Source organism: Trachypithecus francoisi, unplaced genomic scaffold (genome assembly GCF_009764315.1).
Source record: "Trachypithecus francoisi isolate TF-2019V2 unplaced genomic scaffold, Tfra_2.0 Lachesis_group3, whole genome shotgun sequence".
In the NCBI taxonomy this organism is placed as follows: Eukaryota; Metazoa; Chordata; class Mammalia; order Primates; family Cercopithecidae; genus Trachypithecus; species Trachypithecus francoisi.
This window is the reverse complement of record NW_022681468.1, coordinates 95,951,413-96,239,770: the sequence shown is the minus strand read 5'-3', so window position 1 is coordinate 96,239,770 and position 288,358 is coordinate 95,951,413. Positions and strand designations below refer to the sequence as shown.

Below are 288,358 nucleotides of genomic sequence, written 5' to 3'. Positions count from 1 at the left end.
CCAGGAACAAAGCCAGTTGCACACGATTGAGCTTAGCAGAAAGCAAAAGTTATATGGCTGGCTTTCAGACTGTTCAATGTCAATATTTATTTACTGTTATAACCTTACGAAAATCCGTTCAGTTATGTTGTCTGGATGAGAAAAATCAAGGGAGTGCCTCCAGGTGTGTAAGCCACGGTCTCAGCATTTCTGTGGCAGGGCTTTTGCATTCGTTGTTGCTTTTGATAAGAATTCTGGCTTTTCTTGTTAAACTAGCTCGGGAAGAAGTCTAGGCGATGACGGTTAACTATAGAACCATATAATTACGTGTAGTACAGTTTGGGTAATTATGCCCTGGGCCATGTCCACTCCCCTTTTAAAAATACTTGTTGATTTTTCTTTTCTTTTTTGTTTTGTTTTTGAGACAGTCTCGCTCTGTCGCCCAGGCTGGAGTGCTGTGGCGCGATCTGGGCTTACTGCAACCTCCGCCTCCCGGATTCAATGGATTCTCCTGACTCAGCCTCCCGAGTAGCTGGGACTACAGGCGCCCGCCACCACACCTGGCTAATTTTTTTGTGTATTTAGTAGAGATGGGGTTTCACCATGTTGGCCAGGCTGGTCTCGAGCTCCTGACCTCAGGCGATCCGCCCGCCTCGGTCTCCCAAAGTGCTGGGATTATAGGCGTGAGCCACCGCGCCGGGCCCTATTTTTCTTTTTCTTGAAATGTTAGTTTACGGCTGGGCGCTTAAATGTTAGTTTACGGCTAGGCTCTGCCTGTAACAAACCTTCAAATAAAGTTGCTAAATAATACTAATTAACATCAAAAAGATACTAATTAACATCTATTCTGCTGAGCACTGCCAAAAGATAGGTCCCTCCACTTTATCCCCCATTTTACAGACAGAGAAACTAAGGCTCCGGGAGGTTAAGTAATTGCCTGAGGTGCCGCAGCTAGTAGTGCATGGTGGAATCCACATCCAAACCCAGGCAGTCTGGTAAGCGCCTGCCCTAAGGCAGCCATTGTGCTATATACTGCCTCTGTAAATATACTACTACTGGGAGTACATGATGTCTTCTAAGTGCAGCACTTGAGAGAGGAGTGTGAAAGCCTCTTTCCCTGAAGTACACCCCTTTGTTGTGAACTGACTTCTCACATTTGAATCAGGTATTAGTCATCCAGCCATTTAGATGCTTCCCTCTGAGATGAAAGCCCCAACCCTAGCCAACCTTGGTGGCAGAGATTGGGGAAGTATAATTTAAAACTTCCTGCCAACCTATAAGAAAAAAAAAAAACCTACCCACAAAAGCAGAAGAAAAAACAGTTCTATGATAGAATAAACATTAAGCTAAAATGTGATGTGCATCACAGGACATCAGCTAAAGAGATTGCAAAGGACAGAAAGAAATTTCACCCTTTTACATACCTAAGCAGATACGCTCCATTACCATACATGTTCTCAAGATTAAACAGTAACTGGTCTCCAAGTAAGAGGACTTGGCAGCACCATTTGTCATACCTAGTTTATGCAAAATGCACATGGTAATTGGTAGCTGGTAATCTGTGTTAGCTACTTAGTTTTATTTGGAGAAAAAATAAACTTACATTTTTATAACAGGAATTAGGTTTGCACTTGAAGTAAGGGCACCTACTGGAGTTAAGACTCCTGCTCTCCCACAGAACTGTTAAGTAGGGACGCTGCCTTCTGTGGTGATTACATTTCAAAGAGACAGCTCCCAGGTCATTGAGTAAGACATTTCTGGGTTGTAAAGCTGGCAAGAGGCTTATTTAGCTTTTAAAAAGATTTACATACCTCTCAAAGGGATAGAGAAAGAATTTTCCTTTACAAATTTTCTCAAATAAATGCTGAAAGGAAGGGAGGAAGGGGAGTCTTTTTCCCTTGCTGTACTAGGGACGCATTGATTTATATTTTAGATCTGCATCTGTGTCAAGATTAAGAGACCAGCCATTCCACTCAAAGAGTCAGCTTGCATTCAGAGTTTCACCTTGCTGGCCCACCCTTTCCACAGACATGATAATGAATCAGATAGTGGGAAGCCAGGAGAAAGGTATTGTCAAATGCTGAGGGTTAAATCATCTATTTTGATGGAAATTTTTACTTTGGTTTCTTTGAAATTAAGCCTAATTTCTGGTAGATGCTGAAGTGAGTTTGTATGCTGCACCAGACTACGAGAATGTGTCTAAGAAATGCAGACCAGGCAACTGGCCTTGATGTTCTTTTGAGTTGTCTTCACTCCTCAGTCTTCTCTCTTCTATTCATGTAGGCACCTTGGAGATGCCTCACAAGGACTTCTCTCCACTGACCTCCTGAGCTTAAGACACCTTTGCTTCTAGCATCCTACCTTAGCTTCTTTTCCAAAAGACTCAGGCTGCTTGTGGCTCCACATCTTAGCCTATGCTGATAACCAAGCCCGGACTACCTTCCTTCACCATTTCTGCTTGCTTGGCTTAACCAGCAAGACAGTTCTACTATCCTTTCCTTCTGGAATCCTTCCCTGACCTACCTTCCTGCTCATGCACCTGCATCTGATTTGATCTCTCCTGGGCTCCCAGACCACTGGGTAATTTCTCCTGTTAGATCACACAAATAGTTAAGTGTGGGTAGTCATGTTTAATTCTCTAGTCCATAAACTTCTTATTTTATATTCAAAGATTTTTTAATCTTTGTGTTCCCAGCACTTCACAGCAGGGTGCCTACATGAGTAGACCTGAGATCTTAAAGTGGTGACCTACAGGTTGAGTCAAGCCCACCAAACTATTTTCTTGGGCTCTTTTTGACATTTGTTTTGTAAAATTTGAAGCTGCATTTTAAAATCTGAATATACAAACAAATCAGAGACTTCAGCTTATCTTAAAGAACAAGATATGGCAGCTGAGCGTGGTGGCTCACGCCTGTAATCCTAGCACTTTGCAAGGCCAAGACGGGCAGATCACCTGAGGTCAGGAGTTCGAGACCAGCCTGGTCAACATGGTGAAACCTGTCGCTACTAAAAATACAAAAATTAGCTAGGTGTGGTGGTGCACACCTGTAATCCCAGCTACTCGGGAGCCTGAGGCAGGAGAACTGCTTGAACCAGGAGGCAGAGGTTGCAGTGAGCCAAGATTGCACCACTGTACTCCAGCCTGGGTGACAGAATGAGATTCCATCTAAAAAAAAGAAAAGAAGAAGATATGGCTACCCTATCAGCAGGTGCCTGGCGCTACTTTAGATGGTGCATGAGCCGTCCACTTTGCCATAGTCTTTGCCATTCCCTATTGCTTCCCCATTGACACTAAGTATGAAGTGTCATTTATATTGAGTCTACACGAATAGTTTTCTTGGAGTAAAGTATTTCCAAGTACCAAAAGAGAGAAAACAAGACAAAAGCATCTTTCAAGAATAATGAGAGGGAGCCCCCCCCCCTTTTTTTTTCTTTTTGAGACAGAGTTTCACTCTTGTAGCCCAGGCTGGAGTGCAATGGTGTGATCTCGGCTCACTGCAACCTCTGCCTCCTGAGTTCAAGCGATTCTCCTGTCTCAGCCTCCCGAGTAGCTGGGATATTACAGCACGCACCACCACGCCCAGCTAATTTTGTATTTTTAGCAGAGATGGGGTTTCTTCATGTTGGTCAGGCTGGTGTCAAACTCACAACTCAGGTGATCCGCCCGCCTCGGCCTCCCAAAGTGTTGGGATTACAGGCGTGAGGCACCGCACCCAACCAAGGGAGCCCATTTCTTAGTAGAAATAAAGAGTTGCCTCTGTTTATTCGACACATAAAATGTGTCTGTTTCTTTTTTTTCCCCTCAAATCTAGCTTCTTTGCTCATTAAAGTTAACTTCCTGGCCTCTATAGATATTTGAATTTTTGACTCTTAGGGTCAAAAACTGAGGCATGGTTGGGGTCATGGGGGAGGAAGAAGAAGTATAAACTAGTTCAGCAAATGGTTAAGATTCCAAACTAGCTGGGTGCAGTGGCTCATGACTATAATCCCAGTACTTTGGGAGGCAGTGGTGAGTGGATCATTTGAGCCTAGGAGTTTGAGACCAGCCAGGACAAAATAGGGAGACCCTGTCTCTATAAAAATTAAAAAAATGCCAGGCGCGGTGGCTCATGCCTGTAATCCCAGCACTTTGGGAGGCCAAGGCAGGCGGATCACGAGGTCAGGAGATCGAGACCATCCTGGCTAACATGGTGAAACCCCATCTCTACTAAAAATACAAAAATTAGCTAGGTGTGGTGGTGCACACCTGTAATCCCAGCTACTCGGGAGCCTGAGGCAGGAGAACTGCTTGAACCAGGAGGCAGAGGTTGCAGTGAGCCAAGATTGCACCACTGTACTCCAGCCTGGGTGACAGAATGAGATTCCATCTAAAAAAAAGAAAAGAAGAAGATATGGCTACCCTATCAGCAGGTGCCTGGCGCTACTTTAGATGGTGCATGAGCCGTCCACTTTGCCATAGTCTTTGCCATTCCCTATTGCTTCCCCATTGACACTAAGTATGAAGTGTCATTTATATTGAGTCTACACGAATAGTTTTCTTGGAGTAAAGTATTTCCAAGTACCAAAAGAGAGAAAACAAGACAAAAGCATCTTTCAAGAATAATGAGAGGGAGCCCCCCCCCCTTTTTTTTCTTTTTGAGACAGAGTTTCACTCTTGTAGCCCAGGCTGGAGTGCAATGGTGTGATCTCGGCTCACTGCAACCTCTGCCTCCTGAGTTCAAGCGATTCTCCTGTCTCAGCCTCCCGAGTAGCTGGGATATTACAGGCACGCACCACCACGCCCAGCTAATTTTGTATTTTTAGCAGAGATGGGGTTTCTTCATGTTGGTCAGGCTGGTGTCAAACTCACAACTCAGGTGATCCGCCCGCCTCGGCCTCCCAAAGTGTTGGGATTACAGGCGTGAGGCACCGCACCCAACCAAGGGAGCCCATTTCTTAGTAGAAATAAAGAGTTGCCTCTGTTTATTCGACACATAAAATGTGTCTGTTTCTTTTTTTTCCCCTCAAATCTAGCTTCTTTGCTCATTAAAGTTAACTTCCTGGCCTCTATAGATATTTGAATTTTTGACTCTTAGGGTCAAAAACTGAGGCATGGTTGGGGTCATGGGGGAGGAAGAAGGAAGTATAAACTAGTTCAGCAAATGGTTAAGATTCCAAACTAGCTGGGTGCAGTGGCTCATGACTATAATCCCAGTACTTTGGGAGGCAGTGGTGAGTGGATCATTTGAGCCTAGGAGTTTGAGACCAGCCAGGACAAAATAGGGAGACCCTGTCTCTATAAAAATTAAAAAAATGCCAGGCGCGGTGGCTCATGCCTGTAATCCCAGCACTTTGGGAGGCCAAGGCAGGCGGATCACGAGGTCAGGAGATCGAGACCATCCTGGCTAACATGGTGAAACCCCATCTCTACTAAAAATACAAAAAATTAGCCAGGCGTGGTGGCGGGCACCTGTAGTCCCAGCAACTCGGGAGGCTGAGGCAGGAGAATGGTGTGAACCCAGGGGCGGAGCTTGCAGTGAACCGAGATTGCTCCACTGCACTCCAGCCTGGGGGATGGAGCGAGACTCCGTCTCAAAAAAAAAAAAAAAAAAAAAAAAAATTAAAAATTAGCCAGGCGTGGTGGTGTGTACCTGTAGTCTCAGCTACTAAGGAGGCTGAGGCAGGAGAACAACTTGAGCCCAAGAGGTTGAGGCTGCAGTGGACTGTGATTGTGACACTGCACTCCAGCCTGGGTGACAGAGCAAGACCCTATCTCAACAACAACAAAAACAACAACAACAAGAAAACAAACAAAAAACAAATACCAAACTTAAACAGAATTCCCTAATTACCCACTTAAACAGACTTCCCAAATTACCACTTTTAGCCAATCCTTTAATTTCACCTTGGACATCGTTTCTAACATTTATTGCATTTTAGTTAAGTGTGGGAAGTGTAGGGGCAGAAAAATGTGATACCTTTCTTCACCCATAGTAAAGGTCACAGCAACACTCCTATGACAAAAGACAGGTTAACAAGAGAAAAGCATAACAAATTTATCTAATCAAAGTTTTATATGACAGGGAAGACTTCAGAAATGAAGACCCGAAGGCCCACGGAAAGCTATCCTTTATTTTTTATTTGTTTATTTTTTTGAGACGGAGTCTTGCTCTGTCGCCAGGCAAGACTGCAGTAGCACAATCTTGGCTCACTGCAACCTCCGCCTCCCAGGTTCAAGCAATTCCCCTACCTCAGCCTCTTGAGTAGCTGGGACTACAGGTGCATGCCACCACGTCTGGCTAATTTTTTTTTTTTTTTGTATTTTAGTAGAGACAGGGTTTCACCATGTTAGTCAGGATGGTCTCGATCTCCCGCTTCGGCCTTCCAAAGTGTTGGGATTACAAGCGTGAGCCACCGTGCCCGGCCGCAAAGCTATCCATTTTTATGCTTAGGGTTCATGAAGAATGGACAGCCATGTAGAAATACCAAAGCAGGTATGAGCTAGTGCTGATAGTCTGAGGAGGGGAAACCAACCAGGACCTGTCTGGTCAGATTCTTCTTGGCCTCTGTGCAGCACTCTTTCCTCCTGAGTATACAGCAGGACCCCCTGCGGAACAAGGGTCTTATGATCTACTACTATCAGACAAGATAGGTCAGAGAATTTGTTTATGGCCAGTTCCTAAATAGAAAGGCAGGAGAATCCTAGAGTAGTATTTCTAGCTTCTGTGACCTGCCTTGGGGAAAAGGAATTCTAGTTACTATGGCCTGTTTTAGGGGAGAAGTGGGAGAGGAAGACAGGAGGGCAAGAGAAGGTCTGAGAGAAACTTTGCTTCTGAGGCCCTTCCATTGTCCTTCAGTTCAAAGTACTTGGCATGCCAAAGCACCAAACTTTCAGGTATCATTTTCTTTTTTTTGGAGACGGAGTCTCGCTCTGTTGCCCAGGCTGGAGTGCAGTGGCCGGATCTCAGCTCACTGCAAGCTCCGCCTCCCGGGTTTACGCCATTCTCCTGCCTCAGTCTCCCGAGTAGCTGGGACTACAGGCGCCCGCCACCTCGCCCAGCTAGTTTTTTGTATTTTTTAGTAGAGATGGGGTTTCACCGGGTTAGCCAGGATGGTCTCGATCTCCTGACCTCGTGATCCGCCTGTCTCGGCCTCCCAAAGTGCTGGGATTGCAGGCTTGAGCCACTGTGCCCAGCCTCAGGTATCATTTTCTAAACCCAGCAACACAATACTCAGTTTCCTATAGCTATTGCCTTGGCAAAAGCCTGTGAGTTAAGTATACATATGCATTTTGTCCTTAATGACTCCAGAAATACAGAATGCATACAAAAAAGTTCAGTTCATATGGGTAATTGGTTTTTCAGAGCATTATCCACAGCACCTTATATATGGTAGACCTTATCTGCTGGGTTAAACTAAGAACTGTTTTGCAAAACATAGAAACAAGAAAAAAATGTTAGTTTTGTTGCTATCAATGCTTATATAACAAAATGAGTGTCCAAATAAATACTGTCTTTCTAAACACCAGTGATGTAAGTACTGATGCAAGTGCAAAGTAGTAAGACGTTAAGGTTCTGTTTCACATGAAATTTATTTATTTATTTATTATTTTGAGATGGAGTCTCACTCTGCCCAGGCTAGCGGGCAGTGGCAGGGTCTCGGCTCACTGCAACCTCCGCCTCCCAGATTCAAGCAATTCTCCTGCTTCAGCCTTCCAAGTAGTTGTAGTTGGGATTACAGGCACATGCCACAACACCCAGCTAATTTTTTTTTTTTTTTTTTTTTTGAGACGGATCATGCTACCTCCACCTCCTGGGTTCAAGCAATTCTTCTGCCTCAGCCTCCTGAGTAGCTGGGATTACAGGCACCTGCCACCATGCCCAGCTAATTTTGTATTTGTAGTGGAGACAGGGTTTTGCCGTGTCGGCCAGGCTGGTCTCGAACTTCTGATCTCAGGCGACCCATCCACCTTGGCCTCCCAAAGTGCTGGGATTATAGGCATGAGCCACCATGCCCAGCCTAATTTTTTGTACTTTTAGTAGAGACAGGGTTTCACCGTGTTGGCCAGGCTGGTCTCAAACTCCTGACCTCGGATAATCCACTTGCCTTAGCCTCCCAAAGTGCTGGGATTACAGCCATGAGTTGCTGTGCCCGACCTTCACCTGAAATTTATCAAGGTAACAAAACCATATTTCAGAAACTACAAACATTGGTTTTAATTTCAGATATTTGTTTAACAACGCTTTTGTTTTCACGGAAAGATTTTATTTATTTATTTATTTTTTGGAAGGGGGAACAGAGTCTCACTCTGTCACACAAGCCAGGTTCAAGCTCTTTTCCTGCCTCAGTCTCCCAAGTAGCTGGGATTATAGGTGCCTCCCACCACACCCAGTTAATTTTTGTATTTTTCGCAGAGATGGGGTTTCATCATGTTGCCCAGGCTGGTCTCAAACTCCTGACCTCAAGTGATCTGCCCCCTTGGCCTCCCAAAGTGCTGGGATTGCAGGTGTGAGCCACCATGCCCGGCCGAGAAAGGATTTTTAAATTATTGTTTTCTCCTAAATTCTTGTAGATTAGATTTACATTGTTTGAACAAGAATCCTATCTGGTTGCACAGAATAGAGACTCCTTCTGAACACCTTGAGCGACCTTGAGCGTTTGCTATTTCTTTTTTTTTTTTTAAGACAGAGTCTGTATCTGTCACCAGGCTGGAGTGTGGTGTGATTTTAGCTCACTGCAACCTCTGCCTCCCAGGTTCAAGCAATTCTCCTGCCTCAGCCTCCCAAGTAGCTGGGGCTACTACTCGGGAGGTAGTAGTGTGCCACCATGCCCAGCCAATTTTTGTATTTTTAGTAGAGACTGGATTTCACCATGTTGGCCAGGGTGGTCTCATCTCTTGACCTCGTGGTCCGCCCGTCTTGGCCTCCCAAAGTGCTGGGATTACAGGCCTGAGCCACCACACCCGGCCGTGTTTGCCATCTTTTAATGTCATTATTGACTGTGGACTGATGTGTAGCTAAGGCAAAGTATTCCACTTTGCTCCAAACATGCTGTGACATCATGAAATAAAACTCAAGTCATCTGTCCCCTTCTCCTTGCCTGGGGTTTTAAAGTCATTGGGACAGGTGCAGTGGCTCACTGTAATCCCAGCACTTTGGGAGGCCAATGAAGGAGGATTGCTTGAGGCCAGGAGTTCAAGACCAGCTTGGGCAACATAGTGAGATCCTGTCTCTAAAAAATGAAATAAAATAATAAAATATTAAAGTAATTAAACTTTGTTTTACTTGTCTATGTTAGTCCTTTCCAAATCTGGAGAACTATTAGGGCAGTGGTTGGAGATAGGGTTAAGTTGGGAAAGCCTCAGTTGATTTGGCATACCCTACCCTTTGTTTTCCTTTAGGTCCACTTAAAAACAACTGAAGAAGGCCAGGCATGGTGGCTCACACCTGTAATCCCAGAACTTTGGGAGGCCGAGGCAGGCAGATCACCTGAGGTGAGGAGTTCGAGACCAGCCTGGCCAACATGGTGAAACCCTGTCTCTACTAAAAATACAAAAATTAGCCAGGAGTGGTGGTGCACGTCTGTAATCCCAGCTATGCAAGAGGTTGAGGTGGGAGAATCACTTGAATCTAGGAGGTGAAGGTTGCAGTGAGCTGAGATGGTAACACTGCACTCCAGCCTGGGTGACAGAGTGGGATTCCGTCTTGAAAAACAAACAAACAAACTGAAGGGTATACAACAAGGATTCTCTCAAGGGGAAGCTTGCATCAGATAATTTTTTGTTTATTAAACTGGTGGCAAAAGAGTTCTATGCATTCGAAAGGAACAATCAGCTATGTAAATTGCCTTTACTTTGGACTTGAGAAAAGCAGAAGGAACACACAGCCCACTAGGAAGGACTTAAAGTTACAGTCTTGAGAGCCTTGTCTTGATGAAAAGACGCCCAGCTAATTTTTGTATTTTTAGTAAGGCCAAGGGCAAGCTGGCTGTATTGATGAGAAATGGAAATAAGGCACCTTTCTTTCTTTCTTTTTTGAGACGGAGTCTCTGTCACCCAGGCTGGAGTGCAGTGGCAGTGGCGCGATCTTGGCTCACTGCAACCTCTGCCTCCTGGATTCAAGTGATTCTCCTGCCTTAGCCTCCCTAGTAGCTGGGACTACAGGTGCCCGCCACCACACCCAGCTAATTCAGGGACCTTTCTCAGAGGCTAGAAGCTGCCTAGAAATTTTTTCAGTCTGTTGGAAGAACAAACTATATTACACGTAGTAGGATTGTGTTCATTCTTCATGTCTCAAGTCGCAGTCCTCCAGATATTCAACCAAGGTGCTTGATTCTGTTGTTGGCACAAGGACCATGAAATCTTCAGTAGCTAAGGAGGCTCTTTGACAAATAGATTTATTGCATAGGATGTAAAAGGGGCTCATTCAGAGAACTACACATTTACTTGCGGTTAGAGGTGAGAAATTGAAGCTTTGATAATTGTCATTTTGTAAGCATGTTGCAATAATTGTGTTCTCTCTACAAAAATGGAGAAATACTTAATATTTGCAGGTTTTTATTAGCTTTGAAAAAGGGAATACAAATATTTAGATACCTGACTTTATTTTAAAGATACTGGCAAGCAAGGAAAGATACTCAGTTTGCTAAATTATAGCATAGATTTTAAAGACAGGGACTTTTTTTTGGTATTTTTATTCTTTCTGATTCAGAACCTGCGTGAGTTTCCATTCATGGGATGGAGAGTCCTGCCAAAGCCAACTCAGTCTCCTGTTATGCAGAAATTTAAAGGTTACTTAAGCTGACTGATACCAATTAAAATAAAAGCATCTACCACCATTTTATTAAACACCCTATTTAATCTCCACATCCCAAGTTCATTCTCTCTCTCTTTTTTAAGGCTATACGTGGGCCTCAACATTCTCTCTTCTTCAGTATCAGCTGTCCTCATCCCTATTCAAAGTCAGGATGACTTGCAATCTATTCAGGACTGCTACTTAATTGGATAAAGAAAGTACTCTGTTGCATGCTAACCTCCCAGATTTGAATTAGAACTGAGGTCCTACATTTACACAATATCTTTTTCCCTTTCCTTTCTGTGTTTATTTCTTCTTTTCTACATCTTTCTTTTTGATTTTTTATTTATTTTATTTTTTTTGAGATGGAGCCTTGCTCTGTCGCCAGGCTGGAGTGCAGTGGTGCGATCTCAGCTCACTGCAACCTCCGACTGCCTGGTTCAAGCGATTCTCCTGGCTCAGCCTCCAAGTAGCTGGGACTACAGGCACGTGCCACCACGCCCAGCTAATTTTTGTATTTTTAGTAGAGACGGGGTTTCATCATGTTGGCCAGGATGGTCTCCATCTCTTGACCTCGTGACCCGCCCCCCTCAGGCTCCCAAAGTGCTGGGATTACAGGCATGAGCCACCGTACCCGGCCTCTTTTTGAATTTTTTAAAAAACACCTAAAGTTTAGGCAAGTAGAAGAGGCCAAAGAAACAAGAGTTCAAAGAAACAAGAATGTTATACATGCACACTTGCAGAAAGATAGTAAAGTATCTGTATAGTTCTGGCTGTGAAGCTTTTGGACTGAGATACGCTTAAGCAAGGCAAAAGATCCTATAGTCCAGGATTATCAACCAGTCCAGTTTCACAAGGAAACTAAAAATAACTGAAAACAAGAAGGGTACCATATAGGAAAATTTAAGGTGGGGCATAATTATTAATACACTGCTTTGGAAATATTGGTATGGAAGATTCATATATGGACTTCAATGCATACGTGTCATATTTAGCTATGGGAAAATTATCAAAATCTTCATTTATACAAATCATGGGTAATATAAATAAAATCAGGTATTGTGTACAGTCAGACCCCAGATTTACACAAACTAGAGGTTTAAATTAGGTTTCCTTCATTTTATAAAACCATGACGCAAGCTATAAATAAAGGAGTTCTGGCTTTAGGCCTCTTTCTGTTTATAGACAGTAAATTTAAATCCTTTGTCCCTGCGGACCAACTCAAAGCAGTAACCTTGGCTACCGTTGCTGCAGGAGAAACATACCCTGCAGATTTCCAGTTCTATATTCAGTTTTAGAAAATTGGTCATGTTGAAAGGGAAAAAACAATTTTACTTTGCCTCAGTTATTGACACCAAGAAGCACTCCTCAGCCTGTTCAGAGGGGAAACAATGAGTCATTCATGCTGTCAGCCCAGGTGGTGCATGAATTCCACACAGAGGCCGCTGAATTAACCCATGGAGGCCTCTCTCTGAGCTGAGCCCGCAATGCGCCTGCTTGGGGCTCCCTGCAGCCTCTGGGGGAGGCAGGGCGGCCCAGAGCAGGCCTGTGCTGGAAAGGAACGCCAAGCCCTGTAACCAAGCCTTTACCTCTGCAGTGCTAGTCCCAAGGGGCCTCCGAGCTGTTTGTCACCGTGTGATTGGCTCAGGAGAGGGGTGGAGAAATGAAAACATTCTGCCCAGGATATATTTAGTTGAAGTGCAGCTGGGGAAGTGCTTAAACAAGGGAGCTTTTGTCCTTATGTTGAAGTGTTTTTCTTAACTCCTTAAGAGTGAAAAACTTAAGCCACGTTCTGATCCCACTCCCCCCCACCACCCCCAGTATATTTCCTCTTCTTTAGGAAATGCTGTTATTCTGAAACTTTAGAATTTTCTAGGGTTTGTTGTATAAGAGGAAACTGAGCAATTTTGATGCAGAATTGACACAACATTTAAAGCACAGACCTTTAGTGGGAGACACAGTTAAGACATTCAAATAATTCCTTAACACTTTAGAAGTTTGCATTCTTGCTATTAATTTTCTGTAAGTTCAAACTGGAAATTGGGTATTTTCAAACGTCTTTACTTGAACTAATTTATGGAGTTAAAAACATAATTAAGTTTTATAAGCTGACAGAGCCCTGTTTCACTTGAGCTGATTCACATTTTCCAGTAATGAAAGATTTACTTCTGCGCTGATGAGCACAGCTTCTTTGTAACAGATTACTGATGAGCCATGTAATGGCTCCTGTTCACATCCTCCTCAAAAAATGACTGAGAACTGCCACCTTGCTGCAAGGCTTTACAGCCAATATGTAAATACTGTATATTAGGGGCACATTATCTATTATTAAGAAGTAATGTGACTGGGTTCAGTGGCTCACGCCTGTAATCCTAGCACTTTGGGAGGCCGAAGCAGGCAGATCACCTGAGGTCAGTTCAAGACCAGCCTGGCCAACGTGGTGAAACCCCTCTCTATGAAAAATACGAAAATCAGCCTGGCGTGGTGGCGCATAGCTGTAGTCCCAGCTACTCAGGAGGCTGAGGCATGAGAATCTCTTGAACCCGGAGGGGAGGTTTCAGTGAGATGAGGTTGCACCACTGAACTCCAGCCTGGATGACAAAAAAAGAAAAGAAAAAAAAAAAGTAACACAGGAAATATTTTCCATGAAAATTCTATTTGCAGTTATGAAGCAAGGGCAAAAACTTCTGAACAAGGAGCCTATGGTTTTGTTGATACTAGGAAAGCAGGCTGTAATAGTGTTCTCCAGAGAACCGGAAGCAATAGGATGTGCGTGTTTGTAGACAAATATTTCTCTCTCTCTCTCTCTTTTTTTTTTTTTTTTTTTTGAGACAGGTCCTTGCCCTGTCACTCAGGCTGGAGTGCACTGGTGTGATCATGGCTTACTGCAGCCTCAACCTCCCCTAGCTCAAGCTATCTTCCTGCCTCAGTCTCATGAGAAGCTGAGACTACAGGTGCATGCCACCATGCCCAGATAATTTTTTATTTTTTGTAGAGATGGCGTTTTGCCATGTTGCCCAGCCTGGTCTCGAACTCCTGGGTTCAAGCCATCTGCCAGATTCAGCCTCCCAAAGTGCTGGGATTACAGGCATGAGCCTGGCTGAGAGAGATTTTGTTTAAGGAATTGACCTAGGCTTATGGAGGCTAAGTTCAAAATCTGCAGTGTGGGCTGGTAGGCTGGAGACCTAGAAAAGAGCCAGTGTTGTGGTTCAATCTAAAAGATGTCAGCTGACAGAATTCTCAGAATTTCTTTTTGACTGGAGCCAGGAGAGTAAGAGGGAGTCTCTTGTTCTATTCAAGCTTTCAACTGATGTGATGAGGCCCACCCACAGTATGGAGGGCCATCTGCTGTACTTAATGTTCACCAGTTCCAATGTTAATCTCATCCAAAAACACCCTCACGGACACATCCAGGAGAATCTTTGACCAAATGTTTGGGCACTGTGGCCTAACCAAGTTGACACATAAAATTAACCAACCACAGGTTAACAAACTCAGTTTGAAAAATTCATGTGTTAACTTCACTTGTTAAAGTAACAGCATTGCTTACCATGTTGTAGATGTTGTGAAAGTATAAAAATGGGTACCCTTACAACATCTGTATCCCCCTGAAGGTAAGGATCTCTCTCTCTCTCTTTCTTTCTCTCTCTCTCCCTCTCCTTCTATCCTGTTCTCCCTCCTCCCTCTTCTCTCCTGGGAGGCTCCAGAGAGAGCCTCATGCCCTTTGATCCTAGACATCATGCTGTGAGGAAGTTCATGGAGAAGCCACGTGTAGATCTTCCAGATGATAGCCCCCAGCCCACACCAACATCAACTACTAGACATCTGAATGAACAAGCCTCAGATGATTTTTTTTCCGCCTTCAGAGTCTTCCAGCTGTGATCCAGACATGGTGCAGCAAAGTCAAGCTACCCTCTGCTGTGCCCTGTCTTGATTTATTTATTTAAAAAAACAATAATTTTAGCCGGCCGCAGTGGCTCACGCCTGTAATCCCAGCACTTTGGGAGGCTGAGACAGGTGGATCACAAGGTCAGGAGATTGAGACCATCCTGGCTAACATGGTGAAACCCCGTCTCTACTAAAAATACAAAAAAAAAAAAAAAATTTAGCCAGGTATGGTGGCGGGCACCTGTAGTCCCAGCTACTTGGGAGGCTGAGGCGGGAGAATGGCGTGAACCTGGGAGGTGGAGCTTGCAGTGAGCAGAGATCGCGCCACTGCACTCTAGCCTGGGCAACAGAACAAGACTCCATCTCAAAAAAAAAAATTATTATTTTAATTTTAATTTTTTTATCTATAAGCTTTGTTGGTCTCAACTGTCTCAATTCTGACCTGTAGAAACCATGAGATATTAAAAAAGAGGAAGAAGACAACTATTGCTATCTTAAGCCACTAAATTTGGAAGCGATTTGCTATACAGGAAAAGATAACTACTATAGTAAGATTATGGTTAACTTCATAAGAAAGTACCAAATTGATTTCTTTCCTTTTTTTTTGAGATGGAGTTCTGCTCTTGTTGCCCAGACTGGAGTGCAGTGGTGGTATTGTGGCTCGCTGCAACCTCCACCTCCCAGGTTCAAGCGATTCTCCTGCCTCAGCCTCCCGAGTAGCTGGGATTACAGGCACTCGCTACCATGCCTGGATAACTTTTTCTATTTTTAGTAGAGACAGGGTTTCACCATGTTGGCCAGGCTGGTCTCAAACTCCTGACCTCAGGTGATCCACCCACCTCAGCCTCCCAAAGTGCTGGGATTACAGGCATGAGCCTCCGCACCTGGCCACGCATCTACTTTTGATCAGAAATATTATTACTCAATTCAGAAGCCAATTTTATTCACCATGATATTTCACTGTCACATTTCATAAGACCAGCTCACCCCTACCTGTGATACTAGAGTTTATGCTTGTACTTCCAATATGTTTTAAAATAATTGTTACCAACTGAGTCTGTATAGTTATAATTATATATAAAGTATATAAATGTAATTCTCCTCATCATAATTTATCAAGTTAATTTGCAAGCCCTGAAAGAGAAGAATAAAACTGTCTATCCACAGATGTGGGATTCTTGATTCTAGCTATACTATCACTTATTGATTGCTAATTAGCATTAATATTATTTCCATTAATTGAGAAATGCTATTTGTTAGGCATTTCACATACATAAGCTTACCACAACAACACTACGAGGTACATATTTTTATCCTCATCTTTTCCCAGGGAAGAGGAGGATTGGCTTGGAGAGTTTATGAAACTTGGCTATGACCACACAACTAAATTTGAACCAAGTATTCTTTTATTTGACCCAAAATAGGCTTTTCCTCATTTTTTTCTAATTTTATACCACAATGTGGAATGTATTTTTGCCTGAAGTAAACACTGGAAAATATTCTAGACTGGGATTTGGGAGACTGGGTTTTGTTCCTGGCTGTCTTACTACTCAACAGTCTTTTTTAAAGCATGTCTTTCTCTGGACTATATTCCCTATCATTTAAAATAAAAATCACTTAAGGTCAGGAGTTCAAGATGAGCCTGGCCAACATGGTGAAACCCCATCTCTACTAAAAATACAAAAATTAGCTGGGCGTGGTGGTGTTCTCCTGTAGTCCCAAATACTTAGGAGGCTGAGGTGGGAGAATCGTTTGAACCCAGGAGGTGGAGTTTGCAGTGAGCGGAGATCGCGCCACTTGACTCCAGCCTGGGTGACAGAGTAAGACTTTGTTTCAAAAAATATATATAAACAGGCCAGGCACGGTGACTCATACCTGTAATCCCAGCACTTAGGGAGGCCAGAACAGGTGGATCACCTGAGGTCAGAAGTTCGAGACCAGCCTGACCAACATAATGAAACCCCATCTCTACTAAAAATACAAAAAACTAGCTGAGCATGGTGGCAGGCTCCTGTAATCCCAGCTACTCAGGAGACTGAGGCAGGAGAATCACTTGAACCCGGGAGGTGGAGGTTGCAGTGAGCCAAGATTGTGCCATTGCACTCCAGCCTGGGCAACAGAGCGAGACTCTGTCTCAAAAATAAATAAATAAATAAATAAATAAATAAATAAATAAATAAAAATAAATATGTTATATATATGTTACTTGTATATAAATGTTATATATATTTTATTTATATATGTTATTTATGTATAAATGTTATATATATTTTACTTGTATATAAATAAAAACAGAATAAAAGTTTTGTTTAAGGCCGGGCGCGGTGGCTCAAGCCTGTAATCCCAGCACTTTGGGAGGCCGAGACGGGCGGATCACAAGGTCAGGAGATCGAGACCACCCTGGCTAACACGGTGAAACCCCGTCTCTACTAAAGAATACAAAAAACTAGCCGGGCGATGAGGCGGGCGCCTGTAGTCCCAGCTACTTGGGAGGGGGAGGCAGGAGAATGGCGTAAATCCGGGAGGCGAGCTTGCAGTGAGCTGAGATCCGGCCACCGCACTCCAGCCTGGGCAACAGAGCCAGACTCCGTCTCAAAAAAAAAAAAAAAAAAAAGTTTTGTTTAAGGAGTTATTCAGTTAAAAAGTGGTGCCAGGGACTGTTCTAAGCATTTCACATATATTAATTTGTGACTCATAAAAATCTATTATATAGGTACTATTAAAATGCCCATTTTACAAATGAATGAACCAAGGTGCAGAGATTAACTTTCCCAAAATCACTAAACTAGTAAAGGGGGTTTAGCTGTGATTTAAGCCCAGGCTGTCTGGCTCCAGAATCCACCATGTTATTAAGCTACATTTATTGAAAGCCACTGTTAAAAACAACCTTATGGTATCATTAGTAACATTATTCTTTTCAATTCCACTATCTTTCCTACTTTTTGGGTGAAGAAACTGAGGCTTAGAAAATATATCTCAGCCAGGCAGGATGGCAAATACCTGTAATCCCAGGACTTTGGGAGGGCAAGGTGGGAGGATTATTTGAGCCCAGGAATTCGAAATCAGCCTGGGCAACACAGGGAGACACTGTCTCTTTAAAATAAATTTTTAGGCTGGGTGCAGTGGCTCACGCCTGTAATCCCAACACTTTTGGAGGCCAAGGTGTGTGGATCGCCTGATGTCAGGAGTTTGAGACCAGCCTAGCCAACATGGTGAAACCCCATCTCTACTAAAAACACAAACAACTAGCCGGGCATGGTGGCACACTCCTGTAATCCCAGGTACTTGGGAGGTTGAGGCAGGAAAATCTCTTGAACCAGGGAGGCAGAGGTTGCAGCGAGCCGAGATGGAGCCACCCTTCCCATTAATATAAATGTCACTCCTTTCTCCTTTTTTTAGACAAATCAGTGCATTTTCTATTCAGCATTTTATACATCCACCTTTTTTTTTTTTTTTTTTTTCTTTTTGAAACGGAGTTTTGCTCTTGTTGTCCAGGCTGGAGTGCAGTGGTGCATTCTCAACTTACTGTAGCCTCCACCTCCTGGGTTCATGCAATTCTCCTGCCTCAGCTTCCCAAGTAGCTGGCACCACCACACCTTGCATGGCTAATTTTTTTTTTTTTTTTTTTGAGGCGGAGTCTCACTCTGTCGCCCAGGCTGGAGTGCAGTGGCGCGATCTCGGCTCACTGCAAGCTCCGCCTCCCGGGTTTAGGCCGTTCTTCTGCCTCAGCCTCTTGAGTAGCTGGGACTACAGGCGCCCGCCACCGCGCCCGGCTAATTTTTTGTATTTTTAGTAGAGACGGGGTTTCACCATGGTCTCGATCTCCTGACCTTGTGATCCGCCCACCTCGGCCTCCCAAAGTGCTGGGATTACAGGCGTGAGCCATCGCGCCCGGCCGCATGGCTAATTTTTATATTTTTTAGTAGAGATGGGGTTTCACCATGTTGGCCAGGCTGGTCTCGAACTCCTGACCTCAAGTGATCTCGCTGCCTCGGCCTCCCAAAGTGCTGGAATTACAAGCATGAGCCGCCGCATCTGGCCAAGGAAAATATTTTTTAATCACAGAAGTAGGAACATACTACACACACTGTTCTGATCTTCCTTTTTATTTCTAATTAACAATATGGCTTGGAAATTATCCCTCATAATACCAGAAGCACTTTTTAAAGGGGTGGCACATTTTTCTATTTTAGAGATGCACCATCACTTATCTAACCATCCCCTAGGATCCCTGAGGTTGTTTCTGATCTGAAGCTCTTGACAGGCCATACATAGTGAATCTGCTTGTCTTTGCTGCAGCACCCTGTAGGCCCCTCTGAGATCTCTCATGTCATGTATGTGGGAGCAGGGAGGGGAGTTTATGGCACGTCCTTCCCCAGCCAGCAAGGCATGTATTACCGTAGAGTTTCCACTATAGGACTGGAGTCAGAAAATTCATACAGCTAAGAAGAGGTAGAGCTCAGAAAAAGCATCCAGAAGGCAGCTCAACTGATCAACATCAGTGATAAGAGCAATGAAAACACCCCAAGCTTGGCCGGGCGGAGTGGCTCACGCCTGTAATCCCAGCACTTTGGGAGGCTGAGGCGGGCGGATCATGAGGTCAGGAGATTGAGACATCCTGGCTAACATGGTGAAACCCCATTTCTACTAAAAATACGAAAAAATTACCCGGGCGTGGTGGCAAGCGCCTGTAGTCCCAGCTACTGGGGAGGCTGAGGCAGGAGAATGGCCTGAACCCGGGAGGCGGAGCTTGCAGTGAGCGGGGATCACGCCACTGCACTCAAGCCTGGGTGACAGAGCGAGACTCCGTCTCAAAAAATAAAATAATAAAAAAAGAAAACACCACAAGCTTTTCCACCATCCCTGGCCAAATATGCCACGGTCATCTTTTTCAGAGGGACCTTCAGTCTCAGGTACCAGGCCAGTTCTGTTACTCACACAGCTGGAGGCACTGCTTTACGGTCTAGAGCAACGTAGACCAACAGATGGAGAATGACCGGGATGGAGTTGCCTGAATGTTACCCACCTATGGCTGTTTCTCTTGTGAAACAACCTGGGCAACTTAATTCGTCTCGATTCTCATGTTCTCTTCACTGAGATCAAAGTTTCTGATGAGGCTCAGGGCTCCTCCCAGAAAAGCCAGCTGAGTGCCTGCTTCTGACTGGCTTTGTCTAAAGATGGCTTGCTTGAGTGCCAGCCCTGGGTAAACCCCTCAGTGTTTTCCTGCCAAAAGTGAACACTGAGAAGCCCCGGCCCCAAATGCTCTGATAGGATGGAGGAGAAACATTTCTTACTTTGAGGTCACTGTCCCAGCCTTCCAACAACAAAACTAAATTGAAAGTGACAGATACAGAACCAGTGATTCCCACCTCCACACATTTAATTGTGAAAATGTCCCAACATACAGAAAAGTTGAAAAAATTATGCAGTCAATACCCATCCATCCACCACTTCAATTCTACAATTAACATTTTGCTGGACTTGCTTTCTTTATAACATTACCTTCCATCTACCTAAGCCACTGATTTTTTTTTTAGATGGATTCTCACTCTGTTGCCCAGGCTGGAGTGCAGTTGGGCAATCTCAGCTCACTGCAACCTCTGCCTCCTGGGTTCAAGCAGTTCTCCTGTCTCAGTCTCCTAAGTAGCTGGGATTACAGGCGCACACTACCACACATGGCTAATTTTTGTATTTTTAGTAGAGACGGGGTTTCACCATGTCTCAAACTCCTGACCTCGTGATCCATCCGTCTTGGCCTCCCAAAGTGCTGGAATTACAGGTGTGAGGCACCATGGCGCCCTGCTTTTTCTTTTCCTTTTTTGTGGGGGGACAGGGTCTCACTCTGTCACCCAGGTTGGACCAGTGCAGTGGCAGGATCTTGCTGAGCCACTAATTTTTGAGGCTTTTTGAAAGTTTGCCTTGGATATTCCTTTGCTTTTAAAACTTCAGAAAAGGAAACTTAACATCTTGTTTAATAAACACAGAACGGCCGAGTGTGATGGTTCACGCCTGTAATCCCAGCAATTTGGGAGGCCGTGGCAGGTGGATTACCTGAGGTCAAGAGTTCGAGACCAGCCTGGCTAACATGGTGAAACCCTGTCTCTACTAAAAATACAAAAGTTAGCCGGGCATGGTGGTGCGTGCCTGTAATCCCAGTTACTAGGGAAGCTGAGGCAGGAGAATCACTTGAACCTAGGAAGCAGACACTGCAGTAAGCTGAGATCGTGCCACTGCTCTCCAGCCTGGGCAACAGAGCGAGACTCCGTCTCAAAAAAATAATAAAATAAATAAATAAACATAGAATGAATAATTTTGTTGTGTTCCAAATTAGGCTAGAGAGATGTTAGAGGTAAACAGAAAGGGAAAATGTGGCTGTCAGAAGGAAAAGAGCGGGTAAGAGAGGTGAGAAGAGGTAGAGAGGGCCCAAGAAAGGAAGGAAGGATATGAAGACACGGGAAAGGAGTTTGCAAATGAGTGTGGGTGAAGCCACTAGCACAGCTGCTCATCAAGAGCTGGGGTGTCGGTTTTGTACCCAGGCAGCAGCTGTCATAAGGTTATGGACGCTGCTGTGGCCCCAGCCAGCTCCCAGCACTGATTACAGCTCCTGCTGAGCTCCCCAGCTGCAGTCAGGAGAGCCCCAGGCAGCTGCACCTGGTCTCCTTGTGGAGATGTTGTCACTTGAAGGGTTCCTAGGCAGGGGTTCCAGCTCTAAAACTGAGGAGATCTGGAATTGAAACCGGATGCCAGCCTTGATCTCCACCTCTGTTATTTAACCTCTCTAAGCTTCTGTATTCTCACCCGTAAAATGGGCATAGTAAGAATATATACTTCATGTGGAGGTGGACAGGTAAACTGAGGCAAATGCATCTGAGTCATAATGGGTGATGTGTATTCAATGCAAGCTGCCTGCCAAGCCTTGGACTAACTGGCTAACATGTTTTACCACATTCCATCCTTACAACAGTCCTAGGAGGTGGACATTACTATTGGCCTCATTTTAAAAGTGAACTTCAAGATGGCGAAGTCCCTTGTACAGGTGGCCCAGCTGGTAATGGTGGAGTCAGGCCACGCCCCTCTGGCTGCAGAGCCCACATGCTGTGCTGCCCTTAGCATCGTGCCTGATACTAACCCTACAAAATGTGGCTAATCAAGCTTGCCTCAGAGGGTTCTTGCAAGAATGAAGTAAGACAATTCATGTGAAAGTGCACTTATACTGGGTACGGTGGCTCACGCATGTAATCCCAGCACTTTTGGAGACTGAGGCGGGCAGATGACCTGAGGTCAGGAGTTCAAGACCAGCCTGGTCAACGTGGCGAAACCCTGTCTCTACTAAAAATACAAAAATTAGCCAGGCGTGGTGGTACATGCCTGTAATCCCAGCTACTCCGGAGGCTGAGGCAGGAGGATCACTTAAACCCAGGAGGCGGAGGTTGCAGTGAGCCGAGCTCACTCCACTGCACTCCAGCCTTGGTGATAGAGTGAGACTCTGTCTCAAAAAAAAAAGAAAAAAAAAAATGCAGTTATCCACCAGTTGCTGAAAAATAGTTGTTGATGCATGAACGAATGTTGAAGAACTCATCAAGTACTTGTCATGTTCTTCAGCCTCTTTTCTCTAATCATTAGTTCGGTAGAGGCTTTCCTGTGATGGGATAATCATGGTGAAAAAAACCTTCTTAATCCAGCGCTATGCGAAAGTCAGGTTCAACAAACAAATTACAAGTAAGTTGGTCTTTGTGTTCTGACTTGGTTTATATTATAGCAACATTGAACTTACTGTATTTTTTGTGATCAAACAATGGGGATGCAGATTATTAATGCCACCGTCTACGACAAGCACTCCCTGCTCCTGCTTCCTCCGGTCTGGCATTGAACTTCTCCAGCATGGCAAGGACAACGCAGGAGCCAAAGACTGCCCTAAAAAACAGAGCTGGGAGCCTCTTCACCCTCCTTGCCTTTGATAAAACCTCTCGGAGGACTGGTTGTCATGGCATGCTTTTCACAGTTGGTTTCTTCCTTTTGTGATTGACTTCCCTTTAAAAATTTATAAAATAATAACCCTTTGTCTTTATCTTTCATTGCAATGAAGAAGACACATAGAATAAAGTAAGATCATATATCTACAAGCACTTTGAAACTTTTTTTTTTCTGGAGACGGAGTTTCGCTCTTGTCGAAAGCTGGAGTGCAGTGGTGTCATCTTGGCTCACTGCAACTTCTGCCTCCCAGGTTCAAGTGATTCTCCTGCCTCACCCTCCTGAGTAGCTGGGATTACAGGCACACGTCACCACTCCTGGCTAATTTTGTATTTTCAGTAGACACAGGAGTTTTTCCATGTTGGTCAGGGTGGTCTCAAACTCCCGACCTCAGGTGATCCACCCGCCTCGTCCTCCCAAAGTGCTGGGATTACAGTCATGAGCCACTGCGACCGGCCAAATTTTGTATATTATTAGAGATGAGGTCTCCCCATGTTGCCCAGGCTGGTCTCAAAACTCCTGGGCTCAAGTGATCTGCCTGTCTCGACTTCCCAAAGTGTTGGGATTACAGGTATGAGCCACTGCGCCCAGCCTCCCTATAGTCTAATTTTTGTATCACGGAGTACTACATCTCCTGTCAGCTTTTCATTTCCAGGATAAACTAATCCCCCTGTTTCTGTTTTTTTTTAAAGGCCAAGTCTTTCAGTGTGTTGTTATGACCAGTTGTAATTTCCATTCCTATGTGTTCAGGATTGATGTAAAGAAGTTAAAAGCTTTTTCCTGGCTGGACGCAGTGGCTCATGCCTCTAATCCTAGCATTTTGGGAGGCCGAGGCTGGCGGATCATGAGGTCAGGAGATCGAGACCATCCTGACTAACACTGTGATACCCCGTCTATACTAAAAATAGAAAAAATTAGCTGTGTGTGGTGGCGGGTGCCTGTTGTCCCACCTACTTGGGAGGCTGAGGCAGGCGAATGGTGTGAACCTGGGAGGGGGCACTTGCAGTGAGCCAGGATTGCGCCACTGCACTCCAGCCTGGGGCAACAGAGTGAGACTGAATCTCAAAAAAAAAAAAAAAAAAAAAGGCTTTTTTTCCTACTCTTCATTATCTCTTTCCCAGAGGTAAATTTTAACTTAATGTTACAGCAACAATTCTGCCAGTAATGTCCACATGCTGATTTCCCTTCACATACTGATGCCAGTTTATGGGACCATAGTAAGCCATTGTTCTCTTTGTGACTGTTGACCTTTTTCATAGGCTGCATGGAAAGGAGGGGGAATTACTGTGCTCAGGTAGACAGGAGTTCTAGTCTGGCTCTTTCTGTCATACATGTGTGGTGTTGTGCCTCATTTGCCTGTAAAGTGGGGATAAAAATGCCACTTCATTGCTGGGCGCAGTGGCTCAAACCTGTAATCCCAACACTTTGGGAGGCTGAGGCAGGTAGATCACGAGGTCGAGAAATCGAGACCATCCTGGCCAACATGGTGAAACCCCGTCTCTACTAAAATTACAAAAAATTAGCCAGGCGTGGTGGTGGGCGCCTGTAGTTCTAGCTACTCAGGAGGCTGAGGCAGGAGAATCACATGGACCCGGGAGTCAGAGGTTGCAGTGAGCTGAGATTGCACCACTGCACTCCAGTCTGGCAACACAGTGAGACTCTGTCTGAAAAAAAAAAAAAAAAAGCCCCTTTGGGGTTTTATTGATTGATTAATTGATTTGAGATGAAGTCTCACTCTGTCACCCAGGCTATAGTGCAGTGGGGCAATCTCGGCTCACTGCTACCTCTGCCTCCGGGGTTCAAGTGATTCTCTGCCTCAGCCTCCCAGGTAGTTGCGATTACAGGCGTGTGCAACCACACCCAGCTAATTTTTGTATTTTTAGTAGAGATGGGATTTTACCATATTGGTCAGGCTGGTCTCGAACTCCTGACCTCAGGTGATCCATCTGCCTTGGCCTCCCAAAGTACTGAGATTACAGGTGTGAGCCAGTGCACCTGGCCTACTTTGGGGTTTTAGAGTGGAGGAAATGAGATGATATCTATAGATATTACCTTCTGCCTCTACATTTTCCTTTCTTTTTCTTTTTTGTAAACTCCATGACAGGGTCCCCAACTCCCAGGCCATGTACGGGTGCTGGTCTGTGGCCTGTTAGGAACCAGGCTGCACAGCAGGAGGTGAGCAGCAGTGAGCAAGCATTACCACCTAAGCTCTGCCTCCTGTCAGATTAGCACAGCATTAGATTTTCATAGGAGCATGAATGCTGTCGTGAACTACATGTGAGCTGGGTCTAGGTTGCCTGCTTCTTTTAAGAAGAATCTAATGCCTGACGATCTGATCTGAAGTGGAACAATTTCATCCTGATGATATTGCCTCTTACCTGGGCAATAGAGTGAGACCCCAACTGAAAAAAAAAAAAGAGAAAAAAAATTTACACTATAGGGAGTTGCTGATATTTTTAATCAAGTGATATTTCAAAGCTAATGAATCCCCTCTCCCATGGAAAAATTGTCTTCCATAAAATTGGTCCCTGATGCCAAAAAGATTGGGGACCGAAATGATAATTTTATCTTTCTTCTTTTTTCCTTTCCCTTCCTACCTTTTTCTTCCTCCCCCTTCTCCTCTTTGTCCTTCTTACCAAGGCCCTTTGAGGCCACAGGAACACAGCACACTCTATGCTTTCCCTCAATGATGAGCCATATCCTGCCCCTGTCCCCGTCTCATCAGCTGTCTTTCCCAATCTCCTGTCTTAGGCGGGCAATTGGCAATGGGTGGTGTGTGAGCTTGTCAGCTGGTACACTGGGATCTATATCCATACATATGCTCCTGTTACCAGCACTCAACTTTGATTCTCTAGTTTAATAATATTTTCAATTTCTCATCAGCTAGCCTCCTTTTTTGTTTTTTTTTTGAGACAGAGTCTCACTCTGTTGCCCAGCCTAGAGTGCAGTGGCACGATCTTGGCTCACTGCAAGCTCTGCCTCCTGGGTTCACGCCACTCCTGACTCAGCCTCCCGAGTAGCTGGGACTACAGGCGCCCGCCACCATGCCTGTCTAATATTTTTGTATTTTTTTTTTTAGTATAGACGAGGTTTCACTGTGTTAGCCAGGATGGTCTCGATCTCCTGACCTCGTGATCCGCCTGCCTTGGCCTCCCAAGTGCTGGGATTACAGGCGTAAGCCACTCCACCCGACCTTTTTTTTTTTTTTGGAATGGAATCTTGGGCTGTTGCCCAGGCTGGAGTGCAGTGGTGCAATCTTGGCTCACTGCAAACTCCACCTTCCGGGTTCAAGTGATTTTCCTGCCTCAGCCTCCCAAGTAGCTGGAATTACACGCATGCACCACCACGCCAGACTAATTTTTGTACTTTTAATAGAGATAGGGTTTCACCAATGTTGGCCAGGCTGGTGTTAAACTCCTGAAAGAAAGTGATCTACCTGTCTCGGCCTCCCAAAGTGCTGGTATTACAGGAGTGAACTACTGCGCCCAGCCTAGCCTCACTTCTTTCCTGCAAGTCTGTGGGATTCCTTTCATTGAGGAATTTCACAGCAAAGTCCCCTTCAACTGATTGGGACATCTTTGATTGCTCACTATGTTTTCACAGAACCTGGTCCTTCTCATTCCTTCATTCATAGACCTTATTTATACTTCTGTCTCCAATTATTTGTTTTCATAATGCACCAGACTTTCTCCAGTAGTACCTGGTACTTCACTGAACATCAAACTAATTCCTGTGAATTTCAAAAACAAAAACAGACTCTTTCTTTAAATCCCCTTCATTCTTTCCTCAACCTCCTCCCTCACTCCTGCTTTGTACTTTGTATCTAATAGTGGCTGTACCTTCTGGAACAGTTCTGAACTGTTTTATGCTATGCAGTGCAGAGAATGCACTTTCTTATAGTCTGAAGTTGCTGGCAGAGCAAAAAGAAACGAGAAACAAAAGCTGCATTTCAGGAACTTCATTTAGTGAAATACACTTCCTCTTGGTAGTTTGCCAGCTAGTTTCTTTAGTGGGAAATGATATTTTGAAAGTAAATGACTACCAGTCAGAGGGGAGGGGTTGGTAGAGGGAATCAGTATACTAAACCAGATGCCTGTTTCAACTGATGTTGTCATTCATTATTAAACCATAGAAAAGAGATACATTCACTGGTAAATGCAACTTATTATTATTACAACTTTGTTGCCTGTTTTTCATATAGAGGAGAATTTTAAAAAACTGCTTGATGATAAACGAATTACTGTAGATTACAAAGCCACATAAAGTACATTAAAACAAATCTAATCATTTACAAGTCCACAAAATAAATCACAATTAAAACTTTTGTTTTGTGTAAGAATTAAAACCTTGAGGTTATCTGTATGTTTCCTTACTTTATATTAAGGGATCTATTTTTTTTTTTGTATAACAGAGTCTCGCTCTGTCGCCAGGCTGGAGTGCAGTGGCGTGATCTCAGCTCACTGCAACCTCCGCCACCTGGGTTCAAGCGATTCTCCTGCCTTAGCCTCCCGAGTAGCTGGGACTACAGGGGTGCACCACCACACCCAGCTAATTTTTGTATTTTTAGTAGAGGTGGGTTTCACCATGTTGGCCAGGATGGTCTCCATCTTTTGACCTCGTAACCGGCCCGCCTTGGCCTCCCAAAGTGCTGGGATTACAGATGTGAGCCACCGTGACCGGTAATTTTTTTTCTTTTAATGTACTCCCTGTGTTGCCCAGGCTGGAGTGCGGTGGCTATTCACAGGTGGGATCATAGCTCATTTCTGCCAAGAACTCCTGACCTCAAGAGATCCTCCTGCCTCAGCCTCCAGAGTAGCTGGGACTACAGGCATGTACCACTGCATGTGGCTATTAAGTGGTCTTTAAATCAGGTTTTTTGTTGTTGTTGTTGTCATTGTTGTTGTTTTTTGAGTTGGAGTCTTGCTCTGTCATTCAGGCTGGAGTGTAGTGGTGCGAGCTTGGCTCACTGCAACCTCCGTCTCCTGGGTTCAAGCCATTCTCCTGCCTCAGCCTCTTGAGTACCTGAGATTACAGGCGCCTATCACCACGTCCAGCTAATTTTTGTATTTTTAGTAGAGATGGGATTTCACCATATTGGCCAGGCTGGTCTCGAACTCCTGACCTCAAGTGATCCACCCACTTCGGTCTCCCAAAATGCTGGGATTACAGGCATGAGCCAGAGTGCACAGTCTGAGGGCAAGCTCCACCTCCCGGGTTTACGCCATTCTCCTGCCTCAGCCTCCCGAGTAGCTGGGACTACAGGCGCCCGCCACCTCGCCCGGCTAGTTTTTTTGCATTTTTTAGTAGAGACGGGGTTTCACCGTGTTAGCCAGGATGGTCTCGATCAGTCTGAGGTATCTTAAATCAATTTAACTATTAAGGTTATGGGTGGATATGTATGCATTAAAAGGGCACTTTGCATTTCTCTGAACTGTTTTTCAAATGTATGCCATCCATTTATATAACTTGTTTTTGAGAATTGTCGGTAGAAATCTTTGCAGTTATCTATTGGGGATTTTCTTACTGAACATTATGATCTCTTTAGACGTAAAAACTATTAATTCTGGGCTGGGCGCGGTGGCTCAAGCCTGTAATCCCAGCACTTTGGGAGGCCGAGACGGGCGGATCACGAGGTCAGGAAATCGAGACCATCCTGGCTAACACGGTGAAACCCCGTCTCTACTAAAAAATACAAAAAACTAGCCGGGCGACGTGGCGGGCTCCTGTAGTCCCAGCTACTTGGGAGGCTGAGGCAGGAGAATGGCGTAAACCCAGGAGGCGGGGCTTGCAGTGAGCTGAGATCCGGCCACTGCACTCCAGCCTGGGCGGCAGAGCGAGACTCCGTCTCAAAAAAAAAAAAAAAAAAAAAAAAACCTATTAATTCTGTTTTACATTAGCAATAAATAGTTCCCCTGGTCTATTGCTTGTCTTTTGAGTTTTGATTTAATTAGCTTATTTTTGGCCCAGAAGATTTATTTTCTTTTTCTTCTAAAACATAGCTCCAAACGGCCATTGAAAGATTTACATTTTTATCTGTTCAGTTCTATCCACTGAGTCATCCATAATTCATTTCATTGCCTTTGAGGCTAGAATAACCTACTTATCACATCTTTTCAAGAACTGTGTAGAGATGGAAGGAAAGTCCACCTTATGTTTATAGCCTGTCAACAAGGGAATTTTCTAAGCATTTATTTGTAGAAGTAGGTTGAGAATTTATTCTAGCCTTGGATCTGAGCTATGTCAACTTAAGAAGCATCTTGGACATCCTTCTTAGGATTTTGCCTTATTGATACAGCTTCCAAGTGGATGCATATCATTTGGAGTTATCAAGTGCCATCATCTTTCTCTTTCTTTCTCTACTACTCAGAGTAAAAAATTGCTAAAGATTCTGTTTTTCTAGCCCCTTAATTAGTTCATTGCTAATCCCTTATTCAAACAACTCATCCTGTTCTTTTGACCATCATTAAGAATGAATCTGGTTGGGTCAGGTGGCTTATGCCTGTAATCCTAGCAGTTCGGGAGGCCCAGCTAGGAGGACGGTTTGAGCCCAGGAAATCCAGACCCTCTCTCTATGGAAAAAAAGAGCGAATCTGACTGTTAGTCAGGGTTCTTTAGAGAAACAGAACCAATAAAATACACCCCCCACCAACACACATATATGTTTCATATATATTTAAAGCATTGCTTATGTCAATCAATCTACTTAGAGAAGGGGGGTTAGCTTAAAAAATTGATTCTTATGATTGTGGGGGCTGGCAAGTTCAAAATGCATAGGGTGGGCCTGCAGGTTACAAACTGTGGTACAATTTCTGTGTTAGTCCTGAAGCAGAATTCTTCCTCTTCCAGGAAGCCTCGGTTTTTGCTCTTAAGACCTTGAACTGATTTGATGAGATATTACTGACTTTACTTAAAGTGAACTGACTGTGAATGTTAATTACGTCTACAAAATACCTTCACAGTAACATCTAGCCTAGTGTTTGAAAAACTACTGGTCACCATAGCCTAGCCAAGTTGAAACATGAAACTAATCTTCACCTAATCATCCCACTGGATTTTCTTTCCCATATCACACATCCAAGAGGGCACCTAGTCTTCTTTTCTTTTAAAGGCCCCTCTCAGCCCATGTTCCCATGGCCCTGAAAGTTTGTCTCTGAGTACGTAGTCTACTGGGTTTTGTTAAATATATTGTAAGATGTTGACAGCATTCATTTGTGAGCGCAGTCACTGCTGGAACGTTTCTGTGGCTAGTTCACTGGCTCCGTGAATGCACTGCTCCAAAAGTTGGATTTCAGTTAATTTCATTCTAAGAATTAGAAATACATTTTGTAGAGCTTTGACATTATGTTTATGGGAGTGTTTTAGATCTAATAGGATCTAAGATAGGAGGAACTGCTGAATGTGTATTTAAAAGCACCCATCATCTGGCGGTGTTATGGAGGCCTGAGCTAAAACATCATGTTTGCGCCTTTTTAATCTTGGGAGAACAAGGCAGTACCTTGAAAAAGGAGGGCTGGAGGCATTCATTGGCCAGGATGCCACTAAATCAGAGGAAGAATATCATTAAGCTAGATATGAGAACCTGGAATGACAACTGCCCAGGTACTGGGAGGGTGGGTGGTGGGAGCCATGTGATCAGAGCAATGGGGATGGAACCATTTGGGTAACCACTGCCGTGTTGGTAATGAACTGCAGCTTATACACAAGTGTGACAGTTGAGTGAAACAAAGCACTCTACTCCACTGGCATTGGTGGTAAGGGGAGGGGACAGTCCTGCTTCCAGATACTTTTCTGGGCAGATGTAAAGTTGGACGTGCTTTCCTCTCAGCCTATTCAATAAGACAGGTCAGTTCTTGGGCTCCTAGAGACCCATTGTTGTGGGAATGAGAGTAGTCACAATCATCTTTCCTAAGTAATGAGTCATCTGAGGTCCAGAGAGTGTAGGTCTTTCATTTGGACAATGCATTACAATTATCTGGTAAGAAAAATGTATTCACAGACGTCTTGGGTTAAACCGTATCACTGCCACCCTCCCCCTGATATTTATATGTAGAAATCCTAACTCCCAGTGACCTCAGAATGTGACCTTCTTTGAAAATATTTGGAAATTGCAAATGTAGTTAGTTAAGATGAGGTCATACTGGAGTAGGGTGGACACCTACTCTGATATAACTGGGGTCCTTATCAAAAGGGGAAATTCGGACATAAACACTGCTCACAGAGATAATGCTTTGTAAAGAGGAAGGCAGAGATAGGGGTGATGCTTCTACAAATCAAGGAACACCAAAGACAGCAAACCACCAGAAGCGGCTGGGCGCAGTGGTTCACGCCTGTAATCCCAGCACTTTGGGAGGCCAAGGCAGGCAGATCACCTGAGGTCAGGAGTTCGAGACCAGCTTGGCCAACATGATGAAAACCCGTCTCTACTAAAAATACAAACATTAGCCAGGGGTGGTGGCAGGAGCCTGTAATCCCAGCTACTTTGGAGGTTGAGGCAGGAGATTCGCTTGAACCCAGGAGGTGGAGGTTGCAGTGAGTCGAGATCGCGCCACTGCACTCCAGCCTGGGTGACAGAGCGAGACTGTCTCCAAAAAAAAAAAAAAACCACCAGAAGCTAGGGGCAGAGGCATGCAAACGACTCTTCCTCACAGCTTCAGAAGGAACCAACCCTGCCCACACCTTAGTCACAGACTTCTGATCTTCAAAACTGCAAGACAATACATTTCCCCTGTTAAACCACTGCCTGTGGTACATTGTTACAATCACCCTAGGAAACTAATAAGACTTGAAAGTGTGTCCGGAATTGGTTCCTTCCAGTGGGTTCTTGGTCTCGCTGACTTCAAGAATGAAGCCGCGGACCCTTGTGCTGAGTGTTACACTACTTAAAGATGGTGTGTCCAGAACTTGTTCCTTTAGATGCTCAGATATGTTCGGAATTTCTTCTTTCTGGTGGGTTCGAGGTTTGGCTGACTTAAGGAGTGAAACTGCAGACCTTCACAGTGCGTGTTACAGCTCTTAAAGGTGGCAAGTCCAGAGTTGTTTGTTCCTCCTGGTGGGTTCCTGGTCTGATTGACTTCAGGAGTGAAGCTGCAAGGTTGGTGGTCTGGCTGACTTCAGGAGGGAAGCTGCAGACCTTCATGGTAAGTGTTACACCTCATAAAGGTAGTGCGGACCCAAAGAGTGAGCACCATTAAGATTTACTGCAAAGAGCAAAAAAACAAAGCTTCAACAACCTGAGACCCGGTGGCCAGCTTTTATTCCCTTATTTTGCCCCACCCATGTCCTGCTGGTTGGTCCATTTTACAAAGTGCTGATTGGTGAGTTTACAAACCTTTAGCTAGTGAGAAAAGCTCCAAGTCCCCCCTCCACCCAGGAAGTGCAGCTGGCTTTGCCTCTCAAAAGCATATATTAGTGTTTTTTTTTTAAACTAATGAAAAGGTTTTGGAAATTGATTCAACTTATGATTTTTAAGTAATAACTTTTTTTTTTTTGCTTTGCTAATGAATAAACAGAAGTTTTTATGTAGTTATCATGTAAAGAAACAACAGGCTCCTTAATGACATGGTTTGAAGATTTTTATTTTTTTATTTTTTGAGATGGAGTCTCACTCTGTTGCCCAGACTGGAGTGCAGTGGTGCGATCTCAGCTCACTGCAACTTCTGCCTCCCAGGTTCAAGCGATTTAGCCTTCCGAGTACCTGGGACTACAGGTGTGCACCACCATGCCCGGCTAATTTTTGTATTTTTAGTAGAGACGAGGTTTCACTATGTTGGCCAGGCTGGTCTTGAACTCCTGACCTCATGATCCACTTGCCTCAGCCTCCCAAAGTGCTCGGATGACAGGCGTGAGCCACCATGCCTGGCCATGAAGATGTGTTTTATCTTCCATTTGTCTGTATACCAAGTGAAGGTAACTAGATTACCCTTAGAAAATTTGAGAATTGCTGATTTAGAATCACAATCTAGGACTACTCAGAAGTTTCAGAGGCCTCTGTAAAAGAAGCAGTAATCCAACATTCAAATTTCCCCGTAACTCATCCCCAGACTAAACTACGTTTATTTGGTCTTTATTTTATTTATTTATTTATTTGAGACGGAGTTTCCCTCTTGTTGCCCAGGCTGGTGTGCAATGGTGCGATCTTGGCTCACAGCAACCTCTGCCTCCTGTGTTCAAGTCATTCTCCTGCCTCAGCCTCTGGAGTAGGTGGGATTACAGGCATGCGCCACCACGCCCAGCTAATTTTGTATTTTTAGTAGAGATGGGTTTTCTCCATTTTGGTCAGGTTGGTCTCAAACTCTGGACCTCAGGTGATCTGCCCGCCTTGGCCTCCCAAAGTGCTGGGATTACAGGCGTGAGCCACTGCGCCTGACCTGTTTGGTCTTTATTTTCATGAGCATTTTCTCCATAAAAGCTATTTTAAAAAGTTATAATTTCATTTGAATGAGCTGGAGAGGTTTGTTTTAATAAAGTTTTAAACAAATACGCTGGAATTTAACAGATTGGAAGAATAATTGTCTTTCCAAATGTTTAGCCCCACCATCAGGAGTTGTCCAGGACCCTTTTTCCTAGCTCTCTGGATAGAGAAACATTTTTAAAAATGTGCCACTTCACAGAATACAAAAGACAGCCAACTCAAAGGAAGAGTTTCATGGTGAAATCTAATCATGGAAGGATTATAGTATCAGAGTAAGGATTGAAGCCCTGCTGGGTGTGGTGGTGCATACCTTTAGTCTGGGCTACTTGAGAGGCTGAGGCAGGAGGATCATTTGAGCCTAGCAGTTTGAATCCAGCATGGGCAACATAGTGAGACCCTATCTCTACTTTTTTTTTTTTTTAAGTGAAGTCCTGTTGTGTAGATTTTGTCTTTATTTTGTTTGCTTTTGAAACAACCAATGGTCAATCATAAATAGTAAATCATAGGTATAAAAATACTTTAACCAAAGGTAATTTGTTCTTTTCTTTAAAACAAAACAAAACAAAACAAAAAACGGCCGGGCACAGTGGCTCATGCCTATATACCCAGCACTTTGGGAGGTGGAGGCGGGCGGATCACGAGGTCAGGAGATCGAGACCATCCTGGCTAACATGGTGAAAACCCCTACTAAAAATACAAAAAATTAGCCAGGCGTGGTGGTGGACACCTGTAGTCCCAGCTACTCGGGAGGCTGAGGCAGGAGAATGGCATGAACCCGGGAGGCAGAGGTTGCTGTGAGCCGAGATCGCACCACTGCACTCCAGCCTGGGCAACAGAGCAAGACTTCGTCTCAACAAAACAAAACAAAACAAAACAAAAAATCTTTATTTTTTTTTTTATGGAGATGAGGTTTCGCCATGTTGCCCAGGCTGGTCTCAAATTCCCGGGCTCAAGTGATCCGCCTGCCTTGGCCTCCCAAAGCACTGTGATTACCAGCTTGAGCCACCAAGCCTGGCCACCAAAGGTAATTTGAATCATTCAAAGCTACTTTGGAAATTTCCCATTCTGTTGTCTTTTAAAATACAAGGAAGGAATTTTGGTGACGAGTTTGAAAGCTAGTTTGATACCAGAAACAGGAAGTCACTTCAGGTTGGATATTTATGACCTTAAAATAGAATAACATTACTGACAATCTTATAGAAAGGGGACAAGGAAAAATACTTATAGAGCTTTTCAAAGCGAATGCATACCTTTAAAATTTTTTTATTACCTAATTAGATACACTACATACTGCTTTTAGTGAATTTTTTATAAAATAATTTCCATTTACAACAAACATTTTCTTTGTATAATAATTGCATTTCAAGCTCCTGAGGCAGCTCAGCCAACAGAGCCCCTGCCTCCCCTGGAGGTCTCACAGCCCTCCTCTCTGGTCTGTGTGCTCCACAGGAAAAATCTCCATGTGCTCCATTGAAGCAGTACCAGCAGGACACCTACAACTTGCCTTCCAGTTGCCTTATAAAAAGCCCCTCTTCCACAGAGAGGAATCACTTCTACCCTGTTTTTGTTTTGAATCAACCCTCTTGTCTTAACTCGGCTTCATCGCTCTCAAAGCTAAACTGCAGAAAAACATCACCTGGGTTCCACCAATCCACCTCTGTTCTTTGCTCCCTTTCCCTCCCCTGCCCATAAAGATCATGCCACTGCACTCCAGCCTGGGCAGCAGAGCAAGACTCTGTCTCAAAAAAAGAAAAAAAAAAAGCAGATACGCAGTAGCACAACAATGTGAATGTACTGCATGCCACTGAAGTGTGCACTTAAAAATGGTGAAGATGATAAATTTATGTTGTGTGTGTTTTACCATCATTAGTGAAAAAAGCAGATACGGTTTCATACAAAGCAGTTGTGGCACATGTGTCTTATAGTGTCACAGATGGACCTTCCTCATATGTCTAAGTCACCTTGGGGGGAAATGCTCTACTTTGTTTTGCTTGATTTGACCTTCTATGTTGATCCTGGGAAAATTATCTTCCTAGAGAGTGCAGTTGCCACTTGAAGAATGATCAGGAAGGTCAGTCACCATTTATATATGCCTGGTTCATAGAAAGCACTCATGCTCACAAAATAGCACTGCAAATGTCCAATTGTCCATTTACACAGGAGAGCTAAATTCCCCCAAATTTAAGTCTTTGGAATGACCCTAGGTTCTTCCTAGTCATGAAAGTGTGGTCTCCTTCCAGAACCTAAAAGATCTACCTCCGTGCCTAGCCCTGTTGCCCAGGCCGAAGTGCAGTAGCATGATCATGGCTCACTGCAGCCTCAAACTCCTGGGCTCAAGATCTTCCCACCTCAGCCTCCTGAGTAGCTGGAACTACAGACACATGCTACCACGCCTGGCTACTTTTCTTATTTTTTGTAAAAATGGGGTCTTCCTATGTTGTCAAGGCTGGTCTTGAACTCCGGGGCTCAAGCAATATGCCTGCCTTAACCTCCCAAAATGCTGGGGTTACAGGCATGAGCCACTGCACCCAGCCTTGGGCTGTTTTTGTTGTTGTTTTCAGCTTTATTGAGATATAACTGACAAATACATTGTATAATCTAAAGTGTGCAACATGATGATTTGATATACATATACATTGTGAAATGATTACCATGACCAAGTTAGTTAGCACATCCATTAACCCACATCGTTCCCCTTTTTTTTTTTTTCTTCACTCTCCCAGGCTTGAGACATTAGCCCTCTTGATTCTTCATCAAGGGAAAGAGGGGCTGCTCAGCCACACACCGACACTTCTATTCTTCTTCCTCCTCTGGTGTTTAAAAACCTACACCTGCTCTTGGAAACCAAGACCCAACAGGACTTTCTCATTTCCAGACCTCTCTTCTGTTCCTTTGTGGAGGCCATGGTTTTTTGTTTTTGTTTTTTGTTGTTGTTTTGTTTTGTTTTGTTTTGTTTTTGAGACAGAGTCTCACTCTGTCACCAGGTTGGAGTGCAGTGGCACAATCTCAGCTCACTGTAACCTCCACCTCCCGGGTTCAAGCAATTCTCCTGCCTCAGCCTTTTGAGTAGCTGGGACTACAGGCATGCGCCACCACACCCAGCTAATTTTTGTATTTTTAGTAGAGACAGGGTTTCACCATGTTGGCCAGGATGGTCTTGATCTCCCAACCTCATGATCTGCCTGCCTCAGACTCCCAAAGTAATGGGATTACAGGCATGAGCCACTGTGCCTGGCCAGTCACAGTATTTTTTTTTTTTTTTTTTTTTTGAGACAGAGTCTCGCTCTGTCGCCCAGGCTGGAGTGCAGTGGCACAACCTCGGCTCACTGCAAGCTCCGCCTCCCGGATTCACACCATTCTCCTGCCTCAGCCTCCTGAGTAGCTGGGAGTATAGGTGCCCGCCACCACGCCCAGCTAATTTTGTTTTTGTATTTTTAGTGGAGATGGGATTTCCCTGTGTTAGCCAGGATGGTCTCGATCTCCTGACCTTGTGATCCGCCCACTTTGGCCTCCCAAAGTGCTAGGATTACAGGCGTGAGCCACTCCGCCCGGCCAACGCATTAACTTTAGAAATTTGGCTTTTCGAAAGTATGGTTTAGGGAGACTGATTGCAGCCCGGCTATTCCCTGCAGATCATCTGCCTCTTCTCACCCAGGTCCTCATAGCTTCTCCAAGAAACTCCGCTAAAGAATGTCCTAGGGAACCCACCCTGATCTTTCTGCTTCTGGACCCCATAGTGACCTTATTAGTGAGCCTCCAATTTCGATACTGAATCACATTCTTCTTTGTATTAGCCACAATCATTTAGTAAATGCCAATCTTGCTACCTTATCTAGATGGCAGATTCTCTAGGGCAAGGTTCTTGTCACCTACTTGTTCTGTATTCTCAGTGCTTCTGCACAGTTGGGGCTGCCTCTGTGGCCTGGAAAGGAAAGCAGTGGGGCTGAGGGGTCAAAGAACACCAAGGCAAAAGGATAGAGTACCTGCCCTCAAAGTGCTCAGAGCCTAGTTGGACTGATAAGCATGATAGTATATCATTGGTTGTAAGCAACAGAAACCCGATGTGGTTGGAAACCAAAAAAGGGATTTATTGAAAGAATATGGTCAGGTGCGGTGGCTCATGCCTGTAATCCCAGCACTTTGGGAGGCCGAGGCGGGTGGATCACGAGGTCAGGAGATGGAGACCATCCTGGCCAACACGGTGAAACCCCGTCTCTACTAAAAAAATACAAAAAAAATTAGCAAGGCGTGGTGGCAGGCGCCTGTAGTCCCAGCTACTGGGGAGGCTGAGGCAGGATCTGGCCCTGGGAGGCGGAGCGTGCAGTAAGCCGAGATCGCACCACTGCACTCCAGCCTGGGCGACAGAGTGAGACTCTGCCAAAAACAAAAAACAAAACAAAACAAAAAACACAAAAAACAGCCTGACCAACATGGAGAAACCCCATCTCTACTAAAAATACAAAATTAGCATGCTTGTAATCCCAGCTACTCTGGAGGCTGAGGCAGGAGAATCGCTTGAATCCGGGAGGCGGAGGTTGCGGTGAGCCGAGATTGCACCATTGCACTTCAGCCTGGCTGACAAGATCGAAACTCCATCTCAAAAAAGAAAAAAGAAAAAAAAAAAAAAGGCCGAGCGTGGTGGCTCACTTAATCCCAGCACTTTGGGAGGCCGAGGCGGGCGTATCACAAAGTCAGGAGATTGAAATCATCCTGGCTAACACAGTGAAACCCTGTCTCTACTAAAAATACAAAAAATCAGCCGGGCGTGGTGGCAGGCGCCTGTAGCCCCAGCTACTCGGGAGACTGAGGCAGGAGAACGGTGTGAACCCTGAAGGCGGAGCTTTCATTGCGCCGAGATCGTATCACTGCACTCCAGCCTGGGCGACAGAGTGAGACTCCATCAAAAAAAGAAAAGAAAAAAAAGAGAAAGAAAGAAAGAAGGAAAGAAAGAATATGTAGGAATGCACCTGATCCAAGGGAAGCCTGAAGGTCCAGACTCTAAAAAGACAAGAATGTGGAGGTGCTGGGAGTCTGGAGCTCCATCTCCTTAGAACATTGTTTCTGGGATGAATTAGTTACAATCATTTTCAATCTTTTAGATATCTGCTCAGTATTCAACTGGGGTGGGGTAGGGGGTTAAAGAGATGTTGGTCGAAGGATACAACATTTCAGTTAGACATAGGGACTAAGTCTCAAAGATTTATTGTACAACATGGTGACTATAATTAAGACCAATGTATTATATACTTGAAAATTGCTAAAAGAGTAAATTTTAAATGTTCTCACCACATAAATATAAATATGTGAAATAATGAATATGGTAATTAGCTTGATTTAGCAGTCCCACAATGTATCTATATGTATATCAAAACATCATGTACACCATAAATATATAGTTTTTTTTTTTTTTTTTTGAAACAGAGTCTCACTCTGTCGCCCAGGCTGGAGTGCAATGGCATGATCCCGGCTCACTGCAACCTCCACCTCCCAGGTTCAGGTGATTCTTCTGCCTCAGCCTTCTGAGTAGCTGGGACTACAGGTGCACCACCACACCCCGGCTAATTTTCTTAGTACAGACAGGGTTTCACCATGTTGGCCAGGCTGGTCTCAAACTCCTGACCTCGTGATCTGCCGGCCTTGGCCTCCTAAACTGCTGGGATTACAAGCATGAGCCACTGTGCCCGGCTCAGAAATATGTAGAATTTATTTGTCAACGAAAAAAATTCAACAGAAAGAGAATTCCACTTCAACTATAGCAGAGTAAGAGCCTAACAGACTGTCCCCCCACCAAGATAAGTAGAGATGATGGGCAAAATGCAAAAGAAACCAACCAGTGTTTCTGGAGAGTTAACAAAAGTAGGCAGATTTTGAAGAGGAGTTGAAACTTAAAGGAACTGATTCAAGATGGGTTTCCCTTTTCGTATGTGATTTTGGCCAGAAAAAAGACTCATTTTGTGGAATAGGGTAGTTGTAACTTCAGTGGAAAGCCTACCAACTTTTTGGGCCAAGGAACCAGGTGACAAATCCCAGGGCCACCATGGCCATCAGAAAATGAAGGGGGAATCTCAGACCAGAAAGAGTCAGAAAAGGGGAGCTCCCAAATCTATTTACAGTTTGTCCAAGTCTTAGGCTGACTCCCGAACCATACTCAAGTGTAACAGATTCAAAACAACTTGCATTTATGGCTAAAAGAACAGAAGTGAGACTTGAACTACTGCCCACTGTGGGCAAGTCGGAATTTGCAGTTTGAATCTCTCCAAGGTAAGTGCCAGCTAAAACAAAATGAACAGTAATCTCTGGGGAGATATAACCAGGGTTTCCACAAAATAGCATCATAAATTCCAGGATACAATAACAATCACTCAATAGACGAAGAACCAGGAAAATGCAATCCATTCTCACAGAAAAAAGTCGTCAACAGAGAACAATTCTGAGTGACTCCACATGTTGGAATTTTCAGACAAGAACCTTATAGCAGCCAATATAACCATGTTCCATTAAGTAAAGGAAACAATATTTGGAATGAATGAACACATAGAAAATCTCATCAGAGAGTATGAAAAAGAGCTGGAAGACATTTTATAATTGAAACTGTTGGGCCGGGCGCGGTGGCTCAAGCCTGTAATCCCAGCACTTTGGGAGGCCGAGACGGGCGGATCACGAGGTCAGGAGATCGAAACCATCCTGGCTAACACGGTGAAACCCCGTCTCTACTAAAAACTACAAAAAAAAAAAAAAAAAACTAGCCGGGCGACGTGGCGGCACCTGTAGTCCCAGCTACCTGGGAGGCTGAGACAGGAGAATGGCGTGAACTCGGGAGGCGGAGCTTGCAGTGAGCTGAGATCCGGCCACAGCACTCCAGCCTGGGTGACAGAGCGAGACTCCTCTCAAAAAAAAAAAAAAAAAAAAAAGAAAGAAAATGTTGGCCGGGCGCGGTGGCTCAAGCCTGTAATTCCAGCACTTTGGGAGGCCGAGAAGGGCGGATCACGAGGTCAGGAGATCGAGACCATCCTGGCTAACAGTGAAACCCCGTCTCTACTAAAAACTACAAAAAAAAAAAAAAAAAACTAGCCGGGCGACGTGGCGGCACCTGTAGTCCCAGCTACCTGGGAGGCTGAGACAGGAGAATGGCGTGAACTCGGGAGGCGGAGCTTGCAGTGAGCTGAGATCCGGCCACAGCACTCCAGCCTGGGTGACAGAGCGAGACTCCTCTCAAAAAAAAAAAAAAAAAAAGAAAGAAAATGTTGGCCGGGCGCGGTGGCTCAAGCCTGTAATTCCAGCACTTTGGGAGGCCGAGAAGGGCGGATCACGAGGTCAGGAGATCGAGACCATCCTGGCTAACAGTGAAACCCCGTCTCTACTAAAAAATACAAAAAAACGAGCCGGGCGAGGTGGTGGGCGCCTGTAGTCCCAGCTACTCGGGAGGCTGAGGCAGGAGAATGGCGTAAATCCGGGAGGCGGAGCTTGCAGTGAGCTGAGATCCGGCCACTGCACTCCAGCCTGGGCGACAGAGCGAGACTCCGTCTCAAAAAAAAAAAAAAAAGAAAGAAAATGTTTCTACTCTGCGGTCTGGGTGACAGAGTGAGATTCCATCTCAAAAAAATTTAAACAAATCAATGAAAAATTCACTGAGTGGGGTTAATAGTAGGATGAAGATGACAGAGAGTCAGCTAACTTGAATATATAACAATAGAGTACGCAATCTGAAAAATAAAGACCAAAAAATAGAAAAGGAAACTGTAGGACAGTATCAATAAGTCTAAATACAGGTAATTGGAATCCCAAAAGGAAGGAAATTTTTATTTTATTTTTATTTTCTGAGGCAGAGTCTCACTCTGTCACCTAGGTTGGTATGAGGAAGGAAATGTTTTAAAGAAGGTAGAAAAAAACATTTGAACAAATAATGGCTTCTCAAATTTGGTAAAAGATATACAGTTGGCTAGGCACGGTGGCTCACACCTGTAATCCCATCACTTTGGAAGGCTGAGGTGGGAGGATTGCTTGTGCTTGGGAGTTCGAGATCAGCCTAAACAACATAGCAAGATTCCTCCATCTCTACAAAAAAACTTAAGAATTAGCTGGTGTGGGCCAAGCATGGTGGCTCACGCCTGTAATCCCAGCACTTTGAGAGGCTGAGGTAGGCAGATCATGAGGTCAGGAGATCGAGACCATCCTGGCTAACACAGGGAAACTCTATCTCTACTAAAAATACAAAAAATTAGCCGGGTATGGTGGTGGGTGCCTGTAGTCACAGCTACTCGGGAGGCCAAGGCAGGAGAATGGTGTGAACCCAGGAGACAGAGTTAGCAGTGAGCTGAGATTGCGCCACTGTTCTCCAACCTGGGCGACAGAGTGAGACTCCATCTCAAAACAAACAAACAAAAAAAATTCAAAATGAATGATAATAAATACAGCATATAAAAAATATGGGGCTGGTTGTGATGGCTCGTGTTTGTAATCCCAGAACTTTAGGTGGCCAAGGTGGGAGTGTCACTTGAGTCCAGGAGTTCGAGACCAGCCTGAGCTTGCCTCTACAAAAGACAAGAGACCTTGCCTCTACAAAAAAAAAAAAAAATTAGGATGCATTCAAAGTAGTACTCACAGGGAAATTTATAGCTTTAAGTGATTATATTAAAAAAGAAGAAAGGCCTAAAGCCAAGCATGGTGGCTCATGTCTATAATCCCAGCACTTTGGGAGGCTGAGGTGGGCAGATCACTTTTGGTCAGGAGTTCAAGACCAGTCTGGCCAACATGGCAAAACTCCATCTCTACTAAAAATACAAAAATTAGCTGGGGGTGGTGGTGCTTGCCTGTAGCCCCAGCTACTTAGGAGGCTGAGGCATGAGACTCTCTTGAACCCAGGAGGCAGAGGTTGCCGTGAGCCAAGATCGTGCCACTGCCCTCCATCTAGCCTGGGTGACAGAGTGAGACTCCATTCCATCTCAAAAAAAAAAAAAAATGCTGAATTTTAGTCAAGTGTGGTGGCTCACGCCTGTAATCCCAGCACTTTGGGAGGCTGAGACAAAAGGATCACAAGGTCAGGAGTCTGAGACCAGCCTGGCCAATATAGTGAAACCCCATTTCTATTAAAAATACAAAAAATCATGTGGACATGGTGGCAGGTGCCTGTAATCCCAGCTACTTGGGAGGCTGAGGCAGGAGAATCACTTGAGCCCGGGAGGCAGAAGTTGCAGCGAGCTGAGATCATGCCACTATGCCACTGCACTCCAGGCCAAGCGACACTGGGAGACTCTGTCTCAAAAAAAAAAAAAAAAAGAAAAAAAAAAAAAAGAGGCCAGGTACAGCGGCTCACGCCTGTAATCCCAGCACTTTGGGAGGCCAAGGCAGGCGGATCACAAGGTCAGGAGATCAAGACCATCCTGGCTAACACGGTGAAACCCCATCTCTACTAAAAATACAAAAAAATTAGCCAGGTGTGGTGGCGGGCACCTGTTGTCCCAGCTACTCGGGAGGCTGAGGCAGGGGAATGGCATGAACCCAGGAGGCAGAGCTTGCAGTGAGCCGAGATTGCACCACTGCACTCCAGGCTGGGCGACAGAGTGAGACTCCATCTCAAAACAAAAAAAAAGTAAAAAGAAGATGAAGAATGGCCTAAAATTAATGAGTGAAGTTTCTATCTTAAGAGCAATGTCAACCTAAGGAGGTACATAGAAGGAATAAAATAATAAGGATGGAGTAGTAATCAATGAAATAGAAAACAAACAAGAGAGACAATTAACAAAGTTAAACTTGGAGCCTTGAGAAGATCAACAAAGTTGATAAAACCCTAGCTAGACTGATCCATAAAACAGATGGGAAAATATAAATCAAGGATGTGTCATCAGTACAGATCCTACAGGCATTAAAAGCATAGTAAGATTCAACTGAAAGAAGGGAGAGAGAGGGAGGGATGACTGAGTAGCTAACTTTGATTCATGTGCTGGCATAGAGTGGGGAAATATGACTATCACTGAACAGTCTCCAAAGAGGCAGGATTTTCCTCATAGCAAATTCAAGTGAATGGATGCTTGAGTGGCCAATGCCTCAAATACCCACTACAGACATGCAAACTGGTAATGACATACACTGAAATAAAGTGAGAATAAAGGTATATACAAAGTGTGTGTCTTTGACAACTGTGTTCTTTCACTCTTGAGACAGAGGGTAGGGAAAAAGCCGACCTCAGGCTGGAGCAGGCAGTCTTTGTTTTAAAGGCAATGTGTGCAGTGAGCTGTGATCACATCACTACATTCAAGCATGGGTGACACAGCAAGACCTTGTCTCCAAAAGTTAAAATTAAAATTTAAAAAATAAAGGCAAAGTGGAGCAGGCACTGACTGATGCAGGTACTTTGGACAATAATCACAAAGTATGTTATCTCAACGATGAGACAGTCTCACTCTGTCACCCAGGCTGGAGTGCAGTGGCACGATGTTGGCTCACTGCAACCTCAGCCTCCTGGGTTCAAGCAATCCTCCTCCCAAGTAGCTGAACTAACAAGCATACACCGCCATGCCTGGCTAATTTTTGTATTTTTAGTACAGACAGGATTTCACCATCTTGGTCAGGCTGTTCTTGGACTCCTGACCTCAAGTGATCCACCTGCCTCAGTCTCCCAAAGTGCTGGGATTACAGGTATGAGCCACTGTCCCCGGCCTCAGTGATCCTTTCATTTTGCATTGTATATGGCATCTGCTTATGAAAGCAGCAAAAACAAACCCCAAAATTCTAGGGTGAAGAAAATCAACACAGGAAAGTTGCGAAGAATTATATTAGGTTCCATATATGCAGTTTAAAACTTTCTCCAAATATTAGAAAAGGTTTTGGAACACTGGTTCATAAACTTTGAAAACCTTTGGTCATTTTAAATAAACCAAAGAAGGAAAACCAGATTGCCTCCAAAAGTAAACTTTTTACTACCGTTGATCTTAACTGCTATGACAAAAAAAAAAAAAAAAAATTACCTAAAATAGGTAACAAGAGTAACACTGTTTAGTTTTTGTCTTTGTTTTTGTTTTTGTTTTTTGAGACAGAGTCTTGCTCTGTCACCCAGGTTGGAGCACAGTGGCGCGATCTGTGCTCACTGCAAGCTCTGTCTCCCGGGTTCACACCATTCTCCTGCCTCAACCTCCCAAGTAGCTGGGACTACAGGTGCCCCCAACCACGCCCAGCAATTTGTTTTGTATTTTTAGTAGAGATGGGGTTTCACCGTGTTAGCCAGGATGGTCTTGATCTCCTGACCTTGTGATTCACCCGCCTTGGCCTCCCAAAGTGCTGGGATTGCAGGTGTGAGCCACCGTGAAGAATAACACTGTTTTAATGAAAGACCAGTGAAATATCACAAATAAATTACCTAATCGTGCAAGAAACAAGTAAATTAATGCTACAAGAAGGCTTTAGGAGGATCCCTAATGACCACTCCACAATCTATTTTATTAAATTTACTTATTAATTTTATTAATACATAAAATTATTATTTTATTTTATTTAGAGACAGAGTCTCACTCTGTCACCCAGAGTGATCTCGGTTCACTGGCATGATCTCGACTCACTGCAACTTCTGTCTCCCGGGTTCAAGTGATTTTCCTGCCTCAGCCTCCTAAGTAGCTCGGATTATAGGTATGTGCTACCATATCTGGCTAATTTTTGTATTTTTAGTAGAGATGGGGTTTCGCCATGTTGGTCACGCTGGTCTCGAATCCCTGACCTCAGGTGATCCATCCGACTCGGTCTCCCAAAGTGCTGGAATTATAGGCATGAGCCATCATGCCTAGCCCACAATCTGTACTTTAAAACTTGATATAGTGTGAGTATAATGATTATACAAAAGTAATGACATTGTTAAGAAACAAATGGAGGAGGTGCTGGCCCACTTAAAGTTATGCTTATTTCCTGGGCAAAAGCCTACAATCTGGGAATAGTTAGTTCAGGCCTAAAATACATCAGCTGAGCTCACTGGTCATATAAACTTTGTTTGTTCGTTTATTTGAGACAGAATCTGTCTATGTCACCAAGGCTGGAGTGCAGTGGCATGATCTCAGCTCACTGCAGCCTTCACCTCCCAGGTTCAACTGATTTTCCTGCCTCAGCCTTCTGAGTAGCTGGGATCACAGGCACCCATCACCACATCTGCCTAATTTTTGTATTTTTAGTAGAGACAGGGTTTCACCATGTTGACCCTGCTGGTCTTGAACTCCTGGCCTCAAATGATCTGCCCACCTTGGCCTCCTAAAGTGCTGGGATTACATGTGTGAGCCAGTGTGCCTGGCCAGGTCATAAAAACTTTGTAAAGGATATTACCTTAGGCCATGCTTGCCTTGCTATAAAGGAATACATGAGACTGGGTAATTTAGAAAATAAAGAAGTTTAATCGGCTCACAGTTCTGCAGGCTGTACAATCATGGCACCAGCATCTAGTTGGCTTCTGGAGAGGCCTCAAGGAGCTTTTAGTCATGGTGAAATGTGAAGCAGGAGCAGGCCCATCACATGGCCAGAGCAGGAAGAAGAGGAAGAGTTGAAGGAGAGGTACCACACACTTCCAAACAAGCAGATCTCCTGAGAACTCTCTCATCATTGCAAGGACAGCACCAAGTCATGAGAGATCCACCCCCATGATCCAATCACCTCCCACCAGGCCCCACCTCCAAAACTGGGCATTGCAATTCAACATGAGATTTAGAGGGTTCAGAATCTAAAAAATATATCAGCTATAGTATAATCTCTCTCCCTCTCAATAAAATCTCTCTTTCTCTCTTCGGGTATATATCCCATTTCTGTGTCACAGAGAGTTGGAAGTAGTGGTCAGGGCCACTGTGCTAGCATAGACTTGCTCCAGTGTCAGTCAGTACCGTGGAGCTGCATAGATCTGGGTGTGTTGGTTGTCCTAGGGTTTCTGGTTTCTGAACGTTACCATCCTGTCTGATTCAGGAGCTCACAGATCAAGCTGGATTTGCTAATCCCTGCTCAAAGAGTAAGCTGGAAGAAAAACTATTGCTAATTATTATCTCCTTTTTCATATATGGCACAATGTTCTTTTAAAAATGTTCTTTCCTGCATTATCTCATTTGACCCTCATATTTAACTGCCCTGCAAAGAAAATGGGGCAGATATAATCATCCATACTGTATGACTGGGAGTTTTGAAGGTGAGGCTCAGGGAGTCCAAGTCACTAAGCTTGTAAAAGGCAGAGCTAAAGTCAGAACCAAAGCTCGTGGTTACCAGAGTCCCCTTTCTCTGATTCTATAGATACTAGCAGAGCTGGGATTAGGATGAAGCAAGTGAGGTACCAAAAAACTCAATAATCAAAACAAATAATATTTGCATGTAATATTTTTAAAGGTTAAAATAATGTCAGTACATCTCTGATGAACAAAATATCACATTTCAATTTTATTTGTTTATTATTAGTACTATTTTTTGAGATGGAGTCTCGCTCTGTAGCCCAGGCTGGAGTGCAATGGAGCAATCTTGGCTCACTGTAACCTCCGCCTCCTGGGTTCAAGTGATCCTCCTGCTTCAACCTCCCGAGTAGCTGGCGATTACAGGCGTGTGCCACCACACCGGGCTAATTTTGTATTTTTAGTAGAGACAGGGTTACGCCATGTTGGTCAGGCTGGTCTCAAACTCCTGACCTCGTGATCTGCCTGTCTTGGCCTCACAAAGTGTTGGGATTACAGGCATGAACCAGTGTGCCCGGCCTTACTTATATTTTTTGAGACAGGATCTCACTCTGTCACCCAGGGTGGAGCACCATGGCACAATCAGGGCTCACTGCAGCCTTGACCTCCCAGGCTCAAGTGATCCTCCTGCCTCAGATCTCCCTGAATAGCTGGAACTACAGGTGCACACCACCAGGCCGGAATAATTTTTTGTATTTTTAGTAGAGATGGGGTTTCACCATGTTGGCCAGGCTGATCTCGAACACCTGGACCCAAGTGATTCGCCCGCCTTGGCCTCCCAAAGTGCTGGGATTACAGGTGTGAGCCACAGTGCCCAGCCAAACATTTTAAATTAAAGACCCATGGCTTGCTTGTTTTGTGACCCTGCAATATTTTGCAACAGGAACAGTCCTTTCCAGTTAGCCTGTAGTTTCCAGGCCATGAAGTCCATCTCATTTGCTGCCCAGTGGGTTTTTGAGGGTTGACAATGTTGTACAAACAGATTGGACAATGTGGAGGTTTCTATATAATCTTTTTATTTTATTTTATTTTTTAAAAGAGATGGAGTCTCGCTCTGTCACTTAGGCTGGAGTGAAGTGGCACGATCATAGCTCACTGCAACTTCGAATTCCTGGGCTCAGGCGATCCTCCCAACTCAGCCCCAGGAGTACTGGGACTACAGACACATGCCTCTACACCTGGCTAATTTTTAAATGTTTTTTTGTAGGAATGGGTCTCATTGTATTGCCCAGGTATCATCATAGTGCACCACAGCCTTGAACTGCTGGGCTCAAGTGATCCTCCACCTCAGCTTCCCATGTAGTTGGGACTACAGGGGCATGCCACCACGTGTGGCCATCTAGTCATGTGTTTTGATGGGGTCAGAACAGGCTGGGGTCAGACAGCTGGGGAATTGCCGAGTCACGTTTGGATCCCAAAGCTGATGGTGCCAAGGTCCTTGCGCTTGACTTGTTGCTACCACTCTCTGTCTTCCTAGTGCCTACACCTAGTAAGGAGAAGGCACTTGTAAATGAATCACTGTACTGCAAACTGAAAATAGTAAGAGCCCAAGTAAAGTACCAAAGAGTTCTCAGGATTGAGATACTTCTGGTTGGCTGGTTAGGGGCTATTACATAACATGCCAGCATTCCAGAGATTCTATCAGAGTGCCAAGGGCAAAATCTATTTTTTGATCACTGACATACAGGGTGTATCCTACTTTTTAGGAGCTCTCATAAATGGAAGCCTATATTTACATAAAAAATACCTTAAATTGTGATTTACTTTGGTGAAACCATGTTGAAGCCCATTCAATATCAAGTTCTGCTAATCTATTTAATGGAATTTGATGTACAATTGGGTATTTTAATGGCCTGTTGGATAATTTTGATATAGTAAACATTCCCTCAGTTATTTCAGCATCTACAGCTGTGCATTAGTAAACAAAATAAATCTAAGCCAAGGTCTCTACCTCCAGGAAAGCCAGGTTGAGTCTTCTTAGGGAGATACAGTCCTTGTACTCAAATAGATAATAATTTATGATAAGAAACAATTTCTTAGAAATAGCATAGGCGTTAACTGGTAGAAATCCTAAGGAGGGAAAGTAATCACTCTGAAAGACAGAAATCCGAACAGTTTGCATGAACTGGCCCTGTGGGATGGGCACAGAGCTGGAGATGTGAGCAGTGCACATTTGAGGGCTATGGGGAGGGCTGTGCAAAGTTGGGGGGCAGTCGTGTGCCAGACAGGATGACAGGACAGTAAGAGTCTGGCTGAGGCCAGAGTAGGTGATGCATTAAGCTGGCAAAGCACCAATTTAAGACGTAAAAGAGGCCTTAGACGGCCGGGCGCGGTGGCTCAAGCCTGTAATCCCAGCACTTTGGGAGGCCGAGACGGGTGGATCACGAGGTCAGGAGATCGAGACCATCCTGGCTAACACGGTGAAACTCCGTCTCTACTAAAAAAAAACACAAAAACTAGCCGGGCGAGGTGGCGGGCGCCTGTAGTCCCAGCTACTCGGGAGGCTGAGGCAGGAGAATGGCGTAAACCCGGGAGGCGGAGCTTGCAGTGAGCTGAGATCCGGCCACTGCACTCCAGTCCGGGCGACAGAGCGAGACTCCGCCTCAAAAAAAAAAAAAAAAAAGAGGCCTTAGTGTAGATAGTTGTAAACCGGTAAGACTTTTTAGGGAGCCCTTCAAGAACAGCACCTGGAAACCATCTTCATATAGAGAGTCAGAGGGAAACCAGAAGGCAATCAGGAAGATAAGTGGAAAAGAAAAGGCTAAAGGTGTCAGAGGAAAGCTGGGACCATGCAATATCAGGAAGGTACTGAGAGCTACAAGAGATGAGAGGTTACTGTTAGGTGCAAGAGAAAGGTCAAAGAGGAGAGAAACATTTGAGATCATCGGTCGCATTTTTAGCAGGGTGTGGCAGTGGGGTGGGGATTCCACCTTGATAGCCTGATAGTGTGGCTTCACAAAGATTGTACAGGACGATTTGTCTGATGTTGAACATGCTCTTGATCCTGAAGTCTTTGAGCCAACAGATAAAATACAACCCCATTCTAGTTTATCTCAGTAGCGTGTGCCTTATAATAAAATCTGGAATATCTTAGAAAGGATACTTTGAAAACTAGCTACATTAACTGCTCTCAGGGAGCGGTGCTGGATGGAAGAAAATAGAGGTGAGAGAGGCTTTTCATCCTTTTGCACTTTTTGAATTTTGAACCAGGTGCTATTTAAAAAATTAAAAATTACAAAAAGTCAAAGAATAAAATAGATGTGTGATTAAAAAAATGAAACAGGAATAAATATTTAAGAGTACCATCTTCACAGTCTACTCCAGTGACAAACAAGGAAACAAGCAAACGCTTATGCATTTTTCTTTTTTTCTTTATTTTTCACGAGATATCTGTAGGCAACCTGTATGCAATTTTTTTTTTTTTTTTTTTCCTGTGAGATGGACTCTGGCTCTGTCACCCAGGCTGGAGTGCAGTGGCACGATCTCAGCTCACTGCAACCCCTGCCTCTTGGGTTCAAGCAATTCTTCTGCCTCAGCCACCTGAGTAGCTGGGACTATAGGTGCATGCCACCATGCCCAGCTAATTTTTTTGTTTTTTTTTGAGGCAGTCTCACTCTTTTGCCCAGGCTGGAGTGCAGTGGCGTGATCTCGACTCACTGCAGCCTCTGCCTCCGGGTTCAAGCAATTCTCCTGCCTCAGCCTCCTGAGTAGCTGGGACTACAGGCGTGTGCCGCCATGCCTGACTAATTTCTGTATTTTTGATAGAGACAGGGTCTTACCATGTTAGCCAGGATGGTCTTGATCTGCTGACCTCGTGATTTGCCCACCTCCACCTCCCAAAGTGCTGGGATTACAGGCGTGAGCCACCGCGCCCGGCCTAATTTTTTTTTATTTTTATTTTTTATTTTTTTGAGACGGAGTCTCGCTCTGTCACCCAGGCTGGAGTGCTGTGTCCGGATCTCAGCTCACTGCAAGCTCCGCCTCCCGAGTTCATGCCATTCTCCTGCCTCAGCCTCCCGGGTAGCTGGGACTACAGGCGCCGCTACGTCCCCGGGCTAGTTTTTTGTAGTTTTTAGTAGAGATGGGGTTTCACCGTGTTAGCCAGGATGGTTTCGATCTCCTGACCTCGTGATCCGCCCGTCTCGGCCTCCCAAAGTGCTGGGATTTCAGGCTTGAGCCACCGCGCCCGGCAATTTTTGTATTTTTAATAGAGATGGAGTTTCACCATGTTGTCCAGGCTGGTCTCAAACTCCGGACCTCAGGTGATCCACCTGCCTCAGCCTCTCAAAGTCTTGGGATTATAGGTGTGAGCCACTGCACCCAGCCATGCAATTTTTTATAAAATCGTTTTACTGATGTATAATTGACAACAATTAGCTGCGCATGTTCAAAGTGTACAATTTGATAAGTTCTGACATACATATCTGAGGAACCATCACCATGATCCAGACAGTGAACATAATCATTACCCCTAAAATTTTCCTCATGCCCTTTTGAAATCCCCTCCTTCCATCTCTTTCCCACTCTCAATCCCCAGGCACTGATCTGCTTTCTATTATTTTGCATCTTCTAGAATTTCATATAAATGGAATTGTAGAGAATGCACTGTTTTGTTTGGCTTATTTCACTCAGCAAAATTAGATCTGAGATTCATCCAGATTGCATGTATCAATATTTCATTCATTTTTATCGTTGAATAGTATTGAATGTTATAGCTATACCATTTGGGAAAATACCTAGGATCAGGGTGATGCGGTAACTATACTTAACTGTATAAGAAACTGACAAATATTTCCAAAGTAGCTGTACCATTTTGCATGTTCATTGGCAAAGTATGAGAGAATTCCATACCCTTATCAACACATGGCATTATCTTTTAAATTATCAGCTGTCTCCTATGCAGGTAGTGGTATCTTACTCTGATTTTACTTTTGTTTGTTTGTTTTTGAGACAGGGTCTCTGTCGCCCAGGCTGGAGTCCAGTGGCTCAATCTCAGCTCACTGCAACCTCTGCCTCCTGGATTCTCCTGCCTCAGCCTCCTGAGAAGTTCTGATTACAGGTGCCCACCACCACGTCCGGCTACTTTTTGTATTTTTAGTAGAGACAGGGTTTCGCTATATTGGTCAGGCTGGTCTCAAACTCCTGACCTCAGGTGATCCACCCGCCTAGGCCTCCCAAAGTGCTGGGATTATAGGCATGAGCCACCGCACCTGGCCATTCTGTGTTTATTAAACAAGATGTTAAGTTGCTGGCCACGAAGTTACCTTTTAATAAAATAATGGGCCAGGTACGGTGGCTCATGCCTGTAATCACAGCACTTTGGGAGGCCGAGGCAGGCAAATCACAAGGTCAGGAGACTGAGACCATCCTGGCTAACATGGTGAAACCCCAACTCTACTGAAAATACAAAAAACTTAGCCGGGCATGGTGGCGGGCACCTGTAGTCCCAGCTACTCGGAAGGCTGAGGCAGGAAAATGGAGTGAACCTGGGAGGCGGAGCTTGCAGTGAGCTGAGATTGCGCCACTGCACTCCAGCCTGGGCAACAGAGTCTGTCTCAAAAAAAAAAAAAAAAAAAAGGTCCATCCTAAAAGGTAGAAGGTAATATCGTACTGTAGTTTTGATTTGCATTTCTCTGATAATGATGTTGAGCATCTTTTATACACCTGTTGATCATTTGTATGCCTTCTTTGGGGGAAATATCTGTTCATATCCTTTGCCTATATAAAAAATCAGGCCATTTGTCAGGAGAATTGCTTGAACCCAGGAGGCGGAAGTTGCAGTGAGCCGAGATCATGCCACTGCACTCCAGCATGGGTGACAAGAGTGAAACTCTGCCTTTAAAAAAAAAAAAAAAATCAGGCCATTTGTTATTTTTGTTATGGAGTTGTAGGAATTCTTCCTATATTTTATTTGTTTATTTATTTATTTAGAGATGGAATCTCACTCTGTTGTCCAGGATGGAGTGCAGTGACATGATCTCAGCTCACTGTAGCCTCTGCCTCCTGAGTTCAAGCAATTCTCCTGCCTCAGCTTCCCTAGTAGCTGGGTCTACAGGTGTGAGCCACTATGCCCAGATAATTTCTTTTTTTTGAGACGGAGTCTTGCTCTGCCACCCAGGCTGGAGTGCAGTGGCCGGATCTCAGCTCACTGCAAGCTCCGCCTCCCGGGTTTACGCCATTCTCCTGCCTCAGCCTCCCGAGTAGCTGGGACTACAGGGGCCCGCCTCGTCGCCTGGCTAGTTTTTTGTATTTTTAAGTAGAGACAGGGTTTCACCGTATTAGCCAGGATGGTCTCGATCTCCTGACCTCGTGATCCGCCCGTCTCGGCCTCCCAAAGTGCTGGGATTACAGGCTTGAGCCACCGCGCCCGGCCCCAGATAATTTTTGTATTTTTAGTAGAGATAAGGTTCCACCATGTTGGCCAGGCTGATCTCAAACTCCTGGCCTCAAGCGATCCACTCACCTCGGCCTCCCAAAATGTTGGGATGACAGGCGTGAGCCATTGGGCCCGGTTTTCCCTATATTTTGAAAATTAACCCCTTATCAGATATATGCAAATATTTTCTTCCTTTCTGTAGATTGCCCTTCCTTTCTTCCCTCCCTTCCTCCCTCCCTCCCTCCCTTCCTTACTTCCTTTCTTGACAGTCTTGCTGTGTTGCCCAGGCTGAAGTGCAGTGGCGTGATCTTAGCTCACTGCAAACTCTGCCTCCTGGGTTCAAGCCATTCTCTTGCCTCAGCCACCCAACTTGCTGTGATTACAGGTATGTGCCACCATGCCTGCACGCCTGTCTAATTTTTGTATTTTTAGTAGAGGCGGGGTTTCACCATGTTGGCCACGCTGGTCTCAAATTCCTGGCCTCAAGCAATCCTCCCACCTCAGCCAGATATGGTGGCATGCGCCTGTAATCCCAGCTACTCAGGAGGTTGAGTCAGGAGAATCGCTTGAATGGGGGAGGTGGAGGCTGCAGTGAGCAGAGATTGCGCCACTGCACTCCAGCCTGGGTGACAGAGCAAGACTATGTCTCAGCTTTGAGTGTGGGATTGGGCCTTGTATTAGCTCCAAAGAAGAGCCCAGCACAAAGATTTACATGGCGGTACCTCATTTGGGAATTGATACAAGGAAGCAGAAATGGGGGGAGGGACTGAGGCGGTGAAAAAGGACAGAGAGAAAGTCAATACAATGCTGTGTTACTTAGCTGGCCACCATTTTAGGTGACTTGTGCTGCATTCCATGGGATATTTTGAGTCTTATGAAATGTGTCTCAGAATTGTCCACTTGGGATGACAGAGGAAAACATTTATCCTCAAAGGTGGCCCCAGAGATGTTCCCTAAATGCCTAGGTTGCACGTGCCTAAATGCTGATGCTGAGTGGTTCTGCAGGTCCACACAATGTCAGAGAAGCTTTGGGATTCAGGGCTGAGAGGAGACTTTCCTTTGCCTTCCAAAGTTGTAAAGAACTTGATGGAAAGGTGGCTGCAGATATGGGTGGAGTAAGAGGTCAGACCAAAAGGATTAGAAGCAGTGCACAGGTTGTGTCTGATACACTGATCCTGAGCTTCACTGAGGGGTGACCTTGTTCAACAATTTGTTTGGAAAACTCCAGTGTTAGATTCTGTGCGTCATTCCTCTAGGCTGATAACATTCCTCGGAGAAAAGTCTTCTGGCTGGGCGTGGTGGCTCACGTCTGTAATCCCAGCACTTTGGGAAGCCAGGCATGTGGATCATGAGGTCAGGAGTTTGAGACCAACCTGGCCAACATGGTGAAACCCTGTCTCTACTAAAAATACAAAAATTAGCTGGGCGTGGTGGTGCGCACTTATAATTCCAGCTATTTGGGAGGCTGAGGCAGCATAATCGCTGGAACCCAGGAGGCGGAGGTTGCAGCGAGCCAAGATCACGCCAGTGCACTCCCGCCTGGGCAACAGAGCAAGACTATCTCAAAAAAAAAAAAAAAAGTCTTCTACTCTACTACCCGGAAGACAGAAGTCACTTTGCCAGCACTCTGAGAGCCAGATGGGGCAAGACAGCTGGAGTCTCTGCATTCACTGTGCATCTGGCCTCTGGACCTCCCCATTTCCATATTTCCTGTGCCCTCAGTGAGCCTGACATCCTCCAAGTCAGAGACTTTCTAGAAGATAAACCTCCAGTTTTTTTTTTTGCTGGAAGGACAGAGGGGATCTAGGGATCTCACTGCTCCTTAAATTGTTCTCGCTGAATTTTCCTTATTTTAGCCTTCTCCTCCACCCTCAGTCCCGATGGTCCCTGGTTCTGGCAGTTTCTGAGCCTTTTGAGGTTTTTCCAGTGTAAGTTGGGTTGGATCTCAGCTTTCTCATGTCTGCTAAATCAGTTACCACTCATCCATCTATTTTTCAGCTTCTAAAATTGTGTTGCTCTTTTCTCCTCTCCTGTTCTCCTTTCCTTATGGTTTTACGACTTAAAAAAAGAAAGAAAAGGAATAGAAAAGAAAATCTGTTTAGTGCAGTTTTGGGATAGGGCAAAATTAGTAGCATGCATACTATCTGCCATCTTAGCCTGGAATCCACTCATAGATATACACATAGCTAGTTGCCTCCTTTGTGCCCTTCCTGCCTCAACTTAAACATTGCCTCCTCAGATCAGTCTTCCCTGACCACTCAACCAAAATTTGGCTCCCATCATCACAGCACTTATTACTACTGGGTTTTTTCTTTTCTTTTCTTTTTTGAGATGGAGTCTCATTCTGTTGCCTTAAGCTGGAGTGCAGTGGTGTGATGTGGCTCATTGCAACTTCCACCTCCCAGGTTCAAGCGATTCTTCTGTCTCGGGCTCCTTAGTAGCTGGGACTACAGGCGTGCGCCACCACGCCCAGCTATGGGCATTTTCTTGTGTATTGCCTTCCCCCCCTCTAGAATATAACTCCATGAGAACAGGTACTCCATCTCTTTTGTCCATGCTACACGCTCAGCTCCTAAAATAGTACCTGGCATATTAAAGAAACTCAATAATTGTGCTTGGCAATGATATTTTGAGAATCAAATGATCTTCAACACTGTGTGCGACATACCCTGGGCAAAGCAAAGAAAGACAACCACTCGTGAAGAAGGAACAGAGGGTATACAGAGCGTAAGACTGAGCCTGCGTGCAAGTTCTGCAGAGTATGAGGAGCAAGAGAAGCTGCAAAGAGCAGGAGCAGAACAGCAGGAATCTGGAAACACCTGCACTTGACAACCGTGTCCTTGGCTTGAGTCAAGGTCATCCTAGGTTTCTGCTGAACCTCCAAGATAAGTTCCGCTGACAATCTAAAGGAGACATTCCAGAGCAAAAGGGGACAGGGAGGAAGGGAAACGGGGAAAGGCAGACCTTGCTGGTGTCTCTGCCTCTTCTTTAATTGCTATTACAGGAGTAGAAGACAGAAGAAGGAAAATAAACCTGTGAAGCTTCAGGGAAGCAGGGAGGACAGTGGAAAGCCCTATTCTATTGCTGAGCTGTGTGAGGTCATGTGACATTTGGAGTGGAAGCTACTGCCTCCCATTCTATGTACCAGGAGTCCTTATTATCAGACAGGTGCACCTTAGATGACATTCACAGCCCTGGAAGTACTGAGCCTCCTGTGACCTTCACTTCATTAAAAAAAATTACAAGTGTTTACTGTAACTAATTCACACAATGCAGATTATTGTGAAGTAAATAAAAAAGTTAACCTTCCTTTCCAGTAGTGTCAACTTTTAGCTCAACAGATTGTTTAGTTTCTTTCCTTCTTTCCTTCTATCTTGGCTTCCCTCCTAAAGATCAGCACTTTGGGAGGTTGAGGTGGGAGTGTTGCTTGAGGCCAGCAGTTTGTGATGAGCCTGAGCAACAAAGCAAGACTTTGTCTCTACAGTAAAAAAAAATTAGCCAGGCATGGTGGTGCATGCCTGTAGTCCCAGCTACTTGGGAGGCTGAGGTGGGAGGAAGGATGGCTTGCGGTCAGGAGTTCAAGGCTGCAGTGAGCTATGATCTCGCCACTGCACTCTAACCTGGGACAGAGCGAGAACTTGTCTCCAAAATAAATAAATTACTTAATAAAAATAAATTAATTAGGGCTGGGTGTGGTGGTTCATGCCTGTAATCCCAGCACTTTGGGAGGCCGAGGCAGGCGGATCACTTGAATTCAGGGGTTCGAGACCAACCTGGACAACATGGTGAAACCCCATCTCTATTAAAATGACAAAAAAATTAGCCAGGTGTGGTGGTGCGTGCCTGTAATCCCAGCTACTCGGAAGGCTGAGGCAAGAGAATCTCTTGAGTCCAGGAGGCAGAGGTTGCAGTGATTCGAGATTGCGCCACTGCACTCCAGCCTGGGCAATAAAGCAAGACTCTGTTTCAAAAAAAAAAGAAAAATTAATTGAAGAAGGCAGTACATTCACATGGTTCAAAATTCCAAAGTCACAGAAAAGTAGAGCGAAAAGTGTCCCTTCTTCCCTAATTCTGTAGCTACATCTGAGGTTTCCTCTTCTGAGGCAACCAGTATAAACATGTCCTTGTATCCTTCTAGAAATATTCTCTGCCCCTCCAAGATTTTCACTGGGGCCGGGCGCGGTGGCTCAAGCCTGTAATCCCAGCACTTTGGGAGGCCGAGACGGGTGGATCACGAGGTCAGGAGATCGAGACCATCCTGGCTAACACGGTGAAACCCCGTCTCTACTAAAAAAATACAAAAAATTAGCCGGGCGAGATGGCGGGCGCCTGTAGTCCCAGCTACTCGGGAGGCTGAGGCGAGAGAATGGCGTGAACCCGAGAGGCGGAGCTTGTAGTGAGCTGAGATCCGGCCACTGCACTCCAGCCTGGGCGACAGAGCGAGACTCCGTCTCAAAAAAAAAAAAAAAAAAAAAAAAAAAAAAAAAAAAAGATTTTCACTGGATAGTACTGAATAGTAACAGAACTACTCAGAGCACATGCACAGGCCTTTCCTCTAAGTGAGCCAAGGCTAAGGGTTTGCCTCTTCATCTTCTTTCCCAAAGAAATGGCAGTCACAGGAGTCAGTGTGACTTGGGGGTGGAAGGGATTTCCTCTTGGTTCTCTGGCAGACCACTGAGAGTGAAAAGGAGCTGTGGAGGGGGTAGGATGTGATCTTCCAGGTGTCAGGTGCTTTTTATTTACAACAGAACTCTTCTTGCAATAAGAAGGGATGACCGAAGAGATGGTATAACTATGACAAAAGAAATCATAGCTGTCATTTGTGATAGCAGACAAAGTTTCAATAAAGGGCCTTCTCTAAAGAGGACATCGTGTGGGATGTAAACTTGAGAGAAGAAAGCTGTTTTATGTAAGTTGCCCAAGGTATCCCTTCATACAATTGAGCCACTCCAAAGCTGAATCATAGGGGTCCAGAAATCAAAGGGGGAGCAAACAAGAGAGCTGGAGGGCTCCCAGGTGGCCTTAGGGGATTAACAGCAATGGGGTGGGGCAAAGCCTGGAGATTCAATTAGACTGGATCTCCTGTTTGATTCTGAAGGTAGAATACCTTCAATGAAGCATAGGAGGGAGGAGCTGGCAAATCTTGAGGATCCACACAACAAAAGATTCAAATAAACCTATGCAGCGAAAGGACAGTTTTTGAAAGAAAACTGGGAGAGGCAGAAGGGTCTGAAGGCAAATTATCTGGGCTAAAATACTTCTTAGTAGTGTGAACTCGGGCAAGTTAAACTCCTTAAGTCTCAGTTTCCTAATAGGGATAAGACACAGAGAGGGACGATAACTGTCTCTCATTGGGGTGCAGTATGATCAAGTTAATCACCAATGAGAGTTGAGAACAATGCCTGGCACCTAGTCAGCTAACTCAGTGCTTTTCAGCCATGACTGTTTTAATAAAGGCCTGCTCGGGCCTGTTTCCCTGGCATAGACATACTCGGTGATGAATCTGGAAAGGCAGAATCAGAGAGGAATTTCAGGTCATAATAAGAGGGGAAAAATGGAAGGAAAAGGGAGTGAACAACAGCACAGCAAAAACACACCAGAAGAATGAGAAAAAAGGATTCAGAATGGGGCTATTTCAGCAAAAACAGCCTTGTTGCAGGTCCACGGTGTTCAAAGCTACACTATGTAAGGCAATGGCTCTTGGAAATTAAATGTCTCTTGGAGAAAATTTAATCTCGGTTGAAGAAGTATTTTGTGGGTGTGTGTGTGTGCCCACTTAGAGCTCAAAGTATATTGCCAACGAGGGTGGCCAGGTTGCATACAAGGAAATCAAGATCTATAAAAAGTCAGGCAACTTGGGATCAAGTCCTAGCTCTATCCTAAGTGGCTGATGCTACACTGAGCCAAATCAATCAACAACTGTGTCATTTAAAAAAGCGGCCAGACTATTTCCTAGGCTCTACATGTATGTAACATTTTCTGATGCTAACCCAAGGGGAGAGGCTCAAAAGAATTTAAGAGTTGTTTCCCTCACCCCTAAGCCCTTCCCCTCAAAAAAAATCCGTTAAAACTAAGCATCTGGTGTTCCTTTCATTTTCCCCAGGTCCCCTGCCAAAAGGAGCAAGATTTCTAAATACTGGCAACTGGAGAGAGCTACCTCTTTTATTTTTTCCCCATCCATTTCAGGAAAGTTTAGGTTTTCATTTTTTTCCTATGGTCTGCTTAGAGTTGTTTCCAGCTTAAAGTAGGAAGAAGTAATGAAAAAAAGTGAGATTTGCCGAAAGGAAATGAAGCTTGTTTTGCCTGGTTCTCTGGAAGGAGGTTGAAAAGGTAGACCATGGTTTTTCAGGTTTCAACTGCTACTCTAACAAACATTGTCCTACAGGGTGGAATCTAGTCAACCAGTATTGAGATTCATTCGCTAAGGCCTCAGGACACTGGACATTCTTTTTAATTTTTTTAATTTTTATTTTTTGATTTCCATGACGACAGCTCACAAGACACTAGACATTCTTTTAGGGTCTCAGGTAAATGGGCAACACGCAGTCTACAAATCCTCAAATAAATCTCATCTCAATTCGGATACTGGGGCTAGGGAATGTGCTGGTGGTAAAACCATTGGTCCTGACTGTGTGACCTTCATGGGAGGCCTGGGTGCTTAGAACAAATATTTTGAGGATATGGCTGCTTGCCCAAGGGCTGTGGGCCTGCATCTTGTTTGCTCATCATCCTGTCAGTCATTTTTTTCTTTCCTTTTTTTAAAGCCAAAATCTGAACTTAGAAACACCGAAGCCAGAGCTTTTTTCTAGACGGGAAGCCACTATTTGTGCGACCCTGCACTAACGATTCTAGTCTGGCCTAGACCATACCAAGTACCCTACAGCTAGCCTGGAGGGGTCCGCACTGCGGGGAGAAAAGCAACAGCTCAGCTCCAACCCCAAAGGTTCCATCGCCAGCCAATCGTGGCCCGGAGCTTCTCAAGAAAACCAGAAACGCCTACGGGTAGTGAATGGCACTAAGGTCAGCCTATCCGCACGAAGGAGACGAAAGGGGTGGGGTTGAAATTACCCAATAGGATGGAAGTAGTTGTTGTTGGGCGGGAGGAAGACGCCAACTAGCGTGCGTGAGGCCGCTCCCGATAGGGGATGCAGGAAGCTCCTGGAGCCAATGGCTGCGGCGGGCGGGCGGCGGCGCGCGTGCGCGCTGGGTCCCGGAGCTGCGGGCGGGAGGCGGGGACGGTGGGGGAGGGGAGCGGGCTGGAGCGCGGCGGCGCTCCTGCCGCCGCCGCCGCAGCCGCTGCCGCCGCAGCGAAGAGGCCATGTTGTGTGGTGTGTGGGGCGGGGGGAGGAGGAGGAGGGAGTAAAGCCTAGAGAGGAGACGGGAGAGAGACACCACACACACGGCACAAGATGGCCGGAGAGGCAGCAGCACCTCGAGCTGTCAGGCGTTCCGCCGCGGCCGCGGGGCCCGCCAGCCGGCAGGGAGCTACGCCCGGACGGCCCGCAGGCCCGTGGGAGTGGGGCGGCCGCGGCTGAGGCGAGGCGGGCCGCGCGCGTTGGCGTCAGAGCCCGCAGCAGAGGCTCCCAGGGCGGCCGGGCCCACGACGCCGAAAGCGCCGCTGCGGTTGCCGCCTCGGAGGCTTCCCGGGGCCCCGGCGGCTGGACCCGGCGCGGGCGGGAGGCTTGGGCGGGCGGTCCGGCCCGGGACTCGGACTTGGGCGACCAGGAGGTGCCGGCTGCCGCGCTCGGACCCGGTGAGTGGCTCCCCGTCTCCTTTTATTGTCCTTTGTCCTTGGGAGGAAAAGCAAAATGTCCTTGAGCGCGCGAGCAGGAGGGGGCGGCGGGCCGGGCCTCTCCGCTCGGCTCTTCTCGCACGGCCCCTCTGTGGTCGCGGGCCGGCTCTCCCCGGCGGGATGCGCCTCGGTGCCCTGGGCCCGAGTCGTGGGATCCCGGGGTAGGGGGCACGCGGGGCCCCGCTGCAGACCCCGTGGGCGGCAGGTGGGCGGGGGGCGGCCTCGTCGCCAGGACTGGATCCGCCAGGAAAGGGGCGGCGGGTGACTGCCGGCGAGAGCCCGAAGGGGATCGGGCGTGGAGAGCCCCTTTCTGTCCTGGTGAGTTATTTTGATATTTAGGGTAAAAAAATCCCTTTCAGGTTCTCCAACGGAGGAGCTTTTTAACCTCTTTCCGGTGAGGTGGGAACTCATCTTCATGATCGAATTTAAAAGAACAATGGAACCCTGACTACGTTTCAACAAAAATAAAACTTGTTTTTTTCCCTCCTATTGGGTGTTGGCTTTTAACTCTTTCAAAGCCGATTTTGAAACGGCTGCAGTGATACATGCGAAGGTACTTGCTGCTTATTAAACCTTTATGACGTTAAGGTTGTCTTTGAAAAATGCAAGTTGGAGGAGTGCTTCTGGTATTTCAGAATTACGAAGACAAGTTTACTGTGTCGTCAAGGCTGTTTAATGGAAATAGATTTGATAATTACGGTGCTAGCTGATGACGTTTGGTTAATGTAGTTTATTTTACCGAGTAATTACGCCAAGATCATTTGATCTCCTGATATTTAAATATGATTAAATACACTGTTTGGTACTTTTTGAAAAGGTCACAAGGAGCCGTTATCTGTAACTTCTCACACCTGAGTGTTAGAACGTACTTGGGTCAATTCCTAGTCAAAAGTTCGTAATTTAATTTTTTTTGAGAATGTATATTATCACAAGCCATGATCGAAAAACTTTCATAAAAGAACATTCTGACACCAAATCTCTTCCTGAAGTTACTTTCTCGTAATGTAAATATGAATAAAGTAGGACTGCTCTCGGTAATGGGCGATGAAGAGGAGCCATATTTGTTGCATTTGTTGCATGTATAAAAATCTAGATAGGCTTAAAACGGAACAGTATTTTAAAAGTATAGGTTTCATAAAATTTAGTAGAGTTCTCTGTATCGTCTGTAATCTTAAAAAAATTTTTTGAAGGGTAATTTTTAAGTATAGTGGTTTGAAGAACAAACCAGAAGCGCACAAACCTTTGTGTATTTTAGAATATTTTTGTCTTCATTCTGCGGAGCTCTTGTGTTGTAAAGGTGCAGAACTACGTAAAAATAGTGTTCGGCAGACTTACATAGTACATCTGAAATCAGATACTGGTTTATTCGACCATATTTCTAAGGGCATTTTTCCAGTAAAATTGTTTTGTTTTTTTGACTAGCCTTCCTATAATGGTACATGTTACATCAGTTGCGCATATCTTGATTTTACAGAATCTGTTTTAAGTACCAATTTTGGTTTTTCAAATCAATGTTTCCGAAATTTTTGGGCACTGAAAGTGGTTTTAAATGGATATTCTGAATCTAGTTCTTTAGAATCCTCTTTGAATTGTGAAATGCAAAATAATTGCGAGCAGTTTAACCTGAAAGATCTTTTTACATGATAAATGGGGGAGGAGAAAGACTGAAATGAAAATGTTCAAAACCCTGGTTTGAAATTGAGTAAAGGTTTAGGTACTGTAAGTTTTAGAATAGCTTTAAAGACAAAGCTAATATCCCACTTGGTGAGATCAAGTAACTTGTGGTTTAAAATTTAAAGTAACCAGTGGCCATTTTAACTTCACTAATTTCTCTTGGAGGAGCTGATTTCTAATTGCTCATAATTGTAAAAGATATTTCTGGATGGTAAGAGAGATACTAAGATGATTTGTCTTGAAGAATGGTAAACTTTTTCTTTGTTTGTTTATTGCTTGTCATAAAAAGAGGGAAAGTAAAAAAAAAAAAAGATTCGTAATCTTAAATCAGTCCAAAAATTTGAATTTTCTGTATTTCTGTTTAATTCAATGTGTTAATCTTTAGTATTGGTCAATACAGCCAAAAGATGAGGAAAACAAAGACTGATAGATACTAAGATAAATAACTGCAACCATAAATGTACAGGTTGTGTGTCGATGAGCCGTCTCTTCAATTTGCCCATAGATTTTTGTCTGTGGAATATTTTCTTGTTTCATCACACTGAATCGTTGGCCAAGAAATGTTTAAAATTCAAAACATTAATACCATCTTTCTTCTTTTTTTTAAAGGTGACTTAGGAGATTAAAATTAATTTGGTTGCTGATGGTTCTGAACAAATAGAGTTCTTTTATTTGAGGTAAGACTGGGTTTTTATTGTTTTGACAAAAATTAGCTTATTAAGTTTTTGTTTTATTCTTTAATAATTTACATTTCAATTAATCAGTGAATGGGTATCATTTAAAAAAGTTGTGATTATGAATATGAGTAAACTATCTGAAATAATTTGACAAAGCCTTTAAGCCTTTTCACTGCAGGAAAGATTAAAAGTATATATGCATAGCCATTGTAACTTAACGTACCCTTTGAATAGTTTAAAATACTGAAAGTCTTTTAAGCCTTGTTTAATTTTGGGAACAAGAGAAGACTGATTAGATTTTGAGGAAAACCATGAACCAAAGATAGCTTTTTTCTGTTTAACTCTGTATACTGTGCAAACAATTTTAATCTTTTAAGTATTTAAAGAAATAAGCTTATTGGAGAATTTGAACTAGTTTGCTGTTCATACTAATAGATTTTAGGGAAGAACGTTTAAAAAATCAGGTTTTGAGCATAGATTTTAGTTTCTTTTTTGTAATTAAAAAGTTTAAAAACACTTAGTTTTACTTACTATTGTTTGCTTCATAAGTAAGTTTAGAATCTTTGTTTTCACCAAAGGGTATGCCATTTTGAAGACTGAGACGTTGGAGTTTTATCCTTGAGGATAAAAGAAATCTTTGGGAAAGTCAGTATTTTATATAGCAAGTAAGTAAATGTTTTTACACAACATCTGCAATTGAATAGTTACCAACATTTAAGTGAAAAATATCACTAAAGTTTGTTAATGAAACAAACTGTAGACTGTTTATCACTGAAAGGATGAGAAAACCATCAAATTCTTTTGCCTGACCTTGAAACACTTCTATTACTATTAAGACAGTCGATGCATGTAATTTATATTGGAGCAGGAAGACATTTAGTACTGCTTAATAAAATGGTGCTTTAGGATTGTGGTTAAATCTGCAGTAGAGTCATCAAGATTATGTTTTTACAAATCGTATATATAATCTTCAGCCATTTTTTTTTGACTGTACAGATCACATTTTAGGAATGGTCTGGAATTTTGCATTTGCTGATCGTAGGATTCTTAACTACATTTCAAAAACTAAATAGACAGTTTCATATCTCAGTCATTTAATAGATTTAAAATACTCATTTTACTTGTTTTCATGAGTTTTCAGACAGGTCCAAAAATGTGGTGTTTTCCAGGAAATTAGAGTTACTACATATAAAGAGTCCTCTAATTGCTTAGTAATTGCTTTTAAAGCATAAAAGATAGAAATAATTTTCACATGCAATAGGTATTGGGCCCCCAGCATACCGTGTATATCACATTTTGAAATCTTAAAGCTAGATATGTGAATTTTAAAAAATGTCCACGGATATTTTTAAGGAAATATGCCTTTTTTAGAAGTTAATGTTGAATCTGAAAATTAATGTCAAGCTGTTATTAGTGATTGACTAGAGGAATACGCAGTATAATAATGGGTATCTTGGGAAATTTTAAGAATTGCCAAATGACCAATTAAAATAAGGGCAAGTTTACTTTTCTTCAAAATTTATGTGGAAAATAAAATACAGTCTTTCAATGCTTGATGTTGCCTTATTCTATTGATTGAAATAGGTGATAAGAGGAATATTTTTATTGCCTTTGCTTCAGCTTAACTTTTGAGTCCTTTTTTGCAGTTCGATCAAATTTGGGTGTATTACAGTGTGCAAGAGAAAACTAAATGTTTAACTTTTAACTGTAGTATTTTAAAAATACAACATTTACAAGAACAGTTGAAACATCCTTCACTTCAAAACTTCAACACAAATGCCAAGATTAGGGTTTCCTCTGTGCAATTGATGTGATATTAAATTGGCATTCCTGTCATTGGGCACTGTTACGGAAATTAAGAAATGGATCTCTTATGTGAAGCATAATTTTTGTTTAAGTATAAACAGGCAATACATTTATAATGGCCTACGGAAGGTGTAATTTGATTCATAAAAAAGAAAACAGCTAGAAAGGGCTAGAAATGTTGAATCAGAGATCCACATGTACTTAGATCTTTGTTAGTGCTTATATTCAGTGTTTTGATATTTACTGCTTGAGACGGTCTTGTATAATGACCATAATTGATTGGCACATGAGGTTAAATGTAAATGTAGATAACCATTATAGATAGATAATATTAGATAAATACAGTGGATCCTGTAGGTGTGATATTAAAGTACTATATTTTGTAAGGAAGGTGGATTATTATATATTTACCACTGTTTTCTGCTTAAGAACCAGAGTGGTGCTTATATATTTGTTTCTGCCCTAGCATTTTGGGATAATTCTTGAATCATAAAAATCTGATCAAACTTTGTGATTGAATTGGATTGCATTAGTTCTGATAAAAACTGTTTAAAAAATTACCTGACATTCTATAGAAATGAAGGGAGCCATGCTGTGTCATCACAAGCCTTTCATGACATGACATTTATAGATTATATAAAATAGGTAATTTCAAATGTAAATTTTCTTCTAAGTTTTATTTACTATTCATCATTTTTTGATTATTTAAAAATTTGTACCATGGACAAGTAATTTTACTTTTTATCCACTGAGATTTGATTGTGGAGTGAGAAAGATAAGTTGAGGACATCTCTTTATCTTTTGTTAATCAGAAGTGGTGATAGAGTGGAAAATATAACACGTTTCAGCAATCAGGAGACCTACCTTCTAATGTAAATAAGCCCTGCAGTCTTGACATTTTGTTCCTTTTGTACCTTCATCTAACAATTTGTATGAAGACTTTAGAGTTCCAAGCTTTTAAGATCCCTATTAGCTCTCAAATTGTGGGATAAAAATAATTGTTAAGCCATGCCTAATTCTCTTATACAAACTTTGTAAATTGATTTCAGAGAAGCAATTAAGGAATTATACTGTCTTTAAACACTGTTTAGAATGCTTCAATAAAAGCATTTAAAAATTTTTTTCTAATGATGTAGTAAATGTATCTAATATAAAGTTAAGTGGTTTTAATATTTTTCACCTGGCCATGATCATGTTATAAATAAGAGGATTTATAGTTTGCATGCCTGATATAATCTATTTAATTTCCGTTAACAAAATTTTTGTACATCAAAGATAAATATCTTCATTTTACCAGCTACCTCCTTCCAGATTGAATGCTTCAGTGTACTTTGATTTTCAAATTGGCTATTTTTTAATGTAATTAACCTTTACAATTTAAGTTGAAGGATATTCTGATCCTTAGGTTATAAATATATGACTTGATGGTTTATGTAACATTCAAGTAGCATGTTTTCTATAACAATATGATAAAAGTTTTGATATATATACCTTGTATGTTGCTTGACATAACTGTTTTAGAAAACATTCCTCTGCCTTTTGAAATGAAGCCATGTATCTGAAATTATTTCCCAAACAATTATATCTTTAGCGTGTGCTACATAGTAATTATAGTCATTTTAATTTAGATTATAAAGCTATATTTTAACTTTGAGGTTTGTGAATTTTCTTAGACATATTAATGACTTTATAGTTAATGGTGCTCTCAGGTTTTATTTTTAAGTTAAAAATTGGCCAGGCGCGGTGGCTTACGCTTGTAATCTTAGCCCTCTGGGAGGCCGAGGCAGGCGGATCACCTGAGGTCAGGAATTCGAGACCAGCCCTGCCAACATAGTGAAATCCCGATATCTACTAAAAATACAAAAAAAAATTTAGCTGGGCGTGGTGGTACGCACCTGTAGTCCCAGCTACTTGGGAGGCTGAGGCAGGAGAATCTCCTGAACCTGGGAGGTAGAGGTTGCAGTGAGCTGAGATCCACACTACTCCTGAACTCCAGCCTGGGCGACAGAGTGAGACTCCGTCCCCCAAAAAAAAAAAGTAAAAATATTGTTTTAAAAACCAAGTTTTCTAAGAAAAGCATAAATGACTAATAATGAGACAGTTGACTAAAGCTGTCCTTACCGTTTAAAAGAACAACAACCAAAATATGTATATTATACCTGTAAGTTATTAAATCTGAAACTATGATATTACAAAATAGGATAGGTGGGAATACGAGCAAAATCGTCAACTTTGATAGTCTGCCTAAGCCGAATTTTGCTCCCTTCTCCTCTCTTTCCAAGGATGGCAAAGTGATTTTAGACTTTGTCAATTTTAGTTGTTAGTAATTTTTGTGAGTGATGCATGGGGAAGGAGATGCTATGGTAGATTATGTTAGTGTCAGTAATTTTTGTGATGATGCAAAGTGAGATATATTTTCTGTCTTTGGTGGTGTGAGAACCCTATCAACTGGTAGATAACTTATTTAATAAGCTCATCAGAGCAGTGTGAGGGATTTCCCTTAGACATTTCTTTTACCAAGATTCCTTAAGTCAATTCTACCCTTCTCTTAAGGGTTTACTTGGTTTACGTTTTGTCTTTTTTCACAAAACCTTCTGTTACTTATAAGATCAGATTAAATTTGGAAGATTAGAAATATGTTGTTCCTTTTAAATTGCTTCGTTTGTCAATTTCTTGGGAAGATAATTTAGCACCTACTCTTACAGTAATTTTGAAGCAGATCTTTGCTGTATTTCTTGATTACGATCTGTCTGAATGACTAAAGGAATTTAGATTTGGGAAGATGAACAGGGACTTGCTCTATAATTTGAAAATTAGTCCTAAAAAAGCATTTGGGTAGCGTAAAGTAACTCCTAATCTTTATTTCCTTCTAAAAACCTTAAATTGCTACTTTTTGGTTTTTGTTTTTGTTTTTGGAGATGGAGTCTTGCTCTGTTGCCCAGGCTGCTGGAGTGCAGTGGTGTGATCTCAGCTCACAGCAACCTCCGCTTCCCGGTTTCAAGTGATTATCCTATCTCAGCGTCCTGAGTAGCTGGAATTACAGGCGTGCACCACCACATCCGGCTAAGTTTTGTATTTTTAGTAGAACTGGGGTTTCACCATTGTTAGCCAGGCTGGTCTCGAACTCCTGACTTTAGGTGATCCCCCCCCCCCCCCCCAGCTTGGACTCCCAAAAGTACTGGAATTACAGGTGTGAGCCACTGTGCCCAGCCCATTTTCATACTGAACTTTTAAATAAGTTTTCTTTTTGGGGGTGGGATGATTATTGTAATCATACTTGGGAACAGGAGTGATGAGAAAAGTATGTAAGTTACTTGAGATATGGGAAACGCTGTTTTCCATGTTTAGTTATGAGGTATTTAAGTTTGACTAGTGGAAAGTATGGATACATTTTATTTATTTATTTTTTGAGATGGAGTCTCGCTCTGTTGGAGTGCAGGCTGGAGTGCAGTGATGTGATCTCAGCTCACTGCAACTTCTGCCTCCCGGGTTCAAGTGATTTCTGGCTAATTTTTGTCTTTTTAGTAGAGACGGAGTTTGACCATGTTGGCCAGGCTGGTCTCAAACACCTGACCTCAAGTGATCTGCCTGCCTCCACCTCCCAGAGTGCTGGGATTACAGGCGTCAGCCACCGGGCCTGGCTGGATAAATTTTTATTATCAAGCATATAATTTAGGAATGATTAGTGTTGGTTTAGTTGAGTAGATTGGTACAATTAGTTTGAAATGATGCCTATGGTTTCCTATCATTTTGTCTTAGTGTTGATTAAAGACATAAAAATGTGAAATAATATGGTAATACTAAGGAATGAGAAAGTGCCCTTACAGGTGGGCAATGTAAGCTTTCCTGTAGAAGAATTGAAAGTAAATAGATATAAGACTAGAAAGTGAAACAATTCTGTACTGTAGGAGTGATGTTGACTCTGTTAAATAACTAGTTCCCAACCTTCAGATCCACCTGGGGAGCCCAAATATTTACCTACGTTTTTGGAGTTCTTAGGGGCTGAAACTTATGCTTGTGATTTTGTAGTAACATTCTACAGAGGAGACTCCGTACAGCCAAATTTGTGATACTCAAGAGCTTGTATGTTTTCTGCTTGGACTATATTGTTAATAAATGCATACATCTTTTGGTCTATTGGCAGATGATCCTTGTAAGATGTTGACATTTTGGGTATAAACCATGGTGCTTAATAATCTGTTTTCATTTTTTATGTATAAAATTAAATTCTTTTTGTCCTCTGCAGAAATATGAACCTCAAACTGAATCCTCTAAAGGCCCCATACAATGAAGTAGACATTGGTGGAAGCATTTAGTAAGTATTATTCAATTTACATGTTTAATCTGTTTAAAAAGTTTAAATACTACTTTGGAAATTTTGAAAATTTGAGTCAGAATTGTCAATAGAGGGATTTAGTGAAACAACACAGTACAAGAAAATCAACATGGAGATTTTGCTTATTAATTTACTCCAATCTATTATTTTCTGCTTTCTTCACCTAGGCGAGTTAAAATGCAAACAACCCACATTGGAACATACCTCTAACACTATTATGAACGTGGATGTTGATAAATGGTTCCTCTTTGTTTTTGTAAATAAAGTTTTATTGCAACACAGCTATACTCTTTCATTTAGTTATCGTTTGCAGCTGCTTTCTCAGGATAGCAGCAGCAAGCAGAGGAGTTGTATTGAATGGCCACAAAGCCTAAAGTATTTCCTGTTTCATCTATAGGGAAAGTTTATCCTAGGTCCTACAACTATTCCTTTTGTTAAGCGTTGCCTTAACCTATGTAAAACTCAGAAGCCCTCGGGTTCTCTTTTGGTAATAGAACATAATCTTTAATGATTTCCAATATTATAATTACTTCTAAGTAATTAATTTGGAAGTTAAACTTGAAAGCCTAACAAAAAGTTCTTTAGTCTGATTGTCCCTGAAGTTATGCTTTGATGTTAGAAGACATGGTTACTACTCTGGAATAGTTTTTCTAACTGACAGCCTGAAAAATAGTTGGAAAGAGTTGATGGGAAGGTTGTATAAATGAATTTTGGTGAATTCTCAACATTATTTATTATTATTTTATTTTTCGAGACAGAGTCCCACTGTCACCCAGGCTAGAGTGCAGTGGCATGATCTTGGCTCAGCACAACCTCCGCCTCCAGGGCTGAAGCGATTCTTCTGCTTCAGCCTCCAGTGTAGCTGGGATTACAGTTACACACCACCATGCCCAGCTAATTTTTGTATTTTTAGTAGAGATGTGGTTTCACCATGTTGGCCAGGCTGGTCGTGAACTCCTGACCTCAGGTGATCCGCCCACCTCAGCCTCCCAAAGTGCTAGGATTATAGGTGTGAGCCACCGTGCCTGGCCAACATGATTTATTATTGACAACCTTTTTGGTAATTATATATTAGCTACTTCATAAAAATAATTTTTTTTGAATCACATTTGGGAATCTAAATTTTAGATGATAATTTTTGCCTATGGCTACTTTAGCTTGCATTGTGTAAGTGGCTACTAGGGCCTGCAAAAATATTTTTGGAGGGGGATTTGTTTTTTGATACGGGATGATGAAAGATGAAAACTTTTCTAATATAGTACAATTATTGGCTATGGTCATTTTAAAGAGATCAGTTGCCTGGCAAATAGTGGATGCTCAATAAATACTTAGTGTATCAATACGGCTTCTGTTAAACATTATTTCTCAGCTAGTGTTTGGGTTTAATTTAAAAACAGACATTCACGATTAAAACAAGTTTTAATGAATTAATAAATATTAAATTTTAGGCATGCCTGAAAGGCAAAATTTTGACTAAGTAAAAATTAAAAGTGACAAGACTTCATTTTTTCTCTGCAATTCTCCATCTCTTAGTTTGCATATATAGTCAAGTTTTAAACCAATGAGAACAGTAAGGAATATTTGATTTGATTGTAAACCTTAAATAAGATGACTCCTTTAGTTGTCATAATTGATATTCATTTTATAGTTAGTTTTTATGCCGATAAGACCCAGACTTGTTAATATATATTCTACTGAAGATTCAAGGTTATCTTGTTAATAAGACAACATATGTGAATTTACTTCTCAGGGCTTTCTTTTTTTTTGTCCCGAGACAGAGTTTCACTCTTGTTGCACAGGCTGGAGTGTGGTGGCCATCTCAGCTCACTGCAACCCCCGACCTCCCGGGTTCAATTGATTCTCCTGCCTCAGCCTCCCAAGTAGCTGGGATTATAGGCGTTTGCCACCCCGCCCAGCTAATTTTTGTATTTTTAGTAGAGATGATGGAGTTTCACCATGTTGGCCAGGCTGACCTCGAACTCCTGACCTCAGGTGTTCGAACTCCCGACCTTCCGACTCCGAACTCCCGGTCTCTGCTCGGCCTCCCTAAGTGATTGGATTACAGGTGTGAGCCACTGTGCCTAGTCTCTCAGGGCTTTCTTACATAAATATTTTTACATTTAAAGACAGACGAAGAAGATTGAAATCATCATAAGCAGCAAGAATGTTAGTTACATGATGAGAAGGATGAATTTTTGCTCTAAGTAATTTTACACCTGTTTGTCCCATCATTGGCTTTGAAATAAGTGTTTAGGTTTTAAAATAATTTGTTACATTAATAATAGTAGCTTTATGATAGTCATCCATTAAGACAATTAGGAGTCACTAATTTCTTCTTCTTTGTACTACTCTCTGCCCCCCCACCCCATTTTTCTTTGCTATTAAAAATGGGAAAATTTGCTGAGAAGTAGAGGAAAGGAGATAGTTTATTTTAGGGGAGCCCTCCTAATCCTGATCCAGATGGTGAATCACTTACCTGTGTATCCACCAACAATGTATTTTGTCATGTCCCAGTGTTTTTGGAACAAATTTACTAAAGTAGAATTTAAAAAGAATATCAGGCCAGGTGCCTGGTGGCTCAGGCCTGTTATCCCAGCACTTTGGGGAGGCTGAGGCAGGCGCATCACAAGGTCAGGAGTTCGAGACCAGCCTGGCCCACAGAGTGAAACCCTGTCTCCACTAAAATTACAAAAATTAGACAGGCATGGTGGTGTGTGCCTGTAGTCCCAGCTATGTGGGAGGCTGAGGCAGGAGAATCGGTTGAACCCAGGAGGTGCAGGTTGCGGTGAACTGAGACGCCGCCACTGCACTCCAGCCTGAGGAACTGAGGGACTCCATCTCAGAAAAATAAAAAATAAAAGCCTTAGTTGAGTGCAGAGGCATATACTTGTGTTCTCAGCTATTGAGAAAGCTGAGGTGGGAATATCTCTTCCATCCAGGAGTTTGAAACCAGCCTGGGCAACGTAGTGAGACCTCCATCTTAAAAAATAATTAAAAATACACTGAAGAGAAGACCTCCATGTTCTACTTTATGTTCTTATGGATGTATGATATGTGGGAATTTTAAGGGGTAGTAGTTACTCATTGAAGCTTTGTTGCCATTTAAGTTTTTACCTTTGCTGTGGGAATGGTACTCTTAGAACATGCACATTCTTTTAAAAAGGAAGTATAAACTAGTGAATATCAAAGGGGAAAAATTTTTTAATCATTTATATTATAAGCTTGAAGGTTATATGTGAAATATAGTAAAGATCTAGGTTTGTCTGATGATGGAGTTCTAGATCAAAACATCTCTTCCATGTCTGCAGTAATTCACAAGTTACTGGAAAGGAACGCGTAGAGGGCTTTGATATCTAAACCCTACCCAGTTTTCTGTAGGATTTTGATTTTAATGCAAGACTGCTGACCCCATGATCCTGTATGTTCTTCAGAGATACTCTTACTGATGATACATAAATGAACTTTGATTCAGTAAAGTCAGTTTGTAGGTCTCAAAATACTTTGGTTATTGTGGTATATCAGAATGATAGCTAACATTTACTGAGATCTTTCTGTATGTCAGGTAATATAAGTCCTATATAAGTATTCTTTCTACAGCTACAAGAGGTAGGTACTATTTTTATTTTACAGATGAAGAACTGTGGATTTTGTTTCTGAGAGAATTTCCAGGCTCACAGAACTAAGCCTGATTTCTTTTTTGTATTTTTTAGCATAACTTTGCTTATTTGCAAATAAAGTTTTTATAAGAATTTGAATTCTATGAAAATAAATGGATTACTCCTAAATCTCTGATGCTTGAGTGAACACACTTCTGGCTTTGGATTGGCTTTGCAGGAGTGCAGATTGATCATAGCTTTTTTCATGTCCTAAGAGTTGTCAAGAGTTTTCTCTTGAGGCATTTTTTTCTTTACTTTTTTTTTTTTTTTTTTACTATCTTTAAATATATGACTGTGAGAGCATGATAAATATGCTATTTTCTAATCTCTGCTGTTGTCACATAAATCAATGTATTTAATTTTGAAATACTAATAATGTCATTAGATTTTCTTTTGATTTTTTTAAAAGAATAATGGATTTAGAAGGAAATCTGGACAAATTTTACCTGTCTTGTGTCAGAAAAACATAAAACTTGAGTTTTTTAATTAAGGTACCAAGATGAATAAATTGCATCTACAGATATTGAAATACGACTAATTTGATATTAATGCATTCTCAGTGTCATTGTTCATCATAATAGTATTTACATCACCAACTTCATTTAGAGCTTGAACCTTGTAACAATAGAGATTGAAAAGAAATTGGGTTATAATTAACTGTTTGACAGAGAATGATGTTTTTACTTTTATACTTCTCTATAGAAGTACATGTCCCTTAATTTTAAGGAATGAACAAGTCAGATGGAAGATATTTTACTGAGATCAGGAATGAATTGAGTAATTTAGTTTTCTTTTTAAAGCTGGGGAGAAATGAGCAAAATCAATTAAGGAGAAGTATCTTGCTTTTGATATTTATTACTGATGCTGTGACACTCCCTTTAATCAATGTTTTTTTAATATGGGTGGCAGTATCTCGGTTAACCAAATAGTTAAATAGGTAGATTTTTGTATTGTGTATAGTAAACAGTATATCCTAATTATTGCCAACGAGACAAAGAAATTACCTAATGGGCTAAAATGCCCTTAAATTTACCTCAAATTCAGTCACCCTTGACTGTATCTCCACAAATTCAGTTGGAGAGCTGGAAAATTAATAGAGAAGGCCAGGGTTTAAATCTTGCTTTTTAAAATTATGTTTGGTCATGATGAATCTGAATCATTTATTTAATGGTAAAATCATCTGACTTCTCACTTCTCCTTTCAGTTCAAATTATTTAAGTAATGGATTTATTTTTCTGTGAGACATTTGGTATTTTGGTAATGAGAGAGTATTATTTTAGTTGCATATAATTTGAAAACTGATAGCATTTTATGGCAGATCTATCAAGCCAGGCAGATATTTTGCATTTTTGATTTTCTTTTTTTTTTTTTTTTGGTGGCTACATCTTTTCTGTATTCTCAGATATGTAGTTAAAGATGGTGTCACCTATAGTGGCCATTTCATTATCTAAACAAAATCAACATCTGTTGGATTGAAAAACTATGCTATGATCGACTGCTTTATGTGTGTGTGTGTGTGTTTTTTTTTTAAATCCCTTAAGATTCTTTTCTATAATTAGTTTTCTTTGAAGAAGCTTGGAAAGTTTTCTGCATTGAGATTTAGAATCCACAGTGTTTCTGTAATTTAGCTTTCCAGGAATTTTGAATTTTAATTTTTGTTTTTACTTTTTATGTACACAGTATAATGATGTTAGTGTTAAATATTAAAAATCTGACTCTTCACTGGGACCTTTTTATAGATACTAATGTATCTGTGGTAGTACAAGGACTTTGTTACTTTTGTGTGCAGTCTTATGGAGGAATTGTGTGTGTGTGTTTTGCATACAACTTTAATATACAGTTTCATAGTTGAAAGCTGTTACAAAATTAAAGTTTTGTGTATGGTAGGATATCTTCAAGGTGGGTGGCGTTTTCTGTTTAAAAGATTAAGATTCCAACAGCATTTTTTTCTTTTAATTTTTTCATCAAGCACCCAGTCAGCTTGAAGAGTTTCAAATGGACCCTACCACTGAGAAATCAAGATGGCAGTCTACTATGGGGAATTGAGGAAAATGGATTAATACAAGAGTCCTGTGATAATACACAACCAAGACAGGGTTCTTTTAACATGGATTCCATGCAGTGATTGAAGACGTAGGTTTCTTATCCAACACAAATGGACAGTGGATTTGACTTTCTAAAGACTTTTTTTTGTGGACATTTTGACATTTGGAGAAGAAAGATGGCACACTAACACAGATAATAGTTTTTATGCCTGGAATTTTTTGCAGTTTGATTTGTATGAGTATGACCTCTTGGAATGTTAACTTTAATAAAATTTATAACACTTTAAAATTTCTCAGTTTGGGTTTTTTTTTTTTAAATCCCTTAAGATTCTTTTCTATAATTAGTTTTCTTTGAAGAAGCTTGGAAAGTTTTCTGCATTGAGATTTAGAATCCACAGTGTTTCTGTAATTTAGCTTTCCAGGAATTTTGAATTTTAATTTTTGTTTTTACTTTTTATGTACACAGTATAATGATGTTAGTGTTAAATATTAAAAATCTGACTCTTCACTGGGACCTTTTTATAGATACTAATGTATCTGTGGTAGTACAAGGACTTTGTTACTTTTGTGTGCAGTCTTATGGAGGAATTGTGTGTGTGTGTTTTGCATACAACTTTAATATACAGTTTCATAGTTGAAAGCTGTTACAAAATTAAAGTTTTGTGTATGGTAGGATATCTTCAAGGTGGGTGGCGTTTTCTGTTTAAAAGATTAAGATTCCAACAGCATTTTTTTCTTTTAATTTTTTCATCAAGCACCCAGTCAGCTTGAAGAGTTTCAAATGGACCCTACCACTGAGAAATCAAGATGGCAGTCTACTATGGGGAATTGAGGAAAATGGATTAATACAAGAGTCCTGTGATAATACACAACCAAGACAGGGTTCTTTTAACATGGATTCCATGCAGTGATTGAAGACGTAGGTTTCTTATCCAACACAAATGGACAGTGGATTTGACTTTCTAAAGACTTTTTTTTGTGGACATTTTGACATTTGGAGAAGAAAGATGGCACACTAACACAGATAATAGTTTTTATGCCTGGAATTTTTTGCAGTTTGATTTGTATGAGTATGACCTCTTGGAATGTTAACTTTAATAAAATTTATAACACTTTAAAATTTCTCAGTTTGGGTTTTTTTTTTTTAAGTAGAGTTTCATTAAATGTTTACTTTTATTTTAGTAATACTTTGACCTTTATAGTTGCCAAGTGGTAAAGTGTACTGAATAAAGCTGGTCAGTTGGAAATGGTGTAATCAAAAACATTCTACTTGGTTTATGAAGATTTATCATTTTTCACAAAGTTGTGCTCTTAGATGGTCATTTGGTTTAAATACTGTTTTGTTTGTGTTTTCATGAAACACCTTTCAAAACAGCTCAGTGGGTAATAATATAATCTGATTTTAATCTGCCACAAGATTTTAATGAACTTGAAACAAACTGCTTGTTGCTCCAAAATTTAGGATGAGTGATACACATATACTTCTGAATTATTTTGTGTTGATTGAAATGGTTTCTTAAGCTTTTTAATACTATAAATATATCTTGCTATAGAATATTCATCTGAATATTTAAACTGATGTCTCCTATTGTCTTACTATTAGAGGAAGAAGTGTTGGATTTATGGGTTAGGGTCCTCGGAGTATTCACAATTTTTTACATTCGTAATTATGTGTGTAATCCATTTTATATAACTTTGAAGTAAGATTAATATCTTGTATTGTCTTTATTTTGTACAATTGGGAATTTAGATTAAATGAACTGCACCCTGCCATAGATTACTTAACGTTTGATTTTTAAATACCAGGTTTTCATTTATTACTAATCAACTGATACCAGTTTTAGTAACTATTACAAAGGTGGTAGGCATTATTTTGATAGACAAAATGAGTTGTTGGTTCTGTTTTCCCATTTTACATGAGACGAAGAAATAGTTCAGGTTAAATTGTTTTGTGTTAATCATATTGTTTGTGATTCATGTCAAATACTGCAGCATACACATCCATGGTCAATATACTTGCACCATTTGTTATTGACTGATGTGAGGTGGTTGGTCTTTGTTACATTCAAAAACAGAATTTTGGATTTTGATCTTGGTACAAAATTTATCTTTGTGTAGAGAGTATGGAATTGAAACAGTTTGGATTATGGATTTTACCTAGATTGGACATTGTTGCTTTTGTTTGGTGTAAATCTAAAATGGATTTCTTCAGTGAGGGAGGGACATGGTTCTGGCAGAAAGGAAAGCTGATTGGATTTTTTTGGGTGTATGAATATACGTCTGAATGGAGTGCTTGGTGAGAATATTGTTTTTGGAATTAGTGATTTGTTTCTGTGGATCTCATGGTCTTGATAATTAGAATTTGCTTTGTGACATCAACTTTGATAATTTGCAATCAGGTATGTCCTATTGTTAATAACATTGTTGAAATGGGTGTGTATACTTACTTGATTTGAAATACAAGGGAAGGGTTGGGATATGTGTTTTCTGTTGGATTTGGAGGTGGAGTTTCTTGGGTTACTGATTTAAAGGTGATCATGGTTGGCCCATACTCTTGAATTTAAAGATACTTGTTTTGCCTGAATCAGTGTGGGAAGTAAATATATTGTGATTATGAGAAGTTTCTTTGGGAGGAGGAGTGTAATATTTTCAAGGTTATATAATGGGTTAAAGAATTTTGTGAAAGAACAAAGAAAAATGGATATTTTTGAGTAAAAATTGGTTGCATTAACTTTTGCTCCAATGCAACTGAACACTAGGGAGGCGCTCTTGAGTTGTAAAAATTACCCCTTTCTTCCAGTTGAGATGGAAAATTCCCCCTTAAATTTTGTCTTTAGATTATTTTTAGGCATCACAAAGAAGGAAAAACTTGAATTTAGTTTATGAAATTAAGGTTTTACTTTTATTTAGCAATCATTTTACCCATTGGGGGATTAATTTTTACAAAGATTAGTACTTAAGCTGAGCTTTAGATTCTCTAAGAATTATCCCTTTTTCAAAATGGCTTGATAAAACACCACTTCCTGTCCAGGGAGGAAGTTATTTTAGCTCAAGGACTGAAATATTTAGCAGATCTTTAGACAAAAGGAACAAATTACATTTCTCTCTGGCTTAAAAAGGGTGCTTGAGCCAGAGGGGGTTAAGAAGCCCTCCTCCCTCCCCCTGTTGGGGTGGTCTGGAGGGGCAGGGAGGTGTGGGGGTGGGGGTCCTTAGGCTCCCTGGGATGGAGGATCTCTCTCTCTCTCTCTCTCTCTTTTTTTTTTTTTTGGTGGAGATGAAGGGGTGGGTCTATGGTACATCACCTGAGTTGTGGGGTAAATGTAGAGAGTGTCAATCAAAGGCAGAGCTCTCAGAGCTGGGAAGGAGGCTCTAGATGGCGGCTGTGCCTTAGAGAGAGCGCGCTCTGCTCCCTGCCTTTGCCTCACTTTACGCAACTTTCCCTAACTTTCGGGCAGCCTCGGGGGGCCCCCGTAGCCCCCTGCCTTTCCTAGTGACTTAGTGGGGTCGATTCGAACCTTTTTTTGGGAGAAAAGCAGCTTTTAGGAGCTTTCTTTTCGTGCCTTGTTGGAAAGAAGCAGCCGTACTGAGAGCCCAGGTCGTTGTTTTTTCCAGCTTAGAAGCCATGGCGCACCTCCATTTTTGTGCGCTCTCCTAATGAGGTTTTTTTTCTTTCGGACCTGTTTTAGTATTAATTATTGCTTTATTTTTTTGACCAGTTAACATATTTGAGGGTTATTTTATTTATTTTTCGTTTTTTAACGGAGGATTTTGCCTTTATTTTTAATTATCTGGGATCTGATATTTTTCTACTAGTAGATAGGACTCTTGCTTTGGACATACTACATGGATCAGGTAAGTTCACGATCATTGGTGATAATTTTAAAGATTTATTTGTTAAAGTTTGCTTTGTTTTCTGTAAATACGAGAAATTCTTGGATGACGCAATAAGATACAGAGATTGTTATTTGTATCGAGTGTGCTACTTTGAGAAAGTTTCCTTATTGATAGTGATGCTTCCACTGTTCGGTTTATCCTGTTTTTTCTTTTAAGGAAAAAATAGAAATATTTAGTTTTTTGGTGCTTACCGTTGTTGTATTATAACAATATCGTTAACATCGTCAGGACTTTGTTCCTGATAATAAAAAGCATCGATAGAAGCCGGGACCTTACCTTTCTTTCAACTTTTGACAGTAAATACCTGGGCACAGGACTTCAAAGCAAACACAGATTCCCCCTCCCCCTTAATATTTAAGAATTAAAAGATGATGAGAAATAAGGACAAAAGCCAAGAGGAGGACAGTTCGCTACACAGCAATGCATCGAGGTATGAGCTATCAACTTTCTTCCTTTTTGTCTTTTTTTTTGGGGGAGAAACCTCAGCTTACAATTGTTTACCTTGACAGACATGGATTGCTGTCTGTTTTATTGTGTTTTTCTAATTTGGATTCGTTTTTTAAAGCATGACCTTGAGATTGCTAATATGCCACACCCTAATTTTTTGGTAGCAATTTATGAAAGTTGAGTTGTGACTTAAGGCCTCTTACAGCAGTCAAAAGGTAAGGTACCTTTATTCAAAGGGGCCTTTCCTGTAACGTACAGTTTTTCTGTCAGTAAATTTCAGTTTTTAGGTTTTTGTACTGCAGAAAAATGACCTTGTCGGTTTAGCCATTGCTGCATTGCACCATTTTACATACAAGGCAAATTTTTTCTTTGAAGAATCCAGGATATCTAAACTTGTAACTGAGGGCCATAGAGAAGCCTTGTAGTAGTAAATTATAGTAAATAGACATTTCAGAAAGTTATATGAATGAAAAAATGTACATTTAAAAACAAAATCACTTAAAGGACCCTTTGACTGATGCCTCTCAGTTTATATTTTTATGTGACTTTATATCTTTTGATATACTTGACATTTTAGGAAATTTTGATATGATTTATCAAAACCTTTACTTGATGGTTAGAGTTCCTGCATTTATGAAATCAAATCTGTAATAACAGAAATCCTGGAATACTCTTAATATACTTCTATTTTGTGTTTGTTATTGTGATCATATTTACAGTTGTATATTTTACATTTAAATTATTTTAAGGTTTGCATTTGTATGCTTAAGACATTGATTTCTTGTTGGTAGATGTATTTTATCCTCACATTTTAGATGTAGCTGCTTTAAATTTACTGATGTATTTCGACAGAGTCGTCTGGAATGCTTTATCTTCTGAAGCTTACAAATGTACTGTTTGTGCAAATCATGATTTGTTTCACATTCCTTGGAGTACCTTATTAGTGATGAAGTAATAAAGCCTCTAAGATGTTTTTGTTGTATGACCTCTGTATATTAATTTAAAAAAGTACATATGAATGCATTTTTTTGTGTTCTTAATGCATTTTCATTATAAATTTTAAATCATGTAGTTTAACAAGGATGTGATTCATTATGTTATTTTCCTTCCCAATTTTCTTTTTACTTTTCTCATTTTTATAAATAATACACTCTTCTTTCTATTAGGCTAGTGAATTTGAAAGTTTTGAACATGACATATTACTAAATCTGCTGAATTCTATTTATTTTATTTGACTAAAAGCATATTGAGCCTTGCTTTAGAAAGTAAGTTACCAAATTTTTTTGCAAATTGAGTTGTCACCCAGTTTGTAGTGCTGTCTTAATTGAATTGCCCATGTAAATTACTAGATTAAATTGAGGACAGAAAAGTTTTTTACTCATCCTAAACTGTTTTTTCTGGAAAGTAATGACAATTTGAAGAAATGAAAACCTCCAGATATATTTGGCAAATTATTAAAGATTCAGCACTAAAATTGTTGCTCCCTTGAGTGTATCATTTGCATAGGTCTCACATGGGTTTTGGCTTTCTTATGCAAGGTTTGTGGTTAACATCATTGATCAGACTATGCTTTCTAATTTTAAAAAATTGAGCAGTGTTGGTATTCTTTCAGTATTTTTACTCTCACCTGGAAAACTACCTTGAAGTTGTCAGGCATTTTGCCTCCTGGTAGTGGAGGTTACAGCTGAACATGAAGCATGTACTGACTGTACTTTTGAAATCATTTGTCAAGTATACTTTGAATCATATACCTGATGGATTTCCAAAAATATTTAAGACACTCTTTGAAAGAAGATACTTTTAAATTAGTTACCCTAAATTTCATACCTTAATACATGTACATAATTATGACATCACTTCCTTTTAAAATTGTGCAGCTGAAGAATGTTACTGGCATTTTAATGTGATAGATTAATGTTACTTCTAGTGAGCTGAACTGTCCCTGTAATTAGTACTTGGTTCCTTCTGCTATCAGTGTTTTGATTGCCCAAAGTATAGTGTTTAGGGAATACTACGAAAATCACCTTTGCAACCTGAGCCACAGAAGAAGAAATTAGTTTGCAGGTCAAGTAAACTTTGGTCTGAGAATTACTTTAGGATCTGGAAGGAATGAGTGCAAGTTTAGGTAAATCTGGTAATATCCTGTTTTTGGAAATAGTACAGTAGTTAATAGTGGTTACATAAGTTTGTATTTGAATTTGAAGTTAATGCTAAAGTCTAATACTTGTCACGATTTTTGAAGATTAAAAATTAATTTTAAAAAACGCTATTTTAAAAACATTTGATATTTGTAAAATTTCTAAGTATTTAAAACAAAGTTTTAGTGATGGACATACAAGAAGTATGCCATACTTTTTATCTGAATAATTTGCAGCTTGTGGCCAACTTAAGTAACATCAAAGAATGAAAAGGGGACTGTGTGCACACAAAGAGTTCAGTGTGTTCTCTAGGGCACCACGTTCGCAATTTATCTTCAAGAATTGAACGAGTTTATTAAATTTATCTCCAAATCGTCTGCCTTGAGCCAGATATTTATAACCTGAGGTGCGGGTAAATCCTACAATTTTCATTGGCACTTTAGCAGTTATTCTAAAAGGCTGGGGATGATTAGACATGGCATAATGCAGTTACTTGTGTACTAGAACAGGCAGTTTAACTGGCAGCCATTTTATGACGCTGATAATACATTAAAAAACGGGATTTTGGAGAAGACTGAATCTAAACTAACTGAAATCTGAAATACCAAAACCTATTTCCTTCCCCCTCTCTGCTCTTCTGGGGAGCTCTGGTGCCGAAATAAAAGGCAGCTCGATAGTTAGGGCACGGAGCAGCTCTTTGAGCCCCTGGCATCTTGGTGCAGGTCCAGCTCAGTCACAAAATGGCTGTTCCTTTGTGCCGCAGCGCTGACAGACATACTGCATTGCACTGTGTACTCGCCAAACAGCAGGAAGTTGCCGTGCCGAGTTCAAAGGCCGGCCGGTGCCGGCGCGGGGTGCTGATTGGCTGTGCGCGCGCTTGGTAACAGCAGGGTCAACGGCGGCGCCTTCCGCACCCCCCGCCCCGTGACGTCAGACGGCTCCCCGCGGGGGCGGGGAGAGAACGCAGTGACGTCTGGCCGCGTGCGCATGTCTGGCGCTTTCTCCTCCCCCTACCCAGGGAGCCGCACGCCGAGGGGAAAAGGAAGGGAACTCGAGTTGGGACTTTCCGGTGGGCGGCTACTTTCCTGGACGCGTTTGCTCCTGGCAGTCCTGTTCGCCCATGCCTGTATCGGTGTGCACCCTGTAGCGTGTGTTCTTTTGCCCATTTCCGGGAATGGTTTATCGTCTTAGAAGCGGCTGCTTTTGGAGAACAAGTATAGGCACTATTTGGAAGTCTTAAAATAGAAAATTTGTCCAGTTTTACAATTTTCATTTTCCCTTTTCATACTTTAGCGTCCCTCCCTCCCCGCCCCCGTGCAGTGTGAAGAGATGAGTGGGTTTAATTTTGTTAACATTGACCAAAACGTTTGAGTGTCAGAGGCGGATACTTGGTAGTGAAAACCTCTTGACGAGTGTTAACAGCTGTTTAACACATGGCTCATAAACAAAGGGAAAATTATTTGAACTTGTCCCCGTGCATTTTTACTTGGTACTGTACATTTTCTCAGTTGGTATTTGATGGAGAAAAACTCAGGTCAGTATGTGTTAAGTACTATATATTTAAGATTCACAATGGCATAGTTTAGTAGAAAATAGAAAATTTTACATGTTTAATGACATTAAAAAGTGGCAGAATACAGTGTTAGGCAACCATTACTATGTAAGTAAATGTCAGAAAACTACTCTTTTAAGTGTTAATAGCACTTACTAATGCAGGGTGACTGACAGCTTGGCTGATAGTGGGGTCACTTGGCCAAATCTTGAGAATTATCTTCTCTAGGTCTGTATTTCGGGAATTCTGAGTCCCCGTAAACCGTTCCAGTTTATGCTGTTTTGCCTTGTTTGGAAACCTTTGCAAGGATTTCTGGTTAAAACTTCATCGTTTAGCAACGATGTCTGATTACACATAATGAATTTAAGCAAGCAAGAAATTCAGTGGATTTATCTACTGTAGACGAAGTTTTTTCCTGCCATACTAGAGATTTTTAGCAGTTGAAAGGAGTAGGCTGTACTGTAGTTAGCCATAGTTCAGAGTTATTTTATTAATTGAGTAAAGTATGTTACTTCAAAGGAGATGTTGACTTCTTCAGTGCAGGTGATACTTGCTTGGGCGTATGTCAAGTTTCTGAATACAGTCTGAAAGTTAAAATTCACTATGATAGTGAGTTTTGTAGATTCTCATAATCTAGGTTCTTTGAGAAGAATTATTTGGGTAGTTCATGAAAACTAGCTGAAATTGCATTTTCTGTTACAGAGAAGTGTTCATCAGATAATTTGTAACTGATTTTAAAATTATATGCTCAAATGTATGTTGCGTATAAAATACTAAACATCTTTAGAGAGTTAAGTACTTGGAGAACTTGATGACCATTTAACTGTAGCTTCCAACTTAAAAGTATACTTGCCACGAGAACAGTCTCCCTTTCTGTGTAGAGACTGAATTCTAATTAGTTGTGTTAATATTTTAATATTTGCTCAATGCCCTTCAGTTCCTAAAACTGGGGTCAAAGTAGTCAACATTGCAGTTATTTATTTTTTAAGAGGATATGAACTATTCTGTTATTTAAGATATTTTAGCCTAAATATCATTATGTGTTAAAATGCATACTATAACAATTTACCTATTAACTGTTCATAATCTTGGAGCCAATTAACTTTTTTTTAAATAACCAGTATTCTTAGGTATGTTTGTTGAGCCCTCTATTTTTTTTCCTTTGATTTGGAGAATGGCATCAGGTAGCAAGAAAAGAGTGTTGATCTCTCTCTCTCTCTCTCTCTCTCTCTCTCCCTCCCTCTCCCTCCCTCCCTCCCTCCCTCCTCTTCTTGCTGTTTAAAAAATGCACTTTCCAACTAATATTTGGCCATTAGGGAGTTAGTATCTTTGTAAAGAAAGATTAAGTCAGCAGAGGAAGGTGGGCAGATATTTTCGATAAGGACTTTTGGTTGTTACAGTTGTAGCGAGTTATTGCTTGAGTGAATCTGGAAGTTTATTTGAATTTTAACTAAAACTCACAGATTTTATCATTAGTTTACTCTCCCCTACCCCCAAATAAAACAATTGACAGTTGTGAGAGACCTCCTGAGACCACATGGTATTTCTCCCGTAAAATTTGATAGACTAAGTCTGTTTCTGGCATAAAAATTGAGTGACTGCTGTGTGTCAGCCATTAAATATTTTCTTGCTATGAGTCATCTTTTTTTTTTTGGAAGATCCTTTAGTTTTTAGCTTCTTTCTGGTATCCTTAGGACTTGGCTTCCTTGAAGAACTTGGCTTTCTTGAAGGGGTGTCACTTGAACAAATAAACTAAAAAAAAAAAAGAAAAATTCCTCTAAGAGTATTTTGTATACAGGTGAAAGTAACTGTTGGCTTGGTTACACTGGGTGTGTCACAGCTGAGTAACTCCCTCCTGCACTCAAGCTTGACTAAGCATTGAGTTCAAATGTATACCTTAGCAAAGTTGCCAATCACAACTTGTTTGGAACTTTAGGGTTATCAGTGTAAAGCCTGAGTAACAAAACTTGACTCAGTCATCCAGTGTCCAGGCTGGATTGTATTTTTATTTTGTAATCAGTAATTAAGCACAGTGCTGGAACACATTACTTATATTTGTCTTATTACCCTTTTCTGTAATCAGTGGAATCTTTAAGTGATAAAGCAAGTCTGTGGGAAGAGACCTTTCTAAAAAAAGCTCCTATATACTGAATATATTTGAGCCCTGATTATGAAGTGAGGGACAAGGCTTTTCTTTTTGAAATAAATGATGGAGGACATAGATATGTGATAGCCATTCATGCTACATAATTTAGCATTTTATTGTTAACATGTTTGATTATGGGTCTCCTTTTTTGGTATTTCAACATGTTCTGGACTGGATATCATACTGAAAAGTGTTTCAATTCTCATTACTGAGTCCCTGTAGTTTGGGGACAATGTGATCACTGATCTTGAAGGAGAGAATGTTACACAAGCATCCTGGTTAAGGCAGCATTGTAGGGATAGTCCGGATTTTATACTTTGAGTTTAATTCTGATGAGTCATTTTGTCACTTGTATATGCTTAACTGTTACCTCCGTGCCTGGCAAGAGTTGGGTACGAGTTCAACTTTTACTTTAGTCCTGAAAATTTTTGTTCCCAGTTTAGGCCAGTGAAGAAGCACTTATGATTGGACTTGTAATTTTCTCATTTTAAAAATGTAGATAATCTTCATTGGGTCATGAAGATTAAATAATATAATGCCCATAAAATGCTTAGCAAAGAGCCCATCACATTAAAATTGCTCAATCAATGTAAGGTTTTAGTAACGTTATTTTATTCTTACTGTTTCATCTTACTTTCTTGCACCCCTCCTTCCTGCATGTCCTAAGTTCCTCTTCAAGAGCTAGGTTGGCTCTGAGGAACTCGCTGGTTGTCTTGGCCTACCAGGAGAGATTTGTGAGAATGATTTTAGGAGGCAAGTCCCCATTTAGTCAGCTTGGGTGTGTTTTACAGTTCATCCTCTCTTAGAATTTTTTTTTTTTTTTGAGAAGAGCCAGCCTTTTGAGAGAGCATATGACTTTTCCTGGACTACAACAGCTTCTTGTGTGAATCACAGCCCTGCTTTTGCCAGTTAGTCTGAGTAGATAACTACTCCCCCCCCCAGATGGTAATTATTGCCCTGGTTTATCCTCTGTCTCATTTCCCCTCTCAAGCTGTTACAGAATGAATACTGAATACTATGGTGCATTGCTCCATGGATATAAATGTAACAGCAGTAATATTTACAAGCAATGTCTAATTGGCTGTAGCTTGCTTTCAGTATTCAGTCTAAACCATAGGACTATATATTTGTCTTAGCATAATGCCAAACATGCAAGTCTACTTAAACTGTAGTCTTTTTTTTTTTTTTTTTTTGCAAGCTCCGCCTCCCGGTTCACGCCATTCTCCTGCCTCAGCCTCCCAAGTAGCTGGGACTACAGGCGCCCGCCTCGTCGCCCGGCTAGTTTTTTGTATTTTTTAGTAGAGACGGGGTTTCGCCGTATTAGCCAGGATGGTCTCGATCTCCTGACCTCGTGATCCGCCCGTCTCGGCCTCCCAAAGTGCTGGGATTACAGGCTTGAGCCACCGCGCCCGGCCAAACTGTAGTCTTAAGATTTGTGTGTTTTGGGTTTCTTATACTTCCTCTATTTCCTGTCCTTTTTGGGTTATGGGTCAGTTGGGTTCTACTTTTTGTTCCCATTTCGGACTATGGAGAACTAAAAATAGCAGTGTCCAGCCCTGTCCCTAGAATCTAGTTAATTTTTAAAAGCTCTCCATATGTTTCAGATTTGCATGTGTTTCTGTATGTTTGCAGTATCTCCATGTGTTTTCGTATCTTCTGATGGAGCACTTCTTGTACTTAAATTCTTTTCTAATAACCGTTGGTCTTTCCATTGCCTGTCCCGTTTTTAAATTCCCCTTTTAGTCTTAATAGCTGCTTGAGTTAGGAGCTCTGGAAGCAAAGGTGGGGTAGGATGCTGAGAGGGGGAATTGTAGGCTTGATGGAAGAGCATGTTTCTATATTGAATGTCATGGCAGATCCAGCTCTAGGCATACCTTTAAAATGTATACACAGACTGTAATCCCAGCAGTTTGGGAGGCCCAGGCAGGCGGATCACTTGAGGTAGGAAGTTCGAGAACACCCTTGCCAACATGGTGAAACCCTGTCTCTACTAAAAATACAACAGTTAGCTGGGCGTGGTGGTGGGTGCCTTGTAGTCCCAGCTACTCGGGAGGCTGAGGCAGGAGAATCGCCTGAACCTGGGAGGCGGAGGTTGCAGTTAGCCGAGATCACACAACACTGCACTCCAGCCTGGGAGACAGGGTGACAAAAAAAAAAAAAAAAAAGTAAAGAAAAAATGTATATGCAGGTGGGCTTTCTCACCTCAAGATTTTTGAATTCCTTCTAAGTGTCTTCTAGTTGCTTTAAGCTCTTGTGGTCCCTTCCTTAGTGTACTTCTCTCCTTCCATCCTTTGGATATCTTCAGAAGTTTAGATTGTAGAATTATTATTATTATTTTTTATTTTTTATTTTATTTTATTTTTTTTGAGACAGAGTGTCACTCTGTTGCCAGGCTGGAGTGCAGTGGTGGGATCTGGGCTCACTGCAAGCTCCGCCTCCCGGGTTCACGCCATTCTCCTGCCTCAGCCTCCCAAGTAGTCTACAGGTGACCACCGCCACGCCCAGCTAATTTTTTGCATTTTTAGTAGAGACGGGGTTTCACCGTGTTAGCCAAGATAGTCTCGATCTCCTGACCTCGTGATCCACCCGCCTCAGCCTCCCAAAGTGCTGGGATTACAGGCGTGAGCCAGTGCGTCCGGCAGATTGTAGAATTATTTACTTAGAATGCCATTACATTCCATCCTAAACTTCCTTTCTCTTGGGTTTATAAAAACATTGGTGGGTTGTGAATTGTGACCAACATTTAAAAAATAAACTAGAATAGAAGATGGTAATAAACTCCAGGGTATCCCATTAGTATGGGCTGTTTCTAAGCCTAGCTGGTAATCTTTCACTTTGGATTTTTTGTTCCTGTTGGGACAGAGTCGCACTCTGTTGTGCTGGAGTTACAGGTGTGAACCACCATGCCCAGCCTAGTGGTGGCATTATAGATGCCTCAGGCGGGATAATTTGTTATTGTGAGGAACTGTCTCATAAACAGTGCAGTGGTGCAATCACAGCCCACTGCAGCCTCAGCCTTCCTGGTCTCAGGTGATTTTCCCACCTCAGCCTCCCTAGGAGCTGGGGCCACAGGTGTGTACCACCCCACCTGTCTGATTTTTTTAGAGATGGGTTTGCACCATGTTGTCCAGGCTGGTCTCTGATTCCTGGGCTCACCTAGACCTCCCAAAGTGCTGGGATTACAGATGTGTGCCACCGTACCTGACTTTCACTTTGGATTTTATCAGGAAGGAAAATTGTACATGGTGAACATTTTGTAGAAAAATACCAAAGTAGATTTATATTTATTGAGTGCTTACTCTGGGTAAGGGACTGTTTTAAGGGTTTTACGTGTGTGTGTGTGTGTGTGTGTGTGTGTGTTTGTGTGTATATATATATATATTTTCTTTTGAGACAGGGTTTCACTCCCATCTCTCACACCAGAGTGCAGTGGTGCAATCTCAGTTCACTGCAACCTCCATCTTCCAGGCTCCAGCAGTTCTCCTGCCGTAGCCTCCCTAGTAGCTGGGACTACAGGCACATGCCACAGCACTTAGCTAATTTTTGCATTTTTTGTAGAGATGGGGTTTCTCCATGTTTCCCAGGCTGGTCTTGAACTAGGCATGAGCTGCCATGCCTGGCTATATGTATATTTTATTTAATGTGAAAGTCAGTATAGCAAAAATGTTAGTAACCCTCCTAAAGTTAACCAACTCGCTAAATGAACTATTACATAGGCCTCTTCCTTTAAAAGCCTGTGGATGACCTTAGATCCTGCTGATCTTACTTATTATTTATTTTTTTGAGACGGAATCTCGCTCTGTTGCCCAGGCTGGAGTGCAGTGGGGCCATCTCTGCTCACTGCAACCTCTGCCTCCCAGGTTCAAAAGATTCTTTTGCCTCAGCCTCCCTAGTGGCTGGGATCACAGGCATTTGCCACCACACACCCAGCTACTTTTTACTATTTTTAGTAGAGATGGGGTTTCACCATGTTGGTCATGCTGGTCTCAGACTCCTGACCTCAAATGATCTTCTCACCTCGGCCTCCCAAAGTGCTGGGATTACAAGGGTGAGCCACTGCGCCTGGTCCCTGCTGAGCATTTACTGCCCATGCTGTTCTGTTCCTTCATTTCAGTTTTGTGCTTACCAAGGATTAGTAGATACATCTTGAATTTGTTTATGCTGGTTGTACAGTCACGTGTTGCTTAACAGTGGAGATACATTCTGAGAAGTATGTTGTTAGGTGATCTTGTGGTTGTGCGAACATCTCACTTACACAAACCTATATATGGTATAGCCTACTGCACACTTACGCTATATGGTATATAGCCTGTTGCTTCCAGGCCACAACTCTATAGAGCATGTTATAATACTGAATGCTGTAGGTGATTGTAATACAGCGGTAAATATTTGTGTATCTAAACAGAAAAGGTACAGTTAAACTACAGTATTACAGTCTGACGGGATCACTGTTGTATATGACATCAGTCATTGACCTAAACTTTCTTATGTGGTGCATGATACTTTTTACTTTGCATTTAAATTAAATAGCAAGTCAGTAGGTGAAATGATTATGAGAGGTTGTTTCAGTGAAAACTAAGTTGAATGCTTTAGGAAGACTAAATAACAGCTAGCATGTATAGTACCGCCTAAGAATCTAGAACTTGTTCTGATTCCTTTGTATATGTGTGTTTGTGTAATTCTCACAACTCCTGAGGTACACATGCTTATCCCTATTTGCTAGATGAGAAAATTGAGGCACAAGGAGAGTGAATGGTAGAATTGGGATTCGAACAGTGGCAGTTTGACTCCAGGATTGATAAAGATCTTGTGAAAAGTTGCTGTCAAATTAATGGGTAAGAGGAAACTTAGCCAGGTGCTGGCTGATGCTTGTAATCCCAGCACTTTGGGAGGCTGAGGCTGGCAGATATTTGAGGCCAGGAGTTTGAGACCAGCCTGGCCAACATGGTGAAACCCTGCGTCTACTAAAAATACAAAAACTAGCCGGATGTGGTGGCGCATTCCTGTAATCCCAGCTACTGGGGGGAAGGCTGGCAGATCACTTGAGGCCAGGAGTTCAAGACCAGCCTGGCCAACATGGTGAAACCCTGTGTCTACTAAAAATACAAAAATTAACTGGATGTGGTGGTGTACTCCTGTAATCCTGGCTACTAGGGAGGCTAAGGCAGAGACGCTTGAACCTGGGAGGCAGAAGTTGCAGTGAGCTGAGATTGCACCACTCCACTCCAGCCTGGGCAACAGAGGGAGACTCTGACCCCCCAACCCCTGCCCAAGAAAAAATCAACAACAAAAAAGAAACTAATGTATATGAGACTGGGGAAAATAGTAAAAATCTTGCATAATTCTGTAGTTTGCTTCTTTTTAAACACTTTGCATTTTAAAGAAACAATTAAAATCACAGTGCATTGTGGATGTGACTGATGCCAGACACACATTCTGCTGTTCAGAAGACCATGACTACATCCAAAGATTCTAGTTAAAATGTTGCCCTGAAGTAATAATGCTCATGGGGATAGTATAAGAAACAAACGCACAAAGGTGGGTAGATGGGAGGCACTAGAGGCCTCAGAACTTCACCTTTGTGCAGTTTGTCCTCCATTGCCACACATGAACTTTGGATTTGGCCACAGTTTTTGAAGATTTGTGCTTTGCTTCAAGTTTGTATTTTTTGTTGGAAACTTAGTTCCCAGAGAGGTTTTGCATGAGTATCACTTGGAGAATTTTAAAAGCCAAGCTCCCTGTCTGATTGGATTTAGGAGCCGTGTAGTAGGTTTGAGGAATTGTCCAAAGCTCTGGTGGGTCTGTGGCATAGCTAGGCTTGAGAACTGTTGTGTTTATCTGCCCTCTGGGGAAATAGTTCTTGAGTGTTGACAATCTTGAGACGAGTCTGGCTCTGTCGCCTGGGCTGGAGTGTGGTGGCACAATCTCGGCTCACTGCAACCTCCGCCTCCTGGGTTCAAGTGATTCTCCTGCCTCAGCCTCCGAAGTAGCTGGGGTTACAGGTGTGTGCCACGACGCCTGGTTAATTTTTGTATTTTTGTTTTGTTCTGAGACAGAGTCTCGCTCTGTTGCCAGAGTGCAATGGAGTGCAATGGTGCGATCTTGGCTCACTGCAACCTCCGCCTCCTGAGTTCAAGCGATTCTCCTGCCTCAGCCTCCAGAGTAGCTGGGACCACAGGTGCCCGCCCCCACGCCTGGCTAATTTTTTGTATTTTTAGTAGAGACGTGATTTCACTATGTTGGCCAGGCTGGTCTCGAACTCCTGACCTCGTGATCCGCCAACCTCCTGATCCACCCTCCTTAGCCACCCAAAGTGCTGGGATTATAGGCGTGAGCCACTGGCACCGGGCCCTGACCAACTAAAATGGTTAGTGTGTGTTCCATTTAGATGCAGGTTGACGTTCAAATAGAGGCAATATATGACTGGTAAATTGTAATTTCAAAGGAAAGCAGTAATGGGTCAAACTCTTGGACTGTTCTCTTTCTTTCCCTTGCTTAAAAAACAGTCTGTTCCCTCTGAATCTAGCTCTATATAGATGTTCAAATCCTTAAGTTTACTTGCTAAAAATCACCTGAGGTGCTTGTTCAACATGTTCCCAGGCTTCTTGCTTGAAAGTTAAAAAATTCAGCCATTCTAGGGTTGTGTCCAAGAATCTGTATGTTGAACAGCAACCTCAGTTGATTCTTGTACTGAGGCAAGTTTGGGAATAAGGTTAGTGTGGGACAGGGTTTCGATCTTTTGTGTTCTGTTCTGCTGCTTTTTTAGCTGTAGAATCTTGGGCAGGAGTGTCTGAGTCTGTTTCTTCATCTTTTAAAACAGAGTAAGAGTAGTACTTGTCTCTTACGGAAGGAAGTTCAAATTAAATAAAATGATACTTCTAGGCAGTGGTCTTTAACTAGTGGCAGGTTTGTCCCCTTCCATTACCCTGGACATTTTTGCTTGTCACACTGGGGATGGGGGTGCTACTGGCCTCTAGTGGGTAGAGGCCAGAGATGCTACCAAACATCCAAGAGTGGGTATGAGACAGCTCCCCACAATAACAAATTATCCAGTCTCAGGCATTTATAATGCCACCAATAGGCTGTGCACGTTGGTTCACACCTGTAATCCCAGCACTTTGGGAGGCGGAGGTGGGATCCCTTGAGCCAGGAGTTCGAGACCAGCCTGGGCAATTTAGGGAGATGCCATTTCTACAAAAAATGTAAAAATTAGCCGGATATGGCAGCACACACCTATAGTCCCAGCTCTTTGGAAGGCTGAGGTGGGAGGATTGCTTGAGTCCCAAGAGGTTGAGGCTGCAGTGAGCTGTGATGGCATTACTTGCACTCCATCCTGAGCAAGACCCTGTCTCCAAAAAAAAAAAAAAAAAAAAAAAAAACCCTATGATTGAGAAACCATGCTTGCCATGGTGAATGTTGGTTGTTAGTAAGAAAGTTGAGGCCTTTTGTGGTTTCTTCTCTGGCCTGATCCAGGAAGCCCTCTTACTCCCATGACGTTATGGGCATACGTTTCACATTTATTATTGGGATTGGTAATCAGATCTTTTAATCTCCTTTGAACTTTGGGAGTTGCTGAAAGCACCATATATTTTATAGAAGTCTAAAGTTTATAACCTAAACATTAGCTAACTAAAGACAAGACTCACAGGGCTGAAAGGAACTCTTGGTCAAATTGGTCCATCTGTCCGTCCTTAGGGCTTTAATGGGTGTAAATATGTTGCCTGAGGTGGTTAAGTATTCTTTTGTTAATGAATTCTGGGGAGAACTCCCCTTGTAACTGCTTTCACAGCTTGGTTATTTACAAAGACAATAGAAAGCTTCCTTTGTCTTTTGTATGTTAGCGCATTGTCAGATCCTGGTTAGGTAGGTATTTGTGAAGTGCTTTATCTAATTTGCACCTTATCTAGGCTTCTTGATAGAATACATGTTTCTCTAATGTATGCCTGGGTGCTAATAGTTTGGTGCTGTGGAAACTACTCATATTTGGTTATTGGGGAGCAGAAGTAGTGTGCATGAAGAGGCTAAGGTGATGCCTGCCTGGCTTCAGCTGTGAATTTTAGAAATATACTTATTAAAGGTAAATTTTTTTTTCTCTCTTTACCGCTGGATTTCTTAATCTGGGAGGTACTTGATGGAATTTAGCCTTTTTATCCCTTGAAATTATAAGCAGCATTTTGTGTACACTTTTTCTTATACATGTACCTTTTTCTGCTGTCAGAAGATAAAATTTCAACAAATTGAGTATAAAGATCTAATTGGATTTTATTGTTGATTAACAAATTAGGTAGCACCCCATCTATAAAAAAAATAGTGCCCATTGGGCATGGCGGAACAATCGGTTTTTATAAGGTTGAGCAGGAACAGGGAAACAACATAGTCCAAAAATGTGGGTTGTTTAACATCAGGTTACTTGAGGTTAATTTGCTTGTAAGGGTTAAAGCAGAGGGAACTTCTTATGCCAACTCAGACTGCCTGTTTTAGAGATTTGGGTATCTTCTCTCCTGAAGGTAAGGTAAACAGTTTAGAAGTTTAACATGAGTGACTCCATTTTGGTTTGGTCTGTTAGGGTCTAGGAGCTCAGTCCAAATTAGTGGCCTTCCATAGATTCTATTTAACACTGGAAGGAGGGTCTATAGTGTTGCGTGTGTTAGGGTGACTACTGAGAGAGCACTGATGAATCCTGGGGAGGGCCTGCACCTTAGAACTGATCAGTTCTAAATGTTACAAACAGACCTCTTTTCTCAGAAATTAAGAATTCAGAAAAGTTCAAAGGATACAATTAAAGTTTTTTTTTTTGTTTTTTTTGAGACAGAGTCTCGCTGTGTCGCCCAGACTGGAGTGCAGTAGCTCACTGCAAGCTCCGCCTCCCAGGTTCAGGTAATTCTTCTGCCCGCCTCCCGAGTAGCTGGGACTATAGCTGGGACTACAGGCGCTTGCCACCATGCCCGGCTAATTTTTTGTATTTTCAGTAGAGACAGGGTTTCACCGTGTTAGCCAGGATGGTCTCATCTGACCTTGTGATTTGCTGGCCTTGGCCTACCAAAGTGCTGGGATTACAGGAGTGAGCCACCATGCCCGGACTAATAAAGTTTTAAAATAAAAAAGTTGGACATAGCTAGGGTCACTTTTATGATTTTGGCATAAAATAGCTAGAAAAATAAAAATGCGACATACCTCCCTAACAATTTGCCCACAAGGAAATTCCTTGTGGACAAAGAACTCAAAGCCATCCCTCTGTTCACCTGAGACAATGCGTATGTGATTGCTTCCTCTGCCCTGTTGTCTTGCTAAGCCAGACTGATGCATGAATGACTATTCCTCTACTCTCTTCTCACATGGAACTAGTGTATTCAGTGAAAGGCTGATCAAGAGACTTAAAAGAATGCAATGTTTGTGTATTATCTACCTATGACCTGGAAGCCTCCTCCCCTGCTTCAACTTGTCCGGCTTTTCCAGACCAAACCAGTGTGCATCTTACACATATTGATTGATGTCTCATGTCTCCCTAAAATGTGTAAAAACCAAGCTGTGTGCCATCACCCTGGGTACATGTCAGGACCTCCTGAGGATGTGTCATGGGCATGTCCTTAACCTTGGCAAAATAAACTTTCTAAATTGATTGAGCTCTGTCTCAGATACTTTTGGGCTCACAATATTTATAGACCTAATTCAGCCCTAATCTAGCCGCTGCATTTAGTTGCATAGTGTGAATATTTCACGTTTTACTTTTGCATTTTCATGAATGGGTATATGGATTATTTAGGTTTTTTTGTGAGCAGAGTTCTGAATATTTATTTGCCTCGTCCTATACAAGTTTGATAATTTGTCTGTGTTACATGCCCACAAATTGAATTGCAGGATTCATACACTTTTTTTTTTGAATTGGAGTCTCACCCTGTTGCTCAGGCTGGAATGCAATGGTGCGACCTCAGTTCACTGCAACCTCCGCCTCCCAAGTTAAAGTGATTCTCCTGCCTCAGCCTCCCGACTAACTGGGACTACAGGCGCGTACAACCACGCCCAGCTAATTTTTGTATTTTTAGTAGAGACGGGGTTTCACCATGTGGTCCAGGATGGTCTCAGTCTCCTGACCTCGTGATCTGACCGCCTCGGCCTCCCAAATTGCCGGGATTACAGGCATGAGCCACTGCGCCCGGCTGATTCATATACATTTTAAAGGTTACTGGTTATTCTTACCATTATTTAATACTATGAGACTTTAATTTCTGCAAAGTAGATGAGTGCAAAATAGCCAGTTATAATGTTTCCCAAATTAACAGAGGTTTAGTTATTTTAAAAATGAGTTTATTGGCCATTTCAGTTTCTTCTCTGTAATTGCATATCCATTTTCTTTGCACAGTTTTTGGTTAGATTTTTGATATGTAATTCTTCATATGTTGTGTATCTATATCCTTTGTTATGTGTACATTGAAATTTTATTTGCCAGTCTGTTGTCTTTTAACCTGGTTTATAGTGATAATCTTATTCTGAAGCAGCATAGGACTTGAACTAAAGATGGAGATTTTAAAGAACTACATCCAGTATTCTTTACCAATTAGAAATGTGTGGCCGGGTGCTGTGGCTCATGCCTGTAATCCTAGCACTTTGGGAGGCCGAGGCAGGTGGATTACCTGAGGTTCGGAGTTCAAGACCAGCCTGGCCAACACGGTGAAACCCTGACTTTACTAAAAATATAAAAAAATTAGCCAGATGCAGTAGTGTGTGCCTGTAATCCCAGCTACTCTGGAGACTGAGGTAGGAGAATCCCTTGAACCCGGGAGGCGGAGGTTGAGGTGAACCACGATCCCTCCACTGCACTCCAGCCTGGGCTACGGAGCGAGACTTGGTCTCAAAAAAAAAAAAAAAAAAGTGTGACTAATTAGTCTTCTTTGCTTTTCCATCTTCTTAAGACACATAGAAGTGACTGAGAAGGAATAGTTATACAATAACTTTGGTTTAATACTCAGTTTAACTGAAGGATGTATGTAAATAAGGACAGTGATACCTAATGCTGATAGTTGATAGTGTGGATTGGATAATTCAGACTGTGGGCTGACACACACATACACTCTTGGGCTTTATCTTTATATGTAAGGATTGGGAGAATTTTTGTATATGCCTGACACATAAGTGCTCCATATATATTAGCTATTGTATCACCGGTAGGAAGTTCGCCTGGAAGTAAGTTTTACAGAATTCCAGCGTAGATTGCTTTGTGGGTTTTTTTTTTTTTTTTTTTTTGCCAGATTTTGCTTTCACCAACAAAAACACTAAGCTCTGCCAAGCAGTTTTCGGCCATTTTGTAAGTTAGGAAAATAAACACTAAAAGTGAAATGGCGGCTCTTAGGCGGGGCTCCCACAGACTTGCTCCTTTTAAGTGGAATGTTGCTGTGCTGCCCTCTTGTGGTCATTTGGGAAAAGGCGATTAAAAAATGGAACAGTAACTTAATGGCTCTCGTTTCAAAGCCCAGTTGCAGGAAGGTTAATCACTCTATTTTTACCTACTTCAGAAAGTATTTTGAAGAGATACCAATTCCTTTTTGTCCACAAGTAAAAGGAAGTGGTAAACTTTTTTCTCATCAGCATTTATTTTTGATTGGAATCTGAATTCCCAGTTTTGACTTGTTCTTTTATCTGTGTATTATATTTTCCTTTTAATTATTTAAGTAAAAAATTATAAAAGTTGTTTGCAATTTAGATGTTGAATAATTTTCAGATAGTTGTTTTTCATGAAGATTCTATATATATGTTGGATAGTCATTCCTGAAAATCCAATGTTTAATTGCCCTGTAAGAAGTAAGCCATTGGTAGTCAGCTAATTTTATTACTTTGTTATTTAGGTGAAAGCTTAAAGGACTCCACCCACTAATTCAGTTTGACCCTTTCTATTAGTCTTGTGGGCTTTCTGCCTCCTGTACTAAACCAGCACTAAAGCTACAGCTTAGTACTAATAGTATTTACTATTATAATTGTTAGGTATTAATGGCAATTCATAGTCTTTTAGGAAATGTGTTTTTAAGGGAATAATTCGAATATATATATATACACACATATATATACACATATACATATATGTATATATATATTTTTTGAGATAGAGTTTGGCTATTGATTCCTGGGCTGGAGTGCAGTGGTGTGATCTCAGCTCATTGCAACCTCCACCTCCCGAGTTCAAGTAATTCTCCTGCCTCAGCCTCCGAAGTAGCTGGGATTATAGGTGCATGCCACCACACCTGGCTAATTGTTTGTATTTTTAGTAGAGACTGGGTTTCACCATCTTGGCCAGGTGGGTCTTGAACTCCTGACCTCAGGTGTTCCACCAGCCTCGGCCTCCCAGAGTGCTGGGATTACAGGCTTGGCCCATAATTACACTATTTTTTTTTTTTTTTTGAGACGGAATCTGGCTCTGTTGTCCAGGCTGGAGTGCAGTGGCGCGATCGCATTTTCCATTTCCAGTTTATTTAGTGATTACTCCTCTTGTGAGAAGTATGAAAATTAAGTAATGCCTTTATTAAGACTTTTTTTTTGCCTTTAAGCAGTTCCTCTCCTTAGTATTTGTATTCAGTCTTACATCTGATTTTCTGGTTTCAAAAACAATATAAAAACACTTCTTTTTTTTTTTGGAGACAGAGTCTTGCTTTGTTGCCCAGGCTGGACTGCCATGGCGCGATCTCGGCTCTCTGCAACCTCTGCCTCCCAGGTTGAAGTGATTCTCTTGCCTCATCCTCCCGAGTAGCTGGGACTACAGGTGCACTACCATGCCCAGCTAATTTTTTGTATTTGTAGTAGAGATGGGGTTTCACCGTGTTAGCCAAGATAGTCTCCATCTCCTGACCTCGTGATCCTCCCATCTCGGTCTCCCAAAGTGCTGGGATTACAGGTGTGAGCCACCACGCCTGGCCTAGGAACACTTTTTTAAAACACTCATTCAAATCTTTGCTTGTTTTGTATAGGGTGGGGTGTACTTGCAGCCCTTGCTTTGGATTTAACTCTTATGATTAGACATATTTTAGACAGTTGACTAGTTTAGACATTAAAAATACTTAAGGTATATATTGAAGTGCTGTGAATTCACTACTAAGCTTCACTACTAAGTTTCAGTCATAAAATGTCACCAGTATCATTCCCTGAGCGCATCTGCCTCCATCAACCCCTAAAGGTAAATATGGTTGTGAACTTGGTGTTTATCTTTTCTTGGGTTTGATTTTCATTGTTGTTAGTTTTGAAATTACACAGGTAATCCATGGAGCTCACAAATGTACTTCAAATAACCCATCCCCAACAGAATAAACCAGTGTTAGCAATGTGGTGATTAAAACGCATTTATACACATAGATATGTGCTGACAGAAATATGGCTTTTTTTTTTTTCCCCAGAAGGTATTGTATGCATTGTTAAATTTCTAGGAATCACTCTCCTACACAGACTCAGAAACACATAGCTACACAAGAAGATATGTGGAAAGATATTTATGGGTACAGTCAACAGTTTCGAAATACAAATACTCAGAAATATAGAAATATGGAAAGTGTATCAAGGATATTTGCAACCTATTGATCAAGTGATTAAATCTGAAAAGAACCTAAATGTACCATTAATAGGGGAATGTTATATAAAATGTAGTGAATTTATAGTATAAACCAGTTCAAAGGGAATGAGATAGGCATCTGTATAGACATATCCTGATGCGGACATTGGCATTCCATTGCATCCCATGTGCAGTGCTTCCCGCTTTTCAGCACAGAACAGTAAACATTTCTAGTTGGACTGTTCTAGTTATCTTCAGTAAACTAATGCTGCCTTTTGTGGGTCTTTAGTTGGTAAAGATTTTCAGTCTTTTTGTTGCCATTGGAGTTTTTTGTTTCCTAGGAGTGTATAGACCTGTTGTCCTGTGACAGTTTTATTGGCGGTGATTGCCAAAACATGATTCTATTCTTAAACTTTCGTCTGGAGTTAAACATTGTAGTAGTTGAAAAACTAAATATGTTATTTCAAAGGGGAGACAAATTGTACATTCTAGCGAATGAATGTGCAATTGAATCCTTCTCTAATATACCAGGCACAGAGAACATCAAAGGAGATGTGCTTAGTTTGCAAGTTTATTGGGGAGGTTGACAAGCGGTCAGATTACTTTGTAGTATGGGACAAGTGGAGGCAAGGGAGTGTAGATGGTAACAGCTGCTGGCACTTTGGAGCGAGTCTTTCTAGGACAGCATGTGTGTCATTGCTAAAAGTATGGATAGCCAGCAGGGCATGGTAATTGAAGCTCAGATTTGAGATGTGGCTGCCTGTTTTCCATCTCAGTGGTGGTAACTGCTATGACATATGTCAGTATTGTGGAAGTATCTGATAGGTATTGAGCTTAGGATAGGAGACCAAAGGATGTTTTCCAGGAGAAGGTGATACCTGAGGCCTCAAATTTAGAGAGGTATTTAGTTTGCTGTGTCGGCAGTGGGTGCAGGAGCTAGAGGGGAGCAATGGGGGTGTCTGGAGCAGTGGGGGTGAGGGAAGAAACGATTAAGTAATGTGCTTTGAGAAATTGTCAGAGGCCAGGTTTTATAGGGCATGCTGAAATTGGATGTTTTCAGTGACCCAAAGACCTGGATGCCTGGGAAGTAAACAAGCCTTCAGCTGCCTTTGCTATGGGAATATAATTTCCAGGTATTGCCTTGCCTAACATCCCTTTCAAGTAGACTGCCCTTTCTATTAAATAAATCCCTTCCTTATGAGGAAATTCTGGAGCTGTCTCTGTACCTGTCTGTCCATGAGCAAATAGTGGAGGCAAAACTAATAAATTCCAACTAGTGTCATGGATTGTGGGGTGACGACTCACTAATGGGTGTTAGCTGGGGAGAATTTTGTGTTAGAAGGGGAATCTCAGCTTGGGTGTGATATGCTCAGATTTTCTCTGTTTGGGTAGGGCTTTGGCATTTATAGGGCACTGCTTTCATAGCTGGCATTAGATGCTCTCTTGACACTACTGGTAGATGTCACATAGGTTGATACAGGTTAAAAGATGACACAGGCCTGAGGTGATGTAGGACTGAAATGGAAACTGCGATGCCAGAGCCCACACCTTTTAAGTGATCCTGTCACTATCCAGCTCTCCTCTTTTCTTTTTTCTTTCCTGATGTCAACCTGCCTGGTCACAGGTATAAAATAAGTGACTCAGATGCTTTGGTCACCTGGACTAGTCAGCTTGGACTGTGCAAAGGGTTAAAGAGTCAGTAATTATAATGAGGTCTTGAAACTGTTGAGTCACTTGTGACAGGGATGCCTGTTTTGGGGCCTTGTATAACAGGGATAAGAGTTAAGTTTTCTGAGTCTCTAATGTTTTGGGTTGGACCCCTAGAGTAAAATAGAAATGAGCTTTAGATCCACACTTGGATTGGAATCCTGGCCCCCTCACCCTCTTCCTCAATTTCTAGTTTTGTCCATTGACCAAGTTACATAAAAGATGTCAGTTTTTTTCGTCCTTTATATGGTGATAATAATGCCTAATAGTATTATTCTTGGGAATAAGCAAAATAATATATACACACACACACATACATATATACACATACATACATATGTAAAGTACTTAGCCTAGTGTCTGATACCTATTAGGTGATCAGGAAGTTACATGGTTTTTCTCATCTTTCCCCTCTTCCCAGTGTTGGGAACCTCCCCCCGACCCCTGCTCTCCCGTTTTTCTCATTGCTTCCACATGGTAACTGAAAGGCCTCTGTATTGTAATGTGCTGTGGATCGCATGGTGTTATTTGGGTCAGTCCTAGTTTGCAGTGTACTGCCCTGTGCACCTCTAGAAGATGCAGTGATGGTAAATATAGAGCTTCCCTTTACCCTTTCAGGTTTTGTGCCACGTGTCTTATCTCCTGACTTCTGAACTCAGGGACTTTTCTGTTAATGCTACTGTAGGTTCTGGGTTTTTCCTTGCCCGCCTCAGAGCAAAGATAGGTAGTTTTCAAGCAAAAGAGTAGAGTGGACAGTCCACCTCTTGGTGTAGAGTCCATCCATTTGAGGTCTTTTTGCTTCAGAGTATCTTCCCCTCTACCAGCGTGCCCCTCAGTTGCTTTTTCACCATTAGAGGAAGATGAGGATATTGCTTTCTCTGTGCTTGAGGTTGATACTCTATCACCCCTCAGTCTCTGTGGTTTCTGGTTTGTTCCTTTAGCTGTCATCTACCTGCTTAGATTGCTGCTCCCTACGGGATGTTTGGAATGAAGAAAGGAAGGGAGATGTGTGGAGGCCGATAGCAGTCTTTATTGGGTTGGGTGTTCTCATTAGCATCAGAGTGCCCTTTTTGTTTACTTGTTTCTGTTAAGTCTACCACTTCTGAATCTCACTGCAGATTATAAGGCAGGGCCTCTGGATTGAGGTTAATGTGTATAAATTTTTACAAACCACCCCAGATGAATCTCATTTGCTCCTATTAGCGAGAACTGCTGATTGGGTAATTGCAACCAGTTTGCATTCTTCCTCTTTGGGTAAGATGCTTTTTTTTTTTTTTTTTTTTGTTTTGTTTTTTGGAGACAGAGTCTCACTGTGACACCCAGGCTGGAGTACAGTGGCAAATCATGGCTCACTGCAGCCTCGACTTCCTAGGCTCGAATGATCCTCCCACCTGAGTCTTCTGAGTAGCTGGGACCACAGGCACGCACCATCATACCCAGCTAATTTAAACATTTTCTTGAAGAGATGGGGTTTGCATATATTGTCCAGGCTGATCTCGAACTCCTGGGCTCAAGCAATCTTTCTGCCTAGGCTTCCCAAAGTGTTGGGATTATAGGTGTGAGCCACTGTGTCCAGCTTGGTTGGTTTTTTTTTTTTTTGGAGACCAAGTCTCTCTCTCTGTCTAGAGGCTGGAGTATAGTGGTGCGATCTTGGCTCACTGCTTCCTTTGCCTCCTGGGTTCAAGCGATCCTCCTGCCTCAGTCTCCCGAGTAGCTGAGACTACAGGTGTGTGCCACCACAGCCAGCTAATTTTTGTGTTTTCAGTAAGACAGGGTTTCACCATGTGGTCCAGGATGCTCTGGATCTCCTGACCTCTGATCTGCCTGCCTTGGCCTCCCAAAGTGCTGGGATTACAGGCATGAGCCACCACGCCCAGCCTGCTTGGTTTGGTTTTGTTCTGTGTTTTGTTTTTTTCTTGTTGTGAGGGGAATGATACTTAGTAGATAAGACTTAGTGGATTCATATCTATCTGGTTTCAAATCATATTATGTTAACTAGGTGTGAGAGTTAAATACTTAAGAGCCTCAATTCAGCCTCATTTGAATGAAGGGGACAGTAATATCCATGTTCAGAGTTTCTGTCAAGAGTCTGTCCATAGAAATCACCTGCTCTGTAGCATCATGTAAACATTCAGGAAATGGTAGCTATTGGGGATTTTGAGAATGGTAGCAATAACATTATTTGGAATGTAAAAGTATAAATGTGAATTTGAAGATTTTGGTCTTATATTATCAGCATTACTATCTGTAAATGTTTTACCATGAGAATTTTTTTTTTTTTTAAAGCAGATTCGTGTGGCAGTTCTTAAATATTTTTAAATCTCTCTCTTTCTCTCTCTCTCAAAATAAGTCACTCAGCCTCTGAAGAAGCCTCGGGTTCAGACTCAGGCAGTCAGTCGGAAAGTGAGCAGGGAAGTGATCCAGGAAGTGGACATGGCAGCGAGTCGAATAGCAGTTCTGAATCTTCTGAGAGTCAGTCGGAATCTGAGAGCGAATCAGCAGGTTCCAAATCCCAGCCAGTCCTCCCAGAAGCCAAAGAGAAGCCAGCCTCTAAGAAGGAACGGATAGCTGATGTGAAGAAGGTATCTACTTTGCCCTACAGTACAAATGTGCTGCTAGCCTAGGACAAGCTAGTAGACCTTTATTGCTTATGAAAACTCATTAGTATATCTTGATAATGAAACCTACAGCCATTTTTTCTAGTAATATACAGTAGAATATCTGAGGATACAAATGAAGACTTCTTTCTGCTCTGTTAAGGAAAACAAATTACCTGAACCATCCAATTATAGGGAGGAGAGACAAATTTTTATATGCTTGGTTTTTAACTTTATTTATTTATTTTTGAGACAGAATCTTGCTCTGTTGCCCAGCCTGGAGTACAGTGGCACGATCTTGGGCTCACTGCAACCTCCGCCTCCCAGGTTCAAGTGATTTCCTGCCTCAGCCACCCAAGTAGTTGAAATTACAGGTGTCCGCCACCACGCCTGGCTAATTTTTGTATTTTTAGCAGAGACTGGGTTTCACCATGTTGGCCAGTCTGGTCTTGAACTTCTGACCTCAGGTGATCCACCTGCCTCGGCCTCCCAAAGTGCTGGGGTTATGGACCTGAGCTACCACTCCCAGCTTAAAATATACTTTTAAGGTTAAAGTGAGCAGTTCCAAAGTTAATAATGTGTAGTTACAGATTGGATGGACCTACAAGCCAGTCAGAATGATTGGAGTGTGCCTTTGATAATCATTATCCTAAAATGAGAACTTCTAAGGAAGGCTCTTGGTTTTCTGTGTACACATCGTTTTCACATGTTAGCTCCCTGCCCTCCTCCAAAAGCTTATTACTCATGTAAGAGTACTCAGTAGTGAGTAACTCCACATGGTAGATTTTTCATGGAAGAGTTGACTTAGATATCAGCTCTCAAAAGGGCAAATAAGAACACAAGATAATTTTAGGATGTAAATATTACAATATATGCTATAATAAAGTCACAGTAGTTGAGCTAGAATGCCTATCTGATGTCTTGGAGTGATAAAACTAGTTGATGTAGTGACACTGAAATGATTTAGCCCTCCCGGTTAATAAGGGCTCCATGAAAACCTGTGTTCAGTAAAACTTTCATAGCTCTAGCAGAGGTCCACGGGTAGGCATGGGTAGACAGGCTAGAGTAAAGCACTCTTTTCCCTCCTTCCTGTCTCTGCCAGGTTTTTTCAGAGTGTTTTATGTTTACTGCCTCTTCCTGTATTTCCCACTACTTGGTTATTCCTAACTCCTTCTGGTTGGACCTTTTGTCCTTTAACTCCAAGGTGATGCTAAGGCCATTACAGAATCTGTGGACTTGGGATTACGTGATTACATTGGATTCTAGTTGTAAAATGCCTATTCCTGGGCCATCTTCTTTTCTTTTGAAGCCTTGCTTCAGCTTACTTCATCATTTTTATGTTGTTGTTGTTAAAGTCATTGTTGATAATGTCCTTTCTTAGTGACATTTGGATCATTTTTCATAAAGATGAGACAGGATCTTGCTCTGTCACCCAGGCTGGAGTACAGTGGTACAATCACAGCTCACTGCAGCCTTGATCTCCTGGGTTCAAGTGATCCTCCCACCTCAGCCTCCCAAGTAGCTGGGACTATAGGCACGTACTGACACACCTGGCTAATTTTAAAAATTTTTTGTAAAGACAGAATCTCCCTATGTAGCTCAGGCTGGTCTTGAGCTCCTGGACTCAAGCCATCCTTCGGTCTAGATAGACCTCCCAGGGTGCTGGGATTACATGCCTGGCCCTACCCTTTTAAATGCAAACATTTCACAAGTATCAGCTAGTGGCTTCTTTTGTGCATGTTCTGAGCCTTACTTTTCCAAATATTCTCATGATGTTAGCTGTCACCTGTGATTTGATAACCCATATTTCTCATCTCAGCTCTTACTACTTGCTTAATTTCTGTTATACCTTTTCATGTCAGTGTTCCACAATCCATTCAAATTCCTTTTGCTGCTATGTGATTCTGTTAAAAGAATACAGAGTATACTTAGTAGTAGTTATCTCCGGGTAAGAAAGTGAAAATGATTTTTCTCCTCAACTAATCTGTCCTTTAAATTTTTTAAATCACTGGTGAGGATTGTTGCAGATCTTAAAGGTTGTTACAGGTCTACAAAAATCAGGTCTTAAAGGCAAAGGACTAATTACTGCTACAGAATAAAAATAGATGTATTAGAGAAAGGGTGGCAGTGGTTCTCCTTCTGAGAACTTCTAGCTGTGTGTTGGCAATGCCTCATCTGCATTTATCTGGGATGTTACATGACCGAGGAACTTAAAGAAAAATAAAAATTCCTGATTCGAATTAAATAATTAGACTTAATGGGGGCTTTGCTTCTTGTATTTTCAGTTTCACAGGTGGGTTAGTGCAGTCAAGACTGAAACTCAAAGCAGTAGGGAATTTAAAATTTAGTGGAAGCAGCTGCTGTCTTACCTTGCCATATTATTCAGCTGTATGTTTATATTTTAATGATGGGTAAGCAGTATACCATGTAGAGTTATAGCTATTAAGTAATGAAGACATTGTTAAACTAATATTTCCTAGAATAATAGGCCTATTTTCAAAATAAATAAAACTAGCAAAACAACTCTTTTGATATTTGGTTACTTGAATTCTTTTCCATTGCAATAAATGTTTGATAATAATAATGGGGGTCAAGAAAAAAGATTAATGCATGGTCTCTTAATTTTACAGATGTGGGAAGAATATCCTGATGTTTATGGGGTCAGGCGGTCAAATCGAAGCAGGCAAGAACCATCACGATTTAATATTAAGGAAGAGGTAAGGAAAAAATGTTTTCAGGGCATGCATTTAAACTCCCTATCTTCATTCTTTCTGACTGTGGTATATGTTACCATTAAAAAGACTGAACTTCAGGCATGGGGGTTAAGTGACTCTAATATGAGCTATCTACGAACAGATACAGTAAGGCAAGAAGTTAATAATCAAATAAAAGAATCTAACCAGAAAGATCATATAATAGTAATTTTTTAGTAGAGTATTATACAGAATTGACCTCAAAATTGTTTATTTTTTAGGTTGTTTCTCATAGTGAAAATTGATTATATAGCGAGAAGTTTACTTTTTTAAGCCCCTAACTTTCTAAATCTCCTAGATTTTTATTAAATGGGTAACTTGTTTGGTAAACAAATAGCAATAGAAAGTTTTGAATTTGTTCCTGAAAGAGGAGGGAGTGCTTAATTAATGTATCTACTTTTATTTAACTTCTTAAATTTGGTTTCCTTGCTCATTTTTAGTGTGAGATATAATGAGTTTCAAACATACTTAATTGTGAGAGATTGAGTAGATTGGTGATTTTAAAATTGATATTCTATACCAGGCTTGGTTGTCTATAGAATCAGACTTCTTTCACCTTTCTCATTTTGTGTGATGTTTTTGTGGATTCTTATTCTGAATTAGATTTATAGACTAGATCCTGAAGAGAGGTTCTTTTGTCTCAATGAAATGTCCCCTTTCTGCTTTCTTAGGAGGACTTTGCTAGTCTTAGCTATATAACGAACTTCTGATGAAAGTTAAATATTGATAGCCACAGGTCAGTGAGTTGGGTGTGGGTTTTTAAATAAATGTACCTTAAAAATCTAATTTATCCTAACATCTGCATTACATTTGTGGTTTTATTTTCAGTGACCTCTGAGCTGGTTTGCCTTTGCTTTTGTTTCCCATAGTGTCTAGCACTAGGTTACTGAGCCATGTGTGTTAAAACCAATCACATAGTTGTAGAAATCTTTTCCTCTTTTATATATTAATGAACACATTCTCTGTAGGGTACAAGATTAACAGCAATAGGAGTAGTTTGCTATTTTCCCTAATTTTGGAGAGAAAGAGCTATTGAAATGTCTGTGACTGTAAACTTTCCTTGGTCTAGTGCTGTTAGCAGAGCACTGTTGGCTCATGAGTGAACATACTCTTAAATGAGTCTAAAATGAATACTTCAGTATTTGGTGCCTTTAAGGCACACTGACTAAATGTTGTGGCATTTTTATTTGATATTCTAAATCTGCAGTATCCAGTATGGTCCGCACTGCTCACATGTGGCTTTTAAAATTCACATTAGTTAAAAATTCCATTTCTCAGTCACATCAGTCACATTTTAAGTGCTCAGTAGTCACATGTGGCTGACGGGTACTGTATTGGACATTGTAGATATGGGACATTTACATCGTTACAGAAAGTTATTGGATATTGCTGTTCTGGAAGTCAAGCTGAGATAAATATTTCCTGACTTTAGAGATAAGTCAGTAATAGCAGAGATAGATTAATTTTCAAATCAAAAGAAGAGGGAGTTCCACCAAGCAAGTGCTTAGGTTTCTTTCTGTCTAAAAGCTCATACTGAATAATGGTATATTGAGTAGATTGTTGATCCAGGAGATAGTGTTGTCCCTAAGAACTGTGAATTAAAGTCTGTAATCATTTTTCCCCCCTCACACACTGAAGGCAAGTAGCGGGTCTGAGAGTGGGAGCCCAAAAAGAAGAGGCCAGAGGCAGCTGAAAAAACAGTAAGTCTTTCATGGGGGAAATTATTCAATCTAGTAGTTTCAAACTTGTCAGCATTTCTAGGACTGCCTTCATTGTGTCTTTAGTCTACTCCAGGTCCCTTAGTCTGCTTCTGTCTCTCTTACTAGCTCGGTTGACTATCTACCCTGACCTGTTGCAATAGCAGCAGCAGCATTGGAAACCCAAGATTCTCAGTTTAACACATGGAAGGAGTCCACGTATACTCGGGCTGTTGTTTGGGATCAATCTCAGCTTCTTCCATCGGGTTAACCCAATTAGCCCATTGATTTTTTTCAGAAAAAAATATATAAATAACAAGTACAGAGGTATTTGGTGTTGTAGTAAGCAAGGAACAAATGTAGATTTGCCATTTTTATGGCAGAATTATATTGGCTGAACATCCATTTTGGTAAGAAATTACATATTGTTGTTTCTGTATAATTTTAATATTGCAGTTCATAAGCCAGAAAAATTTAATTTGTGGACTTAATGTGAAGTTTCTTTATAACATAGATTTATATGTTCATTATTTTTTAATTTAAAAAGTTCTTATTTATATGATACGAAATTATTTGATTTTTTTTTGGAGAAATAATTTTTAAAGTCATTTTTTGGAGAGGGTGTGAATCCTGTTGACAATCTGAGTTCTATAGCTTCTCTCGAAAATGTAGGTATTCAAAACTTTGTATACCAGTTCAGGGGTTCTCATGTTAAAACAACTGTCCATGGCTTCTATTAAGAGCTCTAGGTACATATTCTGTGTGGGAAAATATTATTAATCTTTAGTAAGTGGCCTAAGGCAAGTCATTTGAGATTTTAAAACCCATTTCCTCATCTCCAAAAAAAACTAATACTGTCTCCCCAACAGGATTATTAGAAACTATGCTAAGATTTTGTGACATTAAATAAATGTAGGGTATTACAGAGCCTTACAGAAAAGTCAGGTACTTAATATTGCCCTGCTAGAGTGCATTCAGTTTTCATTTGTGTTTTGGAGAAATAGTAACTGTAAGCAAACTGCACTTGTCATCTTAGAAGGCTTTTGTTCTACCCCAGTCTCATGGTCTGGTTGGGAGACTATTATCTGCCTACTGGTCTCATGACCTTTTGAGTATCTTTCCTGAAATGTCCACCTTGATTACACGCTGGGAAATCAACACATGTAATCCTTACTTCACTATCTGGCTTACATTCCTTTGGTCTCTTGACTGCAAGTTAAATGGTGCTGTGCTTGAATTCTTGACTTCCTATTTTAATGGCCTTATTTGTGTGTGCAGAAGCCAGTGTTTTTTTCAGTCACTGTATAATACATTGCACTTACTCTGGCTCATATTCCTGTCAGCCTTTTTTTTTTGGAGACAGGGTCTCACTCTGTTGCTCAGGCTGGAGTGCAGTGGCTTGATCTCAGCTCACTGCAGCCTTGGCCTCCTGGACTTAATTCACCCACCTAAGTTACCTGAGTAGCTGGGACTACAGGCGTGTGCCATCATGCCCAGCTAAGTTTTCAAAAATTTATTGTAGAGACAGGGTCTCAACTATGTTTCTCAGGCTGGTTTCAAACTCCTGAGCTCAAGCAGTCCTCCAGCCTCGGTCTCCTGGGATTACAGGTGTGAGCCACTGTGCCCTACCACTTAACAGTCTTAAGAATTCCCCAAAGTTGGCAACCTTCAGTAGCATATGTGGACCTTTCTTTTCCTGAGTAGGACTTCTTAGTTCCTTGTAGAGTGGGATCTGTCTTCTTTCTCATATTGCTTCCCTACCCTAGGGCTCTTCCATAGGAACTGCCTTGGGCTGAGGTAGGAAGTTCCCCTCATGTTCGTGTGTTTGGACACTGGGCTAGTCTTCCTTTCTGCTATTCTCTGGCCAGCTGGTGAGTATTGTGGATTTATAGAGAGCTCTTCCCCTGAGTCACCAGTTGAGATTCCTGAAAGATTAATTAGAGGAGGTCTTATAGCTGCTAACACTCAAGTTGCAAGGCACAGCACTTTAGGAGGCTTCCGTGATCCAAGCTGAGCAAGTGTAACATAACCTAATGTGTGGGCCCATGCATTTCAGAATTGAGAGAAACTCACTCAGAGAGTGAAAGGTTTGAAATACTGGCACAAAGAAACGCTTTTCTGAAACCCTTCAGATTTTATTCACACATTTTAGAGTTTTTAAGAAGGGACAAGTTTGTAAAATTGGTTTAGAATTAAACTTTAGGAAAGTTGCAAGAATGAAAGTGCAGTACAAAGGACACCTTGTATACTTTACCCAGGTTACCATTTTTGCTTCATTTGCTTTATTGTTGTGGGTGCTATTTATTTAAGAGAGAGGGTCTTGCTCTGTCGCCTAGGCTGAGTGCAGTGGTGCAATCTTGGCTCTCTGCAGCCTCAATCTCCTGAGCTTAAGTGATCCTACTACCTCAGCCTCCCAAGTAGCTGGTACAACAGGCGAAGGCCACCATGCCTGATTTTTGTGTTTTTGTAGACATAGAGGTCTCACTATGTTGTCCTGGCTGGTCTCAAAGTCCTGGCCTCAAATTATCCTCTGACCTTGCTCTCCCAAAGTGTTGAGATTAGCAGACGTGAGCCACTGCACCCAGCCTGTGTATGTTTGTATATATACACACATAATGTTTTTTATTAACTATTTGAGACCAAAATTCATAGAATTTTACCTTCTACCCCTTTCCCTTAAATATGTAAGGTATGTTTCTTAAAAATAAGAATATTCTCTTTTATAAGCACAGTACAGTACAGTTTCAACTTAGGTTTAAAACGTTGCTGATGTACTTTTTTTTTTTGAGACGGAGTCTGGCTCTGTCGCCAGGCTGGAGTACAGTGGCGGGATCTCAGCTCACTGCAACCTCTGCCTCCTGGGTTCACACCATTCTCCTGCCTCAGCCTCCCGAGTAGCTGGGACTACAGGCATGTGCCACCACGTCCAGCTAATTTTTTGTATTTTTCATAGAGATGGGGTTTCACCATGTCCGCCAGGGTGGTCTCGATCTCTTCACCTCGTGATCAGCCTGCCTTGGCCTCCCAAAGTGCTGGGATTGCAGGCTCAAGCCACCACACCTGGTTGCTGATATACTTTTGTCTAATTCATATTCCAGTTTTGTCAGTTAACCCAGTAAAGTCTTTCATAATATTTTTTATTTTTCCATCTCTACTACAGGATCTAGTTTAGGGTCAGTTACTGCAATTAGTTGCATGTCTGGTCTCTTTTTTTTTTTTTTTTTATTATACTTTTAAGTTCTAGGGTACATGTACATAGCGCATGTGCCATGTTGGTGTGCTGCACCCATTAACTCATCATTTACATTAGGTATATCTCCTAATGCTATCCCTCCCCCCTCCCCCTACCCCACGACAGGCCCAGGTGTGTGATGTTCCCCACCCCGGGTCCAGCTGTTCTCATTGTTCAATTCCCACCTATGAGTGAGAACATGCGGTGTTTGGTTTTCTGTTCTTGCGATAGTTTGCTGAGAATGATGATGCCCAGCTTCATCCATGCCCCTGCAAAGGACATGTCTGGTTTCTTTAATTGGGAGCACTTTCACAGCCTTCTTTTGCTTTTAGGACATTGATGTTTTTGAAGAATGCAGCCTTGCGAGGGGCTGTGTTCTTTGGAGAATTATAAAGAGATCTGTGTATTAGGTTTTTTTGTTTTGGGATGGACTCCTCACTCTGTCGCCCAGGCTGGAGTGCAATGGCACAATCTCAGCTCACTGCAACCTCTGCCTCCTGTATTCAAGTGATTCTCCTGCCTCAGCCTCCCAAGTAGCTAGGATTACAGGCATGCGCCACTGTGCCCAGCTGATTTTTGTATTTTCAGTAGAGATGGGCTTTTACCATGTTGGCCAGGCTGGTCTTGAACTCCTGACCTCAGGTGATCCACCCGCCTCGGCCTCCCTAAGTGCTGGGATTACAAGATGAGCCACTGCGCCCAGCCTTTTTTTTTTTTTTTTTTTTTTAAATAGACAGGGTCTTACTCTATTGGTGCAGGTGTGTGGTCATAGCCCACTGCAACCTTGAACTCCTGGGCTCAGGTGATCCTCTTGCTTCAGTCTCCCCAGTAGTTGGGACTACAGGCATGTACCACCACATCCAGCTGTATTCATATTTTTAAAGCTTGGAAGAAGTTATATAGCACAGTGTACCTGCACAATATTTAAAATTAAAAAAAATTAGTTGGCATCATTTAATTGAGAGATGGTGCATAACAATCTGTGTTTTTAGCTTCTTTTGAGAAAATTTGGTAATGCTGGCTTATGTAACAGTGACAGGCCAAGAGTTCTCCATTTTGTTCTCATCTGGCCCCTGTGAGTATCTGAGATTGTATCTCTGACTTAGAGTCATACAAACAAAACATTGAATTTTATTTAACCAACTCATGCTGTTTTGATTGAACTTTTTTTTCGTGCATTACCTGTTAATGTTATCCAAATTTGCTCAGTGTTGCATAAGATTTTTGTTGACTCCTGGTCCTGGTGGTTTTGTTTTGTTGTTGTTTTTGAGACAGCATTTTATTCTTACTAGGTGGGAGTGCAGTGCAGTGGCACATTCACAGCTCCCTGCAGCTTTGACCTCCTGGGCTCAGGTGATTCTCCCACCTTAACCTCCTAAGTAGTTGGGACTAGTAGGCGCACACCACCACACAAGGCTAATTTGTTAATGTTTTGTAAAGACTGGGTCTCACTCTGATGTCCAGGCTGGTCTTGAACTCCTTGGTTCAAGCCATCCTCCCACCATGGCCTTCCAAAGTGCTGGGATTACAAGCATGAGCCACTGTGCCCGGCCCTTTTCCAGTGTTTTGAATTGGAGATTGTCACATATCTGTAACACAGTGGAAGGGAATCACTGTTAGCCTCAGATTTCCTGTGATCATTGGAATTTTTATGAAAGGCATCCTTTCTTGGGGAAATCTACTGAAGATTGAAGAAACAAAAGTAGCTACTTCCCTCTTTTCCAGATGTCTTCTAAGTGGAGGAAAAAGGAGTTTTCTTTTTTACAGACAGTTAATAGCAAGCCTTACCAACTCTTGGTCAAAGTTCTGGCTCATTATATTTAAAAGTAGCTTTTGTTCATTTCCTACTTTATAGTTGATTAGAGTTGATTTGTCTATCTTAGGATTTGTGTCTAGCCAACCATCTTTTCCCAATAAAGGAAGAAAATTATATACATTTAAGTTGCATTTTGACTTTTTCCATGTCTATTTACATTGCCTTGCGGCCTTTTGGCTAAATCTTGGTATTTTTCTCCCTAATTCTCAAAATTTTGGGAAAAATTTAGTTGAATTTTGTGTTTTTACGGTATCTAGGGGATTCTGTTAATGGCCTCTTGAGCTGGATATTATGTTTCCTTTGGTACACGTGTGCGTGTGTGTGTGTGTGTGTGTGTCTGTATTCTTTTTTTTATTATTATACTTGAAGTTGTAGGGTACATGTGCATAACGTGCAGGTTCGTTACATATGTATACACGTGCCATGTTGGTATGCTGCACCCGTTAACTCGTCATTTACATTAGGTGTATCTCCTAATGCCATCTCTCCCCCTCCCCCCACCCCATGACAGGCCCCGGTGTGTGATGTTCCCTTTCCTGTGTCCAAGTGTTCTCATCGTTCAATTTCCACCTATGAGTGAGAACATGTGGTGGTTGGTTTTTTGTCCTTGCGATAGTTTGCTGAGAATGATGGTTTCCAGCTTCATCCATGTCCCTACAAAGGACATGAACTCATCCTTTTTTATGGCTGCATAGTATTCCATGGTGTATATGTGCCACATTTTCTTAATCCAGTCTATCATTGATGGACGTTTGGGTTGATTCCAAGTCACATTTTTTTGCGCACGATCTTGTGTCGTAAACTTTATTGTAGCCTGCCTTACAATGTATGGCTTAGTGGTGGAGTCTTGATAAGATTTGTATTTTATAAGAGGCCAGTAATGTAGGAGAGGACAGCAGTTTCACATGTGGGAGAGCCTTGTGCATCTGTAGGGATGGAAAGTAATTTCTTTGTAACCTGCTCAGTCACCTTTTTCATTTCACCCTTTCTTCACAGTGACTTAGTATTGCTGGTCCTTACTATCTTTTTTCTTGTTCTTGTAAATTAAAAGAAAACTTGAAAGAATCCAACCAGTTTCAAATATACATACATGCACACTTAGGCCTTTTAAACACTGAGTTTTTCAAATACTCCTAGGATGTGTAAGCCTGGCTTTAATGTTTTCTGATTCTTTGGTCCTCAGTGAGTTATGATTGAGAGTAGCAGGGCTGAGGGTTGGTGATATGGCCAAGCAACTCATTTCCTCACTGCACTTCAGTTTCCTTCTCTGGGAGGAGAGCTTTAGACTAGCTGATTTGCTAAGTTTAAAAAATTTTTTTTTGCATTCTTATATTGGGAGATTCTAAGTCTCCCGATTGTTCATAAGTCTAAATCTGTAATCTAACTGGAAAACTCTAGCCTCAACACATCCATTCTCTGTGTTTGCTGTCTCCCATACTTGTAGAAGTGGACCTCATTGGTAGCCCTGGTTTAGGTTCTCAATTCCTGGGGGAGATACGGTAATTAGAATTTGTTGGTGACTGGATCTTTCTTGTCTGAAGCAATAGCTGTTCATATTCTTTCAAGCATGCTTCTCCTTGTCTCCAGTGTGACTGTATAAGCTCCCTCTGAGGGGTAAACTGTTGTGGACTTGGTCTAAGGGAGACTGCAGACTCATATGCTGGTCTCCCACTTACTGTAAACATCTTCCTTTCTTCCTTCCTGGTGATCACCTTATATTCCTTGGATTCTTAGCAAACATTTATTGTACTATGCTCCGGGGAAGCAGAATTAGACCAGTGTCCAGAGTGTATATGCGAAGGTCTTTGTTTTAAAGAGACTGAAGGATATTAGGCAATACTAACAGGCCTTTCTGTCTTACCAGTAGCACCCCTACCTGTCTGACTGATTGATTGTGCATTCTTTAATTCATTTTTTTTTTCATCCTAACAAAGAAACATCTCCATTTGCCTGACTTTGGCTAATCTCTGGTACAAAGTCGGAACAAAAAGGCTTGGTTGGTGTACAAGGAGCCATCTGCTGGGGAAATGCATATGAAAACACGCAGTGCTAGTAGAAGTTGAGTGATATTCATAAAAGCGCTCTGCTGACTGTCCATGGAAGGCCTGAATTGTTGTTTTTTCCCCCTAAGGTCTCTACCAATTGAGGTATAGGGTGACTGTTGTAGCTTTTAGAAAGGTTCTCAATCTGCAGATCAGCCACCTCCTTTTAGTAAGCTTTCACTGTTACTTTGACCTATTCTCCCATGAAGAATATTGATTTGACTTTGCAGTTCTGTAGCTATTGTCTTTAGTATGACCTCATTCCCTATAAAGTGACCCATAGACAAATTGGTATTGTTTTATTTACAGAGAAACCCCAGGCACTTGCCTGTCAGTTTTTTTCTAGGTATTTCATGCCCAGCAGCTATTTACGTTTCTTTCCTCTTCCCTGCAGGTGAGAAATGAGTGAGGTCCCTGCAATATCTTGTTTGATTTTCAAGTAAACTAAAACTGTTTGGGGTAGTAGGACACCTGTAGGTTATGGCTTTTTCAAGCCTTCTAAGATCTCAAGGAGGAAAGGAACATCTACTGTATCTAATAATTAATAAAAACTACATCTGTAGCTGAACAGATTATTTAGTTATATGATAGGTTTATTTTTGAAAAATAATTTTAGGGACTGTTTCCTTAAATGTATTCTAAAGACTTACAATATCTAGTATAGTGGTTCTCAGAGTTTCTACCCAGTACCAACATTATTTGAATTTGTTGAAATTCATATTTTTTAGGCCTCACCTGAGACCTACTGCATCAGAAACTCCAAGGCCCAGACATTTTTTTTGTGGGGGAGGGGCAGATGGGGGCAGGGTTTTGCTCTTATCACCTAGGCTGGAGTACAGTGGCAAAATCACAGCTCACTGCAACCTCAAACTCCTGGGTTCAAGTGATCCTTCTGCCTCCTTAGCCTCCTCAGTAACTAGGACTGTAGACATACTCCTCCAGGCCTGTCTCAATTTTAAAATTTTAACTTTAATTTTTGTAGAGAGGTGTCTTGTATTGCTCAGATTGGTCTCGAACTCCTGGACTCAAGTGATCCTCCCGCCTTGGCCTCCCAAAGTTTTAGGATTACAGGCATGAACCATCTCACTTGGCCCAGAAATCTTTTTTAACAAGTCCTTTAGGTGGTTCTGATACATTCTAAAGTTTTGGAACCACTGATCTTGTGCATGTTGTGGTTTCAGTCTTGTCAGTAATAGCAGTAAATTTAAAAAAATATATATCCATTTTTATTTATTTTTGTTACTGGAGATAAAATAGGAATAGATATTATGTAGTCCAGGAAGGATCACAATTCAAGTTTAAACGGAGCTAGAATCTCTTTTAGCATATCTAAAATATGCATGTTCTGCCCTTTGGATCGTAACATTGAAATTGGTTTTGTTGGATCATTTATCTTCAAGGATTCTTTTAGAAAAAAATTATTTTGTTTTGCTTTGATCACAGAGAAAAATGGAAACGGGAACCCTCAGAAGATGAACAGGAGCAAGGCACCAGTGCAGAGAGTGAGCCAGAGCAAAAGAAAGTAAAAGCCAGAAGACCTGTCCCCAGAAGGTGCACTGTTTGCTTAAAATCTCTACTTCTGGATGAGCTTAATCTGCCGTAGATTGGGAAGGATGGGAAGGATGGGAAGGATGGTGTCGCGCTAGAATGAGAGCTTTAATGAGATACACTGTGTTTTGATTCTGGATTTTAGATGTCTGTGGTTCACTTCAGCCAGCCTATACTGCAGGTGTTACTGATTCTTAGTTCACAGACTAGCTATCATGGGGCAAACATGTCTTCCGTTTTTAGTAAAACTCCTTATATGTTTGGCCAGGGTACAGTCTCTTTTTGGGAGAACAAATTGTTTAAAACACTGTTTGCCTGGCTTAAAGCATACTTGAGTGGTTTATTACCTTGTTCGTAAAATCTATATAACATTAAACAAAGAATCTGATTGTGTAGAGAAGGAGGTAGGCTGAAATAGCAGCAAATTATGCTAATTTTCGATCAGACAGATGGCAGCCTAAGATAGTGATGACAGGAAAAGGGAGTCAGAAGACAGGCCCCAGGGAAAATTACCTTCTTATAGTATTGCTTAGAATGGGCTCAGCAAACTATGCCCTTTGGGCCAAGTTTAATCCACCACCTATTTTTATATGGACTGTGAGCTAAGAATAGTTTTTATAGATGAATATTTCTAATTTACAGTTTAAGGATAGAGAGCACTAAATTTGAACTCCAATTAAGTGAAATGTTATCCCCTCAAAAACAATTCTGTTCTCATTAGTAGATACATAGCAGTAAATGTACTTGATTATTTCATTTTGAATTTTATAAAAAATTTTGTGAAAAATTATTTTCTTTCATTACATAGAGGACGTTTTGCCCCATTTTGCCTCTTGGCTGGCAGAGCCTAAAGTATTTACTCTCTGGCCATTTACAGAAAAAGTTTGCTAACCTCTGGCCTAGGACATTGTGCTTACCCCCCAACCCCAGCAGGGGAATTTGTCAACTGAATTTTATCTTATTTTATCTCAGTGTAAGCTTCAGGACTGAAATGTCACACCAGTTCTATCTTTTAGAATTTTACTCATTATTTATTACATCCTTTATCATCTGTCTAGGTTTGGTTATGAGAAAGGTATGGGAGGTATGAGAGAAAGAGATAATAAATGTGATCATGAGTTTTCATTTCTCTCCCTGTCTTACTTCTTTCACCTTTTTATCACTGATGGAATATTTGGGGATTTCCTTATGTGAGCTTCTAGACTGTGGCTTTCAGTCCTGGCCATCTCCCTGGTCTGTTGAAGTTAATTCTGTGACAGGGCACACAGTCTCTTAGGTAGTCTTTATGTATAGTTACTTCTTGTGCGTTGCTTTCTTCACACAGACAATAGCATCCTCTGCTTCTTGTTCTGTAGGTTTATTTATCCTGGAAATCCTTTTATATTAGTATACAGAAAACTCTTTTTTTAATGAGTACATGGTACTCTTTAGTTCCTAGTTGAAGAATATTTAGAGTTTTCCTAATGTTTTGTTATTGCAAATAATGCTATAGTGAATACTTTATTATGCCTGTTTAGGTGTATAGCAGTAGGATTAATTCCTACAAGTAAAACTGTTAATTCCTACAAGTAAAATAGTTTGATAGCTATTTCCAATTTGCCTGCCAAAGAGATACTACCATGAACAAAATGCTGTGTGTGTGTTTTTATATCAGGTCATCCTGATGAACATTTGTGAAATATTCACATTCTTTCCCATAAATGATTGAGGATTATCAGCATTAGAAAGAATGACCCTCCTGTTGAAAATCCAAATTTCTAGTGAATTAGAATTTCAGGGAGTAGGGCACAAGAATATGCATGTTTAACATTCCCCAAGTGAAATGTTACATTCTGATGTATGAACCACTGCTCTGGGAAATACTGTAATATAAAGTAGACACCAAATGATAGAGTGAAGACTTAGCTATTTGTTTCTCTTCTCATTTTAGAACAGTGCCCAAACCTCGTGTTAAAAAGCAGCCTAAGACTCAGCGTGGAAAGAGAAAAAAGCAAGATTCTTCTGATGAGGATGATGATGACGATGAAGCTCCCAAAAGGCAGACTCGTCGAAGAGCGGCTAAAAATGTTAGGTAAGTTGTGCCCCAGAATGTTTCACTGGTGCGATGTGATAAAGTAGTTGGTTAGAGTTTGGTTCTCATAAGTTCGGGGTTGTGCACTTAATAGATAAAAATAACAACCTATGTCCTGAAGTTGTTTTCAGAAATCTGGTTAGCTTTCTTGCAAAAAGAATGGTATTGAGCCAAGGGGAATATGAAAAGAGTAGCAATAGCTCATTTGAAGCCTTCATTCTTGTTAAAGAACCACCACAAGTTCACCTCCTGTCCAATGGTGACTTAGTGGCATTATCTTCATTTCATAACTTTTTTTTCATTAAAGATATTTGGGTTATATTCCTATTTCTGAATTGCTCTTTTGAGTCACAGACATTTTTCTGAGATTCAACTTAATGTGTTGCTACTTGAATCTAATTTTATCAAGTACTAATAGGATATGAAGCATTAATAGGAATTATTATTAGTGAAATAGGCCAGACGCAGTGGCTCATGCCTGTAATTCCAACAATTTGGGAGGCCGAGGCAAGCAGATTGCTTGAGCCCAGGAGTTTGAGATCAGCCTGGACAACAGGGTGAGACCCTGTCTTTACAAAAAGTAAGAAAAAGCCAAGTGTGGTGGCAGCATGCACCTGCATTCCCAGCTACTTGGGAGGCTGAGGTGGGAGAATCCTGGGAGATGGAGGTTGCAGTGAACTGAGATTGTGCCACTGCACTCCAGCCTAGGCGAAAAAGCTAGATTCTGTCTCAAAAAGAAAAAGAAAAACGAAATAAAGGAACAGATATATGCAAACACTAGTAGTTTACTTTATAGAAATCAAGTTTTTTTTTTTTTTTAGATTTTACAGACTTCTTTTGTTCTTAGAGATGGTGAAAATGAATCCTAGAGATATTCGTTACTTATTCAGTGTATCCAGTTAATAATTCCAAAGCTAGGTCTAGGCTTTGAGTATGCTAGTATATAGCCTAGCACTTTTTCTTACTATAACTGTACTACATCCAGGATTGTTTTTCTTTCTTGTGACTCAATCATTTGTTGTTAAATGGGAAGTTACATATATATAAATATATATATGTATATGTGTATATATATATGTATATGTATATATATATGTATATGTATATGTGTGTATATATATATATATTTTTTGAGACAGTCTTGCTCTGTTGCCCAGGCTAGAGTGCAATGGCACGATCTCAGATCACTGCAACTTCCACCTCCCAGATTCAAGTGATTCTCCTCCCTCAGCCTCTTGAGTACCTGGGATTACAAGCACCTGCTGTGCCGGCTAATTTTTGTATTTTTAGTAAATATGGGGTTTCACCATCTTGGCCAGGCTGGTCTCTAACTCCTGACCTCGTGATCCAACTTCTTCCCAAAGTGCTGGGATTACAGGTGTGAGCCTCCACGCTTAGCCAAAGTTTTTCCTTTTTCGTTTTGTAAACCAGCAAGTACTTCTGTTGAAGCTTCCAACAGTTTGAATTCTTAAATTTCATATTCTTGTTACTGGGAGACAACAAACAGGGTTGAAATTTTTAATTTTAGAAATATTGCTTCTCTTTTTGCCTGATGAAATAGCAGCACATTTTTTCTTCCATTATGCTTTTTCTTCTTTTGTGGTAGTCTGCTTGTTTGCATAATAATCTGATACTAAAAAATGAAAAAAATAGAAGTATCCTTATAGTTTTCTTTATCTTGCTTACACAAATTAGTATAAATATAGCATTTTTATTTTCAAATATGAGTTAGACTTCCTACAGTTGCTTAGGAGCATGCATCAGCTCTTTGGGAAAAAAAAAAAAACAAGCTTTGAACCTACCAAATGGCAGATCTATAAAACAACATGTTTTTGGAACCAAAAGAGTATGGTTTCTTATTCTAGTGATACTTATGTGTGGCAGTTTAATTCTGAAGAGATCATTTCTCATTCAGCATTATTCCTCTTGCAGTTACAAAGAAGATGATGACTTTGAGACTGACTCAGATGATCTCATTGAAATGACTGGAGAAGGAGTTGATGAACAGCAGGATAATAGTGAAACTATTGAAAAGGTCTTAGATTCAAGACTGGGAAAGAAAGGAGGTATGTGTATTTGGGGAGCAAATTGCATTTTATATATGCTCAGTAAGGCTCACATTTTAGGTATTTTAGCTCTGATGTGATGAATTTTAGTCTACTGCTGTATTTGTTGTGATATGTAGAAGTCTTTCTGACCCAGTGTTTCAGAGCTGAGGACAAAGGAATGTGTCCATTATGTCTTTAAGATTTTAAATTAAGCTAGTATAGATAAGTGTCAATGTTTTATAAAGCAGTGATATAGCAGAGACACCTGCTAATTCACATTAAGCAAATCCATCTTTGGTTATTTGTTTCTTAATCTCCTTGTGAAAATATCAAACTGGTTAAATAAATATTTTGGTACTATTGATGATTTTTAAATATCTAATTTAGGTATCTCATAACTAAGTTGCATTAAACTTTCGTAAAGGAAATACCAAAATGCTTTTTCTTTTGGCGTTTTTTTTTTCTTCTTCATTCTGTCTTCTATTGAGGTTAAGAGAGTTAACAGGGGACTTCGAGTAGGGGAGGTTGGAGGAGGATATTTTGATATTCTATCCTTAGTCTTGGAGAGAGGGATTTGTTTTAACGAGTTAGTAAGGGACCAAAACAAAAGGATGTTACTGCTCTGTTTTTATTGTTTTTGGATAAGGGATTTCTTTGATTTCACCTGCAAAATTTGGAATATGTAAAAATTGGGTTTACATTTTTAAAATACTTGCAATTTATGATTGAGTCCATTCTGTGCTGTTTGTGAGTTTGTACTTATTTCAGGTTGGACTATTTTGATGCTTCATCCAAAAAGGGAGTCTTTAGAGAATTGCTTTCTTGGGAAGCTTTTTAATATCTGGTGTAATATACTCTCTTTCAAGTGTACTTAATCCTTTTGCAGCCACTGGAGCTTCTACTACTGTGTATGCGATTGAAGCTAATGGAGACCCTAGTGGTGACTTTGACACTGAAAAGGATGAAGGTGAAATCCAGTACCTCATCAAGTGGAAGGGTTGGTCTTACATCCACAGCACATGGGAGAGTGAAGAATCCTTACAGCAACAGAAAGTGAAGGGCCTAAAAAAACTAGAGAACTTCAAGAAAAAAGAGGATGAAATCAAACAATGGTACATTTTCCATCATGGATTAAAGAAATATATTTGCAGCCTGAGGGAAGGGGAGGTTTTAAAATAATGCATGGAGATCACAGCTATCTAGAATCTCAGATTTTGCTTTGATCATCTAAACATGGAGCCATTTACAATTCTATTTTATAAGATTGTGACCAGAAGATACTATGTTTTTATATATGACTACCAAGTTTTTGGAGTTAACTAGCTTATGGAGCATTATTCACACATTCTTTAATTTTCACAATAAATGCATGAGATTTGTACTGTTATTACCCGTTTTATAGATGGGGAGAATACGGCAGACAGCAATTCTGTGGGTGGACTCAGGATTTGAATTCTGACACCCTGAATCCAGAGCTCATTCTCTTAAGCACCTTGTTATTTTCCTGTAGTTAGGCTGGGGTGGCTTAGATGTAAAGAATATTCTGGGCCGGGCGCGGTGGCTCAAGCCTGTAATCCCAGCACTTTGGGAGGCCGAGACAGGCGGATCACGAGGTCAGGAGATCGAGACCATCCTGGCGAACACGGTGAAACCCCGTCTCTACTAAAAAAATACAAAAAACTAGTTGGGTGAGGTGGCGGGCTCCTGTAGTCCCAGCTACTCAGGAGGCTGAGGCAGGAGAATGGCATGAACCTGGGAGGCGGAGTTTGCAGTGTGCTGAGATCCGGCCACTGCACTCCAGCCTGGGCTACAGAGCGAGACTCCGTCTCAAAAAAAAAAAAAAAAAAGGAAAGAATATTCTGGAACTCTCTGGGTTATGATACAATTAAAACATTCTGGTTTTATACAATTTGCAGAAATGATGTGAAGGAAATGATTAGGTAACTAAAACTGTGATAGTCCTCGTGTGTTTAGTTTACTTACAGCCTTGAATGTCTGGGTGTTGTATATGGGAAATATGTGGAGCTATACCACACACAAACCTAAACTGGGTAATAATGGTATCAAGTTCAGCCTGAAGACATACCTGTCTGTGTGGTGTGATCAGCCTATTTTTGTGTGTGGAATGTGGACAGTAATTCTGGTTTTATTACTGTGCAAAATGTGCTACTTTAGTAAATTACATGTTTTTCCTTTGACTCAAAACTGAAAATATATACCCCTTAGATGGTGAGGTAGGCTTGTAAAGCAGTTACAAATTTGAAGTCATCTGAAATACAATAATTCTAATGTTAAGTTGCTGCTGTTGTCATCTGAAAAGTTTTGGTACTAAGAATAACTAGTTTTCCAAAAGTCATGTTTAATCAATCCTAAAACCCATACATATATGAGAAAAGGCATAGTTTTATTTTCCTGATCTGTTTAAATGTGTGAATTTGTCACATGAATCTATCACATAAAATAGTTATTTTTAGGTCTCTTTTTAAACAGGACACATCAGAGAGGCAGGTAACTGGTATATCCTTCTATGAGTGTAAGGTTTTCAGTGTTTTCTAAAAGTGGTTTTTTTTTTTTTGGTAAAATCTCTGGCCTAATTACTAGTAAAGATTACTCAAGGGGCGGATGTGAGTAAAAAATAGATTTTCTTTTCCACCTTTGACTTTTGCTTTGATGTATGTGTGTGGATCCCCAAACTTTAGTTTATGTGTACTTTTTCTGTCTGTCTGCCATCCAGGTTAGGGAAAGTTTCTCCTGAAGATGTAGAATATTTCAATTGCCAACAGGAGCTGGCTTCAGAATTGAATAAACAGTATCAGATAGTAGAAAGAGTAATAGGTAAGTACATGGTAACTCACTTCAGCCATGTTTGAACTCAAGGAATAATGACTTTTGCTTTTGGGAGTAATGTAAATTTAAAAAATGCATTTTGGAGACTAGACAGGTCCTAGATTTATTTTAAAGGAAAAGCCAAGGAGATTGGCTGGAAAATTTGGATGTGGGGAATGAAAGAAGGAGGTGTTAAGTATCATATCAAGATTTTTGGCCTAAACATGTAGAAATATAGAGGTACCATTTACTGAAGTAGAGAAATGAAGGGAAGAGCCGATCATTGGAGTGAGAACCAAGACCTTAGTTTGATATTTGTAAGTTTGATTTACTTCTTAGTCATCTAATTGGAGAATACAATGAAGGCTGCAGCATATGTGAACCTGGAGCTTAGAACTCTTAGTCTGGGCTGGAGATGTAAATTTGGAAATTTATCAGTATTTAGATAATATTTAAAGGCTAAGATTGAACAGGATCATCAGAAATAGAGTACCACATGGTAAGAAGTAGTATGAGAGCATTTCAGCTTTTGGAAGTCAGAAAGAAGCTGGCAAAGGAGACTGAGAAAGAACAGTCAGTGAGACAGGAGGAGAGCTGAGAGAGAGTGGGTCCCTGGAAGCCAAGTGATTCACATAGCCAGGAGGGAGGAAATGCTGTCAGTCAAGGACGATTAGGACTGAGACTTGATCTGTGAATTTGGCGCTGGTGAAATGCATCCATGGAGTGGTGAGGGTGCGGCTAGGGTAGGTTCCAGAGAAAATGAGAGGGGATAGCAAGTATAAACAGCTCGTTGGGGGAGTTTTCTTACAAAGAGGGACAGAGAAGTGGAGTGTCAGCCTGAGAGAGAGATGAGAAAAATAATGTTTTTTCTTCTTCCTTTTTTTTTTCTTTGAGATGGAGTCTCGCTCCGTTGCCCAGGCTGTAGTGCAGTAGCATGATCTTGGCTCACTGCAACCTCTTGTGTCCTGGGTTCAAGTGATACTCCTGCCTCAGCCTCCTCAGTGGCTGGTATTATAGGCACTCTCCACCCCCACCACGCCTGGCTAATTTTTGTATTTTTAGTAGAAACAAGAGTTTCACCATGTTGGCCAGGCTGGTCTTGAACTCCTGGCGTCAAGCAATCTGCCTGCCTCGGCCTCCCAAAGTGCTGGGATTACAGGTGTGAACCACTGTACCCGATCTTTTTTTTTTTTTTTTTTAAGGTGTGAGGTAGTAGAATCTTTTTGCATTCTTATTCATAGAACCTAAACTGTTTCATTCTTCATTGTGTTTATAACTTTTCTGTCTTATTTTGTATTTGTTTAGCTGTAAAGACAAGTAAATCTACATTGGGTCAAACAGATTTTCCAGGTAAGCAAGAAATTTTATTTATAAATGTTCAACATTTCAGAACAGTGTATGTTTTGCAGATTATTTTCTTTTGTCACGTGATGTGTTGTTGATTATGCATAAAACAATGTCATTTTTCACTTTTAATTGACAGTTGCTAATCTATAAATGTTTTTATATGAAATAGCTCACAGTCGGAAGCCGGCACCCTCAAATGAGCCTGAGTATCTATGTAAATGGATGGGACTGCCCTATTCAGAGTGTAGCTGGGAAGATGAAGCCCTCATTGGAAAGAAATTCCAGAATTGCATTGACAGCTTCCACAGTAGGAACAACTCAAAAACCATCCCAACAAGAGAATGCAAGGTATGGTGATGGTTGGCTTTTGTTTTTTCAGGGAGAAGATATACTGATACAGAGGATTGGTCACATATGTGCTGAGAAAATATTACAAAATGAAATGGTGATCGCCATTTTGAAGTGAAAGAGGGTGACTTAAATGTGACATTAAAGCAAAAGGAGAGAATGAATTATTTCATGGCTTTGTTGACTTCTTTAATCTTGCAATTTACATAGTTAGAGATATTTTGGAGAGTACTTAAAAGGATTTAGGCACTTTTATTTTATTATTTTATTTTATTTTGAGGCAGAGTTTTGTTCTGTCACCCAGGCTGGAGTGCAGTGGCACTATCTCGGCTAACTGCAACCTCCGCCTCCTGGGTTCAAGTGATTCTCCTGCCTCAGCCTCTTGAGCAGCTGGGAGCACCATGCAGTGGCTCACACCTATGGTTCCAGCTACTTGGGAATCTGAGGTGGCAGGATCGCTTGAGCATAGGAGTTTGAGGCCAACCTGGGCAAGATTGTGATAACCTTTCTGAGAGCAGGAAGTGATATAAAAGGCGAGTATCTTTGAATTCTAAGTTAGAAGTTAAATATATAGGCTTATTTGCTAGATTGACTGTATAAATCCTTTCCTTGGAATTTATTCCATCAGGAAAGTGATGTGCTTGGGTCCTCAGTAATAAAATATCAGACAAGTGGTATGTCTCTAGAAGTTGACATTCATGTTAATGGCACTAGAATTCTATCTGTGAAACCAGTATTTAATTGCTGGTCAAAGAGTGTGATAGGGAAAATGTGATCAGAGAAGCACCGATGTAGAAGTCTCTGAGCTCCAGTGGTCATTGAATGGGTTTTAAGAGGAAGTTGTGGTTCTGGAGCTGCTTCTGGCCCTTGTATAATGGATTGATGCTGCTGGCTGGACAGACAAGAGGGGGGCCCAGGGTATTGCCCTCCCATGGAAGGTATCAAGAAAAAGATGCTTATGGTTGTAGTTCAGTAGGAGAACTGCTAGACTCCAGAAGTTAGGAGAAGAGGAATGATGTTGACAAGTACATCAAGGTCAAACTGTGTCTTGGCTACCTCGAAGGGGATTTTGACTTTATCTTCTAGGTATTGGTACTACTGAGTACAGTGGCAGTATGAAAACAGTATTTTATTTAGAAAGCTTCATCTAATAGCAGTATATAGGAGACTCTGGAGTAAGTAATTATTAAAGCCAGAAGGTCCAGCCAGTAAGATGTCATCGAAGTCCATGAATGAAGAAGTAGTATGAGGACAAGGGAAGTAACAGTGGCATGGAAGGAGTGGATGGGAGAACAATTATGGGGTAGGTTTGGTAGGAGTGGATGGATGGCTGGATTTTGGAGAGTAAGCAGTCAGATTCCATTCACTGCCAGCGGCCCTCATAGGTGAGCTGAATATATCAGTAACCTTATCAGATATTCTTATTAGGATGATACTTCTCATAATGTACCCTATAGAGCACTAATCTTCAGAGAAATGTCCCCTGAAAAAAGACTTCTGGCCATGTAACTTTGGGGTATATCCCTGAATAAATTTCTACTGTAAATTCACACTATGGACACACATTTTAGACTTTGAAAAGTCATGAGTAAAGAAGTTTGTATAACTTTTTGATCGGTTGTTTCCTAAACTGATTTGGCCACAGAATCCACGTTTTTATGCAAATCATAGAGGCTGACCTCACTAGAATGCTACCCCTCAAGCCTGTGGGGCTGAAAACAACCTTCTCTTCAGAACCTTGTTGTTTCTGAAGGGAAAACCAAATTCACACAATTTAAAGGGTTTAAGGTAGATGGGCTGCATTTCTGAATTTACAAATCCTGTTACGGTGAAGATCAACTGCATTTAGTATATGACAGCTGGAGGCAATGTTTTGTACTTTTTAGAATAAGATAACATGAAGATAATTGTTTCTGAAAATAGGAGACTCACTGCCATATAATAGAGAAGACATAAAGTGCTATTTAATGATGTTCATAGACTTATTTCAGGAAAGGGACAAGTTAACTAAAAATATTTTATTTGGCCGGGCGCGGTGGCTCAAGCCTGTAATCCCAGCACTTTGGGAGGCCGAGACGGGCGGATCACGAGGTCAGGAGATCGAGACCATCCTGGCTAACACGGTGAAACCCCGTCTCTACTAAAAATACAAAAACTAGCCGGGCGAGGTGGCGGGCGCCTGTAGTCCCAGCTACTCGGGAGGCTGAGGCAGGAGAATGGCGTAAACCCGGGAGGCGGAGCTTGCAGTGAGCTGAGATCTGGCCACTGCACTCCAGTCCGGGCGACAGAGCGAGACTCCGCCTCAAAAAAAAAAAAAAAAAAAAAAAAAAAATATTTTATTTGAGGATGAACCAACTCTGGCTTATGGAATATAAACCATAAGAAAGGGGTGATGGAGTGAGCTAGTGATTCACACATGAAATTTACATTTTTGGCCAGGTACAGTGGCTCACGCCTGTAATCCCAGCACTCTGGGAGGCTGAGGCCGGTGGATCATGAGGTCAGGAGATTGAGACCATCCTGGCTAACGTGGTGGAACCCTGTCTCTACAAAAAATGCAAAAATTAGCTGGGCATGGTGGCAGGCACCTGTAGTCCCAACTACTTGGGAGGCTGAGGCAGGAGAATGGCGTGAACCTGGGAGGCAGAGCTTACAGTTAGCTGAGAGTGCGCTGCTGCACTCTAGCCTGGGTGACAGAGTGAGACTCCATCTCAAAAAAAAAAAAAAAAAAAAAAAGAAATTTAGGTTTTTATGCTTTGATGCCGAATACGTGAATTGTGACTAGCATTTTAACATAGTACCAGTAAGAAATTTTTCTCAGACTTGGGCTTTTGTTTTTCAGGCCCTGAAGCAGAGACCACGATTTGTAGCTTTAAAGAAACAACCTACATATTTAGGAGGGGAGAATCTGGAACTTCGAGATTATCAGCTAGAAGGTCTCAACTGGCTTGCTCATTCCTGGTGCAAGTAGGTAGAAAAATATGAGTGCAATTTTCCTTACTGTTTCTGGCTTCTTTTTGTTAGATATCCAGAATTTTTTTTTTCTTTTTTCACACCCTTGTTATATCTCAACCAAGAAATCTTTACACTGCATATTACAGAAATAAAATATGATTGAGAGAAATCCTTCCTGGAAATTTTTATGTATGTGTAATACCATTTTATTCTGATATAAAGAATACTTTTTATTTCATTATTTGGTGGGTAGTTTGTCATAGCCAGAAACCTCTATTATCATGTTACTCATGAGTGTAAATAGCAAGTTAAGTCGCCCAAATCTTTAATGTGGGAGGAGTTACTCAGAAGGAATAAGAAAATGTCTTTTTCACATGTATTTTCTTTCTAGGCCAGGGAAACCTTTAAGTTAATTTCCTATAGTAGTGCTGTAGAGAATGTGATTCCCCTCCCTTCACCCCACTCCCTACCTGTATAGACTGTAGGATTATCCTGTTCAGAGGAAGGTTGAACCTGTGAAAGTATCCTTTTTGTAATGATACCACATTAATCTTGGGGGGGGGGCAAAAAAAAAAAGATGAGACAATGATAGCACTGGAGGTTTAAAGGTACATTTGGGAAGTACTTACAAATTTTCTTCACCAATTTCAAGTAGTTCCTGATTACTAAGTGCTAGGTGTTAGAAAGAAATGCTTGTTCCTCAGTGCTGAAAAGAAGAACTAGTGCTCAAGGAATTTTCTCAGCAAGGTAATTTTACTTTCTGCAGAAAGGGTACTTCGCAGAAGCCTAATTGTCATGAGAGCACACCGAACAAAGAAAAGCAGAGGTTTTTATCCCTGACGCATTGGTTCCTTACTGTTGTGTCCTGTCTCCATTGGCTGGAGCTGGACCGCACAATCTAGACGGATTACGATTGGCTAAAAACTTAAAACTTTCCCAAATAGGTAAATGTGCAATGGAAAACAAAGGAAAGGGGTTGTTTACGGGGAACTAGGAGAATAATAACATTTCCAAATAAGGAAGAGGCGTAGGCTGTAAGCCAGGAAATGTCTGGGCGTGTTCAGACATTTCTGAGCAGGTTATAGTCCAGAACAAATAACCTGTTTAAAGTACAAAGACATAGAATGTACTTACTCCCTTACTATATTTAACAGCCACATAGGGCTTAACAAAGAAAGTTATTAGCAAAAAACAGGGAAGCTTGAAGGAAGTTAATTTTTAAAAGAAACTATTATTTCTACCACTTATTATTTATTCTTTAACAAAAAGGGAAACTTTGAAGAGGAACTTTTTACTTTTCACATAGGGATCCATTAATCCTTGAGAATTTAACAGTGAACCAATATAGATGTATTTTGCTGTCCTTACAGAACATGCAGTGTAAGAAGTACCTTTAATGCCTACTCACACACTTCTTTCTCGAAGTGCTCAATTAAGTGCAAGCTCTTAATGTCTTTAGTGTTTTATAGTAAAGTAAAAAATCCTTATTTAGAATTAAAAGTACAGGCCTGGGCAACATGGCAAAACCCCATCTTTACCAAAAAATACAAAAATTAGCTGGACATGGTGGCACACTTATGTAGTCTCAGCTACTTAGGGGCTGAGGTGGGAGGATTGCTTGAGCCCAGGAGGCCAAGGTTGCGGGGAGCCATTTTCTTTCTTTTTTTTTTTTTGAGACAGAGTCTCACTCTGTCGCCCAGGCTGGAGTGCAGTGCCATGATCTTGGCTCACCGCAAGCTCCACCTCCCAGGTTCATGCCATTCTCCTGCCTCAGCCTCCTGAGTAGCTGGGACTACAGGTGCCCACCACCACGCCCGACTAATTTTTTGTATTTTTAGTAGAAACGGGGTTTCATCGTGTTAGCCAGGATGGTCTTGATCTCCTGACCTCGTGATCCGCCTGCCTCAGCCTCCCAAAGTGCTGGGAATACAGGCGTGAGCCACCGCGCCCGACCTCAGTGAGCCATTTTCTCACCATTGCACTCCAGCCTGGGTGACAGAGTGAGACTTTACCTTAGAAAAAAAAAAAAAAAAAAGGACCGCTTAAAAAATATTTTTTCCCCTCTTTGCTGAAAGGAAGGTTTCTAGTTATAGAGATGCATTTACAGTGAGTTTTTCCAAAGTGAACCATCTCCTACTTTTTATCCGATAAAATCTAATACAATATTTAATACTCAATTATGAAAATTAGGTGTTTTGAGAAGATTGAGAATGTGAGTTTGATATAATGATTCTGAATTGTTTAAAAATGATTTTTCCTTTTAAAGGATAATGGGACCTAATTCATCTAAATGACAGTTATAAAGTTAGATGAACTTTAAGGAATTGTAATCTAATCCTCATTTTATATTTGAGGGCTCTTAGGAGCAAAGGTGCCATGTACCTATCCAGAGTCGCATGGTGTTTTGTATATAGTCCTTGGCCAACATTGTTATAATTTTTAATTTTTAATTTTTTTCGAGACTGAGTTTTGTTTGCTCTATTGCCCAGGCTGGAGCGCAGTGGCATGATCTTGGCTCATTGCAACCTCCGCTTCGTAGGTTCAAGCAATTCTCCTGCCTCAGGCTCTTGAGTAGCTGGGATTACAGGCACGCAACACCATGCCTGGCTAATTTTTGTATTTTCAGTAGAGATGGGGTTTCACCATGTTGGCCAAGCTGGTCTTGAACTCCTGATCTCATGTGATCTGCCCGCCTTAGCTTCCCAAAGTGCTGGGATTACAGCTGTGAGCGACTGTGCCTGGCCAGCATTTTTTTTTTTTGAGACGGAGTCTCGCTCTGCCGCCCAGGCTGGAGTGCAGTGGCCGGATCTCAGCTCACTGCAAGCTCCGCCTCCCGGGTTCATGCCATTCTCCTGCCTCAGCCTCCCGAGTAGCTGGGACTACAGGCGCCCGCCACCTCGCCCGGCTAGTTTTTTGTAATTTTTAGTAGAAATGGGGTTTCACTGTGTTAGCCAGGATGGTCTCGATTCCTGACCTTGCGATCCACCCGTCTCGGCCTCCCAAAGTGCTGGGATTACAGGCTTGAGCCACCGCGCCCGGCCCTGGCCAGTATTTTTTTACTTTAAACCAAATGAATAAAAGTCAATTGAAAAGGGCCCAAGCCCCTGCTAAGCCCTGGTCACAGGAATGTTACATTACATAATGTGCTGTTTTGGTCTGGTTCCAGAAAAACAGGTGAATCAGTTCAAACCTACTTTAGTCTGTGTATGTAGACAATGGCATTTTCTAGGGGCAGGAAATATTGGAGAAACTTAACTGTGCTTCCTCCTCAATAGTATTGAAAAGGTGAGAGAAATGAGAAGGAAGTTACTCAAAGGACTACATCTAAACTGTGTAGAAAATTAGGTGTACCTGAGATGTATAGTGGCATGGCTTCATCATTCTCCCTTCCCCAAGTGTGATCTTCTTTGTTTCTGTATTTTACCCTTTAAACTAGCTATTTTGTAGAACACAGAAGGTATTTTTAGAAATTACCTCTTTTTGGTGAATTAAACGTCTTGTTTTTTGAATCAGTTAGGTTGCCTTTAACATGTAAATTACTTTTAGTTCTTTCTGATTTGCTGATTAAGTGTGTATTATATATATATGCAAACTTTTAGTGTTCTTATTTTCAAGAACCTTTTAATAATGTTTTCAATCTGATGTCTTATGTGTAATCCTAATTTCCTGCCAAATGACTCTGTTCTGTTTCCCAAATATATTTTCTTAACTCTGGCTGTTTCTTTAATTTAAAAATTTTTTTCTTAGATATTCTTTTTCTGTTAATATCCTGTTGAAATCTAGCCCATTTTGTAGAGTAGTGTTTCTCAAACTGTAGTTTAAGGTAGTAGTCCCCAACCTTTTTGGCACTAGGGACCGGTTTCATGGAAGACAATTTTTCCACAGGCTGGGGAGGAGGGAGGGGGATGGTTTCGGGATGATGCAAGCACATTACATTTATTGTGCACTTTATTTCTATTATTATTACATTATACTATATAATGTAGAATCAGTGGGAGCCCTGAGTTTGTTTTCCTGCAACTGGATAGTCCCATCTGGGGGTGATGGGAGACAGTGACAGATCACCAGGCATTAGATTCTCATAAGGAGTGTGCAACATAGATCCCTCACATGTGTAGTTCATAGTGGGGTTCATGCTTCTATGAGCATCTAGTGCCATTGCTGATCTGACAAGAGACGGAGCTCAGGCATTAGTGCCAGCAATGGGGAGCGGCTGTAAATACAGATGAAGCTTCCCTCGCTCACCCGCTGCTCACCTGCTGCTGTGCAGCCAGGTTCCTGAGTGGGGTGTCCCTGGTCTAAGGAATACCTGAGTCAGAATCTCCAAAGGTGTTTGTCAGCCCTTTTCCATATAGTCTTATTTAGTAGATCTAGGGTAGGGTCCACAAATGTGATCTGTAGCCTACCTCTGCTTTAGGCTAAAGTGTATTTAAAACGAGCCATACACCTATACATGTAGGTCTAGGAAATAGTGTATGTGGCATTAAACAACCCAGTGGTATGCAGTGGAATGGGGTGGGCCAGCCATAGGATTCACGAGCAGTGCTGATAGCTTTCTGTATTGATGGAGTCTAAGGTTACATGCTTGTCTTCACTTTTTACAAAGCTTGTCTTCTCTGTGATAAAAGATAGCCTATGGAAGGTGATGTGAAAAGCCTAAAGGTAAAGAGTCTGACGAGGCTCTCATAGTAATCCAAATCTAGATAGGTCACTTGTTATTCTGCTATTTTTGGTTTCTGCTTTCTTCCTTATGTCGAAAGCTGAAGTAATTGCAGATGAGAGGAAATACAGTTGAGGCTTATGAATGGCACCTTGCTCGACTGTTATTGTGAAGCATTGGTGTCATTGCTATTTATGGACATTCTGTGTTTTGGTGAACTAATGATTTTTTTGTTTTTATTTATTTATTTTTTTTCTGCAGAAATAACAGTGTAATCCTTGCTGATGAAATGGGCCTAGGAAAGACCATCCAGACCATATCATTCCTCTCCTACCTGTTCCACCAACACCAGCTGTATGGCCCCTTTCTTATAGTCGTCCCTTTATCCACCCTCACCTCATGGCAGAGAGAGTTTGAAATCTGGGCACCAGAGATTAACGTAGTGGTTTACATAGGTGACCTGATGAGCAGAAATACGGTGTGTAAACAAAAAGAGCTGGGATAGAATCTGTGTTGTAAATGTAATTTGGAAATTGACTTGAAGCCTTTAGTAGATCATTAGTAAAGTTTTTGGTTATTATTCTGATACTGTGCTATGTTCTCAATATTAGGAGGTGTATCTATCACAAAAGTGCAACTCAGATGCTCTTTAACAAATATGCTTACTATTTAAAAAGCAACAGCAGTATGTGAGTGGGAATCTCTTTTAGCTGGGTTGCAATATTAAATTTTTCTTCTCTCTGCCCTTTTTACTTCTAAGACTGCTTTATATAGATAATATGGAGTTAATACTTTGTGTAATATTAATATTATTTTTGCTATCTCAGACATTTACTGAAAATAAACATTCTTTGAATTTGTTTCTTAATTTCTTAAAACAGTGAGGTTGCATAACTTACAAAAAAGGAGTAAAAGTAAAGGAAAACAAGCTATTTTAGGGCTCTAGAAATAAGAATTATTTTAATCTGTTACCAAGCTTTATTTGGGCATCATGAATTTAGAACACAGTGACTTAAGTTTATCTTTGTTTAGCAGATCTTTTCTTTATAGTAACTTTTTTTTAAAGCACCTACTGTGTACTAGATGTTGCGCTGGGTGCCTTATGTGTAATACCTGTAATCTTCATGATAGTCTTCAAAGTTGATGGCATTCTTTCCTACTACTGATGAAGAATTGACTCAGAGAATCTAAACACGTGCCCTAGCAAGCAAGAATGTGGCAGAGCTGGGATTAGGACACAGGTGTATCTATCTAGTCCAGAGCTTTCCTCTTTCATCACTGTATATAAACTATTTCTGGAAAATTGCTTGTAATAAGAGCAAGCCATCAGCAATGTTTAAACATTTGAGTTGCATGTTGTAATCATATATTTTCATGCAAATTCAAATTTATTTTTAGTAAATAGTTTCATTAAAATTGTGTAACTTAAACACTGGCTGATTTCATTGGCCTAATTTTGAGTTTCTAAGAATATAGTTTTAGCTTTGTTAAATCATTTGTTAACCATTAAAGAAGAAAAAAGAGAAATTCATAGGTTAACAAAATAGCTTAAAGCACTACATTCCAAAAATGATTGCAAACAAAGAAAATGAACTGTAAAAAATTGTAGTCAGAGAAGTTTTCTTTGCTATCTCCAGTTCTCCTTTTCTTTGTTCTTTTTAACCCCACTCGGTGGTGATCACCTGCAGGCACTTACTGTCTTGTTCTCCAGTTCCTAACTTGACAGCCAAACTGCAAGAGCTTTGTCATGAGTCTTCGTGCTTGCTAAGTGTCCAATGATACTTCAGTGTGAATGTGCTCATCTTTGTGTTCTTTTACATTGACGTTATTATACGTATTGCATTATATTTTCGTCTTATAAGCCTCCCTTTTTCTTGGACACATCTCTTTGGTCTATGGTTGATGAAATTCCAAAGGTTGGAATTTGTTTTACTTGTTAATATATGTATTTTCTTATTCAAAAAGTAAATAAATTGCATTTTTAAAAGAAATTTCTAAGTATATGGGAGATCCCTTGTTGAGTTCAAATCACCAGGGTGTAGTAGCTGATGAGGTGCATTTTTTTCATTAGATGTTTTTCTGGGGACCAGTGTCTTCTGATTCTGGCAATAAAGCTTTTGCTGTTCAGTGGTCAGTGTTTGAATTCTAACTCTTCTGCTTTATAGTTTGGTTGCTTAGGTCATTTTAGAACGTATGAGACATTTATTAAAATCTATTCCGATTTATTTTTTATTTGGCATGTTTCTATTACATCGATCACAACACTTACGTGATATAGAAAGGTAGAAGCAGAAATTATGTCTTAATTATGTTTTTTTCTTATAGATACGGGAGTATGAATGGATTCATTCCCAAACCAAAAGATTGAAGTTCAACGCACTTATAACAACATATGAGATCCTCTTAAAAGATAAGGTGTGTAATTAATATCTACAAGGCTAAATCTTTTCCACTGTGACTTGTCCAGATGTTAGGGTCTGTTACTTTTCTGTGGAGCATGTTAAAAATAAATAAATACATGAAAGTTAAAAATAAAAAACAGTTGGTAGGGTCTGTACCTCCTACTTGCCATGTTACTTTTCTCTTATTTTAAAAAGCAAGCAAATGAACAACCAGAAAAATTACTCAAAGGATATTAAGGTTATAAATAGAAAACAGAACCCTATAGATGAGGGGACCTTAGGTCACCAAGTCCAATTGAATTAAACAGAATGAAAGGGTATTGAGGTCAGTAAATTACCTGAGATTATTGTCAGTCATTGGATGCCACCTCAGGTATCTGCCTTGAATGTCATCTTAGGCATTTCCTATTGTATCATTGTTAAGGCATTTCTCCAGAAAAGATGACGTGAATGGTCTTTGTGAGGAGGACAGAAATAAGAAGCTCTTTAAATACCGCCTTTCTGCTAAGAAATATATGTGGTAGGTAGATCCCATTGGTATTAAGTGCAAACAAGTTCAGTTTGGTGGCTCTTGGTGTTTGTGTGCTTCAGGGTTGGGGTGGAGAATAGGCAGGAGAAGGTCCGTAATTAAGGGGAGAATACAGAATCATGTGGTTTTTGTTTTTGTTTAATTTTTGCCCAGCATAGCAGTTTTTGTGTTCTTGCTGTGGGGCATGCAGTAATAGCTGGTATAAGAGGCCCACCTATACCTTTTAGATGATGATACTCTCGTTTGAATAGCTACCAATCTGGCAACTAACAGAATAAACAGAAGAGTCCTAATATATATTGTCAGTGAAGAATAAATGTGTCTATTTATACCTTTGTAATGGTATTTATACAGCGATAATTAACACTTGAAAGCACTTTTGGGTTCCCTTCTGACCTGGTGGCTCGTTCTGTTTTGTTTTTACTTTAGACTGTGCTGGGCAGTATTAACTGGGCCTTTCTGGGAGTGGATGAAGCCCATCGGTTGAAGAATGATGACTCTTTATTGTATAAAACTCTGATTGATTTCAAGTCCAACCATAGGCTCCTGATTACGGGGACCCCTCTTCAGAATTCCCTCAAAGAGCTCTGGTCCTTGCTGCACTTTATTATGCCGGAGAAGTAAGCTCCTTCCTGTGTATTTCAAAAGATGCTAGAATGTCTGAAATGCCAATGCTTTTTAACTTTCTTAGTAGACCTTAGGGAAAACAGATGGCATGGTTTGGGGAAAGCAAAGCATCAAATGGAGGCAGGGATGGCAGTAGTAAAATGTTTCATAATCAGTGAAAGAAGGCACAGAAATTAGCCTGTTAAGGAGGACAGCAGTATTGTCTGCCGAAAGACTGAATTAGTTAATGCAGTTGGGAAATAACTGTTAAATAGATGACATCAGACCTTTTCACTGTTGGTATAAGATAATATAAGTAAAATGAAATATACAAGGTACACAAGCACTGAAAAGTAGGTTACACTCAAATATCTGATAGCCAAAGCATCAACTTTACATCTTATTTACATATTATTAAAGAACTGTGGAATGTCTTTATTGAAAAAATTTTTATGGGAGAGATGATGTGCACATCTCATAAAACTTAAAATTATCTAATGTTATTCAGTGATACTTAGAATAACATCTATATTCGTTAATTTGGAGGACCCCACTCAGTCTGGCCCCTTGACAATAATCTGATTCCTCTCATCCACTTTCTCCATCACTCATTATGCTTCAGCCATTCTGGCCACCTTTCTCTCCCTTAAACATGCCAAGCCATTACTATTCCTTCTTGACTGGAATGCTATTTCTTCTTATCTTCACATAGCCAACCATCTTAATGCTTCAGCTCATCTTGTATGACCACCTCCTTTCAGAAATCTTTGCAGACTTCCTAACCTAAAGTAGCCCTTTAGACATCTTATCCCTAACCTGTTTTAGTTTCTATATAGCGTATCTTTTTAAATTTATGTTCTCATTCATCTCATGTCATTAAATTATGCATGAAAATCACAGGGATTTTGTTTGCTTGATTCATTGCTGGTTCACATTGCCTAGAATAGCACCTGGTGTACAGTAAACAATTCAGTTAATATAGTTGTTCAATTGATAGGTATATGCTCTACAATCATTTTTTTGTTTTTTTTAATTCGGGATTAAATTTTATTTTTTACTTTTACTTTTATTTTTTAAATTTTAAATTTAAATTTGTTTAATAAATTTATAGTTTGCAACCATCATCATCGCCCAGTTTTAGAGCATTTTCCTCATCCCAAAAAGTTCCCCGTTGCTTGTTTGCAGTTAACCTCTGCTTCCACATATAGCCTTAGGCAACCAATAATCAGCTTTTGTCTCTAGAGATTTCCCTTTTTTATAAGTTTTACATAAGTGGAATCCTAATATGTAGGCTTTTGTTTCTGGCTTCCTTCACTTAGCATATTTTTTTTGAGATTCATTCATGTCAGAGTCCGTCAGTAGTTGTTCCTTTTATTGGGTAATAATATTTCATTGCATCCAGTTGCAATGTCCAGTTATGGACATTTGGATTGCTTTGTTTTGGGGTTGTTATATCTTTGCATGGACGTATGTTTTTCTTTCTCTTGCTTAGAGACTTAGGAATAGAATTGCTGGATTATTTGAAAAGTTTATATTTAACATTTTAGAAACTACCACGCTGTTTTCTAAAGTGATTACCATTGTGCAGTCCTACCAGAAACATTTGAAGGTTCTAGTTTCCCTACGTCATCACCAGGACTTGGTGCATTATCAGTCTTTTTGATTCTAGCCATTCTGGCGAATGTGTGTCATTGTGGTTTTGACTTGCATTTCCCTAATGGCTAATGATGTTGAACGTCTTTTCATGTGTTCATTAGCCATTTATATGTCTTTGGTGCAATTTCTATTCAAATGCTTTGGCATTTAACTCATGCCTGGTGTTCCGTCATTGGAACTCTAAGCATGTGGGAATTATTTATATCCTACTGCTCAAGGTCATTGCCAAGGTCTGATTGCAGAAATTCAAAAAATTGCAACCTCTGTCATAAATGGGTTAAAAAAATTGGATTGTTTGTCTTATTATGAGTTGAAGAGGTTTTTTGTTTCTTTTTAAAAAATTCTGAATACAAGTGCTTTATCAGTACAGTCCCCAACTTTCTATAGTTTGATGTAAAATTTTTTGACTTTTCAGTGATATGAAGGCAATACACTTTCAGTAGAAAATATACTTTGAGTAAACACAAGCATTCTGTTTTTCATTTTCAGTATAATATTCAATAAATTATGTGAGATATTCAACTGTTTATTATAAAATTGGCTTTGTGTTAGGTGATTTTGCTCAATATTCTAATGATAAGTGTTCTGAACACATTTAGGGTAGGCTAAGCTGTGGTGTTTGGTAAGTTAAGTGTATTAAATGCATTTTTGATTTAACTATTTTCAACTTCTAATGGGTTTTTCAGGACGTAACCCTGTTGTAAGTTGAGGAGCATCTGTATATAATTTGAACATATTTTATCCCAATCTGTGGCTTCTTTTCACTTTTTAAATGTTGTCTTTCAAAGATAAAAAGTTACTGATTTTGATGAAGTTTAATTTATGGATTTTTTTGTATGGATTGTGCTTTAGATATCATATCTGAGACAGATTTGCCTAGCCTATGGACACAAAGACTTGCTTCTTTATTTCCTTCTGGAAGTTTTAGCTTTTATATCAGGTCAGAGTACATTTTGTTTATAGTGTGAACTGTGAGTGCCTTAGTTCATTTTTTTTGCAGTAGAATTTGGGAAATTGTTCTAGTATCACTTGTTGAAAAGAATGTGTTCTCCATTGAATTGCCTTGACACCTTTGTTGAAACTCAGTTGACACCATAAATGTCATGCTTTGTTTCTGGACTGTCATTTCTGTTTTGTTAATACATATTTCTGTCCTTCTGCCAATGTCACACTGTCTTGATTAATGTAACTTTCAACTGCTTTTTTATTTTTTAGTTTTTTTGAGACGGAGCCTTGCTCTGTCACCCAGGCTGGAAGTGGAGTGGCACAGTCTCAGCTCACTGCAATGTCTGCCTCCCGGGCTCAAGCGATTCTCCTGCCTCAGCCTCCCAAGTAGCTGGGATTACAGGCATGCACCACCATGCTCAACTAATTTTTTGTATTTTAGTAGAAATGGGGTTTTGCCGTGTTGGCCAGGCTGGTCTCGAACTCTTGACTTCAAGTGATCCACCCTCTTTGGCCTCCCAAAGTGCTGCGATTATAGGCTTGAGCCACTGCACCCGGCCTAGACTGCTTTTTGAAAATGGAGAAGTACAAGTTCCGTTTTCTTCTTTTTCAGAATTGTTTTGGTTACTCTAGAGTTCTTGCCACTTCCATATACATTTTAGGATCAGGTTGTTAATTTCTGCAAGAAAAAAATAAAAATTGTGTTGAATCATATATCAATTAAAGCAAAATTGTTAATATTGAGTCTTCTAAACCATAATCATGGAAAGTTTTCTCCATTTATTTAGATCATCTATAATTTTTCTCAGTGTTCAGTGGTTTTCAGTTTGGAAATCTTATACATTTAAAATATTATTTTAATTCTGACTATATTTTGAGTGGAATTAAAAAAATAACCTATTATAGAACTATAATTGAGTTTTGTATATTGATTTTACGTCCTGCAAACTTGATAAACTTACTGTTTCTACTGTGTGTCTCTCTGTGTGTTTATATTGTTCTGTATTTCTTAGTATTTTTCTATAGACAGGATTATGTTTTCTGTACCTAAAGGTTTCTTTTCCAATGTGGATGCTTTTTATTTCTTCTTCTTGCCTTATTGTATTGGCAGGAACCTCCATCTTAAATAGAATTGGTGGGTGCAGGATGTTGGCTATAGATTTTTTTTTGTAGATACACTTTATTGGGTTGAGGAGGTTTTCTTCTCTTCCTAGTTTGTGAGGTTTTAATAAAGAATGGATATTAGGTTTTGTTAAATGCTTTTTTTCTGTGTCTGTTGAGATGACCATGTGGTTTTGTCCTTTAACAATATAGTATATTACCTTAATTGCTTTTTAGACATTAGGCCAACTTTTTTTTTCCTAGCGTAAATCTGACTTGTTAACAGTGTTTAATACTTTTTGTGCATTGCTAGATTCACTTGGCTAATAATTTGTTAAAGATTTTTGCATCTGTTTGGTGTTTGTTTGTTTGTTTTTTGAGACAGAGTTTCCCTCTGTCACCCAGGCTGGAGTGTAATGGTATGATCTCGGCTCACTGCAACCTCCACCTCCCAGGTTCAAGCAGTTCTCATGCCTCAGCCTTCCAGGTAGCAGGGATTACAAGCATGCACCACCATTTTTGTATTTTTGTATTTTTGTAGAGATGGTGGGGTTTTGCCATGTAGGCCAGGTTGGTCTCCAACTCCTGGGCTTAAGTGATCTGCCTGTCTCCGCCGCCTAAAGTGCTAGGATTACAGGCGTGAGCCACTGTTCCTGGCTGCATCTGTGTTTTTGATTTTAATTAGAATTTTAGTCTGTAGCTTTTTGTTTTGTTTTGATGTTTACGTTGCTTTGGTTTTGGGATCATAAAATGAATTGGAGAGTGTTTCCTTTCTGTTTTCTGAAGGAGTTTGTGTAAGTTTCGTGTTATTTCTCCTTTAAATATTTAGTAGAATTCACCAGTGTAGCCATGTCAATCTTCACTTTGTGGGAACATTTTTAATGACTAACCTGGTTTCCAGTTACAGGTTCACTTAAGTTTTCTATTTCTTCTTGACTTATTTTTGTTAATTTGTGTCTTTCTAGGAGTTAGTCTATTTCGTCTAACTTGTCCTAATTTGTTGGCATAAAGTTATATAGTATTCTCTTAGCCTTTTAATTTTAGTTTTCTTTTTTAAGAGACGTGGTCTTTCTCTGTCACCCAGGCTGAGTGCAGTGGTATGATCATAGTTCACTGTAACCATGATCTCTTGGGCTCAAGGGATCCTCCCACTTCAGCCTCCTAAGTAGCTGGGACTACAGGTGTGCACCACAATGCCCAGCTAATTTTTAAAATTTATTTTTTATTATTTGTAGAGATGGGGTCTTGCTGAGTTGTCCAGGCTGATCTCAAACTTCTGGGCTCAAGTGATCCTCCCGCCTCTGTCTCCTAAAATGCTGAGATAATAAGCATGAACCACTGTGCCTGGTAGATTCTTCTAAGAATCAATAGTGATTAAAGTTAATTTTTTGATTATGGTAATTTGTATCCTTTGCTCTTTTTCTTGGTCAGCTCTAGCTAAGGGCTTAACAATTTTGATATTCTCGAAGAACCAACTTTTGACATCATTGGTTTCTACCTCTGTTTTTTCTTTTCTTTCTTTTTTTTTTTGAGACAGAGTTTTGCACTTGTTGCCTAGGCTGGAGTGCACAGTACAATCTCAGCTCACTCAGCCTCTGCCTTCCAGTTTCAAGCAATTCTCCTGCCTCAGCCTCCTGAGCAGCTGGGATTACAGGTGGCTGCCACCACAGCCGGCTGATTTTTGTATTTTTAGTAGAGACGAGGTGTCACCATATTGGCCAGGCTGATCTCGAACTCCTGACCTTGTGATTTGCCTGCCTTGGCCTCCCAAAGTGCTGGGTTTACAGGCATGAGCCCCCGTGCGTGGCCTCTTTGTTTTTCTATTTATTTCCTCTCTCAAAGGTTTCTGTCCTTTGTTTGCTTTTCATTTAATTTTTTCTTTTTCTCTTAAGATACAGTTTAGATTATTGATGTAAAACTTTTTCTTTTCTAGTTATTTAAAGGTATGTTTACTCCTATGTACTGCTTTAGCTACATCCCATAAATATTGATAATTGTGTGTTTTTGTTTTCATTTGATTTCATCTATTTTCTAAATTCTCTGTGATTTATTCTTTGAAGCATAGGGTTTTCAGAAGGATGGTGTTTAATTTCCATATATTTAGAGATTTTCCAAATGGCTTGTAATTCAGTTTTGTCTTGGAGAACATGCTTTAAATGAATTTATTATGACTTATTAAATAGTCATAGTATGCTTTCGTTCCTGGAGACTGTCCGATAAGTGCTTATAAAGAATAATCTGTATTCTATCTTTGTTTGGTTAGTGTTTTGTAAATGTCCATTCAGTGTGGTTAATGGTGTTGTTCAAGACTTCTATTATCTTTTCTGACTGCCAGTTTAGTTGTACTTTGAATTGAGAATGAAATATTTTGATTTTTAACTGTAGTTGAGTTTTTGGCTTCGAGTTGTCATTTTTTGCTTCATATATTTTGGGGTTCTGTTAGGTATGTATCCATTCATAACTATTGTATGTTCCTGAGGCATTGACCTTTTTCTGGTCAATACTAGAATGTCCCATTTGACCTCTAATGATATTTATTGTTTTGTAAATCCATTTTGTGTTATTTTATTATAGCTTCTTAGGTCTCTTCTGATTCCTGTTTCCATGATATACTGTTTTCCATCATTTTACTTTCAACCTATTTCTTTCTGTAAGTCTAAAATGTGTCTTATAGACAACCAGTACTTGGATGTGCCTTTTTTATGCAGGCCAATAATCCTTGCCTTTTGATTGGAATATTTAGTTCATTCACATTTAACAGAATGAATAATATGGCTGGATTTCTGCTATTTTACTATTTGTTTTCCATATGTCTTACATCTTTTTTGTTCCACTTTCTCCTTTATTGCCTTCCTGTTTCAGCAAGTACTTTTCAGTGTGTTATTTTAACTCCTGTTAATTTTTGCTATTAAAAAATTTTAATTGGTTGCTCTAGGGATTATTGTATGCATCAGTCTTCTTCAGGTTAATACTGACTCAATTCTGGTAAAATAGGGCAACTTTACCCCACTGTAGCTCCATTTTCACCTCCTTATGTTATAAATCCAAGAATACAAGCATATAATTATTGCTTTAAACAGGTTTGTCTTTTTTTTTTTTTTTTTTTTTTTTGAGGCGGAGTCTCGCTCTGTCGCCCGGACTGGAGTGCAGTGGCCGGATCTCAGCTCACTGCAAGCTCCGCCTCCCGGGTTTATGCCATTCTCCTGCCTCAGCCTCCCGAGTAGCTGGGACTACAGGCGCCCGCCACCTCGCCTGGCTAATTTTTTGTATTTTTAGTAGAGACGGGGTTTCACCGTGTTAGCCAGGATGGTCTCGATCTCCTGACCTCGTGATCCGCCCTTCTCGGCCTCCCAAAGTGCTGGGATTACAGGCTTGAGCCACCGCGCCCGGCCACAGGTTTGTCTTTTAAGGACATATAGAAAAGAGAAAAATAGGCCGGGTGCGGTGGCTCAAGCCTGTAATCCCAGCACTTTGGGAGGCCGAGACGGGCGGATCACGAGGTCAGGAGATCGAGACCATCCTGGCTAATACGGTGAAACCCTGTCTCTACTTAAAAATACAAAAAACTAGCCGGGCGACGAGGCGGGCGCCTGTAGTCCCAGCTACTCGGGAGGCTGAGGCAGGAGAATGGCATAAACCCGGGAGGCGGAGCTTGCAGTGAGCTGAGATCCGGCCACTGCACTCCAGCCTGAGTGGCAGAGCAAGACTCCGTCTCAAAAAAAAAAAAAAAAAAAAAAAGAAAAGAGAAAAATATATGTATACTATCTTTCACATGTACCTATATATTTGATCATTTTCAGTAATCCTCATTTGTTCCTGTGTTTTCAGGTTGCTGTTGGGTATTGCTTTTTTTTTTAGTCTGAAGGGCTTCCTTTATTTTCATATTGCAAATAAGACTATGCTGGCTTAGATGATTAAAAGGTGTCCCATATCACATGGTCAATAAGTAGATAGACCAAGATCAATATCAAGTCTTCTCTGACCAAGACCAGTGTCCTTTGAACTTCAAATTCTAAGAGAAAAAATACATCCTTCATAAAACCTTTGAGACGAAGTCAAGTCACCCTACGTAGTAAGAGTTATGAGACAGTGGGAACATCTGTGCTTGTTTTTATAGAAAAAGAATTGTGGTATGTAGTTTCTACCAGTGAATACTTAGCCATGATTTGCTTTTGTGTACCTAACTGCTGAAATGGATGGTAGGGATTTTGGCTCCTAAGTGGTCATAACTAGCTTTTTCCTGCTGTTAAGCAGCTGTGGCATTCCACTCAGCATGGGCTATGTTTGGGAAAATGTCATATATCCTTCTTTCGTAATTGGAGAGAGGAACTTTTCAATTACTTTATCATTCAGGGAGTCTCTTCCAAAATTTTCCTTTGGCCAGTTCAATCAATTATGGAATGATAGGTTAGAGATGCAAGTTTTTTTCTGTGAAAGAGATCTTCTTTTCTTTGTAAATTTTGTATTTAAAGCATTGTCATTTTCAAAAAAAGTTTAAAAATGGTTGTTCACAAAGGTGTGTATATAACAAGAAAACCTATTAGTTAAGGAGTTCAGATTTGCCCTTATTTCTGCCTGAGCTTGCTGTGTGGGTAAGTGTAGTCTTGTGAAGTATTTTGCCTCATCCTTAGCAGAAGTTCCTGAGGTACCTTAGGACTCTACAGAGCTTTTGAAGAAAGGATCCACTGAAGAAAAACGATTGTAAAGGAGAGAATTAGGTTTAGTCAAATAGCTTTTGAACTTCCCCACTCAAATGTTACAGGCTTTTGTTTCAAAATCTAAAAGTTAGTCCTCTTTTTAACCAACTGAAATTCTGTTTCCTTAGTATAGAACCTAAGTGCCTTTCATGCAGGGTTGCTCTGACAGGGAGTACCTGATGACTAACCATATTGTGAATACTTATCAATCAATAGCTTCGTTTTGTACATACTGTTTGCAAAGCATGGAACTTGGTATTAAGGGTAGAAAAAGATACGACAAGATTGAAAAATTCGGCTTATAAAGACCATGATATGCAAATATATGCTTCAGACTTACCCCACAAAACAATTCAGTTTGATAGCATGTATTTCAGAGATTGTGTGTTTTAGTGTTGGGATGATTTTTAAAATTTTTGTTTCTGTGGTCTAGGCCAATCTCTTAATTTTTTTTGCACTTTTCCTTTTACATATTTACTGTGTGACTTTTAATGTACCATTTTCACTGCTTTGGTTTAATTTCCTTCTTTGTTGGTCCTCACTAAAGTAACCTATTTTTCTAAAATTCCATGTTCTGGAAAGTTATAAAGATCAGAATATTTTCTAGTTCTATGAGAGACAAATATTAAATACAGAAGTTGATAGCAGGGATATATCCAAAATATGAACCTTTAGATGTAACATGGTGTCTTTATACATCACCACTATGACCTTATACCTTTTCTATATCTAATATTATAAATTAATCATTGTTTTCAGGGCAGCAGATTTTTTCTAAAGAATCTGATAGTAGGCCAGGCCCGGTGGCTCACGCCTGTAATCCCAGCATTTTGGGAGGCTGAGGCAGGGAGATCACGAGGTCAGGAGATTGAGACTATCCTGGCTAACACAGTGAAAGCCTGTCTCTACTAAAATTACAAAAAATTAGCTGGGCATGGTGGCGGGCTCCTATAGTCCCAGCTGCTTGGGAGGCTGAGGCAGGAGAATGGCGTCAACCCAGGAGGCGGAGCTTGCAGTGAGCTGAGATTGCACCACTGCACTCTAGCCTGGGCAACAAGAGTGAGACTTTCTCCAAAAAAAAAAAAAAAAAACTATTAAGAATCTGATGGTAAATATTTTTGTTTCATAGCCCGTACAATCATTGTTAGCCACTCATCTCTCTGTTTAGAGGAAAAGCAGCCATAGATAATTCATAAACAAATAAATGATACTTATGTCTCCTCAGTACGTGTAGATCAAGAACTAGTGTCTCATTAACTCCCTTAATATAATAAGAGTACAGTAGGCAGGTGAAAATATTGGTTGCCTAAAACAGAGAGGAAGTAAATCTTGGAAATAAACTTTACATTTAATTTTTTAGATTAGTAAAGTTTTAATTTATTATAATGTGTTAGGTAAATTAGCTTATTGAAATTCTCTCAGGTATTCAGAAAACAGCCTGATATAGTGATATTTCTACTTCTACTGATTTCCAGTCACTTCACACATTTAGTGTGTGAGGGATCATCTCCAGCATTGAGAGAGTTCGGTTTTCTTTCTTTCTTTTCTTTTCTTTTTTTTTTTTTTTGAGACAGTCTCACTGTCACCCAGGCTGGAGTGCAATGACATGATCTTGGCTCACTGCAACCTTCGTCTCCTTGGTTCCAGTGATTCTCCTGCCTCAGCCTCCCGAGTAGCTGGGATTACAGGCACTCACCACCATGCCCAGCTAATTTTTGTATTTTTAGTAGAGATGGGGTTTCACCACGTTGGCCAGGCTGGTCTCGAACTCCTGACCTCAGGTGATCCATGTGCCTCAGCCTCCTAAAGAGCTGGGATTACAGGTGTGAGCCACTGTGCCTGGCCAGAGATAGTTCAGTTTTCATTGTGCATTTTAAATTATCAGTTTTAATTCCTCACCTATTTTGTGTTCTTGGAGTATTTGCTTAGTAGCATAGCAGTGTGAGAAAATACAGTTTACCTTAGGTTTATCAGGTTGTAGGCTTTAATGACAACTTTAAATCTCTACCCCAAAAGATCATGTTATCTGCTTCCCTGTAGATGATTGTTTTAGGCCATACCAGGTGTTACTAAGGCTGATTTTGATTAACTTAACGATACCTGATAAAATGTATGGCTGGATATGGTGGCTCACACCTGTAATCCTAGCACTTTGGGAGGCCGAGGCGGGCGGACCACTTGAGGTCAGGATTTCGAAACCAGCCTGGCCAACATGGTGAAACCCTGTCTCTACTAAAAATACAAAAATTAGTCAGGCGTGGTGGTGGCATCTGTAATCCCAGCTACCCAGGAGGCTGAGGTGGGAGGTGGAGGTTGTGAGTCGAGATTGCGCCCCGGCACTCCAGCCTGGGTAACAGAGCGAGACTCTGTCTCAAAAAAAAAAAAAAAGAAATGACTACTTATGAGTTCAGAAATGACGGTGACTCTCTTGAGGCTGTTGAGTCCATTGTCAGTACTGGCACCGGCTGTGTCCGACCTTCCATACTTACCAGAGAGCATGTGCTTTGAGTAGTTACTGGGTAGTTCTAGATGATGTTGGTTACATGATAGACTGAAATATTTTATAAACTCTGAATTCAGTCTGAGAATTGGAAACGTGCTATTATCTAGTGTAGACTGATGGAGTTGATTTCATTTTGCTTTTCCCCTTTTTATTTTCCCTTCTATTTAAGAGCTCTAGTGATTGATAATTTTGTCTTTCCTTATGGGAAAGATTCATTTTTTTCAGTTTTTTTTTCCCCATTCTTCTTTTCCTCAATGTGGCCAAATAACACTATACTATTTCTTCCCTAGGTTTGAATTTTGGGAAGATTTTGAAGAAGACCATGGGAAAGGGAGAGAGAATGGCTACCAGAGTCTTCATAAGGTGCTAGAGCCTTTCCTTCTCCGGAGAGTCAAAAAAGATGTGGAGAAATCCCTTCCTGCTAAAGTGGAACAGATTCTCAGGGTGGAGATGTCAGCCCTTCAGAAACAGTATTATAAGTAAGTTCTTGTTTGGGTTAGGCCTAAAGGGATTGAGATCAGTACCATGAAACTATTAGATTTTTCTTTTTTTTTTTGAGACAGAGTCTCGCGATTCTCCTGCCTCAGTCTCCCGAGTAGCTGGGATTACAGGGATGCGCCACCATGCCCAGCTGATTTTTTTTGTATTTTTAGTAGAGACGGGATTTCTTTTCTTTTTTTTTTTTTTGAGACGGAGTCTCGCTCTGTCGCCCAGGCTGGAGTGCAGTGGCTGGATCTCAGCTCACTGCAAGCTCCGCCTCCCGGGTTTACGCCATTCTCCTGCCTCAGCCTCCCGAGTAGCTGGAACTAGAGGCGCCCGCCACCACACCCGGCTAGTTTTTTTTTTTTTTTTTGTATTTTTAGTAGAGACGGGGTTTTACTGTGTTAGCCAGGATGGTCTCGATCTCCTGACCTCGTGATCCGCCCGTCTCGGCCTCCCAAAGTGCTGGGATTACAGGCTTGAGCCACCGCGCCCCGCTGAGACGGGATTTCTCCATGTTGGTCAGGCTGGTCTTGAACTCCCGACCTCAGGTGATCTGCCCACCTCGGCCTCCCAACGTTTTGTTGTTATTAAGCAAAATTTCTTTTTTTTTTTTTTTTTGAGGCGGAGTCTCGCTCTGTCTCCCGGACTGGAGTGCAGTGGCCGGATCTCAGCTCACTGCAAGCTCCGCCTCCCGGGTTTACGCCATTCTCCTGCCTCAGCCTCCCGAGTAGCTGGGACTACAGGCGCCCGCCACCTCGCCCAGCTAGTTTTTGTATTTTTAGTAGAGACGGGGTTTCACCGTGTTAGCCAGGATGGTCTCGATCTCCTGACCTCGTGATCCACCCGTCTCGGCCTCCCAAAGTGCTGGGATTACAGGCTTGAGCCACCGCGCAAAATTTCAATACTGTTGTTATGTCTCAAAATTTTAATAATTCCTTAACAGTTTTGTAATGTCTAGTGTTAACATTTTCCTGGTTGTCATATATATATATATATATATATATTATATATATATATATATATATTGGTTTGTGCATGTGCCATTTTGCTTGTTTTGGGATTGATGTAAGCTCCATGCATTTTGATGGTTGGTATGTCTCTTAAGTATATTTTAATTAATTTATTTTTCCTTGCCTTATAAATTTTTTGAGTCAGGAAACTGAATTTATGTTTTGCAGATTTTTCTCAAAGTCTGGATTTTGCTGATTCCAGCTCCATGGCATTCTTTAATATTTTCAGCCAGGTGTGGTAGCTCATGCCTATAATCCCAGCACTTTGGGAGGCTGAGGCAGGAGGATCGCTTGAGCCCAGGAGTTTGAGACCAGCCTGGGCAATACAGTGACACCTCATCTCTATTAAAAAAAAAAAATTTTTTAAACCACTTTTCCTTTGAACTGTGTTTTTTGTATACTCATAAGTAAGTGTAAAGGCTTGATTAGACTCAGATTCATGTAACTTTAGAGGCAAAGGAATGTTCTTTCACAGGATAAATGTCCTTTTTTTGTGATGTTAATGACTAATGATGAGCATTGCCTAGATCTGTTAATTCATTAGAGAGTACAAAAGGGTGATATTCAAATTTTATCACTCACTTGTTTATTAGGTGGAATACTTCTATAAAAAGAAACTTTCCCATGTCAGCTGAGGAACAGTTCATGTAGGAAAGGCAGAGTAAGATTCTATTTTCGCCATTTTCAGAGGAGAAGATCTACTTTTCTTCAAAGGTTTTGACCAGTGAGATTTACTTTGATATAATTACGAACTCATCAGTTACACCTATTTATGGTTAATTCTGTTGCAGTTATTATCCATATTCATGCTCCAACAGTCCCATTTTTAGCTAGTGGGAACTTATTCAAGTTAGTTTTTGGAGTCCTTTTGACATAACTGTAATAGTAGTTGACAGTTTCTTTGCTATCTGGAATGATAAAGTGTTCCACATCCGTTTTGTACATTTCCTGCCCCAGAACTAGAGTCAGCCATGTATCCTAGAAGTTCTGCATACTCTTTTACTAGGAAATACTTGTTTTTGTTTTTCTTCTGAAAATAGTTTAATACTATAAAATGTTAAAGGGGAAATAGTGTTACCTGAGTAACAACATGAATGTGTCAGTTGGTCGATGCTATTTTGGATGTTGATTGATCATATGATTTTTCTGCCTACTCTAGATACTTCCAGTTTGCTTAAACTGATTTAGTTGAGTTTTTATGACTTGCAATTTAAGAGTCCTGGCTAATATTCTTGCCTTCAGGCTGCACAACATGCAGGATTGCGGAAAGCACTAGAGAGCCAAAGAAAGTGAGCAGAATTACTTCAGGGCCACCAGCATTCCCTGCAATCCCTGCCCACAGGCATAGGTCCTTCCGCACTTCTCACTGTAGAGCAGCGCCCGTCGCCACCACACCTTGCTTCTTGGTGTAACTTCATAGACTGTCGGGTTCCGCAGTACCCTGGAGTCCAAGGCCGTTGAGTCTGAAGGAGCCTCAGAAGGCTGGCCTCTTTCTGATGGTTTATGGACTGTGGCAAAGATGAGGAAATGGTATTTGGAGACCACATACTGGGCCCTAGGTGCTCTTTGCAACTGCAGCAAACATTATTGACAGATATTTTTCAGTGGACAGAATTGGGAAATTTGTTTTTAATGGTAAAAATACATGATGAACAGTACCACAGATATTTTATTTGATCTTACTGATAGTATGCTATACTAAAAATCTCACTTCCCAACCTCACCTAGCTAATTCATTCTATACATACAACAAAGCTACTAATATTACCACCAATAATAAGAATAGTAAAAACAGGTTAAGATTTTCTTTTTTTTTTTGAGACGGAGTCTCACTCTGTCACCCAGGCTGGAGTGTAGTGGCGTGATTTCAGCTCACTGCAACAGGATTTTCTTTTTACAGGTTTTGTTTTTACTTATTTTTTTTTGCTTTTTAAGGTTATATACCACAAGAAATGGGAGAGTTTTAAAGTACTCAAGATAGTTTTTCTTCTGTCTGTTTAGGCCACTAATGGATACATAGATTTATTTATTTCATTATAGTTTTTATTTTTAGGGATTGCTTTAATTTTGTTTTTAAATTATTTATGATATTTGTAGATTTCCAAAGGCAAAGCTACAAAGCCTGGTATGTTCAAAGAAATGTAGCTTCATTCCCTCTTCCCTCCATTCTAGTCCGTCTTTCCCCATAGGTAATTATTATTATTATTTTTTGAGACAGAGTTTCACTCTTATTGACCAGGCTGGAGTACAATTGCTTGATCTCAGCTCACCTCAACCTCTGCCTCCCAGGTTCAAGCAATTTTCCTGCCTCAGCCTCCTGAGTAGCTGGGATTACAGGCATGCACCACTACGCCCAGCTAATTTTGTATTTTTAGTAGAGATGGGATTTCATCATGTTGGTCAGGCTAGTCTCGAACTCCCATCCTCAGGTGATCTGCCCCCCTTGGCCTCCCAGAGTGCTGGGATTACAGGTGTGAGCCACCGCAACTGGTCCGTAATTATTATTTTTTAACATTTTAACGCTTATCCTTCCTTTAACTTTTAATTGTTAATGCATTTTAACTTTGAATATCCTCCTTTCTCTTAGATAAGTGGTAGCATACCAATACACGTTTCTCTGCCTTTTTTCCCTAATGATGCATGCTGAAGAGCACCCCATAGTAGCTTGTAGAGATAGGCCTTTACAGTGCATAGTATTCCATTGAGGATATACAGTGTGGTTTATTCAACCAGTTTCCTTGTGGTAGGCATTTAGATTGTTTTACCCACTTTTATAAATAGTTCTGCAGTGAAGACCTTGAGATAGATTTCTGAAGTGTGATTTCTAAGAGAAGGATAAAGAAATTGCACCACTCAGGAAAAAAAGTACTTTTAATATTTTGGAGTTTATGGTTAAGGATTATACATGGTTATACATGAATATATCTGTATTTCTCCTCCAAATTTGGGTAGAAAACATACTGATAAATATTTTGTCAGATAAAATACTTTTTTACAATGTTAAAATGGACATATAGCCTCTATTTTATGGTATATTTTAATTTATTTAACCTCATAATGTTAGCTTATTTCCAATTTTTATATTTCAGTGAAGAGTGCTTTAGTGACAGTCATTTTCCTTTCACACATGCACATACAGGTTGAGTCTCTTATCAGAAATGCTTGGGGACCAGAAGTATTTCAGATTTTGGAATATTTGCTTTATACTTACTAGTTGAGCATTCCAAATCTGGAAATCAGAACTGTAAAATGCTCTAATGAGAATTTCTTTTGAGCGTAATACTGGCACTCAGAAGTTTTGAGTGCCATTTTGGAACATTTTAGATTTTCACATTTAGGATTCTCAGCCTTTGTGTACACACACACACTTAAATATGTATAAAGTGTGTGTAAATATGTAAAATGTGTGTGTGTGTCTATATATGTGTAAAGCACATGTGTGTGTTGTGTGTATATAGAGTTGTTTTCTTCTAATATTCCTGTGTTCAGTGAAGTTGAAATATCCAGCAGAATCTTTAAGATTCCTAATTTTGACTAGAGATGTAAAAGATTATGATTAGATGGCAGGAGATACAAAAGGAAATATTCTTCTTTGCTTCTTAAACCTTTTTAGGCCTCTTCTTTTCCCCACAATACTACTACTTTTTCTTATACTCTTCTGGTACCTACAACTTTGTGGGTTTGTTTTTTTTTTGTATGTAGTAGTATCATTATCATATTAATTTGCAGGTGGATTCTGACCAGGAATTACAAGGCTCTTGCCAAAGGAACAAGAGGCAGCACGTCTGGTTTTCTTAATATTGTGATGGAACTGAAAAAATGTTGCAACCACTGCTATCTGATTAAACCCCCTGAAGAAAATGAAAGGGAAAATGGACAGGAGATTCTTTTGGTACGTAGTTCCTCATAATTACTTTCTCAAAAAAACACTTAGTTTCTCTAGGTGCTTTTCATCAGAATGCTCTGTTTTCCTCCTTGGTGACCTAAGAGGGAGCATCAAAGGAAGCTTTAAAAACTGGAGAAAAAAGTTAGGTAACTAAGAATGATTTGGGAAGTATGGTATCCCAGATATTGGGAAAAAGAACATTTCGGGAATTGCTGGTCAACCAGGTTGCTAAGGGCTTCAGAAAGCTTTAAGATGGTTCTTAAAATATGGATTTTTAGAGATTAGGGAAGATTAAAATTTGTGTTTCAATGTAATTATTGGAATGTCTTTTAAATCTTCAGTCCCTCATAAGGAGCAGTGGGAAGCTGATTTTATTAGACAAACTGTTGACAAGACTTCGAGAAAGGGGGAATCGAGTGCTTATCTTCTCTCAGATGGTGAGAATGTTGGATATCCTGGCTGAATACCTAACTATTAAACATTATCCTTTCCAGGTAAGGTGATTTCAGTAATTACGGTGGGGGGAATCAATCTCTCTCCCCGCCTCCCCTCCCCAACCTTCCTACATTGGATTGTATGCTTTGCTTGTTAAAGTAGGAAGTAAGAGTTTTCTTGTTTCAAAAAAATTAAGGTTAAGATTCCAGGAGGGTCTTAATTTTTACTTTCATGTCTTTAGGCTACCATATGAAAGTGGTCATGAGGAGACCATTCTTTCTTCGAAGGTGGGCAGGGAGGATTAGACAAAGTCAGATTGGGCAAGGAAAAAAAGGATGTCAGATAGCATCTTATTACATGTGTATGGTAAAAATAGAGAGGAAATAAGTGCGAGCTCAATTCTAGAAGCCCAAATCCTAGAAGGAGGGCAGTATCAGATGTTCACCCCAAAAGTTGACCCTGGCTGTGAGGCTGGGAACATAATAGAACACTGGTACTTAAAACCTTGCTAGTCCCTGAAGTAAGTGATGATGGCTTCCTCTTTTTTCTGTGGAGTTTTAAAACTGGAGTTATTATCTTCACACAGTTACCTCCTACGGGGAAAAATTTTCTTCCGCATAATAACATTTTTCTAGGTGTATATAATCTAGTAGAAACTTATTCTCTGATCTGTTTATAGACATATAGACATATATGCAATTTACCTTGTCTCTTGGCATATGTTTATAGTGCTTAGATTTTAAGATTTATTACATTTTTTTAAAACTTTGAATGGATGAACTCTTCTACCAACTCACATAATTATGCTGGGATTGAAGAAACTTGGAGCCAGTGATTATCTCCTAAGAAGGCCCACCTTTAAGACTGTCAGATTGTCTTTCAAAATACCCTGAAAGGCATTGTTATATCCATAATATCTTATATGGTCTTTCAGTTGCTGTCTTAGAAGATAGCTTAAGGCTGTGGTTGTTATCAAGAAACAGCCTATGGCAAAAAGTCAGTCTCTGTCAGTGAATCGAATCCCTAGGAGCTTTCATTCCTAGGAAATCCTGTGATACCAAGTAAATCAAGAATGCATTGTTTTTCTTTCTACAGAATAGATAAGCTTGGTCAGTGACTTTTAGATAATGTCTTCTACTAATGGGTATATTAAAAGGGGGCATTAGGTTTTCTGATTTCAAGTAAAGACTCTGAATCTCCCATTAAATGTATCTTTGGTTTAAGGCTCTGAGTAAGTAGTCAGTGAGAAAGAAGTAAGGGGCTCCTCACCTGTGAGTTGACTTGAGTTAGGTCTGATGGGCAGAGTTCTGCGGATGTATGCCCTTCCACAGAGTCCACTGCCAGCCAAGTCACCTTTCAGGTTAGTTTTGCCTTCTGTAAAATGAAGTATTTTGTTCATCTCAAGTGGTGATTGTGAGGGAATGAAATGTGAAAATGATTTTAAAGAGTGAGAAATGCTTTATAAAATGTACAGCATATAGGTGATAATTATTTAGTATTTTACGTGTTAATGGTTTCTCTATGGTGATATTGTTTTGCATGTAGAACTGACATATGTTCTAATAAAGGAATTATGTATGCTAATAAATGCCAGGGGCTCTCCTGAATTCACGTGTAGTTTAGCTGCTTGAACACTTTACTATGATTTCAGAGTGTGATTTTTGGCAGAGCTGGGATGTATGATCAATTTTAGCATTTTCAATGATTCAGCAAAATGTTTTTCAGACAAAATTATTGCATAAGTAATTTTTTCGTTTGCGTGACACTTTAAGTGATAGTTTTAGCCACATTAGCTAAGAGGCATCATTTTTCTCCAGGAGCTTATTATTGAGTGACTAGTGGTCCTATTTCCTAATCTCCACAGTATCTACAGAAACAGAAGTAAACCCAGCCTTCAAGCATAGGTTGGGTTTTCATCTTTTTTCTTTTAGGTCCTGGCAGCCCTTCTGATCCTTGGCTAAACCTAGACAGCCCTTTGAATCAGAAGCTTGTAACCTTGAGTCTGTAACTAGAGAGCTCAGGTCAAGTAGGATGTGCTTCTTAAGCACAGCTTCTTCATAGCGCTTTGCCAGTGCATTCCAGTTATTTTTACTCAGTGGGTGTTCAGGTGATAAAGGTTCCAAGTCTGCTGTTCTATTCTGAGTGTAGCTGATCTTCCTATCTTACAGTTTTCTTGTGGTTTATTTTTATAGCGTCTGGATGGTTCCATCAAGGGAGAAATCCGAAAACAGGCACTGGACCACTTCAATGCAGATGGGTCTGAGGTATACTATGCATGGCTTTGTTATTTGAGCAACTTGGGCTCTGCATCAAGGAGAAAGTCTTTCTAGCTTAATGTATTCTGTTTCAGAAATAATTTATAGTGCAATTCTTTTGCCTTGAGAAGAAAATAAGAAATCTCTCATATAAAATATGATATTTTGTTGTCACTCCAGAAAAATAAATATGTGCTTATTTATCTCCCCTGTTCTGGGTTGACAACAGAGTGGTTCTCCTGGTAGCTTCCAGATACCAAATCCTTGGGCCTGGAAGAGCAGTAAGGCAGGAGTAGGGGAGGGTTGGGCAATAGAATTAATATTAGAAGTTCTGATCTCTGTACTCTTTTGGTGACTAAGTCCTGAAAAATATATTTGCCACATCTCAAATTTGTTGGACTTCTAATACAGTGTGGCTTAATGTTCTTGCTCTTGCTAACAGCAACATTTTACAATCAGTGTCGAGCTTGGATTTGGCATTATGAAGTATTTTGTTTGGGGGGCACATATAGAAGAGCTACTTAGAATGAAATAGAAGGTATGACAACATTGTAGTTTGTGCATATCAAATCATCAAATGCCATGGGATTTGAGAGAAGTGGAAGAGAAGAGTTTTGATGTGAATAAAACTGTAATGTGTAGAGATAAAAGAAGCAGTGGAGACAACCTGAAGTATAGAAGTGTTTCACAGAGAATGCTAATTTCTGGAGCCTGCGCCACTTTTTTTTTTTTTTTTTTTTTAAATAGATAGAACAGACTTAGCTTTCTGAAGGGCTTTGAAAACTCTTGATGCCTGTTCCTGTTACTTCAGAATGCTCTGCTGTCTGCCTTTAGAGTATAGAAATCCTAGTTAGACTAGTATTCTGGCTACTTCTGTAGTCTAAACATTTATTTCTTGAGGGGCTTTGGGCATTAATCTATTCAGAGCCAAGGCTCTGATTCACTAAGGATAAGAGGAATGGAATAATTAAAGACATCGGTCATCAACTAATTCCCATTCCTCCTTTCCTTGCTCCTTGTTTCCTCAACTGTAAAATCACAATGATTCCGATACCCCACTTCATAATATTGCTGTGAGAATTAAATTTAGTAATCAACATAAAGCACCGATCACATTGCCCAGCGCATAGTAAGCGCTCTAAATGTCTGCTATTTTTATCATACAGCGTTGGCTGAAATTGATTTTGTGTTCTCCACTCTTAGGTTAAAAAATAGTATGAGTTGAATGTTTCATATTTCCCTGTCTCAGGGGAAAAAGAGTTGCTTTTTGCATAGCTCTCAATTGATTCCCACTCACCATAATGGCTGTATAGAACACAAGTTCTCTACCATTTCTGCAGTATTTAAAAAATTCCTTTAAAAAACTAAATGGGGCAAATATTATATACTTACTTAGAATATTGGGAAGATGGTAAGGAGTACAAAGAAAAAAATAATTGTACAAAAACTCTCATTCTAGACACAATTTGCTGTTCACGTCTTTAGGGGATATATTTCCCTTCCTACTAAATGGAACCATTTATATGTTTACCTAATTCGGATCATGTTGCATATAGTTTTGTTCCCTTCAAAATTATACTTTGCGGCTAGGTGCATGGTGGCTCACACCTGTAATCTTAGCACTTTGGGAGGCCACGATGGGGGAGGATCACTTGAGACCAGGAGTTTGAGACCAGCCTGGTCAAGATAGACCTGTCTTTACCAAAAAAAAAAAAAAACTCCCCATGTTATTAAAGATTTTACAAAACTTAATTTCTAGGCCCATAGCAAGACCCTGTCTCTACAAAATATGAAAAATGAGCCATGCATGGTGTTATGTGCTTGTAGTTCCAGCTATTCAGGAGACTGAGGCAGGAGGATCCCTTGAGACCAGGAGTTTGAGGCTGCAGTGAGCTAGGATTGCCCCACTGCACTCCAACCTGGGTGACAGAACGAGACTCTGTCTCAAAAAAAAAAAATTTTTTTTTTTTACATTTCTAAATTTTTCTTATGCTTGTACCATTTATTTATTTAACCACCTTACCCTTAGTGGCATTGAGTTTTATAATTTTTTAACCTTTGTTGACTTGATCATAGATGCAAACAACGTATTATAATCCACGTTATCCTTGCTAAAGAGTGATATAGCAGATTGTTGGTTGATATGATCATTTTGACTCCAAATTTCATTTGTTTTAGATATCTCATCTTAAACTGTCCACTGTTTATCTTCAGGCTTCTCTTTTGAGTGTGGTGTAGTGCTTAATATTTCTCCTAAGAATCACAGATTATGTGCCTAGACACACCTTTTGATCACTTCGTTATTGGAATTGTTTAAAAATCTTTTGAGGCAGTTGTCTCTATTTTTATTTCTATGGCATAATGTTGTTGAATGTGACTATTAAAACATGGAGACCTTTTCATTGCATCTCTATGTGTATGCTAAATATACCCATTTATCAAGACAGAACTCAGGACTACCAGTTTTTCAGTGCTACTTCTCTGCCACAAAGGCATCTTTTGACATATATGATTAAATTCCCTGAAAATAGAAATATTTCACCTTTTCCCCCCGGCTTATATATTTTATTCTTTTTCTCCTGCCCCCATATTTTTCTGAGCACTCAGACGCAGGCAGGTGTGCTGTGCCTGCCCAGTCTCTACTGTCATTACTGGGGGGTTCCACACATCACTCTCCAGCCAAACCTGTTTTGATTTTTTTTATAATTTTGGCATGTTTTATGGTAATTGAGGATCTTGTGCTTCTCAACACTTCCCATATATGATCTGTTTAGTGCGGTGTTTCTGTATTTCTCACCAGCCTAACAAACATAAATATATAATAAATTATCTCTGTTTATACTAATTGACTTACATGGCATAATCTACCTTTTCCCTAAAAATAATTGTACAGGTGACTTCCTGGAGTTAAAGATCTCCATGATAATTGTTTGTCTGTTTTTATTATTGTTGCTGTTAACTTCTTGTATATTAGTTGTAGCCGGGAGGTAACACTAATTCTCTCGCTTCCATTGCCTTATTAGATTCTGCTTTACTCCTGTTCATGGCACTGACTTTGCCTCTTAATCAAATGAAAATTCATTCTACCATCAAGTCCCTGACATTCTTTTAGCCTCCATAAAGTTTGTCCATCATATCTCACTTTTCTTCACACCTGCAGGGGTTTCCAGGTATAAGGGCTTATTGGACTGTGAAACTGTTTCTGAGAAGGCCACTGCATAAAGTAGTATATTGCATTGTGTACAGGACTTCTGTTTCCTGCTCTCGACAAGGGCTGGTGGCCTGGGAATCAATTTGGCTTCAGCGGACACAGTCGTCATCTTTGACTCTGACTGGAACCCCCAGAATGACTTGCAGGCACAAGCCCGAGCGCATAGAATTGGTCAGAAGAAGCAGGTCAGTATAAAGAGACTTCTGGAAATTGCTTTAGGGTAGGGGGCCAGGGGGCTTGTTCAGCCCTTTCAGGACGTTAACAAAATGCTTTTTCCCTGTTTTGCCTTTATTTCCCCTGAAGTATTGATTTCTGTTTGTTAACTAGCACAGAGATGTTGTCTTTGGGCCCAAGATGAACCTATTAAGGAACTTTTCTTTTTCTGTTTGAAAAGTACAATGTCAGTGACCTTCTGTGTGTTTATCTTGAGAGAGTTATAAGATGAATAGACTTAGAACTGAACCTTTTCTCTAGTATGGAAAAGTTAAATATCCTATTGTTCAAGACGGTCTGTTTTTATTATACATGACAGTGTTAGCTTTAAAGGTACTTTGGAAAACCACACACTTTTTTGTTTGTGAATCTTAAAGTCTGTTCTATATTGGAAAACTTGTAAGTTTCATTCTTGGCCAAATACTCTGTTTTTGTGAAACTTTCCATCAGTAAAGTACGATTTTTATTGATGGAACAGGCCATAACGACAAATCTTTAGAGGCAATTTTATTTAAAACTGTAACCTGCTACACAAAGTATAAATACTGCATCTACTTAAGCTGCCTGCTTGGATGGCTTACAGTCTTTTATGATTAGAGAATTGATTCTGTTAAAATTATCCCCTCTTGGTTTTTGACAGAGGTAATCTTTCTCTCTCTCCTTTTTTTTTTTTTTTTTTTTGACGGGAGGGTGCAGGCATAAGCATAACAGTTACTTTTCCTACAGGTAAATATTTACCGCTTAGTTACAAAGGGGACTGTGGAGGAGGAGATCATAGAACGGGCCAAAAAGAAGATGGTGTTGGATCATCTGGTGATTCAGCGCATGGACACCACTGGCCGGACGATCCTGGAAAACAACTCGGGAAGGTCCAAGTAAGTGCCAGAAAGATTGGGAGGTAGGCAGAATCAAATTGATTTTACATCATCGTTGGATATAATAGGATTCTGTACCACAGACGTTAGTCTATTCATTACCTGGAAGATGCCAGGCCAGAACCACAAATAGGATGGCATTTTCACTTTATTTGAGTTTCTTGGTTCCTTTTTTTGCCCATCACCCCCCTGCTTATGTGTTTTCCTCTCTTTCTTGCCATCTCCCTTGCCTTTGCTTTTGGCTGCACATGTGACATATGACACAGCAACAGCAGTGGAGCTGTGTGTTGGGTGTCAGCCCAGCATAATGTCACCTTTGACTTTTCTGCAGTGAGAATCCAGATTGGATTGGCAGCTATTTTTTTTTTACTATTGGCAAAAATGTTTGTGTGGAGATTGTTGTCCTTTTTTCTGTTGCAAACAGAAGGGTATAAAAAGAAAGTAATGAAGTTTTAATTGGCTTTGGAAACAGGCACAACTGCGTCTCTTATAAAGTTTAATTAGCTAGGCATGGTGGCGGGCGCCTGTAGTCCCAGCTACTCGGGAGGCTGAGGCAGGAGAATGGCGTGAACCCGGGAAGTGGAGCTTGTAATGAGCCGAGATCGTGCCACTGCAGTCCAGCCTGGGCAACAGAGTGAGACTCTGTCTCAAAATAATAATAATAATAATAATAATAATAGTAATTTAATTTCACATTTTGAGCAGATTGTTGAGTGTCTTTTATGGCGGTGTTGCAGCTATGTTTTTTGTTTGTTTTTGAGATGGAGTCTCACTCCGTTGCCCAGGTTGGAGTGCACTGGCACGACCTTGGCTCATTGCAACCTCTGCCTCCTAGGTTGAAGTGATTCTTGTGCCTCTGCCTCCCGAGTAGCTGGGACTACAGGTTTGCACCACCACACCCAGTTAATTTTTTTTTCTAGTAGAGACAGGGTGTTTCCATCTTGGCCAGACTGGTCTTGAACTCCTGACCTCAAGTGATAGGCCCACCTCAGCCCCTCGAAGTGCTGGGATTATAGGTATGAGCCATTTCGCCTGGCTGCAGCTATATTAAAGATGTATTCAAATTAGCCCTTCCTAAATAGAATGTTTTCAGATAGTTTTCTGTTTAAGAGGAACCTAGATGAGAAAAGCCTAGCTCTTTTATTTTGGACCGGAGTTGAGAAGGTTGAAAATTCTTGGTGAATTGTAACTTTCTGAGTCAAAGGGCAAAGGAAAGAGCTCCATTCTGTAACATTGCTAGTCACCTTTCTGGCTTACCCATGCAATAGATGAGCCAGTAGGACTGTAACTAATTTTCTATTCTGTGGTTTAGGGTTACCATCACAGACTCATCCTGTAGATAGAAAATGAGATGGTGGAGAAATCATTTTTCTTGAGGCAGAGTTTATATTTTCAACAGTTACTTGACCTCTTTCTGAAGGATAGTTATTCTGAAGTAGAACACTTTAGAGGTTATTTGATGTTTCTCCCAACTACATTTTACTTCCACAGCTCAAATCCTTTTAATAAAGAAGAGCTGACAGCTATTTTGAAATTTGGAGCAGAGGATCTCTTCAAAGAACTGGAAGGGGAGGAATCAGAACCACAGGTAATTAACAATGAGGAAAGGGAAATTTTTTTGACAAGTATGATCTGTGAGAGTCTAAATTTTCTGTAAGAAGATACTGTTAGAGGCTTTTCTAAAGAAAAAGTAATTACTTGAAGGACAGTGTGTTTTTCTTTCATAGGAATCTCATAGCTCTTACTGAATTGAGTAGGAAGGAATTAATAAAGCATTTGAGGATACTTTTTTGGGTTGGTTTTTTTCTCCCATTTCTGTTTGTTATAATTTTTGAAATTTCACCTTGTCATTTGTATAAATAATAGTTGGAGACATTAGATGTAAAGGATTTAGAGTTGAAACTGAAAGTAAATGAATTATCAGAAAGGAGAATTGGTTTATTTGCATCAAACATTTTCAGTAAATACTAATAATTTCTGGGCAATTAGGCAACTCCTCTGGTGTCATTTTATTCTATTTGTGTTGGCTTTTGTTCTTTTAGGAAATGGATATAGATGAAATTTTGCGGTTGGCTGAAACGAGAGAGAATGAAGTGTCAACAAGTGCAACAGATGAGCTTCTATCACAGTTCAAGGTATGAAGATCTTTGTGGGAGAGAGTTCTCAGCATTGATTCATTAATGATACTAATGTTTGTGAACACTTCCTTTGTGCTAGGCACTCTGCTTTTCTCTTTACCTGAATTGAGTCATATCCTCAATATCGTTCTCTGAATTGTAAGTATGTTGTGAATGTAGGTTCTACAGTCCTCCCCACGAAGGTAACCACTGAAGTGGGCTATCCTGTGTAGAGTCAGTGTGTGGAGGAAAAGAAATCACTGAAGAGAGGGCTAGGTAGAGAGCCAGGACAGAGTATAGAACCAGGACGTGTGGAGCATTGTGAGACACGTTAATAGATCAGATGCCAAAGAGAGATCAAAGATAGGAAAAGAGTAGATGACGATTAGAAGGCTCTGATGACTTGGTGAGATTTTAGTTTGTTTTTTGTTTATTTGGTAAGTGAGAGAAAGAGGTGTCGGTGGTGTCTCATATAACAGAAAATTACATGAAATGAGGACTAAACACAGAAGCTGGGCACCAGATGATAGGTGGTGGCAGCACAGAGTATCAGTGTTATTAAAAAGCTTAGAAGAGTACAGGGACTCTAAATTATATGGCTAGAAGATTGAAGCAAGACAAGGTTTTTGAAAGATGTTACCATGTTTCTAGTTTGCAGAAAGAACTTGAGTATAGGGAGATTTTGAAGGTTCTCAGGAAAGAAATGATTTGATGGCACATTGCCACAGAGGAGACTGGAAAGAATACAGTCAAAAGCACAGATGGAAGACTTGGCCTTGGGAAGAAAAAGGACAAGTACACTTCAGGGAAGAGGAGGAAAGAGATGCTGTGGGAGTTTAATTTATGCCCTTAATGACTAGTAAAGTAAGTGAGGTGTTTGCTTGAGAAGTGGAAAAGATTTGGGATAGCGATGGATGAGGCAGGGAGTTGTTGGGAGGAACTTGATAGGGAGTCAGCTGAATTGAGATGATACAGCTTTGCTGTGGAGCCAGTCAGCAGGGTCATATGACTTTCACCAGCAATACTTTTGAGGTCAGAGAAATTGGATCAGTTGGCTATCCCAAGGTGGGAGATTGGCTTGCAAGGCACAGGAAAGTCAAAATGGCAAAGGTTTCCAAGATTCATGTGACAGCATGGTAGGAAGGATTGACCATGGGTTGATTGCGTGGAGGTAGAGAAGCAAGAGAGACCTGATGATTGCAATGATGGCTAAGTGCAGCATGCATATTAGGATTGAATTGAATGAGGGGACACTGTGTGAAGTGTTTGGAAGGAAGCAATATTGTGTGATTACCTCCACAGCTGGCCACTGGTAGAAGTTGTTTCAATGGAAGAACAAGGATGGAGGAGTTGAATGGGCCAAAGAGCCCTAGATTAATGTGTCAGGATGCAGAGGGATGGGGTAGAGAAGGGTGAAGGTGAATTATTAGTGTTTGTCATAGTCAGTTTGGGCTCTTGCGATAAAGTACCATAAACTGGGTGGTTTATAAACAATAGAAATGTATTTCTCACAGTTCTGAAGATTTGAAGTTTGAGATCAGGGTGCCAACATGGTCAGGTTCTGCTGGAGGCTCTCAGGTTGCAGACTGCTGAGTTTTCTTACCTTCACATGGTAAGAGAGAGAAGCTAGAGAGCTCTCTGGGGGTTCCTTTTATAAGGGCAGTAATCCTATTACGAAGGCTCTACCCTCATGACCTCCTAACACCTTACATTGGGAGTTAGGATTTCATCATACGACTTTTGGGAAGAATATAAACATGCAGTCCGTTGCACTGTTTCAGTTCAGTTCCACCTCTGTGACTCCTGCTCCTTTCTTCAGCAGTAAAAACCCGCACTTGTGTTAACTCTTACTGTGTTTCAAGCACTATCTTAAGTTAAGGGCCAGAGTCTGGCCTTTAACCACTATGTCCCTTTTGGAAAGGTTAAATTTCTTTACTGCATGAACCACTAACATATGTGCATATTTACATCAATCTTAATTTTAGTTAATTTTAGCCAAAAGTCATAAAGTGAGAGTCTTAACTTGACTTCACTGTCAGCTCCAAATGACTTTAAGGAATGGAGTCTCCAGAAACTCATTTACACCTTATGACTGTCTCAAAGGCCAGGAGGGAAGGAATAAGAAGAATGCGGAGCCAGGCTGGAGGCCACCTGCCACTGCCCAGAGGCTGTCCAGAGGTGGTAGATGTTTCTGTGTACCCCTCGTCTGGTTCTTTGAAATGGGTACACTTAGATGGCTTTCTTTCTGGGTTACATACTGTTTTAGTACAGATACATATCAGATATTAAATAATATTTGATATGAAATGAAGAGAATATTCTTCCAGATTTAAATTTTTTCCATTTTATGTTTTCATTTTATTTCCTAAGACTAAAGTGCACTTGTGAGCATATGAAATCACCACACATCTTTAACTTTCATATTTTTGATAAAAATGAATAAGGCAACCAGTTGGCTAGATGATAATGAGTGCTTTGAGTTATGCATTATTTCAAGTGAACTCTATACAACTTACAGAAATGTAGGTTCATCATGGAGTATTAGGTATTAAGCATTTTATATCTAAATAAATCTAAATTTTATCATTAGTATTAGGACATTTTTATGATTTATAACAGTTCATTCAGTAAAACTTACAAAAACAATTTGTATCTTTGTAGCTGTTTCCCTGCTTTTCAGTAAAATTTATGATATGATGAACTTGAGGATTTGACAAGTTGATTTTGGGGGGGAATAAGGAAAAACTAATAGAAAATTGATTATCTGATTATGTAATATCACAAAAGTCCTATTATTCACAGTGTCTACTTAGATTAAAAACACTGGATAAATTGTTGTTTTAGCAAATGGTGTTTAGAAATACGGAAATGTCAGTCAGACAATGGGTTGTCTGTTTTAAGGTTGCCAACTTTGCAACAATGGAAGATGAAGAAGAGCTGGAAGAGCGTCCTCACAAGGACTGGGATGAGATCATTCCAGAGGAACAGAGGAAAAAAGTAGAGGAGGAAGAGCGGCAGAAGGAGCTAGAAGAAATTTATATGCTGCCTCGAATTCGGAGTTCCACTAAAAAGGTGATCAAGTGAGATGAAAGATATGAAATTACTTCTTACGTTGTGAAGGCTACAGAAGTGTTGATTATTCAAACAAGAGGCCTTGCATTGTTCCCCTGACACAGAGGCTTTAAGAGCAGAGTTGATACTGTAGGAAACTTAACAAAGGAAAGTGGAGAAATCTGCAGAGCTCATGAGCACACCCGTGAGACATCGGATTTGGTCTTTGCAGATTGGCTCTTTGTGAAGCTGATAAACAGGATCTGAAATTTCCAGAAGTTTGCATTTTGCCTTTGAGATTAGAACCAGTAGTTCTCACAATTTGGCTCTAATTGCCACTGCCTTCAACTTTCAGAAAGTCAAACTTCTGTTTGTCCATAACAGTTCACAGCACTTGCTATAAATACTAAAGGATTATATAACTATAAATAAGAAACACATACCAACCTCAGAGTTCACAAAGCTCCATCACAGACACTATCTAATTTGATTTTTGTAACAACATTGAAATAGGTAGAACAAGTTTTGTTACCCATTTTGTTGGAGATAATAGACACAGATTTGTTCAAGGTCACAGTAAATCAGTATGAGGTAACACTAGCTACCATTTATTGAGCCCTTACAGTGTGCTAGGCACACTTCTAAGAGCTTTAACTTACTAAAAACCATATATTATAGCTACTGTTGTCTTCATTTTTCACATGAGAAAGGCACAAAGAGTAAAATTACTTGCCCAAAGAAGTAAACATGAACCTGTTTTATAATGGGATATTGTAAAAATATCCAAATATTTTTAATCCAGTTCACTTGTCATTGTATTTCAATGTCTCTGAAAGTATGACTATCCTAAGTGGGTATTTCTCCAAGACCTCTGTCCCCTTATTTGTCAAAGGAAAATTGACTTTTCTGATATGGTGAGAAGTTGTGAGTACTAAAGAATTAAGATGGCCTTCTCTTAGTCCTTTCACCACTTGAACTTCGCACTTGTTACAGTGTGACTGCCTCAATCTTTCTCAGGCTCAGACAAATGACAGTGACTCTGACACTGAGTCTAAGAGGCAGGCCCAGAGATCCTCTGCTTCTGAGAGTGAGACGGAAGACTCTGATGATGACAAGAAGCCAAAGCGCAGAGGGCGTCCCAGGAGTGTGCGGAAGGACCTCGTGGAGGGATTTACTGATGCAGAGATCCGAAGGTTGGTGGAGGCTCTGTCTCACTGAGCTTGTTTGGAAATGCGTACTGTAAGTCTTGGGTTGACTGGATCCTGGACATTGTGACAGGGTAGGCAGAGGCTAATACTACAAAAAAGGCAAGAGAAGCTGGGTCCTGTCCCAGATCTTTAGGATTCTTCTTCTTTCTCCAAGGTTTCTTTCTGTTGAGATCACTTTTATTTGTTGTTCATCTCTCTGTTTCTCTCTTATTCTCTGGTTATTCAGAACATTTTCACAAAGTTCAGCTGGGGGAAAGATAATTGACATACATATATATACAGACTTACATATCTGTATATAAAAAAAAATGTCAAAAATAAAAATGGTACAAATACGTCTACCCTCACTACCTCTCCCCTCCCCCACAATCCCAGTCCCACCCGTTTTAGTACTGATATCAGTTTGCTGGTGGTTTGCTTTGGTTTATAAGTAGTATGTACAACATGTTGTTCAGCACGTTGCTTTCCCTAATCCCATTTAAAATCAGTTTTAGACATCTTTCTATGTGAGATTACTATACATTTCTTGGTATCTGATTCAAATGTCTCTTTCCTCCCCAAAAAAAAAATCTAAAATTATTGCTTACAAATTATTTTTTTTCCAGTTTCCATCTTTTTTTTTTTTTTTTTTTTTGAGGCGGAGTCTTTCTCTGTTGCCCAGGCTGGAGTGCAGTGGCCGGATCTCGGCTCACTGCAAGCTCCGCCTCCCGGGTTCACGCCATTCTCCTGCCTCAGCCTCCCTAGTAGCTGGGACTACAAGTGCCTGCCACCTCGGCCAGCTAGTTTTTTGTATTTTTTAGTAGAGATGGGGTTTCACCATGTTAGCCAGATGGTCTCAATCTCCTGACCTCGTGATCTGCCCGTCTCGGCCTTCCAAAGTGCTGGGATTACAGGCTTGAGCCACCGCGCCCGGCCTTTTTTTTTTTTTTTTTTAAGCCTAAAGAAAATAGAAAGTATAAAGATGATTTTAAGGCCTAATCCATATTATAATTATATTAAATAGTCCTTTAAGTTTCATATATTTGAAACTGTGAGGTGTTTCTTTTCACTTAAAGGTCACACCTATTTTTCTTTCCTTGTTTAATTTACTATGGAAAAATAGAAATATTTCAAATTACTGACAGAATAGCATATAACACATCCCTCTTGTACTTATCATCTTAACAATTTTGAATTTGTAGCCAAACTTTTATGTGTATATATATACACCCCACCTCCTCTTGCTCCCTATTCCCAGTATTATTTTGAGAAGAATGTGTTTTCTGCTATGGACCAGTGTGTTCTATAGCTGTATTTGGCTTAGTGTTTTTCAGGTCTTTAATTTCTTTATTGATTTTCTGTGTAGTTGTGGTTATTTTAGTAGAGTCAGAATCTTGCTCTCTTGCACAGGCTGGAGTATGATCGTATCTCACTGTAACCTCACACTCCTGGGCTCAAGTGATGCTCCTGCCTTAGCCTCCCAGGTAGCCAGGACTACAGGCATGTGCTACCATGTCTGGCTAATTAAAATTTTTGTTGTAGAGACAAGGTTTCATTATGTTGCCCAGGGTGGTCTCAGACTCCTGGCCTCAAGTATCCTCCCGCTTCAGCCCCCAATGCTTTGGGATTATAGGCCTGAGCCACTGTGCCCAGCCTGGTTGTTCTTCCCATTATTGAAAATGGGATGTTGACATCTCTGTTACTCTTACATGATCCATTTGTTCCTTCAATTCTGTCAGTTTTTGCTTCATGTGTTTTCGGACTCTTATTAATTGTATATATTTTTTATAATCGATAGGTCTTGGTTGGCCTTTTTATTATTGTAACATGTGTTTCTGTCTGTAGTAATAATTTTTGTTTTAATGCCTGTTTTCAGTTTGATAATAGTATAGTCACTCCATCTTTCTTTTTCGGTATTTGAAATTTAAAAAAATGGTATTTGGCCAGGCATGATGGTTCACACCTGTAATCTCAGCACTTTAGGATGCCAAGGCAGGCAGATCACTGGAACCTAGGAGTTTGAGACCATCCTGGGCAATATGGCAAAACCCTCTCTCTACTAAAAATACAAAAAATTAGCCAGGTACGGTGGTACACACCTGCAGTCCCAGGTACTTGGGAGGCTGAGGCATGAGAATTGCTTGAACCCGAGAGGCCGAGGTTTGCAGTGAGCTGAGATGGCACCACTGCACTCCAGCCTGGGTGACAGAGCAAAACTCTGTCTAAAAGAAAAAAAAAAAAAAAAAAAAGATGGTATCTTAAAAAATTTTAAAAATATTTTTTCTGCAAATCTTTTTATTAGTGTTTAGTCTATTTACATTTAATGCAGTTATTATAAAGTAGGAATTATGTCTGCACTTTGCTATTTGTCTTCTATATGTCATGTCCTTTTTGTTTATTTCCCCATTACTACTTTCTTTTGTGTTTAATATATACCATTTTATTTACCTGTAAAAGAAACAAAACTGTTTTTTCACTTATTTTCTTAGTGATTGCCCTAGAGATTACAAGTAACATCTTACAATAGTTTACTTTGAATTAGCGTCAATTTAATTTCAATGGCATTATAAAAACTTTGCTCCAGTTATAGCTCACCACCCCCATTTGTGCTTTTGTCACACATTACGTCTTTACACATTGTAAACCCATGAGTGCAGTTTTATAATTAATACTTTGTATAGTTAGTTGTCTCTTTTTTTTTTTTCTTCTGAGACGGAGTTTCGCTCTTCTCACCCAGGCTGGGGTACAGTGGTGCAATCTCGGCCCACTGCAACCTCCACTTCCCAGGTTCAAGTGACTGTCCTGCCTCAGCCTCCCGAGTAGCTGAATTTACTGGCGCCCGCCACCACGCCGGCTAATTTTTTTGTATTTTTAGTAGAGATGGGATTTCACCATGTTGGCCAGGCTGGTCTTGAACTCCTGACCTCAGGTGATCGCTGTGCATCGGCCTCCCAAAGGGCTGGGATTAGAAGTGTAAGCCACGCACACCCAGCCTAGTTAGTTGTCTTTTAAAATCAGATAGAAGGCAAAGAGTTACAAACAAAAATACATGTATACTGTTTTTATATTTACTTTATTATTCCATGGGTGCTCTTATTTCTTCATGTGATTTCAGTTACTATTTTATGTCCTTTCGTGTCTGCCCAAAGGACTCTCTTTTAGCATTTTCTTTTGAGGCAGGTCTGCTAACAACGATTCTCTATTTTGGCTTAGCTGGCACTGTCTTAATTTCATCTTCATTTTTGAAAGAAAGTCTAATTTCTTTTTTTCTGTTTCTCACGTGGGATAGTCTCAATTGGCCTATCTTCAGGTTTGCCAGTTTTTCTTCTTCAGGCTCATATCTGCTGCTGAGCCTCCCCAGTGATTTTTTTTTCATTTCCGTTATTGTAGTTTTCAACTCTAGAATTTCTATTTCACTCTTTAAAAAGTGTCTGTTTTTAAACAGCCTTTCTGTTTCTATTGATAACATTTTCGTCCTTTCTTTTTAATTCTCCAGACAGATTTTTTTTTTAACTCTTGTAAAGATATATAATAGGTGATTAACATCCTTGTCTGATAAGCCTACATGCTAGACTTCCTTAGGGATGGTTTCTATTACCTGCTTTTTTTCCTATGTATACGTCATAGGTTTTTTTTTTTTTTTTGAGATGGAGTTTTGCTCCCGTCACCCAGGCTGGAGTGTAGTGGCGCAATCTTAGCTCACTGCAACCTCTGCCTCCTGGGTTCAAGTGATTCTCCTGCCTCAGCCTCTCGAGTAGCTGGTATTACAAGTGCCCACCACAATGTCCGGCTGATTTTTGTATTTTTAGTAGAAACGGTTTCACCATGTTGGCCAGGCTGGTGGTTGGTCTCGAACGCCTGACCTCAGGTGAGCCACCCGCCTTAGCCTCCCAAAGTGCTGGGATTACAGGTGTGAGCCACCGTGCCCAGCCTACTTTTTGGTTTCTGTATGTCCCGTAATTTTTTATTTGAAAAAATTGAACATTTTAAGTCATATGGCAACTCTAGAAATCAGATCTCCCCTCCCAGCCATACGTTGTGTTTGCTGCTGCTATTGTATTTGCTTGTTTAGTGACTTTCCTGTACTAGTTCTCTGAAGTCAGTATTCCTTGTCATGTTATGTGATCCTTGTCATGTTATGTGTAGTCTCTACTCCTTTAGCTTAGTGGTCAGCTAATGATTGAGCAGAGATTTCCGTAAATGCTTTGACCCTGTAAGTCTATCAGCCTTTGTTGAAGGGCTGGGTGTGTGTGTTGGGTCATGTTTCAAAGCTCTGGAAGGCAGTTGACAACTCTGCCTTAACTTTCATTTCCTGCTTGCACGGTTCCTCAAGGTCTTTCTCAGGCTCAGACAAATGACAGTGACTCTGACAGCGAGCCTAAGAGGCAGGCCCAGAGATCCTCTGCTTCTGAGAGTGAGACAGAAGACTCTGTTGATGAAGGAAGCCAAAGCGCAGAGGGTGTCCCAGGAATGTGTGGAAGGACCCTCTGAGATCTTTCCTTTGCATGGACACAGACCAGCACATGTGTCAGAGCTTTTCAGAGTATCTATCCTATGGACATCTTTCCCTCCAGTTTTTCTTTTTGTCTTTGTTCAGCCTTTTGTTATTTCCAGCTGGTAATGTTGCCTCAGGCCGTCATGCTGTTAAACCTTTGCATGTAATTGTTTTTGACCAATGAATTGTGGACAGGGCTATTCACACTGAGTGAGTTCTGGGTCAATCCAATAAAGGCAAGCCTGAGAATGGAGCTTCTTAGGGTACTGTTAGCCAGGTCCAATCATTCTGTGGGAATAGGGCTTTTGGAGAACTCCCAGCCTCTTCTTCACCCTCCAGTGGCTGCTATGCTGCTGGTTGGCACAGCTATTGTAGCTGCAGAAGTGTTAGTTTTCAAGGCTGTCATGCAGCTGGGGTTAACGGGGTGGGAATAGTGCAAGTTAAAAAATGCCCTGAAGCTTGCTGAGCCATTTTCTTGAATAAATTTCTTAGATGGCTCTAAGCCATTTTCTTGAATAAATTTCTTAGATGGCTCTCAGCCATTTTCTTGAATAAATTTCTTAGATAGCTGCATGCATTTGGTTAATTTCCAGAGTTGTGACAATACTGATTGTGACACTTTAGGCCAGCGTTCCTATTGCTTTTATGGAGGAGCATATTTTCACAGACTGTTAGTCTGCCATATCTGAAGTGTTATTTAGACATAAAATATTTCAGTATCTGTCAAGAAGGAGAAATGCAGAGTTAAGGGGTAATCCTCAGGTTTATATATATATATGTTTTATATATATATAAAACATATTTATATATGTTTATATATAATACCTTCCTAACCCTTGTATCTGTGCTGTTTCTTTAATGTTGTTTTTAGCTATTGTCATATTCAGTCCTATTTTATTCTGTAGCCATGTCTTCTCATTTCCATTTTTTCCCTTAGTGTCTGTCCTTACATGGTTATATAACCCAATTATCGTAGTAATTTGGCGTATTACATGATGCCCTTGATGTGTCATGAAGTCCTGGTTTTTAGTGGAAAGTACTGGTGACCAGCCTCTAGGAATGGGGATGATGGCATGAGTTAGTATGTAGCATAGTTTAGGGTAGAGACTTGTGGGAAGATAGATTGGATTTTTGGGAGGAGAGGTCAGTAGAGTTTCCAAAATCGTTTGCCTAAGAAGTTTTAAATCATATTTTACTTTGCCTTATTCCGAAAACTATTTGAGACAGTCAAAAAATCTTAACAGCTAAAAAATTATTTGTTTTCTAATAACGAAAAATATGGTATTGAAGGTAACAGTGGTGAACTGAATACGCTGATGAAAATGATATAAGGGTTTATCACAATTGAGTCTTGATGATTGAATCCTTTATGGCACAATGAAGTCTATAAACTTGTACCTTCTTAAAAGGATATTAGAGCTAAGTCACAGTTCTCTAGCATATATCTAAGCAGGTTTATGGACAGTCACTGAGAATAAAGTTGATCTTTAATTTGAATAGATTTTTAGCAGTCATTATTTTAAGTTGACTAGTTTCAAAGACATTCAACATTTATTCATTTTTTCGGTAGTTGCAAGGATTGAGCCCACTCTACTTTTGACAATTTGCATGGCTCATATGTCATCACAGAATATGTTAGCATCAACATAACTAAAGTAAGTCTCTGTTTTTTTAATATGTTTTATTGATCCTATTCTTAGGTTCATCAAGGCTTATAAGAAGTTTGGTCTCCCTCTTGAACGGTAAGTTCAGTATAGTAGTCCCTTATCTTCCTCTTTTTTGGTTTTATTATATAGTACGTTCTTTTTTGGTAATTTTTTCCATTTAATACTAATGCCGGGAACATTTTTTTTTTCTGGAAACATTCATTTACAAACATTTATATATTGGGTGCCTGTTGATTCATGTGCCTCTGCAGAGGGATGACAAAGATGGTAAAGACAGGCTGTCCATAAAAAGACTTTCACCTTTGTGAGGGAGATGAAGCAAGTATATTCAAAACCGTAGTGCGTGAAATAACTTCAGAGAGATGTTCATATAACTCCAGTTGAAAAGAATGTATTTAGTTATTTGTGTCCTAGGTCTTAGATTTAATAATGTCAAAGGTAAAAAAGGCTCTTGATGATTTTATAATCTTCTGCTAATTAGCAGGATTTTATGAGGAATAAATGCAAAGGACTCATATAGCCTTGCCAATAATAACTTCCAAAATGGTAGCTGTTGTTACTATTCTATAAGCATTTATAAAATGATTCAGAAGTTGAATTTTAACAGAAGACTCTATTTCAAATAGCTTGGTTTGAACTTTGCTTTCTATAAAATCTAGAAAGCCCTAATTTAAAGGAAATATTGGGCTCCCTTCTCTTTCTTCTGACAAATTTCTCGAGTGGGTGAAAATTACAAGTCTATTTTTGTTTGGTCCTCTCCATTTGGAGAGGAGGTAGTGATGTGTAGCATTAAGCCACAGCAAAGCCAAGAAAGTCAGTTGCATCTTTCCAGGACTGTTGCTGACCACCCAGGGGTAGACTGCCTGTCTTTGGGCCAGTTACTGTAAAAGCCAATAGGATGTGGAAAAGGGGGCTTGGCACCTTTGACAGCCTCTTTTTTAGCTGTTAATAAATTTGTGTGCTTCATATGACATGGAGATCAACTAGACATATAGTTAATAAATTTGTGTGCTTCATATGACATGGAGATCAACTAGACATATAGTTAATAATATATTTGTGTGCTTCATATGACATGGAGATCAACTAAACATGTAGTAGAAGTAACTATACTCTGCTTCTAGGAACATTGCAGTGAATGAAAGTAGGCTGGAGAAAGGGAAGTGAATACAAAGAAGCAAACTAGTACAGATGGTGTTCAGGCACTTCACCTGCTGCCACTAACAGCCTATTTATTTAATAAAGTTTGCTTTCGTTGTTTATTTCTTTCCTCTCTGTTTTTTGGAATTGTTTTGTTTTGTGGACTATTCAAGACACAATTCTTTATGATGGAAAATGAATGTGTTAGCCTTCAATGTCCAGGGGTTCTTGTTGGAGCCTTAGAATGACCACTAAAGGAACACAAAGAAAAGTGTCTTTGCAGGAGAAGCTTATATGAGGCCTAGTGGCATCTCATGACATTTAAGAAGAGTGGGCACAGGGCGCTGAAGTGTCCCCATATTTGTTCCTTCTCAGGCTGGAGTGCATAGCACGTGATGCTGAGCTGGTAGATAAGTCGGTGGCAGATCTGAAGCGCCTGGGTGAACTGATCCACAACAGTTGTGTGTCAGCAATGCAGGAATATGAAGAGCAGCTGAAAGAAAATGCCAGCGAGGGTAAGTGAAGTTGGCTTTAGTGAGTCTTCACAGGCTGGCACTCATGGACTGGATTTCTGTTGCTAAAGGGCGTTTTAAGGACAGACTTGAGGAACACACATGCCTAGTGCTTTGAGGTGTTTATTCTGAGCTGCGTTTCTGTGAGCTTAATATTCTATGCTCCTACAGGTCTACTCACAAATGAAGTTGATTTGCAGAAGGTGTAGAGTGAAGAACAAGATGAAATGGTTTCTTTTTATGTTGCTGTAGAAAGTTTAAATTCGTTTGAGTGATGTAAAACCCAGGGGCAAAGCTTGGTGGACACCTCTGTATTTTTCCTGCAAATAAGAGTTGTTATAGATCACAAGCATTGTTAATTATCTTGGATATATATTGTGTGTTACGGCAAACAGAAAGGATTTAGAAAATTAATTGGAATAAATAAAATATTGGATGAATATTGTAAGCATTTTTGTTACATTGAGATTTTCATGCCACTAGAATTTGTTCTCATTGGATTGGACATGCAATGTGTTTTCTCTTTGATACCAGAAAGTGATTTTGCCTGTCCTGTGTGATATCTTTAAAAGCAAGAGGTATAGGAATGCTTGTGAGGAGAGAACTCTGAAGTTGTTATTGGTAAGGGCACCCTCATAGTGAACTTTAAAGAAATGAGGAAGGCCAGGTGCAGTGGCTCATGCCTATAATCCCAGCACTTTGGGAGGCTGAGACCAGAGGATCACTTGAGCCCAGGAGTTCAAGTCCAGTCTGGGCAATATATAAGTGAGACCTTGTCTCTACAAAAAGTTTAAAAATTAGCTGAGAGTAGTAGGATTCATACTTGTAATCCCAGCTACATGGGAGGCTGAGGTGGGAGGTTTACTTGAGCCCAGGAGGCAGAGGCTGCAGTGAGTTGAGATCATGCCACTGCACTTCAGCCTGTGTGACAGAGCAAAACCCTGTCTCAAAATATAAATAAATTAGTTAAATAAAGAAATGAAGTTGTTATCATTCTACTTCTCCAGACTGTGGTTTATCTGTGCCATGTCTGCCTTTTTTGGGCAGCATTTATTAGGTAAGGCTACCCTTCTGCAGCTTTGTTGAGCTGTGGTTAAATGTTCAGGCTCCAGAGAAAGAGGCAGTCAGTTATCTGGAATTTTGGTTCTACTACTTCCTAGTTATAAGACTTTGGTCAAGTTATATCCCTTCAACTATCTCATTTGCAAAATAGAGTAACAATATCTACTTCAAAGGATTTGGATGATTGAATAATTCCATACTTGTAAATTGTTTAGCATAGTGTCTAGCTTGCAGTGTTAGCTGTTATTAAGAAGTGAGTATTTGTGCTTTGAAATTTTCTTTTTCTCTCTTTAAGGTTATTATTGAATTTGATATAATTTAAAAATATCTTCAAGAGAGTCAAAACTTATTTTAAGATACGTTCTTTTTTGTGAAAGACAAATAACTTGTATGGTTTGCAAAATGATCTGAATATGTGCTTTTATAACATTCAGAATACACCCAAAAGTAAACTTTGGGTTTAACATCCAGTATGTTTTCTTTGTAATTGTTTTGAATAAGTAATACATCTACATGGCTTAAAACTGAAAAACGTATTCCTATTACTTCTTGATGCTTTTGAGAAATGAATAATGTTTTCTCCCTTTTAAATGGTAGTACAGCATGCACACTTTTCTGTGCTTGCTTTTTTATCTCATAGTATCTTGTGGAGCTGTTTCCTTACAGCATTCCCTTCTCCCCGAAATCCCTCTTTTTTTTGTGCATGTTCACATTCTGGATCTGGCTGATTGCTTCTTTTTGGTATTAACTTATTTCCTCACACCTGTACTTCCTGTAAACTGGTATTCAGCATATTTTGAATCTAGGCTGACATTTCTAGATCAAATGGAAGATTATTGATACTTCTTTTCCCTTAGGTTGAAATTTTTGTTTCTAAAAATGTTAACGTAATTACATATTTGCTTTATCCTAAACATATGTTTCCGAATATCAATACCAAACTTACTGTTAACAAAAAAAATGCTCAAATGCAAAGTGTAATTTCTTTGCATTTCTTTTTGATCTTAGAATATATCACACTAAGAATATACAATCAAAATATATTTTTAAATTATTCAAAGTTATTCTTTTCTCTGTGTGGTTATGCCACCAACTTAATATACAGTTAGACTCTTGTTTGCATTTATTTTCAATATTTAGCGATTGCTTTTCTCATTTTGATTCGATTTAATTTTTTTAATTATGTAAAAACATTTACATGGTTCAAAGTCACAACTATAAAACAAGGTACATTTGGAGCATCTTGTTTTCATTTTTTGTTCCCCAGCCTTCTTCTCTTCCTCCTTAATAGGTCACTGTTTCTATTAGTTGTAAGTTTGTCTTTCCTTTGTTTCTTTTTAAAATTTAAGTATGTGTGTGTATATTTTCCTTCTTACACAGAAGAGAACATACTCTGTTTTGCACCTGCTTATTTTCATGACTGAGATAAATTCATATCATTATGTAGAGATCATCCTCTTTCCTTTTACAGTTGCAAGTATTCTACCATGTAGGTAGATGTCAATTCACACTTCTCCTCTAGTATTTAATATTTGGGTTGTTCTTGGTCTTTTGTTATTATAAAGAAAGCCACAATGAATAATGATTTAATGAATATACCATTTCGTATCTCTGCCAACGTATCTTTGGGATAAATTTCTAGAAGTGGGATTGCTGGGTCCTGGGAAAATGCATATATACTTCGCTTCGGTATTCTCACATCCTTCTGCATAAGTCTGGTGCCATTTACATGGTCACCAGTAATATTTGTTGGTACCTGTTTACAAGCTTCACCAACAGAATATATTGTTAAAGTTTGGAGTTTTGCCACTTTGATAGGTGAGAAATGGTATTTCATTTTTCTTTTAATGAACAAGATTGTACATCTCTAAGGGTCATTTGCATTTTGTTCTATAAAGTGTCTGTTCATATGTTCTGCCCATTTTCTATTGAAAGGAGTTTTTCTCTCATAAACAGATAGCATTATCTCATGGATTTCAACTTGGACTATTTGATGGGAGTTTCGTTTTTACTTCCGTGATCATTTTAATTTGAAATTTGGGTTAGGGTAACTTTCTTTTTCTTTTTCTTTTTTTTTGGGACGGAGTCTTGCTCTGTCGCCCAGGTTGGAGTGCAGTGACACAATCTTGGCTCACTGCAAGCTCTGCCTCCCGGGTTCATGCCATTCTCCTGCCTCAGCCTCCCGAGTAGCTGGGACTACAGGCGCCCACTACCATGCCCGGCTAATTTTTTGTATTTTTAGTAGAGAAGGGGTTTCACTGTGTTAGCTAGTATGTCTCGATCTCCTGACCGCATGATCCGTCTGCCTTGGCCTTCCAAAGTGCTGGGATTATAGGTGTAAGCCACCGTGCCTGGTCGGGTTAGTGTAATTTTCTTTCTTTTTTTTTTTTTTGAGACGGAGTCTTGCTGTGTTGCCCAGGCTGGAGTGCAGTGGCCGGATCTCAACTCACTGCAAGCTCCGCCTGCTCGGTTTATGCCGTTCTCCTGCCTCGGCCTCCCGAGTAGCTGGGACTACAGGCATCCGCCACCTCGCCCGGCTAGTTTTTTGTATTTTTCAGTAGAGACGGGATTTCACTGTCTATGTTAGCCAGGATGGTCTCCATCTCCTGACCTTGTGATCCGCCCGTCTCGGCCTCCCAAAGTGCTAGGATTACAGGCTTGAGCCACCGCGCCCAGCCTACTGTAATTTTCTTAAGCTGCCACTTGTTCATCATTTCACATGTGTTAGATATGAACTTAAGCTCATTTTTTTTCAGTAATAGTGTTGTGAAGATCAAGTTCATGTTTAAAATACTCGAGAGTTTTTTGACCTCCGCTAGTGGGATGGGTAGGAAAACAAAAAGAGAAACCTTCAGCACTAATATTATACCCTCAGAATCTATTTTTGTTAATTTAGAAACAAAGTAGTATGAAACAAACTGGAAGATTAAAATATAACTATAAACATCAGCGAATTAAAAAAATTCCAAATCTTAAAAAACTGAATGTTCGAAGGTTATTTTACAGACATTAATTGAGAAAAAACTTTGTATTATAGATTATATCTTCAGAATAACAAGCCAGAGATATATTGAGAGAGACTAAGAGGTCAGGGTTCGTTGACACATGTTTTCTGTGGAACTAAAGCAGATTTTCATTTAACTAATGTGAAATTGGTATTCTTCAGGAAAAGGACCAGGGAAAAGGAGAGGTCCAACAATCAAGATATCTGGAGTTCAGGTTAATGTGAAATCCATTATCCAACATGAAGAGGAGTTTGAGATGCTGCATAAATCTATCCCTGTGGACCCTGAAGAAAAAAAAAAGTGAGTATATTTTGTGTACATTCTTAGGTGGTTGTACCATAAGAAAATAGATTTGAAGTTAGACTTTGTGTAGTTACATAGTGTTTTTTACTGTCTCCTCTTTAACGTGCCAAAAAGGCCCCTCTTCTAATGTCTTCCTGTTTTTAAACTTTCTTTAGATACTGCTTAACCTGTCGCGTCAAAGCTGCACATTTTGATGTAGAGTGGGGGGTGGAAGATGATTCTCGCCTGTTGCTGGGAATTTATGAACATGGCTATGGAAACTGGGAGTTAATTAAAACAGACCCAGAGCTTAAATTAACTGACAAAGTAAGTAACCCTACTATGCTAGAGATTTCTAGAAGTTTTGTTGTGTAATATTTTTATATTGATTACTTATTTCTAACTATTTTCGAGGGGGCATCAAATTAGAAATTAGTACAGTCATTCTCCTTGGAAATACTTCATCTTTAGTGGTCTGTGGCACTGTTTCACAGATGAAGATAAAGGGAAAAGACAGTAATCAGGTGAAATTTTGGGGAAACCATAGGAGAAATCTTAAAATTCTGGTATTTAATTATAGGTCAGATTTCATTACAATAAATACCCAGGTAAGTTTGTTAATGATAAAAGCATTCCTTGGCCTTAGTTATTGGCCCTTTTGTTTAAAAGTACATTCGAAACAACCATATTTCAGTTCCTCACATAATGATTGAATGTCGCCTAGGTATTCTTTGTAATGGAATTAAACGTTGGCTGTTCTTCTCCCACAAAATCAAGCCTCCCACCCTATCTGTTGCAAGTAGCAAGGCCATGGTTGGAGCTTTAAGCAGGGAAGGCTGACTGGCTCAAATTTTGGTAGGATTTGCTCCATGTTGTGCTCCTGGCACGTTTAACAGTGCTCATCCCATCTGGGTTTTAGGAGGGTGACAGCACCCTGCCTTGAGCACTGAGACCAGATTCAGTCTGGCAAGAGGCCCAATTGTTGTAGCAAGGAAGAGATCATGTCCTGGCGTAGCTCAGTGCTCTCCGGCAATGCTCTAAGAAGCATTTTCAATCTAAAACGAAGCTTTAACCTAGCTCCAGGGATTCCCTGCTCCTGGAAGGAGGAAATCCACGACGGCTGGGATGCTCTAGCAGATGAAGCCACAAGCCCCTCCTACCTGAGTTGTTCTACCCTGTTAACAGCACAGGTAGGAGCCATTGGGAGAGCTGGATTTCTCCATCCCATTTTGTAAAATGAGAACGGCTCGTGAGGGATTTTCAGTGACTGGGAGCCATGGACATGAGATAGGATCTGAGGCTTTAATCTATATTTTGGGTGGTTGGGGAGGGAAAGGACTGTGCTCAGTGTTTGTTGTCTCTGTTTATCCTGATCCACTAACCAGGATGTGGGTGGTGGCGGGTGCTTCTCTTCCTTTCTTGTTGAAGATTCTGCCGGTGGAGACAGATAAAAAGCCTCAGGGGAAGCAGCTACAGACCCGAGCGGATTACTTGTTGAAGCTGCTCAGAAAGGGTCTGGAGAAGAAGGGGACTGTGACAGGCGGGGAAGAGGTGAGTACACTGCCAGCTGGGTGTTTTTCAGGAGCCTGAGGCTCCCACCCTGCAGAATTAGGTAGGAAGACAGAGGCCCTTTCTGGGCACTGCACAGTATGTCACCTTCTCACGGGCAGATGTTGTTTTTGAGTTTCCAGTAATGATGGTTTGGTTGGTAATAATAGAAATATTCATTTAAGCCTGGTGCGGTGGCTCACACCTGTAATCCCAGCACTTTGGGAGGCTGAGGCCGGCAGATCACGAGGTCAGGAGATCAAGACCATCCAGGCTAACATGGTGAAACCCTGTCTCTACTAAAAATACAAAAAAATTAGCTGGGTGTGGTGGCACACACTTGTAATCCTAGCTACTTAGGAGGCCGAGGCAGGAGAATGGTGTGAACCTGGGAGGCGGAGCTTGCAGTGAGCCGAGGTCAGGCCACTGCACTCCAGCCCAGGCAACAGAGCAAGACTCCATCTCAAAAAAAAAAAAAAAAATTCATTTAAGACCACAACATCTTGGCAGCTTTCTTACAAACCCGTCCTTCTGAAATGTTGCTTCAAATTAATCCTCTTTGCTCCCCAGTGTCACTGTTCCACACATATTGTTACTGTTTCTTTATTCTACTTTCTCAATTTTGGAACAGACTGCATTGAATACCTATGGGTTTGCCTATTGTTATATCTATCTCTGTGGTACTTGTAATAATGGATCCCCGAGTAAAATTGACAGTTGGAATGCACAGTTAATTCTGAAACTAGACCTTAGTTGCTATGTGAAATACCAGCTAAATTCTCAGTGAATTCACCTGAGCTTTATCTCCTTTTATTTCCCCAATTTATAATTTCAGTTCAGGCCCAGAAAGATGGAATCCCAGCTAAGAAATACAAATTACACCCTGTACTACAGCCCATGTGTGCATGTTCTTTAAGTTCTCTTGCAGCTATGTCATTTATATTAATTTCCCTGTATTATTATAAGCAAAGCAAATTTTAGGGGAAAAAACCCATAAAACCACACCTCATTTTTTTCAAGTAATAGGATCATAAATCTCATTCTTCATGTAATACGTTGAATATGCAATACATTATGTGTTAGGCTCTAGAAAGGTAGATTAGATCATGTTACAGATCATGTCTCATTAGGGAGATAAACAGTATTTTAATCTTTTCCTTATTATATGTAACTTGCTTTCTGGTTTTTTAATGTTACTATTATGTCTTTAATATATTATCTTTATTTGTATCTTTGTACACAGAGTGATTTTCCTTTTTTAAAAAAAATTATATCTTGGCTGGGCACGGTGGCTCATGCCTATAATCCCAGCACTTTGGGAGGCCGAAGCGGGCAGATCAGTAGGTCAGGAGATCGAGACCATCCTGGCTAACATGGTGGAACCCCGTCTCTACTGAAAATACAAAAAATTAACCGGGTGTGGTGGTGGGCGCCCATAGTCCCAGCTACTCGGGAGGCTGTGGCAGGAGAATGGCGTGAACCTGAGAGGCAGAGCTTTCAGTGAGCTGAGATTGCGCCACGGCACTCCAACCTGGGTGACAGAGCAAGACTCTGTCTCAAAAAAAAAAAAAAAAAAATTATCTTTAGGATGGATTCCAAAAATATGGAATCAGTAGGTTTAAGGAGTATGGATATTTTGGCTGGTGAGGTGGCTCACGCCTGTAATCCCAGCACTTTGGGAGGCTGAGGTGGGTGGATCACCTGAAGTCGGGAGTTTGAGACCTGTCTGACCAACATGGCAAAATCCTGTTTTTACTAAAGACACACTAAAAGTTAGCCAGTTGTGGTGGCACATGCTTGTAGTTCCACCTAGCTACTCGAGAGGCTGAGGCGGGAGAATCGTTTGAACCTGGGAGGTGGAGGTTGCAGTGAGGCAAGATGGCACCCCTACACTCCAGCCTGGGTCACGTGACAGAGCAAGACTCCATCTCGGGGGGTGGGGGGGAGAAGGAACATGGATATTTTAATGTGGTATAGGCTATGTATAAGGCCTATAGGTTTTTTTATTTGTTTTGGTTTGGTCTTGTCAGGTAAAATGAGTTGCACTCTTTTGATTTCCTTGGAATTTTCTTGTTTGAATTATATGTCTGCTACTGCCATAAAGAGTCATCATGTTGTTTGGTTATGCTTTCGAGGGTCTTGATTTGTACTTTAATCATCATTTTCTCTCCTTTTCCAGGCCAAATTAAAGAAGCGGAAGCCTCGGGTAAAGAAGGAAAACAAAGTGCCCAGGCTGAAAGAGGAGCATGGAATTGAGCTTTCATCTCCTAGGCATTCAGATAATCCATCAGAAGAGGGAGAAGTGAAAGTATGAAGTGGGGTTAGAGTTGAGGGTTATTTATTTATTTTAGCTGTACTTATTGTGCCAGCTGGAATAAAATCATCTGAAGTGTGTTTGGTTTACGAGTGGATTAAATGGAAATAGAATATGTAAGTCTTTGCTTAATCTGTCAGAGAGGAATATAGTTTAAGTCAGCAGCTGCAAATTCATATATAATGGAAGTAAATGAAGGGGACTCTGAAAGATTTTGTTGCTTTTTTTTTTTTTCTTTTTTTGTTTTTTGAAACGGAGTCTCGCTCTGTCACCCAGGCTGGAGTGCAGTGGCCGGACCTCAGCTCACTGCAAGCTCCGCCTCCCGGGTTTACGCCATTCTCCTGCCTCAGCCTCCCGAGTGGCTGGGACTACAGGCGCCTGCCACCTCGCCCGGCTAGTTTTTTGTATTTTTTTAGTAGAGATGGGGTTTCACCGAGTTCGCCAGGATGGTCTCGATCTCCTGACCTCGTGATCCGCCCGTCTTGGCCTCCCAAAGTGCTGGGATTACAGGCTTGAGCCACCGCGCCCGGCCTTTTTTTTCTTTTTGAGACAAAGTCTCACTCTTGTATGACAGGCTGGAGTGCAGTGGCACAATCTTGGCTCACTGCAATCTCCGCCTCCCGGGTTCAAGCAATTCTCCTACCTCAGCCTCCTGAGTAGCTGGGATTACAGGCACCTGCCAGCACGCCTGGCTAATTTTTGTATTTTAAGTAGAGACAGGGTTTCACCATGTTGGCCAGGCTGGTCTCAAACTCCTGACCTTAGGGATCTGCCTGCCTCGGCCTCCCAAAGTGCTGGGATTACAAGAGTGAGCCACTGCTCCCAGCCTAAAGTTTTTTTTTTTTTTTTTTTTTTGAGACGGAGTCTCGCTCTGCTGCCCAGGCAGGAGTGCAGTGGCCAGATCTCCGCTCACTGCAAGCTCCGCCTCCCGGATTCACGCCATTCTCCTGTCTCAGCCTCCAGAGTAGCTGGGACTACAGGCGCCCACCACCTCGCCCGGCTAGTTTTTTGTATTTTTTTTAGTAGAGATGGGGTTTCACCATATTAGCCAGGATGGTCTCCATCTCCTGACCTCGTGATCCGCCTGCCTCGGCCTCCCAAAGTGCTGGGATTACAGGCTTGAGCCACCGCGCCCGGCCTCCAGCCTAAAGTTTTAATGATAAATGGCGATTGACACGTAGCCTCATTCTTGGGAATGAGGGGGAGTGGTCAGGACTGTGGTTTACCAGAGAGCTCATGCCTCATGTAAAGGGGACAGCTGCTCTGGAGTTCTGTTAACAAAACTCCCGTGGGTCAGGTTTGGCTTGCCAGTTTGTAACCTCTGGTCTAAGTAAAGTGAATAGTAAGTTGGTATCATTTAGTGTGCTATTTCTGTGACAACTTTATGGAATTTCTGAAAGTGTAATTGTACTTGGATATTAGCTCCAAGAGGATCAGCAGTGGGTACAGGAACTAGCATGGATTTGAGTCATACATACATAAATTTATTTATTACTAGTTTTTTTTTGAGATGGAGTCTTACTTTGTCACCCAAGGTAGAGTGCAGTGGCGCGATCTGGGCTCACAGCATCCTCCACCTCCTGGGTTCAAGCGATTCTCCTACCTAAAATAATTTTTGTATTTTTAAAAGAGACAGGATTTCACCATGTTGGCCAGGCTGGTCTCAAACTCCTGACCTCAGGTGATAGGTCTGCCTCAGCCTCCCAGAGTACAAGAATTATAAGCATGAGCCAATGTGCCTGGCCAGTACATACATAAATTTAAATATGAGCAACCTGATCAGTTATTAGCTGACTGTGTACAGATATATAATCTCTTTGGTACTCAGTTTCCATCCGTGAAATGAGAATGATAAAACTCATGTTGAAGGGTTGCTCTGAGAATTAAATGAGAGGATATCAGTAAAGAGCTTCCACCTCTACAGTTTTAACTGGTTGTTACTGGAAAGTTTAGACTTTTCTGAGTGCCTTGAGGCTATTTGCTTGAAGACAAGCTTCTAAGTATAGACAATGATGAACCACTGGGGGCAATGCTTCTTTTTCCAGAAAGTACATAAGTAGATATAAAATTTGTGATAAGAATTCAGAGCCCTGTTTTGTTTCCTAGGATGATGGCTTGGAAAAAAGTCCAATGAAAAAAAAACAGAAGAAGAAAGAGAACAAGGAGAACAAGGAGAAGCAAATGAGTTCTAGGAAAGACAAAGAAGGGGACAAGGAAAGAAAGAAGTCAAAAGACAAGAAGGAAAAGGTAACGGTGCCCTTCTGTTCATGGAGATACCCACAGCCTTTGCAATTCCCCGTTTGGATTTAGAAGTAGCATGAGATTTGAGGGCCCTTCAATAATTGTCTTTTTATGGGTATGTTTAAGAAGGATAGGTGGGGCTGTTGATGGAATACCTGCACCTGTCCTTGCAGAGAGAGGGGAACCTGCAAGTTTGGGGTGTTTTTTAAAAAAGAAGGCCTTTACTTGGTCTTTTATTACATATTTCAGGGGGAAATGTTTGAATGAGATAGGACAGGTGAGAGAAATCTTCATTTACGTGTAAATACGAAATATGTTCTCAGATTCATATTAGAGAAGCACAGTCCACAGCTGAATTTGAAGAAGAGTTCAAGTCAAAAACAAATATTAGCCAGAGTTATTGGAATGTAAATGGATGAAAAGCCTTGCTATTATAACCTTTACATTAGGGGTTTTATGAAGTTCATTCTAAACCCAATAATTTGGTACAGTGTTGCAGTGTATACTTGCTGACATCTGAACACAGTAAAATCATTGCCAAAACAGGAACAACTGCTATAATTCTAATATCCAGTGATAACTCTAATATAGATTTCTTGATAAGTACTTTGAAATTTATATTATTAAATATAAAATAAACATATTTAAAAACAAATATAAAAATCAGATTAGACTGTTTGGGTAGTCTTTTCTCCTCACTTAGCAGTGTATCACAACTTTCCAAGTGAATAAATGTTAAAATCATTTTTACACCCTTGGCAACTTAGGGAGACCTCGTCTCTACAAAATAAAAACAAGCAAAAATCTAGCTGGGCATTGTGGCATGTGCCTGTGGCCCAGTTACTTGGGAGGCAGAGATGAGAGGATTGCTTAGGCTCAGGAGCTCGAGGCTGCATTGAGCCATGGTTGTGTCACATTTCACTCCAGGCTGGGCAACAGAGCAAGACCTTGTCTCAAAAAAAAAACCAAACAAAACAAAAACATTTTTAATAGTTGGGGAGGATTCTGTTTGGGTGTCCACATGTTAGAAGCAATTTGAATTTCCCATTTTGAAATACTTTCTAATTTTTGATGTTAATAGACCATATTGTGACAAATAACCTGTGCAGTTGTGCTCCCACAGAAAGACATTCTTTAAGTAAAATATTAAAAACATAAAAACACAAAGAACAATTTTAGCAAACATCTGTTTATCCACTCTCCAGTTATCACAACTGTTGTTAACATTTTTTCGTGTTTACTTTAAGTGGCTTTTTTCTTTTTTTTGGCGGGGCCAGGCAGGGGGAGAGGCTGATACCTTTTGTATTTCATGAACATATGACTGGTACAGTTGAAGCTGCCCCCGTTCCTTTTCCCTGATTTTATTACTCTTCCTCTGTTCTCCCCATAACCACTACTGTGAAGTGGGTTTGAAACCTTCCTATTCATGTATTTATATTTGTAGTACATATTATAGTGCATGTCCATATAACTATAAACAAAGCATGCTGTATGCTTTAAAATGTACATGAAGTCAAGCCAAGCGCAGTGGCTCACACCTGTAATCCCAGCACTTTGGGAGGCCAAGGTGGGTGGATCACAGGGTCAGGAGGTCGAGACCAGCCTGGACAACATGGTGAAACCCTGTCTCTACTAAAAATACAAAAATTAGCTGGGTGTGGTGGCGTGTGCCTGTAATCCGAGCTACTTGGGAGGCTGAGGCAGAAGAATCTCTTGAACCCAGGAGGTAGAGTTGCAGTGAACTGAGATCATGACACCACACTATAGCCTGGATGACAGAGCAAGAATCTGTCTCAAAAAAAGAAAAGAAAAGTACATGAAGTCATTTTATATATCCTTCTGCAACTTTCCTTCAATATAATTGAGATTTATATAGATTTCATTTATAATAATTTAGTAATGCAGCAGATTCCTAAATCAAAAGGTATGCTGTTAATAAAAGTTGCTACATAATACTCTAGAAGAGTTCTGCCAATTTACGATCTTAACCTCTTGATGACATTTCTGTGCATTTTATGGATAAAGGAGTAGAAGCCCAAAAATAGCACTGACGAAATTGAAGTTATAATTGGGTACATTTAGAGATGGAAATGGGAATAATGTGTGAGTAAGCTGCTAATCAGATAGGTTTGTCTTCATGATGTTTCAGGATTTTATTTTACTTTTTAAAAAATAAACTGAGACCATCATATTTACCCATTGTAATAACACAATGTAGGTAAGAAATCCAAATTCCACGGTAGGATTGCACAAATGACAATGACTCCTTGTAACTCTTTTTTAAAAGCCTAAAAGTGGTGATGCCAAATCTTCGAGTAAATCAAAGCGATCTCAGGGTCCTGTCCATATTACAGCAGGAAGTGAACCTGTCCCCATTGGAGAGGATGAGGATGATGATCTGGACCAGGAGACATTCAGCATAGTAAGTCTTGAAATTGGGGGATACCAGTGTCTGCAGCCACAGTGCTTGCTGTGGCTCTGCCTTTTATAGGTCCAGCCAGAGCTTCAGTTGAGCTGAGCAATAGTACATTACTTTGGAAACACATTGCTTACAATATCTGAAGACCATGTGCTCTTCAGCAGGCTGGCAGGAAGAGATTTTCTTGTCTTTTATTGAGGGGAAGTTTAAGGAGTGGATTTCATGTCTTGTGCTCCTAGTTAAGAGAGGCTCCAAGGGCTCTTAGAGGCATTTGGGAAAGAGAAGTGTTCACTGAGCAAATATTTATTGAATGTTTTCTGTGTTCCAGCCCCCAGAGTTACCATGTTGAATAGATAACCATTTCTGTCATTGTAAACTACATTTGAGTAGGGGAGTTAGATAATTACACAAATCATGTTGGTGCGCCTGTCACAGACAGGCCTCTGAAGGAGAGAGAGTGCATACTGTGGAGATGCTGTGAGAAGGGAATTTGACCTAGTCAGGGGATGCCAGAAGGGTTTGTGTAAGGAAGTGATGTTTGAGTTGAGTTCTGAAGGAAGAATAAAAGGTAACAGGAGAAGAGGGGAGGGCAAGGCAATGGGGAGCGAGTGCATGGACCAGGTCTTGCACAGGAATGGATACAGGCCAGTGTGTCCTCAAGGCTCCTTTGCCCCTGGCTGGAGCTGCAGGTATAGATTTCACTGTGCCACCATCCCTTCCCCACCTCTCTGTGGTTTCTCCTCCCCATACTTCCGCAAATCCGTTAATCAAACAGCTCATTCAGGCCAAAAGAAAAAGCTATTTTCTTCCAAATTTGGAAATACTTCTGTCCTGTGGCAGCAGAGGACCCTGTTGACCCTGTCCTGTAACCTCTCTTTGACTTCTTCTTCTGAGTTATCTAAAACCTATAACACATACGTATATAGATAATGTTTTCTTTCACTTTTATCTCTATTAAGTATCTTTTTAGCCTGTGAGCTCTCTGAGGACAAGTATTATGTTTTATATAAAGTTTATTTAGATGCTAGTAGTATATCAGTGAGTAAATTGAATAAATGAATAATTACATAGTCAGCTAACCAATCTGTTTCCTAGTCTTTCTTATCCGAGTGTTTATAAGAGAAAATGATATCTAATGTTCTGTGGTACCATGACATTTAAAAAATGCTCTTAAAAATGACTCATTTAATCTTGTTTTTATATTATGAAATCTTTAAAAGATGCAGAGAAATTTCAGGGATATAATAGGCATTGATAAATATACCATGAAGTTTTGTCAAATCTGAATTCTTTAAGACTCAGAATATAAAGCTGAATCCCTTGGTGTACCTCCCTCTCAACCTATGCTATTTTTCCTCTCTTTTTTTTTTTTTGAGACAGAGTCTTGCTCTGTCGCCCAGGCTGGAGCGCAGTGGTGTGATCTTGGCTCACTGCAGCCTGTCTCCTGGGTTCAAGGAATTCTCCTGCCTCAGCCTCTTGAATAGCTGGGATTACAGGCGTGCACCACCACGCCCGGCTAACTTTTGCATTTTTAGTAGAGACGGGGTTTCACCATGTTGGTCAGGCTGGTCTCGAACTCCTGACCTCGTGATCTGCCCGCCTCGGCCTCCCAAAGTGCTGGGATTACAGGCGTGAACCACCGCGCTGGGCCTTTTCTCTCTTTCTTACTTCTGAGATGTAACTATGATTCCGAATTCAATTTTTATATTTAATGTGTGGTTCAAGAGTTTTACTGCTTATGTCTGTAAAGATGATAGTAGCTCACATTAATAGCTAGTTAATATTTATGTGCTTTATGTATATTTTTTCCACAACAATCCTGTGAGGTAGGCTATTGTTTCCATTTTGCATATTTAAAAATAAGGTGAAGAGAGTTAAGTGATTTGCCCTATGTCACACAGCTAAGACATAGAACACAGTTTTGACCCAGGCAGTTTGACATGAGAGGTTGGGTCCATAACCATTGTGCTGCCTGGCCTCCCACATATAAACAATACAGAGGATTGATTTCCTTGTCTTAAAACTGTAATTGGCACACTTGTGTATCCTGTAACTTGCTTTTCCTCTCATAACAGTCAACATTTTTGAGATTTATATATGTGAATTGTGGCTGTCATTGAAGTTTCGTGTTATCCCACAATTTATTCTTCCACAGTTTATTCTTTCTCGTATTGGTGGACATCAGGATTTTTCCAGGTGTTTGCTACTACAGATAGGCTACAGTGAAATTGTTGCACATATTTTCTTGTACCACACAAGTGAGAGCTTCTCTAGGGTGTATGGCTTGAGCAAAAATTGTAGGTCATTCATTAGGTATACACATCTGCCACTTTATTAGATACCTGAGTTACTCTTGAAAGCAGTTGTAGAGATTGCATTAATTATAGCGATGAATTCAAGTTCCAATTGCTTGCCAGCCTTAGAAACAGTTGTTAATTTCTGACTCAGTTAGCAGTTGTTAATTTTTGCTAATCTGAGGGCTATGAAATACTGAAGGTCATTGGACTTTTATTTTCATATTTTAGTGGTCATTCATGTTCCTTGTGAATTGCCTATTCATTTATTCCAAATTGACATATTTGGAATAATTTATCTTTCTTACCTTTTCTGTAGGAATTCTTTTTACCTTCTTAATACTAATCTTTTATTTTTTATAGTCATTACAGAGGTCTTCTAGTTTTTGGTATATTTTTTATTTTATGCCCTTTTTAAAAATTGAAATATATTGGCCGGGCGCGGTGGCTCAAGCCTGTAATCCCAGCACTCTGGGAGGCCGAGACGGGTGGATCACGAGATCAGGAGATCGAGACCATCCTGGCCTACACGGTGAAACCCCGTCTCTATTAAAAAAACAAAACAAAACAAAACAAAAAAAAATTGAAATATAACACAGAAAAATCCACCGATCATAAGTATATAGCTGTGGAAATGACCATAAAGTGATGGAAGTTTGTAGAGTTTTCATTATTTGAAAATTTCATGGCCACGTGTCTTACTTAGTTCATTGTGCCAGATACTCAGTGGCTGACAACCATATCCCTACACCATTCTGTGAAATTTTCTTGAATTATACGGTGGTAATTTTCTCTAAGTTCCCAGTTTTACCTTTATGGAATTTATTGTTTTTGGATATCGAATTCTGGATGTTGGTCCCTAATTTTGTCTTTTTAAGTTGCTCATTTCTGCTTTTTACTCTACTTTCTGGGAGATTCCTTCAACTTTGTTTCACATTATTTATTTCTAATACCTTTTTCCTCCACCACTCTTGAATATCTTTATACTTCTCTTTGTTTTCCATTGTTCATGTTACACATATTGCCTTGATGGCTTTGCTGATCCTCAGTTGTCAGCTCCTATTTAAGAGTGGAGGACTAAACATCTCATTGGAAGTTTGAGCATGTGGGTGGTGGGGCTTGATCTCCTTTGAAAGTTTTCACTATAGGATGATCTAGCAGAAACTTCTGATGGGTAGTCAGGATCATTTGGTTTTTTTCTCTGGGGCGGTCACATTTTGTGAAGAATGCCCCAGTTTCCTGACTCTCTGGAGTGTGAAGGCCTGGCTCCTTCCATTCTGGAATCTGAGAGGCAGAAGACTTGGGTGATGACTCATCCTGTGTGACTGTGCTCACTTGCTCACATAATCCTGTTTTCAATGTGGTGGGCTCACCCCTCATCTGTGTCTATGCAGTCCAGCTCAGAGGTTCTTTTATCCTTTTCTGGAGAATAAGTCTTTGTGTTTGTTACTGGGTGGAGTTAGAGATCTGGGTATCTTATGAATCTGGATATGTGTTACTTCTTAAGCGTTTTTAAACCACTCCCCATTTTAGCCCTCATCCCTCCTTCTGAAGACACCTCACCTTTGGGGGAGTTTTGCCATGTAAGTCGGGTTACTTCTTGGCTCTTTTTACTCCTGGCTTCGAATTTCATTTTCTCAGATCTGTTTTGTCATTTCCCATGCTGCCAATATTTTGTTGCTGTTATTCTCTCTCTTGTTTTCGCTGTCTTTGTGGGCTTGTCTCTTTTAAGGACCTTCCCTTTACCATTGTTTTAGTTGGATTGGGGAGGCAGAGAAAAGATTCATATGTTCTGTTTACCATCTTTATCTGGAAGCCTTTCTTTTGCTTTCTTTCAAGCCTAAAGGATTTGTAAATATTTTATCCTGTATGTTTAGACAGTTTGTGGTGGGAGAATTTCAGGTTAGGTCTGTAATACTGCTCCTCATTAGATCTTCAAAATGGGCTTGTAAGGCATGCCATGCCTCTTGCAGATGAGGAAGCAGTATTTAGAGAAGTTAAGTAAGGTGTGAAGTGTTATCACATAACTCTAAGTGATGGTGCTGGCACTGCACCTCAGGGTTTTCTGACTTTAACACTGACACTCCATTGCACTAGCTTTACCCACGCTTCCTCTAGCAATTGTATGGCATAGGGGTGGGCTGTGTTTTCATTGAGAGCGCAATAAGCAAAGGACAAGACTTATTTTCTGCAGATTGTTTATGTCTTTATTCTTTTGTCCTGTTACAGTGTAAGGAGAGGATGAGGCCTGTGAAAAAGGCACTGAAACAGCTCGACAAACCTGACAAGGGGCTCAATGTGCAAGAACAACTGGAACACACCCGGAACTGCCTACTGAAAATCGGAGACCGGATAGCCGAGTGCCTTAAAGCCTACTCAGATCAGGAGCACATCAAACTCTGGAGGAGGTAACCACTTTGGCCTCATCTGCCCCGTTTGATTTGACTGTGGGAGTGGATTCTGTTTTCTTTTAATAAAAGGTGACATAGCCACCTAAGAAACCTTCTTCCCAACAAAACTCATCTGTTGGCAATATACCTGCAGGCTTTAACTTCCTTTCCACGAAATGGGCCATTCCACTGAGACCAGCCTTTTGAAGGAGTAGGATGATGTCATTAATTTATTTTATGAGAGAAAGATAGTGGTACTGGATTTGCTGGTCTGTTCTCAGAAATAAATTTTCTTTAAGCCTACAAGGGACAGAAATCATCTGGTCTTAACTACTTTACCCATCTCAGGTTGATACCTAGATATTCAGATATTACTGTATCTAGTACATCTAATTGGTTGGTTCTGTACCAACACATGGTGAAACAGAGGTTAAAACCACAAGAACTTTGAGTTCTCTATTCTCATATCCTTCTTTAATAATTAAAGTAGTAATTTGGATTAAAGCAGTTAATCTAGAACTTACCAGTGTTTAAGGCATCATGGTTTATAAATGTTCCTTTATATATCCACTTAAAATTTTTAAAAAGATTTCAGTAGTTTAAGGGAACAGGTGGTGTTTGGTTACATGGATAAGCTCTGTAGTGGTGATTTCAGAGATTTTGGTGCACCTATCACCCGAGCAGTGCACACTGCACCCAATGTGTCATCTTTTATCCCTCAGCCTCCTCCCCCCCAGAGTCCATTATATCATTTTTATGCCTTTGCATCCAATGTTTGATTTTCTATTCCTGAGTTATTTCACTTAGAATAATGGTCTCCAGCTCCATTGAGATTGCTGCAAATGCCATTATTTTATTCCTTTTTATGGCTGAGTAGTATTCCATGGTATATATATACCACATTTTCTTTATACACTTGTTGGTTGATGGGCATTTAGGCTGGTTCCGTATTTTTGCAATTGCAAATTGTGCTGCTATAAACATGTGAGTTCAAGTGTCTTTTTCATATAATGACTTATTTTCCCCTGGGTAGATACCCAGTAGTGGGATTGCTAGGTATATATCCACTATTCAATTTGGATATTTTAAGGAAACATGACTGGACATTCTTTTTTTTTTCTTAAATGAGACGGAGTCTGACTCTATCACTCTATCACCCAGGCTGGAGTGCAGTGGCACAATCTTGGCATTGCAACCTCCGTCTCCCGGGTAGCTGGGATTACAGGCACCTGCCACCACGCCTGGCTAATTTTTGTATTTTTAGTAGAGATGGGGTTTTATCATGTGGACCAGGCTCTTCTCGAGCTCCTGACCTGAGGTGATCCACCTGCCTTGACCTCCCAAAGTGCTGGGATTACAGGCATGAGCCACTGCGCCCAGTCATGGCTGGAAATTCTAAAAGGCAGTTGTAACATTAAATCTCTTTCCATTAATCACAGTTACTTCGTTTTTATTTTATTTTAGACTCAGAGGGTACATGTGCTTGTTTGTACATAACCACAGTTATTTTGAACTTGTATAGTTCATGGATGATGTGATTATCTTTGTATAATATGTCCAATCTCAGAGGACTGGTTTTTGAGTGAAAAGTGGATTTAAGAAAACTTCTGCATGATGGTGTCCACAGCATGCTTCACCCCTATAAAAAAAATTTAATTTTCAAAATGGTACTTTTTTCACCTTAACACTGTTACCAGCTTCTTTCTTTACCTAGCGGGCATCTGGCCTTTTCTTTTCTTTTTTTTCCTTTTAAATTTAACACTGACTAGAAGATAGCAAAAGGTCATCCCACTGAACAGACTCATTTTTAAATGTGCCAGGCACTGTGATCTTGGCTAGCAGTAGTTTATAAGGTCCTCACCCTTTACAAGTCAAAAAAGTAGTACAAGGCAAGCCTCCGGAGAAACTGTTCATCATGAGGCAGCAAATGCAAGACCAGATAGAGTGGAAGGGCTGAGAAGGAAGTGTGTGAAGAGTAGTCAGGAAGGAAGGTCTTCTGAGAGGCAGGCAGGCGCACTTGAACTGAGTGTACATGACCTGAGTTGAATTGCTGAGATGAGCAGAATTCTCAGGCTTCAGCAAAGACTTGAAAGTGGGTCAGGGAGGGGACTGGGTGGTGTTTAGGTTTTAAAGAGAGTTTGTTAAAAAGACTGAAGCTCTTTATAGGAGGCTTTAGACAGGAAGGTAAGTGGCTCTTCACCGGATGCAGCAGGCTTTCTAGTTAGGGAGCCTGTACAGGTGTCCTGTCAGCAGCAAGCCATGGTGAAACTACCTGTTAGGAAGTTTGAGAAAATATGAGACTCCTTTATGGCGCGCACTCTGACTACCTGTGCTTACTCTTTCTAAACACCCATTTCATCATATCATTCCCCTGTTGTGCAGAAACACCATGCTAGGGTGAACATAATGGAATTGGAGGGAAGAAGTCACTGAGAGTTTTAAGGAATAAATGAAAGGTCATGGTGGCGACAACTGGGAGGAAGGAGGGGCAGTAACACAGAGATGACCGACTGAATGGAGGCCACAACCTGGGAGATAGTCGTGCTGATGGATTTGTGGTAGAGTCCAGAAAATGAAGGAAAGCTTAAAGGACTGGAGTCCGGGGTGTCAGTGATATAAATTCAGAAGAGTTTTAGGTACTGACAGAGCCTTAGTCTCTAAATCCCTCTGTCATACTATTTTGGCAGAACCATATAAAGGTGTACAGTAAGTCCTCAAATAACATTGTTTCCTTCAGCTTTGTTTCATTGTAACATTGATGAGAAAAAAAAATTGATTTTGTTTCACTTAAAGTTGCAGTTTCCAAGAACCTATTGACAACATTAAGTTAGACTTACTGTATTATTAACGCAAACACTTGAAATAATATTTCTGTAATTTAATTTCTATGCTTAGGGAATATACCACAGCAAAATTTACTAGCTTGCCATCCATGAAGATAATAAAAAATTGCTTTTCTAATTCTATAATTCACCAGAACTGTTCATTTTTCTTTTTAGGAACTTATGGATTTTTGTTTCCAAGTTTACAGAATTTGATGCTCGAAAACTGCATAAGTTATACAAGATGGCTCATAAGAAAAGGTCTCAAGAAGAGGAGGTAAAGTACAAATGCAATCCTAATTCATACAAACAAATACCAACTCCACAGAAAAATCTCTTAATTATTGTTTTTCCACAGGGAGATAGTCACAGAATCATGGGTTATTGCTGGTGCTAATAGTCAAACAGTAAGACCAGATGGGTGAAATAGCCAATGTATTGGAGCCTAACATTGTTGAAATTCTGACAAAGAGTGTTTACCCTGTGTTTTTATGTCCTAGAATCATTTGTTCACCAGGTTTTTTCTTCCATGTGCATTTTTCTTCTGTACATGTCTTATGGTAGCTTATAAATGTGGCTCCTAGGAAGTAATAGGGTGGTGGGCAGAAAATACTTTTTCTCTTCTTTTCTGGACCATCTGTTTGGTGTCCTTCCAGCTTTTGTATGGAAGGGGTCCTGCTATTCACTTGTGAGAGGTGCTTAGAAGTTGCCTCTCCTTTGGAGTAGGGGGATAGGTGCAAAAGTGAAATGGAGGAGGCTGCAGAGGCAATGCTCCTTGTGTAGGTGTGCCCATTTGCGTATCTGCTGACTTGCCACATGGGCTCTACCCAAGTTGGACATTTGGTTCAATCTGTGAGCATTAAATACCACCTCCACTAATGTGTCAGCTCCATGAAGGCAGAGATTTTGTGTTTCTCATCTACTGCTATGTCCTCAGCACATAGAATGGAATAGAATGGTGCTGGGAACAGGGAGGCACTCAGGAGTATTTGTTACGCTGTGCCCAGTGCTGTGTTGGCCTGTGAAGCAGCACCCTCAAGTAGTTTATAATTTAATTTTACATGGAAGAATATGTTATAGCAGTAACATACAGGAATCATATACTAATAAGCATTATAAAAAGTCTATAAAAGGATAGTCAGGAAAGGCCCTGGAGGGAATGAAATAGTTAGGAAAGGCCCTTTAGAAGGGAGTGAAAATTAGGAAGAGGGACTGAAGTTTGACACATAATAATGAAAGACTTCATTCATTTAGGGATCAGAAATGAGTATAAGTTGAATAACAAAAATGGTGGTATCCTAATAGTGGGAGTATACATTGTCACAACCTTTCTGGAGGAGAATTCAGCAAGATTTATTAAGACTAAAGCATGCAGTTTTGCTTCCAGGAATTTAGTTTGAGAAGGAGATAGAGATTTAAACATGTTTATAATGGAAATTACTTGGAAGCCCAGCAATAAGAAATACATTCAGTGTGTCCAGGCATGGTGGCTCATGCCTGTAATCCTAGCACTTTGGGAGGCTGAGGCGGGGGTGGATCACTTGAGGCCAAGAGTTCAAGACCAGCCTGTCCAGCGTGATGAAACCTCATCTCTACATAAACTACAAATATTAGCTGGGTATGGTGGCACATGCCTGTAGCCCCAGCCCCTCAGGAGGCTGAGGTGGGAGGATTGCATGAGACCAGGAGGTAGAGGTTACAGTGAGCTGAGATTGCATCACTGAATGCCTGCCTGGGCAACAGAGTGAGACTCTGTCTCAAAAAAACAAAAAACAAAACTCAGTAGTTCATGATATATCCATATTGGGAAGTACTAATCAATCATTAAACATAATATTGTAGAAATAAGTATTTACATGGAAAGACTTATACATTAAAGTGAAAAATGAATGCCAAATATTTTTGTTTAAAAACCTCTATATAAATACAAAAATAGGCTTAAAAAATATGTGCCAAATTATTAACAGTAATTCCCTTGCTGGTTAGGTTTTAGGTCACTTTATTTTTTTTATTTTGTGATTTTTTTTTTTTATATCAAACATTTGACTTGTGTGATAAGGAGTAATGTTACTCGAACATTCAGATATTTAGCTTGATGACTTTGGCGTAGGAGTTAGTTCCCACTGAACAGCGGAGGGTTTTTTGTTGCGGTTAGCCTTGGAAAGTTGGTAGTCTTGGCTTTACATGGTCCAAGATGATCCTCTGAGAGTGCCACCAGCCTAGGCACCTGTACGGTGCCCTGTACAGTGACATCTAGCGGTATATGCATGTGTTCTTGCAGGTACTTAGCAGTGATGGTCAAACTCAGCATAAATTCCACTGAGTTCCCCCAGCAAATAGCCTAACAGTGGAATTTATGAGCGTTTTTTGGTTAGGAGGTAATGAACGGCAGTTCAAAAGTTAAGAAGGACAAGAGGGAGCTATTTAGAGGTGATAGCCTTTATTCTTCTCTGGGGAATTAAGCCTGGGATCTTGAGCTTCTTTGGTTTCCTTTTACTCTTTAGGAGCAAAAGAAGAAAGATGACGTGACTGGGGGTAAGAAACCATTTCGTCCAGAGGCCTCAGGCTCCAGCCGGGACTCTCTGATATCTCAGTCCCATACCTCACACAACCTTCACCCTCAGAAGCCTCATTTGCCTGCCTCCCATGGCCCACAGATGCATGGACACCCAAGAGATAACTACAATCACCCCAACAAGAGACACTTCAGTAATGCAGGTAGGTCATTAAGTGGAGTTTTTAAAAGAGGTGCCAAAAAATAAAAAATTCACAGCCGTTTCATTTTCCAAAGACAGTGGCTGGACTGTTGTGCTTTATTTTCTTCTAACACTTCATTGTCCTCTCTTTTCTTACACTTTATTGTCCTCTCTTTTCTTAATGAGAGAAAGCATGAAATAAAGATCCCCCCAGTTTTTTTGTTTGTTTGTTTGAGACTGAGTCTCGCTCTGTCACCCAGGCTGGAGTGCAGTGGCTCACTGCGACCTCCACCTCCTGGGTTCAGGCGATTCTCGTCCCTCAGCCTCCTGAGTAGCTGGGATTACAGATGTGCACCACCACACTTGGCTAATTGTTAAATTTTTAGTAGAGACAGGGTTTTGCCATGTTGGCCAGGCTGGTCTCAAACTCCTGGCCCCATGTGATCTGCCCACCTCAGCCTCCCAAAATGCTGGGATTATAGGTATGAACCACTGCACCTGGCCCCAGGACTATTATTTAAGCTTCAGATTAAGAAGAACCCAGCTAACATGAACAGACGAAAAAGACTGAGGGAGAAGTTTCCATTCTGTATGGCAGTTAAATGATTAAAACTGCTAATATTCAAAGAGCTCTTCTTGTAAATTGAGAACAAAACAATAACAATAGAAAAATGGGCAATCAGTAGAGTGAGGAGACAGTCTATGTAAGGGGAGAAAATATTACCAACCATACATCTGATAAGGGGATAATATCCAAACTGTGTAAGGAACTCAACTCCTTATGTAGCAAGAAGGCAAACTCGATTGAAAAGTGGGCAAAGGACCTGAATAGACATTTCTCAAAAGAAGACATACAAATGGCCAACAGGTATATGAAAAAATGTTCAACATGACTAATCATCAGGGAAATGCAAATTAAAACCATGATACCAGTTCACATTTGTTAGGATGGCTATTACCAAAAAGTCAAAAGATAAGGGTTGCCACGGATGTGGAGAAAAGGGAACCTAGCACATTGTTGGTGGGAATGTAAGTTAGTACAGCCATTATGGAAAACAATGTAGAGATGCCTCAGAAAAATCACAGATAGAACTACCATATTATCCAGCAGTCCCACTACTGGGTATACATTCAATGAAAATGAAATTAGTTATGTTGAAGAAATACCTGCACTTACATATTCATTGCAACATCATTTACGATAGCCAAGATATGGAATCATCCTAAGTGTTCATCAGCAGATGAGCGGATAAAGAAAATGTATATATACACAATCAAATAGTATTCAGCTTTAAAAAGAAGGAAATCCTGTTGTTTGCAACAACATGGATGAATCTGGAGGACATTTATGTTAAGTGAAATAAGAGAGGCACAGAAAGAGAAAAACTGCATATTCTCACTTATATATGGAATCTGAAAAAGTCAAACTCATAGAAGCAGGGAGTAGAACAGTAGTTACCAAGGTTGGAGGTCAGGGGAGAATTGGGAAGACATTAACAACAGAGATAAAATTTCAGTTAGATATGAGGAATAAGTTGAGAAATCTGTTGTGCAACATGGTGACTGTAGTTAATGTATTATATTTTTGAAAATTACTAGGAGATTTTAAGTGTTCTTGCCACAAAAAATAAGTGCATGAGGTAGTGCATATGTTAATTAGGCTGATTCAGCCATTCCATAATGTATATGTATTTTAAAAATTGCGTTGTAATCGATAAATATATACAATTTTTAATTGTCAATTAAAAATTTTTTACAGCCTGGGCAACATAGACTCCATCTCTAAAAAGTGTGAAAATTAGCTGGGCATAATGGTGTAGTAGTCCCAGCTACTTGGCAGGCTGAGGTGGGAGAATTTCTTAGGTCTGGGAGGTAGAGGTTGTGGTGAGCCAGGATTGCACCACTGCACTCCAGTCTGGGTGATAGAGTGAGACACTGTCTCAAAACAAAACAAAAATTGCAGTTTTGAAACAAAACTCAAAGGAATCCATATTGAATTAAAATTTTGGAAATTTGATTAGAAAAAGTTAACTCTGTAGAGCTTATCCATTGTTTTAAAACAAAATGAGCAAAAGTTATGAATTAGTTCATATAAAAGAGAAAATTCAAATGGCCAATATGACAAGATGACCAACCTTGCTACTAGGGAAATATAAATTAAAGCAGCAATAGGTTAACCAATTTTTTTTACCCATTCAGATCATCAAAAATTGAAAAGGGAAATACACACCAATTGCTAAGAAAGTGAATTGCTATAACCTTTTCAAAAATAATCTGGAAACCCACTCTGCAGGTTCTCTGTTCCTCCAGCAGTGGTCTGTGCCTGGGAAAGACCCAGATCCTTAGCCTCTTGCTGGTGCTCAGGATCACAGATCTCTTCAGTGGTAACAGAAGTCATCTCTTTGAGGTTTTCTACTCTGTGGAATCTTAGTCCTTCTAGTCCTCATTGCCTTAGCTGCTCTTTGATGCCTTTAACTTTTTTTTTTTTTTTTTTTTTGGGGAGGAGAATGGAGTCTGTCTCCGTCACTCAGGCTGGAGTGCAGCGGCACGATCTTGGCTCACTGCAACCTCCACCTCCCGGGTTCAAACAATTCTTCTGCCTCAACCTCCCGAGTACCTGGGATTACAGGCACACACCACCATGCCGGGCTAATTTTTTTTTTTTCTATTTTTAGTACATACAGGGTCTCACCATGCTGGCCAAGCTCGTCTTGAATTCCTGACCTCAAGTGATCCATTCGCCTCGGCCTCCCAAAGTGCTGGGATTACAGGTGTGAGCCATTGTGCCTGGCCTTAAACACGTTCTTTTTAATCTTCCCTTTCTCATTGTTTTTGGCAGGATATAATTCTGCTACATGCTACCCTGCCTGGACGCATAAGTTCTATGTTCTGTAATCTTAAAAATCTGAGTTCAAAATTATTTCATCACCATTTTGTTGAGGGAAAAACAGTTAATGACTTTGCAGAATGATTGGGAAATGTTTCCTTGTTCTTAGACCTAGTTGCATTAGTTATACTGGCTTTTTTCTAGTATTAGGCTGTTTCTGTGTTTTTCATATGATGTCACTTATCTTATATTCTGAATCCTTTAAAATAACTTCTTACTAAATGCATTCTTTTATTTAAACTTTGGATTCCTCACCCATCTTTTTAATAGCTCAATACTTTGTAACCTGTGATTTACCTCACAGAAAGTTTAAGAAGAAAGAAAATCTGTTTGATTTACTCTGGAAACAATGAATTAGCTTGAGTTTTAAACATCTGTACAAAACCACAGATATTGATATCCTGTTAGAAATCTCATTTGATTTGAAGCCATCTTCAAGTGATCCTTTGCATGTTTAGAAGGTGTCTCTTTTTGATGTTATTTGTTAATTCTTAGGGTGAATAGTCAAAAGTTTTTTACTTTGTGGTACTCTCATCTGATTTACCCAGATCAGCAATGAATTTAAGCCACTGGTTGACTGTACATCATATTAATGCTATCAGTTTCTAAGCTGGGCACTCCCTTAATGTTGTTATTCCTCAACTCTGTAGAAAAAAGCTAGAAGGCCAGCAAAATGAGTAGAGACATTTATTTGGTAGCATGTCTTTGATCTTAACATAATTATAGACAGAAGATGGATTTTTCCGTGAGGTCATAGGTTCCTTTTGGTTAGTCCTCTGTATTAGTTTCCTAGGGCTGTATATAACAAAGTACCACAGACTAGGTGGCTTAAAACATCAAACCTTTCTTTTCTCACATTTCTGGAGACCAGGAAGTCTAAAAATCAGTCAGTAGGGTTGGTTCCTTCTGGAGGCTCCGAGGGAGAATCTGTTCCATGCCTCTCTTTTGCCTTCTGGTGGCTACCAGCAGTTCTTGGTGTTCTTAACTCATAAGTGCATCACGCCAATTTCTGCCTCCATCTTTGCATAGCCTTTCCTATGCATAGCCTGTCATATCTCCCTCTGCCTTTATTTTGAAAGGATGCCTGTCCTGGAATTTATAGCCCAACCTAAATTCAGGGTGATCCCATCTAGAGATTTTTAACTTAATTACATCTGCAAAGACTTAGGTAAAATTTTTTCACACTCACAGGCTCTGGGTGGGCATGATATTTTGGTAGCCACAATTTAACTCTCCATCCCTGGACTTCTGTGTCCTCACTACGTTTTCTGATTCAAGTGAGTATGATTCTTTTCCTTAGGAGAAAAGGCAGGCTACAGAAGTTAAAAGGATTATAGTTTGGCCTTATCCTTAAGAGACAGAACACTGATCCAAGCTCAAAGTTAGAGAAATTACTTTTTTATAGGAGGAGGTCCATTTTTGTGTGTGTGCAGAATAGGGAAGAATAATAGAATCAGTGAGTGTAGTCTGGAGAGATTTTCAGAGATCAGGCTCAGCAGGTACCAGCAGGTGAAATAAACATTAGATGTATAACCAGAGGATATTACCTTGCAGCTGTGAAACTCAGCAGTATCATTTTCTGAATTAGTTTGGTTTCGATGTTAAGAGTTTGCCACAGATTGGAAGGTTAAACAGGTATGGAGAGTGAAAAGCGGTAGTTCTTAAAATTTCAGAAGGAGAGCAGTAGTAAATTTTGCCTTAAAATCTTGTTGGAAAGAATGTTTAGGAGTCATTACTGATATGTTAGCAGCAACAAGACCAAGAAGAAAGAAATTTAATGTCTGTTTATAACATGTGTCAGACTTTCATTTGGAACTTCAGCAAAGTAGTGCTTATTTCAGCAGCATACCTAAGAAAATTGGAACAATACAGAGAAGATTGGTATGGAAGAAAATAAAAGTAAAAAATAAAGCTGGGCGTGGTGGCCCACAGCTGTAATCCCAGCATCTTGGGAGCCTGAGGCGGGCAGATTACCTGAGGTCAGGAATTCGAGACCAGCCTAGCCAACCTGGTTTAACCCTGTCTCTACTTGGGAGGCTGAGGCAGGAGAATTGCTTGACCCAAGAGGTGGAGGTTGCAGTGATCTAAGATCGTGCCACTGCACTCCAGCCTGGGCAACAGAGCGAGACTCTATTTCCAAAAAAAAAAAAAAAAAAAAAAATTGTAGTGAAATTGAAATTCGTCCATTTCTTGCAGTTGTCAGATCATTCTTTACTTTTCCTGCAGATCGAGGAGACTGGCAGAGGGAAAGAAAGTTCAACTATGGTGGTGGCAACAACAATCCACCATGGGGAAGCGACAGGCACCATCAGTATGAGCAGCACTGGTACAAAGACCACCATTATGGGGACCGGCGACATATGGATGCCCACCGTTCTGGAAGCTATCGACCCAACAACATGTCCAGAAAGAGGCCTTATGACCAGTACAGCAGTGACCGAGACCACCGGGGACACAGAGATTATTATGACAGGTATGCGAAAGGCTGTGAGACACCAGGTGCCTACCTTTGCCAGGAGCTGTTTTTAGGGAGAAAGTGACGTATACATGAATGTATTTATCTATGAAATGACTGGATCTCATCATGTGTCAGCCACAGGGAATCCCATGTCTTAGTTATAGGTTTTATGTTTTATTTTCTGGGTCATAGGGAGCACATTTCACCTGTGAAGGAAAAGAGTTTTCTGCCGTCTTCTGAGGAAATCAAGTCAAGTGGTCGCCATAAAATGTTGGAGTCAGCAACCAAAAGTATTAAGCTCTGTGCGAGGCTGTTGGCCACACTAGGTGTCAGGGATCCCAAGATGGGTACCAATCCGTGGTCCTTACCTGCCACGAGCCCATAATTGAAGAGTTGAAGCCTTTCGAAGCTGCACCCTCTTTCCTTCAGTACAATACCACCGGTAGTACAATGAGTCAGAGCTTTACATTGTGAGAGTAGCAAGTCCAGGGAGGGTTAAAGAGGTTTTATCTGTATTTCCTAATTTCAAATCTTGGATAATTTAACCTCATAGCAGCTTTGGTTTTCCCTGGGCTGATGATGTGCATCATTTGCACTGTACCTTGAATTTAAAGTGGGAAAATTTCATATACATGTCTCAAAGTCCTGCTTTGTTTTTGGAAGAACTGGTAACAGCAGGCTGCATTAGCAGAGAGCTGTAGCTGAGTAACCGCCACCTTCTTAGGAATCTGCCCCTCACTCCCACCCTTCTCTGTTGTCTGGACTCAGTGGGCACTTGCCCTGAATTCCTCTAGTAGGTCTGTATTTCTCTTTGGTTTCACTTTTCTTTTGCTTGAAGGACTTTTTCTGCTGGTGATAAATTCTTTCAGTGTTTGTATGTATGCCTGAAAATGTATTTTGCCTTCATTTTTGAAAGCAGTTTTTGCTGAGTATACGTTTTTATTTTTACAGTTTCTTTCAGTACTTTAAAGATATACCTCTGCTATGTATTTGCATTGTTTTGTGATGAAAAATCTGTCATCCTTATCTTTGTTCGTCTTTACTTAATGTTCCTTTTAAAAAAATCACTGATTATGATGTGCCTTGGTGTATTTTTCCTTGGTTTCTTGTGCTTGGAAATTTTTGAACTTCTTGGATCTGTAGGTTTATTGTTTCCATAAAATTTGTTTACAATCTTTTTCAAATATTTTTTCTGACTCCCCACTCTCTCTCCTTCTTTGGAGATTCTCGTTACACCTATATTAGCTTGCTTGAAATTGTCTCACAGCTCACTTGTATTCTGTTGACTTTTTAAAAATTATGCTTTCTCTGTGTTTCATTGTGGATAGTTTCTATTGCTACCTCTTCAAGTTCACTAATACGTTCCTTTGCAATGTCAAGACTGCTGTGAGGCCCATCCAGTGTACTTTGCATTTTATACATTGTAGTTCTATCTCTAAAAGTTCAGAAAGTTGTATTTGGGTCTATATATATATTATATATACACACACACATATTTTATATATATATATATGTTCTGTCTCTAACCTTTTAAAACCTGGAACACAGATGTAACGATGGTTTTGATGTCCTTGTCTGTGAATCTTACCACTTGGGTCAGTTTCAGTTGATACCTCCTCACTGTGGGTCTTGCTCCCTGGTGCTTTCCGTGCCTAGTAATTTTTGGTCAGATGACAGATGTAACATTTACGTTATTGGGTGCTGGATATTTCTGTATTCCTGTAAGTATTCTGGAGCTTTGTTATGAGTTGCAGGTTATTTGGAAGCAGTTTCCTTCTTTCAGGTCTTGCTGTTAAGATTCGTTAGGTAGAACCAGAGCATTGCTCAGTCAAGGGCTAATGATTGCCCACCCCCAAGGTGAGGAGCCTCATTGCACTCTACCCAATTGCGTTAGTCTGTTTTGCAGGAATACCTGAGGCTGGATAATTTATAAAGAAAAGAGTTCTATGTGGCACACAGTTCCGCAGGCTGTACAAGCATAGCACAAGCATCTGGTTGGCTTCTGGAGAGGCCTCAGGGAGCTTTTACTCATGGTGGAAGGTGAAGTGGGAGTAGGTGTCCCATGGCAAGAGGGAGCAAGAGAGAGAGGAGGAGGTGCCAGCCTCTTTTAAAGCACCAGCTCTCACATGAACTCAAGAGAACTCATTATCACAAGGACAGCACCAAGCCATTTATGAGGGATCTGCCCAAACACCTCCCACTACAACATTGGAGGTCACATTTCAACATGAGATTTGGAGAGGACACATACCCAAACCATATCACCAGTGCCTTTTGAATCTGGAGGTCTTTGGTGTGACTGGTGGCAACAGGCATGATGCCAGTTCTTTGTGAGCACAGGGCACTATTATCTTTAGTCTTTTTGGGTGTTTTTTTCCCAGGCCTTGGGTAGTTTCCCCACATGCACATCCTAAGCAGTATTCAGCTGTATACTTGGGAATCCTCTGTAGATCTTCAAACTTCTTTCTCTGCAGAACTGTTTACTCTCATGCCATGTCCTATGAACTCTGGCCACCTTGGTTCCCCATCCCTCACCTTGGGAAGCCAACTGGTATCTTTCTGAGTTTCCTTCTTCCTGTGTCACAGATTGAGGACTATCTCATGATAGTGAGCAGGAGCAGTTAAAAGGCTCATTTCATTAGTGTCCATTCCTCAGATATCACTGTTCATTGCCTGATGTCTGGTGTCTTGAAAACCACTGTTCTACACGTTTTGTCCCTTTTGGCTGTTTCAGGCAGGAGGGTAAATCTAGTCCCTGTTGTTCCATTTTGACTGGAACTTGAAGTTGCTCAATTCTTCCTCCCTCTCTTTCTTGCATTGAGGTGAAATTCATATTACTTAAAGGAACTATTTTAAAGTGAACGATTGAATGACCTTAGTGCATTTATAATATTGGGCAGCCACCACTTCTGTCTGGTTCCAAAACACTTTCATCACTCAAAGAAAACTCTATAACCATTAAATAATCCTTCCCCATTATTCCCTCTCCCCAGCCTCTGGCAACCACCAGTTTGCATTCTGTCTCCCTAGATTTGCCTGTCCTAGACATTTCATATAGAAAGAGTCATACAATATGTGACTTTTTGTGTCTAGCTTCTTTCACTTAGCATAATGTTTTCAAGCTTCATTCATATGGTAGGGTTCATTCATCAGTACTCATTCCATCTTACGGCTGAATAATATTTCATTGTATGGATATACCACATTTTGTGTATCCACTCATCTGTTGATGGACATTTGAGTTGTTCCCATCTTTGGGCTATTGTGAATAATGCTGCAGTGAAGATTGGTATACAGGTACTTGACTACCTGTTTTTAGTTTTGGATATGGACCTAGGAGTGGAATTGTTAGTCATATTCTTTACATTTTTAGGAAACACCAAAATGTTTTCTACAATGGCTGAACCATTTTACATTCCTACTAGCAATGTATAAGAGTTGAAGGTTTTCCTTATCTTTGCCAACACTTATTTCCTGTTTTTTTTTTTTTGCTTGTTTTTTTTTTTTTTTTGAGACATTGTCTCGCTCTGTCGCTCAGGCTGGAGTGCAGTGGCCTGATCTCGGCTCACTGCAAGCTCCGCCTCCCGGGTTTACGCCATTCTCCTGCCTCAGCCTCCCGAGTAGCTGGGACTACAGGCGCCCACCACCTCACCCGGCTAGTTGTTTTTTTTTTTTTTTTTTTTTTTTAAGTAGAGACGGGGTTTCACCGTATTAGCCAGGATAGTCTCGATCTCCTGACCTCGTGATCCGCCCATCTCGGCCTCCCAAAGTGCTAGGATTACAGGCTTGAGCCACCGCGCCCGGCCTGTTTTTGTTTTTTTAATGAATATAGCCATCTTGATGGGTGTGAAGTAGTCTCATTGTGGGCTTGAATTTGCATTTCCCTAATGATTAATGATATTGAGCATCTTTTCATGGTTTTTTTGGCCATTTGTATATCTTCTTTGGAGAAATGTCTGTTCAAATCCTTTGCCTGTTTTTGAGTTGGGTTGTTTGTTTTTGTTGTTGAGTTTTACTAGTTCCTTTTTTAATGGTGTCATGAGTAGTTTACCATGGTCCAAGCTAAAAATTTTAATACTGTTCACACTGAGTTGATTTTTAAGAGAATTTTATTAACTAGTCACTTACTTGTTGCATATTTAGGTTGATGGTGTTATTAATAACTTACAAAATAATTTCTGTGGCTCTTTTTCTCATGGGCTGGGTCCAGGAATATGGAAATGTTTATGGATCCTACCAGATTTTTCCTAAAGGGAGTGAGTTTGCAAAGCCATCAGTGATTTTTCAAGTGTGTACTGTATCACTGCACACTTGAGGCTTATTTCATAGGATGTGTTATGCTAGTAAGTGTAAAATGACTCTGTTATTAATGTTTTTGATTCCTGATAATGTGAGCATTTGTCCTTGAGTCCGTTTGTAAGTGTCCTTGAATATATGAGGAAGAGCCAAGTGGGTGGCAGAGAGAAGTGGGTGAGAATTTGGCTTCAGTCTTTCGACTAATTCTTGCATCTCTATTTCAGGCACCATCATGACTCCAAGCGGAGGAGATCCGATGAATTTAGGCCTCAAAATTACCACCAGCAGGATTTCCGACGAATGTCTGATCACCGCCCCCCTATGGGCTACCATGGCCAGGGACCCTCAGACCATTACCGCTCTTTCCACACAGACAAACTGGGGGAATATAAACAGCCTCTACCCCCATTGCACCCTGCAGTCTCAGATCCTCGCTCACCCCCTTCTCAGAAATCTCCTCATGATTCCAAGTCACCCCTGGATCATAGGTCTCCTTTGGAGAGATCACTAGAACAGAAAAACAACCCAGATTATAACTGGAATGTTCGGAAAACATAAAGGACAGCTCGTAAAGGAGAGAGTAAGAGTCACCAAACACGTGGATATTTTTGGTCTGATCCTACAGTAGCCAGTTATCTAGACCAGTAAGTGGAGTTTCGGACACGCTGCTGCTGTCAACTCACTGGCTGAAGGAGCACTTCAAGGAATGGGAGGCCTTTCACTGGGTCCAGCTCTGATTTGGGTCACCACTCCTGCACTTTGGCAGCCCATCCCATTCCAGCCTAGTTCTGGCCTCCCACTTTGATGGGCACTTGAAGGAGGAGCTGACTTTGTGTATACCAGCTTCACTGGGATGTGTTTCCCCAGTCAAGGAATAGGGGATCTTCAGAGTCATGAATGTTTTCTTGCCAGAATCAGTGTTCCCAGGACCTTAGTGCGTCACTGGGGCAGGAACTGGTGCATGGAGGCTGCTGGGACCTGATGTTACAGTGTGTGATTTGGTTGATTTGGTTCATTCTGACATGATGGATGCTGCTGATGGGGAGTGGGGAGTTGGGGCAAGTGGGTGGGGACAAGCATAGGACTTGAAGGGGAGCAGGTACACCCCTCACATGTGTTCTTGGGAGAAATGATACACTCAGCCTCATTATGTGAAACCTATGGGTAGGGTTGGGGTGGGGAAGTAGAGAGAGGGCAACAGCTTCCACAACTGCTTTATCTCTGCCAACACTAATTTTTCCCACACTGTCTTTGTACATTTCAGAGGTTTGGTCTCCAGAGTGGGCCTCCTTTCCCCACTGTGCCGGGGAAAGTAGGTCACTCTGGATGACTTTTGAGTACTGTGAGTTAGGCAACACTGACTCCAGCATGGTCTTACTTGACTGGGGAGTAGGCTGAGTGAGAAGTAGGGTGGGGTAGGGTGGGGAGTAGTGTGGCCAGGAAACTGGAATCCCTGGTGGATTTCTGATTCCTATGGTGAGAAGGAAAACTGCAGGACCTGGAGAAGGGGATGCAGAGGCAGGCCTGCTGACCAGTTTGTTGCTGGCAATCACAAAGGCGGGGGTCCTGGTGCAGGCAGTGAACAGGCTTCTAATGTGGGGTTCAGTAGTGCCAGCAAGTGGGAGAAACTTTCAGTATTGGGCTAGGTCAACACTTCTGCTGCATTTTCCTTCCCTTTGCACAGCTTGAAGAAGTAGATTGGACAGAATCACACATCATGTGGTGGGCAGATGGAAATAAGTACCTGTGGTGAACAAGTTTCTACTGTAGTTGGAGATCATTAGAATTGAATTCAGTTTCTCTTAGAATATAATCAGGTATAGACCTAAGTTAAACTTTTTCCCAAACAGGGAGCATCCAAAGACACAGTGACTTGAGCTATAGATAGTAAGAATCATACTAGAGTTGAACTGAGTCAGGTTTAGGAAGCAAGTTGGTTGCATCAATTAAGCAGGCTCTTTTCAATTTACTGATGCTGGGGCCTTCAGTTTTATCATTCTCAGTGTAGCTTGCCAGTATTGTTGAAGTATCCAAAGGCCTTTTTAGATGGAGACAGAATAACTGACTTGAACATATAGTGTGCCTGTAAGTGTCCAGGCTCAGAGCTGGTGAAAACCCCTCTGTTAGGCATGTGCAGCGTTAAACTCCCGGAAGTAACTTGTGAGGACTTCAGTGCTTGCTGGTGTTCTGGGCAGCACCATGAATGCCTTTACCAAGACATGCCGCGTTGTATCCTCCAAATGAAGCAGATGTGGCTGTGATGTGGCCCTTGCTCCTGCTACACAGAGCATTGCAGGACTGGCCTGTGCGGTTTCCAGATGAGGGTCTGGGTCCTGAAAGCTTGTGTTGAGAGCTCAGTGGACCCACCCCCCTTACTGAACCCTCCTAGTTGTTGAGGTTGTTCAGCCTGGATTTGTAGCACACATGCCCTGAAGCAAAGCCCTGGTGACTGCATGAGCCACCTGACCACAGTCCTCCCATGGAGGGCCTGCTGTGATGCTCAGTAGAGAGGGCAGGGCATGTGTCTCCACTTAGGCCACGCAGTGATAAGGAAACCACAGATGGAGCTTCTTGCTGATAATATTGACTCTAGCCCATGTTTGCCTTGCCCAAGCCAAAGAGGAAGGTTAGGTTGGCTTGTCAAGCCCTTGAGCAATGGGAGATGGGGTGGGAAGGAGATGAGCCCCTGCAGAGAGTTGGGTCGTGTCCTCCAGGAATGAAAGGAGGGGCAATGGAGTCACCAGAGGCCCTGCATTTCCATCAGGGTTTCCACAGTCATCAGGACTTCTCTCGAGTCGCTGATAGGAGATGTGAGTTATGCCCAAAGATGTCTTATCATGAGGAACAAGGAACTTCCTTTTGTTCACATTCAGGACTGACTGTTAGTGCCATATGAAGTAGCAAAAGGCAGTATCGGCCAGATCAGTGTTACATTGATTGTAAAATTACAGTGTCCCCATTAGACAACTGTTTTAGGTGCTGAAGTATGTTTGAAGAATGTGTTGGGAAAAAGGAAGCATTTCTTCATCGATTTAAGTCAATATGAATATTATATGCTTAAATAAAAAACAAATTTGCACAGGTAAATTCTCTCACTTGTGAATGGGGGAAGCTGCCCCAGGAATCTGTGAGGATGGTATTCCCTAGAGCCTGGCTTTGAAAGATTTCATTGTTGGTAGAAATAACGGGTTGAGGAAGAGGGATTTAGCATCACCTAAAACCTGCATGTGAATAAGGGTTGACATGATACACTATGGCCTTAGAAAAGGGCCACATGAAACCCCAAGCTAATCACTGCGGTCTTTCAGAGCTGGACAGACAGGTGCCAGCAGAGCCCGGGGCTTGCTCTCCTTTCAGTCATTCCTTAGCCCTTCAAAGGGAAGCCCAAACACTTTGCACGCTGTGCTGCAGACATTCTGGCCTGGTGTGTCTGAAAGTTGCATCAGTCCTCACGGTGCAAACAAGGTTTATTTAGGAAGTCACATAATGACACTGAAATCCTACAGACCAAAATCCACTTGTCAGCAGGAGCAGCAGCCCAGGCCCAGCACCAGCGGTCTTCCGGCTCCTCTGAGGGCTGCCACGTTGGGCGAGGGGAGCCATGCCAAGGGTCCAGGCTGCTTTAGGCCATCTGTGCCCCACTCATCTGGGGACAGATGGTTTTTCTTTATTGTAAAATTGTGGACTTTTAAAACCTGTTGACTAAACAGTAATTAATTTATATTTGTGAAAAATGCCACTGTCCTAGTGATTTCTGATGTAAATAATGTTGTTTATATAGTATGTATTAAATTTTCCTACATTGTAAAACTGCTGTACTTTTGATTCTTGTATATTAAAAAGTGTTACTGAGGATTTTTAGAATTGGGCTAACACGTTGCATTGCATTGTGGTGTGAGCTGTGTGACTAGAGATACCTCCTTTTCTCCCTCCCCTCGGTTGCTGGGTCACATCCAGATTTTTTGACAGCTTGTGAAGTGGAGCCTTTTAAAGTTGTATTTCCCTCTGTCCAGGAACAGTTGCATTGTTGCGTACAAGCCTTAACACCACAGGTATCTAAGCTATTCCTGAGTATGCCATTGCTGAGGTGAACAGCTCCCTGGCCGACTCCAGGCCATGGCCCACAGGTCTGCACTTGAGGGAGGACCCTAAGTTGCCGAAACTTAGTTAATTCCTGTGGGTTAGTCCTGCCTGGGAGGATCCAGGGAGACCTAGCGGGGCCACCCCCTCTACCCTGAAGGAAATAACACTGTCTGCCAGCCTGTAACTTTGAGGGTAATTTAACAGATGGGGTCGGGGGGTGGCATTTTATAATGGAAACACTGACACGCACGTTAGCTCTAGCATTCTGGCACAGGGGCAGGCCCAGCTCCGGCGCAGCCCAGACAGAGGAAGGGTAGCACAGCCTGCGGGCGGAGATCTCTGAATAGGGGTTGAAGTTTGCCCAGATCCACGATTTTCACTAATGTTTTGGTGACTTTGAGACTAAATCCCTGTGAAGCTCTTAAATCTTGATACCAATAAGCCATGTGTCTACTCAGAGGGGTCAACTCCTGTGACTGCTCTGTCAGCCCAGGGGACTTGGATGCAGGGGCCCTTGCCAGGCCTGGCCTGTGCTGGAGCCGGAGGCTGGGATTTCTAGTTCACGTAATTCTTGAGAAAGACGAAGACAAGCTGAGGGCTCTTCGTGCCCATAAAGAAACAACTCACAATCATGTTGTAACTCATGACTCAGCTGGAACGATTTGGGGAAACTTTAAGAACAAGTACTGCAATAATCAGCTTATTATGATTTACAATAGCAACAAGGCTTTGAAACTGCCAGCTGCCAAAACGCCTGCCTTTTACTGGAAGCGGCCGGCCCAAGGCCCCTGCCTCCTCCCTCCTCCCTGGCGGGGCCTCGTATGCCTGGCATCACGGCAAGCCCTCCTCAATTAGAGCCAACAGAAAGGTCACTTACTGAAACCCATGTCCCTATAGTTTGCCAGACCAGAGTCAGCTCCAGATTCCAACCTGTGGCTTTTAAAGGAGCAGGACCAGCTCTGATGTAAGGTTTTGCCTTCACTGAAGCCCCGTGCACCAGTCCTTTCTATCATATCTTACGGGAACCATTTGGTCTCCCAGCCTACCTCGAATTTCTTCTGATCAGTGAGCGGGTGGGGAGGAGAAGGTGCGGCTGGATTGAATGAAAGCTCCATCCTGCAGAAACCTGGGCGCTAATTGAGGAGCTGTCCCCGTTGCTGCTGGTGGGACCCTCCCCCAGGCTCAACGTCTTGGGGATGTTCTGGTCAGTTCTGCGGATGTGTGATGTGGTGGATAACAATGTGCTCAGGCCACCTGGTTTTGTGCTGAGCCTCCTGCTGTCTGGCTTTGTGTGGGAACATGGACAAGTCCATGGCCTAAAGGCTTCTTACCTCAGAGATGGGCAGAACAATACCCACTTACGGAACATCACACGTGACCTTTCTCTTAATTTCCTTAGTGACCTAAGAAGGAATTGTTGCTAAAACACAGGCCCTGTTAACCACAGGCACTGTGGTGGCCCTTGGAGCGTGGGGGGCTATAAAGGGGCCTCCTAGGTCAGTGCATTGCCCCCATGTGGTCCCTCCCTGTGTTCAGTTGGCTGATCACCTTGCATCTTCACCTGCAAATGAAGGAGGCAGCTTCCTGGGTTCATGTGTTTTGTTTTGTTTTTTCTTTTCTTTTTTGAGATGGAGTCTCGCTCTGTCACCCAGGCTGGAGAGCAGTGGCGTGATCTCAGCTCCCTGCAAGCTCCGCCTCCCGGGTTCACGCCATTCTCCTGCCTCAGCCTCCCGAGTAGCTGGGACTACAGGCGCCTGCCACCATGCCCGGCTAATTTTTTTGTATTTTTAGTGGAGACGGGGTTTCACTGTGTCAGCCAGGATGGTCTCGATCTCCTGACCTCATGATTCGCCTGCCTTAGCCACCCAGATTCATGTGGTTTTTAAATGAGAGTGCACAGTGGAAAGGAAAAGGTTTGTAACCCTAAGCGTTACCTGGAAGAGACAGCATTCAGTCCTTGGCTAGGGAGTGGGTGGAGAGGGTTGAGTCAGAGGGCAGCTGGACAGGTTGAGGGAGACCAAGTCTCTTGCCTGGCCTGGAGGGCAGGCCCGGTCAGCACTGGACCCAGCACCTCTCACTCCAGAGCCTGTAAGACAAGCTAGCTGCCCTCGTGGAGCCTCACTGGCCAGGGCTTCTGGAAAGCTGCAGCTTGCTGTGTGGGGAGACTAAACCCCAGCAGGAAGGCCCAGCAGGGACCAGAACCCCCAGGAGCTCATAGTCTCATGGGGGAGACGCTGCTGGCACCAGAGTTATGGGAGAGAACGTTTTCCTTGAACCAGTTCTCAAGCCCCTCCTGTGGGCTGGTTCTGCTCCAGGAGCTGGACCCGCAGTGAACCAGGAGGATAAGGCCCCTGGCCCCTTGGAGTTGATATTCTAGCTGGGGTGGGGGTTGGGGGCAGCCTCTAGAGAAGCAAACAGTAAGAGGACAAATGTCACTTGAGTGCCAGGGAGAAAACGGCCAGAGGTAGAGGGACAGGGTTGTGAAAATCCTGGATCTGGTCAAACTCCAACCCCTACTCAGAAGGCCAAGCCCTGGCGATGAGGATGGGCAGTCAGGAAGGCATGTGGGCCAGCAGGAGGGTGCTGGCACGGCTGGACAGACCTGGATTTGAACATTGGCTCCGTCCCTTACCAGCTGGTGTTGTAAGCACATTCTCTCTCTATCTCCAAGCCTCAACCACAAATAGACACTGGCAGCTTCTCACCAGGCTAGGCAGGGACAAGTGAGGTCCCTGAGGTGCACATCAGGTGGGTTCGGCAGCTGTCATGATCCAAGGGTGGCACTGGGGCCTGTCCTGTGTTTTGGGATCAGCTCTGACTCTCTGAAGCCTAGACTGAGGGCCCCTGAGTGAATGTAGTTCTAGAACTATCCTGCAGAGGGCAGCAGGTTTCCACAAACAGCCTGCCCGGCACCCAACACCTAAACCCAACCCAGGGAAGGTTCCGGGCTATTCTCTTGCCCCAGTGGGTCCCTCCCCTAGGAACCCACAACAGAGCCCCTCTGCACCCCAGGAGATGTAGAGCCACGTGGTATCCGCAGGAAGGGAGATGGGGGATGGGGAGGAGAGGGGCAGAGGCTGCAGGGAGAGGCAGCCTCACTGCCCTCCATGAGCAGGGGACGTGAGGGGGCAGGCTGCCCTGTCCTCAGCCTCCTTCATCCCTACCTCCAGCCCTTGTGCAGGGGCACAGAGGGTCCTGCTCCGCAGTCCAGCCTCTCCTTCCTCCCACCTGTGAGGGGCAACTGCAGGGACCGTTGTGAGCCACAAGGCCCCCATGGCGTCACCGGCTGCTCTCAGTGACCTTCACCTTAATGTCCAGGTACCCTGGTTTGAGTCTGGGGCCCTCTGTGACCTGCCCCTGCTGGCCACTTGAACCTTCTTGAGTTCCCTCACTGCAACCAGCCCCAGCTGCTCTCTCGGCCTCAGGTGGAGGAGGCCAGCTCCACCTCCAGGGTGCGGTCCCTTTCTTCCTTCTCCATCACCTCCATCTGTCTGCTGAACACCTAGTGGTCTTCAATAATCAATTCTGGCCATCTCTGGCTCTACTGTTCCCATCTCCATTCCTGCTGGTGTCTTCCCTGTGCCCACAGATGCCGTCAGAGCCCCTGGTGCACTCTGGTGCTCCCATCTGACTGAGGCTCCCTTGGGAAGACCAGGTTCTGTTCCTCCCTAGCTCCGCCTCCTGTCTCGACAGGTGCAGGGGGCTTGGAAAGTGTTCCAGGGTGAGCTCAGTACCAGGTCCTCTAGGCTCATTCCTTGTGGTCCCGGGGTGCCCTGGTCCCTGGCTGAATAGTGGCCTGGAGGCAGCTGTTGTGCTTGGAGCCTTCTCTTGTGGGTGCCCAGAGAGGGGGCCAAAGGGGGTGCTACCTTCCATGGGGGCTGAGCAGGCTGGGAGTTCAGCCAGACTTCAGGTCCCTGCTCCTCAGGCTTCCCATACCAGGGGGGATATTTAAAGCAGACAAGAGCCAGGTCCCAGCTTAGAGTGGCTCCCTAAGACTCCCTGCTGGGCCTGATGTTAACCTTTTTTCTGTTAGATTGTGGGAAGAGTCTGAAGACCTTCAGGGAGCTGAGCTGGAGTGGTGATAGGGCTTTAGGGGATTGGGGCAAGTAGTAAATAGGGGGAGTTTGCTAACATCCTGGTGCTATTTCAGTATTTTAGCATCTACATGGCTTTGCTGGACTCATGGGCTCACGGCCTCAGCTGCCTAGGATCAGGCCCAGGCTCTCTGTACTGCAGGGAGGTAGGGAGGTGGGAAGGTCTGGGCAGCAGCAGCAGAGTGTGGTGTCAAGTAGCTCATACAAGACGGACTCAAGGCCCAGCGTGGTGACCCAGGGCCCTCACTGCAGACAGGCTGAGAGCATGGGCTCTGGAGACAGCTCACCTTCAAATCAGGTTGCATCCTGGCTGCTGTGACCTGGCCTAGGTGGTTAACCTTACAGGGTCTCAGCATCTGCACCTGTAACCCTGGGAGAACAGTGTCACTTGCCTGATGAGAGAACAGAGTCTGGCACATGCTAGCATCATGTGGGGTGAACCCTTATTACTGTGGCCCTCAAGGCTATATGCATCCTCAGCAAGGCCCTTCTAATGCTTGGTGATCTGGCCTGAGGTGGAGCCCATATGTCTGCCCGTCCCTGGACCAGGACAGGCTGGCAATGACACTTCTGTGGTCCCCCTCACTTCATCTGGGGCCACCTCTTTCCACATTGTGCTAGGCTCCTGCTGACCCATACCACAGGGCCTCTTCACCTTCTCCTCTGGACCCCATCCCACATCTCTCTGCCCCAATCCTGGAGTGCTTGTCGCCTCCTTCACTTTCTTTCTGAGCCCTGCTCTGACGGTGGAAGCAAATACTAATCAGATAAAAGAATCCCCACCTGATTGTACCGGTTTAGTTCTTCCCAAACGTGGGACTACAGATATATGGTGGAGAGGATAGTTCCTAGAGGTCTCCGGAATAATTAAAAAATTTTTATGCTTTCATTTCATTTTATTTATTATTATTAATTTTTGAGACAGGGTTTCACTCCTGTCTCCCAGGCTGGAGTGCAGTGGCATGATCTTGACTCGCTACAACCTCTGCCTCACAGGTTCAAGTGATTCTCCTGCCTCAGCCTCCTGAATAGCTGGGGTTGCAGGTGCACGCCACCACGTCCAGCTAATTTTTGTATTCTTAGTAGAGATAGGGTTTCATCATGTTGGCCAGGCCGGTCTCAAACTCCTGACCTCAAGTGATCTGCCCACCTTGGCCTCCAAAAGTGCTGGTATTATAGGCGTGAGCCACGTGCCCCACCTATATTTTCATTTTAATGAACATCTTTTAAAATCAACTTAAACAAATCCTGGAGTATTCGGAAGAGAGCGAGGGAAAAGGGACCCACGACTTAGTATTGTATCAGTGCCAAGGGGGTCAGTGCTGCTTGACCCCAGGCGGATGGGGAAAACATGCTGACAGGTGTCACAGGGCCTGAGGGGCAAGCAGAAGGGAGCCAAGTCACTGCTTGGCACCCAGGACAGGAGCTGAGCTCTGAAAAACCTGGGCCCTGGCGGCCGCTCCCTCCTCACATTAGACAGCTCATTTGGTGTCTGCAAAACATCATCTACTATTTTAAATGAATGCTGTTCATTTGAGTTTTATTGGTTTTGTAGTTTTGTTTAGCCTTAATTGGTAAATGTGTCTTGATTTTACAATTGAAAGGAGAAATAATTACAAAGAGTTTATACCTAGCCTTATGAATAATAAAATTGCCTCGAAGCAGCCCTGGAAAGCCTGGAGGAATATTGGCCCCTAGAAAGTCTGTACATTATAGGTGTTTGGGACCCCAGCTGTTGATGACCTAGACCTGTGGGTAAATGAGGCTGCCTGTGAGATGGGCCTGCGGAAAGAAACCACCATCTACAAAGGCTTACTGGGCACCAGGCTCTGGGCCTGTTGCTTTGTAGCATTTTTTTCATTTAGTCTCCTGATAATCCTATGGAGTGGCATTTATCTCATTTTTCAAATGAGGATCCTGAGGCCCAGACACGTTAGGTAACTTGCCTAAGATCACAGAGCTTGGAATTGGTGGATTTGCTAAAACTTTATTCACGGCATGTGTTAAAGACAGTAAGAAAGACTTTATTTAAGTTGAGGGGCAGTGTCGGACAGGGCCCACTGCAGCTGGGGAGAGAGATTGGGGTCCACTCTGAATACAGTATAGGCAAGTGGGAATTGATGGCCAAGGAGCAGGGTAGGCTCAGTGGATGGAAAACCTCTTAAGAGGAAACATCCGGGGGCATTCTGGCTAAACGGACCTGATGGGATTCTTGCTGAAGGCAGGCCAGGTGATCAGACATCCCCTGGAGGTGGTGGGGTATGAAGACCACGATCAGACAGGGAGGGCAATCATGTGGAGGGCGGGGGATTCCAGCGAGACCGATTTAGCAGGACTCTTGGTAAAATCGGACAATGCAGAGACAAACATGGAAGCCCAAAGCCTAGGCCTAACTGCAAGGCTCAGGGCAGCCTGAGGAGAGATGGGTCAAGGCAGGGATCATTGTCAGAACTCAGATTCTAGCCCGACTCCGAAGGCCGAGCCTGTCACCGCCTCATGCAATAGCTTTCCCTGCGGTCTCCCAAGGGCCGCTGCACCAGTATGCACCAGTATGAGCTTACATAGTACTTCCTGCTGCCCAGTGATTAAGGTCTAGTCATGCACCCAGTTTATAGCTGAGGGCAGTGAGGCTCAGACACAGCCTGTGGCTCAAGGTGAGGGTCAGAGAACCTGCCGTGAGCTCCATGAGGAACAGGATGTACCACTTCCTTCTGCCACCCGCATCCCCTTTCCTGCTGGGCTGGTCACTGTGAAGGGCCCCCTCCCCCCACTGCACGTGTAACTCATGTGTTGTTACATATGTAAGTATGATTACATGTGTAATCACACATGTGACTCGGTTAGTGTCTGTCTGTCACCACTAGAGGTCAGTCTCGTGAGGGTGGGCACATTCATTCGAGTGATCACAGCTGTATTGCCTATATCAAGCACAGCCCCCCAGCTCATCACAGGGCCTCACGACATATTTGTTGAATGCCTGAATGTGCCCCCAAATCCAGACCACGACGAGCCACTTCGGGGGTGGCCTGCAAATGTTTGTGCCAGGAAGGGAGGGAAGAAAGACTCCTCTTGTTTTGTGCAACCAACACCCACCCTGGAGCACTTGCTTTACAGGATTAATCTGAGATCATTAGCAAAGAAAGGCAAGGTCAAGTCCACTCAAGAAGGCGGTTGCCAGAGTTTTCCTGCTCTATCCTGGGAGGGACCCCTGGCCCTGCAGAGCTCGTCCCTGGTGGCCCAGGCCCCAGCCTTGACCTGAGGGCCACTCAGCAGCCCTGCTCATCAAACCGCTCTGATGGAGCCTGCCAGCACTTTGAGCCCCTCCTCAGTCAGCCTCCCAGTGGGGGCCTGGCCCCACCCTCTGCTCACCCCAGAACCAGAGCCCTGGTTTGACTCCGCCCCTGCTGTGGGGCTCACGAGCATGCTTTGAAAACAGGCTGCCTGTGCTCCCTGGAGCGCCTCACCCCAGCTCATTTTCTGCCTTCAAACGAGGAGTCGGTGGGTGCAGTGAGCGGTGGGTGGAGGTGTGCTCTCCTACCAGACCCTGGTTGTAACCTGGAGCAGGTCCGTTGGCTTCTCTTAGCCTCTGTCTGTCCATCTGTAAACTAGAGCAATATCTGCTTTCTAGGGTTTTTGTGAAATTTCACAAAGCAATGCAGGACTCAAGGGTAGGTTCAAATGCAGGGCTCATTTCTATTTCCCAAGGAGGTAGACGTGGTGTCCAGAGGACGACAAAGATGGCAGCTCACCATGCACGTGGACTAGAGCCCACTCTATGGTCGGGGCGAGCTGGGCAGTGGGTGACTGGCAAGAAATGGTCAGCTTGGAGGAACAGTGCCCTCGAGGTGGTCAGTAACAGGAGGGCTGAAGAGAACAACGGCCAGTTACTCAGAGCACACGGTGGGCCGGCAGCCGTGCTGCATGCATTACATTTAATCTTCAGGATCACCACGTGAGGGAGGTGGTGTCATTGTTCTCTCACAGCTGAGATAGCTGAGGCTGCAAAACAAGGAAAACTCACCGTTTTCATGTAGCCAGTAGGTGACAGAGCCGGGAGCCTGGATCGGGTCTGGTTCTGGAGCCTGGGCCCTTCCTTCTGTCCAGGTGTCTCTGTGCCCATGCCACTGTCCATCCCTGGCCATCCAGGCCCATGAAACACAAGGTCGTTCCCTCTAGGCCAGGGCGTGGCGGGATAGGGTGGGGCTGGTCCAGTGAACAGAGCTCTTGCATCATTTCCTTGAGGGGGTGCTGTGGGGACTGCTGCTTCCCACATTGCCAACCGCCTTAGGTCCTTTAGAGTCCTGTGGTCAGCATATCCCCCTCGCCCCAAGCCAGCTCAGCAGGGTAATAAACTGCCACAAGCCCCCTCTCTGTAACAGTTGACACTGGCCTTGTTGCACAAATGGAGCTCAGAGTGAGCTCAAAACCAATGCCCCAGACAGTGTCTGAACACATCTTTGTTCTTCCCTGGGCAGATCTGCTTGGCCAGACACATTCTGCTTTGGCTAAATGGCCTGGAGAGGGCTCCAATTCGTGCTGGGGAGAGCTGAGGGAGCAGGTTTGAGTTCAAATGTGGAGGAATCCAACTGCTGTCTCAGGGTCACCCTGGGCAAGGACAGGGTGATGCCGGGTGACATGCATGTTTTGGCCTTGGGATCTGGGCTGCCTGGGATCACAGCCCTCATTCCGGAAATGCTGCTGCTGCCACCACGAACATGCCTTGCACACAGGCTGCCTGTAGCAGTCTATTAATTCAGACCATCCTGCTAGGACTTTCTTTTTTTTTTTTTTTTTTTTTTTTTTTTGAGACGGAGTCTCGCTCTGCCGCCAGGCTGGAGTGCTGTGGCCAGATCTCAGCTCACTGCAAGCTCCGCCTCCCGGGTTCACGCCATTCTCCTGCCTCAGCCTCCCGAGTAGCTGGGACTACAGGCGCCCGCCACCTCGCCCGGCTAATTTTTTTGTATTTTTTAGTAGAGACGGGGTTTCACCGTGTTAGCCAGGATGGTCTCGATCTCCTGACCTCGTGATCCACCCGTCTCGGCCTCCCAAAGTGCTGGGATTACAGGCTTGAGCCACCGCGCCCGGCCCCTGCTAGGACTTTCTGAGAGTGCTTGTTTCTGTTCCTTTGCCTTCAGGGTTCTGGTACTGACACCACATCTGTATCTTAGGCAGGGAAGGATTAAAAGGTCAAAATGTTGAAAAGCCCTGCAGGATGGGGAAGGTAGCTAAGAAAAGCTATTGAAGACAGGCATTGGGGGCCTTGGCTCTGCCGATTCAGAAGGTGGTGGTTTCCCAGAGGACAAGGGAAACTTCCATGGAATGAGGTCGGTAGGCTCCTAATTAGAGGGTTTGGTGGGTGGGGGTCTTCCCATTGGCCCTCACTGGAACACCAAGCTTCTTTCCATCATTTCAAGGGTTTGGTAAGTAAGGCCAATCAGACCAAAGAGATGTGATTTCTGGACCATACCTGAGATTTGCACACAGGAAAGTGCAGTCCCTGCCTGTATGTGTCTTGTCTGCTGGGAGACACAGGTATGCAAGGGCGGAGGGTGGACTGTTTCTTCAAGACGCCCTCTCCCCAGTTCTCGTTGGTTAGCCTGGGAGTATGTCAGGGCAGAGGTGGCCTGGCATGCAGGAGCTGCCCCATGGACATTGCCGTAATGAATGAAACTGTTAATACTTTTTTTTTTGTTGAACGGAGTCTTGCTCTGTTGCCCAGGCTGGGGCGTGGTGGTGCAATCTCGGCTCACTGCAAGCTCCGCCTCCCGGGTTCACGTCATTCTCCTGCCTCAGCCTCCCGAGTAGCTGGGACTACAGGTGCCTGCCACCACGCCCGGCTAATTTTTTGTATTCTTAGCAGAGATGGCGTTTCACCATGTTAGCCAGGATGGTCTCGATCTCCTGACTTCGTGATCCTGCCACCCCAGCCTCCCAAAATGCTGGGATTACAGACGTGAGCCAGCGTGCTCGGCCAAAACTGTTAATATTGAGTGCCAACTTGATTGGAGCGGAGGATGCAAAGTATTGTTCCTGAGTGTATCTGTGAGGGTGTCACCAAAAGAATTTTTTTTTTGAGACGGAGTCTCGCTCTGTTGTCCAGGCTGGAGTGCAGTGATGCGATCTCAGCTCACGGCAAACTCTGCCTCCTGGGTTCACACAATTCTCCTGCCTCAGCCTCCAGAGTAGCTGGGACTACAGATGCCCACCACCATGCCCGGCTAATTTTTTTGTATTTTTTTTTAGTAGAGACGGGGTGCCAAAGGAAATTAACATTTGAGTCAGTGAACTGGGAGACACAGACCCATGCTTAACCTGGGTGGGCACCATCTAATCAGCTGCCAGCGAGGCTAGGATAAAAGCAGGCAGAGGAACGTGGAAGGACTAGACTGGCTGAGTCTTCTGGCCTTCATCTTTCTCTCATGCTGGCTGTTTTCTGCCCTCAAACATTGGACTTCAAGTTCTTCAGCTTTCGGACTCTTGGACTTACACTGGTGATTTGCCAGGGGCTCTCAGGCCTTCAGGGTCCCAAACCTGCTCTTCCCATGATCTTTCCAGGCATGGTAAATGGCACCACCACTTCCCCAGGTGCTCAGACCCCTGGGGAAGACATCGTGGTCTCCTGTCAAGCTCTCTCTCTCCCCAAGCCCTGCCAGCCCCACCTTCTTATTAGACCCCAAAGCCCATCATTTCTTTTTAAAAAATTATTATTATACTTTAAGTTCTGGGATACATGTGCAGAACATGCAGGTTTGTTACATAGGTATACATGTGCTGTGGTGGTTTGCTGCACCCATCAACCCGTCATCTACATTAGGTATTTCTCCTAATGCTATCCCTAGACTAGCCCCCCAGACCCCCATCCCCGACAGGCCCCCGTGTGTGTTGTTCCCCTTCCTGTGTCCATGTGTTCTCATTGTTCAACTCCCACTTATGAGTGAGAACATGTGGTGTTTGGTTTTCTGTTCCTGTGTTAGTTTGCTGAGAATGATGGCTTCCAGCTTCATCCATGTCCCTGCAAAGGACATGAACTCATCCTTTTTTATGGCTGCATAGTATTCCATGGTGTATATGTGCTACATTCTCTTTATCCAGTCTATCATTGAGCCCATCATTTCTTATAATCTCTGCACTGCCACTGCCTCAGACCAGCTCCTGACTTCCTCTTTCTCCCGCAACGGCCCCAAGCCTGCTCTGTATAGTAACTAGAACGGTTCCTTTAAGACCCAAGCCAGGGCGGGCCCAGCGGCTCACACCTGTTATCCCAGCACTTTGGGAGGCTGAAGCAGGCATCTTGCTTGAGCGCAGGAGTTCAAGATCAGCCTGGGCAAAATAGCAAGATCCCGTCTCTTCAAAAAATTTAACAATTAGCCAGTCGTGATGGCAGGCACCTGTAATCCCAGCTACTTGAGCAGCTGAAGTGGGAGGATTGCTTGAGCTGAGCCCAGGAAGTGGAGGCTAGAGTGAACTGTGATTGTGCCACTGCACTCCAGCCTGGGTAAGAGTGAGACCCTGTCTCTAAAAAATAAAAATAAAAAGACCCAAGTCGGACACATCATTCCTACACTCAAAGCCCGTGAATGGCTTCCTTTGGCAACTGGAATCAAACGTCAAGTCCTCCCGGAGCTGGAGAGCCCTGCCGTACTCTGGCTACTCTGTGGCCTCACCTGGGACCCCTGGTCTGTCCACTTGCTATTGTCCAGTGACAGTGGCTTCCCACCATCCCTTCAACTCCCCCTTTGCTGCTGCCACTCTAGGGCTGTTGCACTGTTTTCTCTGCACAGAATGCTCTCCCCAGCTTTCTGCACGGCTTGCTCCCCAAATTCATGCAGGTGAGCTAGTCAGAGGCCCCCTTAACTCCACCACAGATGAATACCCCTTCTCACCCTCCTGCAATCCAATGTGTGTCTCTCAGAACCTCTGGCCCACTTCCCTTTTCTCTGTGGAGCTCGTTACCATGGGATCCTGGGTTTTGTGACTGTGGTTTATTGCCTTGTCTTTCCAACAAGAATGCACAGCAGTCTGTCTGGGTCATTGTGGCAGCCCTCCACCCCCCTGATCAATAACCCAATAGTTATCAAATGTATAAATAAACGCAATTGCAGAGAGGAGGCGGTGACTTTTGGCAGCCTCCATGCGCAGTGCTAGGGCCATGTGCGAGGCCGTTGATGAGTGTTAGCTCATTGGATTTCCATACTGACCTTGGGAGGTGGGGACTCACAAATCCATTTTACAAATAAGGAATCTGAGGCTCAAAAAATCCCAAGGAGACCACACAGCTCGCGACGGGTTGAGCCAGTTTTGATGCCAAGTTTGCCTGCAGCCCGAGTCCAAGTGCCACCCCTGCTCCATGCCACTTGCTGGCACAGCTCTGATGACTCTGCTCCTGCCTGGCTCTGACGGGTCTCTGCCCAAGTGTTCTGGTAATGATTTTCACCCCACAGTCTGTCCCCTTCATCATGACTCTCATTCATTTGTTTTAAAGGCCATTTCTCTCCTGTCTTCTAGCCTTGCAAATTCTGGTTAGCTAAACAAGAACTCCAGGAGTTCTCGGCAACACATCAGTGAGACAGGATGGAGCGGGGAGAGGCACCCACCTCCGTGTGCTAATGCATTTACCTCCAGGCCACAGGCCTCCACAGAGCTGGCAGCCAGGAACCTCCAGAGGCTCCAAACCTAGCCTGTCCTGCAAGATGAAGCTGCTTCTTGGGAATCTTTTAGCTCAGGATGCTGTGTTCCATATTCACGATGAAATTTCCATGTTCATGAGGGCAACTGGTAGCATGATACTTGGGAAAGAACTCCAGCCGGTGACATTTAGGGTCCTAAAACAAATTCCAAACCAGGAATACTTTCTGGCTAGTGCCATTTAGCATTTTCATTTAATGGAGGGGAATTTTTTTGTTTTGTTTTTTTTTCTGTGTGCCCTGGCTTCTCAGTAATTATTCTCTGCGCCAGCCGAGCACCAATGGCTCCGCTCCTCCTTGCTGCCTCCCTGAGTCACTCTGTTCCACTGGCTGCTAAGGGCATGAGGCCTCGAGTGACAGTTCCAGCCACCAGGGAAGATGCTGGGTATGTTTTGTCCTTTCCAGCCTGGTTCCTGCCTCCTAAACCCAACTCCTGTGTTCTCTCTGGGAGCCCTGCAAGAACAGGGCTTTAGAAAGTTCTCATTTTTTGGCCGGGCGCGGTGGCTCATGCCTGTAATCCCAGCACTTTGGGAGGCCAAGGCAGGTGGATCACGAGGTCAGATCAAGACCATCCTGGCTAACATGAAACACCGTCTCTACTAAAATACAAAAAATTAGCCGGGGGTGGTGGCAGGCGCCTGTAGTCCCAGCTACTTGGGAGGCTGAGGCAGAATTGCTCGAACCCAGGAGGTGGAGGCTGCAGTGAGCTGGGATTGTGCCACTGCATTCCAGCTTGGCGACAGAGCAAGACGTCTGACTCCATTTAAAAAAAAAAAAAAAGATAGTTCTCCTTTTTCTTCAGCCTTCCTGCTCTGCCTGGGATTAGTACATGCCCACTCTTGGGACTCCTCCCCTTGCTAGCCTGTAGGTTCACCTCTCCCAAGAGTCCAGGGGCTGTATCGCCCCTTTCCTTCTCCCCTTACCTGATTTCTCTTGCTTTGGGATAAATATCACTCCCTCCCCTCCCGCCCCACCACCAGACAAGCCCTGTGTGCCCCGCCCTCTCCTAAGCAATTTACAGGAATGAACTCCTGACTCTCCAAAAAACAGTATGGGACAGGCACCACCCCCCATCTTCCAGAGAACAGCATGCAGGCTCAGAGAGGTGAAGTGACTTGTGCATGGTCACACTGCAGGGGAGGTGGAGAAGCCAGGACGTAGGCTGGCTTAACTGCGCTGCTCTTCTGCCTCATGGCATTTAGTTTGGAGAGAGGGGACTTCAGGGCAAGACTAACCTAGGTGCACAGGTTGCCCCTCCCATTGCTAAGGAGCCCTAGGCAAGTCAATTCATCTCACAGAGTCTCTGTTTCATTGACAAAATGGGCCCACATTTGTTCCTGATTCACTGGGTAGATTTTTTTTTTTTTTTGAGACGGGGTCTTGCTGTCTCTTGGCTCACTGCAAGCTCCGTCTCCTGGGTTCACGCCATTCTCCTGCCTCAGCCTCCCGAGTAGCTGGGATTACAGGCGCCTGCCACCACGCCCGACTAATTTTTTGTATTTTTAGTAGAGACGGGGTTTCACTGTGTTAGCCAGGATGGTCTCGATCTCCTGGCCTCGTGATCCACCCGCCTCGGCCTCCCAAAGTGCTGGGATTACAGGCTTGACCCACCGCGCCTGACTCCCACTGGGTAGTTTTTACAGATGAAATGTGATCACAGCTGGCAATAAACCTGGTCCCACAATGACATGGACAGCAGCCTCCTCTGCAGTGCCCCTGCTCCACCCAGGCTATGTGAAGTTGGGCAGGGAGGGTGGCAGGCAGTCCCACAGCTGGGGCTCTAGGCTGACAGTGGTGGCTGAGACAGAGTCATCCCGGATCTCAGGCCAGCCCACCCATCTCATCCCAGAGGGCACCGTATGTCTCTCCACCGTGGGGTCACCTGTCTCCATGACTGGGTTCCACTGTCACTAGAACAAGAGGACCTGGGCCTGCCAAGCTCCAAAGACAGCTCATCGTGAGGAGGAAAAGTAATTTTACAGAAGCAACGTGTGGTGGCTGTTATACTGCTGCACCTTCTACATGCCTTCATGACACACACACGCACACATGCGCGTGCACATACACACACACACTTGCTGCAGGGGACCCCACCACCAAAGTCCATCCTCCACCCCCCTCAAGGGAGCCAAAGTCTGTTCAGAAAACAAACTCCAACATGTCTAAAAGAAAATAACAAAAAAAAACCTTTACTTGCATTTAGCCATTAATAAATAATTTACAGTATGTACACGCGGTGACACTCCACACAGGTCGCAGACACGTGGACGCAGTGAGGGGTCCCCACTTCCAAGCAGAACGTGAGCAAACACAACCAAAATAAAGTGCTTCACTTTTTACTTCCAACATAGGGACCATCTAAAACCAGCAGGGAGAGGGAGGGGCCGGGCCCCCAGAACCTTCCCACCGCCCACAGGGTTCTGGCAGAGGGAGCAGGACCTCTTGGAGGGAGGGGGAGACACATGTTCTGCAGCCTCCTGGCCAGTGTATGAGAGGTCCCTGGGGAACAGCAGAGGGGCTGCCGTGGATGCTGATGGGTGGGGAGGGTGTGGGGCTGTAAGGTTGCTGGCGGGATCACCCTCTGGGGCCTGGCTGCACTTTTGGGAGCGAAGCCTGGCTTTGTGCTGTGGGCACAGCAGCACAGGTGGGACTGTTCTGGGCTCCTGGATGAGCACCCCGGGCTGAAATGAGGCGGGAGCCAGTGGCAAGTCTCTCCTGGCTGTGTGGCCACAGGGCTTAAGGGAAGAGATTAGAGGTTGGAGACCCTGCCAGGGATGCTCAGGGCTGAGAAGCCTAAGACCCTGCTCCTCTCCCCAGACTCCACACGTGGGTGGACTGGGTGGGGGCTCTTGGGGTTGTGAGGAGGAAGCAGAGGATCAGGGCAGGCCAGCTGGCCCCATCCACTGGGTCTCCTGCCACACCCTGGGGCCCAGGCTCCCCTGCCCAGGAGCTCTTGCATCTGCAGAAGGGAGAGAGGGACAGAAGTCAAGGATCTCTTCTCTGTTTAGACATTTAGAACCATGCACTTCAACTCTCTAAGCACAGGGTGGAAGGGGCGGGGGCCCAGGTCAAAGACGGGCAGCTGAGCAGGTGCCTGAAAACCAGGACCTGCACTGGTACCCACAGCAGCCAGGTGAGCATGGGCAGGGAGGCCACAGGCAAGAAGGCACCAGGTGGGCACCACCTACTGACCAAAAGCTTCCATCAGTCCGCTAAGGTGCCAAGCAGCGCCCCAGGGGTGCCCTGCCTGGGGCCGAGCCCCAAGGATGCCTGTGTGGCTGGGGTGACCCCGTTGGCCTAGGGGTTTCGAGTGTGCTCTCGTGTAAGAGTGTGTGCGTGCATGTGGCGGGCACAGGGGGCCCCACGGATCAGCGAGCAGCAGTCGGCCGGGCCTTTCAGTGCATTGCGAGAAGGAGCTGACTCTGACGGTTCCCAGTGTCTCTCTGGTGGGGGCGGGGGGCTTCAGTCTGAGGGGCTGTTTTGCACATTCACACTGCAGGGGCGGGGCGAGGGGAGCTGCTCTCCCTCTCACACAGCTCTACTGTCACAAACATCACGGCACCAGTCACCACAACCTTGTCACGTGCACTAGAGGGGGAGGGGTCCATGCCTGAGCCCTTGGCAGCAGGCAGTCCCTGGCGTTCTGTGGGGCCATGGGGGACATGCCAGGAGATCTGCACCCTGTTGGCAGTCCCAGCCCACAGATGGGGAAGCCGAGGGGACAGAGCCTGTGCCTCCCTCCACATCTACGCATCTAGCAGAACACCAGGAGCAGGGCCAGGAGCAGGATGAGGGCACCCAGGAGAGGCTGAGGGGCCAGGGGCAGCCCCGCAGCCGCCCTGCCCGGCAGGTCCCGAGTCCTCTCATACAGGTGCAGTTTGTCTTTGTTGGAGTGGAGCATCTTGACATCCTCCAAGGCGTAGTAGGCGGCCAGTGTGAAGTTCACATCGCCCGTGGTGAGGAGGTCGAAGACGCAGGCCTGGTAGTACAGGTCCTCCACTGGCAGCTTCTCCTTGCACTTGGCCACGGCTGTCTCATATGGGAAGGTCTCAGGGGCTGTGGGTGCAGGGCTGGCAGCTGCCAGCCTGTGGGCACCGGTGCCCTCAGTATTGGTGTGGAAGGCCTGGAAGTCGATCTGCTGGTTGAGGGGGCAGCCCCGCAGGCAGAGGTAGAGGCCCTGGCTGTCCCAGTCCTCCACAGCATTGACCACTTCCTCCGGCATGCGGACAGCAAAGGTCAGGTAGCGGCCCACCTGGCGCACCACGATGGTGGTGCCGATGTACTTGGCCTGGATCTCCACGTGCTGGCCTGACACCTTCTCAGTGATCTTCAGGCTGTTGGCCCCGTGCTTGTCCCCACCGTTCTTAGAGCCATCCACGAAGGCAGCTGGGAGCTCGTCCATCTCAGCCTGGTACACCTTCTGGTCCACGCACTCCTGGAAATTCTTGAAGATGATGGTGAGCTGCCGGGGAAAGGGGCAGAGGAGAGTAGGTGAGGCATAGTGGGAGGAGGCCCAGTCCCACACTTAAGATGCTCTAGACTGAGAGGAGGGCACAAAGGATCCCCAGGGATGTCCCGGACACTCCTTTCCCCAGGTTGGACAGATCAGTTCCACCTGCGCAGCTGTGCACTTCACGTTCTTTAAAACAACTTGCCCTTTTTACTTTAAAAAGTGACTTAGAAAAATGTTAGGCCACTACCCGAAGTAGAAAACTAGCTCTTTTACTATTATATAGGGAAGCAAACCACAAAAATAAAAGCATAGATAATTAAAAATAAAAGGTTAAAAATCCAGTGTGGTAGGCTGAATAATGGCTCCCAAGGAGAACATGCCCTAATCCCCGTAACCCGGGAATGTTCCCTTAGATGGCAAAAGGGACTCTACAGATGTGATTAGGTTAAGAACACTGAGATGAAGAGATTATTCTGGATTACCTGGGTGGGCCCTAGATGGAATCACAAGTATCTTTATAAGGAGGCAGAGGGAGATTTGACTAACTAGGACAGAGAAGATGATGTGATCAACAAGGCAGAGATTGGAATGATGTGGCCACAAATCAAGGGATGCTGGCAACCACCAAAAGCTGGCAACGGCAACGAATGGATTCTCCCCTGGAGTCTCCAGAAGCACCAGCCCTGCTGATTCCTTGATTTTATCCCCATGAGACATATTCTCAACTTCTGGCCTCCACAATTATAAAACATTTCTGTTGGTTTGAACCACTCAGTTTAGGCTAATCTGCTGCAGTGGCAATAGGAAATGAGTATGGTTTGCAAACATCATCTTGCATGATGACGGTGGTACTGGAGCACAATTCCTGACAAAGAACCCAAGCAAATGTCTGAACATTACAGCAGGTGGGATGGAGGGAAATTATGCTGAGAAAGAATGAATAAGGCAAAATCCATGCAAGCAGGCAGAGGCAAGTAGAAGCCACTGTCTCAAGGCTGCTGAAAGGGGTCCCCAAGCTGGGCCATGGACGAGGGGAACAGGAAAGAAGGTGCTGGTCGGTAAAAGGGAGATGGACGCTCCAGGCTGAACGCGCAACCTTGGCCAGGGTTGGAGGAGGGAACTCCTTTCTGCTAGAGCCTGTGGCCAGGGGTGAAGAGCTGAACTGAGCTGCTGGAGGAGCAGCTGGCTGGGTGGCACTGTTCTCCTCCTGAGAGCCAAACACAGGTGCACTGGATGCATTCAGCAGGCACTGCATGTATTACTTCTAGTCTCGTGTGACACTGCAAGGGTCAGTGACATTACTCCCAATTTTCCAGATGAGAAAATGTTGGCTCAGAGAGAGGCAGTGACTTGCTTAAGGTCACACAGCCAGCAAGAGGCAGAGCTGGGATTAAACTCTGGGTTTCCAGACTCTGGGCTCTTTTGGCCACAAGCCCACAGGGTGGGAGGCCTGAGAGGAGGAGGGCCGGTGGCCAGGGTAGCAGGTGAGTTTCCTCTGCTGTCCCTGTCCTGGGTGGTATCTGGCTGTTCTTTCCTCCCTAACCCTAACTAAGTAGGCTATCTGGGTTGGAAACAGAAATTGGGAGAGAAACCACCACCCCCTCTTCCACTCCTTTCCCAGGTGCCAGCTATTTTGCCACGTGAGCTCTGGGTGCCTTGGTCCCCCTGGACCAAGGGCAGCTGGAACCTGGACTCCCAACCTGAAGCCAGGAAGGGAGTTGGGGTGAAGGGGGCAAGGTGGCACCCAGGCCCTTTGGGACCTCCTGCTAAAACCCCACCTTTATCTGCTGCACCACCCTCTCCCAGGCTCAGTAATTACCCCCACCACTAAGCCCCAGCCCCTCAACCCTCTGTAGGTCAGAGTTCACCCCTCCCCACCCAGGAAAGGGTCTGGCCAGCTAGCTGGCTGGCTGGCTGACAGAGCTCCCAAGGGATCTCACCCCAACCCGGCCTCAGAGAGTCTGCAGGCTGAAGGGGTCCGAACAAGGGGGAGCTGCTGATGACATGCACAGTCATTCTCTGCCTGGGCACTTCGGGGAGGCATGAGGACTGCCTGGCCGGCTCTCCGGGTAGAGGGCAAGGCCACTAAGTGCCAAGGGAGTTTCTGGCCTAACAGCAGATGTGTGGTGAGGGCACAGTGTGAGGTGCTAGAAAGCAACATAAAATAAAAAGCTGCTCTGATGGGGAAGGGAAGGCAGGGAAACTACAGAAGGACCTCAGCTCAGGCAGGAGAGTCGCAGAAAGGTGGAAAGTGGGGTCTGGCCAAGGATGCAGCAAGAGGCCATCCGGTCCTCTGGGGCCCGGAGGCCAGGGGTGCAGCATAGTGGCCTCAGTTTGGGGCAGGCTGGCCCAGGGTCATAGCCTCAGAGCCAGGTGCAAAGAGGTCTGAGGGCTGGAAAGGGGGTTCCAGGGGGCCACAGAACCTTCTAGGTAATACAAGCCAGTGGGGTATTGAGAGCCACTAGAGGTGTCCCTGGCTGTGTTGCTGTGGCTTTGTGGGTTCCCCATATTGGCATAAAGCTTTGGGGTGACGAGGTGGGGAGAACTGGTAGCCTGGGGGGTGTGGAACCCCCACAAGAACAGAGGGAGACCCTAGGCCAAGGCTTCTGAGGAAGGAAAATCCTGTCCTCTCACCGTGTTAGTCAGAAAGGCAAGGCTGGGAGGAGCTGAACGAGGGGCAGACCGCCGGAGGACTGTAAAAGAAATGGCAGTCTTTTCATGAGCCCGTTCATCTCAGACACCCAGCGCTGTGCTTTCTGTGCCTGATGGAGACTGCCTGGGGCCGCGGCTCTGTGGGAGTCCATGGAGCGCAACACAGGGAGGACCCCAAGGGCACAGCTTCTTGAGCACTGGACTCGATTTCCTCACCTCCCTTCCTATAGGGGGCCCAGCCTGGCCCCAGGACATGGCACACTTCCGGTTTGCTGTGGGATGTCAAAGATGGCTGTAGCCTCTCTATCCAGCATGGAGCCCTAAACCTGGAACCTGATGAAATTGCTGCTACTCTGCCATTCCTGACCTATGGAAATGGCAACTTCATACGGTTCAACCTCCTACTTCTTCCTTCTTTCCACCCACTGGCCAGCCCACCTCAGTGTGGAGGCCGCCTGGGGGGCCGGAGGTGGGCCAGCCAGGGTGGTCTGGGCCGTGGGTGGTCCTGCCATGGGGGGAGGAAGGGGGACTCTGGTGTCCCTGCCTGGTGTGCAGGGCCACACAGACACTGGGGGTGGCGGGGGGGGGGGGCGTCCTGCTTTCCAAGTGCCATCAGTCTCCCTGGAACAGGAAAGGCTGGTTTCGCTCTAACCACCATCTCTCAGAGACAGCCTCCTGGAAGGCTGACAGGCTGCTTGACTCTTCTTGGCACCGGTACCAGGGACTCAACCACAAGTAACAGCATGAAGGGGGCCTGTCGAAAGCTGGCGGCTCACTGCCAACACAGCCACGGGCGGGCTGCTGTTCCTGCCTCTGCTGCTCCCCCTTCTGAAGGGGCCCAGGCCCTTTCCACTGCACCGGGCACGAGGTAGAGCCCGGGCTGCATCTGCTACTATTTACAGAGCACCAACTCCATGCCACGCCCGGTGCTGGGGGCTGGGGGTACACAAGGGAGAAGATCCCTACGCTCCAGAGTGTCACAGATTAAACAAATGAATCATGCAGAGGGACAGGCTGGCAAGTGCTATGGGGAAAACCAACCAGCGGGGAAAGGAAGGGGAAGGCGTAGGACTCGAGTTCCTGTCCTCTCCTGAGTCTCAGTTTCTTTGTCTGTAAAATGGGTACTAGCAGCACAGCTGGAAAAAGGGTGATGGAGGAGAGGTCTGGGCACAGAAGGCTGTCCCACAGCAGTAACACACTGGCTAAAATGTCCACGTGGAAAACATCAGATCTTGATCGCCCACAACAACAGAGGGATTGGCTGATTGCCTGGTACTGCCAGTATCATGGGTCCCTAGTGATGTCCAGGTGTTTGGGGCCAGCTTCACGCACACAGAGCTTGAACAGGAAGCTTCTGCACAAGGCAAATCTCATGGCTGCAAGGTCAGGGTCAGGCCAGGCGGGGGCTGGACACACTCTGGGAACCCTGAGGAGAGGCCTTCAAGGGCAGGTGTGTAGGGACAGGTGGAGTCTGGCTGGCTGAGAGAGGACAGGGGAGTGGGTTCCAGTGGGTGGCAGAGTCTGGCAGGCCCAGAGGGCTCTGTTGGTGGTGGTCGAGGTGGTCACAGAAGCCCAGAGGCCTCATCATCGTGGAGATGAAAGTCCCTTGCCTTTCCCTGCTCCCTGCAGACACCAGGCTGCTCTCCCACTCTGCCTGCTTTGGATGCTGACTCCTCTTTCCCTCCATCGGAAACTCACGCTGTGCTTCACGGCTGAGCTTGGTGGATGGGCTCCCCAGTTCTCTGGACAGAGCCAAGGCTCCCAGTGGCCTTCAACATCCTGCTGCCCCAACCCCCATCACCAGCTCCCCTTTGCTGGTCTTTGCTCTTCACTAGTCTGGGAGCTTTTGTGAGGGAAGGCAACAACTAGCTCAGAGGGTGGCACAGAGGCAGCATCTGGTAAGTGTTTGCTCCATCAATGAGCGAACAAACACACCTGAGTAATGGAGGCCTGAAAGACAGGCGAGGGCAGGCCAAAGGTGCCTGAAGCCAGCCACCGAAGTTCTCACCGGGGGACCACAATACCCCCAGTCTGGCCTGAGTTCTGAGACTGACTTGGCTACAGACACTGATGCTGTCACTGTCTGGCCTCCAGCAGAGCCTGGTTGACAGGGCTGAGCTCTCAGCCTGCTGAGATCAAAGGTGGCCTTCGGTTGCAGCAGAAACGGGCTGGGTTGGTGAAGCTCTGCTTCATACTCTTCTGGAAGCCTCCATGCTGGGATAAGAAGGGAAGTTCTCCCTTCACTGCTCGGGCAGTTCTGCTGTCCACAGTGCCCAGAATCGAGCCGGGATCAGAGCAGGCATTTGAAAAATGTGGGTCAAGTGAATGAATGAAATATAAGAAGGAATGAATGACTAGTCCTTTCACATGTGGTTTGTGGATAGCATCGCTGTGCTCCAGGTCCCAGTGTGCCTCAGCTAAGAGCTGAGGGTGGTGCCGTGAGCCCAGGCACACTGCCCCAGCCTGCAGGCTCCTGCGCCACCCCGTCACATCGCCCCCACCCATAACGGGGGCAGCAGCCCAGCCTCCCTGAGCACAAACCACAAATCCTCCCTAGTGTGCGGCTTCGCTCTATTGTCACATTTGGTGCTTCTACTCCCTGGGGTCTGGAGGAGCAAGCCACCCGGGGTCCACATCCCTCTCACATCCTCAGACCTTCCTGTGCGCCCTGCCAGCACCTGGGAGCCTGCAGGATGGGACAGGGAGGCCAGGTCCCCTCCAAAGCGTGCTGGTGCCTGGATTTAGAAGCTGCAGCCTCAGGCTCCTGACGTCCGTCTGTCTTGGCTCTCAGGAGGGTGCGTGGTGGGGAGGTGCAGGGGCTGTGGGGGGAGGTGGCTGGGTCCTTGATGCAGGCCCTGAGTCTACAGAGGGCTGCGGGGGCACAGGGTGGAGTGTACCGGCTGTAAGTCTTCTCCATTAGGCGTCATGGTCTGGTGCCAAGGGCCTGCTTGGGAATCCACAGGGTGAAGACCTGCTTGTTTCCCGCCCAGCCACGGCCCACAGAGAGACCCCCTGGAGGCAGGCAACGGCCACCGGAGCAGAGGGAAGTGGCAGGGATGGAGTATTTCCCTGGCTGCCAGGTCACCTCGCTGTCCTCCTCTGGGTGTGGAGGGGTGGGAAGGAACAGAAACACCCTTGTGGTAAGCCTGGCACTGCCCAACACACGGCCTTCCAACTGGCTCTTCCTAGGAAAACAGACCCACTGCTGCTTCGCCAAGCTGGAAACCCCAGGGGGCACGGGTAGGCCGGGCACTGGGGAGGACGGACGTGTCCCCATCGCCTGAACTGGGAGCCACCAGCTTCCTTCCTGGCCTCGAGGCTTTGCCCTCTGGCTAAGTCTGAATATGAGATCACAGGACATCCTCCCCAAAAGCGGGTAGGGGAGGGATAGCCTGGGGTAGACAGCAGCATCCACTTGCATGGGCCCATGGCTGTGTGTGTGACTGCCTCTGGCTGTGGCCCCATGAGCAGGACCTGAGTCCTGCTGCCCACATGCTAAGGCCTCCTTGGGTTGGAAAACCAGCAGCCCTCAGTAGCCTCGTGGGGCCGCTGAGAACATGCCAGGTTCTGGAGTCACCTGGGACTGGGGCAAATTCTAGCTCAGCATCCCAGCTGACTATGCACTTGGGGTGGGAAGGTCACTTGGCCTCCTAGAGCGTCAGGCTCCCCATCTGTGAAATGGAGCTATGCCAGCCAGGCCGGGCTGGCTCAGGGAAGGAGGGAGGAAGCTGAGATCCACCCCTTGGGATGCTCAGGGAGAGTGCTCCTGTGTCCCCACTGTGCTCCATCTTCCCCCATTTCCAGGCACCCGAGGCCCCCTCAGCCTCTCAGTGTCCACGCGGGGCAGAGAAAGGGCAGGGCTGTGCCCTACAGCCGCCCCCTCTCCCTTACCTTGCTGGTGGCAGTGGCTGCTGAGCCGGGCAGCACAGGTGTGTTGGTGACCTGCACGTTCAGGTAATTATTGTCGATGAGCGGCCAGGCGCCCTGTACCTTGCAGGTCTGGAAGCGGTCTGTGAAAGTCCTGAGGTGCGGGTCCCCGAAGAGGCCACAGTGAGTGTAGTTGGGGGTGGCTGAGTGCTTGTGAAAGCTCTTCTCATAATGGCAGATCTCGGGGCTGTCCGAGCGCTCCTGGCTGTCTCCGGCTGGTGGGAGCGTGCGCAGGCGTGGCTGCGAGGTGGGGCCATCCTTGGAGCAGTTGTGCTGGCTCATGAGGTCCTCTATGCCATGGACGGCCGAGTGGTAGGCCAGGTCACCCCGGCAGGTGCGGGCTGTCCGCCGTGTGCACAGGGCGTAGCTGCGCAAGGCTGCGCAGAACTCGGGGGTGTCGTCCGAGGCTGGGGCGTGGCTGCCCGACGTGGCGCTCCAGAACTCAGAGTTGCACTTGAGGATCTTGCACGGGGAGGTGGCTGAGGAGAAAGGAATGAATAGGCTGTCTGGGTGCAGTCTGGCAACTCCAGCCTCTGCTACCATTTGTGGGGCAGGGAAGCAGCCACACGTCGCACAAGGACATCTCATCTAGGGCAGAGCCACCCACGCCACACACAGATGGTGAAAAACTTCTTGCGAGTGGTAGGAAAAGGGGTCCTTTTACCCAGCCTATAGCGACCCCAAGTGGACAGGCAGGCTGAAAGGGAAGTGGTCACTGTTTGAGGGAGCAGGACTTTGGAAGCTGACAGGCCACCCTGGGGCCTTTGACATTTATATACACTTTCATGGCCATCCCCAAGAATTTGGGCTAAAGCAATAGGAATCTGGCAGGGAATTAGCCCCACTATTAAATATATGTCCCTAGTCCTGGTACTGTATGACCTTATATAAATGACCTCCTGTCTTTGTGCCCTGTTATACTTATCTGGAAGATAGGATAATGTGTGTGAAGTGATTTATCACATATAAAGGATTTAGTCTGGCCCCAGGATTCACAGCCAAAACTCAACGAATGTTGCCTGGTATGAGTGCTCCATTAGCCCTGGCCATAGAGGAGCTGGCTTCCCTCAGGCTCACCGTAGCCCCCATCCTTCTCTGTCCTGCTCGGAGAAGCAAGCTGAGAAGCAACTGAGAGTAGTAACCTTGGATCCCTCACAAGCTTTGAGACTTTAGTGACAATTAGCCAAAATGACCATGCCCCAGAACTATGGCTTTAACACACCTAATCTCGACACATAGAACCTGCCCTTTTCTGGCCTTCCTCTGCACAGCCCATAGTGACCACAAGGGACTAGGCACACACCTGCAGCAGAAGTTTCTACATGGATTCCAGGAGAAAGGGGCCAGCAGACCACCTGGGAGATCCAGCCTCTGGGGTCACAGCCCAGTGCTGGCCGGGGTGTTCTCCAGCGGGGAAAGGGAGCCTCAGCACTCCTGTCGGGGCCACTAACTTGGCCTGTGACCTCAGAAAAGTCAGTTTGTTTCTCTGGTGCTGGTTTTACCTATAAAATTGAGTTGCACATAAAACCAAAAACAGACATATTTGAGGGCAGGCTAACGCAAGCACAAGTACCTACCTATCCCAGCAGCCTTGTGTGAACCCAGTCTGCACTGTGCAGCCCTGGACCTGGGTGATCTCTCTTGCCTCTGCACGTGGGTGGGCACCATTCTACTGGTGCATAAGTCACCTTCCCAGGTCACAGACCTGAGCATGGGGGAGTCAGTGCTCATCTGAAATTTGGGCTCTCCCCTTCATGTGACCTGTGTTTGCCATACTGCCAGTAACAAGGTAATTTCGGGTGATACGTAAGTGAACACTTTGTCTTTTAATTTGAGAAGTCATACCTTTATTTAAATGTGCATTAAGAAAAAAAATTGCTGGGTATGGTGGCTCATGCCTGTAATCCCAGAACTTTTTGGGAGGCCAAGGCAGGCAGATCATATGAGGTCAGGAGTTTGAGACCAGCCTGGCCACCACGGCAAAACCCCATCTCTACCAAAAATACAAAAATTAGCTGGGCCTGGTGGCATGCACCTGTAATCCCAGCTACTCAGGAGGCTGAGGCACGAGAACTGCTTGAACCCGGGAGACAGAGGTTGCAGCGAGCTGAGATGGTGCCACTGTACTCCAGCCTGGGAGACAGACCAAGACTCCATCTCAAAAAAAAAAAAAAAAAAAGAAAAAAAGAAAAAAAAATTGATGTACGAGCTACAGATTTTCCATTTTATTAGCTTTATTTAAATTAAAGTATGCTCACTTAAAGGGTCAGGTTAGGTAAATGACAGTCAGGTGGTGCCTGCTTGATATGGTTTGGCTGTGTCCCCACCCAAATCTCACCTTTAATTGTAATAATCTCCACATGTCAAGGGTGGGGCCAGGTAGAGATAACTGAATCAGGAGGCCATTTCCCCCATACTGTTCTGGTGGTAGTGAGTAAGTCTCACGAGATCTGATGGTTTTATAAATGGGAGTTCCCCTGCACGTGCTCTCTTGCCTGCTGCCATGTAAGATGTGCCTTTGCTTCTCCTTTGCCTTCTGCTATGATTGTGAGGCCTCCCCAGCCATGTGGAACTGTGAGTCCATTAAACCTCTTTCCTTTATAAATTACCCAGTCTTGGGTATGTCTTTATCAGCAGTGTGAGAACAGACTAATACACCACTGTAAAGGGGTGCTATGGCAGATATGTGGGGAGCACTGGTGAGATCCCCCCATGTAGTCTTCCTCCCACACAGGTGTGCTCCTGAGGACAGGTCTCCTTCCCAAGGTAATGAGAAGATTCTCTTGCTCTGTTGTCTTCATGTCTCCTTTACCTGTACAAGATGTGGAAGGGCTCAACCTACCTGTAGGCTTCGAAATGTTGATGTGGTCTGTGTGGGACAAGGTAGATTCCTTGCTGCCCCCTGATAAAGCCAGTAGAGGAGGTGAGTGGAGTGGGGTGTATAGGGAGGGAGTACTATGCAGAACAAGCGTTTGGAGGGACCCAGCGCACAGGAACTGACTGGTGCAGCGGCCTGCACAAAATGCCTGTCCCGACAGCCTCATTAATTCCAGGAGCCGGGTGTGCTGACCTGACATTCTGCCTCCTCAGAATCATGCAGATGTGGGCATCAGAGAAAATCAACCAGAAGGAACACTGGTCTCCTGTTAACTGATGGCCACGCTCAGGCTCTGGTTTACCTCTGGCCCTTACTGCGACCAAAGTAGAAAAAGGACACTGCCTGTCCCTTTAGAGTAGGCCCCACTGCAACACAAGCAGGAGCTGTACTGTGTGCTCTGACTCTCCACCAGGACGGAATCTGGTAGAACCTAGGAGAGCAGGGACTGTGAAGTCCCAGCTGGCTGGCTCTGTCCCAGCTCCGGCGCCGCAGGCGGTACAGGCCTTCCCCATTGCATCTTCCCGGTGCGACTGCCATCCCCAGCTCAGGGGAAAGCTGGGCTCTGCTGGGCTGACTTCTTGCCCAAGTCTCACTTCGAGGAAGTGAGTCAGGGCAGGACATGAATCCAGCCACTGGATCTGTGAGTTCATGCCCCTGCAGCCACACATCATCACATAGCCTCATGAGCACACTCCCGATTCCCTCCACCACGGGTGGGCTCCAACCTCTCCTGCAGGACCCATCTTATGACACTGTGCTCCCACCAGCCTCCTGGCAGTGTCAGGCCGGTGCCCAGGTGTGGTTCTACACTCCAAATGGGCAACTCCGCAGGCTCCTGAATTTTAAGCGGACTGGCTTTGTGATCGGGATCTGTTATCTCCACAGCCTTCAAAACTATTCTCAGAGCAGCACCCCAGTTACAGAACTCTGGGGTATGTGGAGAATTCATGACAGAAATCCCACCCAGGTACTCCGGAAAGGGGTCCCTCACATGCTCCAGGGCTGTGGAGTGGGATCCGGTAGCCCCAGATGAGGCTGTACTGGGTGGCCCGGGACCCAGTTCAGCAGGCCCCAGCAGGCCAGGGGTTCTGGAATTTTACCAAGTTCCCAGGAGAGGCCCATGCTGCTGGTCTGCGGACCACTTTGAGTAGTGAGGCTTCAGAGTTGGTTCACCTTCTTTTCAGCAGTCACAAGGGGCCAAGCTAGAGCCTGATGGAGTCCCGCCAGCCTGGAGTGTGTGAAGGCAACATTTCCCCAGGATGGGGAGGCGGCTGGTGGCGAAGGTTCAGAGAAGGGGGCTGCAGGCAGAGGGGTGGTGAGAGGCAGACAGCCCCCCAGGAGCAAACAGCGGGGATGTGGCTGCCTTACCCCTGACGCAGAGCGGCTAAGAAGCGCCTGAGACAAGGCCCTTTCACTTCTCCATTCCACATGGGCACCTTCTCCCGTTCCTCTCCTCCTCCCAGAGCCCACCCACTCTAAGAATAAGACCACCCCTCACCCAGCAGGCGTAGCTGTCTGCCTGCCACTCAAAGATGGTGGCAGAGGTCACTCTCTGGAACCCTTGCACCCAGGAACCAGGGTCCCTATCTCCCCCACTCCTCTGTAGGCTTCAGGATCCTGGTGGTGGGGTGAGCTCCTTGCCTCACTATTCCCTCCAAGCTCTGCTAGCCCCAGCTCTGGGTGGGATGAGGGCCAGCACAGGCCCCGAAGGGAGGTGTCTGGTTCAAAGTCCCACTCTGTCCCCTACCAGTAGTTTCGGGAACTTGACTCAGCCTCAGTTTCCTTAACTGTCAAGTAGAGACTGTGTCCACCTTAAAGCGTCGCTGAGGATATGAAGAAATGTACATGGCGTGCCTTGAGCCCCAGGTGCATCCAACAAACAGGGTCCCCCACAAAGGCCACAGTGGGGAACAATGCTTGCTGCCCCCAGAGGTCAGAGGTTAGAAGTCACGGGCTTCTGGGACGGGAAGGGCACTGGAGGGAGCCTCCCCTCCCTGGTCAAGCTCCAGCAGACATGACATCTCTCCTTTTCCCTCCTTCCCCAGGGTAGGCCCTGCTGGCGCTCACTCTCAGGGCACAGTGCATTCCACCTGGATCCGGGTCCCCCAACTCCTGGCAGCTCCTTCAATCCACTGACTGCCCAGGATCAGTTAACGGTCATGACTGTCGAGGGGGCCTCGCTTCCCATGGGCACCAGGTGGCTTTACCCCACTGCCTCACTCACCCCCAGGGAGAGCGCTATAGACTGAATTTTGTCCCCCTAAATGTGTAGGTTGAAGTCCTAACCCCTTATGGGACGACATTTGGGAGGTAATTAGGTTTAGATGAGGTCATGAGAGTGGAGCCCCCATGACAGGGCTGGTACCCTTAAAATAAAGACACTTGGAAGAATGCCAAGCATTCTCTTTCCCTGCCCCCTCTCCCACCTCCTGCCATGTGAGGATATAATGAGAAATCCACCGTCTGAGAGCCAGGAGGAGGGCCCTCTCTCCAGAACTGGACTATGCTGGTACCGGATCTAGGACTTCCCACCTCCAGAACGCTGAGAAAATAAATGTCCGTTGTTTAAGCCTCCTAGGCTGGGGTATTTTCTTATGGTGGCCAAGCTGAAGAGACAGTCATAGAGGGAAACTTGGCCGCCTCCCTCCTCTCCTTCCTGCACCCTCCCAAGTCACCTCTGCGGAAGCTGCCAGTATCAGTGGAGACATTTGTTTGGCCAGAGACCAAAGGGCCAGATTGACTTAACTTCACCTACCCCATTTTCCCATTTCCTGACAAGGACGTGTTTTCGCCCAGGGATTGCTCAGGCCTGGGAGGATTCCCTTGGCTCTTCACAGGGAGGGACTACGGGGTGGCACATCGAGCTCTCATCCCTCTGCTGGGAGACTTCTGTACCCCACAGCCTGTGTGGTCCAGTCTCCACACCCTTCCTCCTGACAGAGAGCACTTGGTTTCCCACCTGTCACAACCCCTTCCTTCCCCAAGTTTTCACGGCATCCTAAAATGCCTCTTCTGCGGAGACATTTTCTGGGAAAAGATACAGTCAGAAACTGGGTTCTGAAGCACAATTTCAACAAGTTTGCCTTTGTCCTTGTTAATGAGTAAATGAAGAGACCTTGGATTCTATATGAGAAAGAAAAATAAGGATACCTGCAATTGCCCCACCCAGAGAGAACTGGGGAGAATTCAGTGTTTCCAGGCAACAGGTGAGATGTTCTCACGGGGCAGTGCCCAGTGGGAGGGTCTCACCGCAGTGGTGGACCTTACTGTGGTGGGGCAGAGCATCGAGATAGACTCCAGCTCCACCACTCCAGAGCTCGGTGACTGTGGGCAAATTCCCTGACCTTTCTGAGCTACAGAGATGCATGGGCACCTCACCACAGGGGTGTTAAAGGGACTGCAGGCACTAATGTGAGCAAAGCCGGGAGACTTGGGAAGGAAGCTCTGTGACAGCCAGTTTTGTGTTAACTTTGTTTGTTTAATCACAATTTATGGGAGAGGCTGAGCTTAACAGCTATTGTGTATGGAGCATTTACTGTGTGCTAGACATTGTACATGTGTCTCCTTTAGCCCTTAATACAGACCCAGGACTGACTTATTATCCTCATTCAACAGACAGGGAAACTGAGGCCTAGAGGCATTAAATAGCTCTCCCGCAACCCCACCCCCCGGTACCCTGAAGGGGGCAAGGTGCAAACCACAGCCCTCGGCCCCCAAGCTGCGTTCTCCTCCTCCTTCACACCTCTCGGATTTCCACACACTCCATACCAGGCAACACATACGTGCTGCAGGGCCACAAAAGATGAACAAAGACAAGAGTTCTGCCCTTGGGGGCCTCACTGGGGAAGAGGCTGTGCACCTAGGACTGCATAGGGAGGTGGGGTAGGTACATGGGCTGAGCCTCACCTCAGAAAACAAAACATGATCATGATAATAAAATACCCTGCGCTCCTGGGGCCTGTGCAGGTGACACATTGCTTTCCTGTTGGATCCTCGCTACTGCCCTGATTAGAGGGTAGGAATTTTTATCTTCATTTTGCAGATGCAAACATGGAGGCTTCGGGCTGGAGCAGGCCTGGGTCACACAAGTGGAAGGGCTGGGGCTGAGATGGGCAGGCTTGGAGCTGTTTCTATGCTTTTCAAAACGCCTATGTCACAAGTCCCTCCTCAGGACACCAGCTGAGACTGACCCAGCTCCCCCAAGGCCCAAAAGCATGATGTGGGTCTCCTATGCAGCCACAGACCCATCTGGTCTCAGGGTGGTAACCAGACGCCTCATCAATTCTGGGCCCTCCCTGCACAAAGGCCTATGCGGAGCCCACCAGGAGCAGAGGCTGCTGCCAACTGACCCATCCCGATTTCTTGGTTTTCCCAGGTGCCCCAAACTCTCAGCAAACTTGGATCCAGCTCTGCAGATCTTCCTAAGAGTTTAAGAGGCTTCCTCTCTTCCAAAGCTCAAGGGAATGACTTGGAAAAGGTCACTGACAGTGACCAGCTGGGACAGAATAAAGGGTGCCTGTTCCCCTCTGCCATCTCTCCATGTGGAAAGGCAGCTCTCTGGGAACCATGGGTCCCAGAAATGTGTGTGTGTGGCCTCATTTCCCATGCGAGGGGCTGGGCAGTCCCCACGGGCAGTGACTAGAGTGAGGGGCCCTGACCTCCATGGTCATCCAATCACCTTGCCTCCAATGCACTAAATCACCAACTGCAGCCCCCCACCAGAGGTCAGGGACCTGAATGAAACCTGGTCTGGCATCAAAAGCAATAGCTTGGTATCACCTGCCAAAGAGATCTCAGAGGGGTTGATTTTTATGTGCTGTATCTTTATAAAAAGTAAAAGACCCCAATTCCAGGCAATAAACCTTAGACTTTTCTGATGCAAATGTCCATGGAAAGAAGGAAGGAAAGTTTGAGAGCTGAAAAATAGATCTTACAGCAACTCCCGCAAGTGGAAGACGAAACCTGCTTTTCAGAGCAAGCCACGCTGAACACAGAGCCAGCTGCCCCGCAGAGTGTGAGCTGAGCACACCTGCCCAGTACTGCAGTCCAGAAAGTGGCCCCTTCTAGCTCTGGAGCCGCCTCTTGATGGATCCAGGATAGCCAATACACACAGAACCAGGGGACTGAAAAACCTAAGAAGTTTCCTGAGCTTCCATTTCTACCCCAGCCACTGAGTGTGTCCTTGGGCAGGGGTCACCCTCCGGCCCCTTGTTAAGCTTTGCAACCTGGGGTTCGACCTCAGAGACACAGACACAGAGCTTTATGCCCCTTATAAGCATACTATGTGGTATTATGCGCACTGCATGTTTTGTTTTGATCCAGGACTCTTGAGGTCTTGAACTTTCAGGATTAGCTATGGTGGGGCAAACAGGAGAATCCAGAAGCCTACAAAGACAGTGGTCTGGCCCTCTCCAGATCCAACAACAGAAAGCCCCCAAATTTGTCCCGGAGCCCCATGGGGTGAGGGACTCGGCTCAAGGGGTGATGCCCAGGCAATGCCTAGAAGACAGAGTGGCTCTCAGACCCGATGGGGGTGGGGTGGGCCCTTGGTGCTCAGGTCGGGACCCCTGGCAACCATCTGACCCATTTGCTCCTGACTTGAGCAATCCAGGCCAGAGCTCACGGCTTCTCTGTGCAATCAAATTTATCAAAGAGCCCTAACAATCACTCTGTGACCAAAAACAATGGTTACTTTTCAAGGCATGCCATGGAATTTTAGAACCTGGGAGCCTGCGGATGCCAGAGGTCATTGGTTTACACAGCAGGAAATCTCCCTGCAGCACTCCTGCCAGGGCAGGGCTGGCCCCTCCTGCTCTGGACAGCTCCGGCTGTGGATGCATACTGCGGCATCCCAGGGACTTCCCCTGGCCCTTGTCTAGAGTCACATAGGAAACGGTGAAGTAGGGTGGCTTTGTGATTGTCGAGGACGGCCCCTCAGCTTCCCTGCGCCACCTTCTTGGTCCCTCCAGCTGCTTCTCTCTTTGGCTGTCACTGGACTGTCAGTGTCACCCATCTGCCCTTGCATAGCTCAGGTTCCTCTAGGAGGTGGCTGCTGAGCGGCCTCTTCCCCACTGGCATGTCAATCTCCTGAGGGCTGAGGACCCCCATCTTTGTCCTGGCATCCATACTCCATACCCAAAGTCTATCAGGAGATTTACTTATTTTTTGACATAGAGTTGCTCTGTCACCCAGGCTGGTGTGCAGTGGTGCAATCTTGGCTCACTGCAACCTCTACCTCCCAGGTTCAAGCAATTCTCCTGCCTCAGCCTCTCGAGTAGCTGGGATTACAGGCGTCCACCACGACGCCCAGCTAATTTTTATACTTTAGTAGAGATGGGGTTTCCATGTTGCCCAGACTCGGTCTTGAACTCCTGAGCTCAGGTGATTCACCTGCCTTGGTCTCCCAGAGTGCTGGGATTACCGGCGTGAGCCACCATTCCTGGCCCCCTATCAGAGATTTGATGCCTTTTAAACCTCCCACCCAGGACCTTGTGCATGGGAGATGCACTTGCCCCACAACCCACATAAACGTATGTAGGTGACATTTCACTCTTTTGGGGAGGTAGGCTCCAGACTGCCTTCCTCATGGACTGAGATAAGGTAGAGATAAAGAAAAATCACAGCCACACAGCACGTCTGACTTAGTTCTTTTCCTTTCAATAACAACCTAGCACTTCTGAGAATCAGAAAGATAGGGCAGGGGGCTTGGAGCACCAGCTGCACCAATGCAGGCAGGATGAAAATATGCACCAATGAGGCTCTAGCTGCTTTCAGAGACCTCCTTTGAACTGTTAATCAAGCCCAATCTTTCAGAATAATAGCCTGATTATTACTGCCCTGTTTGCATAACAAAGAAGCCCAATAAGACTTATTTTGCAGTGCACAAGGGGGTGTGAAGGATCGACCCTGAGAAAGGAGTCCTAGGAATGCAGTGAGCCGCTGCAGAGCCTGAACCCAGGAATAAAGACAATGCAATTTGCCACCAAGAAAAACTCAATAGACCAATAAATTACCCGCGTGCAAAGGGATTAGATCAGGTTTCAGTTACTGTGTAGGAGGGGTGGGGTGAGCCGGAGAGGGAAAAGACCTGCCCTCTCTTAAAGGGGTAAGGCTCATTTTGAGTGCAAGCCCCAGGGTCGAGCTGTTTTTGTCTAACTCTGTGGCCTGCGTTGGAACTGCCTGAGTTCAATTACTTGCTCCAAGTTCTGGACCCTTGTATGTGCTGGGCACTGTGATTAATGCTGTTTCTGGAACAAACCCCAGTTAATCTCTGTGCTCAGGTAGGGTCAATCACATAAACTTCTAGAACACAAAGCAAACATGTTTCATCCGAACACTTAACAGCAACAAAGGTTTAAGAATGGAAGTATGAGAGGGTATCAGGGAAGTAGCGTTTCAACGAGGTTCTGAATTTGACGGGTGATGCAGGGCAAAGATCCGACGACAGGGGCCTCCAGAACAACTGAGCTTGGCAGGAGGTGACATGCTGGCTGGTCAGAGTGTAGTCAGGAGTTTGGGGTCAGACACGGAAACCTAGAGTGCCACCTGTGCCCATTAGGAAGCAAATGTCACTCAGTCTCAAACCACTTTGCTCTGTGGTGCAGGGATTCTGCAAACCCCATCTCTTTTGTCGCTGGGTTCCCTGTTAAATTTCCCCATGAGGAGACACTAGATGGCGAAGGGAAGATGGGAGGCAGGAGACAGGCTTACCTGCCATCCCCAAGGCTGTTTCTCCCACCACTGCCCAGCAACGACCCTTCTTCCCCATCAGAGTCCCGGGCCCTCCTCCAAGCTTGCCTTCTTTCTGTCCCTCTGGCTGCAGGGGTTGAAACTGCTTCCGCCACTCTCTGTCTTAGTGGCTTCTCTTTGCCCTTTCAGTCTTCCCATGCCCATAACAATGTCCTCTGTGGAAACATCCCGGGTGGGTTTTGCTTTTCTGATTGGACCCTGGCACGCCAGCTTAAGGATTTCTACCTTTTTCCAATAGATGGCAGGGAGCCCCTGAAGCATTTTCAGTGAGCACCCAGGGCATGATCAGAACACTATTTTAGGAAGCAGTGTAACTGAAGAGGCGATGGCTTCAATTAGGATGGAGGCAGGCGGAGGGAAGGGAGGGAGAGCAGTTTAAAAGAGAAATCACTGCCAGTGCCTGTGGAGACACTAGCCTTGAAGCCTCAGACCTCCCATGTCCCCTTCCTCACTGTCCACCTCGCCTGAGCAGCAGATGCTGAGATGCCCTTCTTAGCAACATGCCACGTTCCCCGTTCAAAGGAGGTGGAGGAGGGAGCACTGAGCCAGGGGCTGGCCAGCTCCCACCCACTGAGACTCAAGCTGCCACCCCTCTCCACCCTCTCCTGTCCTTTGTGCCTCAGTGCTGGATCTCACAGGGGACAGTAACAGACAGACCTACCACCCATATGTGGCAAACTCTGGCCAGAGCAGTATTCAGGAGTCTCCTTGAGTTGAGATGTCTGAGGCTGCCTGTTTGTGTCACTCCTGCAGGAATTTCACTGTGTCATCCTGGTGTAAACATCCAGGTGTTTGGCATCAGATACCGAAAGGAACACACCCAGGTGAGCGCTGGATTCTTCACCAGGTGCAGTAGACCCTACCTTTAACCTACAAGCAGCCAGAATGTGTCACCTTTTCTAAAAGGCATTCCTCCCTGAGTCTAGCTCAAGAATGTCCCAGGGAACCTGTGACTCCAATGTGGCTCCCACCCTTTGAATCCACTGGAAATTTTCTAGGAGGTTTGCTCTAGAAACCAGCCACAGGAGAAAGAGGGAGCTTCTTACAGAACCTTAGTTAACTGTGGAGGTGGGGGGAGTTCAGTTCGGTGCTGGGGTCGTGGAGGGGTAACTCACAGCCACATGAGCAAGGGCAAAAGTGGCCGAATGCCACTCATGGAGCTCAGGCAGGAGGTACTGCCTGTGTCACATCCAGCCGGGGCTGCTCTGCCCCAGCCTCACTCATACCAAGTGGCTGCACGAAACCACACTGTATGCCAAGGGAAAGGGTACACCTCAGCTTTCCAAACTGCCCTCCCATCCCTCAGTTCCTCCTGGGGCCACGTGGAGGCAGACCACAGGCAAGTAGGATGGTGTGAGAGTGTGGTGTTCACCCTCTGGCCCAAGGCCACAAACAGCTTGAGTGGGGGGCTGACAGCTTCTCTAGGCAAGAGGGGCCCTAGGCCAGCAAGAGCTGGACACAGGATTGCATGCCAGCGCCATCCTGTCTCAGGGCAGAGTTAGATAAGCTACTCCGAGTTCCACGAGATAGGTGATTATAGGCGGACATAACTTTCCAGATGTAAATAATGCTTGCAGGTGAGCACTTTGGTTCTCCAGCTTTGAGGCATAACTCCTTTTCCTGAGACTAGGGCTGGCGCTGCCTCTAGTGACCCTGGGCTCCTCCGCTTAGCCTGCGGGTCTAAATGCCTTTGAAGTGGTTTTTCTCCTTCAATGCTGCCGGCAGGCAGGCCTTCCTCCTTCACCTTCTGTGTGTGGGGGGATATGCAAATGCATGCCAGCTGGGCTCCTGCCCAGCCTGTGCACACACGTGTGGGTCTGTGTTCATGTGGCATTTCTTAGCACAGGGAGCAACAATGGGCTTCCTTCTGCGGGGACCTCGGTGCAGAGGCATCACTAATCGGTGTCTGGGTATTCTGCCGGCTGGAGTGAAATGGTGCACGAAATGAATAAATAGGCAAAACCCAACAGACATAAATCTGACTTGGGAAAATGTGCACAATGACAACTCTGCCAACTTGTCTTCCTGTGACTGGGTGGTATCGTCCTCTTTAGAATGTTATGCCATGGTGAGCAAGAGGCAGAGGGCCTTTAGGAGGAGGCAAAAATCCTAGATCCTTGGAAAATGCATATCCTCGTCATATCCCTGAAGTCTATTTCTTCTCCCCCATCCCAAGTCTTCTTTACCACACAGTACAGAGTCCAATATACTACATGGTAAGTTTTTTTTTTTTTTTTTTTAAGATGGAGTCTTGCTCTGTTGCCCAGGCTGGAGTGCAGTGGTGCAATCTCGACTCACTGCAACCTCCGCCTCCCGGGTTCAAGCAATTCTTCTGCCTCAGCCTCCTAAGTAGCTGGGATTACAGGCACACGCCACAATGCCCAGCTAATTTTTTGTATTTTTTTTTCCAAGACCACAGGAAAGCCTGTTTTTGTTTTTACTGGAGGCTCAGGTGGCACATGACAGATCATAAAATGGCTTCAGAGGTTGGGGGCCGGGAGAAAACAAAAATAAACTTGGGGAGGGAGGGAAGAAAAACAACCAGGAGGGGGTTAAGAGCTGCCTGGTTCCTTCTCAGCCTGAGTTAGGGGAGGGGGTTGGTGTCTCTGAACAGTAAGGATGGTTCCCTTCCTTCAACCCTTGATAAGGGAAGAAAAAAAAAGCAAAAGGCTGTTGCTTTGACTCTCTTGAGTCTCAAGGAAAAGGTGAAAAGACGGTGTTTTGATACCATGAATTGTGGGAAAGGTGGAGCAGGGTACTGGGTAGGGTACAGGTCAGTTGGAAAAACTGGCAGATACCAGATGGCAGCTCTGGGTGTCCTTTGAGTTGGAACCACTCCAGGATGGTGGTGGTGGGGTCCCCACTGTTGATAGGGGCTGAGGTCTCAGGGGCTGCCCGGGGCGAGGGCCCGCTGCTGTCTCCACTGGAAGTAGGGGCGGTTTCCTGGGCCCTGGGGCTCAGGCCGGGAACCATCAGCAGGCCCTTGGCTGGGCTTGGTCTCACCTTCTCCACCTTCCGTAGTAGGCTGCCGAGGTGGCCTGGGGCGGAAAGACCTTTGGTACCTAGGCCGAAATTGGGGTCGGGGGACCCGCTCATCTCCCTGCTGTTGGTGCCCCTCCAATGGGGTTCTTTGGGTTCTACCCCATCAGTGCCCTCTGTAGGCTGCTGCTGGTTGGGGGGCCGAGGGCCTCGCGCAAACCGCCTCGGTAGAAGGGTGGGGGGCGCCGTCGTCTGGGCCGCTGCCCAGAGTCTTCAGCCCGCTCCCCTTCGCTGCTAGGTTCTGTCCCCCATGAAGGGACCTCTGCCACCATGGGTGGTGGGGCAACTGAAGGAGGCCGGGGGATGAATCAGCGGAATGTATGTGGGCTGGGGGCATAATGACTGCCCTTCATGGGCACCTCCCCAGGCCCAGTTACATTAGCGGCTTCTGTGCCCTTCTCTCCTTCCACGACATCAAATTCCACAGTCTGCCCATCTCCAACGCTGAGCAGAAACTTCCCGGGGTTCTTTTAATAGCTGTCTGGTGAACAAAGACATCTTCCTTGGTGTCATTCCTGTTGATGAATCTGTAACCATTCCGGACGTCGAACCATTTGACAGTGCCCAGGACTCGGGTTGCCAGCACCTGCTTGTCCGCCTGACTCCGCACGCGGGGGGCTGAGGGGCAGGGTGGGTGGGGGCGCGGGTTTCCCAGGCCACTGTCGCTGGGTTGCCAGGGGTGCGGGGGCCAGGCGCCAAGGGGGTCCCTGCAGCGGGCCCGAAGCGGCTCCGCCCCCACCGCGACTGCCCACCCCACCGCCTGCTTTCTGTGACTCCCCTGCGGGCACTGGTACCACCACCGCTACCACCACGGGCACCGTCGCCGGGGGGACAGCTGTCGCCACCGCTGCCGCCTCCACCTCGCTCATCCTGCCGGGTCCAGTACCGGCCCCCACCACCACAGCCGCCACCGCCCAGTTTTTTGTCTTAAGACCAGGTTGGCCAGGCTGGTCTCAAACTCCTGACCCTCAAGTGATCCACCCTCCTCAGCCTCCCAAGGTGCTGGGATTACAGGCGTGAGCCACCGAGCCTGGCACTACATGGCAAATTTAATGACACATTTATCCAAAATCTGTGCATGGGAAAAGGGCAGGAGTCTGGATTCTACTTCTAGCTCTGCCATGCAACTAGCTGTGTGTGCAATGTGGGGAAAACTTCTCTGACCCTGTGTTTTGTCATCAGTGAAATGGGAATGTCCTTAAGGCATTTAGCAGAACGCTTGCTACACTGTGGCCACTCAATCAAAAGAGCTTTAAAAACTATTACTCTTCTTCAAATGACCCTACTTTGTAGAGAAGAATATAAAGGTATTATATCTTGAAAGATGTTTGTGAAATGTTCATTAGTGACAGCTGTCTGTGGGAGGTTGGATTTTGGGTTATTTTTATTTTATTACTTATCCCTTTCAGCCTTCAGAGTTAAAAATGAGTACTGTTTTTATAACCAGAAAAAATTATTTTGGAAAAAAACTTGAGTATCTGGAAAAAGGAAAAAAAAAAATCCTGTGGTCTTTGCCCATTGAGCAAAACCCAAAACAAACAGAAACGCACACAAAAACCCAAGGGCCCTGTAGTTCTCAGGACTGTGGGTGTGCTTGGGGTGGGTGGAGAAAAGAAGGGCATATAGAAACAGAAAGGTTCCTGCTTTTATAAACAGACCTGGTGCTTTACAAGAGGACAAAAACGTAAGGCCCATGAGGCACCAAGCCCAGGAGGTAGCTCAGTTGTCAGCAACCAAGGTAACAGGTGCCCCCGGCATCGGGGGTCTGCACTGGACCCCTGCAAATGGCACTGAGCTTGGAGTGGTGAAACTGGGCAGTGCCCAGAGCAATGCCTTAGAGCAGCCAGGTGTGGTGGGGTGGTATATGGGGAGTCAAGGTGAGAGGAAAGAGGTGACCTAGGGCTTGAGGATGCACTTGAAGCCTTGGAAATGAGTTTGGGAAAAGTAGGGGGCCAGGAGTCAGAAGCCCTCCCTTCTGATGCTCCAAAGCAGGCCATGAGCAGCCATGAGCTCCTGGGCAGGAGTTTCAGAGTGATTCATTTGGCACCATGGCGAGAATCGGGGGAGGCAGGCAGGTCCTAAGCCTGTCCACTGTTGCAATGGCAGCAAGGTGACAGAGGGAACAGGCAGGACCAGGAGGAGGAAAGATCCACAGCCCCAGGTGATCAGACTACATGGAGAGGCCCACTTCACACCCAGGACTTCACGGATCTGGACAGGGGAGTCCCTAACAGACACAGGCTAGGCATGAGTCCAGGGGACAGGAGAGGATAAAACTAGGGTTTTATCTAACTGTCCTGGTGTGCCAGGGACTGAGGATAGTTCTCAGGACATATAACCTCCAGTTGTAAAACTAGGAAAGTCCTGGGCAAACTGGGATAAGTTTGCTACCTTCAAAGAAATACTACCTTCAATTTAAGGCTAGTTGAATTTTTGCCAAGCAGCAAAAGAGCATGGCCCCGCTAACTGCTACTCTACCAACACCTAAAGCTGGGGTTCTCTGCCCAGTTCTAGGCCTCGCACATTCCACCAAAGACAAAATCTCTTAACAGGAACTATACTCCCTTCAACATGTAAACCGGTCCCCACCTTCAACCTCTTATCTTCCAAGGCCTCCTCCTCCCCATCTCATAGAGTGGCCTTATCTGTGCCCACAGAGCACCTCTCCCCACCTCCCATCCTCTGAGCGCTGGAGTGACTACTAGCAATTTCTCCAACTTTGCAAAGACCTTTCCCTTCTTCAGATCACAAGACCAGAGATCCTTTCCCTTTCTCCTCAATTCACCCTCAGGGCCTAGGGACTGACCATCTGTAGAATTTTATGTGTGTGCTCTCCCTAGAAGCCAATGCTCTGTTCTGCAGATGCCTTCACACACTGGTTGCGAGCTGGCTGGTTCTTGCCACTGAACATCAACTCCAAATCCACCTTTTAAAGCCTAACCCCAAAGTGATGGTATGAGAAGTAGGAGGGATTTGGGAAGTGATTAGGTCATGAGGGCGGAGCTTGCAAGAATGGGATTAGTGCTCTTATAAAAGGGACCCCGCAGAGTATCCTCACTCCTACCCTGTGAGGACAGAGTTATAAGGCACCATCTACAAGTCAGACATCGAATCTGCCAGCACCTATTACTCTTGGACTTTTCTGCCTTCAGAACTGTGAGCAACAAATGTCTGCCATGTATAAGCTACCCACTTATGGTATTTCGTTACAGCAGCCCAAACAAACAAAGACACTCTCCCCTTGGGACACAAAGTCCTACTGGGAGAGCAACAGTGTGGTCAGCACTGATGCATTTTTGTTTGTTTGTTTTTGAGACAGAATTTCATTCTGTCACCCAGGCTGGAGTGCAGTGGCGCAATCTCAGCTCACTGCAACCTCCACCTCCCGGATTCAGGCGATTATCCTGCCTCAGCCTCCCGAATAGCTGGGATTACGGGCTCGTGCCACCACATCCAGCTAATTTTTGTATTTTCAGTAGAGATGGGGTCTCGCTATGTTGGTCAGGCTGGTCTCTAACTCCTGACCTCAAGCAATCTACCCACCTTGGCCTATGAAAGTGCTGGGGTTACAGGCGTGAGCCACCGTGCCTAGCCGATGCATTTTTGAATAGCAGCTTTGATAGAAATAGTCTCGTTTCTATAGCCACACAGATGTGCCTGGATACTGCAGAGGGCCTTGATCTCCCGAAACCTTAGTTACCCACCGAGGACTAACATTTCTAAAACAGCTGCAGTTTAAAAGTATAAGGGGAAGAAAGAAGGAACAAAGAAAGGCTGGAGTGCAACAGTTCTTAGAACAGCAATCCTCAAACTTGAGCATGCATCAGAATTCCCTGGAGGGCCTGCTCTAGAACACAGACTGCAGGGCCCCAGCTCCAGAGTAACTGCTTCTATAGTTCTGTAGTGGGCCTAGAACTTGCATTTCTAACCAGTTCCCAAGAAAAGCAAATGCTGCTGGTCCAGGGACCACACTTTGAGAACCACTGTGCTGAAGTACAGGACCCATACATAGTGAACAGGAAGCCTGGTGACATGTCTAAAACATATACCCGGATGGATTTATCTTGGAAATCTTTTCAAAAATGTCGCAATGGCTTCAAAGTTTAAAAAGCCATCTATTAACTGTGATTTGAGTAGGATGCCATTTGTGGAATGCTCTTTTAGGAATCCTTTCTGGCGTCCCTTCCTAGATAGACGTGAGTACTGTCTGCCTGTGCTGTCCCTAAAGAATCACGTAAACAGACACCCTTCCAGCCCGCTTGACAGTGCAGGGGCCCTTTCTCTTCACCAGGCTGTGGTCTGCCTGAGGGGCTTAGTTACAGGGCTCCAAAGGTTGTCACTGAGTCAGGAACACAGTAAGTTGGCCATCCCCATCAAGTAAGTAAATGCAAACACTCGAAACACACAAACGCTCTCAGTGTAGCTGAGGTGAAGGCATCTTTCTCCACATAACTATGTTCAATTTAATTTGCACTCCTATAGGCTTACTCCTGGCAGCCATTCAAGCTGACTAGCACAGAACAAACCGAGGCTTTCACGCAGCTGCTCGGCCAGTTTCCACCTGTCTTCAACGGGAGAGGCCAAGGCACACAGGGGCCCCCAGTGTGTCTGGGTGCCTTGCACTTGCCGGGGCTTTCTTTATTTCTTGAACTCCCACCTTGCTCTCCAGACCTGCAAGTTTTCTAACTTTATTCCTAAGTGGCCCCTCTCCTGGTCAATGTGTCAAAGAATGAGACAGTCTCTCTTTGTTGTGGAAATTTTCCATTTCATCCCTTACTTATGAAACTGTCTTTTGACCCACGTTTCTAGAGCACACAAGTTTTGCAGCCCCCAGTTTATTTAGTTTTGGGATACTGGAAGCTCAGTTTTCAGTAAGGTGGGCAATTTTGACTAAACGCAGCTGTCAAGCCCTCAAATAAGAAGAAACATTAGCCAGCTGGCATGACAGGAGAGCAGCTATCAGTTCTATCGGCCAGGTTTTAGTTACCAGCCTTGATGCCAAAAAGAAATGGGTTTCTTGGAAACAAAAGTGATGGAATTTGGGCTGTGACTTATATAACCTACCAGTGTTCCTTAGCCTATGTCGGGATACTTTAAAATAAAAGTTTTTAGGATGGAGAAATAAATCGAGAAATAACAAAAACACCACCACTCAGGCCGTGCAACCTGCTACCTCTGGGAACTTCTGCCAGGCCTTCCTTTCCTCTCTAGCCCCAAAAGTTAACAAGTGCTGCAGCTTTAAGAGCAGGAAGGTGTTGTTTTAAGGGCCTCTAAGCCCCCCTTCTCAATTTCAGCTTTGAGCTGAGATCACATCCCCCACGGCAGCCAAGGGACAAAAGCCATTTATCAACCCATCTGATAAAACTTCCAATGGGCTGGATCTTTATCTAGACCAAACCAGGAATACACATTGCAAACTCCGGCTTTTCCAAAACGTTGACTTCTTTTTAAATATTAAGGGTGATTTTTATTTTTATTTTGAATTCTTGGGAGGAAACCAAATTGGCTTGTTCTGCCAGACTCTGAAGTAGGTGGAGAAACTGCCTTTTAAATACACTGGGGGTGGGGAGAGGGCACCCTGCTGTTAGATCCCCTGTGGAGGTTTTGATATTCCAAGCTGAGTACTTTTTGGGGATACCAAGATCTCTCCCCCCACATCTTGTCCTTGGCCAGGCCTCCCAATGGAACCCAGGTCTGGAGAGCAGGTTGCGACTCTCTGGGACCTTCCTGGGATGCGCAGTGCTAAAGCCGGACGCACAAGTCTGAGCTGGCGCTAGGGGCCAGAAGCAGGGCTGGGACTAGGGGGTAAACTGACCCCTCGCTCCCTACTATTCACTGTCTGTGTGATCCGCCCACTGGGAGCCCCAACTCGCAGCCAGGTCGAGCCAGACCTGCCCAGTTTTGCCAGTTCCTTGAAACCCAGTTGGCTGAAAAGCAAATCAAAATAACCCAATCCGAGTCTAAACTCAAGTCCTTTCTTGCAAAGCTCAGTGGTGCGCGGGGGCTACGGTTCCACGCCCGGCTGTGGCGCAAAACAAGCTGAAATTTTTTCAGAAAGACACCTCTGAACCCCGAAAACACAATGGAAACGGCTAGGAGATCCCACCTTGCCCCGGGGAGGCCATTTGGCTCGTGACATTGTGTTTATTTGTATTTTTTAGCAAGAAAAAAAAAGGGTATAAAGGGCTTAACTGGCGTTTTCTGGCTGTGAGCAGCATATGGCAAAAATGAAATAAAGTTTTATGAAACATCATAAAGAAAACAGGCCGGGGATTTAAGTTGCGTGCCTCCCCCCTCCCCCCGAAAGGAAAAAAAAAGTAAAGAAACTGGAGCGTTTGGGAAGGAACAAATGCTTCTCTGTGGAGTTGGTCTCCCTTCCCCCAACAAAAACAAGAGGTCTGGGCTCGGAGGAATTTGAAAGCAGCGATCTGCCAAAAACATTGTGAAAAACTATGGGGGATTCATTGGAAACAGATGGGCTTTTTCAGCTTTAATTCTGAAATTCTCTCCCTTTCTGACACAATAAAAACAAACAGGGGGCGACGCAGAAAGTTATCAAACAGGAACACCAGCTCATTTGAGCCGGGCCCGTGGGTGTCCCCGCGTGGCCAAATGCGTGGAAACGGGACGAGATCTCCGGGGAGGGGGCTGTCGGGAACTTGGCTGGGACCTCAGGGGCGCCCCTGGCTCCACCCCTGGGCACCCGGCAGGTTTGCAAACTGCTGGGCGAGGAGCTGAAGAGTGTCCCCAGCACCGAGGGCGTGTCTCCCCTCTCCCTCTCTTCCCGATCCCCTAGGAGGCACGTTACCAGCACCCCTTTTCTCGGAAAAAGGGAAGGGAGTGAGGCACCCCCGGCCTCTGCGCCCTCCCCACCCGGTTCCTTCTCACTGCAACTCGGACGGGGTGCCCTCTCCGGGTTCCCCAAGGGCAGGCATCGCACCCACAACGGGGTGCAGGAGAAACAAAGACCCGTGGAAATGGGAGGCGGGGTCCGGAGGACGTCTAGAGAACCTGAGCCCGGACTCACTCGCGCAAATCTGGCCCCGCATTGGTAGGCGGCCCAGGGACCCGGCCCCACGCGCCCGGCCGGCAGTGCCTTACCTGCGGGGAAGCTGCAGAGAAGGAAGGCGAGGGCCGGCCAGAATCCCAGGGCTGAACGTCCTGCCCCTCTCCCCATACCCATCCATCCAGCTCGGCCTGTTACCACTAGCCTCTCCCTGGAAGAAGAGTTCAGAGAAAAAGGAGAAGAAAATAAATCACGCTGCGGAGAAAGGGCAGCCTCGCTCCGCCGGCGGGAGCAGCGAGCCGGGAGGCTCGGTCCACCACGGCCGCGGGCGCCCGGCGCGCTCCCCTTCCCGCGCCCGCCCCCCGCGCGCCCCTCCCTCGCCATCCATCACTCGGTTCCCCGCCAATGTCGACGCGGCCCAGCGCCCCAGCCGCCTGCGCCCCGCCCCCTCGCGCTCGGGTTTCAGCGAGGCCGGCGAGGTAGCGGGAGGCTGCCGGGTGGGGACTCAGGCTGCCCGGCTGCGGCGCAAGCCCTGAGGACCTCGGAAAACCACGGCCCTAGATCAGAGGCAGCGCCACGCTCCTCGACCCTCGCGCCATCTCCCGCCCGCGGCTGTCCTTGCAAAACAGGCCCAGCGCCCTTGGGAGGCCCAAGCCCCACAGGGCATAAGGGAGGCAGGGCGCCCCCTTAATCCCCTCCACAAATATCCAATCCAAGTAGAAAACCGTGCTTGCAGACAAATCTCAGCCCTACTTTCCAACCAGACTGCCGACCCCAAGCTGCCACCGACGCCCCCTGGCTCATCTGTCGCACACGGACGGACACCGGTGTAGGAGGCTGAAAAATTCACTTCCGAGTTGTCTAGGTCTGGGCAGGTTGGCTCTCTGCATCTCAGCTACTAACGCACCTCGAGGTTCCCGCCCGTCGTGGCCCCGGGCCACCCATCCTGACTGCGCTTGGGCTGCCTCCAGCACCCCCTTCAAGCACCTCGCTGCTTCCTGAGGACTTGCCCCGGCTGCGCCCCCGAGCTGAGGGCCTGCGGGCCTAACCTTGCCACCCTGACACAGCTGCTACTCCAGAGATGTGGCTATGTCCGTCCCCGTCTCGCGCAGGGCCAGACGGTTTGGCGCTCTCTGTGAGGCCCGCCAGGCTGCACTTGGGAGGGCTTCAGGATGGTGACCTTTCCTAACTCTGTCGCTTATTTTTCTGGGAAAAAAACATCTCCTTCCCAAGGTTCCCTGGGCCCTGCAGTTTTGCGGTTCTGCGGCCGTTGTGATATTTAAGGGACTGGTAACTTCCCCTGAGAGACATCTTTTGGATGAAACACAAATAGTCCTGAGCAAGTGTTTTTAGTCAAACCAATTCCCCCCACCACCCTCCTCACCTCACTCCTAAGCCTGCCCATCTGGTTCTTCGGGGAAAAAAACACCTCTGGGTTTTTATCCAATTTAGATGTTTCTCTTAAGCACTATCACAGTCCTCACTTGCTGCAAAGGCCACACAGGCTGCAAGGCTGCAGGGCTGCAGCTGCATTTGAGGTTCTGGCTGCCAGGTCGGGGGTGTGGAGAGGAGCAAGTTTTGAAGGAAGGGGAGAAGGCCCTATGTCTGCGAAGACACAACCCCAGCAGCAAGACTTATGAATCTGGCTTCCACAAAACAGGTACACAAGGGGACCATGCCTCAGCCAGCTGTGCAACAGGGCAACAGGAAGCTGCTCTTTCCCAAGGTGGAAACGCCAGACACAACTCTTCTTTACAGTGGGGTTACCACTGTGTTTCCCTAAAATATTTAGGTCTCAGATCGACAAGCTCTAATTGTTTTCTTCCCCCAAACCAGGGTTCATTTTAGGCATGACTCTGCAAAATGCTACGGTTTTCCCAGTGAAAGCCCACCATCGAAAATGGTCTTCCCTTCAAGCTTGGCCAGTCCTGTGGCTTGACCCAACAAGTTATTCTGCAGCATCATGGAACGACGGCCCATTCCAGCGGCCACCGGGGCACGCTAAGCAGACATTGTGCCAGGCTGCACAGAGGTGACCATGTGGCCTTTTCACCTCTGAGGTCCACTAATTAACACCATTTGCTAGAGTCTACCTTTCACCAGCTAGTTCTAGAGTCTCTCGCTAATGAGAAGGGATCACTGGCATTCCAAGTCACCTGGATGGTAATTAACCACCGTCACTGCTGCAGCATGTCCAGGTCAGAGACCAGGGCTCAGGATCCAGGGGAGGCCATCCAGCCCGCAGAAGCCCAGAGATCATGCCCTTCTGGGGCTGCCCTTGCCCAAGAGTAGACTTTTCCCAGCAGGCCTTTTTTTTTTTTTTCCCCAATGAGAACAGAAAAAAGAAATCTTCAACTATGTTACAAAAGCAGGAAAAAAAAAAAGGGGTTTCTCCCACATCAGGAAATGTCATCCAATATTCTTAAAGCAAGGATAACTAAATAAAATACTTGTGCAGCATATTTTGCAATTCCATTATATACAGTAGGTTTTTCAAAGCTTTTTTTTTTTTTTTTTTTTTTTTAGTATCGTTAATATAAAGCAGTTGCACAAAAAGCAAAGGTGTTTTGACAAACAGGTGTATCCATTTATTCCTTTTTAGGAATGATATCTAAAAAAAGAACCGCTCTCTGCCCTCCCCTCAAAAAGACAAAGACTCATACAGACACATCGGGATATATGTACAACATAATAAACTCCATCCTAAAGAAGCAACTGAGATAACCCCCAGGGGATACAGAATCAGAACCGTAAAAATCATAATGAAGTTTGCTTGCTGTAAAGCCTGAGAATTTTTTTTTTTTTTAGTTGGTTCTTCTCACAGCAGGACTTTTAACCTCTACATTTCAGTTTCTTCATGTGTAAGCATCAGGCTGATAATATCGTCACTCCAAAAATACAACTGAATAGAACCTGGAAGAAGCCCCAGGCCATGGGAGTTCCAGTGTCCCCGCTAGGGGATAGGGACTGGCTGCTATTTTAGGAGGAGACCCCAGTCTTACGGCATGAGCAAATAATTTGGGAAAGGGATGCAAAGGGCTTTTTTTTTTTTTTTCCTCCTCTCTCTTGAGGAGAAATGTCTGAGGCTGAATTTGGACATCTTCAAAGGGGGGACTTGGCCATCACACAGTTTAGACTATCATGAGAAATCTAGCCCCAACTACAGCAGTACGGGGTTGTGCTGACCTTGAGGAATCTATCTATACTGGCTAAACCAATCAACTTTTAAACAACTCCTCAACTCTCTGCAGGAATACAAAATTCCTAAAACGTTAGATTTGAGAACTCAGCACTCTGTTCGCCATAGAAACTCATTTAACTCGAAAGTGCAGTTGACTTCAAACACACAGCCCCACAGAGTCTAACCAAGCATGTGGTGTCCCCTAGGCTATCGCTTAGACCTGGGGATAGAGACACTTTCATGCATGGCTCTTGCCTGCTTTCTTCAGCCCTAACTATGCAGGCCCCAATCCTGAGCATCCCCCTCCACCTTCTCTCCCTCTCCACGTGGGGGGTAGCTATTTGATGGGGGGAAAGGGGTCAAGGGGCTTCTGAAAGGAAGGGTTCTGCATACGGCTGAAGCCCTCTCAGGGGCAGTGATAGTCAGGGGCTCCAACTTTGCCTGCTTCTGGGTATGAACAGAGTGTTCTCAAATCTAGGGCTTGAGTCATCAGTCAACAAACATATTCAGGACCTGAGGCAGGCTAGACTCTGGGGGATAAATAAGACAGTCCCTATTTCTGAATTGCTGGTAGAAACAGAAAATAGAGAAAAATGAGTGCTAAAGGAGAGGTGAGGAGTGAATGACCTTTACCAAAAAAGGTGGTGTTTTTCAAAATAATGGCTAACATTTTGACGTATTTTTACATTGTGTCAGGTGCCAGCTAAGTACTTTACATTTCTAGAAACTTTCAGCTGAGGAAGGTTCTATTATCATCCTCATTTTGCAGATGAAGAAACTGAGGCTGGGAACGCTTAAGCACTCACCCAATAAATGGCTAATAAATGCCACGCCAAGCATGCTGAACTCCATGCTTGGCGTGCTGTGTGTGCCATTCATTCCAATGGTGGTGAGCAAGTCCGCACCGGGCTTAAAGTCAAGGCGAGGCAGATTACTTAACAATCACTTTCAATAAAGCATAACACAGACTCTGACAGGGGAGACACAGAACACAGGTGCCAGGGGCCTCCAGCCCAGTTTGGGGTGCAAGGAGGGGAAAGGAGCTTTCCCAGTGTAGGAGTGTGCCGGGGGAGTTGATGGGTAAGGGAGGGGATGGCAGGGAGAAAACTCCAGGCAGAAGGAACACCCAGCATGCCAGAACAAGGTGTGTTTTGCCTGAGGATCTGCAAAGGCTGAAGTGCAGCTGTAGAAGGAAGAGGTGAAGCTGGAGAAACAGAGCAAAGAGCTTGGGGGAGCCTGTGAAGCACCCGGGAGCCCAACCCAAAGCCTCAAGAGGGGGAGGGATTTCTTCTTTTGGGAGACCACTGTGGGAGATGTAAAAAGATTAGAGTTGTCCAGGCCCTACTCCAAAGCAGCAAAATCTGAATCTCTGGGGGGTAGAGCCTGGGCATCAGCATTTTAAAGGAGCTCCCCTAGGTGACTCATGTCTAGGGGAATAGCTGGGTTTGTAAGTTCTATCAGTCTCGGGCCCATGTCCTCCTTGCTGCTGGCAGGTGCACAAAAGACCCAGGTCAGCCAGTTTCTGCCCCTTGGGATTAAAGTCAAGGCAAGACATATAACCTAACAATTACTTTCAATAAAAGTGATTGCAAGTGACTCGAGCTGGACCAATCAGAACCTTTCTTGAGATTGTTGCTACAGAAGAAGCTTCAGTTCTGATCCGATTCCAACATAGGATGGGTTTAGGGCAGCAATCTTGTGAGACGGTGAGTGTTTATGAGTGTTAGTAGTTGACGCGGCATTTGAGGATCTGACATACTGTGTGTGTGTGTGTGTGTGTGTGTGTGTGCGCGCGCGCGTGCGCGCTGCCCTGTCGCCCAGGAGGCTGGAGCACAATGGTACGATCTCGGCTCACTGCAACCTCTGCCTCCTGGGTTCAAGCAATTCTTGTGTCTCAGCCTCCCGAGCAGCTGGGATTACCGGCATGTGCCACCACACCCAGCCAATTTTTGTACTTTTAGTAGAGACAGGGTTTCACCATGTTAGCCAGGCTGGCCTCAAACTCCTGGGCTCAAGTAATCTGCCTATCTCTGCCTCACAAAGTGCTGGGATTCTAGGTATGAGCCGCTGTGCCCAGCTGACATTTTGTTTTTACTTAAGTTGTACTTTATCGGGTGAGCTTTTCGGGGAATGATGAAGATTTTATTTAGGCTAACCCTCCCCAAGCCACTCTTCAGCATGTGACTCCCTTGCAGCTCTTTCCTGAGCTCTTGTGAATTACTCTAGTACCTCTTCCAGCTATGGAAGCTGAGAAAAATTCCTTATTTTGCTGAAACTAGTTTGATCTAGATTTCTCTCACTGATTCCTGTCTAATATGGAGGAAATGACCCAACGCTGGTCCCAGGTATTGCTGCCAACCTCGCAAGCATAGGGATATGTTACCAATGGCTCTTAATCCACCATTCACTTACTGACCAAGAATTTGACATTTCTTTAGTAACCGCCCATTCACCCATGTCCTAAAAAATGTTTGTCCAGACCATGTCTTGAGGAACCGAGTTGCCTCAGTTTACAGCTCAGAGTATGGGAACAGATCCTTATTTTTAATTTATCCCTCAAATTCCTCTTTCAAATTTTAACGGCCACCCTGGAGTCTGTTCATCTCAGATTTGATGAATCAGTACTTGTTCTCTCTCTCCACAACCTTCACGGTTTTATAGACTTTGATCATATCGCCTTTCTGGCTTCATCTTTCCACACTAAAACCCTTAAGGTACAAAGCAGCCCGGCCTCTTACAAAGAACTTCAGGTGATGACATTGCTCACCTTCTGCAGTTCTGAGATATTTTTCTCAAGGGGAAGAGAATACAACTGCCAGGTTTGGGTAGAGCCCAGGTAGAATACTATTTTTCGCTTGTTTTCCAACATAATTTCTGATAGTATTTTAGCTTTTTCTGAACACTTGGTCCTGAGTGGCCTGTAGCAAACAAACATTTTGCAAAGACCCCAAGGATCCTCTTCTGTGGCTATAAACAGACTGGACAAAGTTCATTTTCTTGTAATTTGGATTATATTTTCATAAATGCATTAACAGACTTGTGCCTGCAAAAGCTTAATATGCATGTTCTTGCTAACTCCTAAGCTCATCGTGCAGTTAATCACCATTTGTTTGCCATCTCTGCATAGCCTTCATTTCATCCCAAAGCCTGGAACCATCTGAGCTTTGTCTCCTTCAGATAATCCATGTAAATTTAAACTAAGTCTGGGTGTACCCGCGATCCTGGGGGATCCTCACTGTTAATAATTCTTCATCCAGAAAAGTACCTGTTTATCCTATTTTTTATTTCTTGTCTCCAAGGATAATTCTGATCCATGGCAATTTCCCCGCACATGCTGGAGAGACTTACTATTGTAAATGACCTTTGGGGTGGAACTTTGTCAGAAGGAATTTTTAAAGTCTAAACAGAATTCATCCTGGGTTTCTCCCTCGTCTCCAGGCCTGTTTCTGACTCCTTAAAGAATGTTAATAGATTGGTTGGGTTTCATGTTCTTTTTAGAAAACATATTGTGCTTCGTTCAGCTAGCTGAGACTTTATAAAGTGTGCTTCACAATCATACTTTTTAGTATATATTCTGCAAAAGTGGCTATTTAAAATGACCCTTCTGACCGGGTGCGGTGGCTCACACCTGTGATCCCAGCATTTTGGGAGGCCGAGGCAGGCGGATTACCTGATGTCAGGAATTTGAGACCAGCCTGGCCAACGTGGTAAAACCCCCTTTTTACTAAAAATACAATCATTAGCCAGGCATGGCGGTGGGCACCTGTAACCCCAGCTACTTCGGAGTCTGAGGCAGGAGAATCACTTGAACCCAGGAGGCAGAGGTTGCAGTGAGCGGAGATCCTGCCACTGTACTCCAGCCTGGGCAACAGAGTGAGACTGTTGCAAAAATAAATAAATAAAAAATAAATAAATAAATAAATAAATAAAGACCCTTCTTAGGTAGGGTGGACTCCCCTTGTGGGCAGGAGGCACAGTGTGTATGCCTGTGGATACAGGCGCCACATGGAAGGATCACTGCACATTTTGGCTATGAGGATGTTGCTGCCATCTTCATTATCTGAGGCTTCCTTTCTCTCTGCACAAAGAATATCACCTGAGCTTTGATGCTGCTTCCCTCACCATGAGGGACTTTATTCTTGGTAATTAAGACATAATTACCAAGAAGAACAAAAACTACCAAAAATTTCAAAATTTTACCAAAATTAACATTTTTCATTTAAAAATTAAACTAAAATTTTTAATTAAAAAATGACCAAATATGAACAAGTACTGGATTTTATTCCAACATTTTAATGGGTTTTTACTTTTTTTTTTTGAGACAAAGTCTTGCTCTGTTGCCCAGGCTGGAGTAGCGTGGCACAATCATGGCTCACTGCTGCCTCAATCTCCTGGGTTCCAGCGATCCTTCCTCCTCAGCCTCCTGAGGGGCTGGGACCACAGGTACACATGCCACCATGCCTGGGTCATTCTTTAGTATTTTTTGTGGAGATGGGGTTTTTGGCACATTCACCCAAACTTACACTGCAGAAGGTAAGTAACCTGCTTGAGGTCACCCAGCAGGCTTGGTGACAGAGTGAGGTTTGGGCAGGTCTCGGTGACTCCCAGCTGCCAGGTCACCTCTGATGAGATCACAGCTGTTCCTCAGGCATGGGGCTTTTCATTTTTTCTCTGCCTCTACTAACCCTACTCCATCCTCTTGCTCTGAACAGAAGCAAGGACTCCCTCTGTGCTCCTTTTGACCTCTGCTGCCCCAGGCTCAGTTCAGGCGGGGCTGGGCTGGAGCCTTCCTGCTGGTCGGCCAGCGCCGCCTTTCTGTGGTATTTGGATGTGACTCTCTTTCCTTCTTTCATACCTGTCCTTCTTGACTTCCTGTATTCTCAGTAACCTCCTGGAGCAGTCATGTTTCTTTTCTCCCTGCTTCTCCCCTTTCTTCTTACTGGGACTATAAACTGGGGTACAACTACACTTTCTTAATGAAAGTCTCCCCCTGACCACCGCTTTCTTCTTAAAACTCTTGTCTGAGCCTTCCTATCACACCTACTATCTGGTCTCCAAGTCTGCACATTCTTCTGCCTGCAAAACCCAGTACAAAAGCAACAGTATTTATGAACTGCTTAATTGTCAGTGTTGAGATGGAAAGCTTCAAGACACTGCCAGTGAATACAGGGAAAGACAGAGACCTGGGATTTGGGGTGGTCCTAACTCCAACTGTGTGGCAGCATGCCCTGTCCTATCTTCGGCCCCTCAGCTTCTCAATCTGCAGAATCACAGCCTGGCTGCCCCAGGAGATCTCCAAGCTCCAGAGTCCTGTTTCCAGGGATCCAGTGAATTGATACTGGCTCTGTATCTAACTAGCCTTGCCCACACCTGATTGTGAGGAGCCATTCTGAGGCCTCATCTGTAACACTTCTAAAGTCCCCAAGTGAAAATGTGGCCAAGCATGTAGGAAATGTCATTTGAAGAGTGACATTTTTATGTTTTAATGTCAGCATGAAATTCAGCAATAATCCCCAACAATACTATGGTATACCTGAAACCACACCTTAGAAACATTTGGCAACCGCCTGAGGTTTGAAAGCAGCTTTTGGGTATGCATACACAAGACATACCAGGATCCCATAAAAGAGAACAGACCACACAGCGCTTATGTCTCCCCATTCCAGTAAGTTCTAGGGAGAAGAACTGGCTTGGAACCATTTATCCACCAAATGGCAACTGTCTGAACCGACAGTGAGTCTGCATCTCTCTCTAAACCAACAGAAGGCTGGAGTATTTGGATTAATGAATAATTTAGTGCCAAGCACAAATACCATAGACATTTAGCAATAGGAACAGATAACCAAGTTGTTCATCAAATTCAACACTGTTTAGAATGGCTAAGCAAAGCTGAAATAGAGACAATCCCCAGCTGATGGGAGGTGGGGAAAAGTGCCAATCCAGAAAGAAGAACAAATATGTCACCTTATGTGACATTCTCTTCCACCATCGTTTTTCTTTCTTAAATTTGTCAGAGGCTAAGGGAATTTCTTCACTTTACATTACAGAGGTAATATAGTATGCTGGGCCAGGAACATGTAGTCTGAACATAGACTTTCTAGATCTCAGTTATTTCATCTGTAAGATAGGGATATATTTGCAGATCAATCAAAAGATTGTTGTGAGGATTAAATGAGTTAATACAGTAATAACCCACTTAGAACAGATGCCTGGCATAGAGTAAGTGTTGATAAGTAGTTGCCAATATTCTTTTTATATCATGGATAGGAACTATTGTTTGGATTAAAATTATGTGCCAGATTCTGCCAGAGCCTTTGTATGTAGAGGATCTTGGGGGAGCTCTGCAGAATTCTGCAAGGACTCATGGATAACCTTGACTTCTAGGTGGGTTTTAAGTTCATTTCAGTTATACTTGAGGCCTAATGAGGACCTACTAGAAAAAGCTCCCCCATATAATCACAGTGTTGTCATCTTAACTATGCAATGGGCACAGCCGTTTCCATTTCACAAATGAGACAGACTCATTTGTAAGTCTGGTCTAAGGACCATAAATACAAGTAGCCGTGCAGAGGCTTAAACCCAGGTTTTGAGATGCCAAGTGCAGTGTTTTTCCCACCAAACTACAGCTGCTTCTCATCTTCACTCATGGTTTATTTATTTCTGTCAGTCCAATAATATGCCCCACATGTAGAATGACGGATCATGCATTAGAAATGGGAATATGTTTAGGGATATACTGTTTTCCAGACATTAACAAAAATATAAAAACGTTTTAAGAAGAGAAAAATTTCTGTGAACAATCTCCCCCATCCATCCTAGAAACTTAAGAAATTGAAATAATTAGATTATGGAATTTTTTTGTCTTTCTTTTGGATGGTGACATTTTTTAGATCACGTATGCATAGAGTACTTGCCTAGACTTAGCCTTCGAATGCGAGTTAAATAGATTTACTTAAACAACAGGAAGATATTTAGGTAAACTTATCTACAGTATCAATTTATTGGAGTTCTTTCAGTCCACAAGCCACTCACAGCACATCTCAAGTTTTAAGCCAGATGGGCTTCTTGCCTTTAGAGACTGGTCACTGACCCAGAAAGGGAGGGCCTGCGCACCATCTTGGCTTGGGTTTGCCTTGCTCTTGCTGACTCCTGGCTGAGGCTCACAGGGCCAGTATGTTCTCCACCAGGCCTGAAGTCAGTAGACCCTGCCAACAGCATCCATTTACTCATGAAGAAATCAGACACCTGGAGCTTAGGGATCTACTTGCTCAAAGTGCTCCTTATCAGAGAGAAGTAATACCAACTTAAAACCTCATAGCATGGAAGAAGGTGGCAGTTAGCTTTTTTTGTCATATGATCTTGGAATACCCAAAGACACAAAACCAAATCCAAGTGTTTCAGGAAAGCAAGAGAAGCTTTTTTTTTTTTTTTTTTTAAAGACAAGGTCTCACTCTATCATCCAGGCTGGAGCGCAATGGCATGGTCATTGCTCACTGCAACCTCCACCTCCAAGGTTCAAGCGATCCTCCCACCTCAGCCCCTCAAGTAGCTGGGACCACAGGTGCACGCCACCATGTCTGGCTAATTTTTGTATTTTTAGTAGAGACCGGATTTCACCATGTTGGCCAGGCTGGTCTCAAACTCCTGAGCTCAAACAGTCAGCCAACCTCGGCCTCCCAAAGTGCTGGAATTATAAATGTGAGCCACCACGCCCAGTCAAGAGAAGCACTTTGAAATCAGTATTCTGAAATCTGAATGTCAGACTATTTTAGTTGCACTGACTGATATATAACAAAATAAATATAAAACAAAATAAACTCACAGGAGCCTCATGTTCAGAGGCAAAAATGACCTGTCCAAATTCAGCAGTGAGGAGTTATTAGCAGGGTTGGACCTGGGAGGGAATGCCATCATAATGTCTACAGGTAAGCCCAGCCTCTAAGCTTTGCTTCTTTTTTTGCTTTGCTTCCCTTGTATCAATAAATGGGAGCCCACATGGGAAAATGCAATTGCACAAAAAAATCTATTTATTATTTATACTTTACCTCTTTGCATAAAGGATATTAAACCAAAATGTAAATGAAAGCACATTAGACACCAAAACTTCCAAACAAATGTTAATTATTATTTTCAAGGTACCAATTATTTTGAGGAAACCCTGTAACTTTTTATGATTCTAAGAATGAAACGGGCATTTCTGTGTGCTCTGACAACGAGAAAAAACCCTGTGTGGAAGACGAGAGAGTCCAGTGGTTATGTTCTTGCAAGGGCAATCTGTTCTTCAGGCTGCCACTGTCAGTGCTGAAAATGCACACTGGCAGCACATTTCTAAGTGACTGAGAGGGCCCCAGCATTTGTTCAGGAGACATTTTTGAGCAAGCCTCTTTTAGACGAGCATTTGAACAGGTAGAATGGTATTCCTGCAAGGCAAAATTCATCAGCAAGGTCTTCTATTCTTACAAGCTTATAAGTGGGTCAGACTTCGATAGAGAGAACCAAACTTTGTGAAAGCACCTCAAACAATCAGATCTCAAAGTTTGTTTGTTTTTTTTTTTTTTGGAGATGGAGTCTGGCTGTGTTGCCCAGGCTGGAGTGCAGTGGCACGATCCTGGTTCAGTGCAACCTCCGCCTCCCGCGTTCAAGTGATTCTCCTCTCTCAGCCACCGGAGTAGCTGGGACTACAGTCATGTGCCACCACACCTGGCCAATTTTTACACTTTTAGTAGAGATGGGGATTCACCATGTTGGCCAGGCTGGTCTTGAACTCCTGACCTCAAGTGATCTGCCCGCCTTGGCCTCCCAAAGTGCTGGGATTACAGGAGTGAGCCACCATGCCTGGCTATCTCAGGGATTTTGAACAATCTGGAGAGGAGAGACACATGGTGCAGATGAGTTGAGAAAGGTATGAAAGTCTAATAGTAGAGTGAATCCTAAAGAAGAGTATGCACTGTGGCTGACAATACTAGTCATGTGAGGGATGTGTGGGGGCTTTCAGGGGTAGGTATATGTATGTTGCATGCTTCCACCTAATCTTGTTTAGAGACGTCAAGGAGAAAATCCTTCAACATACCTACAGAGGATAAAAATGGGTTGCATCCATCTTCAAGAATAAAATAGTTACCAAAATTCTTACTGAGATATTAGGCAGAATATCTCTGTTTACAAGGACAGAAGAATGGAACACTACCAGGAAACAGAGCAAACTCTTCCTGTCAGCCAGGGCAAGCTGCTACAAAGACCTTGATCTTAGAGTCCATGAAGATGAAAAAATGAAATATAAGGAGAAGCCACAACAGATGATAACTACTAAAATGTCCTGCCAAGACAGAAGTCAATGAATTTTGAGGCATTTTTACTCACACCTGCTGACCTCTGTTTTGGCCCACAGAGGACATAGCACCTATGGGAATTGGTCTCCTTTGACCAGATAGTTGACAGAGTCTTTAAACTTTCTGCCTAATTTTCAGGCTCTGGCAAATCGAGTATTTTGCTTTCTGAAAGTTTTTCATCTTGTAGCACCGCTTTAAACAAGCAATTGAAAAATGAGAAAAGTAAATCCAACCAGCAATTCTGTAGTCACTCTCTGCATAAACTGTTTGCTACACTTCCATTATTTACTGTAGTAATCTGGACATAATCATTTCATAAGCTGGGTAGGTACACAGCACATTTTTATGTTAGTTACCAGTGACTTAAACATTTTTATATGAGGTTACAAAAGTCATTTGCATTGATTTTGTCAATTTCTGCCCCAATTTGAAAATTCCTTCTTCTTCCTGCCCTAAGAATTGTAAAGTTTCACACCTCACTAAGGCATTCTTGCCTCCTGACCCCTGGGTTCTAACATGATATAGCACTTCTACTCACAGGACAGACCTGGCTAGGAAACTGGGTATCCTTTCAATACAGTTCATTTGTTCATCTGTCACCAAGGAAACTGACTTCTGCCTGGCCTTGTATGCATACTTGAGTAAGGCAATCCTTAATTTTTTCCACTGCCCTATTCATTGCTCCTTTATAGCTCTGTTGCTAAGAGAGGCTGAAACTGAGCAGTCATCTGCTCAAAATAAGAAAAAGAGGAGCCTGTCTTTTGGATAGGCTGGATACCAAACAGGCGGGGAAACCTGGAGCTTCCCTTCTTCAGGCTAAATTTATGTTCAGTTAAGTTTGTTGAATGCTAAATAACAGAAGCAACATCATTCCCTAAAAGAGCCACAGGAACACCACAGACACTTAAAAGTTAAGTAAACTTACCTTTGGGATATTATAAGTCATGTTCTAGAATAATTACCTGTAAGGAGTAGTGTCATTTCATTTTACAGAACTAACAGATTCCAATTAGCCTGCACTGCTTTCAGATAATCCTTGTATGTTTTTGCTCAATTGCACTCGGATACGTCCTGCCTCTTTCCCTGGATGGCAGGCTTCTTGATGGATTGGTGACCATGCCTTCTTTCATGTCTATACTGCATGCTTCAAGGCAGGAACAAATTTTGCAACCATACTTGGTAAAAACAAGCGCTAGAACTTAAGTCATTTGGTAGCAAGGTTGCAGGGCGAAAAAAACACTTTAGAAACACAGAACCCTGGCCATATCCCTTCTGCTTTCTGGCCATCAGTTTCTTCTAAGAAACTGAAAATACTAGCACCCGTTCCTGCCTGCTTCCTGGGAGCAGCAAGCATCCCTGGGAGAATGGCTGAAAAACCCCCTGTCCCAATGTCAGGGATGCTCAGTCCCTATTTATTTCATTTTTCAACTGCTCATCTAAGAATTCTTGTGTTTGGCTTCTCACAGGGCTGCCGAAGAGCAAAGGGATTGTATTAAACAGGAGATTCTTGTGCCTTCATTCTCTATTATTACATACACTGGGAAGCAGCAAGTCATACCTTGGGAGAGGTTTGTAAAAAGAGAAAGCAGACAGAGATTTCTTAGCAAAAGTCAAAGGTGCTCTCCTTGAATGAGATGCCAAGCTATTCTAAGACCCTGTTTGTCACAAGTCCCATGATGAAATAAATACTTGCCAATGAAGACACAGTTTGAGACAGCATGAGGGGGCAGACCAGCCACCCACCATTTCATATGTCTATTGGAGAGTGTAAGCACCTGTTTGACACCTGGGAGGGAAATAATGGAAGCAGGATGCTTGAAAAAAGGAGGCTAAGACCTCTTTCACTACTACCACAGCCCAGAGAGTCTCAAGGGGGTACTACAGTAGACCACTACACTGCTCTACAAGGGGCCAGGGTGTCCTTCAGAACAGGGTGAACCCAGCTCACTGATAATATATTATCTGGCCTGGAAGGTGGCAGCAAAAACCAGCCACAGAGAAGGTGGAGCCTGCCCTGGATGTGTGGGTGCCCCACCCAGACAGAGCCTTTGTTTGCAGGACTTGCCATCCAGCCACGTCTGCCCCAATTGTTAACTGGAGATCATGTCCCTGTAAAGAGGGCTTGCTTGTCACTTGTAGTAACAGCAAGAAACCCCTTCTTTGTATGTGCAAAAAAAAAGCCAGTTTGGGTACACTATTCTGTTCCTGTACAGACGGGCAGGAGGCCCTCTCCCAATTCTCCTCCTGCTGCCCTTCAGAGCACAGTTACTCTCTTTCCCAGGGGTCATGGCTCAAAATCCACCCAAGAAATCACCTGTTTATGATGCACAGGAGAAGAGAGGGTTGTGAATTGATTTTCAAGATCTCTGCACCAGATGCCCGAGGAAGGGGCATCTTCTTGCAGCAGTTAACATTTTTATGTTATGTTTTTGCTGGAAGAGTCTAAAACCAGGTGGAGAAGGTGATGGAGCTCCCTTAGGTGACAGCATGCCACTCAACACGACCCGTAATTTCGTCCTCTGAGCTCAATGTGCTAAGCATGGGACGTCAGGGCTTCTCCCTGGTACCGTTGATACTCGAGAGCGCTACAGTAGCCTCTAACCTGGAGGCGAGGGCCGTTTCCTCCCCACCTTGCGCAGGAGACTCCTTTGAGAACACACAACTTCGCAGCCTAAGAGGAATGCACAGCTCACCACTTCCGCTAGATGGCGCTACTTCCCCTACTCCGCCCGCAAGACACCGAATTTATAAAATAAATACAACCAAACACCTCCCAAAACCACACCACATAATAGCAGCTCACAGGCTCCCATCAAAATCTCAATCTGGGAGAACTGATTCCAACTCTAAGCAAGTCTAATACAATTACATTAATAAGATACAATTCCGAATTGCACCCGAGCGTCCCCCACACCGGCCCTCCCATTAAATACACCTGTCTCCTTGCCCAGGCTTCTACCCCTGGGTTAAGCTGCGGCGCGAGCCGGCGCTGAATCGTCGCCGTGCCCACCCGTCCACTTAGGAACGCCGGGGCGGCTTGGCAATGGGCACCCTCGGCCCTAAACCCAAAGTCTGCACTTTCCCGTACGCCGGCGCGCCCAGGCAAAGGGTCGCCGGGACGCGAGCCCACGCGGTGCACTGCGCCGACGTCCCCGAGGGCAGGAGCTCGCCAGACAGCTCCTCAGCCGGGCGTCGAGCGGGAGGCGGGGGCCCGGGCGGCGCGGGCCAATGGGGGTTCACGGCAGGACAGCCGGGTGGCCGGCTCAGTCCCGGGCTCCGCGAGCCCGGCGGAGGGAGGGAGCTCCCAGCCCGCACACGGTGTAAGGGACGTGTGCCGGGTCTGCCCAACCACGCGCGCTGGCGGCTGCCCGGGGTTAGAGTATTTTAGGAAAAAAGAAGAAACACCAAACCACAAAAACTTTCCTGCTGCCAACAGCTAAAGCGATCGAGGCGCGCAGCAAAGCTCCAAATGTGGGCAAGATGAGAGCAAGATGAGACGCGGGGCTGGGGAAGACCAAAGCAGCGCCGTGGCCCCGGCAAGTGTCGGCGGCGCCTCGGAGATGTCAGAACCGGGTCCGCCCGGCTCCCGACCCGCGCTTACCTTGGCGGCTGCATGAGCCCCTGCAGCCCGCGGGGGGTGGCGCTGGCGGGGCTGCGGGAGAAGAGGGGGTGTCGGGGCGCCGCTCGTCTGCCCCGGGGCAAGGTAGGAGGGGCTCTGCTGGCGCTGGTCCCCGCCGCCCCGGCCGGCTCAGCAGCGGCCCGGGGCGCGCCTCCTGCTCCCGGGCTGCATGCCTGCGAGCGCCTGGAGGAGCCGGCCCGGGAGCGAACGGCCACTGTTTCCCCGGCCCAGCGGCTCGGGCGGCGCAGCCAGCGCTCGGGAGACAACTGCAGAGTGGGGCGGCCTGGGCCAGCCCCCTCCCTCGCCCGGCCCCCGCCAGCAGCCGAGCTAGGCGTCGCGAGGTTCGTTTGCGCGCCGAGGGGAGGGGGCGGGCCGGGCGCCCGGGCTGCGGGCGGGGGGCGCGCGCGGGCGGGGCCGGCAGGGAGGGGCGGGAAGGAGCGGGGTGCAGGCCCACGTTGCCCCGCCCCGCCGCGGCCCCACCCTCCCGCATCAGGACCGGCTGGGTGGGTGCGGAGTGAGCCAGCCGCCAAGTCAGGACTCCTTGAATGCTCGGGTTACAGGGCGCGGGCCGCAAGTGCGGCCACCCCCCGGGGCGCCACCAACTTTCCGAATGCCCCGCAGGGTTGCGGCGGAGCGCACAGCATCCTTCAAGGGGAGTTCCTCTGAGATTTCTGGAGAAGGCGGTTACATCCAAGACAAATGCTCTTGCGCTCTGCGGAGACGCACCTTTGTTCTATAGAGATTTTGTTGTTTAAGAATCTTCTTGAAAAACCTTAGTACGTATGTATTACATGCTAACACACGAATACATTCTTGCGTAGAATTTTACATAACTCAGGAGTGTCTAGAGTGAAAAGAAGACCGTATCGCACTCCCTCCCACGGCCGCGGCTCCCCGGGAGTAACCTTCCGTCAGGGTGTGCTCCGCCGCGGTTCTTTCCAGGCTCTGCGCTTTTACATGCACATGCACAGATTGCGAGTGGAATCTCCTGGGCTTTTCAAAAGAATGTTTCCAACATTCAGCGCATGCACACAGTGGCGAGAACACGGCCACGTCTGGAGGAGTAAATCCCCAGAGGCTCCGGGAGCCCAGGGAAGGACCCTTGCTGTGAAACAGCAAAGAGCCATCCAATCGCCATGTGTGGATCTGAAACCCCAACTGGAGCGTGAAGTCGGTCTGGTTACACAGCTCAGGCCCAAATTAGCACTGCACGGTTAGAGAGATTTGCCCGTACATTCTAGACAGGGTTATGACCTTCCTCTTCTTACAGAACAAACTGTCTTGAATTTTGATATGATGAGAACTCTGGATTTGCAAAATGAAAAGGTATCGTCCGCATTAAAACACGATCGTTATTTATGCGTGTGGTCTTGAGAGATGTGGTTTTAACTCAATATTCTCCGTTTTATTTGTCAAATGTATTTGGATAATCTATAGCTGGGATATAAATAAAATTAAGTGATTTAGCAGGAAGGGATTGGGTATGGGTTTCTAGAATTAGCTCTGACCTTAGGCAAGTCATCTAGCTCTGCTGGGCCTCAGTTTCCTCATTTATGAATAGTAGGGTGTGTGTGTGTGTGTGTGTGTGTGTGTGATCTTCCTGCCCTAACATTCTGTGCCCTAACATTCAGTGAATAACCAATTTCTTCATCATCATCTTTCATAGCTCAGCTCCAACATCTTCCCTATCCTCTCATCCTCTAGGGAGTTCTCACATCCATGCCTTTCCTTCCTAACACTGAGCTCACTCTGTAATTATGCGCTCATTAGATTGACCTTTCATTACGTGTTGGCCTCTCCCACCATACCATAAGCATCATGAGGGCAGGAACCAGGACTCCTTGGGGTCATCATTGCATTCCTAGCACTTAGTATGGTGCCTGGCACACTACAAGAATATCTGAATGACTGTCATCCAGATAATAGATTTCTTACTGTTATTCCAAATTGCCTGGCATTTTTAAAAGGTCTATAAGTGGAAACGTGTCTTTTTAAAATGAGGCCTTTGGAAAGTACCCAGCAGGCTTTTCCCATGGTGGGGGACAAACAATCCGCTGTCTAGATAAGGACAGACAATTCTCAGCTCAACCAAGGGCTGTGGAGGCGGCCAGTAAGTGTTTACCTTGATGAGTGCAGGCAACCGTGGAGGAGACAACGAATATTAATGCTACTCATTAAGTACTTGATTAAGTTGGAACTCTGCATAGGCAGTTGGAATACACAGAGTGCTCAGGTTTAAATGAAGCTGTGAGGTGTGTTTAGGGTGCAAATTAACAAACGCACATGCTTTCAACCAACAGTCTAGAAACATTCCTTATATAAAGCTCCAGGGTATCATTGTCTTTCTTTACTGCAAAGGGCCTAGATTCCTTAGTATGAACAGGAAACAGGCTAACCTAGATTCAAGAGTTTTTTTTTTTTTTTAAAGGCCGTTAAGAAACAAGGGGCGGGGTAAGTGAAATTCTAAGTCAGTACAAGACTAATATCTATATTAGTTTCTTTCTTGTCTGATGTGTAGAGTTGCCAAGGGAGAGGTTAAAATCTGGCCTCAAATTTATAGAGGAAAACTGGGGTTTCCACTCCTTCTTGGCCACTCTTCCTCTTCTTCCCTTTTGTGAGGGGGACACGTGCTTGCTGGGCGGTCGCCAGTTCCACCTGGATGCCACCTGGTGTGAGAAAGCTCTCCTGGGATGCACCACACCTGGCACAGGGAAAGCCTATGCTACTGGGGTGTGGGGCAATTTGCTGTCTCTGTCTGTGGCCAGTGAGGGGTGGTGCCTACTGGGCAAGAGTGCATCCTCAGAATGTGGATTCATAGTGAAATTGTCAAAGCATTGTGACAGTGAATTGGCCTTATTTTTCACTCAGGGTTGCCTCTGGGGGCCATCCCTTTGGATTGGGTGCCCTGCCCATTACATTTTTCTAGAAAAATTCAGGTTCAAAAGTAAAAGGGCACCTTAAAGAAAGAGCAAGTCAGCAACTCTCCTTGGAACCTACTGAGGAAGGACTGACTGACTCCCACCCTTGGCTTTAGTGAGCCAAGAGCCGGTAGTAGGTGCTAGGACTTACTTGTTCTGCACAGACCAGAAGAAGCTGTGTTTCCTTCTGGCAGGGATGCCTCCCAGAGGCATTTGTGTCAAGCACTTCCTCCATGTCAGACACTGGGCTCGACACTGCAGCGGGTGCTGACTTGGGGAACACAGCCTCTGTCCTTAGACGCTTGCAGTCTAGTGGGAGAAAGGAAGAAAGAGTAAATAGGCCTCGGTGGCTAGGGTTGAGCAGGGGGTTGCATAGCAGCTCCATTATCTGTCCTCATCAGCAACTCTCTGCATAGAATTCTAATAAAACACAGCACTTGTGCAAATGCCACTTAAGGCCAGTCTCTGGCCTTTTCTTCCGGCCAGTCTGCTGCTCAGAGGGTCCCAGAAACACTGGAGTTGACACTGCAAGGTAGAAAGGAAGAAGAGACAAACAAAATCTAATGTCATGAGATTTAGGAGATGGATGGGATTATTGCTAGTTGGAAGGACTAGGAAGGTCTTTATGGAAGAGGTGTCACTTGAGATGATCACTGATGGCCCATCTGACATATCTGACTGTAGTGCATGGTTGACAGGGAAGGAGGGAGAGCATCCCAGGCAGGGGAGTCGCTTGCATAGGGGCACGGAGGTGGCAAAATATGGACAAGTTCAATAGGGAGTGTCGAGTCTGGTTGGAATGTGTGCACTGGAGAGATGAGGGAGGGCAGGGTGTTGTGATCCTTATGGTTATGGGTTCTAATTTGGTCTTGAAGTCTGTCAAGAGTGGCCATAAGCCAAGACAGCCACTCTAGGAGAGCCCTGATTGGGAAAAGTTATGTTTGGGTGTGTGGTTCAGGTTAGACGCAATGAAGAGGTGAATGTAAAATGCATGAAATAAAAGCAATATGTTACTTACAGATCCAGGAGAGGTTAGGAGTGCAGATGGGAGGCTGAAGAGGAAGTCTAGAGATTGCAGGGAGCTCAAATAGCTGGGAGAGGAGGGAGTGAGAGAGAGAGAGAGACAGAGAAGGAGAGGCAGAGAGAGAGAGAGAGAACCTGCTGGCCGTGCCTTTATTAAGTTCTATGGGCATTATCCCTTAGGCTTTCCTGAGGCAGTTGTGGATTGGCTAGTTTTAAAAAACATGTGAAGGGGGCAACTTACTTGCCTGACTCTAGCGTTGACCATTAGGTTTTATTGTGAGCAGCAGCTGTGGGAGGTGTTGGGTTCTGGGTTAGTAAGATGAGGAACACACTGGCCATATCACACACAACCATGTGGGGAAGAAACGCTTCTTCTAGGCCAAAGGTGGCGGGGTACGGCTGGGTTTCCAACAACGTATGTCAGCTCTAAAAATGGGTGCTAAGACAGCACGTAGATTAAACAAATGTATGACTCTTCCTGTCATGGTGCTGGAGTGTTGCGTCGTTTTAAAAAATAGAAGCCAGGTGTAGTCTGAGTGGTGGAGATATTGACTGCAAGGGGAATACGATCATTTAACCAGCAAAGTAAGCATTAGTGTAGGGCGGTTATGTTGTTGGAGATTATGAACTGATAATTTAGTAGAGTACATGTAAAGATTAGTGGTATTCTGTTTAATCAAGAGGAATGGTGGCTGTGGGTTGGAGATGCAAGGCAGGGAGTTGTGGTAGAAGGCTGGAGGTGGTTAGTAGGAGAGGGCAGCCAGGAATAGGTGGTCTTCTTCTCGGGGTGTCAAGGGGTTGACTGATATGAGGCAGGTGCCTCCTGGGAAAAGTAATCATCTCTCTTAATTTTCATAACCAGTGCCAGATTTGCCTTTAAAAATTGAAGTATGGGGGTGTACCTTTCAGCAGAGAGCAAGGAAAGTACCAGGATTGTGGGCCAAGCACGCAGCGAGTTCAGGAAGAAAAGCAAAAGATGCTCTGTGTCCATCATGTGCCTTAGGAGAGGCAATCCACTGGCAAGCACTGCCGGGGGGAGGTTTCAGTGTAAGAGGCGAAGTCATGTCTGGCACAGGACATGAGGTCATCTCCAGCATCGATCGAAGTCTTGGGTTGGGGCAATGTTATCTGAGGCACTGTCATTTCCAGCAGTGGGATTTTGGGCTAGGGTGATGTTGTCTGAGATGTGGGACTGGGGTCTCTTTTTTGAGGGGGTGTCCCCTGGAATGGATGCTGTAGACCTCCGGACTGCAAACCAGTGAAAATATCCAAAGCAGTAGTAATAAGACCAGCAGTCAACAGACATGTGCAGCTCTCCCTGGCAGGGCTTCTGTTTTGTTTGGTTTTGGTGTAAGTTTAATTTTAAGTGGGTTCTGTATCAGATGAGCAGCTGCCTGCCTGTTGGTCTACAGTTAATGAGTTCTAGGAGAGCATGTTCCCTCAATCTGGCCTCCAGCCCTTATGGGATGGGGGTAAGATAGAAGATTTATAAAAAGCAGGTTAATGCCTGGGGCAAGATAGAGAATTTTAGTGATGTATGTGTTGGACTGGAATTGGAAAAGAGGTTATTTGAAAACATCACTGTGTCTTGGAGTTTAACTGGTTATCAGGGACCTGTCAGGGGCATGAAAGTTCTAGTAATGCCTTTCTCAAGAGCCCAGCATCATGGTGTATTCTGAAAAGTAAAATGTGTTTTGGTTACTACCAGTGATATCTGCAACTTTGAAAGGAATAAAAAGTGTTCTGGAAAGGCCTTATAGTGTGGCCTTAGAATATGTGGAAGTGTGTGATTTTGATATCTTTTGGGTATCTGTGAGGCAAAAATATCCCAGAGCTCTTTACCTTGAAGGGGACAATTTCTAGAGAATGACCTGATGGTTTCTAATCAATTTGAACATTTATTGGCCAGGGCATCCAGGGCCAAGATGACTGCCTGAAGCTTGGCCAAGTCTGTTTCTTGGGTCCCATCCTTTACCAGGGACATCTTAGCTAAGGGATGGGAAGCAGTAACATTCCACCGAGTTCCACCACGTAGGATGGTCAGCAGAGCCATCTGCACAGGCTACAAACTTCCATTACTGTTCACTCAGGGACCCTCATGAGCTTTCAGGTAGCCAAGGGCTCTGTAAAAGGGGTGACCTCTTCCAACACTCTGGCATATGGAAAGCTGCTGAGAACAAGGAAGGCACCCCCTCCTGTAGGTGGAATATGCCAAGGGGCCCAGGTTTTGATCTGTCCTATCTTAGAGCGGCCATTATAGCTGTGCTGAGCTTGTGGGGGTGCAGTTTCCATGACCCACAGCATAACAGGAAGTTGGGAATGCAGAGTCACAGGCTCAGGGACTGTGAGAGCCTCTGTTTGCAGGAGAACCCAGAGAGTAGCCAGCAGTTGGCTGTTTTACTGGAATATAGGACAAGACCAAGAGGGGCAATTTTTGCTATCAGAAGTTGTGGGGCAACCAATGGCCATCATCAGTGGTCCATAGACACCATGAGGCATGAGAAGAGGTTGCCAAAGCCTTTTGTTTTTAATTTTATTATTATTATTTTTTGAGACAAAGTCTCACTCTGTCACCCAGGCTGGAGTGCAGTGGCACAATCTCAGCTCACTGTAACTTCTGCCTCCTGAGTTCAAGCGATTCTCCTGCCTCAGCTTCCCCAATAGCTGGGATTACAGGCGCCCGCCACCATGCCCGGCTAATTTTTTTTTTTTTTTTTTTTGTATTTTTAGTAGAGATGGGGTTTCACCACATTGGCCAGGTTGGTCTTAAACTCCTGACCTCAGGTGATCTGCCCACCTTGGTCTCCCAGAGTGCTGGGATTACAGGTGTGAGTCACCGCATCCGGCCTACCTTTTATTTCCGAAGGTGCTAGTGAGAGTGACTATTGATTTTAATTTACAAGTCATATTTATAAATGAGGAATCTGTTGCCACCAGAACCCCAAAAGTACTAAGAGATACTGGACTTACACGTCCTTACAAGTGTGTCAAATGAGCCTTCTTGGAGGAGGATCTCCTCAATGTAATGTCATGCCTGTGCTCCCAGAGAAGGTGGATGTCCTTAAGATCCTGTCTTCAGAGACTGTGCGTGATGACAAAGCCCTTGAGGTGCCCTATGGGTAGCCCGGAAAATGTGTGTTGTGCCCTTTTGGAGGTGGAGGCAAACTGCATCTGAGAGGCTGTTGAAATAGGCCCAAAACTGAACGTGTTAGCCAAATGTGTAAGAGCTCAATATTCGCCAGTCATTGACTAGAATTAGTCATATTATTGGGAATTGGGTATGAATGCCTTAATGGATAGGAACATGGTGTAAAGGTTGTAGTAATCCACTCTGAGGCACCCTTAATTTTTTCTACATTTAAGAACAGGCAAAATTGGCTGTCAAATGGAGGAACAGTGGAGATCATTACCCCTTTCTTAATTAGACTGTATATAGTAAGCTTGAATCCTTGAAGATCCTGATTTAACTTACATTAGGCCTTTGTAAATTGACCATCTTAACTGGAGGTTCATGGAATTTTATTTATCAAGCCAATTTGTAAGTACCAAAAACTTACTTTAATTTACAATTATTATTATTTTTGAGACAGGGTCTTACTCTGTCACCTAGGCTGGAGTGCAGTGGCAAGATCACCGGCTCACTGCAGCCTCAACTTCCTGGGCTCAAGTGATCCTCCCACTGTAGCCTCCTGAGTAGCTGGGATTACAGGCACATACCACCATGCCTGGCTAATTTTTGTATCTTTGGTAGGGATGGAGTTTTGCCATGTTGCCCAGGCTTTGTCTTGAAATCTTGGGTTCAAGCGATCCTCACACCTTGGCCTCCCGGAGTGCTGGGATTACACACATGAGCCACCATGCCGGCTTAATTTATTATTTATTGTGTCAGAGCATCTATGCTTAATATAGACTATATTACAGCAATGGGTGCATGACTGTAGGAAATTTAGGCAAGGCTACAGTTAAAGTGAGACATATTTATTTTTCGCTATTTTATATTTAGCTATTTTTTAAGATGGTAGAGGCAGAGTGTTTAAATTTACTGAGATCGGCCGGGTGTGGTGGCTCAAGCCTGTAATCCCAGCACTTTGGGAGGCCGAGACGGGCGGATCACGAGGTCAGGAGATCGAGACCATCCTGGCTAACGCGGTGAAACCCCGTCTCTACTAAAAAAAATACAAAAAACTAGCCGGGCGAGGTGGCGGGCGCCTGTAGTCCCAGCTACTCGGGAGGCTGAGGCAGGAGAATGGCGGGAACCCGGGAGGCGGAGTTTGCAGTGAGCTGAGATCCGGCCACTGCACTCCAGCCCCGGCGACAGAGCGAGACTCCGTCTCAAAAAAAAAAAAAAAATTTACTGAGATCTCCAGGTATAACTGTGATTTGAGCCCCAGTATTGACTAAGCCCAAGAACTTTTGCCAATTGGTACATTTTAGCAAATATTAAAGTCAAGTGAGAACCTGTGTGGTAAAGGCACAAAAGCCAATCCATGCCCTTTGAAATATTTTTGTTATATAAATTATTTAGTATATAAATTTATATATACAATTTGAATTTCTAATTGGATCAACTCATAGTAACTTGTTTTCTTTTTTCTTTTTTTTTGAGATGGAATCTCACTCTGTCACCCAGACTGGAGTGCAGTGGCGCAATCTCAGCTCACTGCAACCTCCGCCTCCTGGGTTCACACCATTCTCCTGCCTCAGCCTCCCAAGTAGCTGGGACCACAGGCGTCTGCCACCATACCTGGCTGATTTTTGTATTTTTAGTAGAGACAGTGTTTCACTGTGTTAGCCAGGATGGTCTCGATCTCCTGACCTCGTGATCTACCCACCTCGGCCTCCCAAAGTGCTGGGATTACAGGCATGAGCCACCACGCCCAGTCCCGTTTTTTATTTTTATTTTTATTATTTTTTTTGAGACGGAGTTCCCCTCTTGTTGTCCAGGCTGGCTGGAGTGCAGTGGCGCAATCTTGGCTCACCATAACCTCCGCCTCCCGGATTCAAGCAATTCTCCTGCCTCAGCCTCCCGAATAGCTGGGATTACAGGCATGTGCCATGCCCAACTAATTTTTGTAATTTTAGCAGAGACAGGGTTTCACCATGTTGGCCAGGATGTGGTCTCAATCTCCTGACCTCATGATCTGCCCGCCTCGGCTTCCCAAAGTGCTGGGATTACAGGCGTGAGCCCTCGCTCCTGGACTGTGATTTTTGTTGTAATGGTTTCTTTCTAATTTGGTCTTGAGGTCTATTAAGAGTGGCCAAAAGCCAAGACAGCCACTCTAGGAAAACCCTGGTAGGGGAAAGTTGGGTGCAGGTGTATCATTCAGGTGAGACACAATGAGGAGGTGACACCCACATGCATAAAGCAGAAGAAAATTCTTACAGCTCCTGGAGAGGTTAGGGGTGCCCATGGGGGGCCCAGGGGAGGTCTGGAGGTGACTGGGAGCTCAACTAACTGGTGAGGGGCAGGAGGAAAGAGAGGATCTGTGGGACCAGGCCTTTATTTAGGTCCATAGGTATTATTCCCTAGGCTTTCCCTATGGGGTTGTGGATTGGTGAGTTTAAAGAAAACATGTGGCCAGGCATAGTGGCTCACCCCTGTAATCCGAGCACTTTGGGAGACTCAGGCAGGCAGATCATGAGGTCAGGAGATCGAGACCATTCTGGTCAACATGGTGAAACACCGTATCTACTAAAAATACAAAAATTAGTTAGACATGGTGGTGCTTGCCTGTAGTCCCAGCTATTTGGGAGGCTGAGGCAGAAGAATTGCTTGAATTTGGAGGGCAGAGGTTGCAGTGAGCCGAGATCGCACCACTGCACTTCCAGCCTGGGCAACAAGAGCGAAACTCCATCTCAAATAAATAAAGAAAAAGAAAACATGCTCTAAGGGGAGATCTTACTTACATGACTCTGGTATTGATCAATAGGTTTTATCCTGATCAGCAGCTGTGGGAGGAGCTGGGTTCTGTGTCAGTGAGATGAGGAACAATAAGGCCATGTCGCACACAACCACATAGGGAAGGGAAGTTTTAACTAACCCAAAGGTGATGGGGTACAACTGAGTTTCCAACAATTTACTTTGGGCCTAAAAGTTGATGCCGAGGCAGCAACTGTATTAAACAAATTGATGACATAGAGCCATCTTGTGGAGCACCTTGGCTACAAAGTGAGCAATAGGGAGCCATTGAAGGTTACAGAGCAGAGGAATAATATAAGTGGAGCTGCACTTTAGGGAGGTCTAATGGAAATTGATTTAGAGAAACAGAAGGCAGAAGACTAGCTAGAAGATTCTACTAATCTTTTTTTTTTTTTTTTTTATGGGGTCTTGCTCTGTCACCCAGGCCAGAATGCAGTGGTGTGATCACTGCTTACTGTAGCCTTGACCTCCTGGGCTCAGGTGATCCTCCCACCTCAGCCTCCTGAGTAGCTGGGACTATAGATGTGTGCCACCATGCCTGGCTAATTTTTGTAGAGATGGGGTTTTGCACTGTTGCCCAGGCTGGTCTCAAACTCCTGAGTTCAAGCAATCCACCCATCTTGGCCTCCCAAAGTGCTGGATTACAGGCGTGAGCCCCCAAGCTTGGAAGATTCTACTAATCTTTTTCTTTTTCTTTCTTTCTTTCTTTTTTTTTTTTTTTTTTTTTAAGAGATGGACTCTCACTGTCGCTGAGGCTGGAGTGCAGTGACGCAATCTCGGTTCACTGCAACCTCTGCCTCCCGGGTTCAAGCGATTCTCCTGCCTCAGCCTCCTGAGTAGCTGGGATTACAGGTGCGTGCCTCCACCCCTGGCTCATTTTTGTATTTTTAGTAGAGATGGGGTTACACCATGTTGGCCAGGCTGGTCTCAAACTCTTGACCTCAGATGATCCACCCGCCTCAGCCTCCCAAAGTGCTGGGATTATAGGCATGAGCCACTGTGACTGGCCAGATTCTAATAATCTTGATACAATGTTATTGAGAGCATGAGAGGGTGCTAAGAGAACAGGGTAAGTACAGAGCTGCTGGAAGTCTCAAATGCTTTGCAGAAGCTGGGCGCAGTGGCTCACGCCTGTAATCCCAGCACTTTGGAACCGAGATGGCTCGGTGAACCGAGATGGCTCCACTGCACTCCAGCCTTAGTGACAGAGCCAGAGCAAGACTCCGTCTCAAAAAAAAAAAAAAAAAATGCTTTGCAGAAGTGGGAAATGGAGTATCAAAGTGGCAGAGGTGGTAAGTGGCAATGGTAACGTCACAAGGAAAAGCTTAAAAGGGTTTGGGGAGGATGATGATGAGATCAACCATGGAATTGGACCCACTATCATGGCTTCAGCATGAAAAGGAGCCCCAAAATCATACCCAGTAAATTGCCTGATTTTCCATATTTGATAGTATGTACATGCATTTAAGCCAAAAACTCAGTGCTTGTGCCCATGAAAAGAAAAGAAGGCGTAGTTAATTCATTGTGTTTCTTTTTAGCCTTTTCTCCCACAGGCCAGTCATTTGCTACGTCATGGTAAGGACCATAATCAAGGCAAAAAAAAAAAATAAAAATAAAAAAAGATTTTGTTGTTGTTGTTATTAAATAAACTATCAACCATAGGAATAGAAAGCAAACAGATTTTTCATGGTCGTTTCATGAATTTGGACAAGAGAAAAGGGTGACCAGAAAGCGGGCTTTTCCGTGAGGCTTTGACTGTGTGATTTGCTGGCTGGTTTAGACATGAACATAGTTGCAGGGTTTGGGTAACCACAGCGGCAGGAGAACAGCTGGGATGTGGTCAGTGAGCACATCTCCCAGTCCCATAACAGCACCCACAGAAGCTTGTCCTTGACAACTGAGAGACCTTGGGGCCAGCCGGCACACGCGCTCCTTTCATGGTGGCTTGCCTGGGAGGGCAAGGCTTGCTGACTTCTTTATCTCAAGATTGGATCAGTTTGGAATTTGTTTTGCTATTATTGACTGTGCTCCTTCCCTGCCAGCTCTTTCTATATATATCATAGACTCTGCCTCAGTCCTCATGACCACTGGATGAGGTAGGTAGGAGTATTCCCATTCTTTAGGAAACTGAGGTTCCAAAAGCTAAGTGAATGGATGAACAAGTGGTAGGGTCAGGATTAGAATCCACCTTCATCTGAATCCAAAACCGGTGCATTTTCCACTAAGCATGTGGCTCATTTTCCTTACTGTCTCCTCATCTCTCCTGCTAGGCTTGATGGAGAAACACTTTGGGGAGCAAGCTTTTACCCCACTTTCTGCCGCATTGCCAAAGCTAGTGGAGTATGAATGTGGTACTGTCACCTCCAGTCAATGCACCCACTGTCTATAGACAAGTTCTGCCGGTGCATTGTTCTTCTAGTGGGCTCTGGAGGGCTCTACCCACCTTGTGAATCACAGGGAAGCTCAGGGAGACATTGGATTTCCTAAAGCACTCAGATGAGGTTCCAGGAAGTGACTAAGTCACACCTGCTGCTGGGGATCTTAGGGTGGTCACCAAAGTTCGAGCCCTTTGGAAGAGATCTCACTGGCTGATATAAATAAATTCTCATAACTCATGCATGGAGGTCTTGTTGTTTGGTTTCCAACCAACAACAGGTTTTAAAGGTTTCCCTAAGAGAGTACCAGGCATTGAATCTAGTCTACAGATTAGGCAAATTCAGCCATGAATAGGAATGGGGATACGCAAGGATCTACCCAGTGTCTGGAGGATTTGCTTGAGAGGCTCAATTATTTTTTAACAAAAGAGGCCAGTAGTATTTTTAAATATGTAGATCATGTTGAGGTTGTATATCAGTTAGGGTAAAGCTGGACTACTACAACAAAGACACCCAACAATAACATGACTAAAGTTTATGTATTTCTCATGTAACAGTTCAGTAATTTCAATTGCAACAGTCCAGGGTGAGCTTTTGAGACTGGTGGGAGATTCAGCTCCATGTGGTCATTCAGGGATTAGGTTCCTTATTAGTCATTGTTCCACAATAATCCACAATTATTGTGATCTGCAAAATTTAAGCTGTGTTACTGCCAAGCCTGGGTTGCAGCCTGTAGGAAAGGTAAAGGGTGTGGAGGAAACATGGCTCTTCTTGCACCCTCACTTCCTCTCCTGTTCCACTAGAGATAAATCACATGTGCACATCTATCTGAAAGGGAGACTGGGAAATTAATGCACTTGGGCAGCCATTGTTTTACTGTTATGAAACAAGGGGAGCTTAGATTTTGTGGACAACTAGCAATATTTGGTAGACAACTAGCAGCTGGGTGCATCTCATTGATCCAGCATGGCATAGAAGAGGAAGTGCTGGCTCTGGACCCTGAAGACGTGGGTTCAAATCCTTGCTCTACTATTTTAAACTGGGCAAGCTGCCTCATCTCACTGACCATGGCTTGCTTCAACTGCTGTGCCTTCCTTAAATAGCAATTGGGAGGATTGGAACACACAGGTGCTTGATTGTAACTTGATACCAGGTGCTTGTAACACAACAGGTGCTTAATTGTAACACAACAGGTCATGGTTGCAAGAAATGAAAACCAGCTTGAGTTAGCTTGAGAAAAGGGAGATTTAATTTGAGGTCCCAGTCATTTTAGATAACCCGAAGGCAGGAACTATAGATGGACCTTTGTAGGGAAGGACTGGAATTTGAAGACAAAAGGAGTAAAGAGGAGGGAATTTGAGGAGCCCTCAATCCGTTAGCAAAAGCCGCTGACACTAACTCCAAAATAAATCCTGACTGTGTCTATTTCTCTCATGTACCTCCTTCCCTAGTCCAGGTCACCTTTGAGCCTTGTCTGGACTGATGAATGACTGGTCCCTCTGCCTTCATTCTTATGCTCTCAAATCCATCCTTTCACACAGAGCAAGAGTGAAGTTTAGAAACATTAATGAGATGTGTCTCCTGTTTGAGACCTGTAGTGTCTTCCTACAGCATGTAGAATAAAACCCCAGCTCCTTACTGTGGTTTACCAAGCCCCATGCAATGTGACCTCTCCTCCCTGGCTGCATCTGCCACCCTTCCCCTCTTCCACTTTGCTTTAGCCACGTGGTCCAGCTGTATATAGACATGTCATTTAAATCTTGCTCCTGCCTCAGGGCCTTGCATGACTATTTTCCCTTCCTGGAGACCTCTTAACACTTTGTGCTTTTAGTAATCCACACCTCAGTATAAAATCTTAGAATGACCTCTCTCTATCATGTCAGCCTACTTTAATTCACTACACAGCCATTAACACAGTTTTATAGTTTTCTCACTAATATACTTATTTGTTGTTACCCAATTCCCAGACCCCATCGCCCCAGTAAATGCAATCTTTATAAAAGCGGGGAACTGCCTATCTTGATCTCTGGTGTATCCTCTTTGCTTAGGAATACTTTTTGAATGAACTGAGTTAATTAAAAAAAATGTGACTTTACTGCTTGTAACCCTTTCATAATTTAACTGTGTATTTTGAACTTCTTTCCACTTCAATGAATACACAATTACTATATGCTCACAGCATTCCATTACCTAGAGATACCACAACCAATGTAAACAACTTCCTACTGTTGAATATTTAGTGAATATCCTTATATAGAGACATCTTTGCACATTCTTCATTTTTTCCTAGAATACATTTATACATGTGAAATAATTGAGTTAAAGGATAGTCTACTTCTGAGATTTGATATACAAAGCAAAACTGACTTCCAGGGAAACTGTGATTGTTTTTATGTTTTATGGGGCATGAAAGTGCCAGGTTCCCCAGGCCCTCAGAAAAGGACTATTATCGTTTTTTTATTTTGCCAATTGGATGCACTAAAAATGTCATCTTGTTTCAATCCATGTTTTAAAAATTTACCAATGGTGTTGAACATTTTTCTTCTATTTATTGTATTTAATTATTTTGTTCCTCTCCTTGACTCTTTTTTAAAAACAAGTGCATCATCTTCACACGTTATTCTTGGTTGAGGGTTTCCTCTTTCATCCTCAGAGACCCACATTCAGGTGGGAGAACATTTGCAAGAATGAGGGAAATTGATTCTTGCCATGCACTCTAAGCTCCCAAGAGGCCCTCTCCTTCCTCACCATTAGAATACAAATTGACTGCTGGGGAGTGAGGAACCTGTGTGAAGAAAAGTCAACAGTGACTAAGAGGCGGGCTTTATATAATCCCAGTCACTGGTGCACACCTCGCAAAGGCTTCCAAACCCTTACAAATTGCTTCTGAATGTCATTGGGGAATCTTCTTCTTGGCATACAATTTAGGCATCAGCACCTTTATCAGAATGAAGGTGTCCATTTCTCCATTCTGCAGAACTGCTCAGAGCTGATCAAAGCCAACCAATTACGTGGGTATTTATTGAGCACCCAAAGCATTGCAGACTAGTTGGGGAGATGCCTTCCTGGGTCTTTGAAGGACATCTGGAATGATTTAGGCCTCATCATAAGATATAAGCAAAAGCATTTCCTTCTACAGTTAACACTGGAGCAGGCCACATCACAGGGCCAGCCAAGCTTTGGGCCAAACCTCTAGCATCATGAAGATAGAATCAACAGCTTTGGACTTAGACTGAGTATGGAAATCCACATTTAGGAGGTGGTTAACAATGGTCAAACTGCAAAAACAATATTTTTGTTGTTAGTCTCCGATTTTTCTGCTCTTGTTTTTCAGGAAGGTGTGACTTGCAGAAGAGTTGATTCATTCTTATGTACATTTACTGGAGAAGTTCACAGCAGGAGACTGGGGTCTGAGACACACTAATCTTTGGTGAGAGAAGACAGGGATGGAAGCTAGGTCCCCATATACGGCTATGGGAGGGGACTGATATCTCCAATCCAGTGCTCTTAAATGGTGATCAGCTTTCCAGGAAGCTCTACATTGTCAATGAAAGGGCTGTTCTTGACACTTTACTCTGAGCTTTTTTTGTGTGTGTATGTGTATGCATATGTACACAAGCATGCAGTCATGAGCAAGCACGACTATGTGCGTGAGTTCAGGTGTTCTTTCTGAAAAGAAATGATGAGGCCGGGTGCAGTGGCTCACGCCTGTAATCCCAGCACTTTGGGAGGCTGAAGCGGGCGGATCATGAGGTCAGGAGATCGAGACCATCCTGACTAACACAGTGAAACCCCATCTCTACTAAAAATACAAAAAATTAACCAGACGTGGTGGTGGGTGCCTGTAGTCCCAGCTACTCGGGAGGCTGAGGCAGGAGAATGGCATGAACCCAGGAGGCAGAGTTTGCAGTGAGCGGAAATCATGCCACTGCACTCCAGCCTGGGCAATAGAGCCAGCCTCCATCTCAAACAAACAAAAAAAAAAAAAAAAAAAAAAGAAGAAATAAATGAAGGATGAAGGTGATAGTAGAAAGTTGTTGTAAAAATATTCCCCCCCCCCTTTTTTTTTTGGAGAAAAAGTCTTACACTGTGTCACCCAGGCTGGAATGCGGTGGCACAATCTTGGCTCACTGCAACCTCTGCCTCTCAGATTCAAATGATTCTTCTTCCTCAGCCTCTCAAGTAGCTGGGATTACAGGCACCCACCACCATGCCCAGCTAATTTTTTTGTATGTTCAGTGGAGACAGGGTTTCACCCTCTTGGCCAGGCTGGTCTCAAACTCCTGGTCTCAAGTGATCTCCCCACCTCAGCCTCCCAAAGTGCTGAGATTTCAGGCGTGAGCCACTGTGCCCAGCTAAAAATATCCTTTCTTGGCAAAGTAAAAAGCTTGCAAATGCATATTTGTCTTTCCAATTTTTTCCCTGTTATCTGTGAAATCATCCAATCATTAGATCTACCACTTTAAAAGATAAGCTTTTCATGTAACTGTGATGTTCTGTTTTAATGGAAAATTGACTTTTGCAGTGTGCTCCAAAGAATAAAGCCCTTAAAGAATGTGAGGCCTGAACTCACTTCAAATGCTGGGAACACCCTTTCCTTAGCTGAGCTGTGGAGGCACCAGGACTCCTGTGGCACTGCCCTAACGAGGAGACAGTGCTGCCAAATTCAGGTGGGTGTCCCCTGGGGTGGGGCTGGCTGGACTGTGGACAGCAGGCACCATTCAGCCCACAGGAGAAGCTGCCTTGGTGCAGGGGAGGATCCTGTGATCCAGGGGCCTGAGCAGATTTGGAGGGAAAGCTGAAGAGGAAAAGAAAGGATGTAAACAAATTGAAAAGCAAAAAACAAATAACCCTATTATTTGTCCATTAGGCAAAGGACATGAACAGACACTTCTCAAAAGATGACATACAGGTAGCCAACAAACATATGAAAAAATGCTCATCTCTAATCCTCCGAGAAATGCAAATCAAACCCACAATGAGATACCATCTTATGCCAGTCTGACTGGGTTTTGCTAAAAAGCCAAAAAGTAACGGATGTTGGCAAGGCTGTGGAGAAAACGGGACATTTATACACTGTTGGTGGGAGTGTAAATGAGTATTGCTGGCCCGGCGCGGTGGCTCAACCCTGTAATCCCAGCACTTTGGGAGGCCGAGACGGGCGGATCACAAGGTCAGGAGATCGAGACCATCCTGGCTAACATGGTGAAACCCCGTCTCTACTAAAAACTACAAAAAACTAGCCGGCGAGGTGGCGGCGCCTGTAGTCCCAGCTACTCGGGAGGCTGAGGCAGGAGAATGGCGTGAATCCGGGAGGCGGAGCTTGCAGTGAGCTGAGATCCGGCCACTGCACTCCAGCCTGGGCGACAGAGCGAGACTCCGTCTCAAAAAAATAAAAAATAAAAATAAAAAAAATAGAGTATGACCTTCAGTAAATTAATTGATTTCTCTGGTCTTGATTTTCTTTGACGTAAAACAGTAAAAAAATTAGTTGGGCATGGTGGCAGGTGCCTGTAGTCCCAGCCACTCGGGAGGCTGAGGCAGGAGAATGGCGTAAACCCGGGAGGCGGAGCTTGCAGTGGAGCTGAGATCCGGCCACAGCACTCCAGCCTGGGTGACAGAGCGAGACTCCGTCTCAAAAAAAAAAAAATGAGTATTGCCATTGTGGAGAGCAGTTTGGAGATTTTTCAAAGAACTCAGTTGAGCTACTATTCAACCCAGCAATCCCATTGTGGGGTATAGATCCAAAGGTAAATAAATCGTTCTACCAAATGAACACATGCACCTGTATGTTCACTGTAGTGTGTCTCACAATCACAAAAGCA

General features: G+C 43.5%; 2 protein-coding genes and 1 long non-coding RNA gene across 12 annotated transcripts; 2 read left to right on the top strand and 1 right to left on the bottom strand.

The window, feature by feature from the left end:
• Positions 1–60,334: 60,334 nt before the first annotated feature.
• On the top strand, positions 60,335–209,467 carry CHD2 (chromodomain helicase DNA binding protein 2). Of its 9 annotated transcripts, none has more exons than XM_033188901.1 (44): positions 60,335–60,685; positions 62,651–62,718; positions 63,297–63,383; positions 68,771–68,839; positions 74,486–78,413; positions 78,753–78,885; positions 102,324–102,555; positions 105,201–105,287; positions 106,962–107,023; positions 115,554–115,661; positions 117,589–117,729; positions 119,662–119,795; positions 120,664–120,889; positions 122,512–122,612; positions 123,909–123,953; positions 124,120–124,298; positions 127,141–127,265; positions 132,175–132,391; positions 134,239–134,328; positions 135,274–135,464; positions 146,643–146,831; positions 151,575–151,737; positions 152,073–152,225; positions 154,359–154,430; positions 157,668–157,817; positions 158,572–158,720; positions 160,212–160,308; positions 160,763–160,855; positions 163,739–163,909; positions 164,906–165,081; positions 171,271–171,312; positions 172,753–172,892; positions 177,118–177,256; positions 177,415–177,565; positions 178,667–178,789; positions 180,966–181,094; positions 183,207–183,347; positions 185,629–185,763; positions 190,284–190,462; positions 193,444–193,543; positions 195,771–195,984; positions 198,638–198,733; positions 201,076–201,322; positions 205,828–209,467. In XM_033188901.1, the coding sequence occupies exons 6-44, from the start codon at positions 78,824–78,826 to the stop codon at positions 206,159–206,161; spliced, it is 5,583 nt and encodes a 1,860-aa protein (XP_033044792.1). In that variant the 5' UTR covers positions 60,335–60,685; positions 62,651–62,718; positions 63,297–63,383; positions 68,771–68,839; positions 74,486–78,413; positions 78,753–78,823; the 3' UTR covers positions 206,162–209,467. The 9 variants fall into 9 exon arrangements, with proteins under 9 accessions (XP_033044792.1, XP_033044791.1, XP_033044797.1 ...); XM_033188900.1 differs by lacking the exon at positions 60,335–60,685 and adding an exon at positions 60,840–60,920; XM_033188906.1 differs by lacking the exons at positions 60,335–60,685; positions 78,753–78,885 and adding an exon at positions 60,840–60,920.
• A 15,160-nt stretch (positions 209,468–224,627) lies between these two features.
• On the bottom strand, positions 224,628–271,561 carry RGMA (repulsive guidance molecule BMP co-receptor a). Of its 2 annotated transcripts, XM_033188898.1 has the most exons (4): positions 270,280–270,566; positions 254,264–254,379; positions 233,461–233,975; positions 224,635–226,926 (listed from the first exon to the last, which is right to left on the bottom strand). In XM_033188898.1, the coding sequence occupies exons 1-4, from the start codon at positions 270,291–270,293 to the stop codon at positions 226,219–226,221; spliced, it is 1,353 nt and encodes a 450-aa protein (XP_033044789.1). In that variant the 5' UTR covers positions 270,294–270,566; the 3' UTR covers positions 224,635–226,218. The 2 variants fall into 2 exon arrangements, with proteins under 2 accessions (XP_033044788.1, XP_033044789.1); XM_033188897.1 differs by lacking the exon at positions 254,264–254,379 and having other exon boundaries at positions 224,628–226,926; positions 270,280–271,561.
• Positions 270,564–287,685, top strand: LOC117070168. The gene is made up of 4 exons (XR_004431814.1): positions 270,564–270,638; positions 285,868–285,963; positions 287,059–287,203; positions 287,404–287,685. It is a non-coding gene; the product is annotated as an uncharacterized LOC117070168 (long non-coding RNA).
• Positions 287,686–288,358: the final 673 nt, after the last annotated feature.

Bases quoted from the DNA above. Each gene is read 5' to 3' on its own strand.
- CHD2 (XM_033188899.1), top strand. From the start codon at position 99,317: ATGTTTTCAGTGACCCAAAGACCTGGATGCCTGGGAAGTAAACAAGCC. The intron at 177,566-178,666 runs GTAAGTAACCCT...TTCTTGTTGAAG, and splicing joins AGCTTAAATTAACTGACAAA to ATTCTGCCGGTGGAGACAGA. The intron at 198,734-201,075 runs GTGTGAGCCATT...CTTTTCCTGCAG, and splicing joins CCAAAGTGCTGGGATTACAG to ATCGAGGAGACTGGCAGAGG.
- RGMA (XM_033188897.1), bottom strand. From the start codon at position 270,787: ATGCGGGAGGGTGGGGCCGCGGCGGGGCGGGGCAACGTGGGCCTGCAC. The intron at 233,976-270,279 runs GTAAGCGCGGGT...CTTTCTCCTCAG, and splicing joins GGGCTCATGCAGCCGCCAAG to CCACCTCCCCGTGCAAGATC. The intron at 226,927-233,460 runs GTAAGGGAGAGG...TTTCCCCGGCAG, and splicing joins CAGCCACTGCCACCAGCAAG to CTCACCATCATCTTCAAGAA.